The 284,546-nt window shown below is 46.1% G+C and overlaps 1 protein-coding gene, 3 long non-coding RNA genes and 1 other non-coding gene across 6 annotated transcripts, besides 24 other annotated features; 3 read left to right on the plus strand and 2 right to left on the minus strand.

Annotated features, from left to right (window-relative positions):
- Positions 20,116-20,300: a silencer, noted in NCBI's record as "fragment chr12:115056546-115056730 (GRCh37/hg19 assembly coordinates)". NCBI's record gives its function as "represses an EF-1alpha promoter that drives an FKBP-Casp9 reporter gene in an ReSE screen in HepG2 liver carcinoma cells {active_cell/tissue: HepG2}" and the evidence as "EXISTENCE:reporter gene assay evidence [ECO:0000049][PMID:32094911]".
- LOC124903026 (uncharacterized) lies at positions 22,772-24,299 on the plus strand. The gene is made up of 2 exons (XR_007063470.1): positions 22,772-23,386; positions 24,179-24,299. It is a non-coding gene; the product is annotated as an uncharacterized LOC124903026 (long non-coding RNA).
- Positions 43,081-43,582: an enhancer, noted in NCBI's record as "NANOG hESC enhancer chr12:115079511-115080012 (GRCh37/hg19 assembly coordinates)". NCBI's record gives its function as "activates a minimal SCP1, AML or CMV promoter by ChIP-STARR-seq in naive H9 embryonic stem cells {active_cell/tissue: H9 hESC(naive)}" and the evidence as "EXISTENCE:reporter gene assay evidence [ECO:0000049][PMID:30033119]".
- Positions 71,630-85,550, minus strand: TBX3 (T-box transcription factor 3). Of its 2 annotated transcripts, NM_016569.4 has the most exons (8): positions 84,187-85,550; positions 82,254-82,521; positions 81,288-81,347; positions 80,880-81,026; positions 78,955-79,031; positions 77,688-77,845; positions 75,540-76,210; positions 71,630-73,677 (listed from the first exon to the last, which is right to left on the minus strand). In NM_016569.4, exons 1-8 carry the CDS (start codon positions 84,573-84,575, stop codon positions 73,216-73,218), a joined length of 2,232 nt encoding a protein of 743 aa, NP_057653.3. In that variant the 5' UTR covers positions 84,576-85,550; the 3' UTR covers positions 71,630-73,215. The 2 variants fall into 2 exon arrangements, with proteins under 2 accessions (NP_057653.3, NP_005987.3); NM_005996.4 differs by lacking the exon at positions 81,288-81,347.
- Positions 72,886-73,446: an enhancer, noted in NCBI's record as "H3K27ac-H3K4me1 hESC enhancer chr12:115109316-115109876 (GRCh37/hg19 assembly coordinates)". NCBI's record gives its function as "activates a minimal SCP1, AML or CMV promoter by ChIP-STARR-seq in primed H9 embryonic stem cells {active_cell/tissue: H9 hESC(primed)}" and the evidence as "EXISTENCE:reporter gene assay evidence [ECO:0000049][PMID:30033119]".
- Positions 73,447-74,006: an enhancer, noted in NCBI's record as "H3K27ac-H3K4me1 hESC enhancer chr12:115109877-115110436 (GRCh37/hg19 assembly coordinates)". NCBI's record gives its function as "activates a minimal SCP1, AML or CMV promoter by ChIP-STARR-seq in primed H9 embryonic stem cells {active_cell/tissue: H9 hESC(primed)}" and the evidence as "EXISTENCE:reporter gene assay evidence [ECO:0000049][PMID:30033119]".
- Positions 77,107-77,608: an enhancer, noted in NCBI's record as "NANOG hESC enhancer chr12:115113537-115114038 (GRCh37/hg19 assembly coordinates)". NCBI's record gives its function as "activates a minimal SCP1, AML or CMV promoter by ChIP-STARR-seq in naive H9 embryonic stem cells {active_cell/tissue: H9 hESC(naive)}" and the evidence as "EXISTENCE:reporter gene assay evidence [ECO:0000049][PMID:30033119]".
- Positions 83,667-169,363, plus strand: TBX3-AS1 (TBX3 antisense RNA 1). The gene is made up of 2 exons (NR_187552.1): positions 83,667-84,009; positions 168,659-169,363. It is a non-coding gene; the product is annotated as a TBX3 antisense RNA 1 (long non-coding RNA).
- Positions 85,552-86,061: a promoter, noted in NCBI's record as "S-Tbx3 promoter fragment". NCBI's record gives the evidence for it as "EXISTENCE:reporter gene assay evidence [ECO:0000049][PMID:17283120]".
- Positions 85,603-85,624: a protein binding site, noted in NCBI's record as "CCAAT -81/-63 site". NCBI's record gives the evidence for it as "EXISTENCE:protein binding evidence [ECO:0000024][PMID:21784138]".
- Positions 85,894-85,916: a protein binding site, noted in NCBI's record as "AP1 -371/-367 site". NCBI's record gives the evidence for it as "EXISTENCE:protein binding evidence [ECO:0000024][PMID:17283120]".
- Positions 87,372-88,224: an enhancer, noted in NCBI's record as "H3K4me1 hESC enhancer chr12:115123802-115124654 (GRCh37/hg19 assembly coordinates)". NCBI's record gives its function as "activates a minimal SCP1, AML or CMV promoter by ChIP-STARR-seq in naive H9 embryonic stem cells {active_cell/tissue: H9 hESC(naive)}" and the evidence as "EXISTENCE:reporter gene assay evidence [ECO:0000049][PMID:30033119]".
- Positions 87,372-89,075: a biological region, named in NCBI's record as "VISTA enhancer hs483".
- Positions 87,964-88,870: an enhancer, noted in NCBI's record as "VISTA enhancer hs483". NCBI's record gives its function as "enhancer in: limb[5/9]" and the evidence as "EXISTENCE:transgenic organism evidence [ECO:0001131][PMID:17130149]".
- Positions 88,225-89,075: an enhancer, noted in NCBI's record as "H3K4me1 hESC enhancer chr12:115124655-115125505 (GRCh37/hg19 assembly coordinates)". NCBI's record gives its function as "activates a minimal SCP1, AML or CMV promoter by ChIP-STARR-seq in naive H9 embryonic stem cells {active_cell/tissue: H9 hESC(naive)}" and the evidence as "EXISTENCE:reporter gene assay evidence [ECO:0000049][PMID:30033119]".
- Positions 94,219-94,513: an enhancer, noted in NCBI's record as "tiled region #166; HepG2 Activating non-DNase unmatched - State 3:PromF". NCBI's record gives its function as "activates a minimal TATA promoter and a strong SV40 promoter by Sharpr-MPRA in HepG2 cells {active_cell/tissue: HepG2}" and the evidence as "EXISTENCE:reporter gene assay evidence [ECO:0000049][PMID:27701403]".
- Positions 98,310-99,163: an enhancer, noted in NCBI's record as "H3K4me1 hESC enhancer chr12:115134740-115135593 (GRCh37/hg19 assembly coordinates)". NCBI's record gives its function as "activates a minimal SCP1, AML or CMV promoter by ChIP-STARR-seq in primed H9 embryonic stem cells {active_cell/tissue: H9 hESC(primed)}" and the evidence as "EXISTENCE:reporter gene assay evidence [ECO:0000049][PMID:30033119]".
- Positions 99,164-100,018: an enhancer, noted in NCBI's record as "H3K4me1 hESC enhancer chr12:115135594-115136448 (GRCh37/hg19 assembly coordinates)". NCBI's record gives its function as "activates a minimal SCP1, AML or CMV promoter by ChIP-STARR-seq in primed H9 embryonic stem cells {active_cell/tissue: H9 hESC(primed)}" and the evidence as "EXISTENCE:reporter gene assay evidence [ECO:0000049][PMID:30033119]".
- Positions 100,019-100,871: an enhancer, noted in NCBI's record as "H3K4me1 hESC enhancer chr12:115136449-115137301 (GRCh37/hg19 assembly coordinates)". NCBI's record gives its function as "activates a minimal SCP1, AML or CMV promoter by ChIP-STARR-seq in naive H9 embryonic stem cells {active_cell/tissue: H9 hESC(naive)}" and the evidence as "EXISTENCE:reporter gene assay evidence [ECO:0000049][PMID:30033119]".
- Positions 101,710-102,519: an enhancer, noted in NCBI's record as "H3K4me1 hESC enhancer chr12:115138140-115138949 (GRCh37/hg19 assembly coordinates)". NCBI's record gives its function as "activates a minimal SCP1, AML or CMV promoter by ChIP-STARR-seq in primed H9 embryonic stem cells {active_cell/tissue: H9 hESC(primed)}" and the evidence as "EXISTENCE:reporter gene assay evidence [ECO:0000049][PMID:30033119]".
- Positions 135,130-136,130, minus strand: LOC105369999 (uncharacterized). The gene is made up of 2 exons (XR_945379.3): positions 136,042-136,130; positions 135,130-135,335 (listed from the first exon to the last, which is right to left on the minus strand). It is a non-coding gene; the product is annotated as an uncharacterized LOC105369999 (long non-coding RNA).
- Positions 136,831-137,674: an enhancer, noted in NCBI's record as "H3K4me1 hESC enhancer chr12:115173261-115174104 (GRCh37/hg19 assembly coordinates)". NCBI's record gives its function as "activates a minimal SCP1, AML or CMV promoter by ChIP-STARR-seq in naive H9 embryonic stem cells {active_cell/tissue: H9 hESC(naive)}" and the evidence as "EXISTENCE:reporter gene assay evidence [ECO:0000049][PMID:30033119]".
- LOC124900329 (small nucleolar RNA SNORA27) lies at positions 139,079-139,173 on the plus strand. The gene has a single exon (XR_007063632.1). It is a non-coding gene; the product is annotated as a small nucleolar RNA SNORA27 (small nucleolar RNA).
- Positions 140,239-140,533: an enhancer, noted in NCBI's record as "tiled region #2968; HepG2 Activating DNase matched - State 8:EnhW, and K562 Activating non-DNase unmatched - State 22:ReprW". NCBI's record gives its function as "activates a minimal TATA promoter and a strong SV40 promoter by Sharpr-MPRA in HepG2 cells, with weaker activity in K562 cells {active_cell/tissue: HepG2 | K562}" and the evidence as "EXISTENCE:reporter gene assay evidence [ECO:0000049][PMID:27701403]".
- Positions 186,813-187,312: an enhancer, noted in NCBI's record as "H3K4me1 hESC enhancer chr12:115223243-115223742 (GRCh37/hg19 assembly coordinates)". NCBI's record gives its function as "activates a minimal SCP1, AML or CMV promoter by ChIP-STARR-seq in naive H9 embryonic stem cells {active_cell/tissue: H9 hESC(naive)}" and the evidence as "EXISTENCE:reporter gene assay evidence [ECO:0000049][PMID:30033119]".
- Positions 200,700-201,200: an enhancer, noted in NCBI's record as "H3K4me1 hESC enhancer chr12:115237130-115237630 (GRCh37/hg19 assembly coordinates)". NCBI's record gives its function as "activates a minimal SCP1, AML or CMV promoter by ChIP-STARR-seq in naive H9 embryonic stem cells {active_cell/tissue: H9 hESC(naive)}" and the evidence as "EXISTENCE:reporter gene assay evidence [ECO:0000049][PMID:30033119]".
- Positions 201,201-201,701: an enhancer, noted in NCBI's record as "H3K4me1 hESC enhancer chr12:115237631-115238131 (GRCh37/hg19 assembly coordinates)". NCBI's record gives its function as "activates a minimal SCP1, AML or CMV promoter by ChIP-STARR-seq in naive and primed H9 embryonic stem cells {active_cell/tissue: H9 hESC(naive and primed)}" and the evidence as "EXISTENCE:reporter gene assay evidence [ECO:0000049][PMID:30033119]".
- Positions 216,845-217,345: an enhancer, noted in NCBI's record as "H3K4me1 hESC enhancer chr12:115253275-115253775 (GRCh37/hg19 assembly coordinates)". NCBI's record gives its function as "activates a minimal SCP1, AML or CMV promoter by ChIP-STARR-seq in primed H9 embryonic stem cells {active_cell/tissue: H9 hESC(primed)}" and the evidence as "EXISTENCE:reporter gene assay evidence [ECO:0000049][PMID:30033119]".
- Positions 218,858-219,380: an enhancer, noted in NCBI's record as "H3K4me1 hESC enhancer chr12:115255288-115255810 (GRCh37/hg19 assembly coordinates)". NCBI's record gives its function as "activates a minimal SCP1, AML or CMV promoter by ChIP-STARR-seq in primed H9 embryonic stem cells {active_cell/tissue: H9 hESC(primed)}" and the evidence as "EXISTENCE:reporter gene assay evidence [ECO:0000049][PMID:30033119]".

Genomic DNA, 284,546 nt, shown 5'->3' on the forward strand with positions numbered 1-284,546 from the left:
TATAAAATCCCAAGGAATAGTTCTGATTGGTTCTATTGGATCATGTATCCACTCCCTGGGCCAATCACTGTAGTAGGTGAATAGGTTAGTATGTTGAGTAGGCCTGGGTTCTGGGGACTAGTACTGTGCCTGGTCACCAGTAGAAGCACAGGGAATTGGGGAGGACTACAGGGAAAGGTTTTTAAACAGTTAAAAACAAGAGAGAAGTGAATGGTTGGATTGGGAGGCAGCAGATGGAACAGTCAACTCCATGGCCCAAGATGCTCTAGGACATCAGATGGAACAGTTAACTCCATGGCTGAAGCTGCTCTAGGACATTATGTGTGCATTAGAGACACAGTTAAGTGGGCCGAGTGCAATACCATGATATCAGGACAACCATGGATGTTCACTCCAGCAGTGAGCATCAGCAGTGTGGTGGAGGAGTTCAGGGGACATTGAAGCACAGAGGACATCTATGGACAGCAGTTCAGGGAAATTCTGAGGGCAGGATCTAGAACAGAAGGACTTCATAGCTGCATGGATCTATCTGACTATAGTCAGGAAGACCCTATATCCACATAGACTTTTGGAGTGTCTAGAAACAGACCTTGGTGAGTGTAGCAGGCACTATTGCTTCCTTCCATACCCCCAACCACTCACTTTTAGTCACCCAAGTCGGCTGATATGGTTTAGCTCTGTGTCCCCACCCAAATCTCATCTTAAATTGCAATCCCCACATTTTGAGTGAGGGACCTGTAATCTCCATGTGTTGAGGGAGGGAGATGATTGGATCATAGGGGTGGTTCCCCCATGCTGTTCTTGTGATAGTGAGTTCTCACAAGATCTGATGGTTGTATAAGTGTTTGGAAGTTCCTCCATTCTTCTCTCTCCTTCTCCCTTATGAAGAAGATGCTTGATTCCCCTTTGCCTTCCACCATGATCGTAAGTTTCCTGAGGCTTCCCAAGCCTTGTGGAACTGTGAGTCAATTAAACCTCTTTCCTTTATAAATTACCCAGTCTCAAATACTATCTTTATTGGCACTGCAGAGAGTGGGGGGTGCTGCTATAAAGATAACCTGAAAATGTGGAAGTTACTTTGGAACTGGCTAACAGGCAGAGGTAGAAACAGCTTGGAGGGCTCAGAAGACAGGAAGATGTGGGAAAGTTTGGAACTTCCTAGACACTTGTTGAATGGTTTTGACCAAAATGCTAATAAGGATGTGGACAATGAAGTCCAGGCTGAGCTGGTCTCAGATGGAGATGAGGAACTTGTTGGGAACTGGAGCAAAGGTCATTCTTGCTATTCTTTAGCAAAGAGACTGGCAGCATTTTGCCCCTGCCTTAGAGATCCATGTAACTTTTGAGACAGCCAAGTGTCTAGGCAGATAAAAAGGGGTCCCCAGAGAATCTCCGACACACCCATCTGCACAAAAGTATCTGATATAAACACTTGTTTTGAAGGAACCTGCCCAGGGCCTTGTCTGAACTTGCCCAGCTACACACTGGGGGAAGAGGGGAGAAGCCTGGTGTCTTCAGTTCCTGTGTGGTGGCCTAGGATTCAATCTGAGAGGTGGATGGTCTGTTAGCAGGACTCTGAGTTTTTTCCTTTCTGCCCAATAAAATCCTGCTCTACCCACCCTTCATTCAGTGTGTCTATGTGCCTAAATTTTCCTGGTTGTGTGATAAGAACTGTGTTTTTTTTTGTTTTTTTTTGTTGTTGTTGTTTTTTTGAGATGGCGTCTTGCCCTGTCTCCCAGGCTGGAGTGCAGTGGTGCAACCTCAGCTCACTGCAACCTCCACCTCCTGAGTTCAAGCAATTCTTCTGCCTCCACCTCCCTAGTAGCTTGAATTACAGACGTTCAGCTGAACTAAGGAGCAAAATTCTGCAACATTTTGAACTTGAAAGAGATTATCTGAAATTGGAACTTATGTTTAAAAGGGAAGCACAGCATAAAAGTTTGGAAAATTTGCCTCCTGACGATGTGATAGAAAAAAAAAATCCATTTTCTGGGGAGATATTCAAGCCAGCTGTAGAAATTTGCATAAGTAATGAAGAGCCAAATATTAATTGCCAAGACAATGGGGAAAATGTCTCCAGGGCATGTCAGAGATCTTGGCAGCAGCCCCTCCCATCACAGGCCTGGAGGCCTAAGAAGAAAAAATGGTTTTACGGGCCAAGTCCAGGGCCCCACAGCTGTGTGCAGCCTCAGGACTTGGTGCCCTGTGTCCCAGACACTTCAGCTTCCAGCTGTGGCTAAAAGGGGCCAAGGTGCAGCTCAGGCCACTGCTGCAGAGGGTGCAAGTCCCAAGCCTTGGCAGCTTCCATGTGGTGTTGGGCCTGCAGGTTCACAAAAGTCCAGAGTTTAGGTTTGGAAACCTCAGCCAAGATTGCTGAGGATGTATAGAAACCACTGGATATACAGGCAGAGGTGTGCTGCAGGGGTGGAGCCCACATGGAGAACCTCTGCAGGAGCAGTGCAAAGGGGAAATGTGGGACCAGAACCCCCACACAGAGTCCCCACTGGGGCACTGCCTAATGGAGCTGTGAGAAGAGGGCCAATGTCCTCAAGACCCCAGAATGGTAGATCCAGTGACAGCTTACACCATGCACCTGAAAAAGCCAGAGACACTCAATGCCAGCCCCTGAAGGAGCTGTCCAAGGCTGTGGGATCCCACTCCTTGCATCACTGTGCCCTGATTGTGAGATGTGGAGTCAAAGGGAATTATTCTGGAGCTTTAAAATTTAATGACTGCCCCACTGGATTTTGGACTTGCATGGGGCCTGTAGCCCCTTTGTTTTGGCAAATTTCTCACATTTGGAACAGGGGTATTTATCCAATGTTTATACCTCCACTGTATCTTGGAAGTAACTAACTTGCTTTTGATCTTACAGGCTCCTAGGCTGAAGGGACTTGCCTTGTCTCAGATGAGATTTTAGACTTGAACTTTTGGGTTAACGTTGGAGTGAGTTAAGACTTTGGGGGACTGTTGGGAGGGCATGATTGATTTTGAAATGTGAAAAGACATGAGATTTGGGAGGGGCCAGGAGCAGAATGATATTGATTGGCTCTGTGCTCCCACCCAAATCTCATCTCCAATTGTAATCCCCATGTGTTAAGGGAGGGAGCTGAAATCCCCATGTGTTGAAGGAGAGAGATGATTGGATCATGGGGTCAGTTTCCCCCATGCTGTTTTTGTGATGGTGAGTGAGTTCTCATGAAATTTGGTGGTTCTATACGTGTCTGGAAGTTCCTCCTTCACTCTTCTCTCTCCTGCCACCTTGTGAAGAAGGTGTCTGCTTGCCCTTCACCTTTTGTCATGATTGTACGTTTCCTGAGGCCTCCCCATACATGTGGAACTGAGAATCAATTAAACCTCTTTCCTTTATAAATTACCCAGGCTCAGATAGTGTCTTTATAGCAGTGCAAAAGTGGGACTAATACAGCTGCTTAGTGCAGCTTATGACGCTCTACATGAGGGCTATTTTATTAGGAATGCTGGAGAACTCAGCCTGTGCAAAAACCAAGCCTGAATGTGTGGGTAAGACAGGAAATCGAGTGGACTGATGCTTCTGGAAGCAGCCCTCAACCAATGATGGTAGGAAGTTAGTGGATAATGCCCCTCCTTTCTCTCTCCCCACTTGGAATGACTCTGAGGCTCATGCTGTCACTGCCTTCCAGCATCCCCCAGCAGGATGGAGCCACAGCTGTTCACAGGGGTAGTTGGTATGACTATGCACCATTTATTGACCTTCCTCCCTGTCTCACTTTCCCACCTTCCTGCTGGTGTTTCCTAATATCCCCCTCCCAAATAAACTTGGTACATTTGAATCTTTGTCTTAGGATCTGATTTTCAGGGAATCCAGACTTTAAGAGTAACACTGGTAGGGCTAGGAGGGGTTGTGAACATCTGAGCATTTCTGAGGAAGTTTTAGAAAATCAAGTAGGTGAAGTTAAGAAGATTAGGATAGAAAGGAAAGGAAGGAGGAAAGGAGGGAGAAAGGGAAGGACAGATGGAGGGAGAAAAGGAAAAAAAGAAAAAGGAGGGAAGAAAGGAAGGAAGGAACAGTGGGAAGGAAGGAAGGAGAAAAGGAAAGAGGGAAGAAAGGAAGGAAGGAAGAAAGGCAGACAGGCGGGCATGGTGGCTCACACCTGTAATACCAGCATTTTGGGAGGCCAAGGAGGGTGGATCACCTAAGGTCAGGAGTTTGAGACCAGCCTGGCCAACATGGTGAAATCCCATCTCTACTAAAAATACAAAAAATTAGCTGGGTGTGGTGGTGCATGCCTGTAATTCCAGCTACCCAGAAGGCTGAGGCAGGAGAATCACTTGAACCAGGAGATGGAAGTTGCAGTGAGCCCAGATCTCACCACTGCACTCCAGCCTGGGCAACAGAGTGAGAATCCATCAAAAAAAAAAAAAAAAGGAAAGAAATAAAAGCCTAGACAACTGAATAATGAGCCTGCTGTTTAGTGTGTAAAAAGCGTATAAAACACACATCACAGATACATGTTGATAAGTGAATGAATTATCAAATAAATGAATAAGTTAAAGCCCCCTCCATTTTAGCTTTGTAAGTAACATAACCCTGTTCTTCTCAGAACGTTTTAATACAATTTAATACCAACAATTCAAAAGAGGTGCTAAGTAAAGTTATACCGATTCCTTAACATAAAAGCACTTCTTGGAATTTCATTTTTATCCCCTGCAAAATAGGGATAAGCATCAGTAACAATGATAATACCACCACCTTCCTCAAGAGGACTTCAGGGGCTAAAATGCAATGATGCTTTGCATAAGAGAAAGAACTCTTCTAACAGGCATTTTTGTTGTTGGTGGTGGTTATTATAACAGAGCTATGTCACTTTGATGGTATAAATAACATAATTGCTGTTTTCCAATTGTACTATAATAATGAAACTGTGCCTGCCTGGTACCTACCATATAATAGAGACTCAGTTAATGATGAATGAATAAATAGGTGAAATCTACAGGTGATTCTTACTTCATTCATTTCTCATTAACTCCTTCTCAAGAAATCACCAAACAAGGCCAGGCATGGTGGCTCACATCTGTAATCCCAGCATTTTGGGAGGCCAAGATGGGAGGATTGCTTGAAGCCAGGTGTTTGAGAACAGCCTGGGTAACATAGTGAGACCCAGTCTCTACAAAATATATATATTTTAAATTAGCTGGGTGTAGCGGTGCATACCTGTAGTCCCAGCTATTTGAGAAGCTGAGGCATGAGGATTACCTGAGCCTGGGAGTTGAAGGCTGCAGTGAGCTATGGTTGTACCGCTGCACTCCAGCAAAAAGAAAAGAAAAAAGAAAAGAAAAGAAAAGGAAAGGAAAGGAAAGGAAAGGAGAAGAAGACGAGAAGAAGAACAAATAAATCACCAAATAGATTGTCTAATTGCCTATTCTATTAGAATTGTTGACACCCATCCACCTTTCTCTTAGATTTCTCCTTTCAAGTATGCAACGTGGCTTGACTCCAGAATTTATGAGACTAAATCCCTGCTTTCACACAAATCTATTATTATGTACTTCACCTGCATGCCCTTTTCTTTTCCTTTCTTTCTTTCCCTTTCTTTCTCTTTCTTTCTTTCTTTCTTTCTTTCTTTCTTTCTTTCTTTCTTTCTTTCTTTCTTTTTCTTTCTTTCTTTCTTTTCTTTCTCTCCTTCTTTCTTTCTCTTTCTTTCTTTCTTGTTTCTTTCTTTCTTTTTGCTTTGATGGGTTTCTGGGAGATGGTGATTGTCGAATAGTGGTTACTGAGGGTCATGGAGAAAAATATAAGTTTGCAGGCTTTTGGCGGAAGCTTCTGGGCACAGTAATAGGTGAGCCTCATTCTTGGGCAGTGAATGCAGGCAAGTGGATGGCGTAAATGTTTATTTTAAGGGGGCAGTCATTTATTTTTCAGGCAGAAAGTTTATACAGCTTGAGAGAATTATTTGAAAGGAAATGAGAGCCATGGCCTATAGTACTTATGGGACTGGTCTGCCTTCCTTCTCTCTGCCCAGCTATGAAAATGAGGTTTACCCCTTCCCTGCAGCCCCCACAGCCACCACACACCTCCAGGTCTCACCATGCAGACCTCTGCACAAGGACAGTTGTTTTTGGAAAGAGCTCCACGTTGCAGCCTCAGATGGTCCCCGCTGAAGGATAAACTTAAACAAGCTTTGTGGATGTAATGAAGCTGGCCCTTGAAGCCAGGGAATTTAGCCATGTGGCTGAGAATACAGGCCTTGGCTTCTAAGGCAGAAAATCGAGCCTGGACTTGTCATTCATCCATGATGTGATCCTGGCCTCCCTTTCCCCACTTTTAAATAGATTGGTAGACTAAATGCTCCCACAAAGTCCCTTCCAGCTCTAATGTGATATTTCGGGAAAGAGGTGCGGCATATTTTAACTCACAGCTCTGCCGGCAAAAGTTCCTTGGTGCATCCTGTGCTGCTCCCTGGGCCGTGTTGTCTCTCTAATCCTTTTCTCAGCTCTTATTCCTTTATTGATTCCTTCAAAATATTCACATTGTAACAGCTGGAACAAGAAAACAAAAGAAACAACATTTTCATTTTACCTTAATTTAATTGAAAAATTCACACGTTACAGGAAACGGGTGTATACAATTCTAAGTCTCTGACTTGTAAATTTGAATTACCTCATCTGCCTTTTTGGGAAAATATTGCCATTGGTCTAGTAATATTATATTTGAATAAAGCTTTTTGGTTTTTTTTTTTGCTTTTGTTGAGATAGAGTCTTGCTCTGTCACCCAGGCTGGAGTGCAATGACATGATCTGGGCTCACTGACACCTCTGTCTCCCAGGTTCAAGCAATTCTTTTGCCCCAGCCTCCCAAGTAGTTGGGACTATGGATGCACGCTACCACACGCAGATAATTTTTGTATTTTTAATAGAGACAGAGTTTCGCCATGTTGACCAGGCTGGTCCTGAACTCCTGATCTCAAGTGATCCACCTACCTCGGCCTCCCAAAGTACTGGGATTACAGGTGTGAGGCATGGCAATGCAATGGGCTCCTGGAATATAGCCCTCAAGAAGACAAAGAACTTTCTAGAGTGGAATTTTATTCTAGTGGAGAAGGCAGACAATACTTAAGTAAACAAGTAAATAATAAGTTAATTTTAGGTCATTGTTAATTTTTTTTTTTTTTTTGAGACAGAGTCTTGCTCTGTGGCCCAGGCTAGAGTGCAGTGGCATGATCTTGGTTCACTGCAACCTCTGTCTCCCGGGTTCAAGCGATTCTTCTGCCCCAGCCTCCAGAGTAGCTGGGATTACAGACGTGTGCCACAATGCCTGGATAATTTTTGTATTTTTAGTAAAGACGGGGTTTCACCATATTGGCCATGCTGGTCTCGAACTCCTGACCTCATGTGATCCACTTGCCTTGGTCTCCCAAAGTGCTGGGATTACAGGCGTGAGCCACAGTGTCTGGCCCACTGTTAATGTTAGTCCAAGAGGCAGTAGAGCATAGTCATGCTTGACTTTGAATTGTCACTGATGAGCTGTGTGGTCTTAGGAAAGTTACTTAACCTCTCTGTGCTTCAATTTCTTTATCTGTAAAATGGAGATAAGATTATCTGCCTCAGTGTTGTTGAGAGAATTAAAGGAGTTAACATGGAAAGCTCTTAACACAGTGCCTATATAAGCTTTAGCTGCCATCATTATCATCATCCTCACCACCACCACCATCATTATCATCATTATTAATCTGCCACTATTTTCACCAATTCTTCTTTAATTTCTCTCTCTTTTTCCTGGCCTTTAGAGTCAGGTAGCCCCAGACTTGAATCCCATCCATCACCTACTAGGTGTGTGTATTAGTCTGTTCTCAAGCTGCTAATAAAGACACACCTGAGACTGGGTAATTTATAAGGGAAAGAGGTTTAATGGACTAACAGTTCCACATGGCTGCGGAGGCCTCACAATCACGGTGGAAGATGAAGGAAGAGCAAAAGGGCATCTTACATGGCAGCGGGCAAAAAGAGAATAAGAGACAAGTGAAAGGGGAAACCCCTTATAAAACCTTCAGATCTCGTGAGATTTATTCACAACCACGAGAACAGTAAGGGGGAAACTGCCCACAGGATTCAATTACCTCCCACCAGATCCCTCCCACAACACGTGGGAATTGCAGGAACTACAATTCAAGAAGAGATTTGGGCAGGGACACACAGCCAAACCCTATCAGTGTGTGACTTTCAATAAGTCACATCACCTATCTGATTTTTAGTTTCCTCATATACAGAAAGAGGATGACAATAATAATGATAGTAACGCTTCCTTCTACAATAGGATATTGTGAAGATTAAATCATAACGTGGTTCTGGTGCCTAGTGGAACCTCATAAACATTCACTTTCTTCCTCTTACTTCACATATTTCTATTTGGGCTTTTTTTTTTTTTTTTTTAAGAGAGGGTCTCACTCTGTCGCCCAGACTGGAGTGCAGCGGCGCGATCTCCGCTAACTGTAACCTCTGCCTCAAGCGAACCTCAAGCGATCCTGCCTCAGTCTCCCAAGCAGCTGGGGTTACAGGCACACGCCACTACTGCCCGGGGCTAATTTTTTTTTTTTTTTGTATTTTTAGTAGAAATGGGGTTTCACCATGTTGGCCAGGCTGGTCTCAAACTCCTGACCTCAAATGGTTCACCTGCCTCGGCTTCCCAAAGTGCTGGGATAACAGGCATGAGCCACCACGCCCGGCCACGTATTTCTATGTACTTTTTTTTTAATAGAACTGGTTTCCTTCCTATGCATTTTACGTCATGAAAAACATTATCCTGAAATGGGGTTGGAGCTTTCCCAACTGCTAAAGGGGTCCATAGCAACCACTGTAAACGTCTTGGGTTTGATCAGCTCAGTACTTTCTGATGGTGTTCATAAGCTTCTTCACCTGTTTGATATTTCTCCAGCCATCAAAATCCTTCATTAAAATTGGCAGAAAGAAAATGTGTTGCTTTTTCTGAATGCTTAGTGTTAATAATATTTATGCAATAAAACCAAACAAACACAAAGAACAGGTAATTTAATAGCCATAAGATAGAAAAAAGAGATTGTGTTGAAATTTTCTGATATAATATTGTGTCACTTCTTTTCTATCAACACTTTTGGTGAAAACAAGAGTTATAAGGTTTTTTTTTTTTTTTTTAAAGCGTAAAATAGGGGTGGGGTGGCTCATACCTATTGTCCCAGGTACTCAGGAGACTGAGACAAGAGGATCGCTTGAGCCCAGGATTTTGAAGTTTCAATGAGCCACGATCATGCTACTGCACTCCAGGCTGGGTGACAAAGTGAGACTATATCTCGAAGAAATAAATAAATATAAAAATAGGAAAGAGAAATGTTCTCATTACATAGAGAATATAGTACAAGGATTAACTAATCTTAGAATGATAGATTGTCATTAGCACAACAGATGGTTTAAATGGTCTGACTCCATTAGAGAAAAAAAATGTTTTTTGTTGTTGTTGTTGATACAGTGTCCCTGTCTCTCACCCAGGCTAGAGTGCAGTGGTGTGATCTCAGTTCACTGCAACCTCCGCCTCCTGGGTTCAAGCAATTCTCCTCCCTCAGCCTCTGGAGTAGCTGAGATTACAGATGTCTGCCACCACACCCGGCTAATTTTTGTATTTTTAGTAGAGACAGGATTTCACCATGCTGGCCAGGCTGATCTTGAACTCCGGACCTTAAGTGATCCCCCATCTCAGCCTCCCAAAATGCTGGTATTACAGGGGTGAGCAACCGAGCCTGGCCAAACATGTATTCTTAACATGTTATTTTTCTGACAGCCTCTATCTCTGCCTGCTTCTCCCAGATGTGATATTTTTAAAAAATTATAATCTTTTTGGCCTTGTTCACACAAAATCTAAAACATACACCTCATTGACCCATTGCTTAATTTCCCCTCACCTTATTTTTTTAAATTGTTGTAAGACACATTTAATATAAAATTTATCATCTCAACCATTTTAGGTGTATATACAGTTTAGTAGCATTAAATACATTCACACTGCTGTGTCAACACCATCACTGTCCATCCTCAGAACTTCTTTCATCTTATAAAACTCAAACTTTCACCCATGAAACAATAAGCTTTCATCCACTCTCCAACCCATCTCCTAGCAACCAGCACTCTACCTTCTATCTCTACGAGTTTGATGACTCTAGGTCCCACCTATAAGTGGAATCACACAGTATTTGTCTCTTTATGTCTGGCTTATTTCACTCAGCGTAGTGTCCTCAAAGTTCATCCATGTGGTAGCACGTGTCAGAATTTCCTTGTTTTCTAAGGCCAAATACTATTTCATTACATGGATACATTGCATTTTGTTTATCCACTCATCTGTTAATGGACACTTGGCTTGCTTGCACCTATTGGCTACTGTGATACGTGCTGCTATAAACATGGGTGTGCAAATATATCTTTGAGTCCCTGCTTTCAATTTTTTTGGGTAGACACCCAGCAGTGGAATTGCTGGATCATACGGTCAGTCTATGGATGGTTAATACTGAGTGTCAACTTAATTGGATTAAACGGTGCAAAGTGTTGATCCTGGGTGTGTCTGTGAGGGTTTTGCCAAAGGAGATTAATGTTTGAGTCAGTGGACTGGGAGAGGTAGACCCAACCTCAGTCTAGGTGGGCACCATCTAATCAGCTGCCAGTGCGGCCAGAATAAAAGCAGCCAGAAGAACATGGAGAGATTAGACTAGCTCAGCCTCCGAGCCTACATCTTTCTCCCATGCTGGATGCTTCCTGCCCTTGAACATCGGACTCCAAGTTCTTCAGCTTTGGGATTCGGACTGGCTTCCTTGCTCCTCAGCTTGTGGAAGGTCTATTGTGACCCTGTGATCGTGTGAGTTAATACTCCTTAATAAACTCCCCTCTATATATACATCTATCCTATTAGTTCTGTCCCTCTAGAGAACCCTGACTAATACAGTCTATGTCTAGCTTTTTGAGGAACTGCCCTACTGTTTTAGCAGCTGCACCATTTTACATTCTCACCAGAGTGCACAAGGGTTCCAATTTCTCCACATTTTTGCCAACATTTATATTTTCTTTTGAGACAGATTCTCACTTTGTCACCCAGGCTGGAGTGAAGTGCTGCAATCATAGCTCACGCAGCAGCCTCAACCTCTCAGGCTCAGGCAATCCTCCTGCCTCAGCCTCCTGAGTGGCTGGGACTACAGGCACCTGCTACCATACCCAACTAATTTTTTGTGTTATTTGTAGAGATGGGATCTCCCTGGGTTGCCCAGACTGGTCTTGAACTCCTGGCCTCAAACAATCCTCCAGACTCGGCCTCCCAAAGTGCTGGGATCGCAGACATAAGCTGCAGCACCCAGCCAACACTTGTGTTTTCTGTTTTGTTTTGTTTTTAATAGTAGCCATCCTAATTGATGTAAAGTGGTATATCTTTGTGGTTTTGATTTACATTTGCCAGATGATTATTGATGTTGAGCAGGTGTTCATGTGCCATGACTTTCTTTTTTTCCAGTGGATAGTGGCCTCCTTTATTGGATTCAGTATGAGAACAAGGAGACCTGGGTTCAGCTCTATTACTTACCAGGTAGCACATCACTGGGCAGATAACTGCCCCTTCTTTAATCCTGACACCTTTTTTGTTTGTTTGTTTGTTTGAGATGGAGACTCACTGTTGCCCCAGGCTGGAGTACAGTTGTGCGATCTCAATTCATTGCAACCTTCTTCACCTCCAGGGTTCAAGCAATTCTGCTTCAGCCTCCCGAGTAGCTGGGATTACAGGTGCCTGCCACCACCGCCGACTAATTTTTTGTATTTTTAGTAGAGATGGGGTTTCACCATGCTAACCAGGCTGGTCTTGAACTCCTGACCTCCAGTGATCTGCCCACCTCGGCCTCCCAAACTGCTGGGATTATGGGCATGAGCCACTGTGTCCTGCCTAATCCTGACATATTTTTAAGGGGACAAATCTAGTTTTACTTTTCTGTCTATTTTATATTTGCTTTTATTATTTTAATTACACAGGAAATTCAACTTTGCTGCAGGAGAAATAGAAAATACAAATAAGCAGTTAGGGGAAAAAAAGGACTCTCATAATCCAACACCCAGAGATAAAACATTATTAACATTTATAAGAATATTAAATATGCTATCTTCTAACCAACCTTTTTACTGAAAATATTACAGCTGTCTTCCTAAGTCAATCATACAGGTAAACAAATTGTTTTTCTGTCAGTATAATATTCTTTACAAACATGCTATAAGGCTTCAACTCAGCCAGGCATGGTGGCTCGCACCTGTAATCCCAGAACTTTGGGCGGCTGAGGTGGGGGGGATCACCTGAGGTCAAGAGTTTGAGACCAGCCCGGCCAACGTGGGGAAACCCTGTCTACTAAAAATAAAAAATTAGCTGGGCATGGTGGCATGTGTCTGTAATCCCAGCTACCCAGGAGGCTGAAACAGGAGAATCACTGGAACCTGGGAGGCGGAGGTTGCAGTGAGCCAAGATCCTGCCACTGCACTCCAGCTTGGGCGACAGAGTGAGACTCCATCTCAAATAAATAAATAAATAAATAGTTTCAACTCATCCCCATCTCCTGGACATTTCTTTTTGTTTTGTTTTGAGACAGATCAGATTCTAGCTCTGTTGCCTAGGCTGGAGTGAAGTGGCACGATATTGACTCACTGCAACCTCTGCCTCCTGGGTTCAAGTGATTCTCCTGTTTCAGCCTCCCGAGTAGCTGGGACTACAGGTGTGTGCCACCTCGCCCAGCTAATTTTTGTATTTTTAGTAGAGACATGGTTTCACCATGTTGGCCAGGCTGGTCTCAAGCTTCTGAGCTCAAGTGATCCACCCGCCACGGCCTCCCAAAGTGCTGGGATTACAGACATGAGCCACTGTGCCCAGTCTATTTAGGTTATTTCCATTCTGCACATTTTAAGTCACTTATGAATAGGGTGACTCCTTTACGCAGTGGTTTCTTTATGCTGTGTCTGAGTGATTCCTGAAGCTTGAACTGAGTGGCAGGGACACAGTGTGGATATTTACATTGAGCAAATGAAGACTTTGGACTCTGGCCCCGCACAGAGCTCCTCACTGTCAGCCTGGAAGTTTGTTTTTTTTTTTTTTCCCACACTCTGAGCTCATTCCCATTGTGAAAATGAGAAGTCATCAAGAGGTCACAAGATGACATGAGATGATAATACCTGTAGGGGAATGTTGACTTCTAAAGAAAAGAGAAGGGATCATTATTTACCGATAACCTACCATTTCATGGCATTTCCCAGCACAGTGTATGTAGCACAACTCCAGTTCAATGCCCCCTGATATTTAATATAATAAAGAGTCTCATGGCCCCCAGAGGTTACATCACACAGGAAGAAGACAAACATGAGCATAAACAGGAAGATTTTATACTTCTCACTGAATCTCTCTCACCGTTTCCCTCTTGTCTGCCAGGTACCAGGTGCCAGAAAATCTCCCACCTCCCTTGTCCCAGTAAAAGGATAAAGCATTCAGTGGCCCCTGGTAGCTCTTTTTCAGGTTCTCACAGATCTCAAACACCCTATCCCTTCCCTTCCACCAGAGGACTTGACGCCCCACCCAAAGCACACTCCGACCCACTTCCCACACGGCAGCCAGAATGGGAAATCAGCCTCAACCCACATAGGAATCATGATGAGTGCGGCTGACACTCACCACGTGCTTCATGTACACCAGGCACTGGATGTGCATGTACACAGGCCCTGCACATAACATCCTGTTTGAAGGGCACAAAAATCCCAAGAGGATGGTATTGCTACTCCCGCTTTACAAAAAGAAAAAGGAACAGAGGCTCAGAGAGTCCCAACACACCATGGCTCATCAGCAGGGAGCGAGTTTTTAACCCCAAGTCTGTGAGATCCTGGTGCTCCCAACTAGTATATTTTAGTGCCTCTTTGAACCATGACATTGGCCATGAAGAAAGTGGTAGCATCTCATCACATGTTCTAGAGAGGCCACTGGAACATCTTCTAGACTTTCTAAAGAGAGAGTTAACCTCTTCTTCTAATCAATATATAAGAACCATGTGTCACATTAATAAAGCTAATCATGTAATTGCAGATATATGTATACATACATACACATATATACATATGTATACATGCACTCATATATATACCTATGCACAGTAGATGCATACATATATGCATACATTTGTATGTATGAATTTACATACACAATTGCATATAGACAAACACTATATACATGCATATATATAAAGTATAAGGTCAGAAACTAAATACAGTATATATGTATGTATATATATGTAAATGTGTATATATATATGAACTCATGTATATACATTCACATATATATGTACATATGAGTCAGATCAGAAATTACATTTATTTTTCTTGTTCATGTGTTTCTTCTTCAGTGATATATCCCCACCATTCTGTGAGAATGGTTGGAAATTCTGATCACTTCACACCCAAATTCTCTGGTTTGTTGCAAATTTTTTTTCTCAAAATAATACTACTCAAATTTTAAAAATATATTTATTTTTAAAAGAGTTGGGCATATCTGATATAGCTTAGGCTAAGCTAAGTGTTCATGGTTTCTATCCAGTGAAATATGAGTGAACAAGAGTTTGGGGAGATTTAAGGATGGATTCATATGCAGCCATTAGAATATTTCCGGAATACCTACCTACTAGAAGCGGAACTTATAACATATTATGATCATGCTTGTGGAAATTTATGCTGGCTAGCATTTGGGGGACATCGCCTGGATCAAGGCCAAGGTCACTCTTGTCTCTAGCACACATGCAGATATGCTTCTCATCACAGTAGATACCTTAATTCAGAATGATCCTACAGAAGCAGACATCCCTACCAGATTGCTATTGCTGTGAATGCAACTCCGAAGGGGACTGGACCACAGGCAGCTGGACTTTACATAAGTTACAACAGGAATTTCTGTCCAATGGATAAGCTTGGCCTTTATGACATACACATCAGAGGAAAGAGTTAGCCAACAGGTAGGAGCTACTGTGAGGCTGATTTCAAATATGTTGCCTTTTTCCTATCTTCAGCCTTTAAGATAGTGCAAATCTTTCTATTTTCTCCCTACCTCCAGCTTTAAGTCCCTTCCAGTGATTGCCAAAATCTGAAGCCCAAAAGTGGGGATAGGAAGAAAGCTTGACCCAAAAGTGTCCTTGGATGTTGTGAATACAATGCGTTCATAATTTTTCTTGTCACACTGTATCACACACTAGTTCTAGCTTTTATGTCTCATGATCCTCCACCAGAATGTATAAAATTTAAAAAAGACTGTCAGTACTAACAACTGGTAAGGCTGTAGAGCAATAGGACACAATGCTTTTGGGAATGTGAATTGGCAGTATCACTTTGGAAAACTGCTTGGCAGTATCTGATAATACTGAACACATGTATGTTCCCATGACCCAGAAATTTCACTCTTAAAGGCATACTCCCCCTAGAATGAGTGCTTATGTGCACCAAAAGACATGCATAAGAATATTTTAAGCAGATTTATTTGCTACAACTCGAAGCTGGGAAACAAAACAAAACAAATGTCCATTGAGAACAGAAAGGATAAATGCGGTATGCTCATGAAATGGAATACTATACAGTCATGAAAAAGAACAAACTGGAGCCACGTGCAATAAGTTAGATTAATTCACAGACATGACTGAAAGAAACCAGACATAAAAGAGAACATAATGTGTGGTCCTATTTGTATGAAGTTCAAAAATAGGCAAAATTATCTATGGCAATAGAAGTCAGAAGAGAAGTCAGAATAGAAGTCAGAATTATTTCCCTTCTTAGGGAGAGAATTTACTGGCAGGACGGGGCGTGATGGCTCACGCCTGTAATCCCAACACTTTAGGAGGTTGAGGTGGGAGGATTTCTTGAGCCCAGGAATTCCAGACCAGCCCTGGCAATATAGGAAGACCTCATCTCTTTTTAAAAAAAATTTTTTTTAAATTTTGGTGCATGCCTGTCATCCCAGTTACTTGGGAAGCTGAGGTGGAGGATTGCTTTAGTCTAAGAGGTCGGGGCTGCAGTGAGCTATGATCACACCACTGCACTCTAGCCTGGGTGACAGAGCACAAGACCCTGTCTCAAAAAATAAAAATAAAGAAATATGTATGTGTTTACTATGTGACAGGAACTGTTTGTAAATAAAGGACTTTCTAAGAGACAATCAGAAGGGGGACACTTTCCAGCCTGGCTCAGCATCTCCAAAATGCAAATGAAGATATTACTCTCCCTCGTGAATTTCAGAGATACCCTCCCTGCTCTCATTCTGGAGAGACCAGTGGGAAAAATTGACCCTTCCTTGGCCCCAGTGTCCTCTGCCCACCGCCTCCTCCCTGAGAGCAGACATCCCAGCACTTCCGCTGGAACCCGACAAGCTGTCTCCCTCTGCCACAGGACACTCAGCCAGAGAGTCACTGGTCACTCTGTGGAAGGTTAATTGCTGGTCCCACTACAATAATTACACCCACGGCTAGAACATGGAGCAAAGCAACAAATTTCAACATCACAGGGTGGAGAGGGCAGGGAGAATCACAAAGCTGTTGAAACTGAAGTTCTCAATGCGTGCGATTTATGGCTGAGCAGCTATCTCAGTCTGTAGCATCAAAGCCTTAGGTGAGAGCAGAGGTGACAGGGACACCCAATGCCTCGGTGGCCAGTTCCTGCTCAATTTGAGGTCACAGGTCACATGAGATCTATCTGTTGACTTGGAAACTCTTCAAATCTGGGCACAACTCCCTGTGCCCACAGATAACTCCATTCTTCTCACACGCTTTTGGGTATCTCGAGTGGTGATTGAGAATAGCTCCTGCTCCTCTCCTTCTCTGCCAGCTGCTAGAGGAAATGTCTCCGCTATGAATAGTAGGAATTGTGTTTAATATTTGCGAGATTTGCTTCAAAATCATGTGGATAGGCCGGGCGCGGTGGCTCATGCCTGTAATCCCAGCACTTTGGGAGGCCGAGGCGGGCGGATCACAAGGTCAGGAGATCGAGACCATCCTGGCTAACATGGGGAAACCCTGTATCTATTAAATATACAAAAAAATTAGACAGGCGTGGTGGCGGGTGCCTGTAGTTCCAGCTACTCAGGAGGCTGAGGCAGGAGAATGGCCTGAACCCGGAAGGCAGAGCTTTCAGTGAGCTGAGATCACACCACTGCACTGCAGCCTGGGCGACAGAGCTGGACTCCATCTCAAAAAAAAAAATAAAAAAAGGTCTGGATAGCAGTTACCTTTGGTAGAGTTATAGATAACCCTGAGATTAGCCATTAGTTACAAGTAACTTCAAAATCAGTAATTAATTTATGAGTAGTGGGTACATGGGGTCCATGAAGCCATTCACTCTCGTTTTGTATTTGTTTGAATTTTTTCATATTAATATCTTCTTATTACATTTTCATATTAATGCAAAAACAAAACATGTTTTTTGAAGGAGCATGGTGGCTCACATCTGTAATCCCAGCACTTTGGGAGGTCAAGGTGGGAGGACCACTTGGGCCCAGGAGTTCAAGACTAGCCTGGGCAACATAGCAAGTCCCTGTCCCTACACACACACACACACACACACACACACAATTAGCCACACAGGCATGGCCTGGTGGTGTGCATTTGTGGTTACAGCGACCCCATGAGCTGATGTGGGAGGATTACTTGAGCCCAGGACATCGAGGCTGCCATGAGTCGTGATCGTGCCACCACTGACCTCCAGTCTAGTGACAGGGAAAGCCAATCGCAAAAGAAGGGGAAAAAAAAGACAATCGACTAAGCTGAACGAAATAAAATCCAAAGTAAGAATTCAGGGAAGGCCTTCAAAGAAGACATTCCAGGCCGAGCACAGTGGCTCATGCCTGTAATCCCCGCACTTTGGGAGGCTGAGGGTGAGTGGATCACCTGAGGTCAGGAGTTCAAACCAGCCTAGCCAACATGGTGAAACTCCATCTCTACTAAAAATACAAAAATTAGCCGGGCATGGTGGTGGGTGGCTGTAATCCTAGCTACTTGGGAGGCTGAGGCTGGAGAATCACTTGAAACCGGAAGGCTGAAGTTGCAAAAAGCTGAGATCACTGCAAAAAATTAGCTTGGCTAACTTTTTACGTTTCTTTATTTGTAGAGACAAGATCTTACTATGTTGCCCAAGCTAGTCTTGAACTCCTGGGCTCAAATGATCCTCCATCCTTGGCCGCCCAAAGTGCTGGGATTACAGATGTAAGCCACCACACCCAGCCCTTATGTTTAATTTTAAACAAAAGTGCAGCTTTAGATGATCTCATCTTAACCACCAATAAGACCAGGCATTATGTAAGGGGGAGAACTGAGGCTCAGAAGAAATGAGTGGCATGCCTCAGATCCACCAGCTCATGGTAAAAGAGCAAGAACGGGAATCTAGGCCTGCCAATATAGTCTTGTATTCTCCCTCTGTGACTACATCCTGGAGGCCTCAACACCCATCCTTGCTGTTTGATAGGTCACTTCCAGCACTGACGTTGGAGAGAAACCAAGAAGCAGCACAGGGGTTGGGATTAGGAGGTGCATCCATGTCATCTGTGTATTCGTGGGAAGCAACTGTACAGGAAGAGCGTTCCCCTGGGCTGGGTTTTCCCAGTATCAGACCCTGGGACAACGATGTGAAGGCAAGTGGTTTATTTGGGAGGTGACCCCAGGTAGCACTGGTCCCCTACCAGTGCTTTTTTGTTGGTTTTTGCTGATTTTTATTTTTTTGCTGTTCTTGTTTTTTTTTTTTTTTTTTTGTCTTTTCTTTTTCTTTTTTTTAGACTGGGTCTCATTGTCACCCAGGCTGGAGTGCAGTGGCACAATCACAGCTCACTGCAGCCTTGACCTCCCAAGCTCAAGCAATCTTTCTGTCTCAGCCTCCCAAATTGCTGAGATTACAGGTGTGAGCTACCATGCCTGGCCTATGTCTTTTATTTCTTTTTTCTTTCTTTCTTTTTTTTTTTTGAGACAGAGTCTCGCTCCATCACCCAGGCTGGAGTGCAGTGGCGCAATCTCGGCTCACTGCAAGCTCCGCCTCCCAGGTTCACGCCATTCTCCTGCCTCAGCCTCCCGAGTAGCTGGGACTACAGGTACCCGCTGCCACACCCGACTAATTTTTTGTATTTTTAGTAGAGACGGGGTTTCATCGTAGACAGGATGATCTCAATCTCCTGACCTTGTGATCTGCCTGCCTTGGACTCCCAAAGTGCTGGGATTACAGGTATGAGCCACCACACCTGGCTTTTATTTCTAATAATCCATCCTTCCCTACCAAAAAGACACCTGCACTCACATGTTCATCACAGCACATTCACAATATAAAAGAAATGGAATCAACCTAGGACTGGATACAGAAAATGTGGTACATATACACCATGGAATACTATGCAGCCATAAAAAAGAGAATGAAATCATGTCCTTTGCAGCAACATGGATGCAGCTGGAGGCCATGATCCTAAGCAAATTAACACAGAAACAAAACCCCAAAATACCCCATGTTCTCTCTTACAAGTGGGAACTAATCATTGGGTACACATGGACATAAAGATGGGGACAACAGACACTCTAGAAGTGGGGAGGGAGGGGAGGAGGCAAAACTGAAAAACTACCTATCAAGTACTATGCTCACTGTTTGGGTGACGGGTCCAATTGAATCTCTAACTCAGCATCACACAACATACTCATGTAACAAATCTGTACATGTACCCCCTGAATCTAAAATTTACAACAAAATTGAAAAACAATCTATCCTTCAGAAATACTCACCCAGGCATACAACAATGTAATTGTTGCAGCATTGGTTATAACCAACAAAAAAAATGAAAACAACCTCAGTGTCCATGAACTGGGGATTAGTGAAATAAACAGAAGCACAGCTGTATTATGGAGCACTCAGCAGCAGTTTAGATGTACTGTTATGGTAAGAGGTCCCTGATATATTGTTATATGGAAGAAGAAAAAAAAGCAAGTTGCAACAAAATAGGTTTTGCCTTATTTAATGTTTTCTATATTTAAAAAAAAACGAAGGGCCAGGTGCAGTGGCTCATGCCTGTAATCCCAGCACTCGAGGAGGCCAAGGTGGGCAGAATGCTTGAGTCCAGGAGTGTGATACCAACCTGGGTAACACAGCAAAACCCCATTTCTGCTAAAACATTAGCCAGGCATGGTGGCGTGCACCTGTAATTTCAGCTGCTCGGGAGGCTGAGGTGGGAGAAACACCTGAGCCCAGGAGGTCGAGGCTGCAATGAGCCATGATTGTACCACTGCACTCCAGCCTGGGCAACCAGCCAGAGTGAGACCCTGTCTAAAACATAAATAAATAAATAAATTAAATAAAACAATGAGGAAGGCTACTCACTAAACTACAGATGGTGATTTCCTCTGGGGAGTGACATTGGAGGATAAGGGATTAGAGAAAATTTTTACTTTCTTTTTCTTTTTCTTTTTTTTGAGACAGGGTCTCACTCCGTCACCCAGACTGGAGTGCAGTGGTGCCACCTTGGCTCACTGCAGCCTCAGCCTCCTGGGCTCAAGGGATCCTCCCCACTCAGCCTCCTGAGTAGCTGGGACTATAGCCATGTGCCACCATGCCCAGCTAAAATGTTTCCTTTTTTCTGTATATACTTTTGCCTTTTCATTTTTACAATGAATCCATATTACTTTCGCCATAAAACCAAGGCAAAATTATATATGTAATAAAAGCTCAACTTCTTGGCAGGGCAAAGTGGTAGCTGAGCAGATACTGGGAAAAGACTGCCTCAGTAGCTAGCTGGATTCAGCCAAGAGGTGACCAGGAATCCTCACGTCTACCTGCTCAGGGTGTCATTTGTAGGCATCCATGATCTATTGATCATGGCTGTGTAAGGCACAAACCAACCTCAGCCTTCACCTCACTGGCACCAGATGCCCATCAAGTCTCAGCCTTTAATTGACTTTTCTAGCTTACCTCCTGTCTCTTGGGTCTATGGGTTTAGTAATTTCCACTGGGTCACACTGTAAACCCTTATACTGAGAACAAAACAACATCATTAAGAGGAAGTATGGTGTTGTGTTTGAAAGCATTCATGCTCTGGAGGCACTGCCTCGGTTTGAATCCTGGGAGTCCTAATAACTAGCTCTGTGACCCTTAAGCTTGTTGCTTAACTTCTCTGAGCCACAGCCTCCTTATCTGTAAAATAGTAACAATAATACGACCTATATAATAGGGTTCTTCTGAGGATTAAATAAAAAAAAATACAATGAAGTGTTCAGAAAGTAGTGCCTGGTACCTGGCAATGGCTCAATAAATATGAGTTACTATTTTTTTAAATTTTACTTTAAGTTCTGAGATACATGTGCAGAACATGCAGGCTTGTTACATAGGTATACATATGCCATGGTGGTTTGCTGCACCTATCAACCCATCATCTAGGTTTTAAGCCCTGCAGGCATTAGGTATTTGTCCTAATGCTCTCCCTCCCCTTGCCCCCGACCTCCGACAGGCCCAGGTGTGTGATGTTCCCCTGCCTGTATCTATGTGTTCAAATGTGAGTTACTATTTTATTTGTTTGTTTGTTTGTTTGTTTATTTATTGAGACAGTGTCTCACTCTGTTGTCTGGGCTGGAGTGCAGTGGCATGATCATAGCTCACTGCATCCTAGACCTCCTGGGCTCAAGCGATCCTCCTACCCCAGCCTTCCGAGTAGTTAGGACTATAGCTGTGCGCCACCACGCCGGGCTAATTTTTGTGTTTTTTGTAGAGACAAGGTCTCACTATGTTGCCCAGGCTGGTCTTGAACTCTTGGGTTCAAGTGATCCTCCCACCTCTGCCTCCCAAAGTGCTGGGATTACAAGTGTCAGCCACCATATCTGGCCATGAGTTGCTAGTTTAATCACTCTTTATTGAGCACCTACTACCTATCAGGACTTTTCATATGCTATTTGTTATTTTTCCAACTTCTCCACAAAGCAGGTATTGTTTATTCCTGTCTTATAGGTAAGAGAATATATATGTCTTAGAAAATATATGTGTAGGTCAGTACCTGTAATCTCAGCAGTTTGCCCACCGTGGGCAGATGGTCCGAGCAGAGGAGTTCGAGACCAGCCTGGACAACAGAGTGAGACCTTGTCGCTACAGATAATTTAAAAATTAGCCAGGCATGGCGGCGTGCCTGTGGTCCCAGCTATTCACAAGGCTGAAGTGGGAGGATCTCTTGAGTCTGGGAGGCCAAGGATGCAGTGAGCCATGATCGTGCCACTGCACTCCAGCCTGGGCAACAGAGCAAGACCCTGTCTCAACAAACAAACAAAAACAACAAAAAGCAAACAAAAAAGAAAATACATTTGTAATGCTCAGAGAGCGAGGGATCTTAAGAATTGCTCTTTCTTTGGCACCCATTAAAAGAGGAAATTTAAGCTGGGCACAGTGGCTCACACTGTGATCCTAGCACTTTGGGAGGCCCTGGTGAGCAGATTGCCTGAGCTCAGGAGTTTGAGACCAGCCTGGGCAACGTGGTAAAACCCCATCTCTACTAAAATACAAAATATTAACTGAGTGTGGTGGCATGTGCCTGTAGTCCCAGCTACTCGGGAGGCCGAGGAAGGAGAATCGCTTGAACCTGGGAGGTGGAGGTTGCAGTAAGCCGAGATCATGCCACTGCACTCTAGCCTGGGCAACAGAGTGAGATTCTGTCTCAAAAAAAAAAAAAGGCAATTTGTATTTTCCAAAAGTGATTAAAGCAATATTTCTGATGCCATAATCTCTTCCAGAAACTTGGCACCCTTCCATCGAGAGACAGAGCTACTTCTCCTCCTTTTGAACCTAAGCAGGCCTTTGTGACTGGCTCAGTGAATGGAATATTGCAGAAGGAAGGCTGTGTGACTTCTGAGTCTAGGTCATAAACAATGATAGAGCTTCCATCTGAGCCTTTTCTCGCTTGGGACATTCACCCTTGAAATCCAGCTACCATGTTGTAAGGCAGCCCAAGCTACATGGGGAGGCCACATGGTAGATGTTCTGGCCAATGGCCTCAATTGAGTTACCAACCAGCAGCCCACATCAACCAGCAGACACATGAATGAGTGAGCGCTCTGATGATCTCTGCCTACAACCTTTGAGCCATCCCAGCTGTTGCTGAGTGGAGCAGAGAGAAACAGTCTTCACCAAGCCCTGCCCAGGTTGTACATCTATGAGCAAAATGCTATTGTTGCTATTTGAAGCCACTAAGTTTTAAGGCAGCTTGCCACAAAGATAAGGATACCTGGAACACTATGTGTCAAGTCACTGGGCAGAGACATCATCTAATTTAATCTTTAAAACAGCTGCTTTGGAAGATATCCCTGCTTTATAGATGCAGAATTAGGACTTGAAGGACCAAGATCACATTGCAAGTAAGTGGAGAAACCAGAATTCCTACCCATGTCTCTCTGGCTGCAGAACCCACATGCTTTTGATAAGTAACACTCACCCCAGGTAAAGCTGGGAAGAATCAAAGTTATGTATCTGCTATCAGGACCATGACACCCAAAAGTCAGTCCCTAAAATGGATTACTCAGACAGAGACATTTCACTTTATCGAGAATTATTTTCTTAAATAAGAGTCCTTCATGGGCATCTCGCAAAGTGTCTCTCCACATTGGGACTCATTCATGTCCTGCCTGCTGCTGCTGTATTCCTTGGAGAGACCCAAGATTGTGGGAATGGGATGTGCTGAGTGTGGGAAGATGTTTGTTTGGAAGCCTAAGGTTTTATGGGAATTCCTTCATCTCTGGGGATAAATGGTAGCTTACGCTAAGCCCCTGATATACATGCTGATTAACTTAGATTGAAATTTGTGATGGGAAAATTCAAACAGAGGCATTTCCTCCAATCCACCCCCCTCTCCATTGAACTTTGACCACAACCGCAAACACCACCAAGAAACAGCTTTCCATAATAAAATAATATTAAATAATTCACTGGCAATTATAGATAACTTCCAGAATTTAACCAAATCCCATCAATCCCGTGTATCATGTACCATTAGAATACCCATTTTTATGGATGAGAAAACTGAGGCTCAGAGAGGGAAGTGATTTGACCCAGGTCAAAGAGCTAGGAAGTAGAAGAGGCAGAATTTGAACCAAGTTCTGTTTGATTCAGAAGCTGGTCCTCTTTATAACTGCAAAACTGATTTCTTACAGATAGGGAAGAAGAGAACAAATCAGTTGGAAGAAACAGAATGAGCAAAGTCAAGAAGACGTAAAAGCAAGGTGCATCTGACTTTACAATTCAATAGAATAAAAAACACAACAATGACGAAAATGGTGTAAAATCTGTTCATTATAAAGTGACTACCTTCACCCAGAAGAAGTCCCTCCAGTAAGGGTTCACAGGGGGGATAATGTTTGAGTCTTGAAGACCATGTCAAATGCCAATCATCTAGAAGGACGTTATTATTAATATTACTATGTTGGTGGCCATAACTATTAGCATTATTTGTGTATGTGCTGATATGGTTTGGCTCTGTGTCCCCACCCAAATCTCATCTCCAATTGTAATCCCCACAGTGAGGTGGGGATTACGGAGGGACGTGTAATCCTCAGGTGTGGAGGGAGGGAAGCGATTGGATCATGGGGGTGGTTTCCCCGATGCTGTTCTCGTGATAGTGAGTTCTCACGAGAGCTGATGGTTTTAAAGTCTGGCACTTCCTCCTTCTCACACTCACTCTCTCCTGCCACCTTGTGAAGAAGGTGCTTGCTTCCCCTTCGCCTTCCACCACGATTGTAAGATTCCTGAGGCCTCCCCAGCCAGGTGGAACTGTGAGTCTATTAAACCTCTTTCCTTCATAAATTACCCAGTCTTGGGTATTTCTTTATAGCAGTGCGAAAGTGGACTAATATATGTGCATTGGTGAGAGTCAATAGTTGTATGTGACAGAATCCCAACTCAAACTAGCTTTAAGAGAAAAATGAGATTCACTGATTTACGTATGTGGAAAGGAAAACGTGGTTACATAGATTCTAACAATATTGGCTGGTCTCAACTCAGCCCTCTTTAACTCTCTTCTGCCTTGCCTCTCAATGCATTGGTCTCATTCTAAAGCTATTTAGCTGGGTTTTCCTGGCTACAGCATAGCTCCAGGCAGCTTCAGGTGAGTGACATCAATCACCTCAGCACCCCAAAGCTAAAAAGAAAAGCCTTTTGCCTCCAGCATTGAGGGACATAATGCCTAGAAATGATCCTATTGGTTAGGTTGGGGTTTTATGGTTCTCCCTGAGCTAATCACTGAGGCCAGGACATGGGAATCTGTGATTGGCCAACTCTGGGTCACATGGCCCACCATCACCCATAACAGCCAACCAGTAAAATTGCTTCTCTCATAAAGCTGATGTGACCATTAAATGAGTTAATATTTGTGAATGCTCAGAAAAGTGCTTGGCAAATATTAAATATTAAACCTTCAACAAATGTTAGTCATCAGTTTACCTCTTTTCATTCCCTCAAGACATCCAAGCTCCTCTCCTTGACTGCTGAGACCAGAGCTCATGTACCCCTTTTATTAACAAAACAGCCACTTTCAGGCACCATCATATTTGATGCCTCATAAGAATACTGTGAATATGGCTGGGCACAGTGGCTTATGCCTGTAACCCCAGCACTTTAGGAGGTCAAGGTGGGTGGATCACTTGAGGCCAGGAGTTCGAGACCAGCCTGGCCATCCTGGTGAAACTGCGCGTGGTGGTATGTGCCTGTATTCCTAGCTACTTGGAAGGCTGAGGTGGGAGGGTTGCTTGAACCTGGGAGGCAGAGGTAGCAGTGAACCAAGATCATGCCACTGCACTCCAGCCTGGGCGAGAGAATGAGACTCTGTCTCAAAAAAAAAAAATGCTGTGAATAGTTGTATATTTTCGTTCTCATTTTAGAAAAGAGAAAATTGTGAGGCTCAGCATCTGCCTTAGTCCAAGAGCAGTGGCTGCATGTCAATAAGTAGCTTTAGAAAGAATGCCTTTGACAGACGGGAAACAGAGTCCCAGAGAGCAAAGGGACCTCTTCACATTGTGTCAGTAACAGAGCCTGGTTTCAACTCGACTCTCCCAAACTCTCTCCGCCTCTCTTCTAAGTGCACTGGCCTCATTCTCGTGCTATTTCTCAGTCCTGGCCTCATGTTATTCCCTTGATATGAAGCTTTAGTTCACTGGCTGCCTCTTCAATGCCAGCGCCTGGGCTGAGCCCTTTTCTTGCATTACTTATCGCATCCCTGTTTTCACATGGCCCTCTGAGAGGTCAAGTGACTTCCTCAAGGTCATACAGCAAGAAAGTGGCAGAGGCAGGATTAAGATTAGGACTATCAGACCCTGGAATCCATACTTGAGATCTCTGTACCAAACTGTCTTTGGCTCAGATTAAGTTTACTGAAGGATTTCCGGGATGTTGCTTTGTGCCAGATCAGGAAGACGTATGGGGCAGTAGAAAGGGTGTACACTTAAGGACCAGCGAGAATTGGAATGGAACTCTAGCTTTGCAACTAGTAAGCCGCTTGACCTTGGAGGGGTTAACTTCTCTGAGCCCTGGTTTCTTCTCTCTGACATGGGGATAACTCTTGCGTTGCAAGGCTTGGATTGATAGTGTATGTAACGCTCGGTGAAGAGTCTCAGTAAATATTTAGATAATGACCATTCCATTGCTAGTCTTATTGTTACCTAAAGAGTGTGAGTTTAACTACAACTGGCCGCTGCCAAGGGACTAACCATCTAAGCAATGAAAGAGCATTGTCACCAGGGGGCAGCAGAGCTCCAGCAGAATCTGCAGGGCCTCACTACGCCCACCTCAATTCTGGTCATGACCTTTGGGGGACCTCAAAAGTCTAATCAGCCTGGCTTTTGTGTGGTTTGATCATAGAAGGAAATTGCAGGCGCCTCTTACTTTAAGCAAAGCCAATCGTTTAAGAGCCCCAGACTTCTGGAATTAGATAAAGCTGGCTGCATGACTTTGAATAAGTCATTAACCTTTCTAAGCCTTTGTCTCCTCATCTTTAAAATATGTATAATGTCAGTAACCACACCGTGGTGACGTTATAAAAATTAAATGAGAACATGTAAAGTAAAGCACTGTGGGCAAACAGTAAGGATCAAAACACAATAAATAGTCATTTAAAATGAAGGCCAGGCACATTGGCTCAGGCCTGTAATCCCAGCACTGTGGTAGGCCAAGGCGGGAGGATCACTTGAGGTCAGGAGTTGGAGACCAGCCTGGCTAACATGATGAAACTTCATCTCAACTGAAAATACAAATATTAGCTGGGCATGGTGATGCATGCCTGTAATCCCAGCTACTCGGGAGGCTGAGGCAGGAGAATCACTTGAACCTGGGAGGTAGAGGTTGCAGGGAGCTGAGATCATGCCACTGCACTCCAGCCTGGGTGACAGAACAAGACTCTGTCCAAAAAAAAAACAAAAAAAAAAACCGATTAAGCACACAATGAAGTTTTTCACTAAAAATTTTTAAACTTTTTTTAAAAAGTACTTGATTATACCAAAAAACTTATTGGGACATGCAAGCAGAGATCTGTGTGGAAGGATGTTCACTGCAGTGTTGTTTATAATAGCAGAAAAATTGGAAAAATAGAAAGTTCAACAATAGGGCAAAACCAACCAAACAGAACTGGTTAAATAAGTTTAAGGGTTCTTGTATTAACAAATGCTGAGCAACCTTGACCTAATGTGAATAAACTTTGACATGAAGAGACAACAACAATATATTCTTGAATAAAAACCAAGTGTGCAAGCCAGCAAGTGTAGTACAACCCCATGTATGCAAAATTGCCTCATTCTACCATAAAGACACATGCATGTGCATGTTCACTGCAGCACTGTTCACAATAGCAAAGACACGGAATCAACCTAAATGCCCATCAATGACAGGCTGGATAAAAAAATATATGGTACCTATGCACCGTGGAATATTATGCAGTCATAAAAAAACGAGATCATGTCTTTTGTGGGAACATGGATAGAGCTGGAGGCCATCATCCTTAGCAAACTAGCACAGGAATATAAAACCAAATACTGCATGTTCTTATGCATAAGTGGAAGCTAAATGATAACATATGAACACAGAGAGGAACAGCAGACACTGGTGCCTACTTGAGGGGGGAGGGTCAGAGGAGGGAGAGGAGCAGAAAAGACAACTATTGGGTACTGAGCTTAATACCTGGGTGATGTAATAATATGTACAACAAACCCCTGTGACATGTGTTTATCTATGTAACAAACCTTTACATATAACCCCAGACCTAAAATAAAAATTAAAAGAAAAAAAACAAAATTGCGTCTGTGTGTATGTCTGTGTGTGTGCACCACATGTGCGTGTACATTCTCAGAGTTATGTGGGAGATCCATCCGATATAAACAGTGGTTACCTTTGGGCAGTGGGATTTGGAGGTAACTTTTAGCTTTATATTTTAAAAGAAAAATAAAAAGAGAGAAGTTGCAAGTATAGTACAATGAAGTCCTATACTCCCTTCAGTCAGATTCAGCATTGCCAACATTGTGCCACATTCGCTTTATCTATACCTACACCTATACCTATATCTCTCTATATACCTACACCTATACCTATCTCTCTATATACCTACACCTATACCTATCTCTCTATATACCTACAGCTATGCCCATGTCTACCTATCTGTATCTACCAATATGCCTATGCCAATACATATATCTACCTATATACCTATGCCTGTACCTATATCTACCTACATACCTACTCTTGTACCTATATTTACCTACATACATGTGCCAGTCCCTATATCTACCTACATACCTATGCCTGTACCTATATCTAACTACATACCTAGATCTATATCTATCTATATATGTATGCCTATAGCTCTATCTACCTACATACCTATGCCTATACCTATATCTACCTGTATACCTACACCTATACTTATATCTACCTATATACCTATAGCTATATCTATCTATATACCTACAACTATATCTATATCTATCTATATACCTACAACTATATCTATATCTACCTGTATACCTATGCCTATACCTATATCTACCTACATACCTATGCCTATATTTACCTGTATACCTACACCTATACTTATATATACCTATATACCTATAGCTATATCTATCTATATACCTACAACTGTATCTATATCTATGTGTATACCTATACCTATACGTATAACTACCTATGTACCTACACCTATACCTATATCTATCTATATACCTGTACCTATGTCTATATACCTATGCCCATACCCATATCTATTTATATACCTACGCATATACTTGTATCTACCTATCTACCTACACCTATATCTACATACATGTTATGATTGTTATTTTTGTGGAACCATTTTGAAAGCAAGTTGAAAACATCAAGAAGTTCTATCCCTTAGTTCTTCAGCGTGCATCTTCTAAGAGCAAGAACATTCTCCTCTTACATAATCACAGCACAGTTATTTTATTTCTATTATCTAACATGCATACAAATTTCACCAGTTATATATAAATGTGTGTGTGTGTGTGTACACATACAGCATCATCTTCACAACTTGAAAGCACCATACAAGTATTCCATTTGAGGAAAAGAACAAAATACAATTCAGATACTCGATGAGGTCTTTATTGTTGAAACAAATGTGAGCCAAAAGGCCACCATCAGGCTCTGCCCTGAACACTGCCCAGAAGAGCGGCTTCTCTCCCCTTCTTATGCTACCTGGGGTGGGGCAAATGGATCTCAGCTGGGAAGATTCTTCCTGGTTGACTCACTAGAGAAGCCCAAATGTCACTCCCACCCCCTCCAAACTCAGATAGGCATCAAAGAGAGGACCGCCTCATTCCTGCTTCCATCTCTGCAACCACTTGCCTCTGCAGGTCAAAGAAAAAGCCCTCGGGCAACTCGAGATTATGGACTAGAAATATTTCTCTTCCTCCTTTTTAAATTTATAATGTACCTTTGTGGGGAGATTGAGATAGGCTGTAGAAGAAAACTCCCAGTGTCTCCAATTCTTACCCAGGAGACCAAGAGTAAAGGTACTGTGACCACTATGGAGGTTGGTGTCTCATTATGTAGTAAAGTTCAATATATGCAGATTCTAGGACCCAGCACCTCCACTCCCAGATTTATTCCCTAGAGAAACTCAGGTGCATGTGTTCCAAAAGACGGAGATGGAGCCAAGACCGTTGCTCACACGTTATTTGCATGGTAGCTCCAAACTAGAAACAGCCCCAGCATCCATCAGCAGTAGAATGGAGAAAACAGTGGCATCTCCATACAATGAAATATACTCAGCAATGAAAATGGATGGCACAGCTACCCCGAACAACATGGAGAAATCTCACAGGTGGAATGTTGAGGGGAAGAAGCCAGACCCCCAAAACACATCAAGCACTGTTGCATTTATATAAAGTTCAAAAGCAAAAGAGGCCAAATTAAATTCTATTGCTTAAGGATCCTTATGTAGGGGGTAAAATTATAAAGAAAAGCAAGGAAATGATTGTCCCCAAATTCAGGGTAGTGGCTACTTGTGGGGAAGAGGAAGGCATACCTGGGGAGTTTGGGGGGCTGCTGTTTCGCATGCTGTGAATACTGATGTTCACTTTGTAAGTATTGGCTAAACCACATATATCCTATGCAGTTCTACATCACAGAGACAAAAAATATGTTATAAAATAAAAGGGCTAAAGTTCCCAAGAGTGATGGCTCTTGCAGCACCACGAGAAGGGTATTCAATGTAGGGGCTTTCACTCCAAGTGCCCAGCTATAAGAGACAGAACTTCCGGGTCTTTCAAGTTCATTCATGACAATATTCTTGAACTCCTGGGGAAAAAAAAGCACTGCAGAGAATCCCTAAATTTTCAAAAAGTTCAAATGAATTTCTCGTTTCTTGTCTTTGGGGTTGATTTGATGATGTTTAGTTTTCCTAATTATTCGGCTTGGGCTGACAAGGAATCTGTTGTTTTCATTAGTGTACCCAGAAGCTGCCAGAGGGTGAACACTGAGGGCCATTACTGAGAATGCACCAGGCCGGGCATGTTGGCTCACACCTGTAATCCTAACACTTTGGGAGGCTGAGGCAGGTGGATCACTTGAGGTCAGGGGTTCTAGACCAGCCTGGCCAACATGGTGAAACCTCGTCTCTACTAAAAATACAAAAACTTAGCCAGGCATGGCGGTGGGCGCCTTTAATCCCAGCTACTCGGGAAGTTGAAGCAGGAGAATCGCTTGAACCCAGGAAGCGGAGGTTGTAGTGAGCCAGGATTGTGCCATTGCACTCCAGACTGGGCAACAGAGCAAAAATTCTGTCTCAAAAAATGATAATAAAATAAATGCAGGGGGAATGCACCATGTGCAAGATCTCATGCTAAGTGTCGAGGCTGCATTGATGAGTAAGACAACTTTTGTCGGCCAGGCGCGATGGCTCACACCTGTAATCCCAGCACTTTGGGAGGCTGAGGTGGGCAGATCATGAGGTCAGGAGATTGAGAACATCCTGGCTAACACGATGAAACCCCGTCTCTACTAAAAATACAAAAAAAATTAGCCAGGCATGATGGCTGGCGCCTGTAGTCCCAGCTACACGGGAGGCTGAGGCAGGAGAATGGCTTGAACCTGGGACGTGGAGTTTGCAGTGAGCCGAGATCGTGCCACTGCACTCCAGCCTGGGCGACAGAGACTCTGTCTCAAAAAAAATAAAAAATAAAAAATAAAAGACAACTTTTGTCCTTGAAGTGCTTAAAATCTGAAAGGGAGACAAATCAGCAAGCAGGCATGATAACTCCTATGGGATGGAACAAGCTCAAGGGGCTGGAATATACTTCTTCAAAGAAGTGTTCCAGTGAGAACAGGGGGACAAGTAAGATCAATCCAGGGATAGAGAAAAAGTGAACCATCTTCCAGGTGATGAGGACGGACAAAGTTCCAGAGGTGGGGTTGCATGCCAGGAAGGGCATTGGATGAGGCTGGACCATGCAGCATGGGCTGTAATGAAAGAGTGAGATGTGAGATGAAGGCTGAGAAGGCAGGATCCAGAATGGGAAGTGCCCTAAAAGCTATGTTAGGAAGTTAATGCAAAGTCAATAGGGAGCCCTTGAAAGATATAGAGGAAGGGAATGCCAGATTGGTTGAGAAGGAGCAAGAGGGAGCAGTTAAAGGCTGTCGAGGGTGATTCAGATGAGAGCTGATAGTGGCCTGGTCTAAGGCCATGGGAGTAGACAGAGGACACAGAAAACAGCAAACAAAGCCAGCCTTGAACATAATTCTGATTTAGTAGCTAGAACAGATTGAGATGCTACATATTTATGGACTCTGGGGCTCTGCTGCTGGTCCACAGACCATACTTTGAGTAGGAGCAAGTTTCTAAATGACACCAGGCCAGGCTAGATCTAATTATCCTGAAGGTGTCCTGAATATAGGTAAATTAAGATCACATTCAGCCTCAATTTTCTCACCTGTAAAATGGGAGAACTAGCACAAATGTCTGTGGGGTTGCTGTGATGGTTAAACAAGGCCATTAGCACTTGAACAGTAGGTGCTCTGATATTTGTCTCCACAGCCGTCAGTGTCCAGCCCCTGGCTGCTTCTGGGGACACCAAGGGGAACAACAGATTCCTCATCTACCTTGGCTGAATAATTAGGAAAACAAAATGTCATTAAATCAACCTCAAAGACAAAGAATGGACAATTCGTTTGAGATTTTTGACAATTTGGGGCTTCTCTGCAGTGTTGTTTTCTTCTGGGAGTGCAGGTATGCTATCAGGGAGGCTCCACGTTGATCTGAGTCAGCTCCGAGCTCAGAGCCGCACAGGCTCCTCTAAATTGGCCACTGGGCTTCTCAAGGTCCTCCCCCGGGCACTCTGTGACCCAGTTGTCCTTGCTGTGCAGGACTTGTGCATGGGGCTAAGGGGGAAGGGGCGTCCTGATAACCCTCTCACCCAGAGTTTTTTAAAAATCACATTTATTAGCTTTGATCTTATTTTTGTGTTAGAAAGAAAAAGAACGCCTTTTTGATAAAATCAGTATGTGAATTACTGGCATTAATCAAACCCCTATTAAGCACTCTGTTTTGCATTTCTTATCTCTTTTAATCATTCCAAATCCTTCAGAGGAAGTCCCTGCTTTTCTCATCTCATTTTACAGATGAACAAATCGAAGCTTAGAAGATGACCTTGCGAGGCCGGGCGTGGTGGCTCACTCTTTTACTCCTAGCAATTTGGGAGGCCTAGGCAGGTAAATCACTTGGGCTCAGGAGTTCGCGACCAGCCAGGGAAACATGGCAAGATCCCATCTCTACAAAACATACAAAAATTAGTCGGGCATGGTGGCATGTGCCTGTGGTTCCAGCTACTTGGGGGTCTGAGGCAGGACTTTGCTGTATGTCTTTGTGTAGATTTTTTTTTAAAATTCATTTGGAGGCCAGGCGCGGTGGCTCACGCCTGTAATCCCAGCACTTTGGGAGGCTGAGGCGGGTGGATCATGAGATCAGGAGTTCAAGACCAGCCTGGCCAAGATGGTGAAACCCTGTCTCTACTAAAAATATGAAAATTAGCCAGGCGTGGTAGCAGGTGCCTGTAATCCCAGCTACTTGGGAGACTGAGGCAGAGAATTGCTTGAACCTGGGAGGCGGAGGTTGCAGTGAGCTGAGATCACACCACTGCACTCCAGCCTGGGCGACAGAGCAAGACTCTATCTCAAAAAAAAATTCATTTGGAAGCATACCGTGAATTCAGCTTACTGACTATTAAGTGCTTAGTATGACATAAAAGTAGCTCATTCTTACTGTTTTTTTTTTTTTTAACTTTCCAATTCAAAGAACACACAAATACATGAAATACATGCAGGTGAAAGAGAAAACTCACTTTTTTTGTTGTTGTTGTTGGAGTCATGGTCCTTTGCCCAGGCTGGAGTGTAGTGGCGGGATCTAGGCTCACTGCAGCCTCTGCCTCCCAGGTTCCAGTGATTCTCCTGCCTCAGCCTCCTGGGTAGCTGGGATTACAGGCACCCACCACCACACCTAGCTAATTTTTTTTTTTTTTTTGTATTTGTAGTAGAGACAGGGTTTCGCCATGTTGGCCAGGCTGGTCTCGAACTCCTGACCTCAGGTGATCCACCCTCCTTGGCCTCCCAAAGTGCTGAGATTACAGGCGTGAGCCACCGCTCTTGGTCAAGAAAACTCACTTCTAATCCCTTTGCCTAAATGTCTTCTCTGGCTACCCACCTATACCTTGCTCACTATTTGCCAAACAGGTATTTACACCTCTTCTGTGCCAGGCCCTGGGGTTTGCTTTGGGATCAAAGATGGATAAAAAAGATTACAAAGACAAAGTTTTTTTTTTTTTTTTGAGATGGAGTCTCGCTCCGTCACCCAGGCTGGTGTGCAGTGGCACGATGTCGGCTCACTGCAACCTCTGCCTCCCAGGTTCAAGTGATTCTTGTGCCTCAGCCTTTCTAGTACCTGGAATTACAGGTGCGCACCACCATACCTGGTTAATTTTTGTATATTTAGTAGAGATGGGTTTTCGCCATGTTGGCCAGGCTGGTCTCGAACTCCTGACCTCAAGTGATCTGCCCACCTCAGCCTCCCAGAGTGCTGGGATTACTGACATAAGCCACCAAGTGCTCATCTCTCAGAAACAAAGGCTTTACCTTCAGGGCCTTCTCCCAGTCTAGCCAAAGCAGGGAGGGTTTAGCCAGGGCCACAAAATGACCTGAAACCCAGAGAGATAGAAAGGATACAGTAAAACTAACGTTCTTTGCCATGTTATAGAGAGGAGGGAACCCACTAGTGGATCCAGGTTTCTGGAGAAGGTGAAAGGTGAATACAGTTTTTGCAGGAATGAAGGAGAAACACATAAACCAACTCCAGAATCAATAAATTGGCCAGGTGCAGTGGCTGCACCTGTAATCCCAGCACTTTGGGAGGCCGAGGTGGGAGGATCACCTGAGGTCAGGAGTTCAAGACTAGCCTGGCCAACGTGGTGAAACCCCGTCTCTATTAAAAATATAAAACTTGGCTGGGAGTGGTGGCTCGCCTGTAGTCCCAGCTACTCGGGATTCTGAGGCATGAGAATCTCTTGAACCTGGGAGGCAGAGTTTGCAATGAGCTGAGATCATGCCTCTGCACTGTAGCCTGGGTGACAGATTAGAGTCCATCCCAAAAAAAAAAAAAAAAAAAGAATCAATCAATTATTCCTACATTCTGGCAAAGTATATTTGGGTCCTACCCTGCATCTTAGGAATGAGAAATTAGCAAAGAACAGTGGTTCTCATGTTTTTAGGAGGAGGATTTTGCCCCCAGCAGACACCTGGCATTGTCTGGAGATATTTTTTGTTGTCACACATGAGGGTGATGCTACTGCTGGCATCTACCTACTGGTAGAGACCAAGGATGCTGCTAAACATTCTACACAGGACAGCCCCCTACCATGCAGGATTATCTGGTACAAAATGCCAGTAGTGGCCACACTGAGAAACCTTGGCCTAGATGGGTAAGTTAGGAGGTGAAGAGGCACTCCGGAAGTCACATTCCTGGGATGAGATTCAGATCAACTAAAGCATCTTGGAAAAATCTCTCCACCTCTCTAAGTCTCAGTTTTCTTCCCTGTATAATGGGGAGATATAATTATATTACCTACCTCATCAGTTTGTGAGAAGGATAAATTAAATGAAGAAGCACTTACACAGTACCTGGCACATAGTAGGCTCTGGATCAATGTAAGGGAGTGAAAAAAGAAAAAAAAAAGCCAGGCACAGTGGCTCACGCCTGTAATCCCAGCACTTTGGGAGGCTGAGGTGGGCGGATCACAAGGTCAGATGGAGACCATCCTGGCTAACACGGTGAAACCCTGTCTCTACTAAAAATACAAAAAATTAGCTGGGCGTGGTGGCGGGTGCCTGTAGTCCCAGCTACTCGGGAGGCTGAGGCAGGAGAATGGCGTGAACCTGGGAGGCAGAGGTTGCAGTGAGCCGAGATCTTGCCACGGCACTCCAGCCTGGGCAACAGAGCAAGACTCCATCTGAAAAAAAAAAAAAAAGTGGAAGTAAGGCTGGGTGCAGTGGCTGATGCCTGTAGTCCCAGCATTTTGAGAGGCCAAGGCAGGTGGATGGCTTGAGTCCAGGAGTTCAAGAGGAGCCTGGGCAACATGGCAAAACTCCATCCCTAAAAATATACAAAAATTAGCCAAATACATGAAAAATAATATATAAAACAAGCTAGGGACGGTGGCTCACTTCTGTAATCCCAATGCTTTGGGAGGTCATGGCGGGCAGATCACTTGAGGTCAGGAGTTCAAGACCAGCCTGGCCAACATGGTGAAACCCCGTCTCTACTAAAAATACAAAAATTATCCGGGCCTGGTGGTGCACACCTGTAATCCCAGCTACACGGGAGGCTGAAGCAGGAGAATGGCTTGAACCCAGGAGGCGGAGGTTACAGTGAGCCTAGATTGTGCCACCGCACTCCAGCCTGGGCAACGGAGTGAGACTCCATCTCAAAAAATATATATCTCAAAAAAAATGTGTGTATATATATATATAATATATATATATTATATATATATAATATATATATTATATAAATATAATATATATATTATATATATATAATATATATATTATTTTATATATATATAATATATTATATAATATATATATATATAATATATATATAATATATATATATTATATAATATATATATAAATATAATATATAATATATAATATATATATGTCAAACATAAAGTAATCTCTAAAGAGTCTTACTTAACAAAAACTCTTTTAGCCACAGCTGAAGAAATCAGTCCTGGAATAATTCAGTCTCTCTCTGATGCTTGCTTTTCTTTCTTTCTTTCTTTCTTTCTTTCTCTTTCTTTCTCTTTCTTTCTTTCTTTCTTTCTTTCTTTCTTTCTTTCTTTCTTTCTTTTTTCCTTCCTTCTTTCTTTTTTTCTTTCTTTCCTTCCTTCCTTCCTTCCCTCCTTCCTTCCTTCCTTTCTTCTTTCTTTCTTTCTTTCTTTCTTTTCTTTCTCTCTCTTTCTCTCTCTCTCTTTCTTTCTTTTTTTCCTCTCTCTCTCTCACACACACACACTCTCACACACACTCACACACACACAGAGAAATTTGTATGGCTGCTCCAAATTTATTTCCAAGAAAAATACGGAGTTATACCTCTGTGGATTTTCTTTCCTGGGCACTGAATTCATGGCGTATCTACTCAAGTTTTGGTCACGGTGAAATTAACTGCATTGCCCTTTAAGAAAAAAATCTAGGCGTTCCTGGTGGGTGCGCACATGGCAGTGTACAGGGACACAGAAGTGGGCATCCACATTTCCAAAATAAACTACTTCTAGGTGGTTCTGAACTTGTATCCATCTGATGCAAGCCAACAATCAGTGCACATGAATTACCAGGGACCTCATCCTTCCAGCCTCCCCAGTCTCTCCGGAATCTCTGGGGACGTGCCAATGCCCGTGAGGCCTAGTGAAAACACTGCAGTCCTTGAATTCACCGTCATCCAAGAACAGCTTGAGACCTGTTTACTTCAGAACCAGCAAAAGGTGAACAGGTCTTTCCTGAAAGTCCTGGTTTCTAGCAGAAGATTTTAAATATAGGACAGTTGAAGGGGAGGGGTCACACAGAGGACTGGGGACCAGGAGTTGGAACTCATCAGCTTGTAAAAAGTTCTAGGGTTTGTGACCTTGGTGCCCTTAGGCATATTCCTTAACCTTTCTGAACATCAGCATCTTCCTCTATTCAAAAGGGCCCATTGCCAGGCTCATGCCTGTAATCCCAGCACTTTGGGAGGCCAAGGTGGGAGGATTGCTTGAGCCCAGTAGTTCAAGACCAGCTTGGGCAACATAGTGAGACTCTGTCTCTCCAAAAAAAAAAAAAAAAAATTTAAAGGGCCCATTGCCAGGCACGGTGGCTCACACCTGTAATCCCAGCATTTAGGGAGGCAGATGCAGGAGGATAGCTTTAGCCCAGGAGTTAAAGTCCTGCTTCAGCAACATAGTAAGACCTCATTCTCCATAAAAAGAAACAAACAAAAAGACAAAAGGGCCCATTGCCTGTCAGCCCTGGCAGGCTGCTGTGAAAGTCAAGAGAGACAGAGGAAGCAAGACAGTTCTGGAAAATGCTCAGCGCTGTGTAAGAGGTGTTCACTGTTGCACCCTGAGTGTGCCCAGACTGTCTTGAAACTTTCACCCACTCTGCCTTCTGGGCAGGCAGTTCAGGCTCCTCAGAGGTGTCTCCTTATCCGCTGGAATGCAGGAAACACCCAAAATAGAGAGCTGAGGCGTGTCTTCACTAGCTCAGCTCAACCGGCTTTTGAGGTTTGCAAAGCAAGATGAGTGCTGGGTTCTATCTTGATTGTGCCTTTGAGAGGGTTGGTCAGAGGTAAGATTAGCTATCTGGTGTCCTCTGTTCGTATGCACACACTGAAAACCCAGAGGGCAACCAAGCCAGATAGCGAGTGGCAGCACCCACAAAAATGTGTGTCCAGAAAGAAATCAAGAGGGACCAGAAGAAAAGGCAGACTCAGGTCATTTTCCAAGGGGCTCACAGTCCTGAGGGCTGGAGCCATGAGAGTCCAAGGGGGTCTGGCATCCCAAACAGGATGCTGTTTCTCAGGGAAGGAATGGTGTTAAGGAATCAACGCTGGGGGTTAATCCAAGCCGGGCCTCCCGGGAGAGCCATCTTGTGGCCACTCGAGTATGTGACTGTTCGATTATCTTCCCTTTTTTCTTATTCGAAGAGAAAGCTTTTCCCAATCCTAAATGAAACTGGATGTAATCATTGTTGAGTGGGTCAGAAGTGTTTTAGAAATTGACAAAGGGAGACCAGGTGCGGTGGCTGACGCCGGTAATCCCAGCACTGTGGGAGGCTGAGGTGGGTGGATTACCTGAGGTCAGGAGTTCGAGACCAGCCTGACCAACACGGTGAAACCCCGTCTCTACTAAAAATACAAAAAAGTTAGTCGGATGTGGTGGTGGGCACCTGTAATCCCAGCTAATCGGGAGGCTGAGGCAGGAGAATCGCTTGAACCTGGGAGGTGGAGGTTGCAGTGAGCCGAGATCATGCCATTGCACTCCAGCCTGGGCGACAGAGCAAGAGTCTGTCTCAGAAAAAGCAAGCAAGCAAGAGAAAGAGAGGAAGGAAGGAAGGAGGGAAGGAAGGAAAGAAGGAAGGAAGGAAGGAAGGAAGGAAGGAAGGAAGGAAGGGAAGAAATTGGCAAAGGGGAGAGAGAGCTGCAGGCCTGCAAATCTTACCAGGCTGATCGAGGTAATGCTAGCTCTCTAACTAGTTGGACATGTCACTTATTCTCTAACAACAACAACAAATGAAGAGTCATAATACCTTCATTTTGTGCAGAAACTGTGTGCAACTTGGCCGGGTGCAGTGACTTATGCCTGTAATCCCAGCACTTTGGGAGGCCAAGGCAGGTAGATCAACTGAGGTCAGGAGTTCGAGACAAGCCTGGCCAACATGGTGAAACCCCATCTCTACCAAAAATACAAAAATGAGCCGGGCGTGTTGGCGTGCGCCTGTAGTCCCAGCTACTCTGGAGGCTGAGGCAGGAGAATCACTTGAACCTGAGTGGCAGAGGTCTCAGTGAGCCGAGACCATGCCACTGCACTCCTGCCTGGGCTACAGAGACTTCATCTCAAAAAACACACAAACAAACAACAACAAAAAACCTATGTGCAACACACTGAGCTTTAAATATATTTTATCACTTCATCCTCATCGAAACTTCTGACTATAATCTCATTTTAGAGGTGAGGAAAGTGGACTCCCAGCTGGAGATTGTGGGTGGCCATTATAGGTTACTAAGTAGAAGAGGGGGAGAAAAAGAAAAGGAAATTGGAATGGCGTTTTGAGTTTTGGTGTATTTTTTGTGTTTTGTTTGTTTGTTCTTTGTTTTGTGTGTGTGTGTGTTTTTTTTTTAGGCGGGATCTCACTCTGTCACCAGGCTGGAGTGCAGTGGCGCGATCTCAGATTACTGCAACCTCCAGCTCCCAGATTCAAGCAATTCCCCTGCCTCAGCCTCCTGAGTAGCTGGGACTATAGGTGCACGTCACCATGCCTGGCAAATTTTTTTTTTCTTTTGCATTTTAGTAGAGATGGGATTTCACCATGTTGGCCAAGATGGTCTTGATCTCCTGACCTCGTGATCTGCCCGCCTCGGCCTCCCAATGCTGGGATTACAGGCGTGAGCCACTGTGTACTGCCAGAATGGAGTTTCTAGGAGATGAATTTGGACTTGAAAGGAAGAGAAGACATCCAGGGTTGGCTACGTTTTATCTGGTAAATGTCCCTGCAACTCCTCTGGGAATAGAGTACCCATCTTAGAGATAAAGAAACTGAGATTCAAGCTGAAAGGTTAAGTGTATTGCCTGTGGTTATAAAATCAGGGTTAGCAAGAAAGTCTTGACTTTGGGGAGCAGGAATCAAACAATACAATTTAAATAGCTAATCTATCTAATCTCAGGAGGCCTGATAGGGGCTTTTGGAGTCAGGAACTGCATAAATAAATCCAGGTGTCCTCCTCTGATCTCCATACAAACAAATGGGATTAGCACATCAAAGGTTTGGTTCTTTGTACTGTAAGTAGCGCTACCCTGAGGTGGGCTGTGGGCCAGCTGGAAGATGCAGGAATTCAGAAACTGTTAATTCACCAATTTCTTGGGCTTCCTTCCTTAACTAGCTGTGTGACCTAGGACAAGCTAACTAACCTTGCTGTACCTTCGTTCTCTCATCTATAAAATGGGTGTCATTATAATGGCAACCTCATAAACTGGTTTGAGGATAAAATTGAAATAACATCAATATTTATGATGACACTTACTATGTGCCAAACAGCATTCCAACTTCATTTGTTACATTAACTGAAATCTCACAACCAGCATGTATTAAATGGGTTCTTATATAAGGGAGTGAACTATTATTTAATGATTAAAATGATAAATGTAAAATCTATCAAGCAACATGGGGAATGTATTATACTGAGTAATAATAATAATAAAATAATAAGTGAAGGTGGGTGCAGTGGCTCACGCCTCTATTCCCAGCCCTTTGGGAGGCCGAGGCAGGTGGATCACTTGAGGTTGGGAGTTCGAGACCAGCCTGGCCAACAGGGCAAAACCCCATCTCTACAAAAAATAGCTGCTGTGGTGGCACTCATCTGTAATCCCAGCTACTTGGGAGGCTGAGGCAGGAGAATCACTTGAACCCAGGAGGTGGAGGCTGCAGTGAGCCAAGATTGTGCCACTGCACTCCAGCCTGGGTGACAGAGCGAGACTCTGTCTCAATAATAATAATAATAAGTGAATTTCAAAATGCTATCTTCTTTAGGACAATGGCTCTTTTTAAATTCCTGAATACAAGGACAGGAAGAGAAAGTGGAAAAGGGAACCCCAAATTATTGGTGGAATTGTGCCTGGTCTACATGTTGTTAGTTTCTGTTATGAAATTGTCTTTGCAAGAAATGAAATATATTTATACATAAATGTATAAGAGCAGTTTATTGGGTCTGATTGATAGGAAGACCTGTTATTCTCCTCCCAGGAAAATGCACACACCCAATAGGTAGGTGGCCTCCCATTATTCAGAATTCCTAGACCTACTCCCCTCCTAAATCCCATCCATTGATCCCTGGGGCCCACAGGATAGGAGCTTTCATTTAAGAATGTATCTCTCTCTCTCTCTTTCTTTCCTTCTCTCTTTCTTTCTTTCCTTCTCTCTTTCTTTCTTTCTTTTCTTTCCTTTCCTTCCTTCTCTTTCTTTCTTTCTTTCTTTCTTTCTTTCTTTCTTTCTTTCTTTCTCTTTCTTTCTCTTTCTTTCTTTCTTTCTTTCTTTCTTTCTTTCTTTCTTTCTTTCTTTCTTTCTTTCTTTCCTTCCTTCCTTCCTTCCTTCCTTCCTTCCTTTTCTTCCCTTCCTTTCTTTCTTTCTTTCTTTCTATCTTTCTTTCTTTCTTTCTTTCTTTCCTTCCTTCCTTCCTTCCTTCCTTCCTTCCTTCCTTTTCTTCCCTTTCTTTCTCTCTTTTTTCTTTTTCTCTCTCCCTTCCTTCCTTCCTTCCTTCCTCTCTTTCTTTCTTTTTTTTTTTTGACAAAATCTCACTCTGTTGCCCAGGTTGCAGTGCAGTAGTGCGATCTCAACTCACTGCAACCTCCACCTCCCAGGTTCAAGAGATTCTCCTGCCTCAGCCTCCTGAGTAGCTGGGACTACGGACGCGTGCCACCACACCCGGCTAATTTTTGCATTTTTATTTGAGACGGGGTTTTGCCATGTTGGCCAGGCTAGTCTCAAACTTCTGAGCTCAGGTGATCTGCCTGCCTGGGCCTCCCAAAGTCCTGGGGTTACAGGCATGAGCCACTGTGCCTGGCCTTCTTTCTTTTTGTTTCTATTTTCTTTTCTCTCTTTTTTTCCCTTCCCTCCATCCCTCCCTTCCTCCTTTCTCTCTCTCTCTCTTTCCTCTCTCTCTCTTTCCTCTCTCTCTCTTTCGCATCTACTGTGTGTGAGACACACAGTGGGCCAAGTAGTGAGGACACAATTGTGAGATGTTATAATGTCACCTGCTGGCTCTCCCACGTTATCTACTCCTTGGTATACTCCCCCTTTTAATCTATTTATGGCCTTACTTTGTGAAAATAGTAATAGACAGAAAAATAACTAACATCCAGGGGAGATGTTGCTGATTACAAGGGATTTTCTCACACATAACCTGATGGTAAGCCTTTGGCCACTGTGTAAGTAGATATTACTGTTATCTTGGTTTAACAAAAGAGAACACGAACACTCAAAGAAGATGGAATAAATGACGGGTTTATCTGTAAGCGATGGAGACAAAATTCTGAACACAGGGGTTTTTGACTGCAGAGATCACAGGAGAACTTATCATCTGGTGGATAAGGCAAGAGTTTGAACTCAGATTCTGGCAGGTGCTGTGTGATCTTAAGGGAGCTACTTTAACTCTCTGAGCCTGTATTTTCCTCTAAAAATGAGTAGTAGGAATAACATCAGTTTGATAATAAAAACAGCAGAAACAACAGGAAGAAGAATATTAACTGCGAGCATGGCTGAGTGTGTTTTTGGCGCCAGCACTGTGCAATCTAGACGGGTTTCCTTTCATCTTCACAACAGCACTATGAGGTGGCACAATTGTCATTCCTCTGTATCAAATGTGGATGGCAAGGACTTTGGCACAATCTGAGGAACAGAGGAAGTGCTCAAGATGGGACAGCAAAATTAAAGGAGAAAAAAACTCACTTCTTTGATTTTTTTTTTTCATCAGTAGGGAAAGTTCGTGTTGAATCTTTGACAATTCCTCCTCCAGGCTCCTGGACCTAAAGCCCCATTGTCTTAAAAGGTTTTCAACTAGTGAATCATCCTTTGTCTTGAGCTAGGTGTCATTTTGCATATCTACAACAAGGGCCAGTCTAACTGCTGGGTGCAAGAGACACCTTTTTTCAGATGACCCAAGGAAGGGAGGATTGCCACATTAAAAGTAATGCTTACATATGGACAAAATGTAACTTGATGTCAGCTCAGTGGAATGGCTCATGCTTTTAATCCCAGCACTTTGGGAGGCTGAGGCAGGAGGATTACTTGAGCTCAGGAGTTCAAGACCAGCCTGAGCAATGTAGCAAGACCCCTGTCACTATAAAAAGTAAAAATAAAAAATAAAAGAATTAACTGAGCATGGTGGTTCATGCCTGTAGTCCCAGCTACTCAGGAGGCCGAAAGGGGAGGATCACTTGAGCCTTGGTAGCACCACTGCACTCTAGCCTCAGTGACAGAACAAGACCCTGTCTCAAAGAACAACAACAACAAAACATTATGTCGACAATTGAGCTATTTTAAATATATAAAATTGTATTTATTATGTAATGTGGGTGCATTTTAAGATGTAGGTAAGGGGTCTCCCCAAAATAAGAATGTTTGGGACCTATAAGATCCTTACAAAAAATGTCTTTGTCCAAAATTATAATAATTGTTGGCCGGGCGCAGTGGCTCATGCCTGCAATCCCAGCACTTTGGAAAGCCAAGGCAGCCAGATCACTTGAGGCCAGGAGTTCGAGACCAGCCTAGCCAACATGGCGAAACCCCATCTCTACTAAAAAAGCCAGGCGTGGTGGCACATGCCTGTGATTCCAGCTACTCAGGAGGCTGAGGCAGGAGAATCGCTTGAAACCTGGGAGGTGGAGGTTGTAGTGAGCCGAGATCATGCCACTGCACTCCAGCCTGGGTGACAGAGCAAGACTCTGCCAAAAAAAAAAAAAAGGAAAAAGAATAAAAAGAAAAAAGGCCTGGCGTGGCTCATGCCTGTAATCCCGGCACTTTGGGAGGCCGAGGTAGGCGGATCACGAGGTCAGGAGATCCACACCATCCTGGCCAACATGGTGAAACCCCGTCTCTACTAAAATACAAAAAATTAGCCGGCTGTCGTGGCACATGCCTGTAATCCCAGCTACTCAGGAGGCTGAGGCAGGGGAATTGCTTGAACCTGGGAGGCGGAGGTTGCAGTGAGCTGAGATCGCACCACTGCACTCCAGCCTGGCAACAGAGCAAGACACCATCTCAAAATAATAATAATCATCATAATAATTGTTGAAACTGCATAATAGGAAGGGAGGGGTTCATTACGTTTGGATGCATTTCAAATTTTTCAGAACATATATTTTCAAAGACCATTATCCCCCCAAATTCCATTTCTTCACCTTTTTCATCCTTCTAAAGCACCTTTTGCTTAGGTGGAGTTTGCAGAATTCCAACAAGTTCATTCCTCAGATCACTAGATCTTGAGGTAGTTTGAGATCTCTGAGACAACAAGAAGAATGAATAAACAAATGTTTGTTTTCTCCTCTTAAAATTCCCGAAGGCAAGAGGCAGTAAATGAATAAATTAGGACATCTTTGGTGGACCTGACCCCAGAAGCAGCTGCTGGCCCCAGCAGCCTCCTGCCCCCAGCAGCCTCCTGCCTTTGTTTTTCTAAGGCTCTGGGGCTATTGTCCCCAGTCAGTGGAAAAAACATCACACCCATTTTCAAAAAGAGATGGTTGAGCCGGGCGAGGTGGCTCACGCCTGTTATCCCAGCACCTTGGGAGGCCGAGGAGGGAGGATCACCTGAGGTCAGGAGTTTGAGACCAGCCTCAACATGGAGAAACTCCTTCTCTACTAAAAATACAAAATTAGCCGGGCATGGTGGTGCATGCCTGTAATTCCAGCTACTCGGGAGGCTGAGGCAGGAGAATTGCTTCAACCTGGGAGGCAGAGGTTGCGGTGAGCCAAGATTGCGCCATTGCACTCCAGCCTGGGCACCAAGAGCGAAACTCCGTCTCAAAAAAAAGAGAGAGAGAGACATTTCAATGTCTATGGAGAGTCTCCCTTCTCAGGCTGAGGTTCCCCGACCCAGTGGCATCTAGCTGTCCTCACGAAGACAAGAAATCATTAGCCCTAATTAAGTCCTCCCTAGCAGGCTGCCTGGGATCCAGTAGGCAAGTCTTCATTCCTTCCCTCTTTACTAGGAAAAAGGGAGGAAAGGAGACAGGTCTCTTCAGATATCATCCTTCAGGGTGGGTGCTAGTATGAATCTGTGAAGATCAGTTTGGTGAAATGTATCGTAAACCTCAAACGTGCCTCCTACTCTTTTCTCTCTTGGAATGTATCCTGGGGGAATCCATAACATGGGAGGAGACTAAGGTGAATGAACAATGGTTTAAAGAGCAAAAACATTGCCTATTAAATAGCAAATGAAATGTCTATTTGTATGGACAATAGAAATACCTATTTGTAGAACGGCGATAGAACCATAACGTGCCATATTTTGCCAAATTTTGCAAGTATTAAAATGGGGAAGGGGTAGGGCAGGTGGCCCATGCCTGTAATCCCAGCACTTTGGGAGACCAAGGCAGGAGGATCACTTGAGCCCAGAAGTTCAAGATAAACCTGGGCAACACAGAGAGACCCCATCTCTACAAAAAAAATTAAAAAATTAGTTGGGCTTCGTAGCACACACCTGTAGTCCCAGCTACTCGGGAGGCTGAGAGGGAAGATCACTTAAGCCAGGGAGGAGGAGGCTGCAGTGAGTTGTGATCACACCACTGCACTCTAGCGTGGGTGACAGAGTGGGACCCTGTCTCAAAAATAAAATGGCGAAGATATGGACAAGAAACAAAATGTTCTTAATATTGTAAAGAAACAATTCAATTACAAAACAATGTATTTATTTATTTATTTATTTTTATTTATTTTATTTATTTTTTGAGGCAGAGTCTCATTCTGTCACCCAGGCTGGAGTGCAGTGGCATGATCTTGGCTCACTGCAACCTTCACCACCTGGGTTCAATAAGTTCTCCTGCCTCAGCCTCCCAAGTATCTGGGATTATAGGCATGCACCGCCACACCCAGCTAATTTCTTTGTCTTTTTAGTAGAGACAGGATTTCACCATGTTGGCCAAGCTGGTCTCAAACTCCTGACCTCAAATGAGCCACCCACCTCAGCCTCACAAAGTGCTGGGATTACAGGTGAGAGCCACGTGCCCTGTCAAGACAATTATTTTTATTAAAAATAAAATATGCAGACATGTGCGGCTGCTCACGCCTGTAATCCCAGCACTCTGGGAGGCCATGGCGGGTGGATCACAAGGCCAGGAGTTCAGTACCAGCCTGGCCAATATAGTGAAACCCATTCTCTACTAAAAATACAAAAAAATTAGCCAGGCGTGGTGGCGGGTGCCTGTAGTCCCAGCTACTCAGGAGGCTGAGGCAGGAGAATAGCTTGAACCCAGGAGGCGGAGGTTGCAGTGAGCCGAGATCATGCCACGGCACTCCAGCCTGGGTGACAGAGGGAGACTCTGTCTCAAAAAAAAAAAAAAAAATTGCTATGTCCATACTAAGCGCCCTCTTGCATATTATTTTATTAATTAAAAATTCCTTTATGTCTGGGCCCGGTGGCTCATGCCTGTAATCCCAGCACTATGGGAGGCTGAGGCGGGAGGATCATGAGGTCAGGAGATCGAGACCATCCTGGCTAACACAGTGAAACCCCGTCTCTACTAAAAATACAAAAAAATTAGCCGGGCATGGTGGCGGGCGCCTGTAGTCCCAGCTACTGGGGAGGCTGAGGCAGGAGAATGGCATGAACCTGGGAGGTGGAACTTGCAGTGAGCCTAGATTGCGCCACTGAACCTCCAGCCTGGGCGACAGAACAAGACTCCGTCTCAAAAAAAAAAAAAAATTCCTTTATTTTTAAATTTTTAAAAAATAAATGAGTTCTAATGGCATTTTAAAGATAATAGCAGCAAAGCTATTGGGAAGGGGATCAGAGATCTCCAACTTGGGCTTTCCTACTGGTTGTCTATTTCTTTTTTTTTTTTTTTTTTGAGACGGAGTCTCGCTCTGTCGCCCAGGCTGGAGTGCAGTGGCGCGATCTCGGCTCACTGCAAGCTCTGCCTCCCGGGTTCACACCATTCTCCTGCCTCAGCCTCCCGAGTTAGCTGGGACTACAGGTGCCCCCCACCGCACCTGGCTAATTTTTTGTATTTTTAGTAGAGACGGGGTTTCACTGTGTTAGCCAGGATGGTCTTGATCTCCTGACCTCATGATCCACCCGCCTCGGCCTCCCAAAGTCCTGAGATTACAGGCGTGAGCCACCGCGCCCGGCCCTGGTTGTCTATTTCTTTTAGATGTCCCCTCCAGTGTCATCTCTTAGGTTCCCTTCTTAAGCCCTTCTGTCTAAACTGGGCCCTCCCTGGCACTGTCTCTCAGCCTGTTTATTTTATTTTCTGCATAGCACTTACCATAATCTGTATTTATCACGTGCATTTTTTAGTTGAATTTTTCTCTTCCTATCCCCGTGTCCTAGAATTCGAGTAGTGACCTTCACTGTCTTTGTTCGTGGCTGCAAGTACCAGGCAACTTTGTGAAATGTTTCGTATAATGAACAGTAGTTTATTAAATATTATAGAAGAAATAAATATGTGAATGACCAAGTTAGTGAATGAGTAAATGACTGAATGACTGAGTTCATGAATGAACGGATGAGTGAGTGAAATCTGGCTTTAGAGAGCGAGACTTTTCTTTGCCCATGGCTCAGGATACACAGTGACAGCTGGCACACGACAGACAAACGGGTCTCCTAAGAGTCTGGAAGCCAGGCCCAGTCCCTCTACTCTTACATCTGACCCTGCTCAAGGTTCCAGCCATGTGGACGGAAGTGGATCTCCGTTCCCAGGGAAGGGACCTTTCATATGTGAATATTCTCATGAGTGTTTGGCCCACATGATTTTCTTTTGCTTGCACAACACTTTGGGATTGGTATTATCATCCCTGTTTTAATTGATGAGGAAACTGAGACCCAGAAGGGTGAAATGTTTCGGCCCAGTTCACAGAATTAGCAAATGCACCCCAGACCTGGCCCGCCAGAGGGAGGGAGAAGCAGCACGTTCCCAACCTTTACCCCATCAGATTCTCACAATAGGACTTTCACTCTCCAGCCATATTTTAAAGTTTTGGGGAAGGGAAGAGAGGCAATGAGAAACCAAGAGAGAAAACCCTCAGAGGAGCAGCCACCAGGAGAGATCTCTGCAATCACAGTCTAGTAAATTCTCAGTACAGATTTGCTTGAATAAGAAAATGAATGGGCTGGGTGCGGTGGCTCACGCCTGCAATCCCAGCACTTTGGAAGGCCGAGGCAGGCTGATCGCTTGACGCCAGGAGTTCAGGACCGGCCTGGGTGACATGGCACAACTCCATTTCTATAAAAAATACAGAAATTAGCCAGGTGATGGGGTGTGTGCCTGTAGTCCCAGCTACTCAGAGGCTGAGAGGTAGGAGAATTGCCTGAGCCTAGAAGGGTGAGGCTGCAGTGAGCTGTGATTGCACCACTGCACTTCAACCTGGATGACAGAGCAAGATCTTGTCGCAGAAAAGTGAATGAATGGATGGGACATAGTGAAGTGATTAGAAGCACACACTCATGTGTGGGGCCTGGATTCAAACTCCGTCTTTCCCACTTCTCTGTTGTGTGAGAATAGGCAAATGACTTTAATTTGTCGAGTCTCGGTTTCTTCATCTGAAGAATGAGAATAAAAGGGTTGCTGTAATAATTAATTGCTATAATGTCCATTAGCACTTAGTATGATATCTGGCATAAGGCAATATCTATAATACAGTAGTTCCCAGTCAATGAAAGTCAATTATTTTAATTATTTTATTTAAATTGGAGGCTGGGCCAGGTGTGGTAGCTCACGCCTGTAATCCCAGCAATTTGAGAGGCCAAGATGGGAGATAGCTTGAGGCCAGGAGTTCGAGACCAGTCTAGGCAACATAGTGAGATCCCCATCTCTGCAAAACAACAACAAAAAAAAAATTAGAAAAAATTACCTGGGCGTGATGATGTGCACCTGTAGTCCCAGCTACTTGGGAGGCTGAGGCAGGAAGATTACTTGTGCCCAGGTTCAAGTGAGGCTTCAGTGAGCTACGATTGTGCCACTGCACTCCAGCCTGGGAAACAGAGCAAGACCCTGTCTCTGAAATAAATAAATAAATAAATAAATAAACAAATAAATAAATAAATTGGAGGCCATTTGTTGAAGATTAAATTATGTAGAGAACTTCGGAATCAGGGGAATCTAGGTTCCAATCTCATTTGTCGTGACTAGCTGTGTGGACATAGAGATGTCACATAACTTCTCCAAACCCACATTGTCATCTGCAAAATAGGGATTAAGCCCAACAAAAGGGGTGATATTGACAGGATGACATGGCCAAAGGACTCAGAACATAGTTGGCCCAAGGTAAAATGGAAGTTTCTGGTAGATCCTCACTATGGCTAAAGCATGGGAACATGGTATGATTTCTGAGGATATGATGATGATAGCAGTAAATTGATTGAAAACAGACAGAGCTGTGTGTTCTCAGGTGGCTCTCCTGCACCTCATTTTTGATAGGCACAAAGGAAATGTAATGGGTCAGAATGGGAGCCTGTGGCCCTCAAAGGCAGACTCTGTACTCCCCATCTCTGAGTCTCTGTTACTCAGCACACCTAATCATAAAACCTGAATTAACCAATTGTCGAACAATTGTGTTAAGATTGGAGAATTGCAGTTCCTGAGCAACAACATAGGATTCCAGTTTAGTGAATCTGGCGTGCAAATCCTGGAAGACATACAGTGAGAAAACTGAGTCTATGTATTCCTGATAATAAAAATAGCTAAGTGATGGAATGCTTGCTAGATACATGTCACGTATGAAAACAAGGAGTTCAGAGAGGTTAAGTAACTAACTCAAGGACACACAGCTAGAAAGCTGCAAAGCTGGGTTTTGAATGCACCAGAATTTATACACTCTCAGTCAGTGTTCTCAATCTTTTCATTACTGCACTTCCTGAGGATTCTTTCTACATGCTCCTAATGTCCCAATCCCATGAAATTGTAATATGACAGACACACTGCGTATGTCTCTGTGCTTGATATATATTTGTGCTTTACACATAAACAGTTAGATTTTTGGCTGGGTGCGGTGACTCGTGCCTGTAATCCCAGCACTTTGGGAGGCCCAGGCAGGCAGATCACATGAGGTCAGGAGTTCAAGACCAGCCTGGCCAACACGGCAAAACCCCGTCTCTACTAAAATTACAAAAATTAGCCAGGTGTGGTGGTGGGCGCCTGTAATCCCAGCTACTTGGGAGGCTGAGGCAGGAGAATCGCTTGAACCTTGGAGATGGAGGTTGCAGTGAGCTATGATCTTGCCACTGCACTGCAGCCTGGGTGACAGAGACTCTGTCTCAGAAAAAAGAAAAAGAAAGACAGAAAATTGAATTTGTCCTTAATACCAGCCTTCTATGAGTTCTGAGCCTGTCCCTTAGCTGCAATAGCTTGTGTCTTGGGATTATCAAGGCAGAGTGGAGGAGCACCTTAGAAAACAGAGATGATGTTTTTGATCCCTTTTTAAAAAGTAAACAGTGTGGATTCTTCTCGATTTTCTGTCAAAGCCTTCAGCCCTCACCCCTCAGGAGCCCGGAGCTGGAGTGTGCTAGCCCTCTCTTCCCACTTGCCCTTAATTAATCCCTGAAGACTCAGGGGTCCGTCTCAAGTGGTCTTCAAGAGCCTACTCTGGGGCCTGACAGGGGGCCCACTTGAGTCTCCCCGTCAGGGACAATGGCACTGCATTCTTACCCCGTTTCCGCCCGCCAGGGCTCCCTTCTGACCCTCGGAAAAGGGAAGGACAACAAGGCCCTTATTGGAGGGCCCTGACATTGCAATGCCTGCTTTTGTCGTCTCCCTGGAGTCAGCAGGATCTGCCCCCCAGCCCCCATTCTCGGGCACTTCCTTCCCACTCCCATGGACTGATGTCAGTTCCAGAAAGAGTGGATTGTTCTCCCCAGCCACCCGGCCGTGGAGCGCAGGGTCCAAGCCTGGGAGAAAGAGGGTGCGGAATCATCCAGCACCCTGGAGACAGAAAACTCATTAAACCTCCTGCCAAGGACGCCCCCCATCTGTGGGCGCCGATCCTGCCATTCAACAAGAAAGTGGGTCCTGGCATTTCTGACGGGGTGGGGGACATGGGTTGTCCCTTCTGAGCTCGTAAAATGAATCCTGCCACAGAAAGGAAATGGAGCTTGGGCGTGTTTTGAAGTCCAGAGGAAAGGCAGATGATGGTTATGGGGTCCCTGACTATAAATGTGTGCCTTCTACTTTTTTTTCTCAACGGTCTCATGGCTTTCAGCCAACTAAACACTAATTCAAGGATTTGGTGCCAAGCATGAGGACTCTTCTAGAAAAAGAGGCTAACTGAAGGGGGCATGATATGGTCTTGAATTTTATGGTGACATAGATGCCAAGAGCCTCGGGAGTTTCACTAGTCCAATGTGCCCATTTCACAGGGGTAAAAACAGAGGACCCAAGGAAAGAAAAGAACCCACCTGAAGCTCCTACAGCCCAACATGTAGAAGGTTCTGGGTGTGCATATATATATATATATGTTTTTAGGCAGAGTCTCACTCTGTTGCCCAGGCCGCAGTGTGGTGGCACGATCTCTGCTCACTGCAACCTCGACCTCCAGGCTCAAGAAATTCTACCACTTCAGCCTCCTGAGTAGCTGGGACTACAGGTGCCCACCACCATGCCCGGCTAATTTTTGTAGTTTTTAGTGGAGATGGGGTTTTGCCATGTTGGCCATGCTGGTCTCAAACTCCAGACTTCAAGTGCTCCACCCACCTTGGCCTCCCAAAGTGCTGGGATTACAGGCGTGAGCCACCGCGACCGACCAGATTCTGGCTTTTAAGGGACAATGTTTTCTTCCACAACAACTCTTTCCTGGCCAAAACTTCTCATTACATTTCACATTTTCTATGAAGAACAAATAGAGCATTCTGTTCTATGGTGATATACAGGGATGCAGAATAATGGTTCTATGATGTTTCTTTTCTTTTCTTTTCTTTTTTTTTTTGAGACAGGGTCTCACTCTGTCACTTAGGCTGGAGTGCAGTGGTGTGGTCACAGGTCACTGAAATCTCTGCCTTCTGGGCTCAAGCAATCCTCCCACCTCAGCCTCCCCAATAGTTGAGACTACAGGCGCACATCACTGTGCACAGCTAATTTTTTAAGAATTTTTTGTAGAGACAGGGTCTTGCTATGTTACCCAGGGTAGTCTCAACCTCCTGGACTCAAGTGATCCACCCACCTCTGCCTCCCGAAGTGCTTGGATTACAGGCATAAGCTACCACGTCTGGCCTGGTTCTGGAACTTTAATCCACCTATTAACCATGTGAGTTTGGACCATCAATCTAGCTCTTCAAATTTTCTCTCTTCCCACTGAGGAAAGAGGATCACCTACTTCATAGGGTCATTGGGAAGATTAAGAATGATATTGCAGCTGGGGGTGGTGGCTTATGCTTGTAATCTCAGTGCTTTGGGAGGCTGAGGCAGGAGGACTGCTTGAAGCCACGAGAGCAAGACCAGCCTGGGCAACATAGTGAGACCCCTATCTCTATAAAAAAAAATTAAAAATTAGCCAGGTGCAGTGGTGTGGTCTGTAGTCCCAGCTACTTGAGAAGCTGAGGCTGGAGGATCTCTTCAGCCCAGGAGTTTGGGGCTGCAGTGAGCTATGATTGCACCACTGCACTCCAGCCTGGGTAACAGAACAAGATCTTGTCTCTAAAACAAAAACAGGGAAAGAAAGAAATCTACTTTATCAATCTACAAGGAACCCTACAACTGCCAAGGCAGTTTCTTGAGTCTCCTGACCAAGGCGTCGTCTTTAGAAAACCCTAATGGGGGCCGGGCGCAGTGGCTCACACCTGTAATCTAAACACTTTGGGAGGCCGAGGTGGGCAGATTACAAGGTCAGGAGATTGAGACCATCCTGGCTAACACGGTGAAACCCTGTCTCTACTAAAAATACCAAAGAATTAGCCGGGCATGGTGGCGGGCACCTGCAGTCCCAGCTACTCAGGAGGCTGAGGCAGGAGAATGGCGTGAACCTGGGAGGCAGAGCTTGCAGTGAGCTGAGATCGCGCCACTGCACTCCAACCTGGGCGGACAGAGCAAGACTCCATCTCAAAAAAAAAAAAAAAAAGAAAAAGAAAAGAAAAGAAAAGAAAACCCTAACGGGGAGGTAGAATCTGTTTGGCAAGTTAAATGAATGAAGTTGAAGTTGTCCAATAACCACACCCTCAGAGCAGGGAGTTGGATAGATGATTTTTTTTAAAGTGCCACACAGCCTGGGCAACATGGTGAAACCCCGTCTCTACAAAAACTACAAAAATTAGCTGAGCATAGCAGAACATGCCTGTAGTCCCAGCTACTTGGAGTCTGAGGTGTGAGGACCACTTGAGCCTGGGAGGTCGAGGCTGCAGTAAGCTGAGATTGTGCCACTGTACTCCAGCCTGGGTGACAGAGTGAAACCCTCTCCAAAAAAAAAAAAAAGTTACAGCTTCTGGATGTAACAGCTGTGGTCATCATCTTCACCTTGACGATACCCCCTAAGTCCAAGCATAGGAGTTTTTGAGAAGTGTATTTCAATATAATAGGTCTTCTTTGAAATCTTATGCATTTTATTTTATTCATCTTAAAACATTAATCTGAGAAAGAGTCCATAGGTTTTACGAATCTCTAAACAGGCTGATGGCTCAAAAAAAAAAAAAAAAGGTGAAGGACTTCCAAAGTGTTCAATTAACATTCCTTCCCTTAAGCAGAAACTGAATAGGCAATGAGTTCCATGGGTGTAGGGTCTGATCCTCACTGCGCCCATCGGTAACAGTGCAAGGCATATGATAGATGCTCAATAAATACTTACTAAATAAATACTGGAACTTCATCCCGCCGTGTTCTAGCTATGGTGATGTCATATACTTGACTGCAGCCAAATTCCCCGTCTCCATCTTGTGCCATGGGAACGGTTGTTTTCTCAGGTTTATTCTTTCATGGATCTGCTTTCCTCTGGTAGATGAAGCCTGTTGCTTTCTTTTTCTTTTTCTTTGTGTGTGTGTGTGTGTGTGTGTGTGTGTGTGTGTGTTTGTGTGTGTGTGTGTGTGTGTGTGTGATGGAGTCTTGCTCTGTTGCCCAGGCCGGAGTGCAGTGGCGCGATCTCGGCTCACTGCAACCTCCGTCTCCCAGGTTCAAGTGATTCTCCTGCCTCGGCCACCCAAGTAGCTGGGATTACAGGCATGCGCCACCATGTCCGACTAATTTTTGTATTTTTAGTAGAGATGGGGTTTCACCATGTTGGCCAGGCTGGTCTGGAACTCCTGACCTCAAGCGATCTGCCTGCCTTGGCCTCCCAAAGTGCTGGAATTATAGGTGTTAGCCACCATGCCTGGCCCACTGCCTTGTTTTTCCTGGGAGTCTGCTGACTACCCTATGCTTTATCCCTTAAACATCCCTCTACTCGCCACCTGGTTAACCCCAATTTGTCATTCATGTGTCAGCACTAATGATGTTTTCTTTGAGAAAACCATCCAAGACCACCCTAAAATGTCCAGGTTATTCTTGAATTTCTTATGGATATATCTGACTCCAGTGGGATGGTGAATCAGTTCAAGTTATTTTTTTTTACCTGGAATCCCATTCTTCCCTTTGAGAAATATTCTCACATTATGTGCATTTACATTCATTTGTGTGTTTTCTTGCTTAAGGACTCTCTCCTTCTACAGACTGTAAACTCCACGAGGGCAGGGAATATCTATTTGGGGCATCTCTGTGTTCTTAGCACTTAGCATGATGCTTGACACAGAGGAGGGGTTTAGTAGATAATTGTTGGATGGGTGGATGGGTGGATGGGTGGATGGGTGGATGGGTGGATGGGTGGTTGGATGGATAGAAATCATCAATGATAGAGGAATTGCAGATGGGGCATGGGGGAGAAAGGATAATGGATTCAGGTTGAATATACTGTCTTTGAGTTATCATTGAAATGTCTAGGTAGAGACACTTAGTTCTTTCTCTTGTTCCTGGAACTCAAGAGAAAGATCTGTCCAGACAGAGACTGATTTTGAAGCCAATATATTATTAGGTAATGAAATAAGGAGACCAAGAAGAGAGAGGAACTGAAGATGTAAATCCAGAATTAAAGCATGAATTAAAGAATGGGCAAAAAGAAAGAACATGTTGGTAAAGTGCAGTGGCTCATGCCTGTAATCCCAGCACTTCAAGAGGCCAAGGCAGGAGGATCACTTGAGTTCAGGAGTTCAAGACCTGCCTGGCCAACATGGTGAAATCCCATCTCTACTAAAAATACAAAAATTAACTGGGGATGGTGGTGTGCACCTGTAGTCCCAGCTACTGGGAAGGCCGAGGCATGAGAATTACTTGAACCCAAGAGGCAGAAGTTGCAGTGAGCAGAGATCATGTCATTGCATTCCAGCCTGGGTGACAGAACAAGGTTCCAAGAAAGGGGGAATGGAAGGGGAGGGGAGGGGAGAAGAGGGGATACCTTTTACCTGTGCATTGGGTAGGAAGATGGCCAGAGATGTAGGGAGATAATTAGAATTAGAGGACCATGGAGTCATGAGAGCTGAGGAAAGAAAGCAGTTTCAAGACACATGGTCCACAGAGTTGATGGAGGCCAAGAGAATCATGCAAGATAAGGCCATGTGAACAGTTTCAACAGAGTGTGGCGTACAACAGCAGTGGATGGAGTGCAGCGAGGTTTATCTCTAGCCCTCCACAATCTCCTTCCTGGAATATACTTGATTTAATCTTGCAGCAGTGACTTTTTAACTTTTCAGGAGAGGGGCATAGTTATCCACGTACTTTGACAAGTTGAAGAAAACTATGAATCATCTACCCAGAAAAATGCACATCTATACAGTGTCAGAAAACTAACATTTCAGAGGACTGTGGACCCACTAAAGCTGGAGTCCAGATAGGAAACAACCAACCCAAATTTTAGAGTTAAATTTTTCTTTCTCGCTCTTTTTTTTTTCTTTTTTTTTTTTTTTTTTTTTTTTTACAGGGTCTGGCTTTGTCCCTCAGGCTGGAGTGCCATGGCACGAGCTCAGCTCACTGCAACCTCTGCCTCCCAGACTCAGGTGATCCTCCTGCCTCAGCCTCCTGAGTAGCTGGGACTACAGGTGCATGCCACTACCCTGGCTATTTTTTGTAGAGACGGAGTTTTGCCATGTTGGTCAGGCTGGTCTTGATCTCCTGAGCTCAAGTGATCTGGCTGCCTCAGCCTCCCAAAGCGCTGAGAGTACAGGTGTGAGCCACCGCACCCGGCCTTTCTCACTCTTTTCAAAGCCTTTTTTAACTCAAAAAGTGGAAAATATTTGTTTTCTTTTTTCACCCCTAGGAACAACTAATGAGATTGTGAATAGCTTGTAGGAACTGCCAACATCTCCAAATGGTGTGGATGTTCTTTGGAATCACTTGGGAAACTTTAAAAAAATACTGGACCGGAACTTACACCTGTAATCTCAGCATCCTGGGAGGCTGAGGTGGGCAGATAACTTGAGCCCAGGAGTTCAACACCAGCCTGGGCAACATGGTGAAACCTCGTCTCTACCAAAAAGTAAAAAGTAAAAAAATAAAAATTAGCTAGCCACGGTGGTGCATGCCTGTAGTCCCAGTTACCTGAAAGGCTGAGGCTGGAGGATTGTTTGAGCCCAGGAGTTCGAGGCTGCAGTGAGCCATGATCGCACCACTGTACTCCAGCTTGGGCAATACAGTGAGACCCTGTCCCAAAAAAAAAAGAAAAGAAAAGAAAAAGAAAAAGAAAAAAGAAGAGAAGAGCAAAGAAAGAAAAGAAAAGAGAAGAGAAGAGAAAAAAAGAAAAGAAAAGAAAACCCAGAGAGGGCCTATCCCCCAAACTTTGATTCAACCAGTCTGATGTGGAGCTCAGGCACTGGGAACCCTTAAGGCTCCCCAGGTTAATTTAATGTGCAATTGGGTTGGGAATGGCTGTTCCCAATGGAAGGTTGCCATGGACACGCAAGGATTGGTGAGAGCACACCTGTTTGATTTTTAGCATCACTACATATGTTTTGATTCACACTCAACATTTTTGTGCTCCTTTTGGCTTGCCGGGTTGCCCTTGTGTTTATGGAACATGGAGTTCTCTGGCCTTGAAATGGCTTTGAGTCCTGACATCAGAACTTAACCCTTCTACGCCTCCGCTTCCTTATCTGGGCCCATGAGTAAGCCTGCCAGCCCCCTGCTGCCCTGACTGGCGTGAGCAACAGCAATAAATAAATAAGAACAGAGACAAGAAGCTTATGTACTTTGGAGCTCCTGGTTCTATTTGATGTCATTGGACACCAGTTTGCTTTTCTTTAAAGCCTGTTTCTTTTGAACTGGGCTGCCGCAGTCTATAAAATTTTAACGCATGGATTTCCCATTGTTCGGGTGTCTGTGGGGCACCAGCCTTCCTGTTTCACTGTGGTGTGCCGACCAGGAAAGAAGCTGGCTGGCTGGGAGGTCTGGGGGTAGTTACCTTGTTTCTGGATATGCATGTGATTGTGTTCACTTTAGCAGATGGGATCTCAGACCCCACAAATAATCATAATAGCAGGCGTGCATCAAACTTACTGTCGGAGTCCCTGGGGGGCTCTGTGCGGGATCTGCCTTATCTCCCAACAACCCCATAAAGCAGGGATTATTATCAGCCCTGTTTTAAGAGGAGAGAAGTGAAGTCTCCAAGAAGCTTCAGCCCTTTCCAAGGTCACACAGTTCCTAAGCAAATGGGAGGCATGAGAGGGGAGGGGGACAGACATATCTGACTCTGAAATTCACTCTTTTTTTGTAAGAAATTATAGAAGACTTGTTTTTAGTTTCTTTTCCAAAACCCTGCTGTATTTGCTCAATTTTATTTTTGAGCATGAGCACACACGCACACCATAGCTGCTTTGATATTACATGTTGGGAGTGTTTTCACAGAGCAGAATTGCTAGGGCGTCGAGTGTGCCTCCTGGATGGGGTTTTTAGTGTGCCTCCTGGATGGGGTTTTTAGTGTGCCTCCTGGATGGGGTTTTTGTGGCAGCACAAAGGTGATTGACCTCAAACACAAATTGGCTTGGCCCTCCAGAGTTCACCCAGTCTGCCTCTCTCTCCCTGTGGTTTTTGTTCCTGCCCTTTCTCCTTAGCTACCAGGCCTTGTTCAACCGGGGACAAAACAAACAGGGGCTGTCTGTGGAGAATTGGCCTCTTCAACAACACAATGGGGAGCAGGAGGGGAAACAATTACTCGATAACTCAGATGTGGATGTTAAAACACTCACAACACAACCCCCATGTTTACCTAAATTATCTGGGTAATTGCCTCCATTTTCAGCTTGGATTTGGCTTCTGTAAGTCCTGGGGCTTCACGATGATTAATACGGAGATTGTCATTTAGGCAGAAGCTGAGAGGACCAGGGCAATGGGGCATCCTGATGGAAGGCGATGCAGAGGGGGAGGCCCTGTGTTCTGTGATGAAGTCATGCACTGGAAGGGGAACCTGGGGCAAATAACTTACAGTCTCTGAGCCTCAGTTTCCCCAGCTAACCCTACAGTGAAAGCTGGGTTTTGTGTGTTTATTTGTTTCTGAGACAAGGTCTTGCTCTGTCACCCAGGCTGGAGTGCAGTGGTGCCATCACAGCTCACTGCAGCCTCGACCTCCCCGGCTCAAGCGATCTTCTCGTCTCAGTCTCCGGAGTAACTGGGACTACAGGCATGTGCCACCACACTGGAATAAATTTTGTTTTTTTTACAGATGGGTTCTGGCTATGTTGCCCAGACTGGTCTTGATCTCCTGTGCTCTAGCAATCCACCCGCCTCAGCTTCCCAAAGTGCTGAGATTACAGCCAGGAGCCACCACACCCATTCTTTCTTAATTTATTATTTTATTTTTTAGAAAGACTAGTCAAATACAGTAGTGAGAAAAGGAGAAGGAATAGAATAAGGAGTTCAGTCTGGAACTGATCTGTGAACAATCAATTGAGATAACTCACTAACTTCTGACCAGCCAAAGCTGTTATCTGCACTAGGAAAGGATGGAAGAAGAAAGGAAAGAGAAAAGAAAATTATTGTAGTCTCCTTTGTGTGCACTGAATTGCTACAAGCATTAGAAAGGAGTAAACATGACCTTATGTCTCCCCAGTCAGCCTAAAGGAAAGCAAATCACAAAACCCTCCATTCAGAGGAGCCTCTGCTTTTGTCTTTCATCTTTAGGCATTCTGGTTTTAGTTCACTGGAAGTGGAATCTGAAACAAGGCTGATTTCACCTTGAGCCTGCAGGACCCACCACCATTCAGCTTCCTTTGATTCCCACAGTCTGTTATTTTTAACCTTTGACTGACTCATTTTAAGATGAGACACCCTGCAACCAGCGTGTTCTCTCTAAGACCCTGCCCTGAGGAGGGGACATTTTGTGAATGAACAGGTTATTTTATTGAGGGCCCACTAAATGCTGGATGTCTTCCTGGGCTATAGCTCATTTTCATTTCAAAGTAACTTTTAAATTCTTATTATTAGCCTCATTAGCACCTTGGCAGCCTAGCCTTCAAGAGACTGGGCCCCTGGTCTACGTGTTTTTGTTTTTCTTTTTGTCTTTTTGGTTCTCTCTCATTGCAACAGTAAACTGGCCCAGGACTTTTTTGTGTGGTTTGTAACACGGTTTTCTATTTTGATAAATGGTTGTAGTAGCCATCCCTTCCTTTAGACCAGGAGTCGGCAAGATTTTTCTGCAAAAGAAGATAATAAATATGTCCAATTTGGAGGGTCATACGGTCCCTGCTGAAACAGGACAATATGTAAATGAATGGGCATGGCTGGGTTCCAATAAATCTTTATTTATGATCACTGAAATTTGCATATCATGTAATTTTCATGTCATCAAGTATTGTTCTTTTTTTCTTTTACCATCTAAAAAAGTATGGCTGAGTGCAGTGGCTCGTGTCTGCCATCCCAACACTTTGGGAGGCAGAAGCAAGAGGATCGCTTGAGGCCAGGAGTTGGAGACCAGCCTGGGCAACAAAGCGAGACCCCATCTCCATGTAAGAGATAATCAAACAAATAAATCAACATTAAAAAGTAAAAGTCATTCTTATGTCAGTCCTCCTAAAAACAGGTGGCAGGCTGGGCTTGGGCTGCAGTCTGTATTTTGTTGATGCTGTTGAAAGGACAGCAGAGAAAGGCTGGAGTGACAAGTGGAAAAGTCCCAAATGACCCAAATATTTCAAGTAGAGGAAATGCAGCTAAACAGACTTTGAGGTCAGCTTTGATCAGTTGCTCCTGATCTTGTAAGAAGCCCTCACTAATTGCCCATTATTTGCATGGTCTCCTGATAGCAGTTCAGTGAATAACACCCATCAGGTCCTTGCTGGTGGGTTGTTTACACTCCCCTAGGGGGTACATATACTAAATATCTCATTATGGAATTTGTTATCTAATTATAATTATTAACTGCTCAGTAGAAGAGGTGTTAGAGGCCCTGAAAACCTGTAACAGGGAGACCTAAAGCAGTGTGGGAGGCTAGGAAAGACTTTCTGGACAAAGTGATGCACGTGCTGAAATGAACCCGAAGAGAAGGTGGGGAACAGGCTGGGTGGCCCACGCCTGTAATCCCAGCACTCTGGGAGGCTGAGGTGGGCAGATTACTTGAGCCCAGGAATTTGAGACCAGCCTGGGCAACACAGTGAGACCCGGTCTCTACAAAAAACAAAAAAATTAGTCGGGCGTGGTGGTGTGTGCCTGTGGTCTCAGCTGCTTGGGAGGTTGAGGTAAGAGGATCACTTGAGCCCAGGAGGTCAAGGCTGCAGTGAGCCATGATGGTATCACTGCACTCCAGTGCCTGAGTGACAGAGTAAGACCCTGTGTCAAAAGAAAATAAATGAAAAAAAAAAAAATGGTGGGGAAGGAATTCAGGCTAAAGCAGTGATTCTCAACCAGGGGTGATTTGCCTCTTCTCCTCCGACCCGGGACACTTGGCAATGCCTGGAGACATTTTCTATTGTCGCCAACTAGAGAAGAGGATGCTACTAGCAACTGCTGGGTAGAGGCCAGTGCTACTTCTAAACATCCTACAGTGCGCAGGACAGCCCCCCACAACAGAGAATCACCCAGTTTGAAATGTCACCAGTGCCAAGGCTAAAAAACCTTGGGCTGAGGGAACAGCATGTGCAAAGATGTTGAGTAGGAGAAAAGAAGTATGGTGACTTGGGCAGCATAGTTTGATTTTAAAGAAGGCCGGGCGCGATGGCTCACGCCTGTAATCCCAGTACTTTGGGAGACTGAGGCGGGTGGGTCACTTGAGACCTGGAGTTTGAGACCAGCCTGGCCAACATGGCGAAACCCTATCTCTACTAAAAATACAAAAAAATAGCCTGTTGTGGTGGCAGGCGCCTGTAAACCCAGCTGCTTGGGAGGCTGAGACCTGAGAATTGCTTGAACCCAGGAGGTGGAGGTTGTCGTGAACAGAGATCATGCTGCTGCACTCCAGCCTGGGCGACAGAGCAAGACTCTGTCTCAAAAAATAAAATAGGCTGGGCGTGATGGTTCACGCCTATAATCCCAGTACTTTGGGAGGCCAAGGCTGGAGGATTACCTGAGGCCAGGAGCTTGAGATCAGCCTGGCCAATATGGCGAAACCCATCTCTACTAAAAACACAAAAAGTAGCGGCCAGGCGCAGTGGCTCACACTTATAATCCCAGCACTTTGGGAGGCCGAAGCAGGCAGATCGTGAGACCAGGAGTTCGAGAGCAGCCTAACCAACATGGTGAAAACCCATCTACTAAAAATACAAAAATTAGCCGGGTGTGGTGCCACATGCCTGTAATCCCAGCTACACAGAAGGTTGAGGCAGGAGAATTGCTTGAACCTGGGAGGTAGAAGCTGCAGCGAGCCGAGATCGTGCCACTGCACTCCAGCCTAGGCGACAGAGCCAGACTCCATTTCAAAAAAAAAAAAAAAAAAAAGTAGCTTGGCGTGGTAGTGCATGCCTGTAATCCCAGCTACTCAGGAGGCTGAGACAGGAGAATCGCTTGAACCTGGGAGGCAGAGGTTGCAGTGAGATGAGATCATGCCACTGCACTCCAGCCTGGGTGAGAGAACGAGACTCCATCTCAAAAAATAAAATAAAATAAGAATAGAGGGCAAAGTGAGTCTGGAGAGAGAAGTGGGGGCCAGATCAGGCATGCCATAGGAGGCAGGGAAGGTTTGACTTGATGCCACAGAAGTCACTGAAACAGGAAGCTGATGAGGGCCATGGGGTCAGTCCTGTGTGGACCAATGGGTTTGAGGGGAGGCAGTCAGGAGTGGATTTGGGGAACCCCATAAGGCCAGGATTACCACTGGTGGGAAAGGCTGCCAGCAGCAGCTAGAATTGGCATAATCATCCTGGACCTCTCCCAGTAAGTGCGGGACCAGGAGAAGGCCTCATAAAAAAAGACAGCTAGTTGGAAGACCAACCTCATCTTACTCATCTTGGAGTATTTTTAACCCACACACTGAATCTCAACTCAATTAATATCAAGGCCAGGCACAGTGGCTTATGCCTGTAATCCCAGCACTTTAGGAGGCCTAGGCAGATGGATCACTTGAGGTCAGGAGTTCGAGACCAGCCTGGCCAACATGGTGAGACCCCCATCTCTACTGAAAATACAAAAATAAGCCAGGTGTGGTGGTGCATGCCTGTAATCCCAGTTACTCAGGAGGCTGAGACAGAATCACTTGTACCCAGGAGGTGGAGGTTGCAGTGAGACGAGATCATGCCACTGTACTCCAACCTGGATGACAGAGCAAGATTCAGTCTCAGAAAATAAATAAATAAATAAATAAATAAATGTCAGTTGAATTAAATAGATGGAGATTGGTGAAATTGGAAATTGGCATAGGAGATGAAGAAATTTTCTAGAACGCTCAAGAGGGAAAAAATGCTAAGTAAGGCTGGACATGGTGGCTCACGCTTGTAATCCCAGGACTTTAGGAGGCTGAGGCGGGTGGATTGCTTGAGCTGAGGAGTTTAAGACAAGCCTGGGCAATATGGCAAAACCCTGTCTCTACCAGAAATACAAAAAAAAAAAAAAATAGCCAAGCAAGGTGGCACAAGCCTATAGTCCCAGCTACTTGGGAGGCTGAGGTAGGAGAATTGCTTGAGCCCAGGGGGTAGAAGTTGCAGTGAGCTGAGATTGTATGCCTCTGCACTCCAGCCTGGGTGACAGAGCCAGACCCTGCCTAAAAAAAAAAAAAAAAAAAAAAAAAAAAAAAAAAAAAAAAAAAAAAAAAACCTCTGTCTTTGTTGGAATTTCCAAAACGGGAAGGAAGTAGGAACTATTGACAGAGCAGGTGCTTTGCAAGGATATTTGTCCCTTGCTCTTTACAGCACATCTGCCTGTAAGGATGTGGGTATCATTATTCCACTTTTATTTTATGAGGAATTAAGACCCAGAAAAGTTAAGCCACCTGGCCAAAGGACACTCAAAAAGTAGGTGGCAAAGCCAGGACTCCAGTCCCATTTTTCTGCCTCCAAATTCTAGTTATTTGCCTTGCCACCATTCTCTCTATCTCTTAGTTTCCAGGAAATGGCCATGGGGTTTGCTTCACTGGAATGCAATTCCATGAGAACAGAGACCATGTCCCAGTGATGATTAATTGCTGAATAAATGAATGATAACGTAAATGAGTATGTGACTCAGCCTTCCAGAAGTATTGGAAAAGCCCCATGCACTTTCCTATGGCACCAGCAGATGGCGGCAAAAGAGCAGCTTAGCAAAGGCAGAGGCAAACACTTGGCGTTTCTTTCATTTATGTATCCTCTCTTCCTTGATCTTTGCAAAACAGGTAGCTTGCATTTCCCCCATCCTCCACCTTCACTACTCCCCTCCCCCCATTCTGGGAGGAACCAAGAGGTAGTGCTCACAGACTGCAGTCCCCTCTTTCTGTTTTGACCTCTTTGCCCCACCTCAGAGACAAGGTTATTTCAAGAAATGGAAGAAGAAATAACACCAGAAGAACTTTAATGGCAATGAAAACCAGTGCAGAAATGACCTTTTTATTGACAAATAGAGAAAAGGTATCATGTCCCCAGCTGCTGATGAGGCAGACACAGACTGTCCCCCAACATTGGCCTCATCATCCATACTTTTGTGATTTGCCTTGAAGGGAAGTATGGGGTAGAATAGAGGTGGGCAGGGGGAATTTCTTGTTGCGAGGAACTGAAACGGAAGTGTTGGGGATGGGATGGTGGCAGTGGAGAGGAGAGGGTAGCCTTGGTTTACATCATTTTGTTTGAAATCAGTCTTGATTTCCTTGACGCCAGGAGGAAATCCATCCCTAAGTGGCCAAGCACCACCCAGAGGCATTTATTTAGTCAGGGCCTAAGAGTGACAAGGGACTTCCCTGTGATCCTATTTTAACAGAGGGGAGGAAAGAGGAATAACTATCTTTTCCCTTGAACATTCTGCAGTGTCTAGACTATTCCTTTATGTCTGTGAATTTTCATGTGTGGTTGGTATGTTTACCTGAAGAAAAAGTGAAAGAGACACAAGAAGGGCACAATGATAGAGAGAAAATACATCCACTGCAACCACTACAACCTCTGCCTTCCAAATTAGTGGGATCCCTGGGCACATTTAAACTTGACCCACACACATGTTTTGGGTAGATGCCTACTTTGTTCTAGGCTTTGCTGAGCAATGAAGAGAAAGGGAATTACCTGCATTGAAAGAGGTCCAAGCCTCCCCCTTGTTCATTTTTGCCCCAAGGAAAAGATTCAGGTGATTCTCAGGCCCCAAACTACCCCCTTCCAAACTATTCACTCTGATGTTCCAAAATTCAAACCCCTCTCCAAGCAATCACAAGAATAAGGGTAAAACATTAAAAAAAAAAAAAAAAAAAAAAGCCCCCATTCCACCAGGTATGAAAAGAACTAAGCCTTTCTGAAGACCCAAACATGGGTGAAACCTGTCCATAGCACATGTCATCCTGACGTATGTGGAGGTGGAAGGTGTAGGGGTGCAGGGGCCAGGGAACCCCCAACCTGGACCCCAATAATCTCTCCATGAAGGGGACTCCCTTGTAGCTCGTTTTACCCTTGATCTTGAGGTGGGAGGCACCTACTAAAAAGCAATGTTGTTTTATGAAAAGTGGTTTCCTTTTATTACCTGTGATAGCCCAGTGGGGGTGGCCCTAGCAACAGGAAATTAACACAGAATTCATTGGAGGGCGATAATGATTGTTCATAACCATTGGGTTGATAAGTTAATATCATTAATTACTCAACAAATTATACAATGCCCGAGGCCTTGGGGTCTGGAGACTATTTAAGATAAGCAAGGAAATAGCGTCCTTCCCTGAGAGACACAGAGAGAAATCTTCTAAAGTTAAATTCTACTTAGCCAAGACTAGAATCGTTAGGGACCACCTGAAATGTTCCCCAATCCTCTCATTTCGTATTGTTCCCAGAGAGTGATGGGGGGGGTCTTAATTTATTTGGGCTCACACACTTCTGAGAATCGGAGATAAATTGTAGGATCCCGTCGAGAAATGTGCACCTCTGCACAATAACAAACTTGCGTATGATTTCAGGAGATTCACGGGAAGTCCTGAGCCCTCTCTTCCTGTTAGAAGTCCTAGCCCTGGGACTAATCCCCAATTAGCTCAAGGGTGCCGGCTCTGGAGGAGTGGGTGCCCTGGGGGCGGGGTGGGCGGGGGGGAAGCCGGGTGTCGGTTGGGGTGGTGGGTGCGCCATTTGGCAGATACATATTCAGCGCTGGTGCTTCTAACAGGCTCCCACTGCGGCTGTATGCCTGGGTTGGGAGGGTTGGAGGTTGAGGGTGACTAAGGTAACGACCGGAGACAGCTGGCGCTTCTGCGCGAGTGAAGGGCGCCCGGTCCCGGCATAAAAAAAAAAAAAGTTTTGTCAACGATGCCCGCGTTCGGGACTGGGGTGGACAATGCGCAAAAGCGTTAGGAAAAAAGTTCGCGCCCGACTGTGGGTTCTGTGCCTGCGGTGTTCTTGACGCTTTGGGGACATTTGGGAGGCAAAGGGTGCACCTTCCTGGGCCCGCCGCGCGGGCGCGAAGAGGACCTAGGCGAGAGTTGGCTGTGCGGGCCTGGGGAAGCGAGTCTGTCCTCCGGGTGCAATTCCCCAACCCGAAACCAGAGCCCGGGTCATTAGCGGGAAACCGAAGTGGCGCGGGGATCGCATTTCAAAAGCTCAAAGAGACAGGCTGACTGGGAGCGCTGGAATTGGGGCGGGGGGGTGGGGGGGCGATGGTGGGGGTCGGGGATGGTGAGGGGAAGAGCCGGACCGCCCGGACAGTAGCCGTACAGATTCCAACTGGTTGGGTCCCACCCCCACAAAACCCTCCTCTCTTTTGCGCCCCCCGCCCCCCGATTCCAGAGGCTGCGCCTGAGTCTCATTCACTGCTTTGGGGAGACCCGGGACCCAAAGGCCGTCAGAATTCACCCCAGCCGCGGGACAGAAGCGCCTTACGTTTTGGGGGCAGGCGCTATTCCCTACTCAAGCCAGTTATTTCCACCCCTACCCAGTGTGCAGCCAGACCCAAGCTCTGGCTCTCTAGGGCCGTGGGGCCTGCAGTTGTCCAGGCTGCGGGAACCTGGGCCGCACTGCCGGGTAACCAGGCAGCGCTTTTCCTTCGCGGGGCTGCACCCTCAGCACCCCTTCGCCGGCTTCTCTGTAGAATCCTTCTTTCCACCAGCTGAACCCCTGGGCTTCTAGCTGGGGCCAAAACGTTGGAAGTGAGAGGGCGGAAAAAACTAAAATGTCATAGGTTCCTGGAAGCTGGGCAGGGTTGAACCCAGAAAGAGCGAAGATCTCTCTGCCTGCGGCGTCTCCACCTGCAGTCCCCGGACTGCGCTCGGCCTTGGCGCCTGGGTAGACAGAACATAGCAAATGCTAGGGACGCGGGGGAGGATCTGAGGCCAGCAGAGAAAGCCTCAGACACCCAAAGCCCCAGTCTTGGTTCCAGACCCCGCGGGAGAGGGAAACCCCGGCGTCAGCTTGGTGGTCGCCCTGCGGGCCCCGGCGTACGCCAGCGCTGTTGGAATTTCCTCTCCCCCGCGGTTTCCCTCGCGGTTCAGATCGGGACCAGAACGCGATCAGCTTCAGTGCCCCGCCGCAGGCATTTTTAAATAGAGTATTGCGTCCCCCATTCAGCCTCTCTCTTCCTCTACCGGGGAACAAAGGCCCCAAAACCGCGGTCTTAGCTGGGACGGGTGTCCCAGGACACACAAGAGGGTTGGCCGGGGAGGGGGATGCTGAAATAAAAGCTGTCCTTTTACATAGCACGACAGATGCACAAAGAAATTTGAACGTTCTCGTATTAAAAAAAAAAAAAAAAAAAAAAAAAAAAAAAAAAGCCTGCGGCACACTCCAAAATCCGGAACATCCCCTCAGATTTCTGTAAATCCGGGACATATGCGCCGCAGGTACGTACACCTTCAGCTGAATTAGGAAAGGGAATTACAGTGGATCCTGGAGCCCACTTCGGTTTGAATCCTGGCTCCATAATTTCCCCCAGAGGATCTTGGGTAAGTGATTTAATGGTCTATGCCTCAGTTTCCTCTCTTGTAAAACAGAGATAAAGATCATATATCGTTTATGGGGTTAACTGTGAAGGCTAACGGGGGTCACTTTTATGGGGTGCTTCACCGAGTGCCTGGCTTGTGCACGTGTCCCTTGTATGCCAAGTATTTATATTATTCTTGTTTCGTGTACTTTGAACTCCGACATCTGCAACATATACTTCTTGATTATACGCATCTTGATTATAAAACAACCAAATGCATCTACATCCGGAACTGTCTTGCGCATGAACTTCTAAACCCAAATTGGAAGAGACAGCTACAGATGGAGCACGCACAGCTACACGCAAACATACACATATCCTTCTAACACCTGCAGCTCCTGGCCCCAGAATGCAGACACCCAAGAGCTACCCTTAGATAGGAGTCTATACTGGGCTACCTACAGAAGAACCCAGGTCGCCGCTGGCGGCCTCGCAGCTGCACCCCGACAGCCACTTTCTTGGCTGGTTGCCGTGAGGTCACATTGGAAACCAGCGAGGCAGAAAGCGCGCTGTCGTGAAGCGTTGCAAGCCTCTCGTAGCGGCCTGAAGGCGGCTGTCTGTCTGCTGGCTTAGGGGAAAGGTCAGAATCTGGGTTTTCCTTCTTGGATGGAAATTTTTTTAAGGGCCTACACGTCAGGAACTGTCCCCACAAAGAAAGAGTGGGTCCCAGAACAGCGCAGATCTAGAGAGAGGCCCTAATCGCGCGAGCGCGCACACACACACGCCCTCTTGCACACACCCGGCTCCTTCAGGTTGCCGGGACCTCGGGAGGAGGGAGCCGCAAGGTCGTGACCCCTGCCTCTGCCCGAGCGCGCCCTTCGGCCCCTGCAATTAGCGCCGGGAGGTCAGCAGGAACCCGGACGCCTTCACCCGCGGCTCAAAGCACAGCAAAAGGCGACCCCATCCCCTCCCCTCCGCGGGTCTCAGACTCCAGGGCGCAGCCAGGACTGGAGCCGACCTTCCCGACAGGCAGGGGTTGGAGGCCTCTGACCGGCACCCGCATTTGTCACCTTAAATCTACAAGTCACGAAGGTGCTGGGCCCTGCAGGCTGCGGTAGCTGACCCTCGTAGGGACTGCTGCTCCCGCGAGTCATGGCCTTTGTCCTTGTAGACGCGGCCAGGTTAAAAAACAAAAACTTCCAAAGTTGTGGAGTAAAAAAGAGAGCATCCTGGTACTGGCAAGTTGTCCCCAGGGCAGAATTTGAGGTGTGTATGTTGGGGAAGGAGGTATCCTTTCTCTATCGACCCATCGCGAATTCAGGTTATCCCCCGCCAGGCGGGGTCCAGAACAAGGGTCTAGAGATTTCTACAAGCAGCAAGGAACTTGTCCAGAGAATTACGAGCCAGGGTTCCCGCACTGAATTTTCTAACATTCTTTGGAAACCCAGAGGAGGGCAGGGCTGTTTTTCTCATCTGAGGCACAAACGGGAGTGAAAGTGATATCCAGGAAAGAGGGGAAGGCAGCTTCTTCCGAGGCTGAGAATGGGGCTGGGGACGGAGGAGGAGGGGAGTGGGGCTGGGAGTGGTGGGGATGAGAAGGGGCGAAGGCGAAGCGCCCAAGTTCCGGAACCCGGGAGGCGCTGGGGTGCCGAGCCAGCTGCGGCGACCTGGACGCATTCGTAGACGAGACAGATAGGTGGCACTCGAAGCCCAGAAAAAAGGCGAAGGCGCCTGCCCTGAGTGGCCTCTGGGGCGGCCGCAGCCACCATAAAGCCTGCGGCGAGATTGCGACCGGCGCCAGGTGAGTAATAGGCAGCAAAATCCAGAGAGACTGCGAGCCGTTCATCCCCTCCACCCCCCGCCCATCAGCGCTACAGGAGTTACTCATTAACATCACAATATACAAATGAGATACACAGGAGATTAAAAAAAAAAAAAAAAAAAAAAGAGGAACGCCAGTAAGAGAGGCTGGACACAAGTCTGAGCAGGGTCCCCAAATCGGGGGCGGGGGGAGAGAAGGGAGGAGGTAAGCAAATTTGGACTGAGAAAGAAGAGAAAAGCAAAGCATTTCTTCCCTTTTGGAGGCTGAGTTCTTTTTTCCCCAATTCGGGAGAGCGCAACCAGCCAACTACCACCTTCTCAGAGGCGCGGACACCGCGCGTTGTCGCTGGATCCAGAGCTGCCCCCTTCAGGCTGTAGCCGCTGCGCAGAAGGAGCGCGCCCTGGAAATCTCCCAGTCCTCGGGGGAGCCCCAGCCTCAAAGGTCCCCAGGGCCCGTCTCAGCTCAGGCCCTGCCACCCCCGCAGCGCACCCCGCCCCTCCCCCCCCCCGCGACTCCGCACCAACATACTCTGGTTGTCTGTCTTCCCTCCCACCCCCGGAGACATCGCAGAGGAGGCTGTAGGGGTCCCCACGTGCCTGGCCAGAGATGGAAGGGGCTTTGCCCCGCTCTCCAAAAGGTCTCGACCTCGATCCCTTCCAAGTACAGGATGAGGGAAGGGAGGGGGCGTCCTCCTCTCCGGTCATTCAAGAGGCCTGAAGGTGACAGGGACTTGGGGCCGGGCTGGCGGGCTCCAGGGGGTGGCGGGTGGGGGGTGGGGAGGGAGGCAGCCGCCAGGCAGGCTCCAGCTGGGTCTTCACGTCATGGCCCCCAGGGCAAGAAAAGGGCTAAGGACTAACCCTCGAACCTTCCCGTGCCGCCCCCGCCCCCCAACAGACACACACCTCGGAGGCGAGGCTGGGGGTCGGGAGACCAAAAGACTGACAGTGCCTCATCATTTTTTATTGAATGTTTCAAAGATAAATTGAACTTCAAAAGGCAACTCCCCGAACAGCCTGGAGACGGGTTTGAAGGGGAGACTAGGGGAGGATGTCAGCCTCCTGGGTGACTTTTGCCGTGGAGGGGGTGAAATGTGCACCCTGGAATTACCTTTCCCCTTTCGGGGATAATTTCCCTCCTCCCTCGCGTGACACAGCTAAGTTTTCGCGGAGCTGGCCGCGCTTTGCACGCACAACTCGGGATGGATGGGGCCTCGTAGGGGCGCCTTGGGCCAGCCGGGTTCAATTTGAGGCACCAGGGACTGCAGGCTGTGTGGGGGGTTGCCGAGTGGAAAGGCGTTGCGTCTTGTCCACTTCTACAACCTGGAGGGTTGCTGCCTAGCCAAGCCCGCTCGGACTGCTGGGGCATTCTGCTGGCCTTTTCCCCGAGCCAAACACACTGGTGCAAGAAGGTATTTTCGACTTGGATTCGCCAGATTGATGTCAAAACTGAGGGCGAGCTTAAAACGAAAAACATTCGTACTTGCCGAGCTTACTTTTGGTCGGATTCGGGTGGGAAAACCTGACTTAGGGAGCACATCAGTCTTTTTCCATTAAAACTTAAAAGTATCTGAAATTACCCTTCTTTCTGTATTCTCATCAGGCCCCTTTCCGTCTCCCTGCTTTGCTCCCTAATTTAAAGGAAAAGTAATTTCAGATTGAAGTGGCTCCCTTCGCTCAAGTAAGGGACTTTTGTTTTTAGCTTTGTAACTTGAGTGACATCTCATTTTGGTTCGCTGGGGGCGGTCTTAATTATTTAAAGGCGAAGGGAAGGGGGTAAACTCAGAACAAGAAGATACTAAACCCTCCCCTGACTGTCCATCTTCAGGAAAGGTTCCCAAAGAAAAAACATTTAACACAAGGCCCAAAGACATTTCAATAAAAATTTATTGAAATTTCAGTGATGTTTTAAAGAGAGGGGGAAAAATACAGAAAACCAAAGAACTCATCAACAACTATAACACAAAATATACCTTCATGAATTTGTCTTTAAACCATCTCTCAGCACCTGACTTTTGAACTGTGAATATATCTCTATAGGCAGGCACCAATTCAAAACACCGATACTGACAACAGTAGTAAATTCCACTTCGTTTTGAGGAAATCAGAGACTAGCAAATACAAATAACAAAAGAAAAATTAAAAAGTCAAACCGCAGCCTCTGCCCTCCTCCCTCCCCACAGCAATCTCAGTTATATTTTAAGGAATTTGAAGTGGAGCTGGAAAGTGGCACTCCTTCCCCAATTTTGGTGAAAATAGGAAATAGCACTTTCCCCCACTTTTGGACATTAAAAAAGAAAACAAAAATGTTGCAGACAACTCTTTTGAAAGGGTATTGGTGTTGGTGCAGGAAGTGTGTTTTCTAGTGTTAACAGCAATTCTGTGACCTGGAAATAAACCCAACTAAAGGAAAACAAGAACACAAAACCTGACAGTTGCAATTCTATTTACACAGAGCTATGTACAATGTCAATAAATTAAAGTTTAATTTTCCAAGCATTCATATTCCACCTATTTACAAGAGTTATCAAATAATTACATAAATACTTTGTCTAATAGTCTCACTTCTTTATTATTTTTTTAAAACCTTGTTATTGCATATACAGGAAAGAGAAAGAACTGTCAAAGAACGACATGAATCCTGCTACAGAGCTTAGATATAATAAATTCATTTTATGTGTTTTGCCCACTCCTTCCCTTTAAATCCCCCCCTCCCTTGGGTCACTGATTTGAGGGCAAAGGATTGGGAAAAGGGTAGGGGGCTATATTGTTTTCTCTCTAAAAGCAAGCGTTCAAAATAAAAACCACAAATACATTACTGTGGACATGCAAGAAGAGACCTACAGCGGCTCTGAAAACATCACAAGAATATTAAAAAGACACAGATTTTCTTAATATAGACTAAACAAGGATGGTAGGGACTTCCCTCCCCAAACAAAGCTGCTCAGTAATTTATTGAGAACCGATAATGCAAGTCCCTATAAAGTTTTTAATCTGCACAAACAGAATCATGTTAATGTGTTCACTTGTCCCGATTTTTTTTTTGAAAGATTTTGTTTTTGTTTCCACTTGACACAGTGAAGGAAAAATATATATATAAATCCGCACTGAGGGAGATGTCTTTGAACACCTCCCCGCCTGGTGGGCAGAGACCCAGACCAGCCTTGCTGGAAGTTGCTCTGGACATAAATGTTGGAACTCCTACCCCCAGTAGCTCAATGCAACCGACGTTTCTGAGCCCCCAGAATCTGATCCAGATCCCGGACATATAAACCACGCCAAGAAGACAGGGGCTGTCTCTAGCACATTCTCTCGAGGGAGTCCGGGGCCCCTTCCCAGACGCAACTGCAAAAGGAAGGGCTAACGCCATGGCGGGCCCGTGGTTTATTTTATATCCGACAAAGTGCACGGCAGCCTGAACTGGACTGGAATGAAAAGACGTGTCTGGGACGGGTCTACGGGGACGCGCTGCGGGACCTGTCCGGCTTGGCTTCCAAGCCGCTAACCAACCGCTGGATGCTCTGCAGTTCGCTGGTGGCCGCCTCTTTCTCCGCGCAGAGTTTGGGCGACAAGGACATGGAGCTGGAGGAGAGCGTGGAGGAGCGGCTGTTGAGTTCAGAGCCCGAGTCCACTGCCACCGAGGCCGGGCTGGCGGCCAGGGCGGCGACTTTGCCGTCCAGGGGCCCCGCGGCCGCCGCCATGGAGGGCAGGGCGGTGGTGAGCAGACTGCTGCCGTCCGGGACCGGCACCGGGATGGAGTAGGGGCTGTAGCGCAGCCGCGGGCGCATGGTGTTCAGATTGAGGAAGGGGTGGCGGTGCACCGAGCTGGAGGCTGCCGCAGAGGAGGCGGCCGCCGCTGCGGCCATGTACGTGTAGGGGTAAGGGAACAGGCTTCCGAAAGGGGACATGGCCAGGCCCTGGGGTGAGAAAAGAGACACACAGCGAGTCAGCCGGGTGGGAGGAGCTTATCTCATCCCTCTCCTCTCTTCTCCCCCTCCAACATTGGGCAAGCCATGAATCCCTGGTATGTTCTGTTGTTGTTGTTGTTGTGTTTTTTTTTTTGGGGGGGGAGATAGGTGGGGGCAGGAGAGAAGTCAACACTCAGAAATCTCTAGGTACAAATCTTAGCTGTGTCACCCTAGGCCAAGAGACTTTGATTAACTTGTGCCTCAGCTTCCTTATAGGAAGAAAAAACAGGGAAATCATAAGTAATTCATATACTTATTGAGGACTTTGTAGATATTAAATGAGTGAAAGCCTGCAATATGCTGCACACAGTGTGTGCAGCCCCCAGGAAATCTCCTTGCACCTGTTAAATGGGGATACAGATTCAGTTTACCCCACAGAGGTAACCAAGGGGAAGCCGGAGGACATAAATTAGTAGGAATAATTTTTTAAATCTTTCTTCTTCCCCAACCCCCATCCTCCCACCCCAATCCTAGAAGTTTCTCCAAACAAAACAAAACAAAACAAAAAAAACAGACAGTGAAGATCTTAAGCAAAAGGAAACTGGGGCTGGGGGAGGGAAAAAGGGCATTTGTTATAAACAGAGACAAAGAAATCGTCCAGCATGATTCACTGGTGTTCCAGGTGAGAAGCCGAGGTAGGCCGCAGGAGTTCAGGAGTGCACTAAGCTGGGAATTGGCAGAAGCAGCATTTAAGATGCAGGCACCCTGGCCTGGGCCAGTTCTCTGCATCATGCCTTGAGGTGCCCTTAAGGTTTTGTCTGTTCAGGTAGTCCTTGGTGTACCAACCACCTGCCCACCTAGGACAGGGTCTCCCGGAGAAGCCAGCAGAGGAGATGGGAGGAATTGAGAAATGCCAGAAGCCAAGCCTTTCCTCAGCTCCCTCCTCCCTGGAGTGGGGAGGCCAATCTGGTTTCTTGGCGCAGGGAAGGGAGACCAGACGAATGTGCTCAGACAAAACAAAAGGCAACAGCATGCAAAACCTCATAGAACCTTTTCATCGAGTTCAGGGTGTTTCCAGCCGCCTGAGACCTCCCCCCAGCACAGCTGTCTGAGCCACACACAGGCCTCCAGGCCTGCCCCAGTCCCTGCTTATCCCTGTCCTCTGACATTTCCCACGTGTGCACAAACCATTAACCCTTCGAGGAATAGGCTGGCCTGCTTGGGGTTGGGGGTGGGGAGAAGAGCTTCGAACTGGGAGGAAAGGCTGGAGGAATCAAGACTGAACTCCTACTCAGGAAGTAGTCACTTCCCCTCCCCAGGCCTAGAGTCCCATTCCTGGGGAAGGGTTGGCTATGAGACACTTAAGAGACATGTCAGCTCTGAAGCTAAAATCAGAAACCCTCAAAGAGGCCCTGGAGTCAGATAGCCTGGGGTTGAGTCTCAGCTCCACCATGTACCCGCTGTGTGACCTTGGACAAGTCACTCAACATCTCTGGGCGTCTTCGCCTTCATCTGTAAAGTGGAGGTGATAATAGTACCCCTGAAGGGTTAGGTCAAATGAGTCAATACAGAGCAAGCACTTAGAAGAATGCCTGAAAGTAAGTGCTGTGTCCAGCTGTTATCTTTGTTACTACCTATCTACTCTGCTGGAAACAGCCTTTAACTTCGGAAAAATTTTAAAGATTTTTGGGGTGAATGGGGAGAATGAAGTCATAATAACTCCATGAGCTAAGCCTTGAACCCGGTAATGGCTCAGTAAAAATTATTACAGCTACTAGGCCAAAGGGATCGGGTGAGGGTCTGCTGGCAAAGGACAGGGAAACTGGACGAAAGGTGGAAAGACTGGTGGAGGCAGGAAGAAGGATCCATACCTGAGAGGCCAGGACGTGCTGCTGGAGGTGGAAGGGCAGGGTGGCCGCGGACGCCCCGGACAGTCCCTGCGCCGCAGCGGCAGAGGCCATGGCCGTGGAATCCAGGCCCGAGACACCGGTGGAGGCCCCAGAAACCGTGGCCAGGAGGGGACCCATGCCAGCGGCCGCCATGCTGGAGAAGGCGCCCCCCATGGCAAACTGGCTGGGGTGCAGGAAGAGCGGGTGCCCGTTGAAGAACTGTTGGCCCGCCAGGCCCGGGGCGAAGCCGAGGCCAGGCAGGGGGCCCTGGGCCAGGTGCGCGGCGGCCGCGTCCGTCTGCACCGTGAGCGGCGCGAAGGCCTCCTTGCCCGGGAGCGCGCGCGCCTCTTCCACCTTGGCCGGCGCTGTGCCCTCGCGAACCGGGCTCCTGCGCTCCTCCGCGCCCAGGCCGCGAGTGCTGGACGAGATGGTGGCGGGGCTATGGCGTGAGTCGGGCGACGCTTTGTCCAGCCGCCCGCTGTCCCGGGGCCGCTCAGCAGCGAAAAGGTGAGCCTTGACCGCGGGGCTGCCCTTGTCACGGCAGGGCTCCTCCGACGTGGTGGTGGAGATCTTGGCCGCGTCGCAGGCCTCGGGGCCATGCTCCTCTTTGCTCTCGGCCTCGGCGTCGCTCTCACCCTCGCTGGGACATAAATCTACCACAGGCGAAGGAAAAAACCAAGGCAGAAGGGCGTTATCTCCAGTATGAGCCAACGGAACTCCAGTTCCCAAGTTGGAATCCCAGCTCGTGGCTTAGTGGCTGTGTAATCCCGGGGAAAGCCCCTTAGCCTCTCTGCACCTCAGTGTTGTCATCTGCAAAATGGGGATAATCGTGCCCAACAACATTGCTGGAAAATTCAATAAGCGATTATGAATTTAAAGTATTTACCCAGAGTTTAAACTTTCCCTTAGATGGACAATCCCCTAATCAGTAGCTCTTCTTATTTTAATGAATTTTACTTCTTTTTTTGAGTTCCTACAGTGGCAGATTTCACATGCATCTCCCCATTCGATTGCAAATTAACTTTTTAAAAGTAAAAAGTAACATTAAAACTCACAGCTGGAACATATTCTAATTACTATCAAAAAATCAGTGAATGACAGAGAGCAGCACCTTCCACAAATTTGTGAATTACTCTGGAAGGATTTGTTTGGCAAGAACCCTGACATCTGAATTGATAATGGCAGAACGGACACCTGTCCTTCAACACCAGTACTCAGTTGAACCGTTTGTATTTGCCCCAGTCCCTGCAGAGAGAGATGAGTGTCGGACAGATGGCTCACAGCCCGGGGACGATCATAGATTCTTTTTTCGCTTTTACCACACCCTCTGTGGGTGTTCCACCAGAAGAAAAGAAAAAGGGATCCTATTTTATGTTTAAAGCTTAAATGGATTGAAGACATAAAGGACTTGCATTTTATTTCACTAAAAAACAGGTTTCTTCCCGTTGAGAGTGTGTGTGTGTGTGTGTGTGTGTGTGTGTGTGTGTGTGTGTCTTTCCAAATAAATACTGCTTGCTCTTTAAACACAGGTAACTGAGGGGGGATTTGAGCCATCTTGTCCACTCCTCACCCACCTCCCCCAGCTCTACCCCCACCGCAGATCCCCAGTGCTCCACCTCCTCTCCCAGGTCAATTGTTGCTTTATAGCTGGATGTTTTCTAGGCCACCTTCTCGGTTCCAGGTGGCAGAGTCCCTTGCTTCCCCCCCACCCAGTCCAACACATTGTAACCTAGAGTTCAAAGACAGTGAAAAGTCAGCAGTTGGAGCCTCTGTTGGTTGGAGAGAATGGGAGGAGAAAGAAACAGAGACAGAGAGAAAAGAGAGAAGCGCTTCAAGCAAGTTTTCAAAGCTGCTTGCCAAGAGGTAGTATGCAAACAGACACCCACCTCCCCTCCCCACCAGCCAAATAAGGATCTGGGAGAAAGGCCTCTGTGCTCTCCTTCTACTGCCTTAGCGGGGAAGGGGAGACACACCTGATAGCCCTTTTTGAACTCTGGCTTCTGTTTAAGGATGTTTAGAAGGCTTCTAGCTTTTAAAGGGCAAGTGCCCTGGTTGGTGCCCCATCCCCCTTCAACTCTTCCAGGCCACGAGGGACTGGAGTCCAGTGATCACAAAGGTGACATGGTTTACCTTTGAGGTTCGATGTCCCTACAGTGGAGGCGGCTGGAGAAGAAGCCTGGGCGAAGCAGTTGAAAGCTGCTTGTTCACTGGAGGACTCATCAGAGGTCCCATTCTCCTTTTTGTGTCTTTCATCAAACACCCTCATGGACTGCAGGGTGAGCTGTTTTCTGTGGCAGAAGCCCACACCCAGGTTACAGAATGTAACATACATTTCCCCTCTTTGTTTCCCTTACCCTTTCCAAAGCGGCACACACATACCTCACACCCTGCCTGCTGCCCAGGGACAACGCTAATTCACTGAAATCTGCTTGCCCCAGGGCAGCCACATAGACCCAAGCTTTGTCCTTGACCCTCTAACTGGGCTGAAGAGTGTGGCAGAGGGTTAGGGAGAAAGGAAGGAGGCTTCAGTTGCATTTATTCAAGATGGGGTTTCATTAGGAAAAGGCATTTGCTTGGGCTGTGAAATTTTATTTAAAAGCAGGAGAAGAGGCTGGATCTAGTCAGAGACAGCTGGACTGCCAGCCTTATATAGGGAGAACCGGGTGTCCAATCCTGCAAACACAACGCTGTCTGTCCCCAGCATACCCAAATTTTGGATGGTGGCTAAGATTGGGAGGAAGTGGTTATTTCATGCTGCACTTTACTGTAATCGTTTTACTAACAAATTAATTGGAATAAAAATATATTTAGCTGTTAGCAATTATTTTTTAATGCCCGCCCCAAGGGGATAGGTTAAAAATTTGGGGGTGATTTTCTGGATTTTAGAAATTCTTTGAAAGGGGGTGGGGGAGGGGAGACCCTCTTTCATATACTCTCCAGCTGTCTACGTAATGCAAAATGATACATGTCCCCACGAAGGAGGGAGAGAGCCATACATCTTTCCGAAGTCCCCAGCTCTGTCTGATGGTATTTGGAAGACAGGATTGCAAAAATTCCCAAGTATTTTCTCAATGGCATGGTTCTTTCTGGGACCTGCCTAGGATGAACTTAAATTAATTAGGAATTAATAGGCATCCCTGTATAATCTATTATCCCTGATGCTTCTCTTCCAGAGATAAGTATGGTGTAGCCTAGTTAATTTCCTTAAAGGTAAGGAGGTAGGAAAAGTACTTGTCCTGGGTATACTGATAGCGGCAAGCATGTAGCAGTGGGGAAAGTGAATGATTTCCACCCGCTCTTAGGATAAGTGCCTGCATCTCACTTCTAACACTTCAGAGTTGGATCCTAAAAAAAGGGATTTTTCTAAACTATCTAATAAATAATTGTTTCAACTCACCTTTTTTCTCTTCGGCCATTTCCAGTGTCCCGGAAACCTTTTGCAAAAGGGTTGTTGTCTATTTTTAACTGGGTTATCTATTGGAAGAGACACAAGCAAGACAGAGACATTGTTCTCATTTTCTAGAATGTTTTGAGGGTGTTTTTCCCAACTCAACAAGTCTAGAGATGTGACTGCCAACAGAAGTCATATAGATATGCCAGGGAAAGGAGATAATAAGGAAACTGTGGCAGGGCTTGTATCTCCTATATGAGGCCAAACCAGGGATTTGGGGATGAAATTATTCAAAGAAATTCTTTTCTTTGGGCAGCCAACAGTTTGGGTTTAGACATGGAAGTGTTGTCAAAGTCATCAAGAGGGAAAACCTGTAGATCTTAAAATTATGCTTTCATTTTGATTTTTATACAGTGCAATTAATCATAAATTATAGCATACTCCCTTCACACACACACACACACACACACACACACACACACACTCCTTTTCCATGAATCCAATAAATGATTTATGGGGTTTCACTACCCTTGTGCGGGAGTGAGTGCGGGAGTGAGTTTAATTTTTTTTTTCTTTGCCTGGGGGGTGGTTTGAGGAAATTACAATATTGACAGTTACAGTACTGAATGACCACTGGAAACATCTGTTTTCATTTATATGCTCTGCCATGGCCATTAGGTGGAGAAGGCCCATGGCCTTTTTGTCTGATCAAAAATGCTACATTTTATTATTACATTAACAACTTCATTTCACAGGATTCTGGGTCTAGAGGGCACATGCATTTTGCACTTTGAGAAAAATGCTATAGTGTGTAATCTTTCAAATCCCTTCCCCTTGGTGGGAAGAAGAAGTTATATACACAGAGTTACTCAGAGGTGGAAAGGGGGACCCTTGGTTGGATTCATGTTCTTGGAATAAATTGCTCTATTGAAGACTTCAGGTTTCACAGGGAGAGAAGATCATGTTTTGGTATTCACACTAAAGAAATTTAGCTGGAACATCCCCATCATGAAGTCCACAGAGGACCCAAGGACAGTGACAATGACAGTGAGTTCAAAATGAAGTGTGTTGTCAGGTAAAATGGACTCTCTTTGAAGTCCAGGATTGCAGAGCAGGGGTCTTCAGTCCCTCCTCCCACCCCATAACTGCTAACAGCCAATCTGGGAACTGGTGAATCAGCAGTAAGGGTCACTTTTTCTGTGCCCATGACCTTCAGGCCACCATAGCTCTAGATATCAGGTGCTTTCCCTTTTGGGGATCCTTCTAACCTCCAGATTCAGGCCTGGGGGAGGGGGGGAATTCAAATGAAGTGGTGACTTTGGCCACCCCAACTCAAAAGCCTCAGACAACTCGATTAATATGACCCTGTGATCAGGGTAGGTTTTTCCAACCACACGCATGCATGCACACACATGCACACACACACACACATCATAACACAGCAGCATAAAAGGTAATAAAAACCAGACCAGCTACTCAGGATTTCTGGCTAGGGGAGAAAAGCTGGTCTCTACTAGGATTCTCCTCCCAGGATCCCAAATGGCTTTTGCCTTAAATTTTTAGCTGGTTCCTTTTGAATGTGACTTCTTGATCCTTCTTCCCCAAGGGGAAGAAGATGAACCTTAAAACAGACAGGACAAAGCCCAAGAGGGGGGGAGGAGTGGGTGGCATCAATGACAGCAGTTCTAGGAGTTTCTCTGTGGCAAAATTAGTATGGCGTTTTTTTGCTCAGCATTGTTCCTACCTAGTCAAGGTGTTTTTCTGTCTCCTCGAGGTGTCATTGTCCTTTCCCCCCAAATGCTCCACAAATCACAAAAGACAACTCAAGACTCTCGTCTCCACTCTCTTGTAACTTTCTCATCCTGACTTAAAGCAGCTTTTAAGGGGAAGGCAAAATATCACCATTAAAAAGGAAAGCCCCTTGAGTTTACCTTATCATTCTGGTATGCAGTCACAGCGATGAATTCAGTTTCGGGGAACAAGTATGTCCGAAATGTACTATAAGGGAGTTTCAAGATGTCATTGGCTCTTACAATGTGGAACCGGGGCTGGTATTTGTGCATGGAGTTCAATATAGTCTGCAGGGGCAGGGAAGAGGAGACATACATAAAACAAGGATTTAGCAGAACAAACGGGATCTTAGGACCCCTGCCAGGCTGAAATCTTCCCCACCGCAGGGTACCACGCTTGTACCGAGCCCACCTCCTTGGAGTACCCCCTGGGTACGTTTCGCTCCACAGATGTTATCTTCTGGAGAATCCAAATTGCTCCTCAGTTGCCAAAGGGCCCCCCCCACCCTCACCATCTAAGGATCATTCATACCTTGAACCCTAGCCTACCTGAGTACCAAAACTATAATTCCCCTGCCACGTAGCGTGATCACTTGGGAAGGCCAAAGTCTTAAAAGATAGAGAAAAACATGCATTTTAATTTACAAAATGATTCAGTACTTTAAGCGCCCACTAATTGACGAGCCCAATCCACTTAAAGCCCTGAAAGGCTGAACTCTAGAGAGGAATATTTATGCCTTAATCAAATCAAGGGCTTCAAATGCAATTCCTGCCCGCTGAAGATATTTCCGCGCCATTCGCGTCTTCCTGGGCCTAATCTTTCTGCTTACTCCTTGCTTATCACGCTGTTTATTTTATTGAAATGTTGGGGAGGGGTAGGAAAAGGCGCAAAAGGTCCTTTGCCTGATATCTACAAGCAATGAAAGTTTTCTAAGTTTCTAAGCACTGTCACTGAATCCATATATACACTCCCAACACACAAACCATTTTTTTCTGAAGATCTAAGCCTCATTTAGGGTAAGCCGGACTCCCACCTAAGCCCAATTCTTTTTTTAGTAAAAGAACGAGTTTTTAAAAATGTATTCACACCATTTAACCAACAGAGTCAAGGCTCCGAAACGTAAACTCTCCTGAGAAAATAATATCACTGGTTTCAAAACAGAAGTATGATATTTTAAAACAAAACAAATCCTTTAGGAATACATAGCCTTGAAATTGATTTTAGCTCTTAAAAAATGGTTTTTAACTTCACTCTCAGGTCAGGAATCTACCAAAGAGCTGGAATTGCTATAGAACACAAGCCGGTAAGTTTTCTTGCCCCATTTCTTTTAGAACGCCAGGCCTTCCATTATTTGGAGAGAAACACCCCGAATCCTTTTTCCAGACGAGGACAAGTTTGCTATGCTTAGGGAGAAGCAAAGGAGAAGTCTGGGCTGAAACTCATGAAATGGGAAGCACTGCCTTTGACTGAGTGAAGGAGGAGAAAATTTTACTGAAGAGAGCAATGAAACTTACAAATCCATGTTTGTCTGAAATGTTGTTGGTGAGTTTCAGTTTGTGGAAAGTGACGACTTTGGACATCCACTGTTCCCCAGTAGCGGGGCTGTCCGGGTGAATGTACATCCTCTTTGGCATTTCGGGGTCGGCCTTACCAGCCACCATCCACCGAGAATTGTGAAATTTATAACGACAGTCATCAGCAGCTATAATGTCCATCAATAAAATGTATTTGGCTTTTTTATCCAGCCCAGAACATCTCACTTTAAATGGAGGAAACATTCGCCTATAAAACGAAAGAATAGAAAAGAAAAAGAAAGATAAACCACCCGTAATCTTGGGTTTGATTTCCTATGTATCACATAATATTGAAACCAAGTCTAAGACTTTATATTGTGACTGATAAGCTTACATGTTTCAGAGTGAGGCAACTGGTTGCAAAATCGTTTTCTTCCACAACTAACGTATTAAATATTCTCAGTTTCGCCATATTTAGACGTCCCAAGGTTCAAAACAAATGCATTGTGGCACTGCAATTCTCTACATTGTCTAACAATTTCTTCAATATTTTTTTTGTCCTTGCTTGACTTTACAGATTGCCCTCCTGAGAGCAAATTCTTGCCCATGTCTTTTTCTGTGGGTATCTAGATCTAAACAGGTTGGGGTAAGATTTTTGTAAAGCGCGGTCAGTTAAGACTAGAATTTTCCACCACCCATTGATGAGAAAATGTTAAACTTATCAAGGAAATGAACGTCAAGTTGCACCCCTCCCTGCTGCAGAATAGCAATCCCGCTGTGGGCGAAGTGAAACTGGACTTCAGTGAGTTCCCAGAACGAATTTTGCAGACTTCGGTGCACTCCTGGGCCTGATAACCGATCTGCCCGTGGAGCTGCTAACACATTCCCCCACTTCTTAGGCCAGTCCAAAACCGCAAGACTGTGCCACCACATTGCTGTTAATTTCACAGAAGGGTTGGCATTCTGTAGTCTTGACTTAAAAGGAAGCAAGGAAGCACTTTGCTGGAAAACTGACTAAATGTCTTGTGAGTTTGAGGAGGATTTTATGCCAAACTTTGGCCTCATTTAGCTTGGAAGGAGACAGAACGCTTAAGATATCATGAAGGGGATTTTATTTTTGTATCAACTTTATGCCTTTACAGGCTTCAATGCTATTACAAAAAAAAAATCAGTGATTTTAAATGACTATTACAGGATCTTCTCTTCCAGGCAGGTTTTGGTCAGGCAAGGACCTTTAAACATTATGTAAAATATGGTTGATAATATTCACACATTAAAAAAAAGGTGTGTGTCTCCTCACTGGCTCCTTAAGTCTGCAAACATAATCTTAAATTATGCAAAATTGCCTGCTGAACTCGCCCTTGGGTTACAGACACGTGAAGTAGTGTGGGCAAACAAACCAAAATGCCCTTCGATTTCTCTCTGACCAGGGCAGCAGCAGGCCCCTTTAGACCCAGAGGCTAGACTGGAGGGCAGAAAGGGCCGGGGAATGGTGTCAGGCCTCCCAATACCCACACAAAAGGAAAGGGCTTTAAGTTTTTCTCTCTGAGAACAAAATAAAACAGACAACACAACATCAACAAAGAAATAAGGATGTTCCAGGAGGGTTTGAAGAGTGAGTTTCTTGCAGTAGAGTGCCTTTTTTTTTTTTCTTTCCTGCTCCCTGCAGGGATGTCTGTGCTCCACTGAAAAATTCTGTCTGTTCGGGAGGGAACCCAGGATGCAGACCAAATGCAAGACCCATGCAGATGCCCAGGTAAGCTGAAATTTCCTGCCACCGGGGCAGGGCCTGGAAGTCTGTGCATACATTTCTAGGGGAACTAACTTTTCGTCCAAGCCGTAATAACCGACCAACCGACTGTTCTGGGAGCAGAGAAATAAAGGGAGGAAAAAACTCTCCAACAGCTTAGGGGAGGAGGCCCCCACTGCTTACCTTCCCGACTTGGTAATGACCATCTCGGTGCCCCGCTTGTGAAACTGATCCCAAAGTTCTTTAGCCTCCAGGTGCACCTTGGGGTCGTCCTCCACCTCTTCTTCGGGCTCCATGGTCTTCAAAGGCCTCAGATGCGCCTGGGGCCCCAGGGAGGAGAACGGGATGCCGGTCTCGGCCGCCCCCACCAATTGATCCATGATCGGCTTGGCCAGGGCGCCCGGCAGCGAGAGCGCCGCCGCGCCGTTGGGAGGCAGCGTCAGCGCGGGGAAGAACGGCGGCTGGTGACCCAGCACCGCGCTCATGGCGAAGTCCGGCGCCCGGTGAGGTAGGAACGGATGGTAGGCCATGCTTGTCCCAGGAATGACCGGATCTCTCATGGAGAGGCTCATCCACTCCAGGCGGGGCGCTGGGCTCCAGCCGGGGACAAGTCCGCAGCTGCTGTGTTTTGTTGTTTTTTTGTTGTTGTTTAACAGCAGCACATAATTCAAAAGGGGGGAAAAAGCAAAACAAAAAAGAAAGAAAAAAGAAAAGGAGGCAGAAATCACAACTAATGCACTTCAAAGGGAGGAGGGGAAGTGTCTTTTGGAGAATGGGAGGCCGCTTTTAAAGAGGGCAAGGCGAAAAATCAGCAAACATAGTCGCGCGGGTGACCGTCCTTGTGCCTTGCGTTTTTAAAAAGCCGCTCCTGAACGTCGGTTTCAGAAGCGAGAGGAGCGAGCAGGGTCTCGACTCGCGCCCGAGCCCTGCCGCTGAGCTCGAAATAGACACTCCAGCCCTGCGTCCCAGGAATCTCTCTCCAGCCCCTAGGTCTTTTGTTGCAAATGTGAAAGGTTCTCCTAGAAGACTTTTTACCTTTCTTTTTCTTCTTCCCCCGCCCCCTATCTGTCTTCCTCTCCCTCTTTCTCGCTGGTGGCGTCTGCAGCTGTGCTAGACCCGGCTTTAACAGGGAGCGAGAGAGCGGAAAAAGTCTCTCTCCTTTAAAAAAAAAAAAATCTGATTTAAACCCCCTTCTACCAGCGCTATCAAAACTTGAATTGCAAACTGGCTTCCGTTCGCCGCCCTCCTCCTCCTTCCTCTGCTCCGAGCCTCCGGAGGGTGTCTCGGTTTCAATCCAAATCTTGCTGGGCTCTTCTCCCGTGCCTCTCTCTCTTCCTTGTCCTAAAACGTGAGCGAATTCGCTTCCTAAATCTGTGTCCAGGCGCGCAGGGCAGGGAGGATTTAGAGGGGGAAAAAATGGAACAGAGGGAAAGAGAGGGAGGGGAGAGAGAGAGAGAGAGAGAGAGACGGAGTCGGAGAGGGAGGGAGCGAGAGAAAGCGAGAGCTCCTCGCCACCCTCCGCCGCCTCTAGAATTCACCGGGCGTCTGCTCGGCGGCTCTAGAAGGTCGGGCTGCGCTGTGGGCTGCGGGGAGCCGGAGGCCTCTTGATTGGCTCTTTGACGCTTTCGGACCAATTGTGTTGCTGCATAGGCGTGGTTTTCACAGGTCGAGTGCTGGGGGATAGAGCTGAGTTATAAAAAGAAGGTGTCGGAAACTGTAACGTCGCAGCGCCGCATCGGTACTACTGCCTGTCCTGTGAATATGTCAACATGATCAGAGGGCGGGCGGGAGCCACTGGGGAGCGCGCGCGCACAGAGTCGCCTCTAGGTGGCTTATCGAGAGATCGCTGCAGCCCCTGAGCTCGCTCGCTCGCTCTGGTTCAGCCCACGTCTGAAATGCCTCAGTCATCCAGCCGGGGATCGAGGGAGGAGGCAGGGCCAAGGAGGAAGGGGGAGGGAGAGAGGGAGGGAGCCAGCGAGCAGGCGAGCCGGGCGGGGAAGGCGGAGAGCGCGCCCGGGCGCCGGGCAGGGGCGCTCGCCTCTCTTGCACTCCGCTCGCCTCTCCGACCGCCGCGGCCGGTTCTCTCTCCAGCTCTCCTTCTTCTCCCCGCCCCGGGCGAGCCGGGCGGGTGGCCGAGCCTCCCCGCGAGCTGCCATCCGGCCACTCGGTTCTACAAAAGCCGGCGGCAGCCGAGAAGCGAGCGCCGAGACTCCAGGCTTGCGTGCTCTCCAGCCCCACGTGGAGCCAAGCTCCGCCCGGCCGCCGCTGAAGGGCTCCCGAGCTCGGGTGTCTCGGTGCTGGTCTCCCCTGCGTCTGGGCTGGGGGAGCACAAGGATGCGGCCATATCTCAGCACACGCATGTGTGGGCTTCCTCTCCACTGCGCCCCACCCGCAGCCATGTGCGGGTACCCAAACACCCCCGGTGTATCTGTACTCGAACACGCGCCAACACACTGGGACTGAAACACACACCGAAAAACACGTACACACAAACACGTACACAGCCTGCGCGGCTGGCCCTGCCTGAGCTCCTGGGGAAGATGGATTTGGGATTTTTATGAAATGCATTTACCAGCCCTTTTGGATCTCGTCTTTCATTTGCATGCGGGCCCCCATATTCCACCTGGATGTGGGTGTGGGTGTAGAGAAGAGAATGGAGGATCTGGACAAAGCGAGCACAGCGAGAGACTGGGTTCTGAGCCTGTCCCCTCCAAGCCGCTGCCCTCACCTCGAGGCCCGGCTGGGTGCACAGCACAGGGTAAGGGGTGGGCGATTGGGTTGGGGGAGGCGCGCCAGCCTGGTATCTTCTCTAGGCATCGCACTTATCTCTCGGTGCCTCAGTTCTTTCTCCACCCCGGGGACTTAATCTGGCCAGAAGTCGGGGAGGGAGGGTGAATTTGTAAAACAAACCGTGAAACGCCCCCACCTCAGAGGCGAGTTGACTGTTTTTAGTACGGGTAGGGTGGGGGCCTCCTCTTAGGCGGACGGGAGGGAAACGACCGGATCTTACCAATCGCCGAATTACCAACTCTGTTACCGCAGCGCCCGGTCGGGGTCAGAGGATTCGCCTAAGCCCACAGTTCTTGATTCTGGGGGCCAATGTCTTGGACCATCCTTGCTTAGATGGAGGGAAATCTTGAAAACAATGTTCTTTTATCTTTCCTGAGATGAAAGCTTCTTCGATGGAAAGGGAACGGAGAAAGGGCTGATCTGGGGGCTTAGGGGTTTAAGAGACTCAGGGCTTTGGATGTGTGTGTCTCTGTAGGCCAGCACAGGCCTCTCTCGCATTTTGCCTTGTGCACCCGCGCAACCCCCAGCAACCCCGAAACCCCAACGTGGCACCAAGGGAAGGGTGAAAATGAAGTGCTCTTGTGGGCCAACCACGCTGAGATAGGGGAGGATCTTTTGAGGCGACAGGCTTCTCCAGCCTCGCATTTTTGACGCACATGGTTAAGAGAGCTTGGCGCCAGCGTTGAGAATTCCCTGAAGTCACCAGAGAGAATAGTGTGGTTCTGCGAACTCCGTCTGGCTCGCCATCTCGCCCCTTTCTTTCCCTTTCAGTCTGTCTTTCTCTGGCGTCCTCTCTGTCTCTGCCAGTGGTTAAAATAGAGAAAGGAGAGAGAGGGAAAATTACGAGGTGGTGGTGCCCCAGAGTGTTGGCTCATAACACCCCCTCCCGCATCCCCTCCTCCCCACCTGAAGGGTGCGAAAGGCCAGGCCATTTCCCGCCTTACACAGAACACGGAAGTCACTGCAGGGTTTCATGAGTCTCTGGGGACCCCCGCCCCAAAAAAAAGAAAAAGAAAAGAAAAGAAAGAAATAGAAAAAAAAAGTGCACCCCCTCCCCCAGACTGCTCGCCTCCGGGGCCTGGGGCCCCTTCGCTGCTCTTTCAAGAGCGGCCCCAAATCCCAGCGATCTGGTTTTGCCTGCCTGCCCTCGCAGGCCAATCTCTGCCCCACTACTTGGGGTGGAAGCAAAGTAGTTCTACAACCACACTGTGACCGACCTCCTCCTCACCCACTCGGTGCCCCCAAGCGTCCCACGCACAGCAGAGAGACATTCCTCTGCATTCTGGCCAGCTGTCAGCTTTGGAAATGGGAGGGGAGCTTGCGGATTTTACTTAAAAATGTCTAGATTTGTTTTTGGCTCCGCGGGTGGACTGAGAGGGAGTTCTGCCCCTCACACTGTCCTCCTCCCTCAATTGCCTATTTTTTGCCCATAGCTCTAACTTAACCCTGTGATCACCCCAGATCGCTACTTCTGACCCCCATCTCCTCTCCCACACCAACCTCCAGCGCGCGAAGCAGAGAACGAGAGGAAAGTTTGCGGGGTTCGAATCGAAAATGTCGACATCTTGCTAATGGTCTGCAAACTTCCGCCAATTATGACTGACCTCCCAGACTCGGCCCCAGGAGGCTCGTATTAGGCAGGGAGGCCGCCGTAATTCTGGGATCAAAAGCGGGAAGGTGCGAACTCCTCTTTGTCTCTGCGTGCCCGGCGCGCCCCCCTCCCGGTGGGTGATAAACCCACTCTGGCGCCGGCCATGCGCTGGGTGATTAATTTGCGAACAAACAAAAGCGGCCTGGTGGCCACTGCATTCGGGTTAAACATTGGCCAGCGTGTTCCGAAGGCTTGTGCTGGGCCTGGCCTCCAGGAGAACCCACGAGGCCAGCGCTCCCCGGACCCCGGCATTAGGCGCCAGCTGCCGGCTATCTGCGGTCTTTTTCTCTCTGCAGACCCCTCGATCCTCTTTCCTTCGGTCTCACACTCAACAAAAGACAGACTAGAGACGTTGAAAGAGCCTGCCCTTCAACAGAGTCCCAGAAAAGGGTGACTTAAGGGGAGGAGAAGGGAGAAAGAGGGCAGATTCCGGGTCAGAAAAGACCCAGATAATTTCTGGCGTCTCTGAAATATTCCTCCACCTTTTCGCAAAAAGAGTTTTCACTTAATTGTAGCTCTAGAATTAAAAAAGTAAATTAACTGAAAAACCTCTCTATCTGCAATGCCCGCAGCATTTAAAGTAGTGCGGGTGCAAGTAGGCGAGTGTTAAAGCTGGGTGGGGGGAGGACCCTGAAAATAATGTTCCTTTGTGGGGGTGGGGTCGGGGTGGGGGTCGGGGGAAACAAAACCAAATCAACTGTCCTTAGCCCAGGCCACGGTGCCAGCAAAGAAGCTGGCCTTGCCCGAGACGGAAGCTTAGCCCACGCCACTTTTCCCTGCCGCACTGCCTGCCTCAAACTATAAAGGGGACAAACCGACCCTTTTGTGATCAAATGGTGTTTATCTGGAGTTTACAAAAAGGGCGGGGAGGAGGGTAAAAGGATGGTGGGTAGGCGGGGTCGTTTGCTTTGGCCAGTTTGCTGTAAATATTCCCTTCAGCATGTGTGAGGTCTGGCAAGGGAGTATTATATGCTTATTCCCTCTTAAACTTTCACCCCCGTTTGCCGCAGAGCTCTTTTCAGTCCGAGGTGTCACTAAATTGGGAATTCTGTTGACAGAAGGGCATCCAAGATTCACCGGGGGTATGAGACCTAATTAAGAAGTTTCATACAGGGGTGGGTTCATATATGAACTTTTCCTGGGGGAGGGGCGTTCTGGTCATCCTGGCAGTTTGGCAATGGCTCCTCGTTTCTGCCCAGTGCCCCAGCCCATTTGATCTCAGGATCCCAGCCTCTTTTGATATTGACGAGCTTTGAAACTGACCAGGTGCCTGCCCCCCAAGGGCTCCCATTCTCTTTCGGGCTCAATTCTCCCACCTGAGGAAGTGATTTTCTTATCACGGATCCCAGGGAAGTAGCTCTCTAGTTTACTGTTTGTGGTCCTCCTGCAAATTGCCCTAGCACCCCCTACCCCTCTGGGGTACATACATTAGCACTGCTATGCTACCCTGAACCCTGACTCTCCCCCTGGCAGTGCTGAACCCAGTGGAGGCTTGCTCTTCCTCCAGGAGTCTCCACTCACCATGCACCCCCATCCCTTCCTCCTCCCCAAAGCTTGCTTTGAGAGCTTAGTTCCTCTCTGGTCCAGAAGCTGCCTGTCAGTCCCTTGGAGACAGGCTGGACTCCCCCACCTTTCCTCCCTCCAGGGCAGACACTAGCTTCTTGGTTGGACCAGACAGACAGGGCAGGACATTCACCTTTTGTTTCTTTTTCCATTCCTTTCTTTCTCCTCCCCACCACCCCCCCCCCCCCTTTTCTTTTGGTCTCCTTGTCTTTCTGCTCATCCCCATTTAGGATTATTTGAATGCGTGTCTGGAATCTTTCTTATTCTTTTTCCTTCTACTTTCTCTTCTCCTCCTTTCATCAATCTTGTTCTTGGTTTCTATTTCTCTTTCTTGTCTTGTATCTATTTCCCAGGCTTTAACTTCTCATGTTTTGTTTTGTTTTTTTTTTTTTTCTACCTTCTTTATCCTATTTTTTCTGGCTGTTTTGGTCCTGTCTGAATTCTCTCCTGTCTTTCTGACCTGGTGCCTCCGTACTCTGCCCCCTTTCCCTCCCTCATCTTTCCCAGCAACCATGACAGCCTGGAGATCCCTCTTCCTGGGGCTGAAGCAAACACCTTCCCCTCTCTTCCTTGACTAGAAAGATAAAGTATCTTGAGAGATAGAAAAACATTGTGTGCATTTGCCTAGAGTGGCAGTTTTACCTTCTCCTCTTGGCATTTCCAAAGCCACCCCTTTCTCCAGAGTTGAACCCCATCTTTGCTCCCTAAGCTCTAAGGCCACCTCCCCATCTTTTCCAGAGCAGGAACCTAGGGTGAGGAGCTGCAAGTTAACCTAGGAACCTAGGGTGGGGAGCTCTATAGCCCCCAGCTCCCAGCTTCCTACTTGCCCCAGCAGCACGGAGCTTTCCTGTAACACACATTTCCCCTATCCTCTGACATTCCTCTAAATTATTGATCTGGGCAATTTGGTGCAAGCGTCTGTAGCATGTTTCAGAGAGAGAAGACTGAAAGTTGTCTAGCTTGGAGAAGCAATATTTTTAGTACAGAGGCTCAGTTTGTTGCCAGTTGGTTTATGCCGTTTCTAGAGCATCATTCGCTATGCACTTAATCCATGCTCATCATACCTCCTTAATGTAAATATGTTTTTGGCAGAGGCAAAATGAAAACATTTTGCCCTCCATATTATTCTTATTAGCACCTACCTTTCCTCAAAGCTGATCACCCTGCAAAATGGCAAATTTGTACACAGCCAGTGATTTAGATAAGTTAGAAGGGAAATGAGAGAGGTAAGATTGAAGGATGTGTGTGTGTCTGGGGAGAGTGCTTTTTCTACATCTGTGAAGGTTTTTTCCTCTCTCAGGAAAGGGAACCAATTGTGGTTTCCTAATTTCAAGTCAATCTATATCTTCAACCTTCTCTTTGTGTGTGTGTGTGTGTGTGTGTGTTTTACCTAATTACTTTAAAAAAAAAGATAATGCAATGGGCATTATTAGGCCAGCAGAAATGAATTCACAAGGAAGGGGCCAGGAATTTTTTCTCTCATTTTATCTGACCCAGAACCACCAAGACACAGGCCAGAGCTGACTTTTGCCCCAGGCACTTTTGACCACCCAGCACCTTTCTTTCTTCAACATCCTCTTTCTAGATTTTCAGTCGAGACAGGTAAGGGTATAAGTGGCCTCTCAGAGGTTTGTATCAAAATTTTACTTGTAGGGTAGAGGGACTAAGTGACAGAATACTTTAAGAGGGTGGAGGAGAAATTTAACAGTCCTCTCATGCAGACGGAGGGTGACATTCAAATGGGAGAATTTACTTCTGTGGTTTGCTACTGTTTCATTCTTTCCCTTATCATTGGTAGTGTTGTTAGGTGGCAGGGTTGTGGGGCAGAGTGGGGTTTCGCCCTGGGGGAGCATATGTGGCAGAGGGCACAGGAAGATCTGTAAGCAAGAGGGCATAGCAAATTAAATGACCACACTGTCAGGAAGGTTGACAGGCCAAAGAAAGATCAGCTCCTCCAAATCTGCTGAACTAACTCTCCCCTCGTAGCCCCAGACACGTTTTCTCAATTTGAGCACAATATCCATTACTATTTCCCGTACTGGGTTTCAATTAAAGAGAGTGAGAGTAGAAAGTTCACTGGTGTTTGGGGGTTCATTTATTTCCAAGCAGGATGCAAATGAAAGGGAGCCGTGGGCACAGAGTTGTCATGTGTGTTTTTCCTCCCTCTTCTTTCCATTTCCTTCTTGCAACCTTCCCTCCACTTCTTGCCAGCCACCCAGCACACCCGTGTTCCCAAAGCAAATGTTTTCATGTCTTGAAAATCCAGTTAGGGTGAGGAGAGAAGGAAGGTGATAACATCATACCTACTGATGCCCCCTAGAGATGAAGCTGTCCTGGGGGCACTTAAGGCTTGAGGGAAGGATTTACCTTCTCGAGATGGGCACAGGAATTGGGGTAGTGTGAGCACTTGAAGGGTTCCAGGTTTTACTGTTGCACTGAAAACAGATGCAATCCCTCCTGCTGTAACATGCCCCTATGGAAAAAATCTAGCCTTCTGTGCAGTTATCCTGTTTTGGTCCTAGAACACAGGGTGGTGATCTTGCTTCTCTGGGGGGTGCCAGGCAAATAGAAGACGTGAAAATCTGCTGCCAAGGTCAGGATGTAGGTCCTGGATTCAGGATCTTGACCCCAGGCCTGCCCTGTCACCGAGCAGTGGTCTCACAACCAGGCAAACTCTCTGGCCAAACTCACTTCACACAAACTTGAGCTGAGCACCAGCCCTCCAACCCCCTCCACCTTCTATGATCACTGACTTTGTACCATGGCCACACAGACCACTGGGCAGAAGAGTAGCTGCAGGGTGTCGGTCTTAATTTCATGACACTCTGCGTAGCCTCCTCCTCCTTCCACGTCAGCAAAAGAAACTAGAGGCCTCAACAATGTGACTGTATTTTGAGTTGGGATGTGTCCCTCCCAAATCAATCATCCCGGCTCCAAATAATACAAACAAATTCTACATATTTTAAAATGTCCCAAGTCTTGTATGATATCCAGGGACCGATTAGTGCCGACTGGAGAGACTATTCCCTCTCCCATTCCGAATAAAGGGTTAGGTGAAGGTTGTGGCCCGAGAGATCCCAGAAGCCCTTAAAAGTCTTTAGCTTGGGGTTTGAATAATGAGGGCTAGATAAGTTTGTTTTCTCTTCCTTTCAAAAATTTTTTTATTTTAGAGGAAGGGGAATGAGGAAGGCGCACGCGCGCGCTCACACACACACACACACACACACACACACGCAGAAAGAGAGAAAATGTTTGGAATTGTGAAAGTGCCTTTCCTAGTAGTTGCTTTTACTGGCGCCCGGGCCTCAATTCATTTCATCTCTGAACCAGATACTAAAAATCCTCCAGGCGAGTGGAGAGGACCGGCCTTCCTGGATCGGGAACCTGCCCTCTGTCTTCCCTCGCAGCGCCCTTTCCTCCTTTCGCTTGGGAAAGGAAGATTTCGAGCCCCAGGAAGGAGTTGGGAGTGAGCGACAGCCCAGAGCGTCCCATAAGGTCCTTTTGGCCATGTTTCTGCCCCGGGGGGCTTCACCTAGATCCCCCACCCCACCCCTTACCCCTGTTGCAAATACGTAAGCTGGACGCGCCTCGGTGCGGATCCAGGCCTCGCTGAGCACGGAACCGGAGAAGCAGCTCACGGCCTCGGATTCTACTCTCACCCAAGGGTGGAAGGGGGTGACAGGGCTCGGATCTTGCCCCAAACGCTGCACAGGCCCGCAGGAGAGCAAAGAGGTCTCGGACAGGCTGTCCTTCCCCAGCTCTCGGTCGCGACAAGGTCCCGACAGGCCCGGGAACCGGCGAACCGCCTGCAGGTAACCCTGCGCTGGGTACCTGCCTTCCCTCTCCAGCTACCGGGGCGGGGCGCGGCGCGGCGCGGCGCGGCGCGGCGGGCTGCCCGGGTGGGGGATGAAGAAAGCACGGCGGACCCAGGGCAGCGAAGCGCAGGTCTTTTTCCTTTTGAGAACTAAGATCAAGATTGCAGGGATTCAGTTAGAAGCCGCTCACCTACCTCCACCTCCCACCCTACCCTGTCCGATTTGTCTTTTGCTGCCGCATTGATTGCTACCTTCCCCCCTCCCTTCGCTTGCAAAGGACACATCGGGAGTGGACGGTAAAGACCTTGCGGGGAGCCGTGGGGGGCGGGGAGGAGTAACCAAAAATGAAAGAGAAATGTAGGACTCTCTGTCTCCCAAAGTGGTGGAAAAGCAATTGCAAGGAGATGGCTCTCGGGAGAATAACAGGCTCAGAGAGAACGCAGCCGAGCGGGGGAATCTTCGTGCGCGAAGCCGGGAGGGTTGCGGGGAGGGAGAGTTCTCCTCTCCCACCGCTGGGGTGTGTTTTTACATGTTTTCTTAGCAGCAAGTTTTATAAACAGGTCAACCCTACGCTGCCAGCCCAGGGAGTTGGAGCCTGTCTCCGGCTTCTAGTGCCGACACCCCTCTTTCCCATTCACCCCTTGCAAGCCAAACGCGCAGAGTTGGGAGGGAGGGGAAACTTCCTTCCACTTCTGATGTGGGGGGGACATTTGCTTTTGAAAGGCTTTCCTTGTCTTCAGACGGTAAAATACGAGTTCTCCACATGTCTGAGTCTGGTACCTCAAGCATGGATGGATGGGGAAGTGGGGGGCGCTGCTCTAATGACCTCTGCGCTGGATGGGGGTGGAGTGGGGGATTCTCTCTTTTCAGCCTGGCCCTGCTGGGGTGCCGAGGGGCATTATTAAACCCAGACGCTCAGGCCAGGAGTTGGGGCCATGCGGAAAAGATTTACAGTTAAGCCAATTGGGGCCGAATACAGCCATCCAAAGTTTGCAGGTGTAAATAGTGCCTCGAATTATTGTTTTCTTCCTTTCCAAGCAACTTCATTGCCCGACCCCCACCCCCCACCCTTTCCCCACTTCCTGGGACTCTAATTCTTTTGAGAACAGGGAGAGGAGGAAGGACGGTATGGCACAGTTGGGATTTTTCTATCAGAGAAGTTAAAATACGATGTTGCATTCACTTTTATGTGTGCGTATTAATGCAGTGAATACAACCAGGACAGGCTCCTTCATCGCATGTCTCCATCTAGAATTTGAGAATTGTTGGAGTCAGTGAAAGACCTTTTGACTTCGACGTATGATTTTTTTTTAAGGGAGTGGAGCAGACTTCTGTAAAACAGGGATATTGCAGTTGAATTATGAAGTTTCTGAGTTGGGGAGATTGGGTGAGGCAGGAGTAAAATGCAAAAGAAATCCCCTCTGGTAGGGATACAAGAAGATTGCTATAGATGGAATCTGAAGGGGAGGTGAGGCTGGCTTGCTAGGAAGAACAGAGTCACAGACCTTTCTAGTGCTTCAGTTTAGATCTTCCTAACGTTTAGAGAGCTTACTGAGTCGTGTATAGGTCCAACCTTAAGCCCATCTCCCACTGCGTTATTTAAATGTCAAAGAATATGCATGTGTATTTCTAAACTGTTCTTTGTGGGTACCAGTGTGTATATGGACATTACAAGTAGCCCAGAATATAACATTAAATCTCAGATTTTAGAAATGCATCACAATCACACCCCATGGGCAGACTCCTGTTTCATCAATATAGACGGAACTAAATTTGTTTTGCAGCTACACAGTTACTCCTTTTCTCTTGCAGCAATAAAATCTGTCTGTTACAAATTACCAGGGAATTGGAGAATATACTCCCCACCCCCCACACACACACCACAACTGTTGTTCGGTGTTTTTAGTCTCCCACTAACCCACTCAATAATAGATATAATATGTGTGTACACAGGCACTTTTCCAAAAAATTAGCGATAACATTCTGGGCACATGAAGAGGGCGTTTTTCTCTCTTTCCATTTAGGATTTGTTGCAGACTAAGTTGCTACTCAGGAGACCCATTACCAGGGGGATTGGCACCCATGGGGCCTCAGGGAAGAAGCTGAACAGCCTGTATTGCATGCAAAGACAGGAAGTTAAGGCGCCTGATTCCAGTCAGAATAAGGGCATAGGTGTAGAATTAGTAAGACAGGACTTAACATGTCCACGGAGCTGCAAGCGTCACCCAGCCCAGGATGAACCCCTCAGCTGCCACAGGAAAGTTTCCAGGCAGTGGTAGTAAAAACACTTTTTCTCTCTCTCTTTAAAAAACTTCCCAGTCCAGTGCACATGTTGCGCATAAATAAAAGTGGCTAATTGAACACTAGGTGAATCTGAATCAGTCTGAAGCAGAGAAGGAAGTACAGGACCCAGGCTGGAGATGGAGGTGCCCCAATTTGCAGGGGTAGAGAAGGAGTGGATTGCTTCCCACTTGGAAACCTCTGCTCTTCGCTTCTGGAGAGGCTCATCGGGAACCCCTGCAGAAGGTGCCCTTGCAGTCTCCACTGGATGGCCCTTAGGGAAGACTTGGCTGGTGGACAGTGTCCTCTGTGTGCCCCAGAGGGCCTGGCCAACTGGTTGGGTTGGGATGAGGCCTCGGTTTTGAGCCTCTGCGGTGGCAATTCCAGATATACCAGGAGGCCGAAACTGCTCCTGGAGGCTGGGGCAGGAGAGGGCCACCTGGAATCTGCCAAATGTGGGAGCTGGCGCAAGAGAAGTTAGGTGCAAGCCAGGAAGTGGGGGAAGAGGGTTCTCAGTGCAAACTAGCATCTCATTTCTAAAGCTCTGCCTGCACTGCATTAACTTCTGTTTACCGGGAAAGGTGTTGAGTGAGTGTGAGTGTGTGTGTATGTGTGTGTGTGTTTTGCGGGAGAGTGGTCTGGAAAGGACCACAGCCAGACAAGTGTGGAGATCTGCAAAGGGTACATGGTTTTAGGAACCTCAGGGCCCCACATCCCTTTTTGCAAAGGCCAATCTGGTGCCTGCCCAGCCCTGGTCCACTCGTTAGAAATTGGAGTGGCTGACCTTACCCCGGAACCAATCTGAATTGTATCTGGAATTGGAAACACAGGACTGTGTTCTAATCTAATCTAATCTCATGGGCATAGGACCTCTTAGAGGACTGCTCAGTCCATTGTATTACTGGCTTCAGTAGTCATTTGAAAGATTCTCTGTCAAGGCGATTAAGACCTCAGCTGAGAGTGGAGCTGTGGGCTACAATATTAGGAAGAATAAATTCATCCAACACTTATTGAGCTCCTATTGTGTACCAAGCAATGCCCTCACCTTTATGATCTTGTCAAAAGTTAAAGAGCTAGGCAGCAAAGAAAAAAGACTACTAACTATAGCCAAATAAAGTTAATAGGCTACACGGTCTGTGCAGGAGTGTCTAAAATTAGGTTTCCTATTTTGTAAGAGATAGGGTTCCTCATCTCTCCAGCTCCGATCACAGTGCTCATAGCTAATGGCTGCTCAATAAATAATAATTCAATACAGGAATGAAAGTCAAGAAAGAAAGGGAGAGAAGGAGACTAAAAGGGGCATTTTCTCTGCATTTGTAAAACAAATAACCACTTCCAAAGTGCATTTTTAAAGAACCAGTATTCAATTTGTTAGCTGCTCTCCCAAACGGATTCTGATATATAAAATAAGATAGTGAAAAGCAGACTTATTCTAAGATGGTAGTGGGAAGAGAGGTTTGGTATAATGGATAGAAAATTCCACTCCATCATTGAACAGATATTTATTGAGAGTCTTCTAGGTGCCAGATAGTCTTCAAAGTATTGGAGACAAGGGAGTGAATAAAAGATGGGTCCCTTCCAGCTTAATGCTTATGGTCCTGAGTTTTGTTCACTCCGGTAAAAATATATTATTATTCCCATTTTGAAGATGAGGAAAATCGAGGCCCACGAAGAGTGGGACAGGAGAGGGCTTAATTTCAAGATCTCTGGACAGAAAGGTCAAACTCAATCAGCCTTAGCTCTTCCACGCGCTGTGGAGAGGTAGGGCTGGGTGATTTTTTTGCTCCTGGGAGCCTTGGAAACCCAGACAGCGTTACTGACCTGGTTGGCGGAGGTCACCGCGGGCGCCAGGCGTGCGCGGGAGCTGGAGCTTAACACCCAGCCGCTGTCCCGCAAAAGACTTTCCCGGATCTGCTCACCCCAGCTCCCAGCTCAAAGGCCCTAACTTCTAAACTCTCCGGTCCGTTTCTTGCACTCAGAGCACACACCTTGCCTACAAGTGGGTAGTACTGCCGCTCTGCACAAACAGAAAACTTTGGGATAGACAACTAGGGAGTCTTGCGCCTTCACATTGTTAAAAATTGACAGTAAAGAGGTTTCCATAACCCCTCCCCCGCCGCCAGGGTTTTATGCTTCTGTACAGACTTCTCCCCACCGCTAGTACCCCAATGCTCACCGTAGTCTCTGGCACATGCAGTGTGTTCATCAAATGTTTGTTGATTGACCAAATAAACTATTTTTTCTTTAATTTTTGTTTTAAAAACAGAACCAAACTAAAAAATGAATTAGTGATCGAATAAGAGGCAGTGGGGTGAGAAGCTCCTTTTGCCGACGCCCTGGGAGGGGGTGGAACCGGCTTAGGTCACCCATTCGTTTTCCAGCAGCCGCTGGGTTACTTCCCACCAGCTTTGCAAAGACGCCTGCGATTTCCTTTGGTCTACAGTTCTGTCCTAGACTTCGTTCGGCTGATCGATGAAGGAGACAAGCTGGCCCACGGGGAGGTCAATACAATCGATGCGGACCTCGACGAAACGGAAGAATCTCGCAGGTTCCTGCGTGCTGGGTTCCACTCAAAATGTTTCAGGATTTAGGGTTTCTGCCTCCTCGCTGTCATTATGGAACTGGACGGAGGATGGCGGTGGGTGGGTAGGAAGAAGCCTCAAGGCCCATTCAGATGAGCCTAGGGGTACACCGGGCCCGGAGAGCGCCCCCACCCCCACTTCCACCCAACTGGTGTAGCCCATACCACCGAGTGGTGAAATCATCAGAGCTCCCTAGTAGATTTCGTTCTTGAACTTCTCGGCCTTGGAATCAGACGCCCGGGTCATTGCGCAGCGGGGCCACACCCCTTAGCTCCGGGTTCCTCACCTGAGAAATGAGTTTCTTATAAAATGCGATTTATTGGCGAGAACATTTGTGAAATACTCAGGAAGATGACAATGTTCTAAGAGTTCTCCCACACATCGGCTCATCAACTACAATAATCTAATGAGGCAGGAGCCTTCTCAGTGATCTCCACTTTCCAGACGAGGAAACAGAGACACGCAGAGAAAGACAGAGGCTTGCCCGAAGTCGCACAGCCAGTGTTTTGGGGAGCTGGAATTTACCCTGGGGCTTGTCTAACTCGAGTCCGACTTTTAACAGCAAAACAGTAGGAGTCCGATACACGCACACAGTGGGTACACAGTAGCGATCTGTTTTCTTTATATCTTCGCCCTTTAGGAAGAGAAATTCCATCTAACCCTTTCCCCGCGCAGATTTGAAAACTGCCTGTATTCTTTGGTCCCTTCCTTCTGGAAGCAAATGCAATTGGTGGGTGGGGAGTGCGAGTCTGACAAAAACCTTCTTAAACTCTGGAAATCCAGATCTTTACCGCCCCCTCTTTTTTCAGTACGAAGGAACGAGGGGAAAGTGCGCGCGCGCGCGCGCGTGTGTGTGAGTGTGTGTGCGTGTGTGTGTGTGTATGCGCACGCATGTGTGTCTAGAATCAATACGGCCCAGACAGCCCTTCACAAAGGGGCTCCAGGCGGGCGCCTCCGCGGCACAGCCTCCGCCCCACCGCCCGCGGCGAATTAATTGGGCCCTGAAAGAAGGGGCGACATAGCTTCCAGTTAATTAGTCAAGAAATGAATCAAGTCCCAGCGGCCTGGCAGAGGCTCTTGGGGCGCGGGTTTTGTGCAAGCCACAATGGTCCGTGGGGCTCTCCCCTTGGGCGGAGTGGGGCGCGGTGGGGAACACAGCTTGGACGCCTAGGCGTCCTGAGCCCGGCACCCTGCGCGCAGAGCAGACCCAGGCGCTCTCGCGAGCTCTAGCGTCCGTCATGTTTCCTCTCTTCTTTTCTTTCTTTTTTCTCTTCTCTTCTCTCCTCTCCTCTTCTCTCCTCTCTCCCCCTTCCTTTCCCTCCTCTCTCTCCATCTCCCTTTCTCTCTCTCTTCCCCTTTCCCCTTCTCCCTCCCTTTCTATCTCCCCCTTCCTTTCTCCCTATCTCCCTCTCTCTCCCTTTCTCTTTCTCTCCTTTTCTCTCTCTCCCTCTCCCCCTTCCCCTCTCCATCTCTCCCTCTCCTGACCTCTCTCCCTCTCTCCCTCTCTCTCTCCTCACTTCTCTCTTTTTTTCCCCAGTTTTCACCATCACCGTCCCCCTTCCCCCTCCCTGGTTCTCTGCTGAACTTTGTCCAGGTTTCCTACCTGCAGGCGCTCCTCCCCTCACCCCAGCAGCGGCCCTCTCCAAACTCTCCTCCCTGAGGTTGCTCTTTCTAAAGCCTCAACCTCAGCCTGGCAGCACCTGGGGCTGGGTGGTTTCGGGATGTCGGGAATCCTTGACTTAGGGGGAAAGGATGGAAATGAGCCCTGGCTTTGGAGCCCAGAGGCCTGAGGTGTGTTGCTGGATAGGTTCTTCACCCTTGGGTCACCTTGGATTCACCCTCTCCAAGGCGGTTAGAACCCTCTGAGATCATTCAGGGCTTTGAAAGGGCTTGGTAATGGCGACCTGTGTCCTCACTCCACGGAGATTTAGAATTAAGGCAGACCTGCAACACAGGAGCAATTATTGAGTACCTGCGGTGTTCTCATCTAACATTTCTTCTCAAGCTCTCCCGCGTCAACTAAGGCACTGAAGATCCGGGTGATCGGGTGTTTTCGTCAGAAGCAGCTCTGTTGGGGGAAGGGAGGGCAGGCACAAATCCTAAACCCAATTTTTTTCAAGGCCTTTTTTTTTGAGACCGAGTCTCACTCTGTTGCCCAGGCTGGAGTGCAGTGGCATGATCTCTGCTCACTGCAACCTCTGCCTCCCAAATGCTAGCAATTCTCCTGCCTCAGCCTCCCGAATAGCTGGGATTACAGCCACGTACCACCATGCCTGGCTGCTAATTTTTTGTATTTTTAGTAGAGACAGGGTTTCACCATGTTAGCCAGGCTGGTCTCGAACTCCTGACCTCAGGTGATCCGCCCGCCTCGGCCTCCCAAAGTGCTGGGATTACAGGCATAAGCCACAGCGCCCGACCATATTTCAAGGCCTTTTTGCTCCACGTGCTGGTTGCCCTACCAGAACTAAACGGACAGAACTCGTTGCTCAGAGAAGTAGAGACACTTTCCTGGAGTCACACAGCAAAGGAGAGGCAAGGCCGAGGGTTCCCCCCTCTAGGTGGACATTGGGTTCCTGTTGCCCGCCGCTTGGCACCGAGAGGGCCTCAGGGAATCACATGTCCGCCTGGCCTGGCCTGGTACCAAATGTTTATAGACAGGACGAGGGTCGCTGGAATCGCCTCGCTCCTTTCAGCTTGGCGCTAAGGCGCGAATCTCGATCCTCCTAGTATTTCTCTGGCGTCTGTCTCTATCTCAGTCTCTGCTTTTGTCTCTTTCTCCCTCCCTCCGCCCCAGTCTTTCCGTCTCTTTTTCCTCGAATGCACGTGGAATTCGGAATTGAAAATTGAGGTCAGAATCTCCCTTTTTCTTCCAGTTATCCGCGCCGCTGCCCCACGCCTAGCGGCTTGGATCTGCATAGACATCTATCTACCCGCAACAAGATCCGAGCTGCAGAAGCAAACCTAATCTGTCTCCGCACCATCCCCTGCTCTGTAGACCCACTGCCCCATCCCACGCCACATCCTTGAGGTTCAAGTAGCGACTCCAGCGGATGATTCGGAGAATGCCCTGCTTTCCAAAGGCCCCAACCCGTGTTTTTATTTTCTTTTTCCTTTGCCCGCTTGACCAACTTTGGTTTCTTTCAGGGCCCGGAGGTGCCTGCGCCGCGCTTGGCTTTGCTTTCCGCCGCCCCAGGAGACCCGGGACTGTGGTTTCCGCTCGCCACATCCCAGCCTGGTGCGCACACAAGAGCCTGGCGAGCTTCCCTCGCGCGCTTACAGTCAACTACTTTGGGCCTCGGTTTCCCTGCTCCTTGTAGATCAGAGAAGGGACGGGCGAAATGCCTGCGAGGGAGGGTTGGCGAATGGGTTGGTTGGTGGCAAGACTGCAGTTCTTGTACATGGACGGGGGTTGGGGGGTCAACACTGGAAGAACTCCTGCCTGACGCCAAGAGCCACCCGCTTTCCAGCTCGTCCCACTCCGCGGATGTTTACCCACCTTCATGCGCAGAGGAGGAGATGAAACACTGGGGATATCTTGTTTTCCACACTAGGAATGGAGCACACCAACTTCCATGGTCCCAGTCTCCCCTAAGTGGGACCTACAGCTTGGTGGGACTCTGCCATGCAGGTGTGCCAGGCTGCGTGTGTAGGCGAGGACAAGCCAGGTTCCAGCCAGCAGGTGCACACTCAGGTGTGTGCAGAGGTGGTCCCTTGTGGGCCTGCTTGGTCCACTGTGATAGCTGCTGACATTTGTAGACCGGGTCAGTGGCTTTCAACGAAGTGTTAGCCGACCTCCTGCTGAGCATTTGGAATTTAGGAGATGGCATATTGGAGGCTTGGAACTGTATCCCTCCATTTACCTCTGTAAGCCTCCCTTGCCGCCTCTGAAAAAAATGAGACTCTCAGGCTCTCCCACAGAGGAGCATTGCAAGGAGTAAGTGAAATCATGCATATGCATCGCTCAGCCCAGCCCCTGGCACACAGTGAGTGCTCATGAATCATTAGCTGTTTGGACTTGCTAAACTCTGTGCTTCCGTGTGTATATGTATGTGTGTGTGTAAATATATAAATCTATATATACAATAGTAAATATACACATATATTGATATATACATAATGATATATAAAATATATACTGAAGCACAGAGTTTATATATATAATACACACACACACACACACACACACACACACACAGACTACACTCTTAGAAGACTACCTGACATATATTATGCCTTCTCTCTATTATTATTCTTACTCTCTCTTGCCCAGTGCTGTTCCCATCTCAGCCTGAAACCCCACTACTTGTCTTCTCCCCAAGTTGATACTAAAGTGAGATCCTCCATTAAGCTTCCCACTGAAGAGTTAGCTCCTGTGAGCCCCTTTCCTGAATCCTGGGATCTCAAAACTGTGACGGATCCCAGAGACAAAGTGCTCCCTTCCTCTCCTTGCACTGGAGTTAGAGTCCCCAGCTAGGCTCAGAGACCCTGGTGTCCTAATTTTGAATCTAATCCCCTGCCTTTTCCACCATCTCCACTCTGTCCAGGTCTTCTCCATCTCCTGAGGTCAGGAGAAAAAGTTCTCAGACCTATTGAGAAATAAGAACTTGTAGAGAATAAAGGAACATTAGTGGGTGCTTGGAGCATCCATGGGTGGAGCCCCTGCAGCAATGATCTCTGAAAATGAGGAGGGGGCTGCATGTAAACAGGACCAGAGAGAATTTCTGACTCCTGGGGAGGCCCAGAGTCCTCCTGTCTCTCAACAGAAGCTATGTGGGGCTGAGGTCCCGACTCCCAGGGCCAGGCTACAATTGCAAAACTCCAAGCCAGCAGCAGAAGCCCACTGTCCCCCTTCCCAGTTCTCTGGGGGCATTGCAGATCCACCGAGGCAAGAGCTGGGGCTGTTCCCAACCCCCCAGCTTGAGCGTCTGGCGGGAGGGTGAGGAGATGAGCGGAAGGAGATGAGAAAGGTGGAAAAGAATGAGGACAGTGGAGTTGGGGAGGGAGGGTGACAGAAAGTGAGAGAGGGTATTTGGGGATGAGGGAAGAAGGACAAACAAGGGAGGAAGACAGACAGGCATGGAAGATAAAAAGAGACCCTTATATACCCACAGAGTGGGAGAGGCATGGAGAGGAGAAGAGGAGAAGAGATAAAGGTTAGAGACGAAGAGACAATGACAGAGAGAGATGGATCAGGCAGACTGGGGATGGGGTGAAAGGACAAAGATTAAGAAACACAGAGAGCAAGAAGCAAGTGCAGGGGCGAGGTGGGGGGGGGGAGGAGAAAGAGGGGGGAGAGAGAGAGAAGAGGTGAGACAAAGAAAGGGAGAAGCACCTGGAGGCAGAGAAAGTGGGGAAAGTGGGGACTAAGGAAAGCGGATGGGAAAGGAGTGGCCAAAAGGAAACATAAGAAAGATGGTGGGGAAATGGAGAGCCAGAGAGCCGGGCCACCCTCCCGATGTATTACTTGACATACGTATGAGATTATCTAGCACGGTATAAATGCCTCCATTAAATCACGATTGAGCTTCTCAAACCGACCAATTCCCGAATAGCCTCCAGCCCTTGGGGAATATGGTTTTCAAAACCGTATAAAGCATCAAATACTAACAACTTAGGAGAGAGGTTCTCATTCATTAGGGGTTTCCAGGGGCCCCCAGCAGGGCCTTTGTGGTAGAGGGTGGGGGAGAGTGTGTGGCTGGGATCTTGGGGAAAAAAGGCATTGTGTTTCTCTCTGTCATTGGCTTCACAGAAAAGCCTCTTCCCCACTCCAACAGCACGCTACACAAACTCACTAAGAAGTTCTTGTTGGTAGGGACTACTTGGCCAAGAAGAGAAAATGGAATTTCCCCAGAGTCCTCCTTATTCCCAGAGTGCATTTGGCCCAATAAAGAGGGGCTGCACAATTTCCTAGACATTCCTGCTTGCAACGGAGAGGGAGGGGACGATGAAGGGCAGCCTCCCTCCCAGCCTCTTGGGAAAACAGAACTTTGTTGAACCACAGGAGGCTGGTGGATGATGAGAAGGAAGGTTTGAGAGTAGTCTGGTGAAGGTGAAGTCCGCGTTTGCACCCCCTCCCCTGCCCCCTGCAGGCTCCCAACTCATCACTCCAACTAGTTCAAATAAACCGCAGCTCAACTTCCCTCACTCTACCTCCTCCCTTATTTGCCTCCCAGTCTGCCAGGAAAGGCATTTTAAAAGGTAGCTAATCAAGGATTTTTTTCCTTTTCTTTCTTTTCTTTTTTTTTTTTTTTTTTTGTTGGGAAGCCTTGTTTGCTTTGCTTTAACAAACAGCTGATAGAATTTGCTTTAAAGGAGCACTAAAAAAAAAAAAAAAAAAAAGAAAAGAAAAATGTGCCTACAGGGCACATGCCTGCATATCCGTGTGTGCCTGTGTGTGTGTGTGTGTGTGTGTGTGTGTGTGTGTGTTTAGACCTCCCGAGCTGGCTTGCAGTAATAAATGGAACCTGCTTCAGGTGCAGAAAGCTGGGAGGGGTCGAGGGGAGGAATGCACAGGCTGATTTACACCTGTCCCTACAGCTGCTATCGACAACACTTACAGCCTCCAGAAATGACCCTTGGTGCCGACTTGTCTGGAAGCCATCAGGGTTAGTTTTGAAGCAGGAATCTTCAAGTGGACCAGAGGGTGAGCTTTGCCCAGCCCCGCCTTCCCTGCCGTGGTCTTCAAGTGCTGCCCAGTGGAGCAGGCTGCCTGCTTCTCTCCCTCTCTGCCCACCTGCTCCTCCCTCTCTGTTTCTTCTCAGACAAATATCATCATTGACTTTCAGCTGTCTTTGGTGCTGCTGCCCAAGGAGGGCTGGGCAGGGTGCAGGGTTTCCAGCCAGCTCATCACCACCCCTTCCCCCCAGGAGCTGGGTCTGGCCCCAGGAATCTGTGTGGGATTCCTCGCTCTACCCTCCAGCCAGTTTCTGCCCTCTGCCACTGGCCTCAACCCACCCCACTGGCCAGACAGTTGAGTTACTGATAACTTCCAGATGCCTCTGGAATCTTGCTTCCAGTCCTCCCAGCACTCTGCCTGGTCTGCAAAAGTGGGGGCAGTGGGCAGCAGGCACCCTGCCCTGAAACTTGTTGCCACCTCTCAGAGGCTGATGAAAGCCGCACTCAGCTGGGCCCTTCAGGACGGGGGACCCTGGAGCCAGGGCACTCAGAAGGGATGTTTGACACCCACGCCAGGAACTTGGAGTCCCTGACTTTCTAGCCCAGGCCCTACAGAGGTTTAGGAGGACTGGGAGGGGGCAGATTGCAGGCCACCAGCTACCAGAGAAGCCACAAGGAAAGGCCTGGCACTTTCCCTGGGAATTAACAGGCACTGGGAAAGTATCTGGGTCCCCATTGCCTTACTGGTAGAACGGGGCAAGGGTGGGGGCAGGAACTGTAATATATACTACATTGACATTTTATTTTATTATTACTATTTTCAGACAGAGTCTCGCTCTGTTGCCCAGGCTGGAGTGCAGTGGCGCGATCTCTGCTCACTGCAACCTCCACCTCCCGGCTTCAAGCAATTCTCTCTGCCTCAGCCTCCCAAGTAGCTGGGATTACAAGCATGCACCACCACGCCCAGCTAATTTTTGTATTATTACTAGAGACGGGGTTTCGCTATATTGGCCAGGTTGGTCTAAAACTCCTAACCTCGGACAATCTGCCTGCCTCAGCCTCTCAAAGTGCTGAGATTACAGGCGTCAGCCACCGTGCCTGGCCTTATTACTATTTTTTGAGATGGGGGTCTCACTATGTTGCCCAGGGTGGTCTCAAGCTCCTGAGCTCAAGCGATCCTCCTGCCCCAGCCTCCCAAAGTGCTGGGATTACAGGCGTCAGCCACCGTGCCTGGCCTTATTACTATTTTTTGAGATGGGGGTCTCTCTATGTTGCCCAGGGTGGTCTCAGGCTCCTGAGCTCAAGCGATCCTCCTGCCCCAGCCTCCCAAAGTGCTGGGATTACATGCGTCAGCCACCGTACCTGGCCTTATTACTATTTTTTGAGATGAGGGTCTCTCTATGTTGCCCAGGGTGGTCTCAGGCTCCTGAGCTCAGGCGATCCTCCTGCCCCAGCCTCCCAAAGTGCTGGGATTACAGGCGTGAGCCGTGGCACAATGCCCTAATAGTGTACTTTTGAAGTTGGGATGAGCAGAACAACATTTCAGGATCCCAGTCACACCTGTAATGTTATATACAAACACCTGAGATTTCTTTTTTTTTTTTTTTTTTTGAGATGGAGTCTTGCTCTATTGCCCAGACTGGAGTGTAGTGGTGCAATCTCGACTTACTACAACCTCTGCCCCCTGGGTTCAGGCAATTCTCTTGCCTCAACCTCCTGAGTAGCTGGGACTACAGGCATGCGTCACCACACCCAGCTAATTTTTGTATATTTAGTAGAGACGGAGTTCCGCCATGTTGGCCAGGCTGGTCTTGAACTCCCAACCTCAGGTGATCCGCCTGCCTCAGCCTCCCAAAGTACTGAGATTACAGGCGTGAGCCACTGCACCTGGCCTAACACCTGAGATTTCTATTGGTGACCCAGTCACAGCCACTGCTAATCCCCCTGTGGTTTGTTGTCTATATTCATAATAGAAGGAAATACTAATTTCACTGCGAGTTTAGTGATAATGAAAGTGTGATTTTTTTTTTCCATCCAAGTTCACAGATCCATGAATTCTGTCCATGGTCTCCCACACCCCCATAAAAGTCTATTGGAAGATAACAGGGTATGAACCCCTGACTTATTAAGTAACTAATTGGTCTCTTGGTCCCTATAGGGACAGAGGAGGATTCTCATGAGAAATCGGCACAGTTTTGAAAGCTGGGGCAATGTGCTTGTACTGCGAGCCAAGGCAAAGAGACAGGTTTTGTGGAATAGAAAATCCATTCTGTGAACAGCTTTTCAAGGAATATTTCCCAGAGGGCCAGGAAAGAGCAAGGTCTGGCTTAGGCTGATTTTGGCTCAGAGACAGGGCTTGGGGAGGGAAGTTTCTCCTAAAAGTGTCTATCAATACCTCTATTCTAATACACGCACACTCTACCTCTGGGGTGAAGTTCTGGGCAGCTCTGGTCCCTCTGAAACTTCAGTTTTCCACCCAGAAAAAGAATCCCTCCCTCCCCTTTTCCCCCAACATCACGCTGTAAACACCTTTGCAGCTTTTTTGCCCCAAAGGATCTGTAGACAAGTCCTACCTTAGCACCAAGTAATCCCTTCACAAAGATAAGTCAGGAACTGAAGCATTTTTTGCCTTTAAACAGAGCACTTAGTGAAACACCTCTGCTCATGGAAGGGAAATTGCAAATGGCCCCAGGACAGCAGCACTCACTTTTCTTGGTGAAATACAGCTTCAAGAACTCTGAGCCGCTGGGACAGGCATTTGGAGGCTGATTTAAGTGACAGACAGAAATAAGAAAGCTGGAAACCCAGAACACCCATGAGTAAATCAAACGTGGCTTAGAGTTGAACAGGATGATCTCAGTGGATTCTGGGGTCCCAGCAAAATGAGAACAAAAGCATTTGTGAATCAGCTACACTACGCAAGATCCATGCCATGCTCTTTGCTTGCTTCATCTAAAGGTACCAATACTAGGTCTGATACTCATTCATTCATTCATTAACTCATTCATCCATTCTGCAAATGTTTACCAAGGGCCTACTATGTGTCTGGGGCTCAGGATGTAGCAGTGAATTAAGCACATTAAAAACTATTAGGCTGGCTGAGCGTGGTGACTCAGCCTGTAATCCCAGCACTTTGGGAGGCTAAGGCGGGTGGATCACTTGGAGCTCAGGAGTTCGAAACCAGCCTGGGCAAGATAGCAAAACCCTGTCTCTACCAAAAAGACAAAAAATTAGCCGGGCATGGTGGCACACGCCTATGGTCCCAGCTACTCTGCAGGCTGTGGTGGAAGGATTGCTTGAGCCTGGGAGGTGGAGGTTGTAGTGAGCTGAGATCGTGCCACTGCACTCCAACGTGGGTGACAGTGTGAGACCCTGACTCAAAAAAACAAAACAAAACAAAACAAAAAGAAACCAAACCAAACAAAAAATTATTGTCCCCAAAGACATTATAGTTGGGGAGAGAATGATCATAAACAAAAACAGATAAAATACATGTTTGATTGTGAAAAGTAACATTGAAAAAATAAAGCAGTTCGGGCAGTTCAGGCATAGGGATGGCAGGGCTTAATTTTAAAGGGTTGTCAGAGACAGTCTTACTGAGAAGGTGACCTTTTGGCCAAGAGCTGAGGGAGGTGAGGAACATTGGGGGTTGTAGGGGGAGCATGAGAGGGGAAAGATACAAGAGACTCACCTTTACTTGAACATTTCCTCTATATTGGACTCTGAATTAGGCTCTTTCTAGCCTTTTTTTTTTTTTTTTGGAGACCGAGTCTCGCTCTGTTGCCCAGGCTGGAGTGCAGTGGCACGATCTCGGCTCACCACAACCTCTGCCTCCCAGGTTAAAGTGATTCTCATGCCTCAGCCTCCTGAGTAGCTGGGATTACAGGTGTGCGCCACCACACCCAACTAATGTTTTGTATTTTTGTAGAGATGGGTTTTCGCCATGTTGCCCAGGCTGGTCTTGAACTTCTGGGCTCAAGTGATCCACCTGCCTGGGCCTCCCAAAGTGCTGGGATTACAGGTATGAGCCATCGTGCCTGGCCTACTCATTATTTTCTTTCCCATTCTACCATTGGGGAAATTGAGGCTTAGAAAGGTTAGGTAACTTGCTTGAAGTCACTCAAATAGCAGGAGGCAGAACTAGAATTAGAACTTGGGACTCAACTTCTCTTTCTTCCACACCAGGCTGCCTCTGACATGTTCCTGGGAAAAGTAAAAAAAGGAAAGATAATGGAGAGCAAAAAAAAAAAAAAAAAAAAAAGAAAAAAAAGAAAAAAAAAAAAGAAAGGTAATGGAGAAGAAGAAGAGCTAAGAGGAAAATAATCCTTTTAGCTAGGCCTTACACCTAGAGAAACTGAGGATCAGACAGGAAAAGTAATTGTCTAAGGTCACAAAGAAAAAAAAAATCATAATGGCTAAGGGTCTTAGCTCAGAGGTTGCCCCACTCTGCCTTTTCTTGTCTTGGTACCACATGGCAAGTGACTTTGGCCTTCCAGATCTCAGTTTGCTTATCTATAAAATAGGGCTAACCACAGGAGTTTAAGACCAGCCTGGGCAACATAGTGGGACCTCATCTTTGAAAACAAAAACAAAATTAGTTGGGTGTGGTGACGTGCACCTGTAGTCTCAGCTACTCGGGAAACTGAGGCAGGAGGATCACTTGAGCCCAGGTGGTTGAGGCTGTAGTGAGCTATGATGCTGCTACTGTAGTCCAGCCTGGGAAACAGAATAAGATCCTGTCTCCAAAAAAAGAAAAAAAAAAAGGTAAAATAAAATGGGGCTAATCGAATCTATCTTCCGTTCTTCCTTTCTTCCTTCCTTTCTTCCTTTCTTCCTTCCTTTCTTCCTTTCTTTCTTCATTCCTTCCTTCCTTTCTCTCTCTCTCTCTCTCTTTCTTTCTTTTGTCTCGTTCTGTTGCCAGGCTGGAGTGCAGTGCCATGATCTTGGCTCACTGCAACCTCCACCTCCCAGGTTCAAGTGATTCTACTGCGTCAGCCTCCCGAGTAGCTGTGACTGCAGGTGTACACCACCACACCCAGCTAATTTTTTTGTATTTTTAGTAGAGACAGGGTTTCACAGTGTTAGCCAGGAAGGGCTTGATCTCTTGACCTTGTAATCTACCCACCTTGGCCTCCCAGAGTGCTGGGATTACTACAGGCGTGAGCCACTGTGCCCGGGCTAATTTTTGTATTTTTAGTAGGGATGGGGTTTCACCTTGGCCAGCCTGGTCTCGAACTTCTGACCTCAGGTGATCCACCTGCCTCAGCCTCCCAAAGTGCTGGGATTACAGGCGTAAGCCACCAGTGCCCAGCCTGAGTACGATTTTTTTTTTGTTTGTTTGTAAACAACACGACCACAATAGTGTTATTGAACACGCCTCAAAAGACAATGATTACATCATCTTATGAACTCTCCATGTAATCCTCCACCATCCCTGATTGTACCCATTATTTTCTTTCTTTTTAAAAAATCAGCCAGGTGTGGTGGCTCACGCCTGTAATCTCAGAACTTTGGGAGACCAAGGCGAGCAGATCGCTTGAGCCCAGGAGCTCAAGACCACCCTGGGCAACATGGCGAAACCCCATCTCTGCTAAAAATATGCAAAAAGTAGCCAGGGGTGGTGGCATACGCCTGTAATCCCAACTACTCGGGAGGCAGTTCAGTGGCTCAGCCAAGAGAATTTAAACAAAACACATCATTGCTTGAAGCAGGAAAGTGGAGGTTGCAGTGAGCCAAGGTCATGCCACTGCACTCCAGCCTGGGCGGCAGATTGAGACTCACCCCAGCCCCAGATTTCTTAAAAGGACATCACATAATTCATAACTAAGGTTTGAGTAGATGCTATTCACTATCTGTATATATCTGCATTTCTAAGTTATATATGTCTTCTGTGAAGTTGACATATGAATTAAACTTCACTGAGACGGAAATTCCAAAGGATAATATTTAAAAATAAATGTGCATAGGAGTTGTTCTTGCACCCCGTGGTCTATTCATGAGCAATCTGGGGGTGGAGGGAACAACCTCATCAGGCATTTTCTAAATCTCGAGACCAGTCAGAACTCTGCTTACAAACCAAAGGAAAACGGAGCCCACGAAACTCCGTGGAAAGTGTTCATCTCTCTGATCTTCCGACTATTCACTGATTCTGGAAGAGGTAAAGGAAGGCTCTCCTGCCAAAGCCTTCATCAATTTAGGGGGATCCTGGGCAATGATATATACAAACCGGAAACTGCTTCAGGGAAGGGGGTAATATTTTTTTCATTTTTCTTTTTTAAGTGCTAGCTCCCTCAGAGCTCACGGGAGGCAGGTCAGTGGCTCACCCAAGAGACTTTAAACAAACCACATTGCCCGCAGGCTGGCTTGGTGAAGGAGGGGATTTACTTTTCTCCCCTCCGCCTGAGGGGTGTTAACAGCAGAATTAAGTCTGGGGAATCTGGCAGGGGCTTTCTTGCTACGGGGGAGGTGTGTCTGTGCCTCTTTGCAAAGCATTAATCACTGGTTTATAGAGGGGAGAGAAAAGAAACACGCACACACCATGCAGGAAGCTGGTGCGGCTGCTCAGTCTTGGGTTCCCTGAGAGGCAAATCTCCCCCTTCCCCAATTCCACTGGGATCAACTCAGCTTGCCTTTGTCCAGGCCTCCAGGGGAATGTGGGGGGGAAAACCCTTAGGAGATGGGGAGCAACCAGAGGAAATGCACCACTTTCTTTTATTTTTTGAGATGTGTATTTTTTGTCCAAGTGCAGTGGCTCACACCTGTAATCCCAGCACTCTGGGAGGCCAAGGAGGGAGGATCACTTGAGCCCAGGAGTTCAAGACTAAGCTGGGCAACATAGCAAGACCCTGTCTTTACAAAAAAATTTAAAAAATAAATAAGAAAGAAATATATTTTTATGCCAGAGAACGTATTCTTTTTAAAAAAGGATTTTTTAAATTCTGAATTTATTTACTTGGGATATCTTTTAATATTAATAGTTCACATTTAATTCTGTACTTGAAGAATCACCTTTATTCCAAAAAAAAAAAAAAAGCCAGTGTGGTGGCTTACACTTGCATTCCCAGCACTTTGGGAGGCTGAGTTGAGAGGCTTGCTTGAGACTAGGAGTTCGAGACCAGCCTGGGCAACATGGCATGGCCTTGTCTCTACAAAAAAATTAAAAAATTAACCAGGCATGGTGGCATGCAACTATAGTCCCAGCTACTTGGGAGGCTGAGGTAGGAGGATTGCTTGAGCCCAGGAGGTCCAGGCTGCAGTGAGCCATGAACGCTCCACTGTATTCCAGCCTAGGTGACAGAGTGAGACCCTGTAAAAAACAAAAACAGCCTAAGACAAAATGAGCGGTCCACCAGGAAAGGGGCGTACATAGCAGCTATGGATAAATCACAACTATCTGCTAGATAAATGGCAACAATGTCCAGGTGTTACCCAGACACAAGCCATTTTTTCCCCTCCACCTTTATCAATAATAAATGTCATACCCCATCAACTGGATCTCAAGACTTTTGCCTACACTGCAGGCAGATCTTACTAAATGGACTGAAAGTGCCAGGCTGAGCAAGTGATACTGAAAAACATTTACATCCTGAAACCCTCAGCAATTTGGACACATGCTTAACAGTGTCGGCCTCCGAAGGTTCCAACTGAATCCTTCTTCTTCTCTGGCAAGGAGTGCCACTTTATTGCAGCCATGATGTTGGATATGTCTTAAAATGAGCCTTCTAGGGTCCCTCCATGGTCAGTTCATCTGCTACCCTGCTGGCTCAAATCCATTTGCAATGGCTATAAAAGACTGTCAGCTGATGCTAGCAGTAAATCTCCTTTCATTCAAAAAGGCTGACAAGAGAGAAGCAGCTTGAGTTTTCACTCCAATCTTGCAAACTTGCAGTCCTGCTGTGCCGCCTTGTTTTTCAATACACAATCCCCACCCTCCCTCTGCAATGTTTCTATCCCGTGATGGTCAGGTGCAAAACTGGAGTCCGAGGTGTGGTTTCATGGTGGTAGAAGAAAGGTCAGATTGTGTTCCTTGCTTCTTAGGCTGGTGGCTGTTCATCTCACACAGCCTCTGTCCTTCTGTGTCTTTGTGAAAAATGGTGCACTTTTGCTGGCAAACAGGTTTTTCTGGCTGGTTACTCTTAAGGTGGATGTTTCCCTTGACTGAGGGAAGCCAGAGACTGTCAGGAATGTTTGCAAGTGAAGGAGGGTCGGTGGTGTTCTCAGAGCCTGAGACTGAGAAGTGAGGGAGTTAGTTGTAGACTCATATCTGAACCTATCTCTCAGGTTAGTCATGGCTCCCACTGGTCAAAAGGTTCTAGAAAAACAGCAGCAACCGGGCTTATTGATTGAAATTTCATGATCAAGTCAGACAAGCAAACTGGCAGAAAAGTGAGCTATGGGTTTTGAGTGAAAATATCTGGCTTCAGACTCTTCTATCCCAGATATGGTGAGCAAAGCCGGCCAGACAACCTCTCCAATCTACGATATCTATCAAATGGGGCTGGAGTGTCGTGCTCTATCTCCTGGGGCCTTTGGATAAAATCCTTGGCAAATTTTACATTGCAGAATGTTTGGAGATGGTTGTTACTATTATGGTAGTTATGACAATAAGGGAAACACCTTTTGGGAGTTAAATTAATTGACATTTATAAAACAAATGGGAAATTTCCTGCACGCTGTGCTGGGAAGGTGTGCATTGTGGGGAATTTGCAAGATGAAGCAATAGAATTGATACAGTTCCAGGTGATATACAGATTAGCTGCTCTTCAGATGTGTGAAAAGAGAAATCCTAGGGTGCCACATTCTTTGAGGAAGATCTGGGCGTGTTCCTGTAGAAGCATAAACATACACTCTCACACATTCAAACACATGTAGAACTGGAAGGTATAGGGCATGTGGAATTTTTGTTATTTTTGCCCTTTCTAATCTGTTCCCTATAGCAGCAGCCAGAGGATCATTTTATTTTATTTTCATCTTTTTACAGAGGATCATTTTATTTTATTTATTTTTAGCAGAGTCTTGCTCTGTCTCCCAGGCTGGAGTGCAGTGGCGTAATCTCAGCTCACTGCAACCTCTGCCTCCTGGGTTCCAGCCATTCTCCTGCCTCAGCCTCCCAAGTAGCTGGGACTACAGCCTCCCAAGTAGCTGGGACTACAGGTGCCCGGCTAATTTTTTTTCTTTTTTTTGTATTTTTAGTAGAGATGGGGTTTCTCCATGTTGGCCAGGCTGGTCTCGAACTCCTAGCCTCAAGTGATCCACCTGCCTCAGCCTCCCAAAGTGCTGGGATTACAGGCCTGAGTCACCATGACTGGCCCACAGGATCATTTTAGAATGCAAGTCAAATCAAATCATTCTTTATCGCCACATTATATATCTTCAATAGCTTCCCATTGCTCTTAAGGGAAGGACCAACATTTAATAGGTCTAGAAAGCCCCGCAGGATCTAGCTCCTGCTCTCTCTTCTCCAGCTCCATTAGTCTCATGTTCTCAGTCATTTTTTCTGCTCTTACCTTGTGATAAATTGAATTACTGACACCAAAACTTCATCCCAGGCTGGTGTGGTGGCTCATGCCTATAATTCCAGCACTTTGTTTGGGAGGCTGAGGCGGGAAGATCGAGACCAGGAATTCGAGACCAGTCTGGGTAACATAGCGAGACCTCATCTCTCCAAAAAAAAAAATGAAAAAAAAAAATCAAAACAACACTTCACATCCTTGTATTCATGCCGTGTGCCTGAGATTAGGCAATTTCCCTCTGATCTTTGACTTTAAGCTTGGTCATGTGATCTGCTTTGGCCAATCAAGGGTGAGCAGAAATGACTGGGCCAGTTCTGACCCCAGGCTTTTGGAGGCATTGCTTGTTTGTACTTGTCCTCTCATGCTTCTGTTACTGCTGTGAGGAGAGCTGGTGTTCCTTTGGCCTGGGGCCCACCCAGAATGGACACACTTGGGGGCAGACTGGAGCCCACCTTGCATCTGGAGCTAAGCTGTCAGACCTGCAGCTTGAAGCAGGGCAGCCTGGCTGAGGCCCACCCAGATCAGCCAACTTGCAAACACAGAAGAAACCAGTGCTTCTTGTGGTATGTCACTGAGGTTTTGCGGGTGTTTGTTTCGTGGCAGTAGCTGACTGATACAAGACCCCCTGGTTTTCTTTTCTTTTCTTATCTTTTCTTTAGAGACGGGATCTCAATCTGTTGCCCAGGCTGGAGTGTAGTGGCATGAGCACAGCTCACTGCAGCCTCAACCTTCTGGGCCGAAGTGATCCTCCCACCTCAGCCTGCTGAGTAGCTGGGACAACATGTGCACACCATCTTGTCTGGCTATTTTTTTTCTTTCTTTCTTTTTTTATTTTTATTTTTTAAAGAGATGGGGTCTTGCTATGTTGCCCAGGCTGGTCCCAAATTCCTGGCCTCAAGAGATCCTCCCACCTTGGCCTCTTAAATGTGCTGGGATGACAGGCATGAGCCACCATGCCGGGCCCTGATTTTCTTTTCATCACCCATCCTTGCCATGATTTCTCTGCCACACGACCCAGGATGCTGCCTTCTTTTTTTTTTTTTTTTGAGACAGAGTCTCACTCTGTCACCCAGGCTGGAGCGCAGTGGCATGATCTCGGCTCGCTGTAACTTTTGCTGCCCGGGTTCAAGCAATTCTCCTGCCTCAGCCTCCCGAGTAGCTGGGATTACAGGCACCTGCCACCATGCCCAGCTAATTTTTTTGTATTCTTAGTAGAGACAGGGTTTCACCATCTTGGCCAGGCTGATCTTGAACTCCTGACCTCGTGATCCACCTGCCTTGGCCTCCCAAAGTGCTGGGATTACAGGCGTGAGCCACCACGCCTGGCCAATGCTGCCTTCTTATTACTGAGAGATTTCTGTTCATCCTTCAGGTCTCAGCTCAAAGTTCATTGCTCTTGAGAAGCCTTTCCTAACTAACCCCTCAGGTGAGGGGTAAACCATTTATTACACACCCTCTCTAGCCCCATACCTCTCCTTCATGGCACTTATCAGAATTGTGCCTTTATGTGATCCTTCAGTTGCTGTCTATCTTCTTCCCTAATGCTTTATGAGGTTAGGAAGCTTCACTCTGGGTCACATTTGCATTCCTAGAACAAAACACAGTACCTTCCCAGGCACGCAGTAGGGGCTCAGTACATTTTGCTGAAATGAATCAATGAATGAAGGAGCTGAGCATCATTTCTCCAGGTTAAAATATTGTAAACTGAAAATGAGGCCAGGTGTAGTGGCTCATGCCTGTGATCCTAGCACTTTGGGAGGCCGAGATCGGTGGATCACTTGAGGTCAGGAGTTTCAGACCAGCCTCCCCAACATGGAAAAACCCCGTATCTACTGAAAATACAAATTTTAGCTAGGCGTGGCGATGCATGCCTGTAATGCCAGCTACTTGGGAGGCTGAGGCATGAGAATTGCTTGGGCCTGGGAGGTGGAGGTTGCAGTGAGCCGAGATTGTGCCACTGCACTCCAGCCTGGGTGACAGAGTGAGATTCTGTCTCAAAAAAAAAAAAAAAAAACCAAGGAAATGAACAGTTTATGTGGCCCAAAAGATCAGTATAGAAAAAGAGAATAAGGCCATGTACCACGGCTCATGCCTGTCATCCTAACACTTTGGGAGGCCAAGTAGGACCACTTGAGCCCAAGAGTTCAAGACCAGCCCAGGCAAAATGGTTAAACCCTTCCCTACAAAAAATACAAAAGCTACCTGGGAATGGTTGTGCTTGCCTGTAGTCCCAGCTACTTGGGAGGCTGAAGTGGGAAGTTTGCTTGAGCCCAGGAGGTTGAGGCTTCAGTGAGCTGTCATTGTGCCACTGCACTCCAGCCTGGGTGTCAGAGCGAGACCCTGTGTCCACAAAAAAAAAAAAAAAAAAAAAAGAGAGAGAATAAAGATATGAAACAAAGAAAATTCTATACACAGCAGCAAATCAACAAAGATAGGATAGAGAAGAAAATAAAGTTGGGTTGGTTGCATCTATCATTCATTCATTCATCCATTTGTTCACTCATCAAGAACATGCCAGGGGCTGGATGTGGTGGCTCACACCTGTAATCCCAGCACTTAGGGAGGCCAAGGCAAGAGGAGTTCGAGACCAGCCTGGCCAACATGGCGAAACTCTGTCTCTACCAAAAAACAAAATTAGCCGGACATTGTGGCGCTTGCCTGTAATCCCAGCTACTCAAGGGACGAGAATCACTTGAACCCAGGAGACAGAGGTCGCAGTAAGCAAAGATCGCACCACTGTACTCCAGCCTGGGCGACAGAGTGAGATTCTGCTAAAAATAAATAAATAAATAAAATAAAATGATCTGTCTCCAAAAAAAAATTAATTAAAAAAAAAAGAACATGTCAGGCCTTTAGAGTCTGCTGCATGATGCCCGGAAAGACTTCTAACATGGACGATCCTTGGGTTGAGCCTTGGAGGTTCAGAATTCAGGATGTGACAAGGACAGCTGCTGGCTACAACTGTGGCTATTGCTGCTCAGTGCTGTGGAGACTTCGAGGGAGGCATCAAGGAATGCTTCCTGGAGGAGGAGACTTTTGGGATGCACCACATACATGAGCCAAGTTCACCAGGTGGTGTTGGAGGAGAAGAGATGTTCAAGACAGAGGTAGCAGCACACAGAGATGAATAGGGGCAGAGAGTGTTCTGAGAATGGCAGATCATTTGGTGGAGTGAACCAGGGTGAGCTGAAGATATAAGAGTGCCTGGCTGGTGATTGGGTTGGCAAGTAATAAGGGTTGATATTTATTTATTTATTTATTCGAGATGAAGTTTCACTCTTGTTGCCCAGGCTGGAGTGTAGTGACGTGGCTCACTGCAACCTCCGCCTCCCAGGAGGAGCTGGGATTACAGCCTCAGCCTCCTGCCTTGGCCTCCTGAGTAGCTGGGATTATAGGCACCCGCCAGCATGCCTGGCTAACTTTTTGTATTTTTAGTAGAGATGGGCTTCGCCATGTTGGGCAGGCTGGTCTCGAACTCTTGATCTCAGGTGATCTGCCCGCCTCAGCCTCCCCAAGTGCTGGAATTACAGGCGTGAGCCACCGTGCCCTGCCAAGGGTTAATATTTATTGATCACTTACCCTGTGCCAGCACTATGTGAAACACTTAACACCCATGGAGTCTCATCCTAGCCTTACCCACCTCCATCACTAAGGAAGTTGGTACTGTTGTCACCCCTTTTAACAGATCAGGAAACTAAAACACAGAGAAGTCAAGTAACTTACCCAAGGTCATGGATAGATGGAGTGACTGGGTCAGGATTTGAACTCAGTCAACCTGGATCCATATCATGTGTCTCAGCCATCAGACAACACTGCCAGGGGCTTGTGGTGTGCTGGGCCCAACAGTCAGGACATTGCTCTTCATTGCTCTTTTTTTTTTTTTATTTATTTTTTTAAAGATAGGTTCTCACTCTGTTATCCAGGCTGGAGTGCAGTGGCACAATCACGGCTCACTACAGCCTCCCTCCTGGGCTCAAGTGATCCTCCCACCTTAGCCTCCCAGGTAGCTGGGACCACAGGTGCTCACCATCACACCCAGCTAACTTTTTGTATTTTTAGTAGGGATGGGAGTCTCACTATGTTACCCAGGCATAGTGAGACCTCCTCAAACTCCTGGGCTCAAGTGATCCGCCCGCCTCAGCCTCCCAAAGTGCTGTGATTACAGGCGTGTGCCACCGTGCCCAGCCAGCACACAGTTCTTGAGCTATGGCAAATCCTGGAAGGTTTTTGAACAGGGGACTGGTGTGGCCAGCTGTGGAATTTGTGGGAGCCAGGTTTGGGACAGTAGTTCAAGGCATGCATTGGCTAAATAAAAACAAAGAGGAGGCTCTAGGGGTAATGAGTGGACCGAGTTGGAGGTCAATTTAACAAGCAGCCAACAGCTTTATTGAGAAGTTCTCAGAAGCGGGAAGAGGAGATTGGTAGATTATGGGAGAAAATGAGGGAAGCAGCAAGATGCTCGGGAACAGATAAGGAAGATCTAAGTAAAATATTTCATTGAGGTGGGGGAGCCCAGTGATTTTTTTTCTGCCCAGACCTCAGTGCAGGAGCTAATGGAAAAAACCTAACCTGCGGTTATGACATTTGGGGTGGGGAGAAGTCAGATGAAAACGATAGAGGTATCAGAAGGAAAGGCTAATGGAATGACAAGGGAGGCATTAAAAGGCAATAAATCTGGCAGCCTGGATGGTATTTACCCAGGAATTCTGCAGAGGACGGTTAACTCTTAGAAACCTGCTCACCTGGGTCTGCAGCTGAGGCTGGTGGGCAGCCTACTCAGGCTCCTAACAAGGGGTTTGAGCCCATTCTCAGAAGAATCAGGCCCTAGAAGCGATATGTTTCTAGGCTGGGAGCCCGGGGAGTCTTTGGAGACAGATGGGAGCCCCAAATGGCGGAAGGATGGGCTGGTAAAAAGGGTTCCATCACTTCAATCACTGGGGAACATTCTCTAGAAGAGTTAATCAGCCCATGGGGAAGGGAGAACCACAAGATATAATTTATTTACCTACTGTGACAAGATCCTTCCCAGAAGGCTGTGGATGGTAATTCCCTGTAATTATATCTCAAGCGAGGTTCTTTAGGCTTGTAGACAGGTTAACTCATTAGTGTTCACAGCACACCTGGGAGAAAGGTCGGGGGTGATGGTCAACTTCAACAGCCTGATAGGGGAAACTGAGGCACTTTTCTGTCTACGCCAGCCAACTGGGGGCAATTGATCAGAAGAACAGAGAACTATAATTTTCCTAGCATTAAGTGTTTAAAGGGAGGCGAGAAAGAGATTAGGCACCAGCACCTGCGTTCAATTTCCCTTCTACCTGTGCTTTCTGTGTAATCTGAGAAAAGTCACTCAACAGCTCTGGGCTTCAGTTTGATCTACAAATAAAAAGAGCTGGGTGCAATGGACTGTATAGTTCCTGATTCATGAGCCTGTATGTTTGGGAATTTAACCTCCCTTTCAGTTAAGGAGAAATGCCAAGTTTGTTGTGTGATGATGAGGGTGGGTTTCGGTTAGACTGTAGGATGAACTCGGTCACGTTGTGATACATTCCTCATGACCTTCAGTGGTGGATAAGTCAAGGATTAGACTCTTCAGAGATCTAAAGGTATAAATGAGGAATAGCAAAGTTAGGATACCAGCTTTATGCCATATAGCAAACTACTTGTTGGGGGTCAGGGAGATGAAATGGGGGATTCCAAGGATGGCTGCAAAAATTCCTTCCATGCTCCTTTGTATTAGGCCTTTGCCCCTCCTCCTACCAAGAGGTGGAGTCTGGGCCCTGTGTGGGGGCTAACACCTGTAATCCCATCACTTTGGAAAGCCGAGGCAGGTGGATCACTTGAGGCCAGGAATTCAATACCAGCCTGGCCAGCATAGCAAAACTCCATCTCTACTAAAAATACAAAAATTAGCCAGGTGTGGTGGCACGTGCCTGTAATCCCAGCCACTCAGGAGGCTGAGGCAGGAGAATTGCTTGAACCTGGGAGGCGGAGGTTGTAGTGAGCCGAGATCATGCCACTGCAATCCAACCTGGGAGACAGAGCAAGACTCTGTCTCCAAAAAAAACAAAAAAACAAAAAAAAAAAACCAGGATATGGGGATAATGATGCTTTGTGACATCTCCTGATCTCCTCCTGGTACCATGGAAGGAAGCTTCAACTAGATCCTTGAGTGATGAGAGCTCATATCAAGACCCAGTTTCCAGCATTTAACCTACAAAGCTCTGACATATAGGGAGGCTATCTTAGGGGTCCTCACTCCAAAAACTGTCCAGCACAAGCCCACCCATCAGAAATGATACATCGTGGTTGCTTGAAGCCATTACAGTTGAGTGGTTTGTTTCAGAGCAAGTAATAACTGATGGATAATTAAGGTTTCAAGAAACCCTGATTTTTCTCACTTTTTGTTCTAAAGGTTGTCTTCTGCTCCTGATCTGGTTGGCTGGAGACACTTAGAAGCTATGGCCTTTCACCTGTAAGAGTTTCAATTTGCTTCAAGGAATGAAGTAACAGCTGTGAAAGTTCTTTGTGAACCATGAAGCAATCCTGATGTGTTGATTTTTTTTTTCTCACTTCTTTCGTTATTGGGTTAAGGACAGGAATTGAGGTAAAGGAAGGGGGAAGTTAGAGAAGGGAAGGGGAAGAAAGATGAGGAGAACAATAATTTACTGAGCACCTACTATGGGGCTAGGTGCTGAGTGATTCGCTTTCCATTCACTGTGGCCTCCACTCAACAATCCTATAAAAATGTGCATTCTATGAGCAAACTGAGGCTCAGGAAATGTAGGTGGCATGTCCAAAATTTCACAACCTTGTCAGAATCAGGATTTGAACTGAGGTCTGTCTGGATATAGTCACCAGACTTAGTTCATTCTTCCCAGTGGTCTGAACTCGTATGAAGAGAGCTGGACAGAGCTGATATCTGAGGCCATTTAAGATTTTAAAAAATAATAAATAATTTCGGCTGGGCACAGTGGCTTACGCTTGTAATCTCAGCACTTTGGGAGGTCGAGATGGGAAGATCACTTGAGATCAGGAGTTTGAGACCAGCCTGACCAACACGGAGAAACTCCATCTCTACTAAAAATGCAAAAATTAGCCAAGCATGGTGGTACACCTGTAGTCCCAGCTACTTGGGAGACTGAGGCAGGAGAATCACTTGAACCTGGGAGGTGGAGGTTGCAGTGAGCCGAGATCATGCCACTGCACTCCAGCCTGGGCAACAGAGGGAGACTCTGTTTCAAAAATAATAATAATAATAATAATATTTTAAAAATTCAACTTTTATTTTAGATTCAGAAGGTCATCTAAGATCTTTAGACTTCTACTTTACCTTTGTCTGAAACTGGGTTTTGGAGAGACAATTAGAAACTAGGATCTTTTTTTTCCAATTTCGCACTAACTTTATCGTGATCAGAGTCCTGGGAAAAACAGAATTCATTCAATTCTGTTCAATCAGGAAGTATTTAATACAGGACTATTTATAGAAAGGTGGACATGGCTGAAGAAACCAACAAGGGATGCTTAAGCACTCTGGGGCCAGCAATAGAGGAAGCAGGGGCCGGAACTGGGGTGTATGGAGCCCAGCAAGGGCTGGAACTGTGGGGGACGGGGCTGTCCCGCATGAGCTGTGGTCATGGAGCCTCACAGCCACTTCCAGGGAGAGGACAGGGAAGAGACACCCCAACTGGAACTTACTCCTATCTCCTGCCCATGCCTCCCATAAACAGGGCCCAATCAGAAACAGAGGCCATGGGGCTAGGGATGCATCTGCAGGGGTGCGGGGTGGCGCCCCAGCCCTGGTGGAGCATGGATCCGTGTGTTGGGGTGGGGTGGGGGATAAGCATCTCAGACAGAGCTGGCCTGTCCCCTCGTCCTTTTTGACCCTCTGATTGGGAACACACTCAGTGACCTTGGGAGTGTTTTACTCAAAGAAAGAGGACTCTTGGATGTATTTCAGTAGGTGCATGGGGGTTTTCCTGGAACCGTGGCGTGGTCCCCAAGCCCTGCACAAACACCCTCTCCACCTGTCAGCACTCCATAGGCTCAAGTGAGTCCCTGTCACACTTGGAGAAGAATTTGGAGCGTGTGTCTCCCAGCCACCCTCCAGCCCTTTTTTAGCGGGAGCCTTATTTTAAAGGATGTGTTTATTAGCTTAATCAGTTGCTTTTATTATCAGCTGTGTGACCTTGAGGATGTAACGTAACCTCTCTAGGTCTCGGTTTTCTTGTCTGTAAAATGGAAGGTTATGATGAGAATTAAGCATGGCCAAGTATTTGATGTCAGGCACTAAGTCAAAAAAAAAAAAAAAAAGGAATGTCCATGTATATGGCACTCAGACAGTGCCAGACACCAATTAAGTGCACAGTATTTGATAGTTATTTTCTTCCTCTTTTATCTCATCCTCTTCTTCCTTCGTCTCCTTCAGTCATGGAGTATGGACCCTGTGTATCAGAGAAAGCACAAGAAAAAATAATAGAATTCATAATTTCTCCCTTCCTTCGTTCCTTTCTTTTTTTTTTTTTTTTGAGACAGGGTCTCACTCTGTCGCCCAGGCTGGAGTGCAATGGTGTGGTCTTGGCTCACTGCAACCTCTGCCTCCTGGGTTCAAGTGATTCTTCTGCCTCAGCCTCCCAAGTAGCTGGGACTACAGGCGCGCACCACCACACCCAGCTAATTTTTGTATTTTTAGTAGAGACGAGGTTTTGCCATGTTGGCCAGGCTGGTCTCGAACTCCTGACCTCAAATGATCTGCCTGCCTCGGCCTCCCAAAGTGCTGGGATTACACGCGTGAGCCACTGCACCCGGCCTAATTGGTTAGATACTTTCTATGTGCCATGTGCTATGATAGGCCCTTGGTGTATTTGGTTGCTAATGGTTGCATTAGCACTGGGAATTTCCTTCCTTCCTTCCTTCCTTCCCTCCCTCTCTCTCTCTCTCTCTCTCTTTCTTTCTCTCTCTCTCACTCTCTCTTTCTCCTTTCACAGGGTCTCACTCTGATGCTCAGGCTGGAGTACAGTGGTGCAATCTCTGTCACTGCAAACTCCGCCTCCTGAGTTCAAGTGATTCTCCTGCCTCAGCCTCCCAAGCAGCTGGGACTACAGGTATGCACCACCACACCTGGCTAATTTTTTGTATTTTTAGTAGAGACGGGATTTTGCCATGTTGGCCAGGCTGGTCTCGAATTCCTGACCTCAAGTGATCCTTCTGCCTTAGTGTCCCAAAGTGCTGCATTTACAGGCATGAGCCACCACAGGGGGCCCAGGCTTAGAGATTTTAACTTGGCCAAGCCTATCCTCCTAGGAAATGGAAGGGCTAAGATACAAGGAGTACAAAGACAAGAGAGATTGGTTGGGACTCTGCTCTTTATTTTTATTTTTATACTATGGGGTCTTGCTCTTGTCACCCAAGCTACAGCAGTGGTACAATCACAGCTCGTTGCAGCCTTGAACTCTTGGGCTCAAACAAGCCTCCCACCTCAGCTTCCCGAGTAGCTTGGAATATAGGTGTGCACCACCATGCCTGGCTAATTTTTTATTTTTTGTAGAGATGGGGGTCTTGCTATGTTGCCCAGGCTGGTCTTGAACTCCTGGCCTCAAGCAATTCTCCCTCCTTGGCCTCTCAAAGCACTGGGATTATAGGTGTGAGCCACTGCACCTGACCCATTCTGCTCTTTAGATATCACTGCTTTGAGTGGTGGAGAAACCGGAGGGCAAGAACAACCACAAAGAACTGGAGCAGTCTGGAGTTGGTACTTGAGTTGAGTCCGCCTGAGAGTGTAGTGGAGAAGATGTGGTTCTTTGAATTTCTCTTTGGACCTGTAGTCTTCTTTTATTTTATTTATTTATTTATTTATTTTGGAGATGAAGTCTCACTTTGTCACCCAGGCTGGAGTGCAGTGGCACGATCTTGGCTCACTGCAACCTCTGCCTCCCTGGTTCAAGCAATTCTCCTTCCTCAGCTCCCCGAGTAGCTGGGACTACAGGAGCACGCCGCCATGCCCGGCTAGTTTTTTGTATTTTAGTAGAGACGGGGTTTCGCCATGTTGCCCAGGCTGGTCTTAAATTCCTGAGCTCAGGCAATCCACCCGCCTTGGCCTCCCAAAGGGCTGGTATTACAGGCGTGAGCCACCGCGCCCGGCTGTGTCGTCTTCTTTTAGAATTGTTTGTTTTTATTTTGTTGCACAGGCTGGTCTCTAACTCCTAGCCTCAAGCCATCCTCCCGCCTTGGCCTTCCAAAGTGCTGAGATTACAGGTGTGAGCAGCCATCACAACTAGCCTACAATAATTTACCTTAAAAACAAAACAGGCTGGGCGTGGTGGCTCATGCCTATAATCTGAGCACTTTAGGGGGGCCGAAGTGGGAGGATCGCTTAAGGCTAGGAGTTCAAGACCAGCCTAGGCAACGTAGTGAGACCTTCTCTCTACAAAACATCAAAAACATAGCCAGGCGTGGTGGCGCATGTCTATAGTCCAAGCTGCTTGGGAGGCTGAGGCAGGAGGATCACTTGAGCCTGGGAGGTCAAGGCTACAGTGAGCCATAATCACACCACTGCACTCCAGCCTGGGTGACAGAGCCAGACCTTGTCTCAAAAATAAATAAAAATTTAAAAGAAAACAACAACGCACATACACACAAACACAAAAACAACAACAGAACATTGTATTTATTAGCTAGGGCTGCCATAAGAATATACCACAGACTGGGTGGCTTAAACAACAGAAATGTATTCTCTCACAGTTCTGGAGGCTAGAAGTCTAAGAACAAGGTGCCTGCAGAGTTGTTTTCTGGCGTGGCCTCTCTCCTCAACTGCCCTCTTGCTGCCTCTCTGCATGGTCATTCTTCTGTCCAAGTGTGCCCCTGTGCCCCGGGTGTCTCTCCATGCATCCTAATCTTCTCTTCTCTTCTTCTTCTTCTTTTTTTTTTTTTTTTGGAAACAGTCTCACTCTGTCACCCAGGCTGCAGTGCAGTGGCACAGTCTCGGCCTACTGCAACCTCCACCTCTCCAGTTCAAGCGATTTTCCTGCCTCAACCTCCCAAGTAGCTAGGAATACAGGCACATGCCACCCTGCCCAGTTAATTTATTTTTTATTTTTTAGTAGAGATGAGGTTTCACCATGTTGGCCAGGCTGGTCTCAAACTCCTGGTCTCAAGTGATCCTCCTGCCTCGGCCTCCCAAAATGCTGGGATTACAGGCGCAAGCCACCGCGCCCAGCCCTTATCTTCTCTTCTTCTAAGGACACTGGTTATGTTGGAATATGGTCTATCCTAAAGGCCTGATTTACTTAATTATCTTTTTCAATGTTCTGTCTCCAAATACAGCCACATTTTGAAGGACCAGGAATTTGGGCTTTAAATTATGAATTTTGGGGGGACGTAATTCAGCCCATAGCAAATGCCTTTGGAATTATTATTATTATTATTGTTATTTTTTTCAGATGGAGTCTCTTGCTCTGTCACCCTGGCTGGAGTACAGTGGAGTGATCTCAGCTCACTGAAACCTCCGTCTCCCAGGTTCAAGCAATTCTCCTGCCTCAGCCTCCTGAGTAGCTGGGATTACAGGGGTGTGCCACCACACCTGGCTAATTTTTGTATTTTCAGTAGAGATGGGTTTTCACCATGTTGGCCAGGATGGTCTCGATCTCTTGACCTCGTGATCCACCGACCTTGGCCTTCCAAAGTGCTGGGATTACAGGTGTGAGCCACCGTGCCTGGCAAGCTTATTTGCAAAGCATCATCTAAAACCCTAGAAAGGAGGTGACATTATTATTCCCATTTTAAATTTTATTGTATGTATGTATTTATTTACTTACTTATTTACTTACTTTATTTTTACTTTCCAGACAGGGTCTCTCTTTGTTGCCTAGGCTGGAGTGCAGTGGAACGAACTTGGCTTATTGAAGCATTGACCACCTGGACCCAAGTGATTCTCCTACCTTAGCCTCTTGAATAGCTGTGACAACAGGTGTGCACTACCACACCCAGATAAATTTTGTAATTTTTATAGAGAGGGCATTTGACCATGTTGCCCAGGCTGGTCTCAAACTCCTGAGCTCAAGTGATACTCCTGCCTCGGCCTCCCAAAGTGCTGGGATTACAGGTATGAATCTCCGCACCTGGCCTATTTTATTTTATTTTTTATAGGGACCATTGCAATGGGGTCTTGCCAAGGGGGAGACAGAGGGTGGACTCAACTCCTCATTATCTCCATTTTACAGATGAAGAAAATGAGGCACTGAGAGATTACATAACTTCCCTTGAGTCATATTTGCTTGTAAGTGGTAAGGCTGGATGTTGAACCCAGGACAAAGGGGTATGTATGCATGTATGTATGTATTTATTTTTAATTTATTTTTTAAAGACAAGATCTCTGCTGTCACTCAGGCTCAAGTACAGTGGCAAGATCATAGCTTACTGCAGCCTTAACCTCCTGGGCTCAAGGAATCCTCCCGCCTCAGCCTCCTGAGTAGCTGGGAATATAGGTATATTCTGCTGTACCTGGCTAGATGTTAAAAGCTAGTGGCTTTTAAGCTTTGTGCTATACCACCTTTTTCAAGACCACTGAGTTCAGATAGTGACCTCAGAGTGAGGACACAATGGCACTCCAGCTCAGACAGGTCTCTGGGGATAGTGACAGAATTCTCTCTTCCCAGTGTCCACTCAAGGGACAGAATTCTGTACCTTAGGCCAGAATTTCCTCCAGTTCTTTCCATCCCTTGGGCAACCTACATATCTGTGGCCTATTCTAGGGGACTGGAAGTGACAGCTGAGACCTGCTTAGTGACGTGACATCATGGGAATTTGAGAGCACAGGCTTTGAGGCTGGCATGGTGATAGTAATTACTGGCCTCAGCATGACGGGGAGGGTGACTGAGATAAGCGCCTGGAAAGAGGCTGGCAGGGTGCCGGGCACTTAGAAGGCACCCGGTGTGGTGGAGATGGTTGGCCTTGTGGATTGTCCTGTAGTCTGTTAATTCCTAGGACTGGAATACTAATTTTATGGTTGGGGGATACTTGATAGAACTTGTTTCTGCAGGATGAGAAGGAAAATGCTCTGCAAATTTGCAGAGCACTGACTATAAAAATTGAGACCAGAGAACTTACTATAAGCTGGGTACCCTGGGAGGCACTGACATATATCATCTCACAATCTTTGCAAACAACTCTAGGGAACGGGACACCCCTGTTACAGATGAGGAGGCTGAGGATCAGAGATGAGCTTGCTCAAGGTCGCTTAGCTAGTAAGTGGTAGAATTGGGCTTCTGATCATTTCTTTTGCTTAAAGATTTCTTTGATGTGGGACTAGTTCCTTCCTCTCTGCTATATCATTTCTTTTTCTTTTTCTTTCTTTTTTGTAATTTTTTTTTTTTTTTGAGATGTGGTCTTGCTCTGTTGCCCAGGCTGGAATGCAGTGGCACAATCACGGCTCACTGCAGCCTCGACCAGCCAGGCTCAAGTGGTCCCCCCACCCCAGCTTCCCAAGTACCTGGGACTACAGGTGCACACCACCATGTTCAGCTAATTTTTAAATTTTTTGTAGAGAAACGGTCTTGTCATGTTTCCCAGGCTGGTCTTGAACTCTGGGGCGCAAGCAATCCTCTCTCCTGGGTCTCTCAAAGTGCTGGGATTACAGGCATGAAGCACTGTGCCCAGCCTCCTCCATGTCTTTCTTTCTTTTTTTTTTTTTTTTTTTTTTTTTTTTTTGAGACAGAGTCTTGCTCTGCCACCCAGGCTGGAATGCAGTGGCGCGATCTCAGCTCACTGCAGCCTCCGCCTTCCGGGTACAAGTGATTCTCCTGTCTCAGCCCCCCGAGCAGCTGGGAATATAGGTGCCCACCATCATGCCCGGCTAATTTTTGTATTTTTAGTAGAGACAGGGTTTTGCCATATTGGCCAGGCTGGTCTCGAACTCCTGACCTTAGGCGATCTGCCTGTCTCGTCCTCCCAAAGTGCTGGGATTACAGGCATGAGCCACTGCACCTGGCCCCTCCATGTTTTTCAAGTCTGCTCACATGATCCTTCTCATTAAGGCCTCTGCTGTCCATCCCATCCAAGATTGCAAACCTCTCCTTCCCCCTCCAAACTACCTTGCTCTTGTTCATTCTATTTTGATAGTGCATCTTGCCTTTTATTTTAGTTGATTTTTATTTTTTGTGGCGGGGCAGAGTCTCACTCTGCTGCCCAGGTGGAGTGCAGTGGCATGATCTCAGCTCACTTCAACCTCTGCCTCCTGGGTTCAAGAGATTCTTGTGCCTCAGCCTCCTGAGTAGCTGGGATTACAAGCTTGCACCACCATGCCTGGCTAATTTTTGTATTTTTAGGGGAGGCGGGGTTTCACCATGTTGGCCAGGCTGGTCTCAAACTCTTGGCCTCAAGTGATCCACCTGCCTCGGCCTCCCAAAGTGCTGGGATTACAGGCGTGGGCCACTGCGCCCGGCTACATCTTGCCTTTTAACAAGCCATGGAATTCCCTTACTTATGATGCTTGTGCTTGATTATATTTCTCTTTATAGTAAAATGTAAGCTCCATTAGTGTTTAAAAAGTATTTATCTTTATTTAAACATTTTAATCGATACATAATATTTGTATATATTTGTACAAATGTGTACAAATATTTATGGGGCACATGTGATATTTTGATACATCCATACAACATGTAATGATCAAGTCAGGGTATTTAGGCATGGGCATTTTTGTGGATTTTCAAAATAGTCATGGGACTGGGCATGGTGGCTCATATCTGTGATCCCAGCACTTCTGGAGACTGAGGTGGGAGAATTGCTTGAGCCCAGGAGTTTGAGACTAGCCTGGGCAACATAGAGAGACCTCACCTCTACTTAAAATTTAAAAATTAGCTGAGCATGGTGGTGCACACCTGTAGTCCCAGCTACTCGGGAGGCTGAGGTGGGAGGATCACTGGAGCCCAGGAGGTCGAGGCTGAGGTGAGTTGTAATCATACCACTGCCCCTCCAGACTGGATGACACAGCAAGACCCTGTCTCAATTAAAAACAAAAACAAAAAACAAAACTCCAACCCAAAACCAAATGAAAGACAAAACAGTCGTGGGTTAAATGAACACATCAACTTCCCACTCCAAGTTGAGAGCTCCTTTTATTACACCTAAAAGTTTTTCTGGACCAGGCATGGTGGCTCACATCTGAAATCCCAGTACTTTGGGAGGCTGGGGTGGACGGATCACTTGAGGTGATGAGTTCGAGACCAGCCTGGCCAACATGGTGAAACCCCACCTGTACTAAAAATACAAAATTAGCCTGGCATGGTGGTGCATGCCTGTAATCCCAGCTACTTGGGAGGCTGAGGCAGGAGAATCACTTGAATCTGGGAGGTGGAGGTTGCAGTGAGCTGAGATTGTGCCACTGCACTCTGGCCTGGGAGACAGAGTGAGACTCCGTCTCAAATAAAATTTTAAAAATGTTTTTCTGAACACGACTTCCTGTGTCTTTTGAATAGGGATGGATTACATTATCTCAGCCAACATCTCAGGCCTTCTCAGAAGGTCAAGCACAGTAATGGATGTAATAGCATCATGTCTAACAAAGTGTTAGGCCAGTGAACGTGAGGGTGCTGGCTGTTCTTCCTTTCCCTGATCCCAGGGCTGGGCACCTCCCTGCTTTGCCTCCTGTTTGTCTAATCAGTGTGTTCCCCTGGCTGGTTTTCATCTCCTTTTCCATAGCTTTCCCCTTCCCACGCCAGGGATGCCACGTGGCTGCTCCATCATTTATAGTGACGGCCAAATAATTGAATTGTTATTGGTTTGGAGCGGGGTGAGGGAGGGGGAGAGATTTTTGCTAAATTGTTTCACTTTAGATAATGTTCATCTCCTGCTCTGTTGTGATTTATTTCTGCTGTTGGCAGTCTTGCTTTCTGGAAATTAATTCTCTGATTGGAATGGAAAGGAAAGTTGGTGGTGGCAGGGTGTGTGGTGTGGGGATTCCTTTTGGACGTAAGATCTGGATGAAGAGCTGGTCTGAGTTTCTCTGGGAGTGGCTGGAGGGAGGAGAGAATTTGGGTGTTGAGAATCTCGGGGTGCCTAGTATGTGCTCCTCACTTTATTTGAGTGGCACATTGTATTATAATCTCTTGAATCCGGTGGGCCTTAGGCTCCGGTCATCTGCTGTTTATATGGGCACACTCACTTCCCAGATCTCCTCTGGAAGACCCTCATATCCACATTTTGCAGATGGGAAAATTGAGGCTCAGACTGATGCATGTCATTGTACCAGGTATCTACTGCTCTGTAACAAACCACCCCAAACTTAGTGGCCTAGGAACAACTGTTTTATTATGTTCACAGATTCTGTGGGTCAGGCATTTAGGAATGAAACAGTGGGAATAGCTTGTTTCTACTCTGTGATGTCTGGGCCTCAGGTGGGAAGACTTGAATGACTGGGCGTGTTTTGAATAGCTCAGAGCCTGAGCCATCTGAAGCCTCTTTTACTCATATGTCTGGAACTGAGGCTGGATGACTCAAAGGCAGGCCTCAGCTGGGACAGTTGATTGGAGGACCTCCACATGGCCTCTTCTTGCATCTTGGGATTCTTCAAGTCATGGTGACCAAATTCTAAGACGTTCTTGAGATTGAACACAAGAGAACATGTGTTCTGGGAGAACCAAGTGGAAGCTGAATGGTCTTTTTCGACCTGGCCTTAGAGTCAGGCAGCATCACTTGCTAGAGCAGAATGCAGGCCTAAAATCTGACCAGAGAATTCAGTGGAGACAGAGAGCAAGAGCACGTCTGGAGAAAAGTGCCCCACTCCCCAACCCTGCCAGAGGATGCTTATTGAAGAGGCCACACCATGGGTTCCGAAACAAGGTCACTCAGTAAAAAAGGTCTATTGGTTATATGTGTGTGTGTGTGTGTGTGTGTGTGTGTGTGTGTATACACAGTTATATGCATGTGTGTATTTTATATATATATATATTTTTTTTTCTTTTTCCTTTTTTTTCTGCAGGGAAAATCCCAACTCTGGCCTTAAATAATAAAGACTTTTTGTTGTAATCCCAGCACTTTGGGAGGCTGAGGCAGGTAGATCAGTTGAGGTCAGGAGTTTGAGACCGGCCTGGCCAACATAGTGAAACTCCGTCTCTACTAAAAATACAAAAATTAGGCCAGGAGCAGTGGCTCACACCTGTAATCCCAGCACTTTGGGAGGCCGAGGCAGGTGGATCACTTGAGGCGAGGAGTTCAAGACCAGCCTGGCCAGCATAGCAAAACTCCGTCTCTACTAAAAATACAAAAATTAGCCGGGTGTGGTGGCGCGTGCCTATAGTCCCAGCTACTCAGGAGGCTGAGGCAGGAGAATTGATTGAACCCGGGAGATGGAGGTTGCAGTGAGCTGAGATTGTGCCACTGCACTCCACCCTGGGCAACAGAGTGAGACCCTGTCTCAAAGAAGAAAAGCAAATTTAGCCGGCTGTGGTGGCATGAGCCTGTCATCCCTGCTACTTGGGAAGCTGAGGTGGGAGAATCACTTGAAGCTGGGAGGCAGAGGTTGCAGTGAGCCAAGATTGTGCTATTGCACTCCATCTTCAGCCAAAAAAAAAAAAAAGATTGTTTTTTTCATAACTAGAACTCCAGAAGTAAGGAAAGCTAGTTAATTTGATGGTTCAAAAAGTCATCAAGAGCTGGGCACAGTGGCTCACATCTGTAATCCCAGCACTTTGGGAGGCTGAGGCAGGTGGATCACCTGAGGTCAGGAGTTTGAGACCAGCTTGGGCAACATGGTGAAACCCTGTCTCCACTAAAAATACAAAAATTAGCTGGGCGTGGTGGCACACGCCTGTGGTCCCAGCTACTCAGCAGGCTGAGGCAGGAGAGTCGCTTGAACCCGGGAGGTGGAGGTTGCATTGAGCCGAGATCATGCCATTGCATTCCAGCCTGGGTGGCAGAGTGAGACTCTGTCTCAAAATAATAATAATAATAATAATAATAATAATAATAATAATAATAATTTTAAAAAAAGAAGAGGAAAAAGAGAGAAGTCACCCATCCAAAGTGGCTTGGCTAGTAAGTGGCAGAATCAGATTCGAACCAAGGCAGTCTGTCTGCAGTGCCCTCTCATGAAAGCACTGTGCTACACTTCTCTCTTTTGAGATGGGGTATAGGAAAAAGAGAGAGAGAGAGAAACCAAACACACACCCCTTTAAGCAGAGAGAAAGGGAATCCGATGTGGCTGAGCATAGGGTTGGCCCCGACAGTCATCTCTTACAGATAGATATATTGACTAAGCTCAGAAAGCCTACATGGTAAGTCCAAGGTCCCAGGAAGTTAAGTGGCAGAACCAGGATTTATATCCAGATTCAGATCACTGGGCTTTTCCCAACTTTTTTTTTTTTTTTTTGAGATGGAGTCTCGCTCTGTCACCTAGGCTGGAGTGCAGTGGCGTGATCTCGGTTCACTGCAACCTCCGCCTCCCAGGTTCAAGCAATTCTCTGCCTCAACCTCCTGAGTAGCTGGGATTACAGGCGCCCACCACCACACCCAGCTACTTTTTTGTATTTTTAGTAGAGATGGGGTCTCACTGTGTTAGCCAGGATGGTCTTGAACTCCTGACCTCGTGATCCACCCACCTCGGACTCCCAAAGTGCTGGGATTACAGGCGTGAGCCACCGTGCCCGGCTTCCCAACATTTTTATCCTGTTCACCTTACCTCCCATCATTATCTCAACTTTTAAAATTTGTTTAATTTTAAACTGAAATGAACAGGGGAAAGTATCTGCCAGGGGAGAGAGGTACAGAATGAATGGGATTGGTACTGAGTTGCTGCTGGTAACCCATGGAGGAAGAAGGCAGGATGCAGGATCTGATGTTTAATGGATTCTTCGAGTCTGATGACAGCAGCTTCATTCCAGGCTTAAGTGCATCTAGCCACGGGCTCCTAGTTGGTTGGACCAGAGAGGGGCAGAGCCAGAGGCCTCATGGATGGGGCCTGACTGGGTTCTAGGGAGAGGTGCAGGTTAAGGCAGGATCAACCTCTTCTGCAGCATACAGAACTGGCCTCTGGGAGAGGAGGATGGGGAGATGATGACTTCTTCCCTCTCCTGTTTCCCCACCCATTGCCCAAAGCACAGCAACAGGCCAATGGGCAGTGTCCTCACATGGGCAGTCCTAGGTTGGTGGGGGTCGGTGGGGGATCCCTCCCTCATCCTGGTTGGCTGAGAGGGCCACACACAGACACAGACAGACAGAGGTCTCTCTGAAATGGATGGTTAATTGTCTCCAGGCCAGGGAGACCTGCAGAATTAGGGCTTTCCGGGACTGGACCAGGAGACCTGGGAGGCAGAGACCCTGCCCCTACCCCCAGCCCTCTCATTTCCTTGCCAGCAGTCCAGAAATCCAGGTCGTTTTCAAAGCCTGAGGCTGCTGTCTACCCAAGCATGGGGTCACTTCCGGGGTCACTGGCTGGACAAGCAGGTCAATTTTAGCAGGAAACCAACATTTAAGTGGTGCTGGCTAAGTCAGGGTTCTGAAAGCTGGCTCTGACCTTTGCAAAAGCCTGGTCTTTTCACCTCATTTTACACCTGGAAAGCCTGAGTGCTCCAGAAACTAACATTTATGAAACAAACACACACACAGACACATACAATCTTAATAAATGCTTAAATATATACATATATGTATATATTTATATATATTTATACATGTAAATATATATAAATATATATATTTATACATGTAAATATATAAATATATATTTACATATATAAATATATATATTTACATGTATAAATATATATTTATATTTGTAAATATATTTTATATATAATGTATTATATATTATACATATTTTAAATATATAATATATAATATATATTATACATATTTTAAATATATAATATATATTATATATATTATACATATTTTAAATATATAATATATATTATATATTATACATATTTTAAATATATAATATATAATATATATTATATATTTTAATTTATATATAATATAATATATAAATACATAATATATATTTATATTATGTATTTATATATTTATATATTATTTATATATTTATATATAATATATTTATATATTATTTATATATTTATATATAATATATTTATATATTATTTATATATTTATATATAATATATTTATATATTATTTATATATTTATATATAATATATTTTTATTTATATATGTATATGTATATATATACACACACATACATACACACACACACACAGGACACACAATGCTTTATGTATATACATACACACAAACACACAGACATACATGCCAGGCATGGTGGGAGGTACTTCCAAATTGCTATCACTTGCAATCTTCACAACCCTGACAGAGGAGGCTTTTTGATTTTATTGTTACAAATTCTCATTGCATAGATGGGCATACTGAGTCTCAGAGAGGTTAAGAGGCTTGTTTAGGATCACTTAGCCAGGAACTGTCAAGTGGGACTTGAAGTCTCCTGTTGTCTCCATGCTCAGCCTTCTTTTCACTTTAACCTTGAACCTCTGAACTCCAGAGCCCAGTGGAGGATCCCTGGAGGAGCAAATAGAAGAAACCCAAAAGGGACTTGAAAGCGGGTCCCCTCCCTCACCTGGATTCCCAGTCCGAAGAGGAGGAAGCATCCGCCCTCCTTCCCTCCTTCTGACCCACCCAGCCACCCACCCAAGGTGCCATTAAAGTTAATTGTTTTTACTGCCAGTTTAACATAGTCTTGTAAATCTTTTTACGATGTGGCCGGGGAACACCGAGCTGCATGCAGGACTCAATGGAGTTGGAGCACAGGAGCGTGGCCCCAGAGCTATCTGGAGGGTGTAAAATGGGAGCGCCACGTCTCTCCAGGGGCACCCTCTTCCCTCCTCCTGGAGCACCAGGCCCAAGACCCTCATCTGAGTGGCAGTTCTCCCAGGCGAGGCTAGGATTGTGCCTGGAATGCTAAGATCCTCCAGGTCACCCCCACTGTTTCGAGAGGCCATCCCTCTTGACTCTAAGTTGTGGAATCCTCCAGAATCCGAGGCCTCCAAGCCCTGGAGAGAGGTTCTGGATCCTTCAGAAAGGTTGAGGGGTGATTCCCATATAGAAAGCTTGGCGCTGGGTCTCTCCATTTGCCCACCAAGGACCGGCAGGCAAAAGCACTGCAAGGTGGACGTTTAGGGGTATGAGGGGCGCACATTCCATGGCGCAGGGACTCTGGAGGTGCAGGTCTTCTACGAAGGTGATTCCGCCATTTCCCAGCCATTACCAGCGGAGAGAGCTGAGTCTTCCTGAACAGCGCCTTTAAGCTGGTTTGTCCCAGGTTGGTGGAGCGGGACTCAGCGGTTTCTGTCCCTTGGGTAGACCTTGGCTTCCATCTGTCTGGGTACAGGCACGATTTCCCTCTCCCGGTTCCTGGCATCCCCATTGTGAGCCATCCATGTCAAAATAAGGGTCTTAACTCCCACCGTTGTCACTAGCATTAAACAGACACTCCTAATGTGCCCAGAAAAATGCCAGGCGCACGCTAAACATCTGTAAACCACGGTGACAGCTCTAAGCGTTCATGATTAAGCCCAAATATTTATTAGGCACTGGTGTGCAAGCCTTGTGTAAGTGCTGAGGACACACAGAGAAGAACGACGTACTTTCCTCTAAAGAGGGTTTTTTGTTATTGACAAAGGAACCTAGAGGGCATCAACGCAACACACAGAGCAGTCCTTCCCAAAACATACCCCGGGAACCGGTTAGAAATGCGCATTCTCAGGCCCAGCTGAGACCAATTGAATGAGGTGTCCGGGAGCGGGGCCCAGAATTCCTGTTTTAACAAAGCCCCCACGTGATTGTGAGCTCCTTAAGGTTCGAGAACCCTGATGCAGTGAACGCAGGCGCAGGCTCTGGAGTGAGAAATTGTGGGTTTTCATCTCCTTGCATCTATGTTGTGGGGCTTTGACCAAGAAATGGTAACAAACTCAGAAGGGGAGAAGGGGAAAGAGAGTGGATGGAGTAGGGGCGGTGAGAAGGAAGACAAGGGAATAACCAGCCCTCTTCCCAACAGGGCTTCCTCGATCAGAGGCCGAATTTCCGAGCAGGATAGACCAGGGGGCTCGAACTAATAATTCTGAGGGGTCAGAAAGGCCTCTCAAAACGCGCCGCGATTTGAAACCTGCAAACGCGGGGTTCAGGTCGGCTCCGTTTCTTCCAAGCAGCCTGCCTTTGGGGCACCCAACCCTTCCCAAGCCTCGGTTTTCCCGATCTTGTGGGATCCTTGCGGCGCGAATGGGGTTGGAAGCACCTTGGAAGCTACAGAGTACCGGGTCGGGACAATTTCCGGCACTGCCCCAGTTCAGTGGTTTATAGAAAATTTCTTTCTCTCTCTCAGGTCCACTAAGACCGAGAGAGAGAGAGAAGTCGACTCTGGCACACCCGGGCGAGGGGCTGCCGGGATTCGGGAGCTGGCGCGGTTGATTTTTTCCGAGAATCCTCCACTTGGGGTGACGTCGGGCAGCGCGCGCGGGCCGTGAGGTTAATGCCCAGGCTTTTCTCTAAAGCGTCCGGGAATGATCCGGCGAATAAAACGGGTGTCTGCAAAGTTAATGAATTGTACAAGGAGGCTGAGGGTGGGGACTTCGACCCGGGGAGCCAGAGGCGGTTCTGGTGGACGCTTCCCCGTGCGCCTAGGGGTGCGCTGGGCTTTCCCAGCCGAGGTCTGCAGAGCGCACCGCGTGAGCTTCATCGATCTCATCCTTCTTCCAAGTGGGAGGAGGTGGAGATGCTGGGAGAGTTGTGGGGAGTTGGGAGTGGGTTGGAGGGGGACTGTCTAGATTCTACTCTGGAGGATCCAATCACGTGGTGCTGTTCCCCTGCCTAGAACTTCAAGGTTTTCCAACGGTTTGAATAAAACCCAAACGATGCCCGATGTCCAACGAACGAATGATCTAGCCTCGGCCTACTTCTCAGGACTTAGCTTTGTCCCTGCCCGCGACTTCCCGCTGGGAACGTCGTCCCCGCCACCACCGGCTCTGCTTAGGTTCGAACTCTGGGCCACTCTTCCTACTCCCTCTGGTTTCCAGCAGGAGAAGCGCTTCGGAGGAGGGGGCTAGGGGCGCTCAACCTCCCGGGTTAGAGGAAATGCAAGTTGGGCCAATTTCGCCCTTCCAGACTCCGAGGCGGATAGGCCCAGGGGGCAGCGGCCTTGCCCGGCGGCCACTGCCCTCCTCCTCCCCCGCGCCCCCTGGCTAGGCTTTGAAGAGCTCATTTTAAGAACTTTTCCATTTTCCTTTTGGAGGCGTGTTTGTTCTTCTCAGTCACCTCGCTTTTTTTTTTTTTATGAGCTTCAGCGCTGATCTGCACGTTCTTCCCTCCGTGTAATTTCAATTTGAACTCTCCCCAGAGCGGCCTTTTCCCTCTTGTTGCCTGCCAAGTCGTTTGAAGGCTAAGCAAACATTCTTCCTCCCTCCCGTCCGCGCGAGTCTCGGTCTACACCCGCGAGGGGAGGCGGAGGCGGTTACTCCGAGAGTTCCGGTGGGTTGGAGCCTTTCAGCAGCCGCCTTCAGACTGTTTGGGAGGCCGAAAAGCGGGAGGGGAGGTGAAACACCGGAATAAATGCCCCTACGACCGCTCTTCTCAAGGGTTATGGTGGGCGTGTGTGTGCGTGTGTGTGTGTGTGTGTGTGTGTGTGTGTATACATTCCGTAACCCACATTAGAAGTCTTGGGAAGGGGGCCGGGCGCGGTGGCTCACGCCTGTAATCCTGGCACTTGGGGAGGCAGAGGCGGGAGGATCACTTGAGGTCAGGAGTTCGGGACCAGCCTGGACAACATAGTAAAACCCCCTCTGTACTAAAAATACAAAAATTAGCCGGGTGTGGTGGCATGTGCCTGTAGTCTCAGCTACTCGGGAGGCTGAGGCAGGAGAATCGCTTGAACCCAGGAGGCAGAGGTTGCAGTGAGCCGAAATTGTGCCCCTGCACTTCAACCTGGGCAAGGGAGCCAGACTCCCATCTCAAAAAAAAAAAAAAAGAGAAGTCTTGGGAAGGAGGACAGTGGAGACACACAGGGAATGATCCAACTGAAGTAAGCTTCAGCACTCAGTAAGTGTCCAGCTCTGTTCTTTCCACAGACTGCCTCCTTCAATTTTCAGCCAGTTTTGTGGCTAGGTGTTAACCCCATTTTACAGGTGGGAGACATTGAGGCTGACTGATGAGGTTAGTTTCTCAGCCACCCTTCTAAGATCTAAGTCCACTTTTGAGCAAGTGCTCTGAATAACAATAATTATCTTACAGCTTAATGTACGATTATTAAATACCACTCCCCTTTCATTTTACCATTGAGGCTTATGTCTTTATTGGTTGTTCAAGTAGGGCAAAGGAAATGGCCTTTTAAAACTCAGAGGCCAGGTACTGTGGCCCTTGCCTGTAATCCCAGAACTTTGGGAGGTAGATGTAGTGGATCACTTGAGGCCAGGAGTTAGAGACCAGCCTGGGCAACATAGTGAGATCCCGTCTCTATTTTTTTTTTCTTTGAGACGGAGTCTTGCTCTGTCATTCAGGCTGGAGTGCAGTAGCGCCATCTCAGCTCATTATAACCTCCGCCTACCAGGTTCAAGCGATTCTCCTGCCTCAGCCTCCCCAGTAGCTGGGATCACAGGCATCTACCACCACGCTGGCTAATTTTTTGTACTTTTAGTAGAGATGGGGTTTCACCATGTTGGTCAGGTTGGTCTGAACTCCTGACATCCAGTGATCCATCCACCTTGACCTCCCAAAGTGACATTACAGGCGTGAGCCAGTGTACCCGGCCTTCTATAAAAAATTTAAAAAATTAGCCAAGCATGGTGGTTTGTACCTGTAGTCCCAGCTACTCAGGAGGCTGGGACAGGAGGATTACTTGAACTCAGGAGGTCAAAGCTTCAGTGAGCTGTGATTGTGCCACTGTACTCCAGAGTGGGCAACAGAGAGATACCCTGTCTTAAAACAAAACAAAACCAAACCAGAGAAACTGGGTGCCTGTCATTGTATCCTGTCAGAGAAAACATATTGACAAGAAACATGAAAACAAAAAAAAAAAAGATTAAGTACCTATAACAACTGCCCTTTTTAATATATATTTATAATGTTTATTGTTATAAAAAAGTAGAGATGAGGTGTCGCTATATTGTCCAGGCTAGTGTTGAACTCCTGGCCTCAAGTGATCCTCCCACCTTGGCCTCCCAAGGTGCTGGGATTACAGGCATGAGTCACTGTGCCCAGCCACAACTGCCCTTTATTAAGCATGTAATTATGTGCCAGGCACTGTTCTAAACTGTCTACTTACATATTTCTCACAATGTCTTTATGCATTAGGTACTTTCCACGTGACAGATAGGAAAACTGAGGCACAGAGAAGCTGAGTAACCTGCCCAAGGTCACACAGCTAGAAAGAGCTGGTTGCAGGACTTAAACTCAGGCAGAGGCACCCCTAACCACCAATATGCATCCCTCTGCCCTTCCCAGCTCTCTCCTGAGTCACATGAAAGAAACCCCAGGCTTACTGGTCCTAGGCTGCAGTTTTCCTCCCCAAGGTCGCTCTGGGGACAAACAGGAAGATGGGAGGAGGCATGGGGCAGTTACATAAGGCGGTCACTTCAAAGGTGGCCTCTCCGGGGTGGATAGCCTTGGCTTTGGGCAGTTAGCTGGAGCACCAGCCGGCAAGCTGAGGGCTGTCCACCATCTATCTCCTACCCAATCTCCTCTTAGTCCAACGGCAAAACGGGCAGTGGAGGAGATGAAGGCTGGACTAGGGGGGCGAGGAGGCAGGTCTTGTAATCAAAGCTGGGCAGTGGCAGAAATCAGGTGATGCAAATAAAAATAAAAATAATAACACCAGGCTCAGTGGCTCATGCCTGTAATCCCAGCACTTCGGGAGGCCGAGGTGGGCAGATTGCTTGAGGCCAGGAGTTGGAGACCAGCCTGGCCAACATGGCAAAACCCCGTCTCTATTAAAAATACAAAAATTAGCTGGGCATGGTGGCACATGCCTGAAATTCCAGGTACTCGAGAAGTTGAGGCACAAGAATTGTTTGAACCCAGGAGGCGGAGGTTGCAATGAGCCAAGATTGTGCCACTGCACTCCAGCCTGGGTAGCAGAATGAGACTCTGTTTTAAAAACAGCAGCATTTATTGAGCATTTACTATAAGCTAAGCCCTTATGTTAACAGCTCTGTAGGTAAGGACTTTCAATCGTTTCCTTTAAGGGGCTCAGAGAGGTTAAGTCATTAGTTCAGTCGCACGGCTGGGCTGCCTGCCCTAGTAGGAAGGAGGCCTACAGCAGGCACTAACTTCATGTGAATTTGGCACATTCTGGCGGAAGTGGGTTCTCACTTTCTGTGATGCAAGTTGCAAAACAGAATGAGAGGATCTCAGAATGGTAGGTCCAGCTACCCTCTAGATGGGAAAACTGAGGCCTGGTGAGGGGTGGAGTATGACCTAAGGTCTTACATTAAGTCAAGAGGGAATCCAGTGTAATCTCAGCACTTTGGGAGGCCAAGGCAGGCAGATTTCTTGAGGTCAGGAGTTTGAGACCAGCCTGGCTGGTGATACACGTGTGTGTATCACATGGTGAAACCTCATCTATACTAAAATTAGCTGAGTGTGGTGGTGCACGCCTGTAGTCCCAGCTACTCAGGAGGCTGAGGCAGGAGAATCACTTGAACCTGGGAGGCAGAGGTTGCAGTGAGCCGAGATCACACCATTGCACTCCAGCCTGGGCAACAGAGAGAGACTCTGTCTCAAAAAAAAAAAAAGGCCAGCAAGGTGGCTCACGCCTGTAATCCCAACACTTTGGGAGGCCTAGGTGGGTGGGTCAAGAGGTCAGGAGTTTGAGACCAGCCTGGCCAACATGGTGAAGCCTTGCTTCTACTAAATATACAAAAAAAAAAAAAAAATTAGCTGGGTGTGGTGGCACATGCCTGTAATCCCAGCTACTCAGGAGGCTGAGGCAGGAGAATTGCTTGAACCTGGGAGGCGGAGGTTGCAGTGAGCCAAGATTGCGGCATTGCACTCCAGCCTGGGCAATAGGATGAGACTCTGTCTCAAAAAAAAAAAAAAAAAAAAATGGAATCCAAGTGATCTGAGAATAACTGCCCATGCCCCCACCCCAGGCCAGGGTACTTCCCTCAGCTCTGAGTGAAGAAGAAAGGGTATGGCCTGAGACAGAACTGTGTTTCCCTTCTGTCCTCAACTTATTATGACTTTATGCAAGTCATTCAATCTCCTTGGGCCTCAGTTTCTGCAAAATCACGGTGGTACACGGAGCATGCAAATCATGCAAAATCATGGTGGTACAGATTATTTAATTGCTCGGGCACTTGGTGGTGATAATGCTCGGGGACGCTCATGAGGCCACAGCCAGGAAGCAGAGCCAACCACAACCGGTCCCTCAATCCTGAAGTTCTATGAAATCGAGGCTCCCAGGCTTCTGGAGGGTGATGGCAGTTGGAGGTTCACTGTATCTTTGAAGAAGCACCCTTTCTTTGTCAGGCACCCAAAGGGCCTCTTGATCCCGGCCCAGGGATAGGCTACATGTGCTTCCACAAGAGAAGTAGATTGTCTCCCCATCACTGGGATTTGTGTGGGGCCTCCTTTTTCTTGGGGGTGTGGAACTCAAGGTGGGTGTCGGCTCAGGGTCTCCAAGCCCAAAAGCTTTGCATGTTAATGCCTGCATATATACCCAACCACAGCAGCTTAGGTGCATATAAACTGATGTTAGGCCCACATAGACATAGTCCACGGCAGACCCTCACCCAGCCCACCTTCCTCCACCTCATTATTATTATTGTTATTATTTAAGCGCTGTACTTTGTCTAGTCCCTAATGTGAGCCAGGTGTATTATAATTAATAGTATAACATCTGAGATTCAGAGAGGTGAAAACACTTGCCTAAGATTCACAGCTAGTAAGTGGCCCAAGACAGGGAAAGACTTACACAGATGATCGGAGCTAGGCAGAGGGGAAAGGAAAGGGACATGCAGAGGCAATGTGACAGAGAGAAGAAAACTCCTGGGTGGGTGGGGTGGTTCATGCCTGTAATCCCAGCATTTTGGGAGGCTGAGGTGGGTGGATCACTGGAGGTCAGGAGTACGAGACCAGCCTGGCCAACATGGTGAAACCCCATCTCTACTAAAAATACACACACACACACACACACACACACACACACACACAAAATTAGCCAGGTGAGGTGGCGCACGCCTGTAATCCCAGCTACTCGGGAGGCTGAGGCAGGAGAATCTCTTGCACCCAGAGGCAGAGTTGTAATGAGCTGAGATTGCCCCACTGCACTTCACCCTGGGTGACAGAGCAAGACTCCGTCTCAAAACAAACAAACAAACAACAAAAAAAAAACCCCGAAAACTCCCATCTCCCTTTCCTCCCAGCCCTAAATTGGGCATTAAGCTGGACTGTCCTTGACATGACCACAGACACCCGAAGCCAGAGTCCCAGGAAGTCCATTGTTTCTGCAATTATTGGTATTATTTAAGCTGTGAACAATATCTGCAGAAATGTGCTGATGGATGCTTTGGGGTTGATTTATCCTGAGATTCCCATTCCTTGAGACTCTGTGGGGGAGCTGACCTTTTCACTACAGAAATTTTAGGCTTTCTGCATCTGCTCCAGGAAATGGGAGGAGTAAAGGATGCCACCAGGCACTGGGAGGCATGGGGTGCACTGCGGTGTCCCTCCAGTTAGAGTCAGGTGGAGCCTTGGGCATTATGTTACAGACTCAGAGAGGGACACTGACTTGGCCAAGGCCACCCAGAGTCAGGGAAGGCATTTGGCCTCCAACCTCAACGCGAACTTGCCCTTGCCAGGTGCTGCGGGCTGCCTGGGGGTGCTTTGAGCTGCAGTGGGGAGGAATTGTGGGGCAGAGGGAATGGTGATGGGGTGTCTCCTTAATGGCCCCAGGGGTCATGTGGCTGGTGGCCAAGCTCTGACTCTTGCCTCCCACCTCTCCATGCCTGAGTGCTGTCCTGGTTAGGGCGGGCAGGCATTTTGTTCACATTAGGGGCTGGAGAGGTGGCCACTTGGGAAGGAGCAAAGGAAAGCAGGGTCTGGAGGGTGATGCAGGGGTGGAGGAGTGCTTGCGGCGGTAGGCTGTGAACAAAGGGGCCTGCATTGGATCAGGCAGGGCCACTGAGTGACGATTCACAGGCCAGCAGGGAGGGGCACGCTGCCGGACCCACACAGATGGGGCAGGGAGGAGAGCAAGGAGACTCAGAGTCAAACTCATGCAGAAAAGAGAGCGGGATCCAGATAAACACAGAAAAGAGAGATGGAGGCAGGTCTGGAGGCAGAAAGATAGAGACAGGGTACTCAGGCATGCGCGTGCATGCACGCGTGCACACACACACACACACACACACACAGAGGTACAGACAGCAGAGATAGAGTGAAATGGGAGAACTAGTCAATGTGATTTGTGGCCAGCAGTGGACAGAAAACCAAATCAATGTAAATTAATTTCATTTGGTTTTGTTTTAGAGACAGGGCCTTGCTCTGTCACCCAGGCTGTAGTGCAGTGGTGTGATCATGGTTCACTGCAGTCTCCAACTCCTGAGCTCAAACAAGACTCCTGCCTCAGCCTCTTGAGTAGTGAGGGCCACTACTTTCTTCATTTTTATAAATAAAATAATTTATTTTTATTTTATTTTTTGTAGAGATAGAGTCTTGCTATGTTGTCCAGTCTGACCTTGAACTCCTTGAACTCCCATTGAGTCTTCCCAATGTGCTGAGTTTACAGATTTGAGATGGCTTGAGCCACTGGACCCAGCCTAAGCGGTTTTCAATAACCCTACTTCCACCCCAGAACACCCTATCTCCAATTTAAAATTTTCATCTTGCCAGGTCTGGAGTGGCCATCTGAGCGTGGGCTCTCCAAGGCTGTCTGTGGCTAGGCAGGGCCTCAAGCAGACACTCATTGGGCACACAGAGTCCATGTCCAGCGGTAGGGACATGAGTGTATGCACACACGTGTATCACAGGGTCATAGGACCTCCCCAAGATACAAGCATCCTCATCGAATATGTGTGCACACACTCATGAAGGTCCAACACACACACACACATACACACTTTAATTGCTGCAGCATGCTCCTGTGAGCACACATTTTTGCTGAGCACCTAACATATTCCAAGTTCTAGGCTGAGCATTAAAGGCAGAGAAAAACACAGAAAAGGGAAGGCTGTCTCTCAGTCTCCCAGAGGGAGGCTGCTGGGGTGCTGGGCACAAGGACTGTCCCTCTGGATCCAGGGCATAAGGACTGCCCCTTTGTCATTGGGAATGCCCAAAGACAGGGTCTGTGGTAGGGCAGAAGTGTGTCCTCCCACCACAGTCAGGAACAAGAACATCCACCCAAGGGCAGCTGAGCTTGGGATAAGTTCAGGGCCTCCCAGAGTGTAGATTCTGTCCTTTCTTCACCTGAATTTCCTCCATTGACATGAGAAATCAGGAAGCTGGGGAGGGGATTCCTGGCCCTCCATCAACCCTCAGAACTGGCTGGGTGTGGTGGCTCATGCCTGTAATCCCAGCTACCTGGGAGGCAGAGGTGGGTGGATTGCTTGAGCCCAGGAGTTAGAGACCAGCCTGGGCAACGTAGTGAGATCCCATCTCTGCAAAAAATAAAAAAATCTCAGCATAACTCCCCTCCAATATCTGTTTCTTTGGGGAGTCAGGCATGGGAGCCTACCTGTCTCCTACTTCCAAATAGAGGACTGGCCCCCCACCCCAAAGGGGATCCTGTGGGAAAAGGGGAAAGGTGTGTGATTTCCTTTTGTTCTTGCCCCGGCATCCTGAGAGGATGTGAATTTCCTTCATGCTGGGGTGAGTGTAATGGTGACACCCAGTTGCTGCTCCCAATGCGAGCTGGTCTTTCTTGAATTTCATTTCAAACATCCTAATGTTTGTAACAATGGCCAACATTTATTGAATGCACACCACGCACAGGGCACTATTCTTAGCACTTCGCAAATACGGCCTCATAAAAGGCTCAGAACAGCTCTGTAACTTAGGAGTAATTATCGTGAAGCCCATTTTACAGATGAAGAAACTGAGACCCAGGGAGGGGAGGGCATTTGCCCAAGCTCATATGGCAAAAATTCACAGGCAGACAGGCTCACTTCAGAAGTCAAGCTTTTAACTGACATTCGCCCTTGTAGCCAGGGTTTCTCATCTAGCTCTGTAGGCCCCAGAAATGGACAAGATGTGGTGGGGTGTGTGTGTGTTTATTTGTGTGTGTGCATATTCATGGGTGTTGTAGGTGGTATAGATTCCAGGGGTCGGCCAGAGGCTACACTGGGATTGAAACAGCAGAGGCCCAAGCCAGGGAGAACTTTCAAGGAGAGCCGCCGTTTCCTCTGACTGCAAAGGAGGCCTCATCCAAGCCCACCAGCTCATTTACGCTTCACTTTTGGTTCTGCAGCAGAGTTGCAGAGCGTCCCGGCTCTGCGCCCAGCCTGCCTGCCGTGTAACAAGATAGTTTATATTATACCGCCAAGCAGAAATAAAACTACCGAGTCAAACATTGCAAACAGATGCCGTGGCCAGAGCTCAGGGTCCGTGGCCAGATGCTCTTGTGAGCACCCGGGGAGGGGAGAAGCTGAGTCTGGTCTCTGCAGACTCTGCAGGTTTGGGGGTGCGGGTGCTGCTGGAATTGGAGCGTTGGGGGTCGCCGAGGGGCTTTCAGAAATGGAGACAGGAAGAAATAAAAGTAGAGAAGGGGCGTAACTTTCCTTTCTCTCTTTCACTTACTCCTTCCCCACACATAGTTCAACTTTGTGATTTGCCAATTTCTCCATTTTCATGGCACTTGCTTCCATGTAGAGATAAAGCCTAGGAAGGGATGGTTTTAGCCTCTCTGAAGTCCCCACTGGTTCTCCTAAAATACCCTAAGTAAACCATGCAAAGTCTCCTAAACCCTCTTTTAATAAGATTCTGCCTCGGAGCTCACAAGAAAGTTCTGGAACTTCTATCCTTATTCCTCATGTGGTCTCCTAACCCTTCTCTCCCACCCACCCCTGGTTCCTCTACTGAAGCTCCTAGACTGCAGCCGGCATGCCCTTCTTTAAGCACATAACTGAAAGCGTCATGCTCTTACTCTCAAACCTTCAGTGGTTCTCTATTGTCCCCAGTAGAGTTCCTCAGTTCTCTGAAGAGTGCATGCATCAGAGCCCTCTGGCCCAGATTCCAGGGCCACACTCCTGACCTATAGAATCCAACTTCTCCTGGTCTAGGAATCTGCAGTGCAAATAATCTTAAAATCTTTCTGGAAAAAGACAAGGTGTATTTATTATTATTTTTTAATGAGGACATTTGTAAAGTCAATAGGATGGGGCCAGGCATGGTAGCTCGTGTCTATAATCCCAGCATTTTGGGAGGCCGAGGCAGGTGGATCACTTGAGGTTAGGAGTTTGAGACCAACCTGGACAACATGGTGAAAACCCGTCTCTACTAAAAATACAACAATTAGCTGGGCGTGGTGGCAGGTGCTGGTAATCCCAGCTACTAGGGAGGCTGAGGCATGAGAATCACTTGAACCTGGGAGGTGGAGGTTGCAGTGAACTGAGACCACGTCACTGCACTCCAGCCTAGATGACAGAGTGAGACTTTGTCTCAAAAAAAAAAAAAAAAAAAAAAAAAAAAAGAAAAGAAAATAGAAAAAAGTCAACAGGATGATGTCAAGCTGAAATTTTCTATAGCACTCTTCATTCAGTTATTCAACAGATACTTATAGCACACACCATGTGCCAGGCACCATGCTAGGGGCTGGGTGCTGAGGATACAGCACTGACAATGTAAATAAGGCTCTGAAAGTCTTGGCATGTACTTCCAGTGACTTGAGAGGAGGTAGAGCTTGATAATAGCTGGATGGTACAGGATGATGTTATGGGGAAGCATCTGGGGCTAGCCTTGATGGAAAAGTCCATTATCCCCAAGGATGCGGGGTTGATGCTCCAGGTGGAGGCAGGGCTAGCAAAGGCTTTGAGGCGGGGGAATTGCAAAACAGGATTTTAGACATTTAGACTTAAGCGGCATCACAGACTTGGGAAGTAGGTGAGAAAAATGAGGAAATGGGAATCTTTGCTATCTTAGGCTGCTTATCTTTCCCAGAATCTTATCTTCCTTTCCCAGGAAGTCCCCCGGAGGTGCCTGCAGCACTCCTAGAAATGTTGGTTGAATGAATGAAAGAAGGTTGGTAGGAGAGGAGGGGGAGATAAAAGATACAAAAAAGAGGAAGGAACAAAAAAGAATGAATCAGAAGATTTAAAAAAGAGGAGGAGGCCCCATTGTGTAATTCATGAACTTGAGAAGCTATTTGGAGTAGGGATAAAAACATTTGTGTGTGTGTGTGTGTGTGTGTATGTATGTATAACAGGCACAGACTTTCAAAGCAATCAAAATAACTCTGATTAACACTCACCCACCCTCTCTCTCTCAAACTCATTTCCTCCCAGCCAAGGCCCAGGGCAGACACGACTGACTGTAACCCTAAGAGGGAGGAAAAGCTTGAGCAATTATTTTTATACCAAAAAAAAAAAAAAAAAAAAAAACCCTCAAAGATGCAGGCGTGCTCAGGGCCCCAGCCGAGCACTTTGAGCTTTGAGGTTTGAGCCTGTCGTATGCCCTTACTACCAGCACCCCATCTCTAAGCCTTCCTTCTCTCCCAGCCCCCACATGGTCTGGCCTCTATCTCCTGCCCGCCTGTGACTGACGGGCCAGGCCAGGCACCCCCAGAGACCACCCCCCTCCCCAGCTGGGGGCCTGTCCCCTCTGAAACTGATCCTGTACCTTTGGATCTAATTTGTTTCTCTGTCTGCCGGGTTTGGGGGGGTCTTGCCTGGAGACATGGTGGTCACAGGTGACATTAATCACGTCTGCATCTTCCGAGGGCTGAGGATAGGATATCAGAGAGGTGACCAAGCATTGGCCACATGATTCAAATCATCCCAGCATTGATTAATTGGGTTCATCCTGAGTTTCTGAATCATAACAACTGTTTTTCTCCTTCACCTCACGTCAACAGGCCCTTAAAGGGGAAGGATCCGTTTACCCATCGCATGTGGTGCATTAAGTTGATCAGCTCCTATTAAATGTTAAACGCTGGATGCGTTTTAGACAAACTCGATTTGCTCAAGATACTTTTCAAAGGTTCTGTGATGATAATTAGACATCTCTCTCCCTGCCTCGCCCCTTCCTCCGGCTTTCCTGGGACATGTTTTGGCTCCGGCCTCTGACAGATGGGATGAGGGAACGTGTGGGCTGATAGAGAGGGTCCTTTGGAGGGGGAACTGGATGCGGGGAGAGCCCCCTTAGGCTGTTTAAAAGAGATACAGTTTCTGAAAAGTTTAATAAGGCAGAAAACAATCCCGGATGCCAAATTTGCCTTCCAAAAGCTAACTATTCGGAATGCCTCCTGCCCCTACATGGAGGAGAAAATAGCGTTTCTCTAGCCAAAAAAGCTGTTTTCTAGAGAGGAGAAATTCTGTTTCTGCACGGGGATGGGTGCTGGAAGCTTAGTGACAAAAATGCAGAAACAAAACCCAGTTCTAATGCAAATCGGTGAGAGGAGAAAGAAAATCAGTGAGACGAGGATCAGCATGAAACAATAATCAAAGCTCAGGCTCATTTCTTTTCTCACTTTTGTTTTTGTTTTGTTTTTGAGACAGTCTCACTCTGTCGCCCAGTCTGGAGTGCAATGGTGTGATCACGGTCACTGCAACCTCTGCCTCCCGGGTTCAAGCGATTCTCCTGCCTCAGCCTCCCAAGTAGCTGGGATTACAGGTGAGTACCACCATGCCCAGCTAATTTTTGTATTTTTAGTAGAGATGGGGTTTCACCATGTTGGCCAGGCTCTTCTCGAACTACTGACCTCAGATGATCCACCCGCCTCGACCTCCCAAAGTCCTAGGATTATAGGCATGAGCAACCATGTGTGGCTTTTTTTTTTTTTTTTTTTTGAGACAGGGTCATGCACTGTTACCCAGGCTGGAGGACAGTGGTGCAATCACAGCTCACTGTAGCCTCAACTTCCTGAGCTCAAGTGATCCTCCCATCTCAGCCTCCTGAGTAGCTGGGACTACAGGTGGGCACCACCATGCCCAGCTAATTTTTTATTTTTTGTAGAGACGGGGTTTCGTTGTGTTGTCCAGGCTGTTTTCCAACTCCTGGGATCAAGTGATCCCCCAGGCCAGGCCTCCCAAAGTGCTGAGATTACAGGTGTGCACAGCTGTGCCTGGCCCAGGCTCATTTCTTACTCTGTTTCTCTCTTGCCTGTTAAAGAGAGCAGTTCAGCAGGGCTGCTATCACACTGGGTGAGTGACCTTGGAAAAGTCACTGTGTTTAACCTGAATCTCAGCCTTCGGTCTACAATAAGAAAATTAATACTATTCACTTCCACTGAGAAGTTAAAACTAAAATAAGGAATTTAAATCCCAGCACTTTGAGAGGCCGAGGTGAGAGGATCACTTAGACCCAGGAGGAGTTAGAGACCAGCCTGGGCAACACAGGGAGACCCCATCTCTACAAATAATATTTAAAAAGGAGGAATTTTAGTCAAATGGCTCAGCAAATGCTGGGTTCTTGGCAGACACTTGCCTAATAAATGTCTGTATGTTGGGGTGAGGGGTGGTGCTGTGCCAAAGACACCCTGGCCCTTCATATGTGTGGATTGGTTTGGTTCACAATGTTTCAAAATGTAGATGAGCTCCGAGGTTTAGCCAAAGGGACATTTTTGGCTGGAAAACATGAAAATGTAGAGCCAGCCTCCTAGTGTGGGCCTGGAAGCCCCCAGCAATGTTGGACTAAATAGTAAATTGGAAATTGATGAGCATGTCTGGAAGCCTTTCAGGGAGAATGGAGGCCGTTGACCCCCCACATAGCAAAAACCTCCCAGGAATCCTTGTCAGCAGTGTTTTGTCTCCTAATAACATGTTCAGTTATTTGAAATGACCCTGATCCTCTGTGAACACAGGCTTGTTTTCGGTGATGGACAGAAGGTGAGGAAGGTATTAGACAGGTTTGTCCAAACCCTGTGTGCCCTGGATGGGCTTTGGACTGCGGTGAATCTCATCACCATGAACCATGTTTCCCTGGTGGCTGCTGCTAATTGTTCTGTGGAATGACTGGGCTTTCCCGGTGCTCTGGCAGACAGAGGATGGACAGGCAGGCCACATATGGGGAAATAGGCAGAGATGGGGTAGAGGCCATGTAAGGAGAGGGAGAGACAGAGACAGACAGAGGAGAAATAGACAAAGAATGAAAGAGTCAGGCAGAGAGAGAGAGAGAAAGAGAGAGACGGAGAGGGAAGAGATAGAGGTTAAAAGTTTAAAAGTCTGAGAGCATGAAAGAAGCAGCAGAAGAAAAAAGAAAAGGGAGCGAGACAGAGAGAATTACCCACAAATTCTCTTTTCTACAGAAGAACAGAGCCAAGGAGAGGGTCAGAAATACAGACAACACCTGCAAAACAGAAACATGAAAACTCAGCTACATAAGGAGAAATAGAGACCGTGGCTCATGCCGGGAATCCCGGCACTTTGGGAGGCTGAGGTAGGCGGATCACTTGAGTCCAGGAGCTCGAGACCAGCCTGGGCAGCATAGTGAGATCCCATCTCTACAAAAACTTAGCTGGGCATGGTGGCATATGCCTGTAGTTCTAGCTACTTGGAAGTTGAGGTGGAAGGATCACTTGAGCATCCGGGAGGTCCAGGCTGTAGTGAGCCGTGATCGCACCACTGCACTCCAGCCTGGGTGACAGAGCGAGACCCTGTTTCAAAAAGAAAAAGAAAAAAATATAGGGAACAAGTGAATGAGCAGCGAGGGGACTTGCAAGGTAATATCTGGCACATGGAGGTGCTCTATCCCTAGGAAGCTGGCTGTCTTTTCTCTCCCAGAACATCGAGTCCCTCTCAGTGTCACCAGACCTCAAAGTCCCCCGGCTAGCCTGGTGCTCTTAGGGACACTACTGGGATATCACAAGTTAGACATCAGGGCTGCAAGGTGGGATTCCCTCAGGGGAGGCATGAACTGTGGAGAGGATCAAAGGGAGCTGGGGCCTTGGATTCACTGGCAGGACTGCCAGTAGGGCCCACAGGCCTCAATTCCTGGCGGAACCCCCAGGAAACATTCTGATGTGCAGATAGACATGCTCCAACTTCATGCAGGCGGCCTCCTCGCTCCCTCCCTCCCTCCTCGTCTTCCATGTTCCTTGAAATCACAGTTGAGGGTTGGTGAATGTTTAATTGAACTCAAGAGATAGCAGGGTCCTGCTTGAGTTTGTTTCCTTGTGTATACCATGACCATTGGAGTAAGCTGGAGTCTGCCTTACCAAGTTGTCCAAAGACCCGATGGCATGGTGTTAGTGCACTTTGGCGGAAGAACGTGCTCGTTTGGAGCGAGACATTCTTGGGAGGAGATCAGTTCCCTGAACCTTAGTCTCCTCCTGTGTGAAATGGGGGTGATATTATACAAATACGTCTCTGGCTGCATTGCTGGGAGCCGTAAATGTGATTGCTAATGCTGAAAGTGGAACCCGCGCCTGGCACATAGTAAGCGCTCGGCACTTGGCGGCTCTGGAGTGCTTAGAAGACAGAAGCCAGATCGCTATCCTGGACAGGGGGTGATATATGGTATCGAGCTCTGACTGAGAATTGAATTCAACCTCAGCCGGAGAATTAGAACATTGTGATTAGAAACAAGAAGAGGGAAGGGACAAAACAACCTGTCTTCAAGTGCATGATGACAGAGCACAGACTTTCCTGGCAGCCCGAGGGGCTGGGGAAGGACAGGGCAGATCATATTAATAACAATAAATTATATCTGCACTATGATTTATGGGTCCTGATGTGCTTCTCATTATGCTATCTTACAGTACCGTAGGAAGGGCTTATTATCCTTACTGCTGTGTGTTGCAGTGGTTTTAGTGTAATTGTTGCTGTTAGTGACCGTAGTGTTATCCATGCTATTATTGATGTTATTTCTCCTTGTTTCCAAATTGGGGAAACTGAGGCTCGGAGAGAGCTAGCGACTTAACCAAGGAAAAGGTTGGTGCTAGGATTCAAATCTAGGTTTTTTTTAGTCCTGGAGTTTTATTCTGGCTGCATTCTACGCTCTTACAATCCCCTTTCCACCCTGCCATTTTGCAACCTCTTTGGTCTGGGGAGTCTTGGTCCCTGTTTCCCACAATGGACAGTTTTCTCTCCTTGTTAGCCAGGGGTGATGGGGCTCAAGGGTCCTTTCTGTCTAACCACGAGGGCTTCCCTCTGCCTATAACCAACCAGCACTCCATCCCCAGGCCTATTCCTCCCTCATGGGAGCTCCAAGTTCAGTAAGAATCCCTGCAGGCAGCTACCCATTGCAAGGCAGGCAGGGGTGACACAGATTTGAACTTGAACTTTCAAGTCTTCCCCTTGGCTGGCCTCACTTTTGTCTTTGAACTCAGCAGCAGCCTGGCTGGTGGTTTACCCCACTTGTTCTCCTTCACTGCCTTCTCCTTTCCTTCTCTTCTCCCAAAGCCTGCTCAGGACTGAGTTGGTTAGGGACCAGGTTCATTTAGCATTTGCAGGATGAGCTATTTCAAGAATGTGCAGATTCAGTCTTGGAAATGGCAGAGGAGAAGCCTGGCTTGGCTTCTGAGCAGGAGAACAAATGAACCCCTGACCCCCCGCCCTTTCCCCATCCTGCGATTTCCTTTGTCTCAATCCAAAATCCCCCTTTACATGATCCTGGAGGCTTCCTAATAAAATAGAACTGTAACTTTATCTAAGACGAGTGCAGCACATGTAGAATGGATAAGGTGTAATTAATAACAGAAAATAATGCTTCCCCCTCCTGACCTTTCACCCTCATATAAGTGTCTTAAGTTTTATGACAGCTAAGCACAAAATTAGTGTGTGCATGCATGCGTGCATGTGTGTGTGTGTGCGTGTACTTCAGTGTGTGCGTTTGAGCTGAACCTATGTGGGGCCAATACGTCTGTCTAGTGAGCATTCACCTCACCCTGGCTGGAACTGGTTTACGTTTCTGGGTAGACTGGCCTCTCGCTGAACCCGGGAATTGCCTGAAACTGATCTGATTTCTTGAAGTGAGGATTCTGTCTGCATCACAAAATACCCCATGTCTACTTGTATGCAAATGTTTGGACAATGCAGAAAGCATGTATATATAAAAATACAAGGATGGCACGTGAGCATGAGCATGCACACACACGCACACACACACTCACATACTCACACTCACACACACACTATCCTTTGGGTTGTCTGTGATATTTTAGAACCCCAGGGGATGCTGGGGCAGGGCTATTGATACTTATTTGTGTACCTAACAGTGGGCAGGAAAGCAAGATGAGCAGTTCATTGGTTTTGATGCCGGAAATTCTTTGGACATACAAAGATCTCACGATGGAAAATACTCTCTTCAGCAATTGCAGTGCTCCTAATCCCCAGCATGGCATCTTCCTTGCTATTTATCTAGGGGCCAGCGAAAGACACGCGCTCGACTTAGCAAGATAGGGGCTAGACAAACCACGGTGAGGAAAACGGCACCTACAAGTCTTCCCAGACAGCTGTCTGCAGTTGAAATTGAAGTGAGTTCGAACCGATACTGTTTATCTTAATGATTCCACGGCTATGTTCGTTTTAAGTAATATTATCTTTCTTTAAAAGGTCACTGGGCTGGCCCAAGCTATTGGTTTCTCATGATTCATTACGTTTGATGTTCAACTTTTCTCGAAGTCCGCAACACCAACCTCTGGGTTAATGGAAGCCACACCAGCCATGAAGCCAGTAGCTTTGAATCCTCCCTGGATGGGGAGGCCTGGGCCAGGTGGAGTGAGCTGCTTGCTTTTGATCAGCAGTGCTGATGTGAACCAGAGGTCACGCATGTTTGGGGCCTGTGTGTTAGCTCTACCAGACAGCAGCAACTGGGCCTCGACACTCCCTCCCACCCCAAGCCCCTCGAGTTTCGTTTTCCATGGTTGTCCCTCTGTGGGCCGACTTTTTCAAGACCCCTAGGGCACCAGAAGGACTTTTGCTGGGGGGAGATCCAGAGCCCTAAATCACTGGAGAAGTCCCCTTTGTCCACTCCAGGGGTCTTCCTCTTTCCATCCTTGGCTGTTCCAGACACAGATACACCAGTTCCCGCTCCCTCAGGGAATTTCTGCTCACCAGTGACAGGTGGATTTGCAGGGAGATCTCTTCCTCGCAGTAGAGTCTTTGGGTTGTTGAGTTCTTTTATGGGCATGCTTGAACTCTGGAGAGCCCCCAGACTGACAGCCACCTCTGTCTGCTAAATCGATTGTAAATTTTCCTGGCATTATGTCATCCTGTCATCCTTTTACAGATGCTTTTGCCTGCCATATTTTTATGACTCTTCTTCCAAGAGGGGCTGCATGGAGGGTGGTGGGTCAGCGTTATTTATCTGGAAGGAGAAGAGCAGGAGAATTTCTTATCACTGGTATCAGAAAGTGGGATTTCCCACTTATCACCCCCTCTTTGGCTTTGAAGTTTAAAGGCAACACCAACTGGCTGGATCAAGTAGTTTAGGGAGTTCCTTAGGCTGCCATCTTTATAAAATTGACAATGACCAGAAAATGGGGGACTCCCACCCTCCCCTAATTTCATATCCTCCTAGATACTTAAAATCACAGTAGACCAGCCCTGGAGTTTGTTTCCAGGACAAGAAGATCTTGACTGGATTAACGTATTTCCCAATGGAGGCTCTGAGGCTTTGGCAAACATAATAAGAGGAGCAGCTCTTAAACAACAACACTTGAAAAATTAAACAAGTAATATATATTCATTATAGGAGAAGTAGAAAAGGCAGATAAGGAAAAAGAAGAAAATGAAAATCACCTGTAATCCCATTACATAGGGCTAACCATTCATAGTTTACCATATATCTTTCTAGTCTTCTTCTGTGTATGGTATATGCATTTTAAATGAAAATAAGATTGTATCGCATATACTTTTTTGCATTTATTTACTTATTTATTTATTAAGGAGACAAGAGCTGACTATGTTGCCCAGGCTGGTCTCGAAATCCTGGGCTCAAGCGATCCACCCACTTTGGCCTTCCAAAGTGCTGGGATTACAGGTGTGAGCCGCGAAGTCCAGCTTGCTTTTTTGTTCTTTTAGATGGGATCTCACTCTGTCACCCAGGCTGGAGTGCAGTGGTGTGATCATACCTCACTGTAACCTTGAGCTCCTGGGCGCAAGTGATCTTCCCACCTTGGCCTCCTGACTACAGGTGTGCACCACTATGGGACTACAGGTGTGCATATCCATGCCTGGCTAATTAATTTTTTTTTTTTTTTGGTAGAGATGGGGTCTTGCTCACTGTTGCCCAGGCTGGTCTTGAACTCTTGAGCCCAAGAGATCCTCCCACCTCAACCTCCCAAAGTGCTGGGATTACAAGTATGAGCCACTGTACCAGGCACATATCACATATACTGTCAATGGTTCTATTTATCAGGTAAATCATATACATATACATATATAATATTATAATATATTCTACACATAGTATATTTATCTATCTATTTATATGTATATTTTGAGATGGAGTCTCTCACTCTTGTCTAGGCTAGAGTGCAGTGGTGTGATCTCAGCTCACTGCAACCTCTGCCTCCCAAGTTCAAGTGATTCTCCTGCATCAGCCTCCTGAGTAGCTGGGACTTAACAGGTGCATGCCACCATGCTCCATTTATTTTTGTATTTTTGGTTGAGACAAGGTTTCGCCATGTTGGCCAGACTGGTCTCGAACTCCTGACCTCAAGTGATCCACCCACCTTGGACTCCCAAAGTGCTGGGATTACAGGCATGGGCCACCACGCCCAGCCTCTAATATATTTAAATAATACAGAAATAACAAGAACAATAAAAACCCAAATTGTACCCACTATTGACCTCCTAGTGAACACCTTTTTTTTTTTTTTTTTTTTTTGAGACGGAGTCTCGCTCTGCTGCCCAGGCTGGAGTGCAGTGGCGCAATCTTGGCTCACTGCAAGCTCCACCTCCCGGGTTCACGCCATTCTCCTGGATCAGCCTCCCGAGTAGCTGGGACTACAGGCACCTGTCATCACGCCCGGCCAATTTTTTGTATTTTTAGTAGAGATGAGGTTTCACCATGTTAGTCAGGGTGGTCTCGATCTCCTGACCTCGTGCTCTGCCAGCCTCGGCCTCCCAAAGTGTAGGGATTACAGGCATGAGCCACCGCACCCAGCCCCAGTGAACACCTTTCTAGATCTCTCTTTTCAGATTGTTTGCTAACCTGCTTTTACAAAGCTTAGCAATATAGAATGTGCTTCTCCATGCCAATAAATCTGTCTCTACACCAGGAGCTCAGTTGTGTTCCACTGTCAGGAGGCATCATGGGCCAGGCTCAGTGGCTCATGCCTATAGGCCCAGCAATTAATTTGGGAGGCCAAAGTGGGTAAATTGCTTGAGCCCAGGAATTCAAGACCAGCCTGGACAACATGGTCAAGCTTCGTCTCTATAAAGAATTTAAAAGTTAGCTGGGTGTGGTGGTGTGCTCCTGTAGTTCCAGCTACTTGGGAGGCCGAGGCAGGAAGATCCCTTGAGCCCAGGAGGTCAAGGCTGCAGTGAGCCACGATCGTGCCACTGCACTGCAGCCTAGGCACAAAGTGAGACCCTGCCTCAAAAAAAATAAAATTAAATTGAATTGAAATTTTATGACACACCAGGCTTTAGCTAATACCCGCCCCCTGCAGTTGTATAGGTAGCTTATTTCCAGTTGTTCACAAACACCTCTCAGCTTAGTTGCCAACACTTTTATCAGATGACATTTGCTTCCTACCCACAGCCTATCCAACAAAGGTGCTCCACCCCACCCACAACTCTGTTTAGCAAGATGGAAATTCAAATACGCTCAGAAGGTTTTTGTTTTTGTTATTGTTTTTTTTGAGACAGAGTCTCGCTCTGTCACCCAGGCTGGAGTGCAGTGGCACAATCTCTGCTCACTGCAACCTCCACCTCCCGAGTTCAAGCAATTCTCATGCCTCAGCCTCCCAAGTAGCTGGGATTATAGGCACGGGCCACCACGCCCGGCTAATTTTTATATTTTTAGTAGAGACAGGGTTTCACTATGTTGGCCAGGCTGGTCTCAAACTCCTGACCCCAAGTGATCCTCCTGCTTCAGACTCCCAAAATGCTGGGATTACAGGCGTGGGCCACCACACCCGGCTTTTGGTAGCAGAAAATCCAGTTGACAGTCATTTAAATGACGAGGGGCCTATCTTTCTCACATGATGAGTAGTCCAGAGGTGGGCTGCTGCCCTGTGAGGTCACCAGCATCCCAGTTTTCTCTATTACACTTCCACCGTCTTCAGTATTTTCTCTTGTTATTCTCATGCTTGCCTCTTGTTCAATGATGTCTGACTAAGCTCCAGGCATCACATCTCTGCCATTAAGACAAAGGAGTGGCACCAGAAAGAAGGCTTTCCTCTTCAGCATTTCTCCTTTATAAGAAATCAAAACTTGGCCACGTGTGGTGGCTCATGTCTGTAATCCCAGAGCTTTGGGAGGCTGAGGAGGGCAGATCACTTGAGGTCAGAAGTTCAAGACCAGTCTGGCCAACATGGCAAAACCCCGTCTGTATTTAAAAAACAAAAAATACAAAAAATTAGCTGGGTATGATGGCGAGTGCCTGTAATCCCAGCTACTCAGGAGGTTGAGATGGGAGGGTCACTTGAACACGGGAGGTGGAGGTTGCAGTGAGCCGAGATCATACCACTGCACTCCAGCCTGGGCGATGGAGCAAGACTTTATTTTATTAGCTCAAACTCTGCAACATGGTCAACTGTAACTGCCAAGAGGCCAGGAAGGTGAATCTTTCATTTTTTAGACTCATGGTAGGCGGCAGGAAGGGAGAGGGATGCTGGGACTGGGTGTTGCATCAGCTAAGCAGTGGTTTAGGCATAGCATCCAAAACATTCTCATTACAGCTAGGCCTGTTCTGGGCATTGCCTTCACCTATGACTCTAACTTCCCAGATCTCACCGGTCTCTTATGTCTCCAATCCCTGCTCCTAACTTTTTTTTTTTTTTTTTTTTTTTTGAGTCAGAATCTCACTGTGTCACCCAGGCTGGAGTGCAATGGTGTGATCTCAGCTCACTGCAACCTCCGCCTCCTAGGTTCAAGCGATTCTCATGCCTCAGCCACCTGAGTAGCTGTGATTACAGGTGTGTGACACCACACCTGGATAATTTTTGTACTTTTAGTAGGGACAGGGTTTCACCATGTTGGCCAGGCTGGTCTCAAACTCCTGACCTCAGGAGATCCACCTGCCTCAGCATCCCAAAGTTCTGGAATTACAGGCATGAGCCATTGCCCCCGGCCCCTAACTTTTCTTATTGTGTGGTCTGGCCTCTTGGTTTAGGAGATACATTTGGACTCCTTCATGCTAGACTTGGCTTCTTGTTCAACTCTTGCCTCTGTCTGGCAGATGCTTCCTACTTTGTAAAGTGCTAGAAAATTGGAAGGACTTGTTTATTTGCAAATGGAGTCAGTGCTGAGCTCCACAGTGCAGGGACTAGGAATTCCTTCTGTGAATTCCCAGTCTCCAGCAGAGAGGCCTTCACAATTTATGTCCATTTAACCCAAATAAAGGGAGGGCAGTGGGGCATCTTTGTAAACCCTTGTTATTGCACAGGTCATAATAGATGCAGGGCTGGCAAATGACGGACTGAGTCAGATTCTTCCAGGGGGCATTTCTTCGGTGGCCAGTGGTTAAATCTTGATTCCAGAAATGTTTACCAAGAAGAAACATTCTGTAGCATTAGAACTTGCACCCTTGAGAACGCTGCTTTGTAACTAGAATCATGGGATGCTTTTGAGTTGAACCATGCTCCAGTTTTTTTGTTTTGTTTTGTTTGTTTGTTCGTTTGTTTTAAGGCAGAGTTTCGCTCTTGTTGCACAGGCTGGAGTGCAATGGTGCGATCTCAACTCACTGCAACCTCCACCGCCCAGATTCAAACAATTCTTCTGCCTCAGCCTCCCAAGTAGCTGGGATTACAGACATGTGCCACCACACCCGGCTAATTTTGTGGATTTTTTTTTTAGTATAGATAGGGTTTCACCACGTTGGTGAGGCTGGTCTTGAACTCCTAATCTCAAGTGATCCTCCCGCCTCAGCCTCCCAAAGTGCTGGAATTATAGGCGTGAGCCACCGTGCCTGGCCCATGCTCCAGTTTTGTCTTAGGGGAGTTTTCTCTGCCTTATAGCCGCAAAGTCCGTGCTCTAGGGTGAGGTCTAAAGCTATGTGGAGAGAGTCTGTGGTCGGGTGTGCTGTGAACCTGAAGCTTAGAGCCAGATCTAGATTCATGATGATTGTTTCATGATTTACCAAAATGAGTCCATGGTCTAGACAGGATGGAAACAGAGAAACCTATTCTCCCAGTGTTTGTCAAATAAAACTGGAAAAAAAGTAACATTGATCATACAGAAAAAAATATAAAAAGGTGATGAAGAAAAAGAATGAAGTTTTTGGCTAGGCGTGGTGGCTCACAGCTGTAATCCTAGCACTTCGAGAGGCCAAGGCAGGAGGATCGCTTCAGCCCAGGAGCCTGAGACCAGCCTGGGCAACACAGGGAGAGACCATCTCTACAAAAAAGAAAAAATAAAAAAATTTAACTGGTGGTCCCTAAGCTACTTGGGAGGCGTAGGTGGGAGGAACGCTTGAACCCAGGAGGTTGGGGCTGCAGTGAGTCATGTTTGCACCACTGCACTCCAGCCTGGGCAACAAAGTGAGATCCTATATCTTACAAAAACAAACAAACAAACAAATAAACAAGCAAAGTGGCTGCCAGGAGCTGGGGGTGGGGAAAATGGAGAGGTGTTGTTCAGTGGATATAAAGTTTCAGTCATGCAAGATGAGTAAGATCCAGAGCTCTTCTGTACAACATTGTGCTATAGTTAATACAGTATTGTGAACTTCAAAATATGATAGGAGGGTAGATCTCATGTTAAATGTTCTTATCACAGGAAAAGCAAACAAAAAACAATAACAAAAACAAAAGCACACAGGACACTTAGGAAGGTGTTGGATATGTCTATTACTTTGAATGTGATGGTGGTAGCACGGGTGTCCACACACATTTGAACTCATCAAACTTACACACGTTAAATATATCCAGTTTTGGATATATACAGGCGCAGTAGCTCACGCCTGTAATCCTAGCACTTTAGGAGGCCGAGACAGGAGGATCATTTAAGCACAGGAATTCAAGACTAGCCTGGGCAAAATAGTGAGAACTTATCTCTATTTTAAAAAATAATAATAATAAAATAAATAAATATATCCCATTCTTTGTATATCTATTTCTCAATAAAGCTGTTAAAAAATACTCCTAGCTGGGCGTGGTGACTCACGCCTGTAATTCTAGCACTTTGGGAGGGCGAGGCGGGTGGATCACTTGAGGTCAGGAGTTTGAGGGCAGCCTGGCCAAGATGGTAAGATCCTGTCTCTACAAAAAAATACAAAAATTAGCTGGGCATTGTGGCGCTCGCCTGTAGTCCCAGCTACTTGGAAGGCTGAGGCAGGAGAATCACTTGAACCCGCAAGGTGGAGGTTGCAGCGAGCCGAGATCGCAGCACTGTACTCCAGAGTGGGTAATAGAGTGAGACTCTGTCTCAACAAAAAAGAAAAAAAAAAAAACAAAACCTATTTTATAGGGTTATTTTTATGATTCATTGGGTGAGTATTTATAAAGTGTACAGAAGACTACCTGAAAATAAATGCTTGAATGAGCTGTTGTAGTCTTTCTCTTGCTACGTGAAAGCCAGAAACAGGTATATTATCTCTGTAACCTCAGTGCCTGATATGCTCTGTCATTTGGAGGATGTTTGCTGAATGACTGTATGACCTTCAGTTGCTGGAGATGATGGTAGAAGGCTGACCTACCTCCCACATGCAGACAGTAGACACCTAAGCCTACAGCTAAGTCTGCCAGAAGTCCCACTTCCCAGCCTGTTTCCAGACTCATATGTCCTCGGGGGAGAGGGGTAAAAACAAAGAAAGCTCCAGATCCGGTTTGGCTAATGTGTGGAAAATTCCACAGATGCACTGTCTGGTCCCAATCGCCCTTCTCACTGCCACCAACTGCAGCATGGCAGACACACCAGAGAAAAGAGAAGGTGAAAACATTTCTGAATGCAGAAGCAAATTCAGCTGGTGCGTGGGGAGCACAATGTTCCAAACACAATTAAAACCCAATCAGCGTCCGGAAAAGTGCATTCATGTCCGTCAATCAAATGACAGAGCACATGTGGCGTAGGCATCTCTCTGGGGGCTGCTTCTTCAAGAGTCGTCATTGATGGCAGAGATGGCCCCCACCCAGGCAGAATCCAGCATAAGCCTTAGTCTCAGAGGCTGGGATTCCAGGTAGAGGAAGAAGCCTAGGACCTATCTCCAATTTTTTTTTTTTTTTTTTTTTTTTTTTTTTTTTTTGAGATGGAGTTTCGTTCTTGTTGCCCAGGCTGGAGTGCAACGGCGCGATCTCAGCTCACCGCAACCTCCACCTCCTGGATTTAAGCGATTCTTCTGCCTTATCCTCCTGAGTAGCTGGGATTACAGGTGCCCGCCACCATGCTCGGCTATTTTTTGTGTGTTTTTAGTAGAGACGGGGTTTTCTCCATGTTGGTCAGGCTGGTCTCGAACTCCTGACCTCAGGTGATCTCCCCGCTTCAGACTCCCAAAGTGCTGGGATTACGGCTGTGAGCCACCACGTCTGGCCTTGTTTTTTTTGTTTTTGTTTTGTTTTGTTTTTTTTTTGAGATGGAGTTTCACTCTTGTTGCCCAGGCTGGAGTGCAATGGCATGATCTTGGCTCAATGCACTCTCTGCCTCCTGAGTTCAAGCAATTTTTCTATCTCAGCCTCCTGAATAGCTGGGACTACAGGCGTGTGCCACTCTGCCCAATTTTTTTTGTATTTTTAGTAGAGATGGGGTTTCACCATTTTGGCCAGTCTGGTCTCAAACTCCTGATCTCAAGTGATCCGCCAGCCTCTGCCTCCCAAAGTGTTAGAATTACAGGCGTGAGCCACCGTGCCCGACTTTGTTTTCTTTTTAACTCTTGATGTATGTCGATGCTGAAGAGGAGAGATCAGCTGACTCTTCTTAGGAGCCCATTTCTTTTTTTTTGAGATGGAGTTTGGCTCTGTCACCCAGGCTGGAGTGCAGTGGCACCATCTTGGCTCACTGCAACCTCCACCTCCTGGGTTCAAGCGATTCTCCTGCCTCAGCCTCCTGAGTAGCTGGGATTACAGGCATCCGCCCCCATGCCTGGCTAATTTTTGTATTTTAGTAGAGACAGGGTTTCACCACGTTAGCCAGGCTGTTCTCGAACTCCTGGGCTCAGGTGATCCACCTGCCTCGGCCTCCCAAAGTGCTCCCAAAGGCGTGAGCCACTGTAGCTGGTCCCCATTTATTTTCAAGAAGGAATGAGAGTGGCTCATTGATTGAATCAACACATATTTCATGTGGGGCTGGGATTACGGATGGTGGCTCACATTTGTAATCCCAGCACTTTGGGAGGCTGAGGAGGATGAATTCCTTGGCCCCAGGAGTTCAAGACCAGCCTGGGCAACATAGTGAGACCCCAATTCTACAAAAACTTTAAAAAATTAGCCAGGCGTGGCGTCACAGGCCTGTGGTCCTAGCCACTAGGGAGGCTGAGGTGGGAGGATTGCTTGAGCCTGGGAGGTCAAGACTGCAGTGAGCCATGATCGTGCCACTCCACTCCAGCCTGGGTAACAGAGCAAGACTCTGTCAAAAAAAAAAAAAAAAAAATTCATTTGGAGGATGCTTCTATAAGCCCACTGCAGTGCTAGGTCAGTAGTTCTCAACTAGGGGTGATGTCCCCAGGTGACATTGTGCAATATCTAGAGACAATTTTGGTTGACACAACTTGGGGTGCATCTAGTTTGTAGAGGTCAAAGATACTGTTAAATATATTGCAATGCACAGGCCGGCTCCTATAACAAAGAATTACCCAGTTGGAAATATCAAGAGTGCTGAGGTGGAGAAACCCTGAGTTTAGGCCCAAGTGTTATACGACAAGGCCCAAGCGTTATACGACAAGACAGAACAAGACAGACGTGGTCATTGCGCTGGCTGGGTTTCCTTGAACTTGGCCGGCTTAACTATTTCTTTAAATAGCTGGATGTGGAGAGAGGCCCCTTTAAGGACAGTGTTGGTGTTTCTTTTCTCCTCTAGCGTGTGTCTCTGGGGCCTGCTGTGTGGCCGGGTGTTGGCTGGTGAGTATGTATGTGCGTGCGTGTGTGTGTGCGTGCGTGTGTGTGTGTGCGCGTGCGTGTGTGCGTGCGTGTGTATGTGTGTGTTCAGAGCTGTGGGGGGTGTCTGTTTGGACTTGTGCGGTTGTCTGTTTATGTCTGTGTACATCGGTGTGGCTCTGTAAGAACTTTTCTGTCATTTCCTTCCCCTGCTTGCCAGAGAGGCAGATGTGGCTTGCAACGTCCTTCTAAGGTCAAATTCATCACCAGACGAGATTAAGAAACCATTAGGGAAAGACCCTCCTTTGCTCCCTTCCATCTTCCCATCCAATCCCAATACCCTTCCACCCTCCCTGCCCCCACCTCGGGGATAAAACTAGAGGTCAGTAAACTTGCCTCTGAGCTGAAGCTTTGAACTTGAAGTTCAGGCTAACTCCACTGTGCCTGCCTAGGCATCCAGGAAGTATTAAAAATGGTGTTTCAGAGGAATCAAAGCACAGCCAGGACAATGATGGATCCAAACTGGAATTTTTTATCTCTGCATTATTAAAATTTGGGGCTGGGTAATTTGTGTGTGGCGGGGGGCGGCGGGGAGGGAGGCTGTCCTGGGCCTTGTAAGATGTTGTGCAGCATTTTTGGTCTGCATCCACTAGATGCACCCCCAGTTGTGACAACCAAAAATGTCTCCAGACGTTGTCTAACATCCCCTGACGCACACAATGAATCCCAGTTGAAAAGTCATCGATCTACAAATACATAGAGCAATGTGGTGAATCTCACGTGCTTAATTTTTTTTTTTCAGTATTGATGAGATACTTTTGGTAATAACGAGATACTACTGAATCAGCCCATTTTTTACTTTTTTTTTTTTTTTTTTTTTTTTGAGGCAGTCTAGCTCTGTCACCCAGGCTGGAGTACAGTGGGGCAATCTCGACTCACAGCAACCTCTGCCTCCCGGGTTCAAGCAATTCTTCTACCTCAGCCTCCCAAGTAGCTGGGATTACAGGTGCCTGCCACCATACCCGGCTAATTTTTTTATATTTTTAGTCGAGATGGGGTTTCACCATGTTGGCTGGGCTGGTCTTGAACTCCTGACCTCAGGTGATCCACCCACCTCAGCCTCCCAAAGTGCTGGGATTACAGGTGTGAGCCACCATGCCGGGCCTCACACACTTAATTTTGAAGGAAAGAAGCCAGCTACTCAAGTGTGATGTTGTGTGGTTCTGTTGATGAAAAGCACAAAAATATGCAGAGCTAATCGATTCTGTTAGATGTCAGGAGAGTGGTTGCTTTATCCTAGTGCATATTGACTGGAAGGAGACACTGTGGGGACTTCTGGGGATGTCTGTTTCTTTTTAATCTGAATGCTAGGTATGCATATGTTATGTGTGTAGTTTTCTGTGTATGTTGCACCTGAATTAGAAGCAGATGTGTGCTGAAGCTAGCGCAGTGGCTCACACCTGTAATTCTAGCACTTTTGGAGGCCAAGGCGGGCGGATCTCTTGAGGTTAGGAGTTTGAGACCAGCCTGACCAACATGGCAAATCCCCCTCTCTACTAAAAATACAAAAAAACTAGCCAGGTGTGGTGGTGCATGTCTGTGTTCCCAACTACTTGGGAGGCTGAGGCAGGAGAATTGTTTGAACTCGGTAGGCAGGCGTTGCAGTGAGTCGAGATCTCACCACTGCACTCCAGCCTGGGTGACAGAGCGAGACTCTGTCTCTACAAAAAAAAAAAAAAAAAAAAAAAAAAAAAAAGGAATATATGTGCTGAGAGGAGCACATATATTAAAGAAATACATTTGGAAAATCAGCACAGACTGTCTTAAAAAAAAAAAATCCTAACAGTACAGGTTTATCTTCCCAAACTCTGTAGTGGACAGTTTATGAGAAGTTTTATTCAAATGATTCTTACAGAATCCCCCCAGCTGTTTCTAAAGCTGCAGGGACAATAAGACCATGAAGCAATGATCTGATTGAAGAGAACACGTTGTCAGCCGCCATACAAACACACACTCACTCACACACACACACACCCTCAAACAGAGATGTCACGGGGCCTGTGTAGAATCGAATTTCCTGCCTTTGTGTTCCCCAAGCAGCCCTTCAGAGGAGAGAAAACTGCAAACTGACACATGAAATGGACCAATATGCCAGGTTGAGACTTCTACAAACAAATGGCCCTTTTCATCTTCTGGAGGGGAAAAAATAATCTACGTGGGCGACAATCAGAGCTTGCCTCTTTTCAGCCATTTAAAAGGAAAATGGGGCTGGGTGTGGTGGCTCATGCCTGTAATCCTAGCACTTTGGGAGGCTGAGGTGGGAGAACTCCAGCTCAGAAATTCGAGACCAGCTTGGGCAACATAGTGAGATGAGACCCTGTCTCTCTATTAAAAAAAAATAAAAATAAAAATAAAGGGAAAGTGAGTCAGCCCAGTAGCTCACATGTGTAATCCCAGCACTGAGAGGCCGAGGCAGAAAGATGGCTTGAGCCTAGTAGTTTGAGACCAGCCTGGGCAACATAGTGAGACCTCCGTCTCTACTTAAAAAAAAAAAATTAGCCAAGTATGGTGGAGTGCATCTGTAGTCCTAGCTACTCAGGAAGCTGAGGTGGGAGAATCACTTGAGCCCAGGAGTTCAAGGCTGCAGTGAGCTATGATCGTGCCACTGCACTCCAGCCTGGGCAACAAGCAAGATCCTGCCTTTAAAAATTAATTAATTAATTAATTAATGGAAAGCGTGGCTTCGCGGCTCTGTCCTGAATCCTATTCACGCATGCTGGTCCCATCTCAGTCCAGAGGACCCCAGAATATTACACTTGTAGCATCTTGGGTCATAATGGACACCAATGCAGCCACATGGATACCAAAAGCACAGACTATAGGCATTCCATATTTTCTTTAGTGTCCTCTTTCAGGGAAACCTGAGGAAGGTTCTGGAAGCAGGAGGATCCCAAAATGTGCCTGAGAGACCCCTGTCTTCATCCCAGAGGCCTCCTTAGACATCAGCATTTGGGGAAAAAACTGTGGACATTTGCTGCAGCCTCCCCAGCTGGTCAGCATTATTAAAGTGGGGCACATCTGTTCTTGGCTGTTAGCACGGAGAAGAGGAGGGGGTCGAGTGAGAGGAGAAATCCCCAAACGCTTGGACTGATCCCACCTAGTACTAAGAGCAAATTGCCTCTAAGTTGGCATCACGGAGAAGTGCTTCATGAAGGGGCAGAGATTCCTCATCAAAATACCCCTTCTTACCCACTTCCCTCCTGCCGCCCTTCCCCCTCCTCTCTCTGTCTAAAACTCCCCAGGTTCTAGCCAGTCTTGAGATTTATGACCTGTTTTATTTTGTGAACCCCCTAAGATCGTATTTGGGTGATGAGGAGCTGAGAGGTCTGCAGATAGCCTGTTGGTTGGAAAAGGGAGTATAAAGTATAATGAATGCAGTATATTTCCCAGTTGCTCTTTCATGCACATACATAAAGTTATAAATGCCCCCGAGCGTGTGGCAAGCACATAGCGGCCTTTGAAACACACACAGCAATATGCTCAGAGACAGCACCCCCCCCCCCCAGACCCATGCACAGCGAGGCATCACACGCTTGCAAACACATGCAAAAGACCCACAGGCGTACAGGAGCATATTCATGCACAAGCAGACCCATACCAACATACAAAACTAGAAACAGATGCAAACCAACATCCAACATCAGACCCAGATGGGGCTATGCACCCCAATATGCACCCCCCTACTGCTGCGGCCCCTCCAAAAAGTTGAAATGCACAGTGCTGGAAGGATCCTTTTAGCTCCCTCTTCAATTTCCCTTGCAATATGAATGTCTTCCAAATTGCAGCCCTGGGACCTACAAACTGCACTCCATTCTGCTTTCTTTTCTTTTTCTTTTTCTTTTTTTTTTTTGAGACAGACTCTCGCTCTGTTGCCCAGGCTGGAGTGCAGTGGCATGATCTCAGCTCACCGCAAGCTCCGCCTCCTGGGTTCAGCCATTCTCCTGCCTCAGCCTCCCTAGTAGCAGGGACTACAGGCGCCCGCCACCATCCCCAGCTAATTTTTTGTATTTTTAGTAGAGGCGGGGTTTCACCCTGTTAGCCAAGATGGTCTCGATCTCCTGACCTCGTGATCCGCCCGCCTCCCAAAGTGCTGGGATTACAGGCGTGAGCCACTGCGCCCGGCATTTTTTTTTTTTTTTTTTTTTGAGACAGAGTCTCCCTCTGTCACCAGGCTGGAGTGCAGTGGTGTGATCTTGGCTCGCTGCAACCTCCGACTCCCTGGTTCAATTGATTCTCCTGCCTCAGCCTCCCGAGTAGCTGGGGTTACAGGCACGCACCACCACGCCCAGCTAATTTGTGTATTTTTAGTAGAGACGAGGTTTCACCATGTTGGCCAGGATGGTCTAGATTTCCTGACATCATGATCCCCCCGTCTCAGCCTCCCAAAGTTCTGGGATTACAGGCGTGAGCCACCGCGCCTGGCCTCTACTTTCTTAATAAGACCTCCAGGCGCATGACAAAGCAGAAACCTTCAGAAACAAAATCTACCGAGTTCGAAGAACGGGCCTGGCCCAAGGCACTTTGGACGCTGTCCGTTCTGTCTTCACAGCGGCTTGCAGTAAACTTCTTGGAGGAGAATTGGCATTGCAAGGGTGTTACTGGAGACCTCGGCAAGAAAGTGAATGCAAAGACAGATGACCCAGGAACCCGTGATGGATAAGGCTCTTGACAGCCAGGACGTGGAATTACAGGGGGTCTCTTTGAGAGACAAAATAAAAAAAATAGCCCAGTAATCTTCCTTCCACCCTTTTCTCCCAGATCTAATTACAGATGTCTTGACATTCCTTCTGCATAGAATTTCCTTAAAAGATTTGCCAAGAAGAAACATTTGGAAACTGTGTTTTAGGTATAATCCGTCTGGGAGTCACTCTTGCTCGCTTTGTCGTTAGATGACAAAACGCTTAATTACAGCGAGCACAATGTATACCACATTTGGAAAACTGGATTCTTGACCTAAATAATGTACCCCATACTGACAATGGCCTTTTGGCAAAACTTGTGTCTCTGATCTCACATTAATTACTACACAAATATACTTATTGTGGGCACCGAGTTTATGGGATGGAGTCCTCTTGACACATGTTCACCATAAAAACACATTTTTTTCCCTTCCCCTGACCCTAAGGAAAAGAAAAAAAAAAAGATTAACATTTTTCAAGATGCTGTTTTAGTGACATGAAAACTGTCTGTTGAGTGTTCACTCGGCTTTTGTTCTTTTTCTTTTCTCCTTTTATTAAAAAGCCTTTCAAACCAAGCATTCCTGGTTTGTGATTCTTTACTTTTGCTTTTATGCTGAGGGAGAGACAGATTAGATTAGATTAAAGACCAAGGGACACCTCGTGAAATACATTCCATCTAGAGGCAATTTGGTTGAGAGGGCCAATTGTGTGTGTGTGTGCCTGTGTGCGTGCAGGCGTGCGTGTTTCTCCTTGTGGCATACTGGTGGTCTTTTTACAGATACAGAGTTCTGGTTTTTGGAAATGCGTTTATTCCTTTAGCCTTTTTCCCTTCAGAAGCCTGCAGCCTTTGATTGTGGCCTGACTTTTAGGGGTCTGCGGCATTTTGGGGGGTAGTAAATCTTATTAACTCTTCCCTTTAGTGTCTCGCCATTCTCAAAAACTTTTACAAAAAGCAGCAACACCGCCCTCACCAAAGACAGATGAAAGGAGCGGTTTCAAAGCCCCTCTCCCCCCTGCCCCAGCAGGCCCCCAGATTGGTCTGATGATGTCACAGGGGTAACCACGGCAACAGGCCGTGACATCATGACAAAAGGAGGACTGACCTTGGCCTGGAATTCAAAGCAAAAGCAGCTCATAAACTTCTAAAGCAAGCAGGAGATAAATATCCTTAGTCATAAAAGAACAAACGAAGTTTGGGGTGGGGGGACGGGGGAAAAAAAAGCAGAACTTTTTTTTTTTTTTGAAATACAGTAAAATGTGTTGCCAAGTTTTTCAGGAAGTGCTAGTGGCCATTTTGATGATGTGAACTAGATTTTAAAACAGAAAGAGGAAAAATGAATGTGGTGGACAAGGGCTGCTGACAATATTAGATAGAATCAGGTGAAACTTTTCCCTAAACTATAATTTGTAAAATGGGGGAGAGGGGATGAGCCAGACCAAAGCAAAACAACAGACAAATTCATTTCTGAGTGAGAGAAGGAATTACATGGCAGGAGAAAGGGAGTAATCCAGGAACTGTATTTATCAAAAAGAGAATGTGCTCAAGGCAACATAGTACTCCGGATGGGATCCTGGGCCAGAAAAATGGATGAAATCTGAAGAAGATCTAGAGTTTAGTTCAGAGTAATGAACCAATGTTGGTTTCTTAGTTTAAAGGATTTTTTTTTTTTGAGACAGGGTCTCACTCTGTTGCCCAGGCTGGAGTGCAGTGGCATGATTTCGGCTCATTGTAGCCTCCGCCTCCTGGGTTCAAGCGATTCTCTTGCCTCAGCCTCCTGAGTAGCTGGGATCACAGGCATGGGCCACCACACCCAGCTAATTTTTGTATTTTTAGTAGAGACAGGGTTTTACCATATTGGCCAGGCTGGTCTTGAACTCCTGACCTCAGGTACCCTCCCGCCTTGGCCTCCCAAAGTGCTGGGATTATAGGAGTGAGACACCATACCTAGCCAATTTTAATTTTAAAATTGTATTTATTGATTTATTCATTTATTTTTAGATTCAGGGTCTCTCCACCTCCCGGGCTCAAGTGACCTTCCCATCCCAGCCTCTTGAGTAGCTGGAACTACAGGGTCACCCACCACTTTTGACTAATTTTTTATTTTTTGTAGGATGGGGTCTTGCTATGTTGCCAAGGCTGGTCTCAACCTCCTAACCTCAGATGATCCTCTCACCTCAGCCTCTCAAAGTTTGGGGATTACAGGCATGAGCCTCCATGCCTGGCTTGCCTCCAGGAAACTTAAGGAAGTCCCCTGCGTCATTCTAGAAGGTGTTCTTGTCCTTAGAGTCTTCTATGAGTCTACTGGCCCAGTTTCACAAGAAAGCTTCTTTCTCTAGATGTCCTGAGGGTAGGCTGACCACACAGCGTAAGAAGCTTGTCTCCAGATGCCAGGAGGGGCGGTGAAATTACACCAAACTGGGAGTGGAGAGGGCCTGTCTCTGCTTTCACATGAACTTGCACGTGATATTGGGAAAGACAGAGCTTCATTTTTTCTGGTCCACAAAACAGGGTCATTGGGCAATAGATAACAATGGTAAACAGATTTCATGTCAGGTGCAAGCTGAGGCCCTGTCTATAATTTAAAAACAACAACAATTTGCCTGGCTAATTTAAAAAATTTTTAATTTTGTAGTGACGGGGTCTCACTCTGTTGCCCAGGCTGGTCTCAAACTCCTGGGCTCAAGTGATCATCCTGCCTCAGCCTCCCAAGTAGCTAGTTGGGATTATAAGCATGTACCACCCTGCCTGGCTCCTTACTTGTAAGTTTGAGTCAACTGATGGAGACTGGCTGGGGCCCTGTGTTAAGCCTGGGATCAATGAGAAGAAATGTGGTGGTCCATTAGTAATGTCTGCCATGGATGTGGGTTTGGAAAGTGGAAGCATGTGTTTGCCATTCCAAGCCCTTGTACACTTGGGCCTAGCCCCTCTGGGGCCTGCTAGTCTAGACAGATTCTTGTGTTTCCAGCAACACCCGTGTGGAACAGTAGACAGAACACAGTCCCTGGAGTCAGTGAGCAATGGCTTTCAGTCCTAGCTTTCTCCATGTACTTGTGATAAATGGCTCAGGGCATTTGGTAAATACGAGACACAATGTGTGAAGCTCTGTGCATACCCACTGCCATCTGGGGGAGAGAGACAACTTAACAGGCAACAAAACCACACTGTGCTGAGTGCTATGATAACAGAGTGTTCTTGGAGTACTGAGTAGGTGGACCCGACTTACACCTGAGGGGCAGGCAAGGAAGACTTCCTGGTGGAAGTGGTATCTAAGCTGATTTTTTTCTTTTTTTTTTTTTTTGAGACAGTCTCACTCTGTCACTCAGGCTGGAGTGCAGTGGTGCAATCTCGGATTACTGCAACCTCCACTATCTGAGTTCAAGGGATTCTCTTGCCTCAGCCTCCCAAGTAGCTGGGATTACAGACACCCGCCACCACGTCTGGCTAATTTTTGTATTTTTAGTAGACATGGGGTTTTACCATGTTGGCCAGGCTAGTCTCGAACTCCTGGCCTCAAGTGATCCTCCCATCTCGGCCTCCCAAAGTGCTGGGATTACAAGCATGAGCCACCGCACCTGGCTATCTAAGCTAAATTTTGAAGGATGAATTAAGTATTAACCTGGAGAAGGGAGCAGGGTGAGATGAGGATGGAGTCTGGCTGGGCTTAGATCATGTAGGGCCTGAAGAGCCTTCTTGTGAATTCCAGCTTAATTTTGAGGGTCATGGGGAGCCACTGAAGAACTTTATGAAAGAGAGTTTTATTAGCAAAAAGTCGTTCTGGCTTAAGAGATAGATTTGGGTAGGGGAAAAACTAAGGAAGCCCTTTTTAGAATCCAAGCAAGAAATGATGACACTTATACTATGCCATGGAGCACAGAAAGGCAGATCACTGAGAGATGTTCAGGGGATTGAATGGATGTGGGGGCACCCATTACTTAGGTCTCTGAGCCTCAGTTTCCTCATTTGTTTGAAGTTATTGTGAGGTTTAAATGAGATGATGTGTGTAAAGTCTCAGCATGGTTCCTGGTACACTGTAGGTGCTCAATAAATGCTAACCACATCCATTACGTCTTAAAAGTTCAGTAATTTCATTTTCCTTTTTTTCTTTTTTTTTTTTTTTAATAGAGATGGAGTCTCACTATGTTGCCCAGTCTGGACTTGAAGTCTTGGCCTCAAGCAAACCCCCTTGCGTCAGCCTCTGAAAGTGCTGGGATTACAGGCATGAGCTACCGTGCTTGCCTTCTCCTCCTTCTCCTTCTCCTTCTTCTCCTCCTCCTCCTCCTTCTCCTTCTTCTTCATTGTTAATTTTAGGTGCAGCAATTCCATCCAGGGGATAAAAGATTTATTTATTTTATTTTATCATTTTTTAAAATTTATTTTTTCGAGATGGAGTCTCGCTCTGTCTCCCAGGCTGGAGTGCAGTGGTACGATCTCGGCTCACTGCAACTTCCGCCTCCTGGGTTCAAGTGATTCTTCTGCCTCAGCCTCCCGAGTAGCTGGGATTATAGACATGTGCCACCATGCCCAGCTAATTTTTGTATTTTTAGTAGAGACGGGGTTTCACCATGTTGGCCAGGCTGGTCTCGAACTCCTGACCTCTGGTGATCCACCCTCCTTGGCCTCCCAAAGTGCTGGGATTATAGGCGTGAGCCACTGCACCCAGCCATAAAAGATTTATTTAACAAATGGTAAAACTGAGGTCCAGAGAGGGGCAGTGAAATGACCAGCACCAAGCAGCAAATTAGTGGCAGAACCAAGATTTGAACTCTGCACCTTTGTGATTTTGAGGTCAGTGTTCTTTCCTCCCTTCCTATTCTCCAGCCAGCTGGACCCCTGGGGGCTTCCTTTTGGTCAGAGGAAAATAAGGTCTCTGTACTGTGTTCAGTTGTATCTCTCAAAAAAATACGTTCAGACCGGGCGCAGTGGCTCATGCCTGTAATCCCAGCACTTTGGGAGGCCGAGGTGGGCGGATCACTTGAAGTCAGGAGTTTGAGACTAGCCTGGCCAACGTGATAAAATCCTGTCTCTACTAAAAATACAAAAATTAGCTGGGCGAGGTGAGGGGTGCCTGTAGTCCCAGCTACTTGGGAGGCTGAGGCAGGAGAACCTCTTGAACCTGGGAGATGGAGGTTGCAGTGAGCTGAGATAGCACCACCTCAGTCTAGGCTGGGAGACAGAGTGAGATTTTGTCTCAAAAAGAAAAAAAAAATGTTCAAGGCCAGGCATGGTGGCTCACACCTGTAATCCCAGTGCTTTGGGAGGCCCAGCCCAGGTGGGAGGAGTGCATGATGCCAGGAGTTCAAGATCAGCCTGGGCAACATAGTGAGACCCTGCCTCTACAAATTTTTTTTTTTTTCATTAGCCAAGCAGGGTGGCATGCACCTGTTGTCCCAGCTATTCTGGATGCTGAGGCAGGAGGATCACTTGAGCTGAGGAGGTAGAGGCTGCAGTGAGCTTTGATAGCGCCACTGCACTCCAGCCTGGGCAACAGAGTAAGACCCTGTCCCTTAGAAAAGACAATAAAGTTCAAGTCCTAATCTGTATACGTGTGAATGTGTATTTGGAAATACGGTCTTTGCAGACGTAATCAAGGCAGACCATTGGGAGATGTTCAGGGGATTGAATGGATTTGGGGGCACCCGTTACTTAGGTCTCTGAACCTCAGTTTTCTCATTTATTTGAAGACATTGTGAGGTTTAAATGAGATGATGTGTGAACAAATCTCAGCATGGTTCGTGGTACACTGTAGGTGCTCAATAGGAGGTCATATTGGATTAGGGTGGCTCCTAATCTAATGAATGGCATTCTTTCTTTCTGTTTTTTTTTTTTTTTTTTTTTTTTTGAGCTGGAGTCTCATTCTGTTACCCAGACTGGAGTGCAGTGGCACGATCTCGGCCCGCTGCAACCTCTGCCTCCCAGGTTCAAGTGATTCTCCTGCCTCTGCCTCCCGAATAGCTGGAATTACAGGTGCGTGCCACCACACCAGGCTAATTTTTTTTTTTTTTTTTTTTTGAGACGGAATCTCGCTCTGTCACCCAGGCTGGAGTGCAGTGGTATGATCTCGGCTCACTGCAACCTCCGCCTCCCGGGTTCAAGCAATTCTCCTGCCTCAGCCTCCTGAGTAGCTGGGATTACAGGTGCCTGTCACCCTGCCCAGCTAATTTTTGTATTTTTAGTAGAGACGGGGTTTCACCATGTTGGTCAGGCTGGTCTCAAACCCCTGACCTCGTGATCTGCCCACCTCGGCCTCCCAAAGTGCTGGGATTACAGGCATGAGCCACCACACCCGGCCCACACCTGGCTAATTTTTGTGTTTGTATTAGAGACCAGGTTTCGCCATGTTGGCCAGGCTGGTATCCAACTCTTGACCTCAAGTGATCTGCCCACCTCAGCCTCCCAAAGTGCTGGAATTACAGGCGTGAGCCACAGCGTGCGGCACCAGCATTCTTATAAGAAAAGAGAAATGGACGCAGAGGTACACAGAGAGAACACCATGTGAAGACAGAGGCAGAGATTGGAGTCGTTCTCATCTACAAAGCTGAAGAATTCCAAGGATTGCCACTAATCACCAGAACCCAAGAGGGGAGCAAGGAACAGATTCTCCCTCAGAGCCTCAAAAAAGAAACCAACCCAGTGAACACCTTGATTTCTGACTTCTGAACTCCAGAATCACAAGAGAACACATTTCTCTTGTTTTAAGTCACCCGATTTGCGAATTTGCTATACTTCCTTTTGGCAACCATGGGAAACAAACACAGTCGCTAAGAAGGTGTCTCGCTCTCAGATTTTATCAGCTATCCTCACTGCTCTGGACCTAGGCTCTAGGAGACAGTTTGGAAAGGAGAGACGGCGGCTGGGTGAGAGGACAGAGGGCTTGGGAGCCTGGGGGTGGCATCACAGGATTTCTCCGCGTCACCTTGGTCGGTGACATGGTTTCCTGAGCATGTGCGTCAGCCCTTGGAGATGTCCAGCGTAAGTCAAAGCCTTTGTTCCCTACGATAACCTTGAGAGATGACTCAGTAGAGAAGAAGGCAGGCTGTGGGGTGGGGGAAATGGTCAGTGCAGCTACAAATGAGAGCCTGTTCCTGGCTCAAGGGGAGGACAAGGCAGAAAAACAACAACAGTAATTACCATTCCCTGTTGTTTCCCTGGACCGACCTCCCCTCGTCCTCCACCCGGATGATCCTGAGGCCTAACTCTCCTCTCTGTCCTCACCCTGCACCCATTCTTCCCCACCATCTGTTTTATTATTTTTTTAATTCCACTTTATGGAGAAATATAACTTACATAAAATAAAACACACCAATTTTGAGTGTAGAGTTCAATAAATTTTGATAAAATGCTTATCAAATCCTACCCGATGATAAAATGTTTATCAAAACATAGTGTTGTGTAACCACCAACACAATCAAGATGTAGAACATTCTTCTTCACTCCCTAAAATTCCCCCTCCACGCTCCCCAGCTACCTGCCCACACCCACCCATTCCCTCAGGCTTCTGGCGACCATTGATCTGCCTTTCGTCACCGTAGATGAGTGCAATCATTTCTATCCTTTCATAGAAATGAAATTGCCCAGTATAAACTTCTCTTTATCTGGCATTTTTTGTGTTGTTCAGCATCATGTTTTTGAGCTCAGCTTTCATGTTGTTGCAGAGATCAATGGTTGCTTTTTATTGATGCATAGCCCTCCATTATAGGAGAGTACTACAGTATAGTCATTGACCTGTGGATGGACACTTATTTCCACTTCTTTCCTCTTATGAATAATGCTGGTAGGAGCATACAAGTTTAAGTCCTGACCAGTCTTGGTGGCCATGTCTATACTCCCAGCACTTTGGGAGGCCGAGGCAGAAGAATCGCTTGAGGCCAGCCTGAACAACATAGCGAGATCCCATCTCTACCATAAAATGAAAACACTTCATTTTTGTTGTGCGCTGGTAGTCCCAGCTACTCGGGAGGCTGAGGTGGGAGGATCACCTGAGCCTAGAATTTCAAGGCTACTGTGAGCTGTGATTACGCCACTGCACATTAGGTAATGCAGTGTGGAGTGAAGTGGTGCAATCACAGCTCACTGCAGAGTGAGACCCTCTCTCTCTTTTTTTTTTTTTTTGAGACGGAGTCTCGTACTCTCCCCCAGACTGGAGTGCAGTGGCGCGATCTCGGCTCACTGCAAGCTCCACCTCCTGGGTTCACGCTGTTCTCCTGCCTCAGCCTCCCAAGTAGCTGGGACTACAGGCGCCCACCACCATGCCCGGCTAATTTTTTGTACTTTTAGTAGAGATGGGGTTTCACCATGTTAGCCAGGATGGTCTCGAACTCCTGACCTCGTGATCCGCCTGCCTCGGCTTCCCAAAGTGCTGGGATTACAGGCGTGAGCCATTGCACCTGGCCGAGACCCTGTCTCTAATTAAAAAAAAAAAAAAAAAAAATTGTAAGCCTTTTTGTGGACATATGATTTTTTTTTTTCCTGGGTAGATATTTAACACTGAAATTACCGAGATGTATGGTAAGTGTTTGACTTTTTACCCCAATATAAGCAATTTAAGAGCTAAAACAATAAACTTCTAGAAGAAAATACACTAGAAAATCTTTGTGACCTTGGACTGGAGAAGATTTCTTAGTTGGTATAAGAAAAGCATAAACCACAAAATAAAAATAAATGACTTTATCAAGATGTAAGACTTCTGTATTTTGAGAGACCCTGTTAAGAAAATGAAAAGGCAAGTCATAGTCCAGGAGACATAATTTGTAAATCATATTTGACAGAGGATATGTATCAGAATATTAAAAGAACATCTGTAAGTGACTAATCGGAAGATAAATGACACAATTAAAAAATGGGGGCTGGCTGGGTGCCGTGGCTCACGCCTGTAATCCCAGCACTTTGGGAAGCCCAGGTGAGTGGATCACTTGAGCCCAGGAGTTCGAGACCAGCCTGGCCATCATGGCAAAACCCCATCTCTACTAAAAATACAAAAATTGGCTGAGTGTGATGGCCCATGCCTGTCATCCTAGCTACTTGTGAGGCTCAGGTAGAGGAATCACTTGAACCCATGGCTCTGCACTCCAGCCTGGGCAACAGAACAAGACTGTCTTAAAAAAAAAAAATGGGGGTGGGCGGCCGGGTCTGGTGGCTCATGTCTGTAATCCAGCTCTTTTGGAGGCCAAGGCTGGGATTACAGGCGTGAGCCACCACATCTGATGGTTCACTTGGGAGGACTGCTTGAGCCCAGGACTTTGAGACCAGCCTGGGCAATATGGTAAAACCCTGTCTTTACAAAACTGAAAAATTAGATGAGTGTGGTGGCGTACACCTGAGGTCCCAGCTACGCAGGAAGCTGAAGTGGGGCAATCACTCGAGTCTAGGTGGTCAAGGATGCAGTGAGCTGAGATCACACCACTGCATTCCAGCCTGGGTGCAGAGCGAGATCCTGTCTCAAAAAATAAAATAAAATAAAATAAAAATAAATAAATAAGGCCGGGCACGGTGACTCATGCCTGTAATCCCAGCACTTTGGGAGGCTGAGGTGGGTAAATCACGAGGTCGAGATCGAGACCATCCAGGTCAACGTGGTGAAACCCTGTCTCTACTAAAAATAGAAAAATTAGCTACTCCAGAGGCTGAGGCAGGAGAATCACTTGAACCCGGGAGGCAGAGGTTGCAGTGAGCCGAAATTGTGCCACTGCACTCCAGCCTGACGACAGAGCAAGACTCCATCTTAAGAATGAATAAATAAATAAATAGGCAAAGGGATTTTCAAGACACTTCACAGAAGGAGCTATGTGAATAGTCAAAAAGCACCTTAAAAAATAACTACATCATGAATCATCAGGAAAATAAAAATTAAAACCACAATGTGGTACCACTCATAATGTGATACCACAGCGATGGCTGAAATTAAAGACTGGTCATTCCAAGTGTTGAGGAAAATGGGGAGCAACTGGAATGTTCCAACTCTGCTGGTGGGAATGCAAAATTAGATCGCCAGTGTTGGAGAACGTTTGTCAGTTTCTTCCAACAGTTTGCTTTTGTAATTAAAAAAATGAAAACAGCTTTTAAAATCCTCCAGTGGCCTCACATGGCATTCAAATAAAATCCAAACGTTTTCTTTTTTTCTTTTTAAATTTTTCTAAAATTTTAATTATAAATCCAAACTTTGATCTGTGTCCTACAAAGCCTCTAGTTCACGCCCCTGCAGCCACACAGCACCTGGTTCTGATCTTTAAGTGGAGAAGGCACCTTTGCTCTTCCCTCTGCCTGGTGGTCTCTCCTGAGCCCTTCCTAGGATGGACTCCATGACCAAGTCTCTCCTCAGATGTCCTCTCCGTACAAAGAAGGTGTTCCTGTCCCTCACCATTTCCTTTACTGTGTCTTATTTACCTCTGAAAATCTCCTATGAATTTGCCTGCCATCTGCCTCCACTCTCCCAGCTCTTCCAATGAGGAAGGAGGCTCCAGGAGGGCGGGAACACCATTTCTCTGTTTAGCACTGTGCCCCATAACGCAGCTCCCAGCACATAGTAGGACCTTCATAAGTGTTGAATCCATAAGTGTCTTCCATAGGGACAAAGAAAATGCAGATAGTGATGGCAGAACTGGGACTCAAACCTAGCTCTCTCTGGCTTTAAAGACATGGTTCTGGCTGGGCACAATGGCTCATGCCTGTAATCTCAGCACTTTGGGAGGCTGAGGGGGAGGACTGCTCTAGCCCAGTAGTTTGAGACCAGCCCGGGCAATATAGCCAGATACCATCTCTTAAAAAAAAAAAATGCTGGATGTGGTGGTAGGTGCCTGTAGTCCCAGCCACCTGGGAGGCTGAAGCGGGAGGATCACTTAAGCCTGGGAGGTCGAGGCAACAGTGAGCCATGAGGGTGCCGCTGTGCTCCAGCCTGGGCAACAGAGCAAGACCCTGTCTCAAAACAACAAAACCCCCCAAACAAAACAAAACAAAAGACTTTTCTAAAACATCTTGTTGTACGTCATACATATATGCATATTTATTTATTTATTTATTTATTTATTTATTTTTGAGACAGGGTCTCACTCTGTCACCCAGGCTAGAGTGCAGTGGCACAATCTCAGCTCACTGGAACATACACCTCCCAGATGCAAGCGATTCTTTTGCCTCAGCTTCCCGAGTAGCTGGGATTACAGGTGCGCACCACTATGCCTGGCGAAGTTTTCTATTTTTAGTAGAGACAGGGTTTCACCATGTTGCCCAGGCTGGTCTTGAACTCATGACCTCAAGTGATCCATCTGCCTTGGACCTCCCAAAGTGTTAGGATTACAGGTGTGAGCTACTGCGCCTGGCCAATTTTTATTTTTATTTATTTATTTATTTTTTGAGACAGAGTCTGGCTGTGTCGCCCAGGATGGAGTGCAGTGGCGCGATCTCGGCTCACTGCAAGCCCCGCCTCCCGGGTTCACGCCATTCTCCTGCCTCAGCCTCCCGAGTAGCTGGAACTACAGGCTCCCGCCACTACGCCCAGCTAATTTTTTGTATTTTTAGTAGAGACGGGGTTTCATCGTGTTAGCCAGGATGGTCTTGATCCTGACCTCGTGATCTGCCTGCCTCGGCCTCCCAAAGTGCTGGAATTACAGGCCAGTTTTTATTTTTTAATTAAAAAGTAAGTTCAAAGGAGGTCAGGTTTTGCCAGTAAATTCATTATGGAAATAACTGCCACTTTCCAGAGTTCTGGGCTGTTGGAATTGTGAATATGGGCCTGAAGACCTGTGCTGAATTATTCCTTCACAAATGAAGACGCCCTCTGGGTAAAGAATTTGGGGTCCTTGTTTAAAGGACAACGTTGATAATGATGATTTGGATGATTTAGAAAAAAGACATAGTTCTTGAAGATCACCATCAAGGTGGGGCTAAATGCCTGCAAGGCATGTCCTTGATTCCAACCTTAGGGAACTAGACTCTCCTGCTAGTCAAATGAGGGAGAATTCCAGAGGGAACATGCCAAGTTAGGCTCCCAGAATGAGAGTAGCCTGAAGGAGAAGCCCAGACTGCATTACTGTGAGGACAAAAGGAGCTCAGCTGTGACTTTCAACACTTTGCTCTCCCTTTTTGAAGTCAGGGAGTGAAACAGTGAATTGTTGAGGCTCTCACCCATTTTCCGTATGAGGAGAGAAAGATCGTAGGAAGGATACAGGTCAGGGACAGGGCTGAGGACAAGGGGCTGTTTTCATGTTGGTGTGCAGTTGGCAGAGTTTGAGCTGGACCTCGGAGCTCATCTGGTCCAGTTCCCTGTTCCACAAATGGGGAAACTGAGGCCCTGAGGTGGAGGTGGAAGAACCACAGAAGCCTGGGCTAGTCCTCAGAGTTTGGAAGGGCAGGATTTTACTGGACTTTGGTGCAGTTTTTCTCCCTTCCTTCCTTCCTTCCTTCCCTCCCTCCCTTCCTTCTTTCCTTTCTTTCTTTCTTTCTTTCTCTTTCTTTCTTCCTTTCTTTCTTTCTCTTTTTCTCTTTCTTTTTCTTTCTCTTTCTCCTTTCTTTCCTTTTCTTTCTTTTTTCTCTTTTTCTCTTTTTCTTCTCTCTTTTCCCTCCCTCCCTTCTCTCTTTCTTTGTTTCTGTCTTGCTTGCTTGCTTGCTTCACTCTTCCTCTCTTTCCTTTTTTTTTTTTTTTTTAAAGGGATGGGGTCTTTTTCTGTCTCCCATGCTGGAGTATAGTGACACGATCATAGCTCACTTCAGCCTCAAACTCCTGGGCTCAAGCAATCCTCCCACCTTAGCCTCCTGAGTAGCTGGGGCCACAGGTACACACTACTGTGCTTGGTTTGATACAATCTTTTTGAGCAGAGACCTTTGTAAAAATGTAGAACCAGAAAACCAGGCAGTGAGCAGGTGGTTGAGAGCCTGGGGTCAGCCAGACCAAATTTTAGATTTGGCTCTGCCATTTACTTATTTGAAACCTTGAGTGAAGACTTCTTAACTTTCTGAGCCTCAGTTTTCTCATCTGTAGAATGGGGATGATAATAGTCATTTTGTAGGATTCCTAACTTCTTTAAATGAGAAAATACATGTTACTTAGCTCTATGCCTAGTGCTTGGCAGGTGCTTAATAAATTGTGCCAATTATGATGATTATTGTCATTACACCTTCTAGAACTAAAGTGGGGGTAGCAGAGTGATGGAAAGAGGGCTGGAGTTAAGGCAGATGTTAGTTAACTAGCCTGGAGTCTCCAGAAATCCAAATCCAGCATTTGAAGCAGGAAACCCCACCTTGAGGCCTCCATCAGACCTGAGAATTTCCAGAGTGCTTCCCTGGGACCCAGGTAATCTAATTTCGGGGAAGGAAGCGGGAGAGCTAACTGGTCATCAAGACACCATTGAAGAGTGACCCAGGAATTCTGTTCTTCCCTGTCAAGATGGAGACTTTAGGCTGGTTACTGAATCCCTCAGTTGATCTCTGTAAAAATGGGAAGGCCATTCCCTCTCTCACAGGATTGTGGAGACAATGAAACAAAGAGAGGTATATAAAACAACCAAGCATGGCGCCCACACTCAAGAGACCTTGGTGCAAAGGAAGCACGTGGGCTGCACCAGTCACTGCCTTCACTCCACGTAAGTGGGTGGAGTTTCTGAAGTTGCCCACTTGGCTCCAGAAGAGAAAGACTCCTAGACATTTTAAGCAGTCTGGACATGCCTGAACTTGCAGATGCCATTTTGAATCCAAGGGGCCCTTGACTGAAAGGAGAGCATCCAGGGAAAATGCATTTGTGCAACTTGTCACTCTGTCTAGATCAGTGCAGATTTTTTTCCAGCCCAGGGAGGGGAACGGGAATCTTTGGCTTGTGAGCCTTACACACCGTTTATCTCATCTGCTTGTCACAATAGTCTGGAAGATAGGCCAGGGAGATGCTAATGTTCCCAAGACCCTGGGGAGAGATCAGCTGCTTGACTTCAAGGAGACTCCATCCAATCTGAGGGATGGAGGATGAGGGATTACAACAACCTTGCAAGGAATTAGGCCCCCAGGCCAGAGGGACAGGTCTTGGGCATTTATTCAAATAAGCGAGCAAGCATATAAGCAAATACAGTGATGGATTTTATTTATTTGTTTATTTTTGGCTTCCTGCGGGTCTCCCAAGATGCTAAATGAAACAAGAAAAGTCAAATTCAGGGCGGGCGCGGTGGCTCACGCCTGTAATCCCAGCACTTTGGGAGGCTGAGGCGGGCACATAACCTGAGGTCAGGAGTTTGAGACCAGCCTGACTAACATGGGGAAACCCCGTCTCTACTAAAAATACAAAAAAATTAGCCGGGTGTGGTGGTGGGCGCCTGTAATCCCAGCTACTAGGGAGGCTGAGGCAGGAGAATCGCTTGAGCCGGGGAGGCAGAGGTTGCGGTGAGCCGAGATCATGCCATTGCACTCCAGCCTGGGCAACAAGAGAAAAACTCTGTCTCAAATTAAAAAAAAAAAAAAAAAAAAGAGAGAGAAAAGTCAAACTCATCAAAGACAATTGGGAACAAAGAAGGAAGCTAACACTTAATGTGCTCCCACTATGCACCACAAATCCTGTAAAGTGGGACTTACAAATTCCCATTTGACAGATGAGGAAATGGAGGTTTAGAGCTGTTAAATGTCTTGCCCAAAGGCCACCCAGCTGTTAAGATAAGAAAGCAGGCCAACGTGGGCAGATCACGAGGTCAGGAGATCGAGAACATCCTGGTTAACACGGTGAAACCCCATCTCTACTAAAAATACAAAAAATTAGCCAGGTGTGGTGGCAGGCGCCTGTAGTCCCAGCTACTCAGGAGGCTGAGGCAGGAGAATGGCGTGAACCCAGGAGGCGGAGCTTGCAGTGAGCCGAGATTGCGCCACTGCACTCCAGCCTGGGTGACAGAGGGAGACTCCATCTCAAAAAAAAAAAAAAAAAGAAAAGAAAGCAGGGATTGGCTTCTATTCCACAATGAATAGATTCCTCCTTCCACTCCTAGTTTAACTAAATAATATTTATCACCTATAATGTGTGTATACTATAGGTTCCCTTGACCTCTCTGACCCCTGTTTACATCTCCTGCTACTCTTGCCCTTGTTCTGTGGGTCTAGGTTACCCCACCTTCTTTCCCTTTGAATAGTCTCTCCTCTCTCCACTCCCATTTTTTTTGGTTTGGTTTTTTTTTTTTTTTTTTTTTTTGGAGACGGAGTCTCCCTGTTGCCCAGGCTGGAGTACAGTGGTGTTATCTTGGCTCACTGCAACCTCCGCTTCCTAGGTTCAAATGATTTCTCCTGCCTCAGCCTCCCAAGTAGCTGGGACTACAGGCACATGCCACCATGCCCAGCTAATGTTTGTATTTTCAGTAGAGATGGGGTTTTACCATGTTGGCCAGGCTGGTCTCGAACTCCTGACCTCAGGTGACCCATCCGCCTCAGCCTCCCAAAGTGCTGGAATTACAGACGTGAGCCACTATGCCCGGGCGTGTGATTCTTTTATTAATGTCTCTGCACTGCACCAGACTTTAACCTCCGTGAAAGTAGAGAGCTCGGCCGGGCATGGTGGCTCATGCCTGTAATCTGAGCACTTTGGGAGGCCGAGGTGGGTGGATTGCTAGAGCCCAGGAGTTCGAGGCCAGCCTGGGCTACATAGTGAGACCCCTGTCTTTATTTTTTTTTGCAAAATAATAATAACAATTTATTTTTTTTGCAAAATAATAATAACAATAAAAGAAAGTAGAGAGCTCATCTGTCTTGTCCATGACTGCATCCAAATATTGGTGGAAAAGTAGGGAAGTTCCCGAGAAGACCCCAACCGAGGGAAAGAATTCATGAACACACAAGCAAGGAGGGAGACAGAGGAGCCCCGAGAGGTGGGCGGTCTCCAAGATGCCCTAGAAAGAACCCTTGTCACGCCTCCTGTCCTAGCTGCTCAGATTTCAGGCAAAGGTGAAGGGCCAGACGTTCTCCAGGGCTCTCACTACGAAGCCAGTATGTATTTTGTATGCCATGTGTTCATGTTTTTCCCTTTGAAGACTGCCTGGGAAAGGCTAACAGTCATGGAAGTAACAAACATATTGTCTTCTCTTCTCTTGCCAAAAGCAATCTTTAATCACCCTACCAAGTAATGGGCTCAGAATAGCATAATGGAAACAAAGTACTTAAAATACTTGCTTGGGTGGATAAACACAGCAGAGTTAAAAAAAAAAAAAAAAAAGTCTTACACGTCCAGCCCCATCCTTTTTATTGTATACACAGCTAGGAGATGTGGAAGGAAGAGAAGAAATCCCTCCAGAACAAATAATTGTAAATATACAGAACATACATATTTTAAAGGGCAGCATGGTGGTTCATCCATCCTAAGGATATCTTTGTATTTGTGGTCCCTCCCAACCCCCCCTCTTTTTTTTAACCAAGTGACAAAAAGTAGGTCTGATATAACCAACCGGTGGAAGGGAGCTCTCAGAGTCTTTGAACAGGGTCTTTTTCAAATCTCTTTATATGTGAGAACATTAGGCGAGAGGAATGTTAGGAAAATTAGGGTAGGTGGTATTGGGCAGAGTTCCTTGTGAAACTGAGGGTTTAATTTGTGCTCAGAAGAGAGGACTCTTGCTGATGCCTACTTTTGCTCAAGTCAAAGCCAGAAGGAAGTGGCAAAGCTCTGGGTTATAGAAGTCAGGCTGCTGGTTGGGTGTGGTGGCTCATGCCTGTAATCCCAGCACTTTGGGAGGCTGAGGTGGGAGGAACACTTGAGCCCAGGAGTTTCAGACCAACCTGTGCAACATAGTGAGACCCTGTCTCTTTTATCTGAAAAATGTATTAAAAATATAAAAAATAAAAATAAAAGAATTCAGGCTGCAGCCTCCTAGTGGGATGTCCAGTGTGGTATTACAGAAAACAGATATTTAAGCCACAATGATAGACTCTGGAAATCATCACGTCCTCCAAGGACCCTTTCTAGATTTCCTCAGTTGGAATTTATCTCTCTCTACCATGAGAGGAACAAGACAAGAACCAGGCCATGCCTACAACTTAAAAACTGTAATCTTGGACAAGTTGCTTATTTTCTCTGAACTTTAGCTTTCCTATCTGTAATGTGTAGACAAAGAGAGAAATACATAGCCTGTGATCGGTTTCTAATGCAGAGCACTTAGCCCAGTTTGCTGTGAAAATTGTCAGAACCCAAAATGGAGTCACTCATATTAAGAAAACCCTGACAAATAGAGCCAGGGAAGGACATGCAGAGGGTTCTCCAGCTTGGATGACTGATAACAAAAACATCACAAAAGACTGCAAATACCACAGCCTTGCACAAAGGCCACTGCAACCTTAACACAAAAAAATTACTTTTGCAAGGACATCTGCCCAGCAACTGCCTGTCCAACTTCAGACCGGCATCACCCTTGTTATTGATCTTTGTAGCGAAGGATAATTATTTCAAAACAATTATGTAATCTTCCACATTTTTGTCCTTTAAAAACCTTTGTCTTCCTTTACCTCTCTGAATGCACACATAGTTTACTATGGCATGCACGTTCCCATTGCAATGCTCTACTCCCAAATAAACATCTTTTCTTTTAGAGAGCTTGTCCCTGTTTGTTATTTAGATTGACATTGCCTGAAAGTCAGAATTACCCAAGTGTGTCTCAGGGTGTCCTTGAAGTAGACAAGGTGCCCTTGAAGGCCAGACTATGCTTGGTATGTTTGAAGAAGAGCAAGGAGGCCACAGGGGATGGAGGTAGAGTGGTTGAAAGGATTCAACTGCCATTGAAAAGGACACATTCAAATAATGGCATGAGATGAGGAGGCCATAGACTTGGGGATGGGGGAAGGCCCAGATCCTGCAGGACTGTTGAACTAAACTGTTAAGAGCTTTGGTTTTGTTTTTATAGAGATGGGGTCTCATATGTTGTCCAGGCTGGTCTTGAACTCCTGGGCTTGGCCGGGAGTGGCGGCTCATGCCTGTAATCCCAGCACTTTGGGAGGCCTAGGTGGGAGGATTGCTTGAGGCCAGGAGTTTGAGACCAGCCTGGGCAACATGGCAGAAACCCTGTCTCTACTAAAAAAAAAAAAAATACAAAAATTAGCTAGGCATGGTGGCACTCGCCTGTAATGCCATCTGCTCAGGAGGCTGAGGTGCAAGGATGGCTTGAGCCAGGGAGGTGGAGGTTGAAGTGAGCCGAGATCGCACCACTGCACTCCAGCCTGGGCAACAGAGCCAGACCTTGACTCAAGAAACAAACAAGAACAAAATTCTCCTGGGCTCAACCAATCTTCCCGCCTTGGCCTCCCAAAGTGCTGGGTTTACAAATGTGAGCACCCAACCCAAGAGCTTTGGTTTTGCATCTGAATAAAAGGAGAAGTTGTTTTGAACAAGAAACAACATGTATCCCTTACCACCCTCTCCCGACCCACCCCGAAGATTTCATTGTGAAAACAAGCTGGGGAAGTGGACATGGAACTATCATATTCCCCCTGGCCTATTGGGTCCTGTTCACTGTGTTAGATCCTTTTATATACATGGTCTACTGTGTTCCTCACAATACTAGCATTTGCTTCTTTTACTTCTTTTTTATTAATAGATCGGGTCTTGCTCTGTTGCTCTATTGCCCAGGCTGGAGTGCAGTGGCATGATCATGGCTCACTGCAACCTCCGACTCCCTGGCTCAAGCCATCCTTCCACCTCAGCCTCTCGAGTAGCTGGGACTAGAGGTGCGTATCACCATGCCCAGCTAATTTTTAAAAGTTTTTGAGAAATGAGGTCTTGCTATGTTGCCCAGGCTGGTCTCGAACTCCTGGCCTCAAGCAATCCTCCTGCCTCACCCTCCCCGAAATAGAAGAGCTGATTAAGAAGTTGATAGCCCATTAATGTTGGTCAGCCCATTTAACCCTTGTAGTCTGGGGGACGGGGGACACAAAGTATCATAGGAAGTTTGATGACTGAGAGTCTGATGCCCCCAAGTCTACAGGCATCTGGGTCTTTATATCAGCAGTTAGGGCATGTTGGTGACAAGCTGACACATTTATCTTCCCTGCCCTACAGCAAGGTGGAAAGATTCTGGAATGGCCAAAAACAAAACTGGGTTGGACTCTCTCAGCTCTGACACTTGTTTGGGGATAAACCACTTAATCTTTCTAAATTGTAGAAGTTTTCTAAATCTTTTAGTTGTAAAAATAGTAATGGGTTTGTTGGAGGATTCAATGAGATAATGGAAGTAAATCGCTTAGCATGGTGCCAGGCACTTACCAAGTTCTCAGTTGAGATTAGCTTTTACTGTTGGTAGTGTCAGCATCATACCCATTCATCCCTGTATTTATGAAACAAGTATTTATTGAGTGCACTGTCTTCCAGGGGCCATTCTAGGTGCTGGCATTCCACAGGGAACAAGGTGAAATCCCTGCATTGCAGTGAGAGGAGACAGACAATAAACAAATGACTATTGGCCGGGCGTGGTGGCTTACGCCTGTAATCCCAGCACTTTGGGAGGCTGAGGCTGGTGGATTACCTGAGGTCAGGAGTTCGAGATCAGCCTGACCAAGAAGGTGAAACCCCATCTCTACTAAAAATACAAAAATTAGCTGGGCATGGTGGCAGGCGCCTGTAGTTCCAGCTACTTGGGAGACTGAGATGGGAGAATTGCTTGAACCCGGGGGACGGAGGTTGCCGTGAACCAAGATTGAGCCACTGCACTCTAGCCTGGGTGATGGAGTGAGATTCCGTCTCAAAAAAACAAAACAAAACAAACAAACAAACAAAATGAATATTGTGTCAGCCGGTGATCAAACATGACACTTGGCTGGGCGCGGTGGCTCACACCTGTAATCCCAGCAATTTGGGAGGCTGAGGTGGGCAGACTACCTGAGGTCAGGAGTTCAAGACCAGCCTGGCCAACATGGTGAAACCCCATCTCTACTAAAAATATAAAAATTAGCTAGGCATGGTCATGAGCCCCTGTAATCCTAGCTACTTGGGAGGCGGAGGCAGGAGAATCGCTTGAACCCAGGAGGGGAGGTTGCAGTGAGCCAAGACTGCGCCATTACCCTCCAGCATGGGTGACAGAGTGAGACTCCATCTCAAAAAAAAAATTAATTAAAAAATAAAAAATAAAACATGACAGTTAAAGCAAGCAAAGGAATAAAGTGATGGGAGAAAGGAAATGCTACTGTACATAGTGAGGAGGTGATATTGGAGCACAGACCTGAAGAAGTTAAGGAATCAGGCTCTGGCGGAACAGTATTCCGGGTAGAAGACACAGCAAGTGCAAGGGCCCTGAGGCTGGAATGTGCTTGGTGTGTTTGAAGAAAAGCAAGGAGTTGCCACAGCTGGAAGTAAAGTGGTTGAGAGGTTCAGGTGTAGTGATCCATGCCTGTAATCCCAGCACTTTGGGAAGCCAAGGTGGGCAAATTGCTTGAGCCCAGAAGTTTGAGACCAGCCTGGGCAAGATAGGCCCCATCTCTACAAAAAATTAAAAAAAAAAATTAGCCAGATATGATCCCAGCTACTTGGAAGGCTGAAGTGGGAGGATCATTTGAGCCTGGAAGATTGAGGCTGCAGTGACCTGTGATGGTGCCACTGCACTACAGCCTGGGCAACAGAGCAAGACCCTGTCTCCAAAAAAAAAAAAAAGATGGTTGAGAGGGTTCAATCGCCATTGGAAATGACACATTCAAATGATGGCATGAAATCAGGCCAGAGAGTTGGGGATGGAGGAAGGCCCAGATCCTGAAGAATTTGAGGACTGTTAAGAGCTTTGGTTTTGCATCTGAATAATGTCACTTCTTGCTATTTTAAACAATAAGTTATCCCTTTAACACCCCCCAGATTTTATTTTAAAAAGTTACAAGTATATAGAAAAGTTGAAAAATTATATGACATCTGTATGGATTCTATACTTAACATTGCATTATATTTGCTTTATCACACATCTACTCAATTATTCATCAATTTATTTATTTATTTATTATTTTTGAGACAGAGTGTCACTCCTGTTGCCCAGGCTGGAGTGCAATGGTGCAATCTTGGCTCACTGCAACCTCCACCTCCCAGTTTCAAGCGATTCTTCTGCCTCAGCCTCCCAAGTAGCTGGAATTACAGGCCTGCACCACTACACCCAGCTAATTATTTATTTTTTTAAAGTAGAGATGGGGTTTCACCATGTTGGTCAGGCTGGTCTCGAACTCCTGATCTCAGGTGATCCACCCGCCTCAGCCTCCCAAAGTGCTGGGAACAGGCGTGAGCCACTGCGCCCGGCCCATCAATTTATCTTTCGTTTTGTGCATTACAAAGTAAGTCACAGGTTTAGCAGCATGCATGGTCTCTAAAGCAAAAGCACAAGCAAAACCAAAAATACTAAGTTACGGATATCAGTTACTTTATCCCCAAATACTTCAGTCTGCATATCATTAACTAGAATTCAATATCTGTTCATATTTTGTAAGAGAAAATTTACACACATTGAAATGCACAAATCTTAAGGATATCACTCTCTAAATACTTGCAAATGCACATGCTTCTGCATCCCAAATCCTTATCAAGATAGATAATATTGTCATCACTTCTCCCTCCCTCCTCCAATCTGCCACTATTGATTTTTTCTGCCATATTGGTATGTTGGTTTTGTCTCTTCCAATGCTTTAGATGAGTGGATTTATACAGTACATAGGCTTGTGTAGAGTTTTCTCTCATTCAGCATAATTTGAGATTCACCTGTGCTATAACTTGTATCAATAGTTTCTTTTTTATTGTGGAGTAGCATTTCTTTATATGAATATACCAGTTTGTTTAACTTTTTTCCTGTTGATGCACACCAGGGTGGTTTCTAGTTTTTGTCTGCCTTAAACTTTTTTTTTGATTGACAAGTAATAATTTTATGTGTTTATGAGGCACCACGTGATGCTTCCATACATGTATATATCTGGAATGATCAAAATCACCACCTTACCTTTGAAAAAAATTTCTCTAGCAGCAGGTTAGAGAATAGACTCTTGGCTGAAAAGATAGAAACAGACCAGGTGTGAAGCTCAGGCTTGCAATCCCAGTGCTTTGTGAGGCCGAGGCGGGTGGGTCACTTGAGGCCAGGAGCTCCAGACCAGTCTGGGCAACATAGTGAGACCTAAAAACATTATCCGGGTGTGATGGCTCACACCTGTAGTCACAGCTACTTGGGAGGCTGAGGTGGGAGGATCACTTCAGTCCAGAAGATTGAGGCTGCATTGAGCTATGATTGTGCCACTGCCACTGCATTCCAGCCTGGGTGACAGAGCAAGATGCTGTCTCTAAAAATCAATCAATCAATCAATCTTTGCTCTTTTCTGTAAAATCTGAATGATTGTAATTCATTCCCTGTATATAAGAAAATGCATTGAAAATGCTGAACACGGTGTCTGGCTTGTCTGAGGCATTCAAAACCATCAGCTGTTATTATTAGAACTTTTCATCAAAACCCACCCTAGTCTCTGTCCTCTGGATCACAAGCTCCCTAGAGCTTTTAATCTCTCAATTGGAATTTCCCACTGGAGGCAGCTCCTTGAGGAATTTCTGTTATTATTCTCCCTACAGGATACCTTAGCTGATACAGTTCATTTACAAGGTGGCTCACTGCAAATGCGTAGCTGAGGAGATTGGACCAAAGTTACTGAACGTGTTGAATCTAAGAGGAAAGCATGACAATCAGGTCGTTCCTTATGAAGGAATGGGTTATCTCCAGGGGAAGGGAGTTGTCTAAACCTTGAAGATGTTGTTAACTGAGATAATGTATATAAAGAGGTTAAGCTACGGTCAAAACAAGGCTACCACCACATTATCGCTTGCCTGAAAAAGATAAGACTCAAGCCATCCTTCTAACCTCAGCCTCTCAAGTAGCTGGGACCATAGGTGGGTGCCACCACGCCCAGCTTTTTTTTTTTTTTTTCTTTTTTCAGAGATGGAGTCTTCCTAAATTACCCAGGCTGGTTGCAAACTCCTGGGTGAACCTCCTGCCTCAACCTGTCAAAGTGCTGGGATTATAGGCATCAGATACTCTGCCTGGCCTCCTTCTGAAACCAAGAATCTATTCTCTAACCCGCAGCCAGAAGGATTCTTTTCAAATGCAAAAAATCTTGTCAACCAGGCTGGATTGCAGTGGTGTGATCATAGTTCATTGCAATCTCAAATTCCTGGGACAGCAAAGATTTAAATTCATTGCCTCTGGCTTCAGAGGCTGTAATCTTAACTACTATGGCTACACCAATTCCCTTTCCATTGCAAAAGATGAATGGAATAGTTGTAATGCAGCAAGCTGATTTTCTTTTCCTCCCAACAAAGTTGACCCCAAATCACTAATTCATTTTCTAAAATCCCCAAAAGGACATCATCTGGGCCAAGCGTCGTGGCTCATGCCCGTAGTCTCAGCACTTTGGGAGGCCGAGATGGATGGATCACCTGAGGTCAGGAGTTGGAGAGCGGGCTGGCCAACATGATGAGACCCCGTCTCTACTAAAAATATTATACAAGGCTGGGCATGGTGGCTCATGCCTGTAATCCCAGCACTTTGGGAGGCCAAGGTGGGCGGATCACCTGAGGTCGGGAGTTCGAGACCAGCCTGACCAACATGGTGAAACCCTGTCTCTACTAAAAATACAAAATTAGACGGGCATGGTGGCACACGCCTGTAATCCCAGCTACTCGGGAGGCTGAGGCAGGAGAATCGCTTGAACTTGGGAGGCGGAGGTTGTGAGCTGAGATTGTGCCATTGCACTCCAGCCTTGGCAACAAGAGTGAAACTCCGTCTCAAAAAAAAAAAATTATACAAAAATTAGGCCAGGCATGGTGGTACATGCCTGTAGTCCCAGCTACTCGGGAGGCTGAGGTGGGAAAATTGCTTGAATCCAGGAGGTGGAGAGCTTGCAGTGAGCCAAGATCACGCCACTGCACTCCAGTCTGGGCAAGAGAGTGAGACCCTGTCTCAAAAAATAATAAAATAAAATAAAATAAAATAAAATAAAATAAAATAAAATAAAAAGGACATCATTCAAAATGGCAACATGAGGTCAAAGTAGGGCTCATGGATAGGGTGACCAGCTCGGTTTGCATGAGACTTTCCTTGTTTTAATTTTACTTTTTTTGTTTTGAGACAGGGTCTCCCTCTGTCATCCAGGCTGGGGTGCAGTGGCACAATCATGACTCATTGCAGCCTCTTCCCAGGCTCAGGTAATCCTTCCGTCTCAGCCTCCAGAGTAGAGGATTACAGACAAACACTACCACACCCAGCTAAGTATTTTGTATTTTTAGTAGAGATGGAGTTTCATCATGTTGCCCAGGCTGGTCTGGAACTCCTGAGCTCAAGTGATAGGCCCACCTACGCCTCTCAAAGTGCTGGGATTACAGACAGGAGACATTGTGCCTGGCCGACTTTCCCTGTTTTAGCACACTCAATATCCAAGGCAAACTGGGATGGTTCAATCACCCTACTCATGAAAGAAGGTCGGTGTCCATGTAGAATACTCCCATTTGTGATCTGGATAGAGTGATGTGAATTGATCCCAGGGTCATGAATTTACCCACGAAGCAGTCTCCTTTGGTTCCTGCTCTTCTCAGTCTTAGGACAATCTGTTTGGATACAATCCACTGAAGGAACAAACTTAGCAACTTGTACCATCAATCAACTGGCATTTGAGGACATGTTGACAAATAAATATGCCATCCCCAAGAGGGCAGGAGATTATTCAGTAGTTCTTCCATATTAACTATAAGCTTTGGGACCCTGAAAGCATTTTTTCTCTCTTATAGACAGAATAACATCTCCTGGAAACCAGCTTGCTCCCCTGACTCCACTGCCATGGGTCTCATATAAGGTCATGCACCTTTTTGTTTGGACCAGGGCACTGGCTTTCTAGTGTTGAAGGTTCTGGAGCCTTCAACATCTCATTGTCTTAATTCTTCTCACCTACTAAATAGAGCATCAAAGAGAACCACTGAAAGCATCTAGCCTCAGGCTGCGTGCGGTGGCTCACGCCTATAATACCAGCACTTTGGGAGGCCGAGGCAGGCGGATCTCAAGTGATCCGCCTGCCTCGGCCTCCCAAAGTGCTGGGATTACAGGTGTGAGCCACCACGCCTGGCCTGTCTAACCAGTCTTGGCCTCCAGCACGGGCCATTTGAAAAGGGAGTAGACATGGGCTCTGCTGGAGAAATCAGCATCCAGGTTGGAAACTGATCAATAGATTTTATGCTTTATCCTGGAGCCTATGTGGGGTCACTGGCAGCTTTACAGTGCAGCTTTATGGCACATGCAGGCTGAGGTCTGATCCAGCCTTTGCGGAAGGAGGAATAATAAAGGGGGAAACCAGCCATGGTGGCTCATGCCTGTAATCCCGGCACTTGGGGAGGCTGAGGTGGGTGGATCACTTGAGGTCAGGAGTCTTTACGGAAAATACGAAAGAAAAAAACAAAAACAAACAAACAAAAACTAATAAGGTATGGTGGCATGTGCCTGTAATCTCAGCTACTCGGGAGGCTGAGGCAGGAGAATGGCTTGAACCCAGGAGGTGGAGGTTGCAGTGAGTCGAGATTGCATCACTGCACTCCAACCCAGGCGACAGAGCAAGACTTTGTCTAAAAAAAAAAAAGAAAAAAGGCGGGGGGGGGTTGGGGGGGAAACCAGAAACAAATTCCATAAAGACAGCTACAAAAGAATGCCGTGAAGAGAAAAAAATAAAGAAAAAAAATTGAAACACAGCTGACAGCACCCTTAGCCCACACTGTCACTGAACAGAAATTCAATTTATTTGCTTTTTGCTTGGAGATGTAGCACAGTTTTTGACAGAAGTGCTATGCATTCTGTCAAAGAGACGTCTCGATGTGATTGGGAAAATTGCAATTTTAATATTCTCTTTCCTCCTGCAAGCCCTTTGCATGTTTTCCACTACACTAGCCTCTGATTGCTCACAGTTAAATATAGATGAACTCCCCAGATCTTCGTCCCCTCCTCTGTTTTATGAGTGCCATTATTAGGTTGACTCTGTGTGTGTGCTTCTTTAATCTAAGCAAGAAAAAAGACAATGCAACAAATAAACGAGGAAGAGGGCAGAGAAAGATAAGAGAAGCCCCTTTGGTAAATAGGAGTTAGGATATTTATAGGCATTGAGAACTAAGATTTTTTTTTTTGAGGTGGAGTCTTGCTGTATTGCCCAGGCTGGACTGCCGTGGTGAGATCTCTGCTAACTGCAACCTCGGCCTCCCGGGCTCAAGCAATTCTCCTGCCTCAGCCTCCTGAGTAGCTGGAATTAGTCATGGGCCACTACGCCTGGCTAATTTTTGTATTTTTAGTAGAGATGGGGTTTCATCATTTTGGCCAGGCTGGTCTCTAACTCTTGACCTCAGGTGATCTCCCTGCCTTGGCCTCCCAAAGTGCTGGCATTACAGGGCAGGAGCCACCTCACCTGGCTGAGAACTAAGATTTTTCAAAGTAATAATATTTACTGTCCTTACTACCTTCTATGTGATAGATGCTTTATTCTGTTGGCACTCTTTCTGATGTTTGTGAATCTCTGAGCTGACCCTAGTTTCCTACACACTTTACAGATGAGGAAATTGTTGTTTGGTGAGAATCTCATTTGCCTAAGGTCTGGAAATGTGGTGAGGGCAGGTTCAAACCCAGGGATACAGGGCCCGGATCTGTGCATTAAACTGTGGTGCTATGCCTCCGTGACCCAGCCCGACATACATAGTGGGTACCTACAATTTTTCCTGCTCAGCGTTCGCCTTTTGTGTGACTTACCCTAATTTCTCCTTTGAAAAATGCTCTTCCTCTGCTATGTGTATAAAATTGGCAAGAGGCTGACCCCCATTTCCAAGGCCCATGGGCACATGACCATCTGGCCAATCAGAGTATTCTGACTCCTGGCCGAAGTGATTGGTTCATGGATGACCACGTGATCTAAGCCAGGCCAACGCAATTCATTCCTGGAACTCTTAACGGGACTCTAAGTAATTAGAGCACTTTTTTGGCTGAGGTTGCTAAATTGGTAGGATATTAGCCTGGAGTTTCTGGGATTGTCTTTGAGAACAATGAAAGGAGAGCTTGCATGGGGTGAAGTCAACTATGTGAGACACGGAGCTGAGAGATAGGGAGACTCCCTGTCTCTCACTGAGTATCAGTGATTCCTCAAGGAATCACTGTCCTTGTTACTCTACAGTTATTGATCCAAATGGCTGAGTTCTCCACTTGAGGATAACCATGTTATCCTCATGTTATCTGGTGCTAGCAGAGTGCCTGGCACAGAGTAAGGGCTCAGAAGTGAGGCCGGGCATGGTGGCTCACACCTGTAATCTCAACACTTTGGGAGGCCGAGGCAGGCGGATCACTTGAGGTCAGGGGTTCGAGACCAGCCTAGCCAACATGGTGAAACTCCCCTCTCTACAAAAAATACAAAAATTAGCCGAGTGTAGTGCTGTGCGTCTGCAATCTTAGCTAATCAGGAGGCCGAGGCAGAAGAATCACTTGAACCCGGGAGGCAGAGGTTGCAGTGAGCCAAGATAACGCCACTGATTTCCAGCCTGGGTGACAGAGCAAGACTCCGTCTCCCCCGCAAAAAAGAAAAGAAAACAGAAATGCTTGTCAATGGGTGAGTGCAGAGACATCCTGGGGTCTGGTCCCAGTTCTGCCCTTAATGTATTGGACAATTCATTTCTCCTCTCTGGGTCTCAGTACTCCCATTAGTACAAAGAGGGTTGATCACTTTAATGATCTCCAAAACTGATTAAGAATCAGGTGGGAGATTGCTACAGACATTTTCAAGCATATGCAAAAGCGAAGAGAATAGTGAGATGAACCACCGTATGCCAACATCCATGTTCAATAGTCATCACCCAGAGCCAATTTGGTTATATTCATACCTCCACCAACTTGAATTTTCTCCCTCTGCTAGGTTCTTCTGAAGCAAAATCCAGGCATAGCATCATTTAATCCACAAGTAATTCAGTATGCGGATTTAAATATAAAGTTTTTTTAAAACAAAATTACATTACCATTATTTTATTTATTTATTTATTTATTATATTTTTGAGACAGAGCCTTGCTGTGTCGCCCAGGCTGGACGGAGTGCAGTGGCACGATCTCGACTCACTGCAAGCTCCACCTCCCTGGTTCAAGCGATTCTTGTGTCTCAGCCACCCGAGTAGCCGGGATTACAGATGTGCGCCACCACGCCCAGCTAATTTTTTTGTATTTTTAGTATCGACGGCGTTTCACCATGTTGGCCAAGCTGTTCTCAAACTCCTGACCTCAAGTGATCCGCCTGCCTTGGCCTCCCAAAGTGCTGGGATTACAGGTGTGAGCTACCATGCCTGGCCCATTATTATACTTGAAATTAATAATGAGATCATCAAATATCAAATATCTAGTAGTTGTCCAAATTTTCCTATATATATATATATATATATATATACAGTTATTTTGTTTAAATCAGGATCCACATGAGTTTCACACATTGCCTTTGGTTGGATCTCTTAAATTGCCTCTACTCTTTATATTTCTATGTTTTCTTTAATTAATTAATATAGAGATGGGGATTCGCCATGTTCCCCAGGCTGGTCTTGAACTCCTGGGCTCAAGCAATTCACCGGCCTCGGCCTCCCAAAGTGCTAACATTACAGGCACGAGCCACCAGGCCTGGCCACATTTCTATATTTTCTATATACTCTCTCTTTATTCTTCTGTTTCTCCTTCCTCTTTATTTATTTATTCTTCCAATTAACTTGTTTTGGAAATGGGCTCACTTATCCTAGAAAATTCTGGGTTGGGAGAGAGTAAAATTTGCATATTCTTGGGCCCCCATCTCAGACATACTGAATCAGAATTTTCAATGCCGAGGTCAAGAAAATTTTTTCTTTTTTTCTTTTTTTTTTTTTTAACCAAGGAACTCTCCAGCTAAGCTCTATGTCTTGTCAGGGTCCCTTCCAAAGTGGCATTTTTTGGTTTCCTCTAACAAAGCCATATCTCCCCCAACACAATGTTTACGGACAGGCCTTTGGTGTATGTCCAACAACATCTCACCGTATCAGTCTTTGTTGAATATTGCTTTTGTAGTCATAAATATATGTAATATGTACTAAGTGCTTATAATCTTCCAGCTAGCATGTGTGTCTTGCACATGTATTGTTTCCAGTTGAGTCTCCCAAGAGCCCTGTGATGTTGGTCCTAATTGGCTGCAGCACATGCCATTGCCAATGTAGCTGACCATTTTTTGACCTATAAAACTTGTCATTTCATAGTGTTTGACTTAATATCCCCCTTTTTTTCAGATGTGGAAAATGAGGCCAGGTGTGGCGGTGGCTCATGCCTGTAATCCCAGCATTTTGGGAAGCTGAGGTGGGAGGATCTTTTGAGCCCAGGAGTTCAAGATCCCATTTCTATTAAAAAATATATGTGTGATATATATATATATATATATATATGTTATATATATAACATATATATATATATATGGAAAATGAAGCTCAGAGTCATCAAGCAATGTAGAGGATGAAAGAAAGAAAGAACTCAGCCCGGTTTGGTGGCTCACACCTGTAATCTCAGCTCTTTGGGAGGCCGAGGTGCGTGGATCACCTGAGGTCAGGAGTTCGAGACCAGCCTGGCCAACATGGTGAAACCCCGTCTCTACTAAAAATATGAAAAAATTAGCTGGGTTTGGTGGCACAGGCCTGTAATCCCAGCTACTCGGGAGGCTGAGTCAGGAGAGTCACCTGAACCCAGGAGGCGGAGGTTGCAGTGAGCCAAGATCTGTGCACACATGCCCACTGCCTCTCAATGACAGCTTCCAATGCATTTAGGAGGTAGGTACACACAGCATGCAGCACACAGCAGGGGCTCAATAAATGCTCCTTTTCTTCTTCATCTTTTTTTTTTTTTTTTTTGAGATAGAGTCTCAATCTGTCTTCCAGGCTTGAGTGCAGTGGCACAATCTCAGCTGATTGCAACCTCTTCCTCCCTGGTTCAAGCAATTCTCCCTTTTCAGGCTCCTGAGTAGTTGGGACTAGAGTAATGCGCCACCACACCCAGCTAATTTTTGTGTTTTTAGTAGAGATGAGGTTTCACCATGTTGGCTGGGCTGGTCTCGAACTCCTGAACTCAGTGATCTGCCTGCCTCGGCCTCCCAAAGTGGTAGGATTATAGGTGTGAGCCACTGTGCCCAGCCAAATTCTCTTTTTCTTTTCTTTTTTGATACAGAGTCTCAGTCTGTCGCCCAGGCTGGAGTGCATTGGTGCCATCTTGGCTCCCTGCAACCTCCGCCTCCGGGGTTCAAGTGATTCTGTGCCTTAGCCTCCCGAGTAGCTGGGATTACAGGTGCCCGCCACCACGCCCAGCTAATTTTTGTATTTTTAGTAAAGACAGGGTTTCACCATGTTGTCCGGGCTGGTCTCGAACTCCTGGCTTCAAGTGATCCACCTGCCTCGGCCTCCCAAAGTATTGGGATTACAGGAGTGAGCCACCATGCCTGGTCGAAATGCTTCTTTTCTTGTCTTTGCCTCTCGGCAATGGCATGGCTCCCTGAGCCACCTTCTCTCCCTCCTGCCCATCCACCATCCCTGCCAGCATGACAGATGAAGTTCTGAGGCCTACAGATGCCTAAAGCAGAAAGTAGCGATATGTGGATGCTCCTCTCCCTCTCTCTTCCTGCAACCTAACTGGACACACAGTGAAGAGACCATGTGTGAGTTCATGGGTAGAGAGAGAAGATAATTCAAACTTTGGGTGTGGGGAAGGTTCTAGAATCTCTCATGATATACTGGAAGGGTAGATTTCCAAACTTTCCTCCCATTTTCTTTCTCTCTTTTTTTCTTTTTCTCTTTTTTTTTCTTTTTTGAGATAGAGTCTCTGTCACCCAGGCAAGAGTGCAGTGGTGTGATCTCAGCTCACTGCAACCTCTGCCTCTCAGGTTCAAGGGATTCTCCCACCTCAGCCTCCTGAGTAGCTGAGACTACAGGCGCACGCCACCATGCCCAGCTAATTTTTGTATTTTCAGTAGAGATGGGGTTTCACTATGTTGGCCAGGCTGGCCTCGAACTCCTGACCTCAAGTGATCTGCCCGTCTCAGCCTCCCAAAGTGCTGGGATTATAGGCATGAGCCACTGCACCTGGTCTTTCCCCCACATTTTCTTTGCAAAAGTGCTGAGGTAGCTAGGCTATGAAAATCAGCCAGCTGTGAGCTGCCCAGCTGACAAAGGGGCCACAGCTGGAGAGGAACAGTGGCTGTTGATTCCAGCTGCAAATGAAAGGGTCAACACCTTGTAGGAAAAAAAAAAAATCCAGACATCAGCTGGTGGAAATGGTCCCAGAGTTCATAATAACAGAAAGGAAGGCAAGGAGATTTTATTGTTTTAATTGGCAGCTGTCTCTGGATTCTTTTTTTAAAAGAGAGTTTGGAGACTGTAACCCGGGCAGGTGTGTGTGTGTGTGCACATGTGTGTGCACGTGTGTGTAAGGGAAGCTGGAAGAAAACTGTGTCTGTGAATATGAGAATGGGAAGACTGGGAGGAGAGACTGCTGTGTGTGTATTAGCCAGGGAGGTAGAGAGGACAGTAGCCATCTCCTGCATATGGGACCCGTGAGAAAGAAAGAGACTAAGAGACTTTGAAAGTGGGAAATGTCTCAGGGAAGAGAAGACAAATCTATTTTTATTCCTTTTTTTTTTTTTTTTTTTTTTTTTGAGACAGAGTCTCACTTTGTCATCCAGGCTGGAGTGCGTGGGGCGAACTCAGATCACTGCAACCTCTGACTCCCGCATTCAAATGATTCTCCTGACTCAGCCTCCTGAGTAGCTGGGATTACAGGTGCATGCCACCACGCTTGGCTAATTTTTGTATTTTTAGTAGAGACGGGGTTTCACCATGTTGGCCAAGCTGGTCTCGAACTCCTGACCTCAGATGATCCGCCCGCCTCGGCCTCCCAAAGTGCTGGGATTATAGGCATGAGCCACCACATCTGGTCTGAGAAGACAAATCTTAATTATGTGTGTATGCATGTGTCTATATGAAAATGGAAAGCCCAGTGCGGTGGCTCATGCTTGTAATCCCAGAACTTTGGGAAGCTGAGGCTAGAAGATTGCTTGAGGCTACGAGTTCAAGACCAGCCTGGGTGAATAGTGTGAACTTTTCTCAAAAAAAAAAAAAAATCAATAAATAAATTTTAAAAAATTGAAAATTGTAGATGAAAGAGTGGGAAAAAACTAAAGTGGAACTGGGAGAGGAAACCACGCATGGTGCAGGAGAGAGCTGGAGACGGACTCAGAGCCAGCTTGGAATGAGCAGTGGCACCAGGAGCTCCCTCCAGCCTGTTCAGAAATAGTTTCCGGGAACTGTGGTGCTTTCCCCGCCCCTGCTCTAGGGCCAGCGGGGAGATGAAGCTGCCCGCATCGCTTGTCTTGGCTGCCTCTCAGCTGACACTGCTGACAGGCTGCTTTGATCTCAGGTTATCAGGGCTAACCCTGTGCCCTGGGCCTGCTCTGCCAGCCCCGCCCACGCTCCCCTCTGCTGAAAGGGCATTCAGTAAGGCCACCAACTGTTGGGAGGGAGGCCCAGTCCGCGTGCCTGGTTGGCCTTGGAGCCTGGGTACTTGATGTAATGAAGGCACCATCTTTTATTCTCAAAACAGTGAAGAACAGGGGCCCAGCTGGGGAAAACAAGCTTTTGAAGTGTAGTCACACGAAATAGTGCCACCAAACATCTATGGAATGTCATATGTTTATGTCCTCATGCTGTCTGGACCTTCACCCCCAAAGGATGAGTAGTGAAAGAAAGAAAACAGGATGGGCAGCCAGGAAGATTTTTTTCTTTCCTTTTTCCCAACTTTTACACTTCTAAAAAAATCTTTTCTTTTTTCCTTTTTGTGGAGAACAGGATCTCGCTATATTGCCCAGGCAGGTCTCAAACTCCTGGGCTCAAGCTATCCTCCCGCCTCTGCCTCCCTAACAGCTGGGATGACAGGCATGAGCCACCATGCCTGGCCTTCTCCGCAACTTTTATTTTGGATTCAGGAGGTACATGTGCAGGTTTGTTACCTGTGTAGATGGCATGATGCTGAGGCTTGAGGTATGAATGATCCCATCACCCAGGTACTGATCATAGTACTCAACAGTTTATTTTTCGTTGTTGTTGTTTTTGAGACAGAGTTTCGCTCTTGTTGCCCAGACTGAAATGCAATGGTACGATCTCGGCTCACCACAACATCCACCTCCTGGGTTCAAGCAATTCTCCTGCCTCAGCCTCCTGAGTAGATGGGATTACAGGCATGTGCCACCATGCCAAGCTAGTTTTGTATTTTTAGTAGAGACGGGGTTTCTCCATGTTGGTCAGGCTGGTCTCGAACTCCTGACCTCAGTTGACTCACCCGCTTCAGCCTCCCAAAGTGCTGGGATTACAGGCGTGAGTCACCGCGCCTGGCCCCAACAGTTAGTTTTTCAAGCCCTGCCCCCGTCTTTTCCTCCGCCCACTGGTAGTCCCCAGTATCTGTTCCTATCTTTATGCTCATAAGTACCCAATGTTTAGCTCCCACCTATAAGTGAGAACAGGGGGTAGTTCCTATTCTGTTCCTGTATTAATTCACTTAGGATAATGGCCTCCAGCTGCATCCATGTTGCTGCAAAGAACATGATTTTATTCATTTCTATGGCTGTGCAGTATTCCATGGTGTATATGTGCCACATTTTCCTTATCCAATTCATCGTTGTTGGGGACTTAGGGTTGATTCCATGCCTTTGCCATTGTGAATAGTGCTGCAATGAACATATAAGTGCAGGTGTCTTTTTGGTAGAATGATTAGTTTTCTTTTGGATATATACTCAGTAGCAGGATTGCTGAGTTGAACGGTAGTTCTGTTTTAAGTTCTTATAAGCCTCGACCTCTCTGGGCCAAGTGATCCTCCCACCTCAGCCGCCAGAGTAGCTGGGACCACAGATGTGCACTTGTGGGGAATTTTTTTCTTTTGTGGAGATGGGGTCTCACTACGTTGCCCAGGATAATCTTGAACTCCTGAGCTCAAGTGATTCTCCCACCTCGGCCTCCCAAAATGCTGGGATTGCTGGTGTGAGCCAATGCATCTGGCCCTGTTTTAAGTTCTTTGAGAAATCTCCAGACAGCTTTCCACAGTGGCTGAACTAAATTTACATTCCCACCAACAGTGCATAAGCGTTCCATTTTCTGGGCAGCCTCACCAGCATTTGTTGTTTTTTGACTTTTTAGTAATAGCCATTCTGACTAGTGTGAGATGGTATCTCATTGTCCTTTTGATTTGCATCTCTCTGATGATTAGTGATGCAGAACATTTTTTTCATGTTTGTTGACTGCTTGTATGTCTTTTTTTTTTTTTTTTCTTTTTGAGATGGAGTTTCGCTCTTGTTGCCCAGGCTGGAGTGCAATGGTGCAATCTTGGCTCCCCTCAACTTCTGCCTCCTGAGTTCAAGCGATTCTCCTGCCTCAGCCTCCCAAGTAGCTGGGATTACAGGCAAGCGCCATCATGCCCGGCTAATTTTGTATTTTTAGTAAAGACAGGGTTTCTCCATGTTGGTCAGGCTGGTCTCGAACTCCTGACCTCAGGTGATCCACCTGCCTCCACCTCCCAAAATGCTAGGATTACAGGTGTGAGCCACTGTGCCTGGCCACTTCTATGTCTTAAAACTTGCTTTCTTCTCTTAAGACCTCTGTTGAGTCATTGGATGTCCTTGGGCAAATCTTACTTCTGTTTGGAACTCAGTTTTCATCTCCCATCTTGTAAAATAAAAGTGCTTTTATAACTCTGGAAACCTCTCTTCAAGCAAAATCATGTGCAGAAATCCAATATGTAAAACAGATTGAAGAAGAGTGGGGCTGGTTGAAGGGGATATGAAGACCTGATACCCTAACAATCTGTTCAGTCCATGTGTTGATTTCCTTTCTTTTGAGACAAGGTCTTGCTCTTTCACCCAGACTGGAGTGCAGTGGTATGATCATGGCTCCCTGCAGCCTTGACCTCTCAGGCTTAAGCAATCCTTCCACCTCAGCCTCCCAGGTAGCTGGGACCACAGGTGTGTGCCATCACATCCAGCTAATTCTTTTTTAAATTATTATTTTATTTTAAGATGAAGTTTTGCTCTGTTGCCCAGGCTGGAGAGCAGTGGTGCAATTTCGGCTCACTGCAACCTCTGCCTCCCGGGTTCAAGTGATTCTCAGGGAGGATCGGAGGTCTCAGCCTCCTGAGTAGCTGGGATTATAGGCATGTGCCACACACCTGGCTATTTTTGTATTTTTAGTAGAGATGGGGTTTCACCATGTTGGCCAAGCTGGTCTTGAACACCTGACCTCAGGTGATTCACCCACCTCAGCCTCCCAAAGTGCTGGGATTACAGGCCTGAGCCACTGCGCCTGGCCTAATTTTTTAAATATATATTTTTATAGAGGTTGGGGTCTCACTGTGTTGCCCAGGCTGGTCTCAAACTCCTGGCCTCAAGTGATCCTCTGTCCTCAGCCTCCCAAAGTGCTTGGATTACAGGCATAAGCCACCACATCTGGCTCCAATTTTTCCTTTTCATAAGGGCACGAGTCATACTGGATTGGAGCCTACCTTTAAGACCTCATTTTAACTCAATTTCCTCTATAAAGACAATATTTCCAAATCAGGTCATATTTGGAGGCCTGGGGGTTAGGACTTCAACCTATTTTTTTTTTCAAAGGATGAAATTCAATGCATAACACCCACTATGCCTTTTTTAAATTCCTGACTCAGAGAGTTTGTGAACATAATAAAATGGGCTGTTTTATATCACAAGCATTGGGGCAATTTGTTACACAGCAATAGTAACTGCAACAAGGGGTTAAACTGAAATAATATAGATGCATCAGCTCTATTTGGGTTCAAGCCCAGTTCCTCAACATCTTAATCCATCCTATTTACTTCTCCCAGCCTAGTTTCCTTATCAGAAAAATAGAGTATGATTAAGGGGGTATCTGTAAAGTCCCTGGTGTCATAGCAAGTGTTTGGCAAAGGTCTTTTATCTCTATCCTTTCTTCTGAAATTACCCCTTGCTAGAAGGCTCCTAATATGTTGGGGAATAAGTCTGAGTTCCTGAGTTTTGGGGGAAGCCCTTGGGTCCTGGGAACCGGATCTTTATTTCATACCTACTTGAATGAGGGAACACGTTCTTTCAGTAAGTTACTTCTTGGAGCAACTTCCCCGCTCAGACTTTCAAGACAATTTAGTCGGAGCTAACTCTGGTTTCTTGTTACCAAAGAGAAATGGGGCTCCTGCAAAGTCCTTGCAGAAAGGCTCTGACATCAAACAGCAACTACCCTACTGCATCCGAGGAGCTGAGTATAAATAAATCAAAACCATACCGGCTCCCTTTCCCTATGAGCACACACATGTAATTTCATTACAGCCGGAATGAAGTGCTGCAGGCTAAATGTGTTTGGGGCTAGGCTGAACCCAGCATGCTCTTGGAAGACCTGGGTCTGTTGGGCCAACTGAAGAGGAGGGCCTTCTTTTCCTTTTCCCCTCCTGCTGTATCTAATGTTTGTGTCACCCCCAAATTCATATGTTGAAACCTAACCTCCAGTGTGATGTTATTAAGAGTTGGGGCCGTAGGAAGGTGATGAGGTCATGAGGATGGAGCACTCATGAATGGGATTAGTGCCCTTAGAAAAGAGGCCTGCCAGGCACAGTGGCTCACGCCTATAATCCCAGCACTTTGGGAGGCCAAGGTGGGTGGATCACCTGAGGTCAAGGGTTCGAAACCAGCCTGGCCAACATAGTGAAACCCTGTCTCTACTAAAAATACAAAAATTAGCTGGGCGTGGTGACGGGCACCTGTAATCCCAGCTACTCGGGAGGCTGAGGCAGGAGAACAGCGTGAACCTGGGAGGTGGAGGTTGCAGTGAGCTGAGATCACACTACTGCACGCCAGCCTAGGTGACAGAGTGAGACTGTGTCTCAAAAAAAAAAAAAAAAAAAAAAAAACTGAAGCGAAATTCACAGAACATACAATTAACCATTTTAAAGTGCACAGTTCAGTGGCATAGAGTGCATTCACAATGTTGTGCAAACACCACCTCTTTCCAGTTTCAAGACTTTTGTATTGCCCTAGAAGAACACCTCATTCCCATGAAGTAATCACTCCCATTCCCTCTTCCCTCCAGCCCTAGGCAAGCACTAATCTACTGTCTGTCTCTATGGATTTGCCTATTCTAGACATTTCGTATGAATGGAATCATCCAATATGTGGCCTTTTCTATTTGGCTTCTTTGACAGCATCATGTCTTCATGTTCATCTATGTTGTAGGATGTGCCAGTACCTCACTCCTTTTTATGGCTGAAAATTAATCCATTTTAGGAATACACCACAATTTGTTAATCCATTTATCCATTGATAGACATTTGGGTTTTTTTTTTTTTGATGGAGTCTCACTCTGTCTCCTGGGTTCAAGTGATCGATTCTTCTGCCTCAGCCTCCTGAGTAGCTGAGACTACAGGCACACACCACCACGCCCAGCCAATTTTTGTATTTTTTGTAGAGATGGGGTTTCACCATATTGGCCAGGCTGGTCTCGAACTCATGACCTCGTGATCCGTCCACCTCAGCCTCCCAAAGTGCTAGGATTACAGGCATGAGCCACCTCACCTGGCCTGACATTTGGGGTATTTTCAACCTTTGCCTATCATGTAGCATGCTGCTGTGAATATTCACGTACAATGTGTGGACATGTGGACATATTTTTTTCATTTCTTTTGGGTATTTACCTCGGAGTGGACTTGCTGGGTCATATGATAGATTGACGTTGGACTTTTTGAGGAACTGCCAAAATACATTCCACAGTTTTTGAGCACTTGCTGTGTGCCAGGCATTGTGCTGAGCACTTTACATATATCAAGTCGAGTCACTGTGTCCTTGAGGACAGAGGTCGGTTACTATTCGCTGTGGTTTGAATGTTGTTGTCTTCTCCAAATCCATGTGTTGGAAACTTAATCCCCTATGCAACAGTTTTGAGAGGTGGGGTCTAATGGGAGGTATTTTAGGTCTTGAGGGCTCTGCTTTCATGAATGAATTAATGCTGCTATAAAAAGGGCTTGCCAGTGGGTTTATTCTCTTCTGCTCTTCCACCGTGTGAGCAGTAGTGTTCCTCCCACTGGAAGTTTGGGACACAGGAGTGCTCTTCAAATACTCCATTTGCCCCCGACATCCCTTACAGTTGATTGAGGCCACATAACAAGTTCTAGCGTAGGATGAGACATTCAAGATGACTTCTTTGAAGTGGGGCTGGGCTGTCATCAGACATCAAAACCTGCTGGCACCACGATCTTGGACTTCTCAGCCACCAGAACTATGAGAAATAAATTTCTGTTCTTTATAAATTGCCCTGTCTATGATATTCTGTTATAGCAGCACAAAACAGACTAAGACACTTTTATTCTCCTCATATCCTAGTTAAGGAAGCTGAGCTACAGAGAAGTTTAGCAACTTGTCCAAAGCCACACAGCTAGTAAGAGATGAAGCCAGGAAAATGATACCCAAGGTTTTTTTCTTTTCTTTCTTTCTTTCCTTCTTTTCTTTTCTTTTTTTGAGTCAGTGTCTCACTCTGTTGCTTAGGCTGGAGTACAGTGGTGCGATCATAGCCCACTGCAGCCTTGACCTCCCAGGCTCAAGAGATCCTCTCACCTCAGCTTCCTAAATAGCTGGAAGTTCAGGCATGTGCCACTATGTCCAGCTAATTTTGTAGAGGTAGGGTCTCACTGTGTTGCCCAGGCTGGTCTCCAACTCCTGGACTCAAGTGATTCTCCTGCCTAGGCCTTCCAAAGTGCTGAGATTATAGGCATGAGCCACCACACCCATCATAGGATGGTTTTAAGCAGAGAAGCAAAACAGTCAGATTTTATTTCTTGTTTTTCATTCTCTTTTCTCCCACAACATTTTCAAACACCAACTCTAGGATGAGGGGATGGTGGGATAAGGTTGATAGAAAGTTGGGAGCAGAAAAAAAGAAATCATGGCTACGTGCAGTGGTTCACGCCTGTAATCCCAGCACTTTGGGAGGCTGAGGTGAGCAGATTGCTTGAGCTCAGGAGTTCAAGACCAGCCTGGGCAATATGGCAAAACCCCATCTTTACCAAAAATACAAAAAATCAGCTAGGCATGGTGACATGCACCTGTGGTCCCAGCTACTTGGGAGGCTGAGGGACGAGAATTGCTTGAACCTGGGAGGCAAAAGTTGCAGTGAGCCGAGATCGTGCCACTGCACTCCAGCCTGGGTGACAGAGCAAGACTCAGTCTCAAAAAAAAAAAAAAAAAAAAAAAAAAAAAAAAAAAATCATGTGACCACAGTTGGAAGGGTTTCATTTCTCCTCTTGTACTTAGAAATGGACACATAGACAGGATGTGGCCCTGACCCACGTATGGATAAATGTGGCAAGAACCTGCTTTCTTGCTAAATCACTCGGCTGTTTGACAAGGCTGGGAAAGAACTTGGGGCCAGGACAGAAAAGCCTGGTCCAGGCAGGCTTACTCAGGATGGGGGTGACATTACCAACACCCCATTTTCCTCTGCCTGTGTATAATTTCCCCATTAGGAGCCCCTGGGGTGTTGGGACACTCTTCAGCTGTGTGAATTCTAGCGTGTGAAGTTCAGGATTTCTTCTATTTTCCCTGGGGCTGGTGGTTGCAAAAAAGCAGGGCTGAGCAAGTAGTAGGTTCATCTAGCCCATGTTTGAGAAGATGAAGCCATCAGACAGGGCCTCTGCCCTTGGGGTCCCAGTGACAAAAGAAATCTGGACAATCCACCATGACATCAATCATTGTTTATTCAAGGCCAGGAATGGTGGCTCACGCTTGTAGTTCCAGCACTTTGGGAGGCCGAGGCAGGCGGATCACTTGAGTTCAGGAGTTTGAGACCAGCCTGGCCAACACAGTGAAACCCCGTCTCTACTAAAAATACAAAAATTAGCTGAGCATGATGGTGCGTGCCTGTAATCCCAGCCACTCGGCAGGCTGAGGCAGGAGAATCGCTTGAACCTGGGAGGCAGAGGTTGCAGTGAGCTGAGATCATGCCACTGCACTCCAGCCTGGGCAACAGAGTGAGACTTGGTCTCAAATAAATAAACAAACAAATAAATAAACAAATAAATCATCGTTTATTCAAAAGCCTTTATTGAACACCTACTGTGTGCCTGCATTGTTCAAGGGAGTCAGCAGTGCCTAAGAGATATTCTCTTCTTTTGTGGGAGAATGACAGGTAACAGGCAAATAACTTCAGGATATATCAGATGGTGGCAAATGCTCTGGGGAAAAATATCAGGGAAGGACAGCAGAACGTGATGGAAGATGCTGGTTTAGATCTGACACAGAAATCCTCTGGTGGGCAGAATGATGGTCCCAAACAGATGTTCATGTCCTAATCCCTGGAACCTGTGAGGATGTTGCCTGACACGGCAAAAGGGACTTTTCAGAGGTGATTGCATGAAGGCTCTAGAGTTGAAAGGATTATTCTGGATTATCCAGATGGCCCCTAGATCATCACAGGGGTCCTGATTAGAGGGAAGTGGGTGGTTCCGAGTCAGAGTCAGAGACGATGTGATGATGGAAGGAGTGGACGTGGGGCCATGAGCCAAGGAATGTGGCCGCCTGGAGAAGCTAGAAAAGGCAAGGAAATACATTGTCTCCTAGAGCCTGTGGAGGAAACACAGCCTGGCCAGCCCATTTTAAACTGTCCACCTCCAGAACTGGAAGATCATAAATGTGTGTGGTTTTAGGCCACTAAATTTGTATCATTTGTTACAGCAGCCATTGAAAAGGAATACAGACCCAGATGAGGTAAAGACTGGAGACTTGCTGGGGAAGGGCATTTCAGGTGGTAGGAACAGCAAATGCAAAGGCCCTGAGGTGCAAAGCAAGATGGTGCAGGAAGTGCTACAATAGAGGTCACATAGAGGGTACTCTGGGGACACACAGGAGGGCCTGCATGAGAGTGGGTAATTGTGGAAGAGCTCCTGGAGGAACGAATGCTTGCTCTGAGCCTTCAAAAGCACTGGCTATTCAACCCAATTGACCAGGATTCAAGCCCTGGCTCTGCCACTTATAAGTGATGTGGCCTTGGGCAAGCTACCTTTCTTCTCCAAGTCTCTGCTTTCTGATTTTTTTTTTTTTTTTTTTGAGATGGAGTCTCGCTCTGTTGCCCAGGCTGGAGTGCAGTGGTGCAATCTCGGCTCACTGCAACCTCTGCCTCCCGGGTTCAAGCGATTCTCCTGCCTCAGACTCCCGAGCAGCTGGGATTACAGGCATACACCACCATGCCTGGGTAATTTTTGTATTTTTAGTGGAGACAGTGTTTTGCCACATTGGTCAGGCTGGTCTCAAACTCCTGGCCTCAGGTGATCCACCCACCTCGGCCTCCCGAAGTGCTGGGATTTCAAGCGTGAGCCCCCTCGCCTGGCCTGATCTTTCATAAAGGGCTACGTGGTGGCATTATGGTAAACTAATTTTGGTTAAATTATTAGCCCAGTCTGTGGCATGTTTTAGGTGCTTACTGCATATTAGGTATGATAAAGAGGAGGACTGTGAGTTTAACATTGGAATTGAACAACTAGAGAAGAGTAGGGAATGCATTTTGGGTTTAGCACAGAACAGGTAGGAAAAGGCAAGAAGTATGACCAGGCACAGCCCAGTCTGAGGCATCCCATATTCTACGATTAAATAAATTAGGATTCCTTGTAGTCCTCCCTTCTCTGCCTATTTTTTCCCCCGTCAGGCTGGAATGCAGTGGTGTGATCATAGCTTAACTGCAACCTCGAACTCCTGGGCTTAAGGAATCCTCCCACCTTTGCCTCCTAAAGCTCTGGGATTACAGGTGTGAGCCACCCCACCTGACCCCTTCTCTTGCCTCTTTATCCAGTGGTGCTTACAGAGTCTGAGGCTGCCTTCACGCACCTTCCCTAGGGTAGAGGCTTGCAGCCCGTGGTGCTATGAGTAACCCTCTGTTGACTGCCCATTCTGCTCAGGGAACGGGCAAGAGTGTCAGAATGATTTACTGAGATCCAGCTCCTCTGATGAGGGGAGGGTCTCAGAGGCAGGAAGGAGGGTCAGTTGCACAGGCTCTGCAATCATACGGTGGCCTCCTGCCTCCTGCCAAGCTCTGCCAAGCTCTGCCAGGCCCCAGGCAAGTTGTAACGGTGGCTTCATTCACCTGGAGAGCAGTTTGGGTCTGGGCAAAAGCCTGTCAACTGTATGCAAACATATTTGCCTGAATTTATCTTTCAGCCCTTTCACAGTGTTTGGGTTTCTCTAGGCAAATGCTGTGCTTTGATACTCCTTTTCTTTGCGGTGTGTGTCAATAAGCGTTTTGAAATGTACCCATGTGGTGGTCAGGTCCAGTTTGCTGTAGTCTTGGAACTGTCTGACAAGGATGAGGAACAAAAGTGAATCTGCAAATGGGCATCTGAGAGGCTGGCAGCATTTGGAGGGGTAGGTTACAGGGGGTCACAGGCTGGCTACTCAAAGTGTGGTCCTCAGCTTAGCAGCATTGACCACCCAGGAGCTTGTTAGAAATGTGGAGTCTTGGATCCCACCAAAGACCTCCTGAATATCACTGCTCTTGCTCCAGGGACCCCACTCTAAGAACCACTGGATTGGACGAGAGGTGAGAAATGGGTTGCATCTTGAAAGCCAACTCTAATCAGTGTGTTAGCTACTGGGACCGCTGTGTTAAGTAGGGTTCTGAGGTTGTGTGATGCTTAGAGAAAAGAAGTACTGCACTCTTTTAGTCTTGTGTGCCACTGGTATAAGACGGAGACTTAGACAAGGCGTTGCTATCCCTGGATTTTCTGAGTGCTGTCTTAGGATTCCTTTATGAAACTGGAGAGAAGGAGCGAGGAATTAGGTGGAGCTCCATTTCCTAAGGACGGGGGGGGGGGGGAGTTAAGAAATTAGCCTTGCCAAGGACTTCATGACTAAAACACCAAAAGCAATGGTAACGAAAGCCAAAATTGACAAATGGGATCTAATTAAACTAAAGAGCTTCTGCATAGCAAAAGAAACTACCATCAGAGTGAACAGGCAACCTACAGAATGGGAGAAAATTTTTACAATCTACCCATCTGACAAAGGGCTAATATCCAGAATCTACAAAGAACTTAAACAAATTTACAAAAAAAAAAAATCAAACAACCCCATCAAAAAGTGGGTGAAGGATATGAACAGACACTTCTCAAAAGAAGATATTTGTGCAGCCAACAGACACATGAAAAAATGCTCATCATCACTGGCCATCAGAGAAATGCAAATCAAAACCACAATGAGATACCATCTCACACCAGTTAGAATGGCGATCATTAGGCCAGGCGCAGTGGCTCACACCTGTAATCCCAGCACTTTGGGAGGCAGAGGCGGGCGGATCACCTGAGGTCAGGAGTTCGAGACCAGCCTGACTAACATGATGAAACCCTGTCTCCACTAAAAATACAAAAAAAAAATTACCTGGTTATAATGGTGGGCGCCTGTAATCCAAGCTACTTGGGAGGCTGAGGCAGGACAATCGCTTGAACCCCAGAGGCAGAGGTTGAGGTTGCAGTGAGCTGAGATCACGCCATTGCACTCCAACCTGGGCAACAGAGCGACACACTGTCTCAAAAAAAAAAAAAAAAAAGAATGGCGATCATTAAAAAGTCAGGAAACAACAGGAGCTGGAGAGGATGTGGAGGAAATAGGAACACTTTTACACTGTTAGTGGGACTGTAAACTAGTTCAACCATTGTGGAAGACAGTATGGCGATTCCTCAAGGATCTAGAACTAGAAATATCATTTGACCCAGCCATCCCATTACTGGGTATATACCCAAAGGATTATGAATCATGCTGCTATAAAGACACATGCACACCTATGTTTATTGCGGCACTATTCACAATAGCAAAGACTTGGAACCAACCCAAGTGTCCATCAATGATAGACTGGATTAAGAAAATGTGGCACATATACACCATGGAATATTATGCAGCCATAAAAAATGATGAGTTCATGTCCTTTGTAGGGACATGGATGAAGCTGAAAACCATCATTCTGAGCAAACTATCACAAGGACAGAAAACCAAACACCACACGTTCTCACTCATAGGTGGGAATTGAACAATGAAAACACTTGGACACAGGGTGGAAAACATCACACACCGGGGCCTGTTGTGGGGTGGGGGAAGAGGGGAGGGATAGCATTAGGAGATATACCTGATGTAAATGACGAGTTAATGGGTGCAGCACACCAACATGGCACATGTATACATATGTAACAAACCTGCATGTTGTGCACAAGTACACTAGAACTTAAAGTATATATATAAAAAAAAAGAAATTAGCCTTGTCGGTCGGGCGCAGTGGCTCAAGCCTGTAATCCCAGCACTTTGAGAGGCCGAGGTAGGCAGATCACGAGGCCAGGAGATTGAGACCATCCTGGCTAACATGGTGAAACCCTGTCTCTACTAAAAATAAAAAAAAATTAGCTGGGTGTGGTCGCGGGCACCTGTAGTCCCAGCTACTCAGGAGGCTGAGGTAGGGGAATGGCGTGAACCTGGGAGGCGGAGCTTGCAGTGAGCTGAGATCACGCCACTGCACTCCAGCCTGGGAGACAGATCGAGACTCTGTCTCAAAAAAAAGAAAGAAAAAAAGAAATTAGTCTTGCCTGGGTGTAGCAGGAGGCTGAAAAAATTTAAAAAAATTAGCCAGATTGGTGGTATGCATCTGTAGTCCCAGCTACTTGGGAGGCTGAGATGGGAGGATCTCTTGAGTCTAGGCGTTTGAGGTTATAGTGAGCTGTGATCATGTCACTGCACTCTAGCCTGCTCAACAGAGTGAGAGCCTGTCTCAAAAAAGAAAAGGAAGGAAGGGACCGGGTGCAGTGGCTCACGCCTGTAATCCCAACATTTTGGGAGGCAGAGGTGGGAAGATCACGAGGTCAAGGGCTCAAGATCAGCCTGGCCAACATGGTGAAACCTCGTCTCTACTAAGAATACAAAAATTAGCTGAGCATAGTGGTGGGCACCTGTAATCCCAGCTACTTGGGAGGCTGAGGCAGGAGAATTGTTTGAACTCGGGAGGTGGGGGTTGAAGTGAGTTGAGATCACACCACTGCATTCCAGCCTGGGCTACAGAGCAAGACTCTGTGTCAGAAAAAGAAAAAAAAAGAAAAGAAAAGAAAAGGGAGGGAAGGAAGGAGGGAAAGAGGGAAAGAAAGAGAAAGAAAGAGAAAGAAAGAAAGAAAGAAAAAAGGAAGAGAACAAAAGAAAGAGAAAATTGGTTTCAATGCGTGTGCTGACTTGTGGCTATAACCTCAGATACTTGGGAGGCTGAGGTGGGAGGATGGCCTGAAGGCAAAAGTTGGAGGCTGCAGTGAGCTGGGACCACACCACTGCACTCCAATCTGGGCGACAGGGTAAAAGCGTATCTCAAAAAAAAAGAAGAAAAAAAAAAAAAAAAAGCAAGTTAGTCTCTGTGTGCCAGGACAGGACAGCTCAACCATTAAAAGTGTGGTGTTCCTGAGTATCTGAGACAGGCTACACAGAAGATCAACATTGGAAATCTCCAAGAGATCAACTTGAGTGCAACTCCCTCATTTCACAAAAAGAGGCTCAAAGAAGGATGGAATCTGCTCAAACACACACAGCTCGTTTGTTTGGATTCGCCTGGGCTCATGCTCTCAGAGCTCGTAAGAAAATTACTCAGGCCTTCAAACGCACCCGTCGAGGAAGGGAAGAAACTAGATCAGGCAGAAACTAGAAAGGATGTTTTTCGGACCCCCAAAGGCAGGCTGAGCCTATGACTCAGGAGGCATTTCGGGAACAGAGAGCTGGAAAAAAGAAGGGAGGGTCCCTGAAGGCCGGGGTGATGGAAGATAAGAAATTCGGATTTCAATCTCCCTACTTCCTCTGCTTCCTCAGACCCAGGCTGTATATAAACTGTATGCAAATGTGTTTACTTTACATTTTATTTCAATCGGAGTCACTCAGCTGTCGGGAGCTATGTCAACATGTCAGTCTGGTTGAGCAAACAAGCATTTTGAGTGGAAATATTTCAGATAAACAGACACAATGTTATGACATATCAAAACTCCCCAAACATGGAAAGAGGGTGGGGATGGTGGAGGAGAAGGGGGTGAAAAGCCGCAGAAAGGAGATCTATTTACCCTGGCACATGCGCTGTGTGGTCAGCTGAAAACAAAACAGGTTTTTTATTACTCGTGTGGTGTAGGGGGGAAGTTTCCCTTCTCTGTGGCGTTAATGCATCTTGTCAGCTGAAGAGAAGGCCTGCTTGGCGGGTTACCATGAACATTTCTCTTTGGTGTTCCTGCTGATTCTGCAGGAGGGAATCAGGCAAGAAAAGAAAAGAAAAACCCACCCGGATTAACTTAATTAGCGATGGGGAGGCCAGTTGCTTGGCGAAGTCCAACAACTTGTTTGAGGGTTGCCCTTGTTTTCGCTCCTTACTCGGGCTCTTTACAAACTGCCTTAAGGGGAGACACAAAGCAATGCCCTTGTTTGCGATCAGGGGTGGGGACGGGGGGTGTGCATGGCGGGGGGTGGGGTCGGGGCTGGGGGGGACCATGCGGACATTAGGCTACTCTCCTGCATGATGTATGTTTGTAAATTTCATCTTGGGAGTAGGTAATAAGGTTGCTTGGGTTCAATAACCAGAGGTATAAAAATGTATTTGGAGGAAAGTCTGTCTTCCTTCCTTCCTTCCTTTTTTTCTTTCCTTTCTTTCTCTCTTTCTTTCTTTCTTTTTCTTTCTTTCTTTCTTTTTTTCTTCCTTCCTTCCTTCCTTCCTTCCTTCCTTCCTTCCTTCCTTCCTTTTCTTTCTTTCTTCCTTTCCCTCCCTCCCTCCCTTCTTTCTTTTTTCTTTCTTTCCTTCCTTCCTTCCTTCTTTTTCTTTCTTTCTTTTTTTTTTCAGGTCATGCTCAGTTGCCCCCAGGCTGGAGTGCAGTGATGCAATTACAGCTCCCTGCAGCCTCGAACTCCCAGGCTCAAGCCATCCTCCCACCTCATCCTCCTGAGTAGCTGGGACTGTAGCTTACCACCACCCCCAGCTCATTTTAAAATTTTTGGAAGAGATGAGGTCTCGCTATGTTGCCCACAGGCTGGTCTCGAGCTCCTGGCCTCAAGTGATCCTCCTGCCTCGGCCTCCCAAAGCTTTAGGATTATAGGCATGAGCCACTGAGCCTGGTCTAAAGGAATGTTTTCTTCTCTTTCTTCATCTACTCATGTTTTCATCCCTCATCCCCAAACGTACATATACCCAGATTATATTTTGTTGGGTGACATTTCTTTTTAGTCCCCAAGCCATAGTCTGATGGGCTATGTCTAAAAGAAAATTCACCTTTTCTTTAAAATAATACACTGCTTATCCACACCTACAAGGTGCCGCCTTCTGTGGACATCCATTTTGATCATTCTCAAAGTTTGGAATTATTCACCTCCTGTTGGAGGCAGGAGCCTGAGGCCCAGAGGTGCAGGGGCACACCCATAGCCATACAGCTGGCCAGAGACAGAGCCAGAACTCAAACTCAGATCTGTCCAGCTCCAACGTCTACATTCTTCCAGCTCCACCAAATTCTTGGTTGAGCTTGCCGGGGAGAAACTGTGTAGCAAGGTAACTTTTGGAGGATTTGAGAGCCTCCAGCCAGCCCAGCTAGGCCAAACTTGTCCACTCCTGAAATGAAGTTGCCCAGAAAAAGAACTGCCTGCCTGTCCAAATGCTGGACTCAGCAGCTGCCTAGGGGATGCGCTCAAAAGATGTTGGCAAGTCCCCCACCGTCCAAAAATGTCTCCCCCTGCCACCTGTCACATGGCCTCAAATTCCACCCTCAGAAAGGTATGCCCCTGGGCTTCAATTTAAATACTTTTTTTGGGCACGGTTTCAGTGTAGACACTTTCCCTTGGAGAGGTTATACCTACGTCTTTCCCTCAAAGTCCCTTCTCAGCAGGGCGGCTAGCCCAGGGCTTGGGCTTGGAGGATGAGGTCACCATGTAGATATCTGGGGAGGTAAGGGGGGAACCAGGGGAAGGGAGCTAAAAAGGGGGCTGGGCAGACCAGGGATGGAGCCCAAGGGTCCTGACCAACAGTTGTATGGAGCATGGGGCTGCTGGGAGACAAAGCTTCATATGTTTCCCCGAGTGAGGGTCCCCGCAAGGCCCCACCTGTCTCCTTGCCAATCCCGGCTGGTGTGTTTTAGGTTGGAACCCTAAATAGCCATGCTAGGGGGCAGGGGAAGCCCAAGGCTTGTCATGGGCTCGTAGAATGTCACAGCTGCCACCCAGCAAGTCCTGTACTTCAGTCAGCCACGTTCCTTCTTAGCTCTGTTTTTCCATGATTACACCACCTGTAGGATTACTCTCTTCATATTTTCCTCTAAACCAACTCACTTAAAAAATTAAATAAACATCTATTTTAAGGCCTGCACACATGAGTCTTTCCCACCAATAAGGGATACAGACATAGTCAAGCTCTCTAGCTTTTGTGTGGCAAATGCAAGAATTATTTTTTAGAGGAAAGCAAGCATTCACGACATTTTCATTTTTTATGATTATTATTTTTTTGAGACAGAGTCTTGCTCTGTTGCCCAGGTTGGAGTGCTGTGGCGCTATCTCAGCTCACTGCATCCTCCACCTCCTGGGTTCAAGTGATCCTTGTGCCTCAGCCTTTCAAGTAGCTGGGATTACAGGTGTGCACCACCATGCCTGGCTAATTTTTGGATTTTTTTAGTAGACACTGGTTTTCCCCATGTTGCCCAGGCTGGTTTTGAACTTCTGGCCTAAGTGATCCACCCACCTTGGCCTCCCAAAGTGTTGGGATTATAGGTGTGAGCCACCACTCCCAGCCCATGAAAAATTTTTTTAAAAAGAAAACATTTAGATACACACACTTCAGTCTCTATTGCTGAAAGTTTGATTTGCTAATTGTATTTTTCTTCTCCTTCTCCTTCTTCTTCTTCTTTTCTTGGGACAGACTCTCACTCTTGTCATCCAGGCTGGAGTGCAGTAGCATGATCTCGGCTCACTGCAACCTCCACCTCCTGGGTTCAAGTGATTCTCTTGCTTCAGCCTTCCAAGTAGCTGGGATTACAGGTGCTCACCACCAAGCCCGGCTAATTTTTTTTGTATTTTTAGTTGAGATGGGATTTCACCATGTTGGCCAGTCTGGTCTTGAACTCCTGACCTCAGGTGATCTGCCTGCCTTGGCCTCCCAAAGTGCTGGGATTATAGGCGTGAGCCACTGTGCCCCGCCAATTGTATTTACTTTCTAGTACATGGTAAAATGAACTATTAGAGTAAAAATTAGTGGCCATCCAGATGCTCTCATAAATCATATGAAAGGTATTATGTCTTGCTCAAGTCACCAATTTTATGTAGAAGGAAACAGGTTCAAGAGAGAAAACTTGGGCAGGGGACACAGCTGGCTGGGAGCAGGATGAGGCCCAAGAGGCATCATGGAGACAGAAAGACCCGTGGATGGGGAGTCAGGAGACCCTGACAATAGCTCCAAATCTAAAAGCAGAAGCCACTTCTGTTTCCTATCTGGGTCTTGATTTCCCCAACTATGAAACAGGAAAATGATGTTACTATGGGGGCTCTAAAACTAGGAGGAATTAGAGATGGATTTGAAATCCTGGAAATTTTTTTTCTTTTATTGAGTCGAGATTCACTTAACATAAAATTAACCATTTTACTTTTTCTTTTCCCTTTTTTTTTTTTTTTGAGATAGATTCTCACTCTTTTGCCCAGGTGGGCATGTAGTGGTGTGATCTTGGCTGACTGCAGCCTCCGCTTCCCAGGTTCAAGCGATTCTCCTGCGTCAGCCTCCAGAGTAACTGGGATTACAGGTGTGCACCACTACACTCGGCTAATTTTTGTATTTTTAGTAGAGACGGAGTTTTGTCATGTTGGTCAGGTTGGTCTTGAACTGCTGACCTCAAGTGATCCGCCCGCCTTGGCCTCCCAAAGCGTTGGGATTACAGGCATGAGCCACCACACCCGGCCAGATTCTTTGATTCTTGACTTCCAGCTCAGCAGCTCCACACTAAGAAGGCCTTGTCCTCCTTCCTTTGTTGTTTAGTTTGCTTTAAGCAGCCTCCTCTAAGCCGGGAAGTGAACTGGGCAAGGAGGATCCAACTATCAGGGCTTCTAAACTCCGTGGCGGTGGACAGAGGTGGGAGACCTGGGCTCATGGGAGGCTCTCTAGAGAAGGCGACATTAACTAGCTTTTGAAGGTTGTCTGAGTGGGCCAAGAGGTGGGAAAGGTGATTCTGAATGAGGAGATGGCGCTTCCCAGTCGTGTTGGCTTGGCAGGGACAGAGCTGGCTGGAGCTGCCTTTCCTCCCCCACGCTGCTCTGAGATCCTGGAAGCACAAGTGCTTGGAAATGCTGTGTCTCCCTGACCCACCCACTCATCAGTGGAGCAGATGCGGGCCATTACTCTGATTGCTGCTGAAAGCGGTGGCTGGGGCCCAGGGCACGTCTGAGGATCACTGAGGGCCCTGGGAAAGTGGGGGCCCTACAGAGGGTCAGCCCCCACACACCCCAGAGGCAGGTGTTCTGCAAGCTTCCCATAGAGGCCTGCCAAGATTGTCCTCCTGCTATGCGGCACGCACGCAGGCGTGCCATTTCAGCTCTGGGCCTCTCTCCTGGAGCAGCTGGCAGGGGCATCTGTGGGTGGTGAACAGGACGGGGGGCCGGAGACCCTGGCTGACCTGTAGCCCTTGGGCCTGGAACTTCTCCCGCTTGTGTGCCTGGGTTGCAGATTTTCCGGGCACCTTCTTGGTAGAAGGCAGGCGGGATCTGGTTTCACGGCGAATTCAAAAGGGGCAAAGCAACGCGGCGCCTCCTGAATTCCTGGCCCTGCGAACGTCATGTCGTTAACGTGTTATTTATGGCACCCTCCTGACTCTGCTGTCATGTTAGGCCTCTGGGTGGGGCATTGTGCCCTCGCCAATCAATCAGCCAACCAACCCAATAGGCCCACTAACCAGCGTTAACCAGCTAGCATTTGTTCACTTATATGCCGCCAATTATTGTTTTAGAAGCTGCAAAGAATGGGTTCTTCCATATCTTTTTGCATAACCTGCATGTATGTTGCTTTATTTGTGCAATTAATGTGGTATATTGGTTTGTTACTGTGGATCCTCTCTTTAAAAAAAATTGTGATTAAAAAAACACATGACATAAAATTTTTCATCTTAACCATTTCTAAATGTACAATTCAGTAGCGTTGTTTATTCACATTTTTTTTTTGCAACAAATCTCTAGAATTTTTTAATCTTTCAAGACGGAAACTCTGTGCCAATTATTATTACTATTTTCTTTTTTTTTAATTTTAGAGACAGAGTCTCACTATGTCGCCCAGGCTAGAGTGCAGTGGCATGATCACTGTTCACTACAGCATTCGCCTCCTGGGGGCCCAGGAGATCCTCCCACCTCAGCCTCCCCAATAGCTGGGACTAGAGGTGCACACCACCACACCTGGCTATTTTTTTTTTTTTTTTTTTTTTTTTTTTTTAGAGATGAGTTCTTGCCATGTTGCCCAGACTGGTCTTAAATCGATCCTCCTGCTTTGGCCTCCCAAAGTGCTGGGATTGCGGGAGTGAGCCACTGCACTCAGGAACTCTGTACGCATTAGATACCAACTCCCTGGTCTTTCCTCCCCCAAACTCCTGGTAACCACTGTTCTAGTCTCTGTTTCTATGAATTTACCTACTTTAGCTGCCATGTAGAGTAGAATCACACAGTGTTTGGTTTTTGGTTTGTTTTGTTTGTTTTTTATTTTGTTACCTTAGTTTAACAACCCTGCAGAAAAAGTATTTGTTGGCCAGGTGTGGTGGCTCACGCCTGTAATCCCAGCACTTTGGGAGGCTGAGGCAGGCAGATCACCTGAGGTCGGGAGTTTGAGACCAGCCTGGCCAACATGGTGAAAACTCGTCTCTACTAAAAATACAAAAATTAGCTGGGTGTGGTGGCGCACGTCTGTAACCCCAGCTACTCAAGAAGCTGAGTCACGAGAATCCCTTGAACCCAGGAGGCAGAGGTTGCAGTCAGTTGAGATCGTGGCACTGCACTCCAGCCTGGGAGACAGAGTGAGACTCAGTCTCAAAAAAAAAAAAAAAAAGAAAGAAAGAAAGCAACAGGAGATACCACTTCCCACCCATTAGGAGAGCTGCTGTTAAAAAAGTAAATGAGGCCGGGTGCAGTGGCTCACGTCTGTAATCCCAGCACTTTCGGAGGCCGAGGCGGTCAGATCACTTGAAGCCAGGAGTTTGAGTCCAGTCTGGCCAACATGGTGAAACCTTGTCTCTACTAAAAATACGAAAATTAGCCAGGCTTGGTGGTGCATACTTGTAATCCCAGCTACTCGGGAGGCTGAGGCACGAGTATCCCTTGAACCCAGTAAGTGGAGGTTGCAGTGAGCTGAGATGGCACCACTGCACTTTCACCTGGGTGACAGAGTGAGACTCTGTCTCAAAAAAAAAAAAAAAAAGAAAGAAAAAGTGTTTGTTTTTTTGTAACTGGCTTCTTTCTCTTAACATAATGTCCTCAAGGTCCATCCTTGTTGTGGCATGTGACAGGATTTTCTTATTCTTTAACGCCAAGTAATATTCCATTACATGGATCTATCATAATCTCTTTATCCATTATCCATCAATGGACACGTGGGTTGCTTCCACTGCTTGGCTGTTGGGAATGATGTTGCTAAGAAGGTGGGTGTACAAATAGTGCATTCTTTTTTCTAAAACAATTAAAAATTTAGCTATACAATTAAGACCTGACTTAAAAACTCTCCTTAAAAAATATTAAACCTACGTAAAGAAGACTAAAATCTCTGTAGCCACCTCCTTCAGTCTCTCCATCCCTAATGATAAATTGATTGACTGCTATCAGCTTATTAAAGTGGACTCTATCCATCCATACACACACATCCATGAACATATTTGTGTGTGTATAAGAATATATCTAGTATCTTTTTAGGAAAAAAACAAGTATGCAGTCAGTTCTGCTACAATAATTAAAATCAAAGCACTATGCAAAATCACACATTAAAAGTCATAGGGTGGCCGGGCCAGGTGGCTCACGCCTGTAATCTCAGCACTTTGGGAGGCAGAGGCGTGATTGGATCACAGGAATTCAAGACCAGCCTGGCCAACATGGTGAAACCCTGTCTCTACTAAAAATACAAAAAAATTAGCCAAGCATGGTGGCGCATGCCTGTAATCCCAGCTACTTGTGAGGCTGAGGCAGGAGAATTGCTTGAACCTGGGAGGTGGAGGTTGCAGTGAGCTGAGATCGTGCCACTGCACTGCAGCCTGGGCAACAGAGCGAGACTCCGTCTCAAAAAAAAAGTTATAGGGAAGGGAACAGCACTCAAAAACTTTGTCAGTGACACGTAAAAAAATAGGAACCTAATAAAAATAATAGCACAATTTTACACATGTTAAATGGTTAAAAATATACGTAAATGCTGCAATAAAAATGGTACATTGGAAAAGTCCTAAAGTTTGTTTGTGCAAGTAGGCGTCAGAAGGGTTTCAGCTTGTGAGTTCCTGGAAAGCGGTGGAGGGAAGTTGTCTGAAATCTTAAAGTTGTGACACCAGGTGTGGATGGGTGTGGCTCGTAGCACGCAGAGATTGCTGAGGCAGCTGGTGGGTGTTTGCAGTGTGTTTATTTTGTGTATTCCTATGTGGCTTGGTTCAGCTGGGTGTAGTTTTCTGCATTCATCCAGTGTTTCTTTTGAATAAAATCATGCATAGCAAACACAAAATTTGGTTATGCTCAAATTGTTCCTGAATATATCAATCACATTGGAGGAAATTTATATTTTCTTTTCTTTCTCTTTTTTTTTTTTTTTTTTTTTTTGAGATGGAGTCTCTCTCTGTCACCCAGGCTGGAGTGCAATGGTGTGATCTCGGCTCACTGCAACCTCTGCCTCCCAGGTTCAAGTGATTCTCCTGCCTAAGCCTCTCAAGTAGCTGGGATTACAGGTACCCGCTACCATACCCAGCTAATTTTGTATTTTTAGTGGAGACAGCATTTCACCATGTTAGCCAGGCTGGTCTCAAACTCCCAACCTCACGTGATCTGCCTACCTTGGCTTCCCAAAGTGCTGAGATTACAGGCATGAGCCACCGTGCCCAGCCAAAATTTATGTTTTCAAAACAAGCATTGTAGCAGAACTGACTACACACACACACACACAGAGAAAATAAATGGTACTTTTTTGGTGTATTAGTATTTTTACATAAATTGTAAAAATTCATACCGTGTACATACTTCTGTAACCTATTGTTACTCTTATTATTTGCTTAACAACATTCCTAAGAGACCTTTCCATGTTAGTAATAATAAATTCATCATGTTTCCTCTGCTGTATAGCATTCCATTGAGTGGAATGAATTCTATTGAATGAATGCACTGCATTTACTAGCTATTGCCGTATGCATGGCATGCAGGCATATATGTTATTTTCAGTGGTTCATTATCACAAACAATCCTGCATTTAAGCTTCTTTCTTTCTTTTTTTTTTCTTTTTTTTGAGACGAAGTCTTGCTCTGTCACCCAGGCTGGAGTGCAGTGGTGTGATCTTGGCTCACTGCAACCTCCGCCTCCCAGGTTCAAGTGATTCTCCTACCTCAGCCTCCCGAGTAGCTGGGACTACAGGCAAGTGCCACCAAGCCCAGCTAATTTTTTGCACTTTTAGTAGAGACGGGGTTTCACCGTGTTAGCCAGGATGGTCTCGATCTCCTGACCTCGTGATCCACCCGCCTGTGCCTCCCAAAATGCTGGGATTACAGACGTGAGCCACCGCACCGGGTCATGTCTCCCTGTGTACACCTGTAGAATTGTCTCTGGCTAGACCGATTCACTGGGTCACAAGGTAATGTATACTTTGTTTTTCCTTTAAGAATGATATCTTGCCTAGGCCAGGAATCATGTGGCTCATGCCCGTAATCCCAGCACTTTGTAGGGTTGAGGCAGAAAGATCACTTGCGGTCAGGAGTTTGAGAATGATATCTTTTTTTGGAGTCAGGAGAGGGCACTTGGATATGAACCGGGGACCTCTTGATAGAGAATGATATCTTAATTCATTAATTATATTGTGGCAAAATATACATAACAAAAGCTACCATTTTAATGCCATTAAAACATTTATTTGACTTTTTTTTTTAACATATATATTTTTAGAGACAAGGTCTTGCTCTGCTGTTGAGCCTGGAGTGCAGTGGTACAATCATAGCTCACTGCAGCCTTAAACTCCTGGACTCAAGAGATCTTCCTGCCTTAGTCTCCCCAGGAGGTGGGACTACAGGTGTGCACCACCATGCCTGGCTAGTTTTGTTATTTTTATTTTTTGTAGTGACAGGGTCTCGTTACTTTGCCCAGGCTGGTCTTGAACTCCTCACCTAAAGCTATCCTCCTGCCTCAGCCTCCCAAAGTGCTGGGATTACAGGTGTGAACCATGGCATCTGGCCTTGACTTTATTTTTTAGAGCAGTTTTAGATTCAGAGCAAAGCTCATTTTAACCTTTATTTTAATTTTATTTTATATCACTTTTTTTGAGACTGAGTCTCGCTCTGTTACCCAGGCTGGAATGCAATGGCACAATCTTGGCTTTCTGCAACCTCTGCCTCCCAGGTTCGAGTGATTCTCCTGCCTCAGCTTCGCAGGTAGCTGGGACTACAGGCACCCACCACCATGTCTGGCTACTTTTTGTATTCTTAGTAGATATGGGGTTTCAGCATGTTGGCCAGGCTGGTCTCGAACTCCTGAGCTCAGCCCGCCTCGGTGATCTGCCCGCCTCGCCTCCCAAAGTGCTGGGATTACAGGCATGAGCCTGGCCCCATTTTAACCGTTTTTGACTCCACTGTTCAGTGGCATTAAGTAGATCCACATTGACCATCACCACCATCCATCTCTAGGATTTTTTTTAATCATTCTAAACTGAAACTCCATATTCCTTAAACAGTAACTCCTCACAGTCTTGGGTTCAAATCTGGCCCCCCACCTCATGCTGTGTGACCTTGAACAGTTTCCTCATCTGTAAATTGAAGGGAAGAGTGCATACCTCCTGGGTATGGGCTGATAATGGCATGAAGTAACACTGGGCGTGAGCTGAACTTCTTGCTTGGCACACTGTAGGTTCTTAATAAAAAGTTGTCATTATCATGCGAAATTGACCATATGCCCCATGATGCTCTGTTTTCTGATTTGTCTGACACCTGGTTCCTGTGAATGGGGGTGTTACATGGAATGCACGTAGCGTGGCTTGCTGGGATCCCTAGCTGAGGAACGGTGGAGTGTCCAGAAACTTCCAAGAGGATGAGAACTTCACCCATGTTACTCTTACAGCTATTACTGTAGATGGAGTTTCTAGGTCCCTCCCTGCTCACCCCCTGCCCTACTCCAGGGCCCAGGCCAGGCCTTAGGGCTCTAGGGAGTGACCCATTTTCAGTCTCGGTTGGTGCCAGCCTGCCTACTCGGGCTGCCAGTTACAGTGTGCACGGTAGCAAATGGATTGAGGTCACGGAGCAGATGGCAGTAACTTTCAGTTGAGATCTGCCAGGCTGCCTTGGAACCAGTGACCCGGAGGTAAACACATGTGCATGACCTCCTCTCCCCCTTTGGTCCATAAGTCTGGAAACTCGCCCCTTTCCAACGCCTGTTCGGGCTTCACTACAGGGGGCTAGACTGTCCTTTTATACTTCTTGGGCTCCCATGAGCAGGAAAGAAACTTACATTCTCACAGGCAGCAGCTACATTTCAGCCTCCACCGCTCTTGGCTCCACCCTTTTTCAGTGAGCTCAAAGCACTTTTTTCTCTTCAGCTCATTAATGTGATGCTATCCTTGGGGGTTATCATTAATCCCGTTTTATAGATGGAGAAGTGGCGGTAGGGGGAAGCTGGGACAGGGACCCATAATGCCTGTGGGTCAGAAGGAATTTATGTGGCCATGTCTTAACACACAGGTGAGTGGATGGGAGCACAGGATGTATTAGCTGGATTAAATCAATTGAAAATGCTACTCTGAAAACATACCCCAAGAAACAGAAGTATTTTTTTCCACCTCGTAATATCATAGCCCTGTGGCTTTTTAACTTTGGTTCACAGAACTCTTGGAGAATCCAAAGGAAGCTAGGGATTCTCTGCACATAGATATATGTTTATGTATATGTCTTACTGTTGACTTTCTCTTCAGGGTCAAAAGCAGCACTAGGCATCATATAGGTGCTCAATAAATATTTGTTGACTGACTGACTGAATGAATGAATGAATGAATGAACGATTCATGAAAGCCCTGGCTAAGTACTTCTAGCCTGATGCAATTAAAAAGGGGAGGTTAAAAGAGAGAACAAAAAGCATTTTCTCATATTCTTAATCTTACGGAAGTTAATTGTTCCATTCTGCAAATGGGAAAACTGAAGTAGGGTTCTCAACATCTGGGAAATCCTACATAAAATCCCAAGTAGCATGACTCTTATTGTAGAATGCTCCTAATGGATTTGGAAGCCTTGGGACACATGATGAACAGGTTTGTAGTTGAGGACAATCACAGCTTGAAGAAAATTCCCAATGTTTCCTCAATTTCTGCCAAGACTCACCTTCTTCTCAGCCTTTGAACATTCTAAAATGCTGTCCCTCTGAAGACTGATGGAATCCTAGCATGCTGTGTTCTTGAGAAAGATCCACAGTGTTTCTATAGAATCTGGAAGAATCTGGAAGGTCCTTGGAGCAATGAAGACAAATTTATTAGAGAAAGCAGGAGGGAAGAAATGAAAATCTGAAGCCAAGATTTCTCAGTGGCGGTTTTTTTTTTTCTTTCTATACCTTAGCTGCTGCCCTAGAACCTTCCCTGGGGCCGGGTGTGGTGGCTCATACCTGTAATCTCAGCACTTTGGGAGGCTGAGGCAGGAGGATTGCTGGAGCCTGAGAGTTTGAGGCCAGCCTCAACAACATAGTGGGGCCAGTCTCTACAAAAAAATTAAAAACTAGCCAGGGGTGGTAGTGCCTGCCTGTAGTCGCAGCTACTCGGGAGGCTGAGGTGGGAGGATGGCTTGAGTCCAGGAGTTCAAGGATGCAGTGAGCTGTGATTGTGCTACTGCACTCCAGCCTGGGCAACAGAGTGAGACCCTGTCTCAAAAACAAAAACAAACAAACAAAAAACAAAAACAGGCCAGGCGCGGTGGCTCACGCCTGTAATCCCAGCACTTTGGGAGGCTGAGGTGGGTGGATCACTTGAGGTCAGGAGTTCGAGACCAGCCTGTCCAACATGCCGAAACCCCATCTCTATGAAAAATACAAAAATTAGCCAGGCATGGTGGGGGGCGCCTGTAATCTCAGCTACACAGGAGGCTGAGGCGGGAGAATCACTTGAACCCAGGAGGCAGAGGCTACAGTGCGCTGAGATCATGCCACTGCACTTCAGCCTGGGTGACAGAGCGAGACTCTGTCTCCGAACAAACACATGCACGCGCACGCGCGCACACACACACACACACACACACACACACAAAGAATCTTCCCTGGTCGGGGACAGTGTGTTAGGAAAGGCCTGGAACAAGCAGAGCATGGTAGGAGGGGCTCTGGATTTGACATCAGAAAGTCTGGGATTGAATTGTGGCTCTGTCACACTCCAGCTGTCACCTCATCCTTCTGGCCTTCAGTTTCCTGACCTGTAAATTGGGGCAACAGCATTGGTATCCAATAGGTTGTTGCTACAACAACCTATTAGATACCATTTGTGGGATGGTCTTGGCACACAGGAGGTACCTAGCTCCTCCTGGTGTGTAGGGATCTGAATGGTGGACAAAGGCTGGGGCTATTTGGGGTTGGGACCATGAGATTTTCTTCAGGGTGCATTGGAGGGTGATTTTACAAGCTGTCCTCCGGGTGAAGGCCTGGCAAGCTGGTAATGTGAGGGCTAATGACAGTTCTGATCAATCACAGCTTGCCTTTGCAGCGGCACTTTCATGTAGAGGATCCCCAGGCCTTCTGTAGCCACTGGCTAAAGCCAGGACCTGCCCCACCTCTGCCCTAATAGCACTACTCCTTTAATAGACGACCTTTCATCCCGGCATCAGGCAGAGCTTAATAATCATGATCTCTGGCCCCTGCTCCACCCCAGCCTGCAGTTTATTGGCCACATTATTAACCTTGATAATTTCTGCCCTAGAGGAGGAACTGTGGCACCAAAGGAGCTAAGGGACTTGCCCCGGACTCTGCCACAAGCTCTGGCTCCCAGATCAGCTTCTTCTGATGCCCAGCCTGCTACTCTATCCTGTAGATGCCCTCCTGGGAGGTTGAGAAGTGGCACGTTCAGGGAGATGGACTGTGCTTTTACACATACAGCATGACTGATGATTTTTTTTTTTGAGATTGAAATAGCTTATTTAATTTTTTACCCGTTGATTGGTTTTATTCCTTCCAATAGATTTTAAATTCTTTTTTAAAATTTATTTATTAAAGAGATAGGGTCTTGCTATGTGGCCCAGTCTAGTGTCAAACTCCTGGCCTCAAGCCATCCTCCTGCCTCAGCCTCCTGAGTAGCTGGGATTTTGATTTTAAATTCTATGCCATCAGGGACCTTGTTTTTCCTATTCACTTCGGTTTCCCTAGCCCCTGGAACAGTGACCAGCACAGAGCAGGTATTTAATAAACCCCTGAATTATTGTTTGTTTGTTTGTTTGTTTTGAGATGGAGTCTCGCTCTCTCACCCAGGTTGGAGTGCAGTAGCACAATCTTGGCTCACTGCAACCTCCACCTCCTGGGTTCAAGTGATTCTCCTGCCTCAGCCTCCCTAGTAGCTGGGACTACAAGCACGTGTCACCATGCTGCTGCTAATTTTGGTATTTTTAGTAGAGATGGGGTTTCAGCATGTTGGCCAGGCTGGTCTTGACTCCTGAGCTCAAGCGATCCACCCATCTCGGCCTCCCAAAGTGCTGGGATTACAGGCATGAGCCACCGTGCCCGGTCTATCCCTTGATTTTTGAATGAATAAATGTAAAGTAGACTCTACTATGGGCCAGTGGAGACACTTAAAGGAGGAGAGAGCATGGAAGATGGGCTTTGAAGGATGAGGAGTTCTCCAAGTGAAGATAGGAGTGTGCATTTTGGGCAGAGCGTAAAGCATAATCAAAGACATGGAGAGAAATACAAAAGTGGATAACGTTTGCAAGACAGTGAGACGGTCCCAGTGTTGGGCAGGAGGGAACATATGATAGGAGATACGGCTTGAAAGCTCTGCTGGGTTCATATTCTTCAGTAAGGAATTGGACTTTGCTCCGAAGGGAACGTGGAATGACACAGTCAGATTTGAACTTTAGCAAGGCCCCTTGGGCAGGGATGATGTTGATGGTTGGGGCCTGTGGTAGGTGCGCTGGGGAGAGATGTTGAGGCTCTGAGCTAAAGGCAGTGATGTTGGGAAGAGTGTTGGTGGGCAGAGGATAGAGGTGGACCTATTAAAAAACTAACTGGTTATTTGCAATCTTTATGAAACTTTGATCATTCCATCCAAGTGGAGATCCACACTCGTCTACTCTCAACAGCCACTTGCTGACAACCACTTCTCTTCCTTCTACATTGGATTTTTAAATCATTGATGGTAACTTTTCCAAATTTCATTGCCTTTCAAAAAAATATTTTTTGTGTGTGCACTTGTTAGGCATTTAATCCATAAACACCTCATAACAAATTAAAGAGACCTTTACCTTTCATTTCTTGGAGCTGAGTTTCGAGGTCATTTAACAACGCCCTCCTTACCACGCAGCATGTTGGAAGGAGACAGGATTCTTGAATTTCATTGTTGTCTCTGCTTGATGTGTGAGCTTAGGCAGGTTCATGTTCCCTCTCTGGGTCTCAGTTTCTTCTTCTGTAAAAGGGAGTTGGACTATCATTAATTTTCTAAAGTGTATTCTATGGAATGCTCATTCGGATAAATCCTCTATTTAAAAGCAGAGGAGGATTGTTGGTCAAATATATTGGGGAAATGTGCATCCTCTATCCCCATACTGCAGATTGACAAAGATGATTGTGTATTAAATGCTCTAAGAAGTCTTGTAGTCAAGAAGCTGTGTTAAATGTTTAATGTGAATCTCTAAGTGGGGGCAGTCAAGAATGCAGTATTGATTATGGAGCATTTTCCCCTTATAGAGTATCATAAGACACTAGTTTAGTGGGTGACCAATTTTGGGAACTCTGACTTACCAGGTTTATTTAGATCTCTAATGTTTATTTCTTGTGCTTTTGCTCTTTCTCACGTACCAGTAATAAAGCTTGCTGAGGAAGAGACCAGCTTTATAATCCTGTATTTTCTTTGAAGGGCTATTTGCTCACAAAACCATTTATTAAGCATACTTTTGGTGGGCTACATTCTGGACAAGTTATTTTTTCACTGTGTTGTGTATATGTGTGTGTATGTGTGTGTAGCTACTTAACATCTAAATATCTTTCTTATTTAGGGGAAATTAGAAAACGGGAGAGACAAGGCTTCTAATCTCTACATAAGCTGGGGGTGAGGTGAGGGTGGGTAGTGTGCATATTTTCTCTCTCCATTCCCTAGAAGCTAGGGTGTGTCAAGTGATTACTGCTCAGCTGATTAGATATTCCTGCCCAGGACAGAAATAACAACCTTGGAGTGACATTGAAACCACTTAGCATTTATCCCAGGGTCAGTGGGCAGTGGTGGTGATGGCGAGACCTGAGGCATTCTAACATGGCTATTACTATGTTGATACATTGTCTGGTGTTCTTGCCACCTTGCCTCCCTTCTTTCTCTCCCACTATCCTTGCAAATTCTATGAGCCATCCAATAGCCCAAACACTTATTTTCTACCTCAATTAGAGTTAGCTGGTTGCAACTAAGAATCTGGACTGCTCTGTAAAACCCATCCATTCATTCATCTGTCTATCCATCTATCCATCCATCCATCCATTGAAAACATCTGTCCATCCATCCATCCATCCATCCATCCATCCATTGAAAACATCTGTCCATCCATCCATCCATCCATCCATCCATCCATCCATTGAAAACATCTATTCATCCATCTATCCATCCATCCATCCATCCATCCATCCATTTGTCTATCCATTTGTCTATCCATTTGTCCATCCATCCATCCATCCATCCATCCATCCATCCATCCATTCATCCACCAATTGAAAACAGTTATCCATCTAAACATCCATCTATCTACCCAAATATCCATTCATCCATCATTTGCCCATCCATTTCTCTAACATAACAGGTACTCAGCTAGACACTGGGCATGAAAAGATGAATACATCAACAGGGACAGGAAATAACAAGAAACAAACACCATATTCAAAGCTGGGAATTTGCAGAGTTTCACAAAGGAACTATTAACAAAAGTGTGGGCTGTGTTTAGGAACAGGAATAGCACAATACTCTGGGACTGGAAACATTACCAGCCCTAGGCCTGAAGAGGTGAGAGCAGGGAGCAGTTTTTAGAATCTGGAGACAGGGTTTGGAGAGGTCTCCTGACCAGCTGTGGCCTTTGGTACAGACACAGTCAACCTGTGATGACCTGGCAGGGAGTGGACTCGGGGCATAGATCCCTTGTCAACACAGTCACCCCTTTCTCTGATCTCATGCCAGAGTAAGAGAAAACATTGAATTAGGCCATACAGGGCAGCCTCCTGAGCACAGAATAGGATGAAGAAGGGTGGAGAGTGGATCTAGAGAGCCAAACGGAAGACATCCAGCACAACCGCGTCAGTGAAATCATATCACTTTCCACTCAAATCTTTCTTTCTCTCTCTTTCTTTCTTTCTCTTTCTTTCTTTTTCTTTCTCTCTTTCTTCCTTTCTTTCTTTCTCTTTCTTCTCTTTCTCTTTCTTTTCTTTTTTTCTTTTCTTTTCCCTCCCTCCCTCCCTCCCTCCCTTCCTTCCTTCCTTCCTTCCTTTCTTCCTTCCTTCCCTCTGTCCCCTCTCTCTCTCTCTCTCTTCCTTTTTTTTTTTTTTTTTGTTCAGGGTCTTGGTCTGTCACCCAGGTGGAAGTGCAGTGGCACGATCATGGCTCACTTCAGCCTGACCTCCCAGACTCAAGTGATCCTCCCATCTCAGCCTCCTAAGTAGCTGGGACCACAGGCACACACCACCATGGTTGGCTAATTTTCTGATTTTTTCGTAGAGATGGTGTCTTGCTATGTTGCCTACGCTGGTCTCAAACTCCTGAGCTGAAGCAATCGTCCTGCTTCGGCTTCCCAAAGTGTGCTGGTATTACAGGCATAGGCCACCACACCTGGCCTCAAATACTTCTTGTACATTCTATGAGCTACCCAGTTTCCAGAACATTTATTTTCTGCCTCAGTTAGAGTCATTTGGTTACAACCAAAAATCCTGAATGCTCTGACAAATACGTGTATATATCCATCCATCCATCCATCCATCCATCCATCCAAACATTCATCCATCCATCCAAACATCTATCTATCCAAACATACATCTACCATCCAAATATTCATTTATCCATTAAAACATCCATCCATCCATCCATCCATCCATCCATCCATCCATCATCCAACCACCATCAATCCAAATATCCATCCACCTCCAGTTATACTACACTCAAATAAAAGCCAAACTATTAATATTAGTGCCCTTCAGTCTTTCCATGACTTGTTCCCCTCCATACACCATGACCCATCTCCCTTCATCTCTTCCTTATTCCCCTCTGAATTCCTTCCACTCCAGCTATACTGTCCTTCACGTAACCTTCTAGATAAGCTCCTGCCTCGTACCTTTATTCGTGACGTTTCCTCTTCCTGGAACACTCGTCCCTTATTTATCCTCATAGCTCCCCCTTTGCTTTCCCCAAGTTTTTACTCAAATGCTATCTTGCCTGTCTACCCTTCATCAAACACCAACTCCTCTCCACCACTCTCATGTTGTTGTTTATCTGCGTTTCCTGACTTATTTTTCTGTTTATCATGTTTTACCATCTCACATTCTCTGTGTGTGTGTATAAAACTTGTCTTTCTTGTTTATTGTGTGTCCTCTCCTAAACTATTCCCAGTGGAATATAAATTCTAGAATGAAATAATTTTTTGCTGTTTTGTATATTCCTGTATTCTCAGCACCCAAAAGAATCCCTGATGCACAGAAAGTGTTAATGAATCCTGGTTGAGTACATAAATGAAGAGACTCAAACAGCTCTGTGAAAGTTTCTGACTTGCTATTGGAGGAGAATTGAGCCAAAGCCTTTCTGTGAGAGTTTCTGTCAACTCATTTTATCCCTAGTACTGCGCAGGCTGAAACTCAAGTAAGAGTTAATAGGCTACTCGTGCCCTTAGGAAACATCCTGAACTTTCCATGCAAGCTGTGGACTTGGCTCTTATTGACTTCTTGTCCTGCTTAGGAAAACCTGAGGGTAAGGAAGGAAAAAGTGAACACTTCACACATTCATCTTCAAAGCACTTAATAAATGCTCAAGTAATTAATTCCCCTGGCTCGCTAAGAGGTGGATTTTATTGTTTTCGTTCTGGCAATAGGGAAATGAATGTGCCGAGGAGTTCCGTCATTTTCCCAGGACCATGGAGCGAGTTGTGAGTGGTGCCAGAATTGTATTGGCACCCGCTGAGGTTCTGGTGGGAGGCCTCCTACTTCCCTGTTGGTGGGCAGAGGAGTGGAGCGGGGTGGAAAATAGTGTAGACAGTCTTGGAGAATGGCTTTCTCTCATTTTCAGAGAAGTTTGGGAGCTGAGCACTTGGGATGCTGCAAAGAAATAGGAACCCACCCCCATCCATCTTTCTGCAAGTGTTTCAGGGCTAAGCCAAGGCTTCAGGATGAACTTGAAGGAAATGAGCTCCTTCCCAATGCAAGTCATGACAAATTAGGAAATCATTGAAGGAGCGGTTTTTGGTACCCTTGGCTAATCAGGGTCCATCCATGGTCCTCAGCCTAATGCTCCAGACATTTCCTTCATCTCTTCCCCAGCAAAACTCACCTATCTGATTTCCCATTCTATCAACTGTTCTACTCTGAGAGGAAGGCTACCAAGGGGGCTAATTATTTATTTATTTATTTTAGAGACATGGTCTCACTCTGGCACCCAGACTGGAGTGCAGCGGGCATGATCATAGCTCACAGCAGCCTTGAACTCTTGGGCTCTAGTGATCCTCCCGTGTAGCTAGGGCTACAGGCATGTGCTACCCAGCCTGGCTATCTTTTTCTCTTTTTTTTTTTGTTTTTTTTTTTGAGACAGAGTCTCATTCTCTTGCTCAGGCTGAAGTGCAGCGGCACAATCACGGCTCACTGCAGCCTCAACTTCCCATGCTCAAGTGATCCTTGTGCATCAGCCTCCCTTGTAGCTGGGACTACAGGTGTATGCCACCATGCCCGGCTAAATTTTTTTTTTTAATTTTTTGTAGAGATGACGTCTCACTATGTTTCCCAAGCTGATTTCAAGCCCCTAGCCTTAAGCAATCCTCCCACCTTGGCCTCTCAAAGTGTTGGGATGACAGGTGTGAGCCACCATGTCCTGCCACGTTTTTTGTTTGTGTTTTGCTTTTTTAAAGACAAGGTCTTGCTCTGTTGCCTAGTTTGTAATACAGTGTTGCAATAATAGCTCACTGCAGCTGCGAACTCTTTTTTTTTTTTTTTTTTTTTTTTTTGAGATGGAGTCTTACTTTGTTACGCAGGCTGGAGTGCAGTGGCGTGATCTCAGCTCAATGCCACCTTTGCCTCCCGAGTTCAAGCAATTCTCATGCCTCAGCCTCCCAAGTAGCTGGGACTACAGGCACGGGCCACCACGCCCGGCTAATTTTTTTGTATTTTTAGTAGAGACAGGGTTTCAGCATTATTGGCCAGGCTGATCTTGAACTCCTGACCTCAAGTGATCCGATCACGCCTCGGCCTCCCAAAGTGCTGGGATTATAGGTGTGAGCCACTGTACTCGGCCTTACTTTATATTAATAATATTGATGCATGCTCTAGAGAATTAACATTCTTACAGCTATTATCTCCATGCTGCTATTTTTCTCTATGCTTTGGACTGGAAGTTAGGACACCTGAGATTTAGGTTCTGCCACCAAATTGCCAGGTGTCATGTTGGGTCTTTGTTTCTCCATTTATTAAATAAATAATAACCGTAAAAAAACTTATATAGAAATGGAGGCACAGAGATGTTAAGCAAATAGTCAGAGATTAAGAGCCAGAAAGTGTCAGAGGTGGGAATTCAGGACCCTGGCTCCAACTCTGGGCTCATAACCATTACGTATAGGGATTGGTTTGAACCAAGCATGGAAAGAGGTTTCAATTCAAAAGTCAGTTCCAGTGTAGCTTGTATTAAAATAACTCTTCCACCAAAAACAGATAAAACTAGACAAAACCACATGCAACAATCACTTATAAGAACTGGAATGGAGCAACACAGGAAGAATTTCTGAGAATATGATGCTAGAGAGAAGGAAGGAATCTTCAAATTTATCCTAGCCTTTTTCTTTCTTTTTTTATTCTTTGAGATGGAGTCTCATTCTGTCACCCAGGCTGGAGTACAGTGGCACAATCTCTGCTCACTGCAACCTCCACCTCCTGGGTTAAGTGATTCTCCTGTCAGCCTCCCAAGTAGCTGGGATTGCAGGCACCCACCACCATAAGTGGCTCTTTCAGGATCCAAAAGGGCATTCTTTATGCTCTAAGCCCCTTTGAGTTACCAACCAAGATAGTTTCAGTTCATTCCTATCACCATTTACTCCACTCCCATTTCAACAGTTTAAATGGCCACTCTCACTTTGACCCTTCACCTTCCAGGTGGAACACCAACCAAAGAGATTGAGGAAGAAGGTCATTACAGATTCCCAATGGTCCTGGCAAGTTTGCTGATGTTCTCAGAGCAGGCTGAGAAAATTCTTATGATGCCTGGCTACTTAGGGAAAGAGCCATTGTATAGAGGAAAAAGATGTGCCTTTGAAATAGTATGGCCCTGGGTAAAATTCTGGCTCTGCTAATGGCCCAGTGACATTGGGAAAAGTCAGTTTACTGGGCTGTGTCAGTTTTTCCTATCTGTGAAACTGGTTTATGAAATGAACCATGAAATGCAGCATTATTATGAGAAATATCAAAGATGCACGTTGAATGCTGAGCACAGTAAAGCACCACAGGAAGTACCAAGTTAATGGTAGCTGCTATTATTATTATTTTTTTGTTAGTCAACTTCACATGTTCGGAGGATCTGCAAATCTCTGCCTCTGGAAGAATTTCCCCCAGGTGCTCTTACCAAAACATGAATTCAGTGGGAGCCTCATGGGGGCTTGCTGAAACCCACCCACTTTCCTGTGAATAGAAAATGCTCACATGTTGTTTTGGCTCCAAAAGCTGGTTCTGTCAAGAGTAGTAAAATTGTTGTGGTTAAGCCCCTAGAGTTGTTTGGGAGAACCAAGAGGTCGTGGGGAGAGCTGGCAGGAAGTGGCTGGGCAGACCTTAGAATGTAGTAATGGGAAAGCTATGCTGGCAATTTGCAGCATTCAGCCGAATCTGGATCTGGACCTCCCCTTCTGGGGTCTCCATGGGGGATCAGGAAGTCAAGAACAGTGGTTCTTCCTCAGTCCTTCTGGGGCTGGGGTCAGCATCTGGGCTTGCTGTGTTAGATAAGCCTGGGCATGGCAGAGATGGCGAGATACCCAACAAACATTTGTGACCTCTCAGCATTTCCGGAGTGAGGAGTTGTCACTTGGAGGTCATGGTGTAGGTAAGGACCATAGTTCTGGGCTTCCTCTGCAACCAGCTAGGGCCATGTGACTGGATCTTACACATAAAATATGAGCAGAGTGAGCCATTCCTGAGTTGGTGACTTCAAAAAGCAATAGGGCTTCTTTGTCTTCTTTTCCCCTGTAGAGCTGATGGCTGCAGAAGACTGTGAGTTCCTAAGGGATGGCAGACCCACGGTATGTAGCAATCCTGAGTCTCTGAATCATCATGTGGGGGAATACCCACCCTAGACCTTTAGATGAGCATAAACAATGCATTTCCATTGTGTGAAACCACTAAAATTTTTTAGTGAATTTGTTACAGCAGCTAATGTTGCCCTATTACTCCAAGTTCAGTATCCCTAAATTCAAAAAGCCTTAGCCCTCCTGCTCACTGTTACTCTGGGGCTCTGGGATGGCAGTTCTAGTACCTCTCACCTCCACCAGCTGAACCTGGACTCTTTAAAATCAAGTGGGCCAGCCGTGGTGGCTCACATCTGTTATCCCAGCACTTTGGAAGGCCGAGGCAGGCAGATCACGAGGTCAAGAGTTCGAGACCATCCTGGCTAACATGGTGAAACCCCGTCTGTACTAAAAATACAAAAAATGAGCTAGGCATGGTGGTGCGTGCCTGTAGTCCCAGCTACTCAGGAGGCTGAGGCAGGAGAATCACTTGAACCTGGGTGGCGGAGGTTGCAGTGAGCCGAGATTGCACCACCCTGGTGACAGAGCAAGACTCCATCTCAAAAAAACAAACAAAGAAACAAAAACACCAAGTGAGTGAAAAACACTAACCACACCAAGTGTTGATGAGGATGTGGAGGAACTGGAACTCTCATACACTGCTGGGGGCATGTAAAATGGTGCAATCAGTTTGAAAAACAGGTGGACAGTTTCTTAAAAGTCTCTAGAGTGAGTCTGCTAGCAAGACAGAGTCTTCATAAGGTAACATAGCTCCAGAAATGACATTCCACCACTGTTGCTATATTTTATTGGTTAGAAAAAAGTCATAGGTCCCACCCATATTCAAAGAGGGAATTACATAAAGCTGAGAACACCAGGAGGCAGGACTCATGGAGGGGAGTAACTTAGAGTCTGAATAAGAAACAATAATAAATATAGAATACATATGAATAATAATATTTCATGGGCATCATTAATATTTCTCATAATAATGCTGCATTTCATGGTTCATGGTTCATTTCATAAACCAATTTCATTTAAACATGCAAGCTGCGATTATATTAAAAATAATAATAAATATAGAATATAATTGTAATGATATTTTAGACTTTCTGGTTTCCCACAGTCTGTAACTTAGAGTCTAAAATATCATCCCAGTTATAGTCTTGGCTTAGTGCAACCTCCACCTCCTGAGTTCAAGCGATTCTCCTGCCTTAGCCTCCTGAGTAGCTGGGATTACAGGTGCCCACCACCATGCCCAGCTAATTTTTGTACTTTTAGCAGAGATGGGGTTTCACCATGTTGGCCAGGCTGGTCTCGAACTCCTGACCTCAGGTCATCCACCTGCCTCGGCCTCCCAAAGAGCTGGGATTACAGGCGTGAGCCACTGCACCCGGCCCCAAATATATATTCTTTGAGTGAATATATTTATTAAAAACAAAGTAACATGTTGAAATATGGTTTTAAGGTTTAAAATGTGATGATATCAATGAAAGTGCTTTATAAAGTGTAAAACATGCTGTAAATGTTAGGCCCTATTTTTATGATGACATCACCCACTTACCTTCTTAAAAATTATTGTATTTTTCTTTAAATTTTTATTTTTATTTTTGTTAGCATTGTCCACCAAATACTTCTCATTTTTCCTCCTCCTGGGCACCTGGTGGGATTGCATTCACAGTTCCTCAAAGTGACCAAGTGATTTGCATTGAGCATTGAAAGGTGAGTGGGTGTAAGATGTGTCACTTCTGGATGGAAGCTTTAGGAGCTGGTATGTATGGTGACACTCACTATTCTCTTTTGCTGTAGCTAGATACAGTGTTTCCATGGTGATTTCTTACTCCATCTCAGCCTGGGTCCCTAGACATGGACTAGGCCAAGGAGAGTTCCCAGCTGAATCAAAAAAAAAAAAAGCAGAGAAAGCAAGAAATAAACCTTTATTGCTTCAATTCACAGTTGGTTTGGGATTGTTTGTTACTACATCATAACCCAGCCCGTCCTGACTGACATAATAACCAACTCTTCTTGGGTAAATAGCCTCTTGCTGGTCTTCACTATAGAACACACCAGAATTGCTCATATGAAAAGCAGTGAGCTTCTAATTGATTAGAGAATTCACAACTGTTTTCTGTGATTGTGAGTTTGTATTGTTCCTGATATCTTAACAAGTGTGGTATGTTGCATAGCCTTTCAGTGTGTATTGGTTTATTACTCTAAGGAATGACTGCCTAGCCATTTATTTATTTATTTATTTATTTATTTATTTATTTATTTATTGAGAGGGAGTCTCGCTCTGTGGCCCAGGCTGGAGAGCAGTGGCGCAATCTCGGCTTGCTGCAACCTCCACCTCCCGGGTTGAAATGATTCACCTGCCTCGGCCTCCCGAGTGGCTAGCATTACAGGCATGCGCCACCACACCTGGCTAATTTTTATATTTTTAGTACAGATGGGGTTTCACCATGTTGGTCAGGCTGGTCTCGAACTCCTGACCTCAAGCGATCCACCTGCCTCGGCCTCCAAATGTGCTGGGATTACAGGCATGAGCCACTGCGCCAGGCCTTTAGAACATGATATTATTCATACAGAGTACTAGGCTGGGAGACCAGACCCTGCAAAGTTCAGACAACAGTCATCACCCTTTATCCTGTATCAGTGGGAGCTGTAGAAGACTCACAATGACTTTGTTTTACCTGCAACCTCATAGTGCAACTCTTTTTTCCTGCCACTCTCTTCTTATGCTAGTTCTTTTCTTAATGAAGCCATGCAAACAAACTAGCTCTTTTGCAAAATTCAGTCTCCAAGAAACCTGGCTTTTTGTCAAGTAAGAGCTTTAGAAGAGCCTCAAACCAGCAGACCTCACCAGCATATTCTAGTTTCAGATGTATGTGCTCTATGACACTACAAAAAACTAGACAGAATTTGTCCTAGTTGGGGTTTTGGAAACCAAGAATGGGAAAGAGAGTGTATACATGAACATCCCCCACCCAGCCTTTGACCTTGATTGAAATAAGGCAACCCCAAAGTCATTCAAAAGCTCATTGTTGGGGCTGGCTTTAGGGTAAGAATGGCCCTTTTTCACTGCGGCCTTTGTGATTAATACACCAGATTCATAAATACACATATGTATTATACGTACATCCATTTTTATATCAATAGAAAATGCTTTCCAGATGTGTGTTTGAGGTGATAGGCTTTGTGCTGCAAAAGTTTTATTTTCTGTGAGGTCTCAGCCCAGCCTAGCATATAGCCTATTGTTTTTATATCAAAAAGACGGGTCTTACCTGCTTAATAAGCTGGAGGAATTCGCAGCAACCTGGGGGGAACTGAAGGAATGCAGCTTTCGGATCCGATTAGAGAGATGTGGCCAGGTCCCCAGGGTTCTCAGGTTTAGTTGCTGAGGCCTACAATGTCATCCATTGTCTTCTGCCGCCATGTGCGAAATGATTCAGGTTTCTGTGCCCCTCTGCCCCGCCCGTGTGCAAGGCCCCAGAGCACACCCAGGGGGCTGCTGACCACTAGGCTTGCTGTTGGCTTTCTGGTTTCCCACGGTCTTTGCAAGTGTTTTTTGTGGTGGCCTTTGTGGGAGCATGAAAAAGGGAGCCACAGTTTTCTGAGTCTCTCAGAGAAGTCCAGACTCCCAAAGTTTGATGCGTCTTTTCTCTTTGACTTGTGAGTGGCAGACGGCTTCAGTGCATGAGCTTTAGAGTCAGAATTCTGTCTTGGTGTTTATCGACTGTGTAACCTTGGGCAAGCCACTTAACCTCTCTGAGCTCATCTGCTGTAGATCTGAACACTTCACAGCTCTTGGGTTATTGAAAGATTAAATTAGATAATGCATGGACAGCTCTTAGCACAGAGTCCAACACATAACAAACGCCTAATAAATTGTAGCTAATATTGTTATCATTATTATTACTATTATTAGGATGATTTATTTTATTTTTATTTATTTATTTATTTTTTTTGAGACAGGGTCTCTTTCTGTTGCTCAGGCTGGAGAGCAGTGGCGTGATCACACCTCACTGCAGCCTTGACTTCCTGGGCTCAAGCAATCCTCCCACCTCAGCCTCCTGAGTAGCTGGGACTACAGACATGCACCACCAAGCCCAGCTAATATTTAAAAATTTTTTGTATGGATGGGGTCTCACTATGCTGTCGAGGCTAGTCTCAAACTCCTAGGATCAAGCCATCCTCCTGCCTTGGCCCCCTTAAGTGCTGGGATTATTGGCGTGTGCTGCTGCACTGGCCCGTAATGATTTCACTTAAGCCTGAATCCACACTGATTTTCCCATGTGAGTCCACTGGCTTAGAAGTAGGTGTGAGTAAAATGCCTCTGGAAGTCCTTCCTGGACCTACCTGAAATTTTTCTTGAAACATCTCCTTTGGGCACATCTTCCAGAGTCCTGAAAACAAACACTTTGTCCCAGTAGTTGGAGCCGTAATCAGGGACTTTGAACTCTAGGTAAGTTCCCTCCTACCCCACTCTTCTTTTTGGAAGGGCTGGTTTAGGCCAACCTCAGATCAGAAGCATAAAGTGAAATTCTGGGCTCTGGAGCCAGTGCTGGCTACAGATCCCCCCTTTTTTTTTTTGAGATGGAGTCTCACTCTGTCGCCCATGCTGGAGTGCAATGGTGCGATCTTGGCTTACTGCAACCTCCGCCTCCTGGGTTCAAGCGATTCTCCTGCCTCAGCATCCCAAATAGATGGGACTACAGGCACACGCCACCACGTCCGGCTAATTTTTTTATTTTCAGTAGAGACAGGGTTTCGCCACATTGGCCAGGCTGGTCTTGAACTCCTGACCTCAGGTGATCCACCTGCCTCGGCCTCCCAAAGTGCTGGGATTACAGGCGTGAGTCACCATGCCCGGCCTACAGTTCTCTTTTGATGTGAGCTTTCATCTTTTTCCAGAGTGGACCCCAGATGGGTACACACTAGGCACTCCATTAGCATGTCCTGAGTGAGGGGGTGGATGAAAAGAGGCTTAGCTAATGGTCATCCCGGAGGAAGTAATAATACGATGGTGATAATGATACTAAAATCAGTCATTTTCTGGGTGCTTATGTACTCTATACCAGGCAGTAGGCTGGGTGTTACATACAGATTTTTTTCATTTGCTTCTCAAAAGATACCCTTTGGTATAGACACCCTGGTGTCCTTTTAAGAGATGAGGATGTCGGGGTTTACCCCAAGTCCCCATGATGGTAAAGGGCAGAGCCCAGATTTGGGGCTAAAGAGTCTGATTCAAGAGCTCTTGCATCTGTCCACCAGGTTGTGGGGCCTACCTGACTCAGTTGTCAAAATGCTCAAGCTTTGAGTTGGCCTCGTGTTGATGTCCCCAAGGAGCTGCCCTGCTCTGTTTTAGATCAAGATGACTTAGGTGAGCTCATAAAACTGGAGGGGCAAAATTTTAGATTCTCTGTTTAAAGAAAGGTAGGGACCTACTTGTCCATGGACAGATTGACTAGATCGTGCTTTAACAGAAGTTCCCAAACATTTTTTTCATTTTTGAGACAGGGTCTTGCTCTGTTGCCCAGGCTGGAGTGCAGTGGCATGATCACAGCTCACTGCACCCTCAAACTCTCAGGCTCAAGTGATCCTCTTGCCTCAACCTCCTGAGTAGGTGAGACCACAGGCATGCACCATTATGCCTGGCTAATTTTTTTATTTTTGTAGAGACAAGGTCTCCTTATGTTGCCCAGGCTGGTCATAAACTCCTGGTCTCAAGCGATCCTCCTGCCTCAGCCTCCAAAAGTGCTGGGATTACAGACATGAGCCATTGTGCCCGGCCTCATGAAACCTTTAAAAAGAATGAGCTAGACTGGTACAAGTTCCTCCAATAATTTCATCTTTAGTTAATAATTATATACATTAAATATCTATGTTTCTATACAAGGAGAAAAGGTCTATAAGATATATAACCAATGTTTAAGTGTTGGTTAAATCTTATACTTTTTCAGTTTTAAAATTATATTTATTATTTTAATCTGAAGTTTATATTTTTTCAATTAAAAAATAAATCAAAAACACAGAAGGATATACAGGGAAGACTCCTCCCTTTTCCTGTCCATAGCCTCCCAGTTTTTCTTCACAATGGCAGCCACGGCTTTCCATTTATTATGTGTCTTTTTAGAAAGTGTCAATGCTCAGACTCCAATTAGGAGAGAGAGTTTTCTTTTTAGTGCGTACTTGTTTAGTATCCATTGCTTGAATTTTTCACAAGCATGGTTTTAAAAAAATCAAAGATAACAAAACATAATCATTAAAGGGCACAACTATTTGACCCCGTCTTACCCCCAGCTTCAGAAGCAGATGCTATGAGACTGTCTCTTCTTTAACTGAGACAAGAAACTGTGTTCTCTGGTTCTCCAATAGCTACAACAGTGGAGCTTTCAACTGGGGTGGAGGAGAAAATCCCGAGGTCTTTGATCTCTGGTCCCATCACCTTGATTGGTCTCCATGGTAACCACCATATCCAAGTAGGTGGAGAATGAGTCCTATTGTTCCTTCCTCCCCACCTTCATTCCACCTTAATTACCCAGGCCTTGGTTTGCATTCATGAGCCAGGAAGACATGCATGTAGATAAAGTGACTCACCTGCCTCCTCTGTTCCTTTCTTTACCTGCCTTCTCTAGCTACAAGACGCCTCCATTGCTCTCATGGTCCTGGGTTCAAGTCTCAGTTATCTGTGTGATTTAAGCCTTATGACCCTGTACAGGGAGCACTTTGCACCTGAAGGCCTGGCTTTCTCATTTGTGGCCAGGCTTGGTGGCTCATGCCTGTAATCCTAACACTTTGGGAGGCCGAGGTGGGAGGATCACTTGAGTCCAGTAGTTCAGGACCAACCTGGGCAACATAGTGAGACCCCGTCTCTACAAAAAAATAAAAAAAAGTTAGCCAGCCATGATGGCATGCACCTGTGGTCCCAGCTACTCCAGAAACTGAAGTGGGAGGATTGATTGATCCTAGGAGGTCGAGGTTGCAGTGAGCCATTATTGCACCACTGCCTGGGCAACAGAGCGACTCTGTCTAAAAAAAAAAAAAAAAAATGGCCAGGCATAGTGGCTTATGCCTGTAATCCCAGCACTTTGGGAGGCCAAGGCAGGTGAATCATTTGCGGTCAGGAGTTCGAGACCAGCTTGGCCAACATGGTGAAATCCTGTCTCTACTAAAAATACAAAGTTAGCTGTGTATAGTGGTGCATACCTATAATCCCAGCTACTTGGGAGGCTGCTGAGACAGGAGAATCGCTTGAACCTGGGAGACAGAGGTTGCAGTGAGTTGAAATTGCATCACTGCACTCCAGCCTGGGCGACAGAGCTAATTTTTGTGTTTTATTGGAGACAGGGTTTTTCCATGTTGACCAGGCTGGTCTCCAACTCCTGACCTCAAGTGATCTACCCGCTTCGGCCTCCCAAAGTGTTGGAATTACAGGTGTGAGCCACTGTGCCTGGCCAACATCACTTTCTCTAGGGTTTTTACTTGATTCACCAAGACGTTCACTTTAGTTGCTCCCAAATCTTAGTATTTGTCACATTGTATGACAGCTGTCCATTTCCTTACCTGTAACCACCTACTTTAGTTTGTGAGCACCTAGAAAGCTGGGTCTGTGTTCTTTTTGGTGTTTAATTTCCTGGCAGAATATTTCTTCTAGAACATTCTTGGTAGATGTTTGGATATATTCATTGCACAAATATTTATTGAGCAGCTACTATGTGTTGGGCACTATAGTTATGAACCAAAGAAAAGATCCTTAACCCCAGGGAGTTTATGTTCTAATGTGGGTGGATGCATGGATGTGGTCTCTGGAATGCCTGACCATCAGCAATACGGATCTTCTTGTAGTTCTCCAGATACATGGGATTTTCATCTCTGCATTTGCACGTACCGTTCCCACTGCTTATGGTGTCCTTTCTCCAGTGTTTGCTCAATCTCCACACCCTAGCTGGGGGGAATAAATCCCTGCTATAAACCACTGTGTCTGTGACCCTCTGGCACTTTGAAAACCCAGTTCAAGCAGGGTTTCGAGTGTGTGGGTGCCCCTGGAATGTGGACCACAAGGGAATCAGGAGAACATCTCACACTTGACCTTTGCAGCTCCAGGACCCAGGTCAGGGCTTGGCACTGAGGAAGCCCTTAGCAGACATGTGCTAAAGAATGAGGGTGTGCCATCACATCCTCGCTCCTTCTGCTTCTGGCTGAGGACTGATTTAGTCTATAAGGGGCCTCTTCCACAATTCTGATCTCATCCACTACTTAATAATGAGACTAATTTAACTCTCAGAGACCGGTGGCAGAGGCCTGGCCAGGGCTCTGGGATTATCCAGAAACACGCTTCTCTAGGATGGCCAAGTGACCTGGTGGGCCTTGTAGTGCCCATTGTTCCCAGATAACATGCACATTGTTTATTAACAACATTGATTGACTTTTCTGTTAAGAGAAGTGTTCCTTTCTCACATAGACAGTGTTTAAGTTTTGTTGAGAAACAAACATTCATGCTATAGCTGCACAACTGTAATTATTTGGGGGAAGGGGGATTTATCCAAGGCTTGAGGGGATGTAGGGATGGGGCAGGCAGCCTTTTCCCCTGGGCAGGCTTGTTAGGACCCTGTAGGGGGCCACAGTCTCACACAACTGCATTTGATGTAGGCCTAGCTGGCTGTCTGGCTTCTCTGTTTCTGAAGATGAACTACATTTCTAGAAGAAGACATTCTGTCTATAAATTAGGACTCCTCACTCTTATTCCAGTGCTCTTTTCTTTTGTTTTTTTAGAGACAGGGTCTTACTTTGTCACCAAGTAGGCTGGAGTGCAGTGGGGCAATCATTAGTGACTGTAGCCTCAAACTTCAGAGTAGCTGGGATTACAGGTGTGTGCAACCATGCCTGGCTAGTTTTTTTAAAAACAATTTGTTCAGATATGGGGTATTGCTGTCCTGCCCAGGCTCATCTTGAACTCTTGGCTTTAAGTAATCCTTCCACCCTGGCCTCCCAAAGTGGCAGTGTTTTTTGTTTGTTTGTTTGTTTGTTTGTTTGCCTTATAGAGTCTCTCAACCCAAAGAAATGGTTCTAGAAATTGCTTACTTACTGAGTCAAAGATTGTTTTACCAGTACATTGGTGGAAAGAAAAATATTTTGAAAGCTATAGGTAAGCTTACTGGACTCCTCTTGTGCCTTCTATAAAATTCAGGTTTAGCTCAGGGGTAGCAAACACTAATATCTTGTAGGGTTGGGCAGGTAGCACAAATGAATGAAATTGATCAGAGATGTATTAGGCAGGCTCCTGGCCAGAAACTGATGGTACCCTCCAACTGGGCCATTTGAAGGGAAGTTACTCAAGAGATTATTTACAAATGCCTAGGCAAGATGTAGGGAAACTAATGAGGTAGAATGAAACCAACAAGAAATAGTGCAGAATTGCCAGGCATGATGGCTCATGCCTTTAATCCCAGCACTTTGGGAGGCTGAGGCTGGTACATTGCTTGAGCTCAGGAGTTCGAGACCAGCCTGGACAACATGGTGAAACCCCATCTCTACTAAAATCACAAAAAATTAGCTGGGCATGGTGGCATGTGTCTGTGGTGCTGGCTACTCGGGGTGCTGAGGCAGGAGGATTGCCTGAGCCCAGGAGGCAGAGGTTGCAGTGAGCTGAGATCATGCCACTGCACTCCAGTCTGTGTGACAGAGTGAGACTCCATCTCAAAAAAAAAAAAAAAAAAAAGAAGAAGAAGAAGAAAGAAAGAAAGAAATAGTGCAGAAGCCTAGGCTACTCGTACCTGGGAGCCGTTATCTCCCCTAGGCTGAAAGAGACCTTACTGAAGAGGGCGATTCTATGGAGAGATCCTCTATGGGAGCTCTGATCTTGTGTAGAAGGACTCAGCCAACCTGCAGAGACTTAGTGACCTCACTGGGAGGGAGCTGGGGAGTGTATACCCCAACCTCACTCACTTACACTCATGTTTCCTCCCCATGTCTCCAAATCGAAGCCAAAGAAGGGACCCATGATGATCCATAAGGATTAATCTCCACAGACAGAAAGCAGAGTGGGGAGGGGTGGAGAGCAGATCTGTGGGACAAATAGAAGGTGCTGACATGGAATGTAGGACAGGTTTCATTTCCACAAAGAATATGTCCCATTTTCATTGAAAAACATGGCGTTCCTCATCTATCTTAACTTCTGTACCTTAGTTTTTTATTCTCTAAAATAGAGTGATTGTAGTGATAATAATGATGATAAGACAGCACCCATTACCAGCCCTCAGAGCTTCACTGTGAGGATTAAATGAATGCGTTCACATAATGAACTTAGGTAAGGGCCTAATACTCCAGGTAAGGGCCTAATACTCCAGGTAAGGCCAGCTTTTATTTTTGTTATTATTAGGTTGGTGCAAAAAACAATTGCATTTTTTTGCCATTTAAAAAGTAATGTCAAAACCTGGAATTACTTTTTGCACCAACCAATAAATCATTATGATCCTTCGTTTTGCCACTTTTGTTTGTTTATTTATTCATTTATTATTTTTTGATATGGAGTCTCGCTCTGTTGCCCAGGATGGAGTGCAATGGTGTGATCTTGGCTCACTGCAACCTCCACCTCCTGGGTTCAAGTAATTCTCCTGCCTCAGCCTCTCTAGTAGCTGGGATTACAGGTGCCCACCACCATGCTGGGCTAATTTTTGTATTTTTAGTAGAGACGGGCTTTCACCATGTAGGCCAGGCTGGTCTTGAAGCCCTGGCCTCAAGTGATCTGCCCACCTCGGTCTCCCAAAGTGTTGGGATTACAGGCATGAGCCACCGCTCCTGGCTTGTTTCTCCACTTTTGAAAGAGACGTGGGTATACTTTTTTTTTTTTTAAGACAGTCTTAGTCTGTCATCCAGGCTGGAGTGCAGTGGCACAATCATAGCTCACTGCAGCCTTGATTTCCCAGGCTCAAGTGATCCTCTCACCTCAGCCTTCTGACTAGACGGGACCACAGGTGTGTGCCACTGCATCTGGCTAATTTTTTAAATTTATTTATTTTTATAGATAAAATAAAAACGCGTGGCCCAGGCTGATCTTGAACTCCTGGCCTCAAGCAATCCCCCCACCTTAGCCTCGCAAAATACGAAGATAGAAGCATGAGACAGTGCACTCACTGGCCTTTAACTAAAAGAAATATACATATTTTATCTACTTTTTTGTGGAAATGAAGTCTGGCTATGTTGTCCAGGCTGGTCTCAAACTCCTGGCCTCAAGCAATCTTCCTGCCTTGGCCTCCTAAGTTGCTGGGATTATAGGCCAAGAGACATGGGTATAAAACCTATTACTGTCTGAAGCTCAATGATAAACAGCAACTGACACAGTGCAAGGGGCAATAGGGAGTGGTGGGGACTGTGGCAAAATGCAGGATCCCATCTCAAGGGACCACCCACCACTCAGCTCTAGCTGATTATGACCTTGTAGAAATGTAGGTTTAATGTTGCTACAACTTTCAAGTTTTCAAGAAAAGCTAGAAAATTGGAATTTTTTCAGTGTGAAAGCTTCTGATTTTTAAATGTTGGCAAATAAATCAAATTAAAAAAAAAATATCACGTGCGCCAACACTCTGTGAGCCAAACAAAAGAAGTCCGGGGGCTGAATTGTAGATCACATGCAGCCAGTTGTAATCTTGGGTGTAGCTGATGCCTGTGGACCAGAGGAAGCTGCTGGCTTCTCAAGAGAGAAAGAGCACGACCTTGACCTCCGGCAGAAGCCTCTTTAGTAAGAATGAAGATAAGATAATGCATCCTTGACTTAAAACGCAAGTGCTGGGAGAACTCAGAGGAAGGGGAGATATTTAGTGCGCGGGACAGGCAGGAGTGCCTGAGAGTGGGCTTTGTCATTAAGAAGAGACATGAAGTGAATTTTATAGGAAGCAAGGGACAGGTCTGATATCACAGCTACACGTCAAAGGTAGCCAGAGTCCTAGGCTTGTCTAGATGGGGCCATGAAGTGCTTTTTGCTTTGTCTAAAGTTTTTAAAGATTCTTTTTGGGGGAAGTAAAGATAAAACTCGATTGTGTGATATCGTATACATTTGAGGAATTAACATCAGAATGCATTCATGGTTTCTCTCGGAGAAGCCAGGTTGCAGGCAATGCTCCACATGTTCAGGGCCGTCCAACTTAATACACCTCTGGAGTGGGCTCAAGCTCTCCTCCTGCTTACTTTCCTTTAAAAAGAATCAAAATGCCAATTTGAATTCCCCATCTTCAGAGGCAGACCGGGGCACACAATCATGTATAGAAATCCCTCCCCACACACACATCTGTTATACACATTGCCACGGTGTACTCTGGTTGTTCAACAATGAGCAGAATTATTTCCTCTCATTACTTGCGATGTCGCTTCAAAACCGCACTCGGAAAAATAAAACCGCTGAAGGGGTCTCAGCCAATCCAACTGCCTTGCCAGCCCAACTTTCCAAACAGGAGTTGGGGGGGTGGCGGGGGAGGGGGGAGGTGTTGGGGTGCACTGGGGCGGAGGTTGGCTGTGTGTGAGGGAACAGAGCCATAGCTGGGATGAATTCCTGTTGCTTTCTGTGTGTCCCATTGCGTGTCTGTGTGAGTGTGGGTCCATGCATATGTCTGTACATCTGTCTGTCTGTGTGTCTGTCTGCATGTCTGCATTTTTCTGTCTCTATCTGCCCCGATATCTCTCTGTACTTGTCTGTCTGTGTCTGTCTTTTTGTCTGTCCCTGTCTCTGTGTGTCTCTGTGTGTGCTGTGTATCTGTTTTAAATAGCACTCACTTACCAAATATTTACACTCTGTAAGTCCTCGTACGACATGCTTTTTGCACACACAGGCATTCCTATTGAATCTTTACAGTAACCACACAGCAGAAAGTACAATCTTAATTTTACAGATGATTAAACAGAGGCCTGCTAGTCTATTCATCCATTCATTCAAATATATATTCAGCATCTCTTGAGCGCCAGGCATGGTTCTAGGCACCAGGAAACAGCACTGGAGACACAGAAATCCCCTCCTGGCACGGGGCTCACATAAGTGGGGAGAGATACATTATAGATCAGTATACAAATGGATATTATTTCAGAGCTAGCAGGTGGTAAAGCTGGCACGTGTTCATAGAACCTGCTAAGGGTGAGGGTTGTCAGCTTGAGCCCTGAGCTAGAATTCAAGACATCTGGGGAGGTAGCACAGCTAGCTTAACTCCTTTGCAAAAGACACACCTGTGCCAGGTGAAAAGAGGGCCCAGTATTGAGTGTTCAGTTTGAAAGTCACCTTAGTCATTTGCTTGTAGGAATGCTATATTCTTCAGAGTTTGGGGATCTTGCAAAATGACACCCCTCCAAATGGCTGGGGAGAATGAAATAGGTGAGTACCCACTTTGTACTTATTTCTGCAGAGGCAGTGGCTGTGTGGATTGGAGATGCAGACCTCTCTTTTTCTGTCCTGAATTATGTCCAGGTGCCCATGTGAGAAGGCAGGGGTCTGGGCATTGCACATACTTGAGTTGGAGCATTGGCTCAACTGCATATGGCCTGTGTGTCCTTGGGTGAAGTGATCCAAGAATTGGACTCAAAAGAATACTAACACTCTGCGTGAAGCAGGGAGGCCTGGAAGAGAAGATTTGTTTTCAGTTGAGTCATGCTGAACTGAGCATTCAGTTCTCTTGGGACCTGTTCACACCACAGAATTCCCTTAGCATGGAGAAAAACAGTTGTGTGATTCAACATTAAGAAGCTAGTATTTATTGAGCCTTTTTTTTTTAAAGTGCTAGGGACTAGATACTAATTCCTCTATATATGCTGTATCCCTCTGAGGTCGCTATTATTATTACTATTTTTTTTCTTCAAAAATAGAGATAGGGTCTTGCTGTGTTGTCCAGGTTGCTCTTGAACTCCTGGCCTCAAGCAATTCTTTTGCTTCGGCCTCCCAAAATACTGGGATTACAGTGAGCCACCGTGCCTGGACTGAGGTAGGTATTATTAAGCCTGTCTTTGAATGGAACAGTTGAGGTTCAGAATGGCTAAGATGCTTGTCCAAGGCCACACAATCAATGTGGGACATAAACACAGGTTCCTCTGGTTTCATGGACAATACTTGTCACCACAACAGTTTCACCTGACCAAGCATATGGGGACTAAGGGGGTGGAGGTGGCTGGATATTGGTAGGAGAAGGGAAGTAAGGTAGGCTAAAAGTTAGGACTACAACCTTGGGAGAGGTCCTATCTGAACCCCTGAGTGTTCAGAGAAACAGAATGATACCCCTGTGCCATTGAGAGGACACCAAGGGAGAGAAAGAGCTTCAGAGGTTACCTGGGCATTTCCTTAGAATATGTGAGGTTGGGTGCAGTGGCTCACACCTGTAACTCCAGCACTTTGGGAAGCTGAGTGAGTGGATTTTTTGAGCTCAGGAGGTTGAGACCAGCCTGGGCCACATGGCAAAACCCTGTGTTAAAACAAACAAAAAAAAACTTTCAAAACTTTTTTCTGCCTCCCAGAATGCACCACAAAACAGTGCCATCTTGTTTTGCTTTTGTAGATTTGGGGATTATGGAGCTGGGTGTAGAATATGGAAACTTGAGCTCAATGAGTTCTGGTATCCTCCGTTTTCTCCAGAGAACAAACCAAGCAGTGTTGACTTATGTGGATGGATGTGTATTTCTAAGGAAGCAACAGGATTTAGGCACCAATTTATTGCTTAGGTTTAAAGGTGAGGAAAGGATAACCTCCCCATCCGGCCACTCAAGGTACTTGAGGTAGTGAGCCTCCCAGCCCTGGACGTATGTAAGCAGAGGATACATTATTCCGTGGAAGGATAAAGGGTCGGACTAAATAATATCTGAAGTTATTTTCAATGCCCAATTCCAAGTTTCTGTGACATTAAGGAGTTGGTTATACTCAGAGCCAATCAACTGTTTTATGCAGCATGCATTACTTCCTCTGAGGCTTAAACACTTAAGAATCTGCCGGGCATGGTGGCTCACACCTGTCATCCTAGCACTTTGGGAAGCCGAGGCTGGCAGATTACCTGAGCTCAGGAGTTTGAGACCAGCCTGGGCAACATGGTGAAACCCTGATTCTACTAAAAATACAAAAAATTAGCTGGGCTTGGTGGCACATGCCTGTAATCCCAGCTACTTGGAAGGTTGAGGCACAAGAATCCCTTGAACCTGGGAAGTGGAGGTTGCAGTGAGCTGAGATCGCACCATTGCACTCCAGCCTGGGTGACAGAGTGAGACTTCGTCTCCAAAAACCAAACCAAAAACACTCAAGAATCACCTGGCAAGTTATTTTTTTCCCTGAGTCTCAATCATTCCCTCCTCTTTTTTGGTCTAGATTTAGGCACAAAGGTTAGGATATTCAATCATGATTTACAGACATAGTATAATAGGGTGGTTCTAAGCCTGGGTTAAAATCATGCTCTACCACTCACTAGCTGGTGACTTTGAGCAAGTGACTAAACCCCTCTGAACTTCCGCCCTTCCTTCTGTAAGACGGGAATAATGAAACCTACCTCATGGTGTCAATGTCACGGTTGAAGGAGATGCACCGTGTAAAGCAATGATTATGGTGCTCAACACAGCGTAAGAGCTTTATAAATGTTAGCTTTTATTATTATTTAACAAGATATTAACTGAAGGCCAATGAAGTATGAAACCAGAGGAATCATGAGTAATATGTAGAAATGGAAAAAATTCTTCTGTTCTGGAAAAACCTGATCCTCCTACCTGCAAGGACATCCATATGAATGGAGGAAATGCAGGGAAACAGGTACATTCCTCCTCTCAATTTTCAAAAAGTCTTACCACGAGGTCACATTTGGATGAAACCCAAGGCTTGGGTGATGTTTGGGCCTTAACTTGATCAGAATCAGCCTTTCCCAACCAGTCTGCACATGCTATTGATATATCGTATAGCATTATTTATGACTTGTTGAATACCACAGTCTGCTCAGCCCTTTACAAGAGATGAAGAAAATAAGTTCTGGGCCCTTGTAGGTTTGGGATTTAAGTTACTCAGATTGAAAATGCGCTGGCTGAGAAAGGGCTTGGATGCCTGCGGCACGTTGACCCTAAACCCATTTATTCCTCCCATAAAGAAGACAATTAAATGAGTGGTTGGGTTTGCATCTTTGCAGAGTTGAACCTTGATATACAAAAAATAATAACAGCATACACTATTACAAATTAATTAAAAAAGAACTCTTTCTGAACTCTAAACCATGGAGCAGTAAGTCATCTTAAACTATGAAACTGAAGACATTTAGATTTCTTGACCTCCTCTACAAGTCTTTAACTCTTTTTGTTTGTTTGTTTTTTGAGATGGAGTCTCACTGTGTCACATGGACTGGAGTGCAGTGGTGTGATCTGGGCTCACTGCAACCTCTGCCTCCTGGGTTCAAGTGATCCTCCCACCTCAGCCTCCCGAGTAGCTGGGACTACAGGTGCCTGCCACCATGCCGGGCGAATTTTTGTATTTTTAGTGGAAATGAGATTTCACCATGTTGGCCAGGCTGGTCTAGAACTACTGACCTCAAGTGATCCACCTGCCTTTGCCTCCCAAAGTGCTGGGGTTACAGGCATGAGCCACCACACTGGGCCACAAGTCTTAAACTTTACTGTCCAAGTTATTTACCGTATAGGGGTGAGTGAGGGAGGAAGATGGCTTTTTAAAGGCGGAGAAGGAAACAGATGCCATTTTGTCTTGAGGGTTGGTGCCTTCAGGATCTCTGGATTCTCCTCTGTTCTGCCCATCCGTGCCAAGATGCTATTTAACCCTGACTGTCTTACTACGGCCTTTGCTTCGTGAAATCTTGAAGGTACCTTCATAAGGGAACATTGACTCATCGTCATTCTTTCAAGAAAGAGGATAGATCCTGTAGATCCAATTAAATAAATGCCCGTATGTTTGTTAGCAATGTGTGAACTTAGCCTCAAGCTGCTCAATTCTGCCCACAGTTGTAGGAAAATCTGACGGGTGTGAAACACTACAGGGCTTATCTCAAACGGAAGCTTCCTGTCTTGTGGCTAGTCTGATTCCTCACCCAAGAGAGAAAACTAAAAGTTATCCTGTCATTCACTAATTTTCCTTATATTCATCATGTCATGGCACTCCATAGCCTAGACAGCCTTCCATCCATCTATGGCTGCCCCTTCCTCTGCACACCCTGGTCTGGGACACCATTCCCTTTAATTTGTTAATTAATTTTTGTAGAAATGGGGTCTCACTATGTTGTCCAGTCTGGTCTCAAACTCCTGGCCTCCAGTGATCCTCCTGCCTTGGCCTCCCAAAGTGCTGGGATTAAAGGCCCTTTTACTTAAAAGGCAAGAACACCTTCCTAACTAGTCTCCTGCCTTTGCTGCTTTGTTTTACGTGAGAACCTGTTTTTAATCACTCATCCATAGTTAATGTCTTATTGTAGTTGAACATAAATGTAGCAAAATGCAAATGTAGGAAGGATACAGCTCCATCACATTTGCACAAAATGAACCCAGCATGTGCCCAGCACCCAGAAACACAATATTCCCACAATATTCCTCAGCAGCCCTTTCACCCACCTTCTCAGTCATTACCTTCCCTCACCCAAGGATAACCACTATCTTGACTTCTTACACATGGTTAGAGCTTTACTTGGTTTTGAAGCTTATAGAAAATGGAATCATCCAATATGTAGAGCCAGTTCTGCTATAATGCTTGTTTTGAAAATGCAAGTTTGTTCTCAGGTGATTGATATATTAGGGAACAATTTGAGCATAAGGCAAATTTTGCATGTGCTTATGTGTAATTTTGTTGTGAGAAACACTAAGTAAATATAGAAAACTGCACCCAGCTGAACTGAGCCACAGAGGAATACACAAAATGCACATTGCTCTAACATCTACCAGCTGCTCCCTCCTCAGTTCACTGCAACTGTCATGAGCCATCCTCATCCCCATCTGGTGTTACAACTTCCGGATTTCAGACAACCTCCTGCCACTTCCCAAAAACTCACAAGCTGCAACCCTTCCAGTGCACATTCCCACAAGCAAACTTCAGGACTTTTCTAAAGTCCCATATTTATTGTAGTATTTACGCACTTAAAAAAAAACATTTTACACGTGTAAAACTGTGCTATCACTTTTATTACGCTTTTTTTGAGACAAGATCTGTTTCTATCACCCCGGTTGGAGTGCAGTGGCACGATCTTGGCTCACGGCAAACTCCACCTCCCAGGCTCAAGCCATCCTCCCACGTCAGCCTCCCAAGTAGCCGGGACTACAGGCACATGCCACCATGCCCGGCTAATTTTTTAATTATTTTTTATTTTTTGTAGAGATGGGGCTTTACCATGCTGTCCAGGCTGGTCTCGAACTCCTGACCTCAAGTGTCTACCCACCTTGGTCTCCCAAAGTGCCGGGATTACAGCTGTGAGCCACCACGCCCGGCCATGTTCCTGTTTTTTAAAAAATGTGTCACTGACAAAGTTTTTGAGTATGTCTCCCAATCCCATTTCCCCCATAAACTCTGTGGCTTTTATTGAGTGAACTTACACAGCACAGTAATTTTTAGGTACACATACAAGGCCATAGCAGAACTTACTGTACTCTCATGTCTGGTTTCTTTCTTTCAGCATATCTCGTGTTTGTGAAATTAATCTATGTCACTGCACGTAATTGTGGACTGATTAGATTACTCTCAGTGTTGCATTTGACACCCTGTACAGTATAAGAATAACACAATTTATTTATCTGTTCTGCTATGGCTGGGCATTCAAATTGTTTCCAGTTTTGGGCTTTTTCAAACAGGGCAACTATGGACATTTGTGTTTGGTGAACATAACACTCCCATTTCTCTTAAGTGTATACCTGAGAGTAGAAGTATTTGCTGTCAGGAAAGGGGTATGTTCAGGTTTAGCAGAAAGTGCTAAACAATTTTCCAAAATGGTTGGACCAATGTATCCTCCCACCAGAAGCTTATGATATGTCCTAGGTTGTCCATTTATTTGCCAATTATGATATAACAAAGAAATAAATATTTGATTTTCACCCCCAGTTCCTGCACACAGCTCCTAAACCCGTGGAGCCTCCAGAGTGAGAAGAACGTTTTTGTATGCAAATGTGCTGGCTGGCAGATAGAAACACCTGGATAGCTACAGGATGGAGGCTGGTGACTGAGGGAAAGGCACAATTCAAGGGTTGGAACTTTCAGCTCCACTCCCTGACCCCTAAGGAGGGGAGAGGGGCTGGAGATTGGGCTAATCACCAATGGCCAATGATTTAATCAACAATACCTCCATAAAAACCTTCTAAATAATGGAGTTCAGAGAGCTTTCCTGTTGGTGAACACATGGAGGTGCTGGGAGGGTGATTCACCCAGAGATGGCAGGTGTATTAGTCTGTTCTCATGCTGCTAATAAAGATGTACCAGAGAGCAGGTAATTTATAAAAGAAAGAGGTTTAATGGACTCACAGTTCCACATGGCTGGGGAGGCCTCAAAATCACGGCAGAAGGCAAAGGAGAAGCAAAGGCATGTCTTACATGGCAGCAGACAAGAGGGCTTGTGCAGGGGAACTCCCATTTATACAACCATCAGATCTCATGAGACTTAGTCACTATTGTGAAAACAGCATGGAAAAGACCCGCCCCCATCATTCAATTACCTCCCATCAGGTCCCTCCTATGATACATGGGAATTATGGGAGATACAATTCAAGATGAAATTTGGGTGGGGACACAGCTAAACCATAGCAGCATGGAAGCTCCATGCCCCCTCTCCCCTCCCACACTTTATCCTATCCATCTCTTCCATTTGCATCCTGAGTTGCTCCTGAAGCCATCCTAGCAAAATATTGAACCTGAGGTGGGAGGTTTTGGGAACCTCTGATGTGTAGCCATGTTGGACAGCAAGATGGATTAGCTGGGAACCAAAGAGTTGTGACTGGTATCTAATGTGAGGGTGGTCTTGGAGGACTGAGCTCTCAAATGCGTGGAGTCTGACACTAATTTGGGGTAGTTAGTTGACAGAACTGAACTGAATTGCAGGACATCTAGTTGGTATCTGGAGAGGTGGAGATTTAGTTGGTGTGAGGAAAATCCACACACATTTGGTGTCAGAAGAGCTGCGAATTAGAACAGTTCACCAACGCCTGATGTTATCAGATTTTATTTTTCATTTTCACCATTATGATGAATGTCTCACCTTTACTTTTGGCTCCTCTAATCCCTTCACTCAAAGAGCCACAATGAACGGAAAAAAATGCAGGTCCAATCATGTCACTTCCTTATTAAAAACAGACACTTTATATGCCCTTAAGATACAGTACAGCCCATTAAGAAAGCCCTGGCTTCAGCCTCTTCTCCAATTCATCTTTTGTAACTTCGCTTCTTGCTTGTTTTACTACAAAATACTTAGATTTCTTTAAAATCCTTGAAGATGCAGCTAGATCTTTGAAATGCTGTTCCTTTTGCCTGGAACCCTCTGCCCTGCTCCTTCCTTCATAATGAACTTCTGATCGTCTTTCAGATCTTGTCCTAAAAGATGCCTCTTCAGTAGGATTTTAACTGACCTCTCACACTGGCTTGAATTGAGAGTTGATAAACTATTTCCTGTCAACCCAATTTGGCCAATTGACTGTTTTTGTCAATAAAGTTTTATCGAAACACAACTATGCCCACTCATTTACGTGTTCCCTAATGGCAGAGTTGAGTAGTTGAGACAGACAATATATGGCTGAGAAAACTTAGAAAAAATACTCTCTGGCCCTTTGAAGAAAGAGTTTGCCAGTCCCTGGGGTTAGATCACCCAGTTTATATGCTCCATCAGCAACTTGTCCTTTAAAGACCTTCATGATAGATTCTATTTAACGTCTCTCTTCCTTCCTGGAACTTGGGTTCCATGAAAGTAGGGACTTGCCTTTTTCTCTGCTATAACCTTATCTGGCAAGCGTGGTAAACATACAATAATTTTTTATGAATAAATCAATTAATAAACCATTATTCATTCCTAAGGCAGATATGACTAGCTGCCTTATCAGTATCTTTTCTCCTCTATTTCCTTAGAAATAGGGCTCAAGTTTTTTGTGAGTGCCAATTTAAAAAAAAACATGTTTTTAAGCTTTCCTTGCAGCTAAATTTGTTATATGACTAAGTTTTGGCTATTGATAAGTGTGTGATGTCTGAAAAGACTGGTTAAGAGAGTTGATTCAGGACTTTTATCCTCTCCTCTCCCTGATTTCTGCACCTGGAATCTGGAACGTATATGTAATGACTGGAGTTCCAGCAGCCATCTTATCCTAGGCAGTGACCCAAGGGTAGAGGGAAAAGATGGAAGGAGCCTGACTCTGCCTCCCTGAAAAGTTGATAGAATTGTCCTGTTTTTGATTATCCACTTCAGGGATTCTTTTATGACAGAAAAAGTGAAATCCTGAATGTAAACATTAAAAGCCACTGTAGTTGGGCTTAAATTTCTAACCAATATAATTGGTTAGAAAGGTATCCCTCTCTCCCTTCTCCCTACCCTCCCCAACCCCACTTGGACTTCTCCCTTTGGTAAGACCAACCCAAACATGTGCTACCTGTTGTAATAATTTGCCAGGCTACCATCTTGGTCTGATACTGCAGTTGAGCTCTGATGTTGCGATTCACCTCTGTCCAACAAACTGCTGGCCATTTGCCTTCATTTTCTTAATCTCATTTAAAACTTCAGTGTTTAACACCTGGCCTCTCCCTGTCTTCTGGAACACTCATAGCTTAAAGAAAGAAGTGTTGTCGGCATTTCCAGAAAGGAAAACAAAACTCTAAACTCTTCTTCCTTTAATCTTTTCTCCATTTATTTGAGAGAAACTTACTGACCTGTATTACGTGCTAGGCATTGTGATAAGCATAACCTTCAAGGGGCTTACTTCTAATATCCCAAATGATCAACCGTTTCTTTTTTTAAAAAATCCAACTATCTATCTATTTATTTATCTATCATCAATTATCTACCTATTTAGTAATCTATCTGTCAAGACATTGCTTTAGTAAGAGGGACATTTCAAAACAATTATATTTGCAACAAAAAAGTGTAAATGAGAAGATGATTTAATTCAGGTATTGACAAACTGGGCCCTGGAAGCCAAATTCAGTCCACTACCTTTTTGTAGGGCTCAATAACTAAGAATGGTTTTTATCTTTAAACAACCAAACAAACAAACAAACAAATGAAACGTTTAATGTTCAAGGGTACATTTGCAGGTTTGTTATACAGGTAAATTCGTTTCACTGAGGTTTGTTGTACAGGTTACTTCATCACCCAGATACTAAGCATAATACCTGATAGTTATTTTTCTGATCCTCTCCCTCCTCCTGCCCTCCATCCTCAGGCAGTCCCCAGTGTCTGTTGTTCCCCTCTTTGTGTCCATATATTCTTCTTATTTGGCTCCCACTTAGTTTGGTTTTCTGTTCCTGTGTCAGTTTGCTAAGGATAATGGCCTCTAGCTCCACCCATGTTCCTGCAAAGAACACGATCTCATTCTTTTTAATGGCTGCATAGTATTCACGTGTATGTGTACCACATTTTCTTTATCCTATCATTGATGGGCATTTAGATTGATTCCATGTTTTTGCTATTGTGACTAGTGTTGCCGTGAACATAACATGTGCATGTGTCCTTATGGGGTTTTTACCTTTTTAAATACTTGGAAAAAATAATCGAAGGGAAAATAATATTTTGTGACATATGAAAATTATATGAAATTTGAATTTTAGTGCCCATAAATAAAGTTTTATTGGAACACAGTCATGGCCACTCATTTACATGTCATCTATTATTGCTTTTGCTCTACTACAGCAGAGTTGAGTAGCTATGATAGAGACCATAAGGTTTACAAAGCCTAAACTTTTTATTATCTGGCCCTTTACAGGAATAATTTGCTGACCCCGAATTTAATGGAATCTCTCCTCACTCCCACCCTAGATTGGGTGGCCAAAAAATCACAAGGTTTGGCAAAGACACTGAGACACCGGCTGGTAAGGAACTCTCATGGTGAATAGGTATTTTCCCCATTATTTGATTTCCCACTTTCAACTTAAAACCCACTAAGAAATAATTCAATGAGATCATCACTTCTAGAACCTTTATCTGGAAAAATTCAAGTAATCTCCAAGATGAGATATAATTCTCTCATTGGAGAAGAGAAACGGCCCCAGGAAAAGACTATAGCTCAAGGACATACCTGTTTTCCCTCCTACTTTCCAATGATTCAGGTAGCTCAAGTAAACCTTTGGCTTCACCAAGGTTGATGAGTTCAACAACAAAGGGAATATCTTATTGCTCAACTCCAGGTGTGGGGAACTGGAGGAAACCCAGGCTGTCTTCTACGGTGGCCCTGGTGGACGAGTGTTGCAAGCACAGCCGGTATTTGCAAAGTCAAAGTCCCTGATTATAGCCTCGTTCCAAAGGAACTTGGTGTTTTTCTCTGTAATTGAAGTTAATTTGATTTATATTTACCCTCTAAGGTCAAGGAAACCTGGATCTAACATCAATCCATCTGTTCTTCCCCTAAGTGTTTTCTAATCCCTCTTCAGTGACATAAATTGTCCCCAGTTTCTCCATCCTCCTCTCATCCTTATTTTGTTCCTGCCACTGAGATAACACTGAGCAAATCTTCATGAGCATATGACACTTTCGATCATCAGGTCTGCCTTAAGTGAAGTCAGCCAAATTCTTCTACTTTTATGACTTTTAATATTGTCACTGTCATCATTTTGATAATCATGCTCTAGTAAACACTAGCATATATTTTTAAAAAGAATTTCTTTGCCTAAAATCTGCTAATATAAATGAATGGCCTGTCTTAATGAATTAATTGGTTTGGGATGTCAAGTACATGTATCAATAAAGAGAGAACAGGGAAGGGGACGATTTAAGAGGATAGTGGAGTAAGAAACATTTTATTATTTATTAAAATGGAGTTCTGGGCCCAGGGTTAAAACATAAATATTATACAACATGTGAATTAATTCTCTCTATAAAAGATTTAAACAATAAAGAAACATATTGAATAACATGTACAGAGATCCCCCCCCCTTGCCTCTACTTCCTCTTCTTTCATGTCATTAGTTGGGTATCTTTGAGCTCTTGTCTCTGTGATAAATTTTTCCAAGGATTGCTGTCTTATTTTTGTCATGAAAAACAATACTGCTACGTACCTATTATAAATATGCAAGTAGTTTTGCAGGATGGATTCCTAGAGGAAGATACACTGAGTCAAAAGATAATACGTTTTACATTTTGATGGAGAACTGCCGATTTGCTTTCCAGAAAGGTGTTTCTAATGGGAACATCTAATAATTGGGTACCATGCTCAATACCTGGGTGATGAGACCAGCCATACTCCAAACCTCAGCATCAAGCAATATACCCATGGAACAAACTTGCAGATGTACCCCCTGATTCTGAAATATGAGTTGAAATTATAAAACAAACAAACAAACAAAAAGAAATATCCAATAGTTTTTTTTTTTCATGGGCATAAAAGTACCTGTTTGGCTGGATCTTCACCAATACTGAATTTTTTTTTTGTTTTCATTTTTGTTGTTGTTGTTTGAGAAACAGTCTTACTCTGTCGCCCAGCCTGGAGGGGTGCGCTCTCAGCCCACCGCAACATCAGCCTCCTGGGTTCCAGTGATTCTCATGCCTCAGCCTCTAGAGTAGCTGAGATTACAGGCATGCACCACCATGCCCGGCTAATTTTTGTATATATTTTTGGTAGATACAGGGTTTCACCATAATGCCCAGGCTGGTCTCCAACTCCTGGCCTCGGCCTCCCAAAGTGCTGGGATTACAGGTGTAAACCACTGCGTCCAGACCTGAATGTTATTAATTTTTTTAAAAAAATTTGCCCCTTGGGCAAAGAAGGATAGCTCATTATTATAATATTATTTTTAAAAGTCAAGTTTACTGAAACATATACAACAAAATTTACTCTTTTAAGGATACAGTTTGATGAATTTGACATGTATCCATCACTGCAATCAAGAAATAGAACAATCCCGTTACCCAAACATGTTCTTTTGTGCTTCTCTGTAATAAATTCCCTCCTCTCACCTCCAGCCCCTGGGCCCCACTGATATGTTTCCTGTTCTTGTAGATTTAGCTTTCCCAGGATGTAATAGAAATGGAAATTATATATAGTCTTTGGTGTCTGGCTTCTTTCACTTAATACAATGAATGCTTTGAGATTCTCCATGTTTTTCTATGTGCCAATGGTTTGTTTCTTTTCATTACTGTGTAGTATTCCATTGTATGCATATACCACAATTTGTTTATTCACTCATAAGTTGATAGACATTTGGGTTGTTTCAATAGTTTGGATTATTGTAAATAATTATGCTATAAATATTCATTTTTAGGTCTTTGTATGAACATATGTTTTCATCTCTTCTGGAGATGGAAGAGAAGGAATGAGATTTCTGTCTTATATTTGTTAGTACACAGTTAACTTTATAAAAACTGGCAACTGTTTTCTAAAGTGGCTACACCATTTTGCACCCCAACTGTATTGGTTTGCTAGGGCTGCCATAACAAAATACCCAGATTGGGTGACTTAAACAACAGAAATTAATTTTCTCACCATTCTGGAGGCTGGAAGCCTGAGATCAAGGTATTGGCAGGTTGGTTTCTCCTGAGACCTCTGTCTGTGGTTTGTGGCTGGCTGCCTCTTCCAGTGTCTTCCCATCACCTTATCTCTGTGCATGTCTGCATCCAGATATCCTATTTTTTGAGGACACTAGGTATATCGGATTAGGGTCCATCCATTCTAATGACCTCATTTCAACATGATCACCTCTTTAAAGACCCTATCTCCAAATACATTCATCTTCTCAGGTATTGGGGTTTCGGACTGCAATATACTAATGTAGCGTGGACACAATTCAGCCCTTAAGACTCATCAGTAAGGTATGAGGGCTTCAATCATTCCACATCCTCGTCCACACTTGGGATTGTCAGTCTTTAATTTTAGCCATTCTAGTAGTGTGTAGAATTCATTGTTGCTTTAATGTGCCCACGTTTTTCTTTTTGAGCAAAGAAGAGCCTCGGTGTTTGTGAGTTAGCTCAGTCCTGTTGCTGAGAAGACCAGGGCCATTGTTGTATCCACTTAGGGACCAATCCATGTGGCAGCCATTCCAAAAAGGTGTGTTATTGTTTAGACTCCAAGAAAGTGTGGACGGTTCAGTGCAAACCTTTCACCACTCCTTGCAAAATGGCTTTCGTCTGACTGATGGTTTGAGGTCTTCACTTTTTCTTGGAATGAATGAGAATTGTAAGAGCACTTGAAGTCAGATACAGCCAACACTTGCAGCAGGCTGATGGTTTCAGCTTTCTCAAGATAACACTAAAATGGGTAGTCTGGCTAATGGGGACTCTGGAAAAATAGAATTAGATAAAATGGGGGAAAGATTTATGATATGAATGAGAGATGCCTTATGTTGGGGGGGCAGGGTAACTCATCAACTTATTGGATCTATTATGATCAAGTTTGCTTAACCCAACACAAGTCTCATTCAAGATAAAACTAGACATTATTCTGGGACACAATCAAGCAGAATGAACTGACAAATGACATGCCTCTTAAGAATTACCCTTCCAAGTAGTCGGGTATACAGATATAAATATGGATACAGACATAGATATTTATGGATATCTTTTGCAATGCAATTGATTCTTTTCTGTTTTCAGTAGATGCTTCCATTTCAGATCCTCATAGCACAAAAATTTAGATCCATTCCTTTTTCTTCCCATTTCCCTTTTCCCTCTCCCAGCCGCCCCCAAACTCAGGCACACAAAAGTGACCCTGATAGATGTAGAGTGATATTACGATTGATTGGCCTGCCACTGATGGTGCGTATGTGTTTTGTCGTTAGTGGGGAGGGTGAAAGGGGGGCCGGGTAATAGAATGATTTGGCCTACAAGACAGCTCCTCCTTGATGAACAGTCAGACACAAATGTCAATAACAATTGGATTGTCTGTAAGCTACAGTCACTTAGGGCTCCCGGAGCCTGTCCACAGAGCCTGGATTGAAAACCTCAGCCTTGTGAACTCCAAATCAGGTTTGGCATTGGGAATGAAATGCCATCAGCAGTAATAGTATTATGAGGCTGTTGGTCGAAGAAGTGCAAAGGGCTCTGAATAATGCTTGGGCTCCCATGTGTCACAGGGTAGAGAAAGGCTGCATGGAAGAGAGGAGATGAGAGGGAAAACAAGGTAGGGGCTGGTGAGCTCTGAGGGGCACCTATAGTGCTACAGGCATGGAGTTGGAGCTTGCTTGCTCTTATGTTTGGAGATTGGTGAGGCCTCAGTTGGATCAGATGGCTGGGACACCTACACATGGCATCTCCATGTAGCTACTTGTCTTCCTTACAAGACGATGGCTAGGTTCCAATGGTGAGCATCCTGAGAGAAGTGAGAAGAAAGCCAGGTGGAAGAAATATTGCCTTTTATGACTTCTCCTGGAGGTCACAAAGAGTCACTTTTACTCTTTCTGCTCATCGAAGAAGTCAGAAAATTCTGCTCAGTTTCAAGGAGACTGGAAATAGACTCCATTGCTTGATGGACTGGCAACATTATGGAACTGGCAATATTGCTGTGACTGCTTTTGGAAAGATCCAGTGTGCCACAGTTAATATACATGCAACTCTTTGTAGCTGGCACACAGGAAGTAGATATGATTGCTTTGTTGTTCAAGTTCTTCCTGCAACCAGACATTGCAGGGCGTCGGCAGGTAGAGACGGTCTAATTCTCTGTTACTCTGCACCGTGGAAGACCCCCAGGGATTGTTCAGCAAGTGCTTGTTGAATGATGAATGGGTGATTTTAAATATTTTAACTTAGAAGCTCTTAAAACTGGCTGCTGATCAAAAGTTCTGAGAAGGTTGGTTTAAAATATTCCAAAATTTAACCTCCAACCTACTGAATTCCCCAGGCCTCAGCCTGGGGATGAGCATTTCTAATGTCCTCCTCCAGTGGCTCAGATGCAGGCAGTATGGGGACCAGCATTTACAAACCATTGGTTTGACTCAAGGGAATCCAAGATATTTAAGATGAAAGAACTGGCCCGTTTTACAGACGGGCAAACTGAGACGCGGTGGGACAAGGAGGCTTGTCCAAAGGCACATAGTGAATTAGAGTACATTCCGATAAGCCACAATACAAGAACTCCAGGCACTCTAGCTAGCAGGTGAGTAATAGTGTTGTGGGGCTAGTGATATTTTGTAGTTAGTGATTTGGTGGAGGTGGAGAGAAAGCTCTTCGAGGTCCTTTAAGTTCAGCAATTCTCAAATTTATTTACTTCCCTCACTTTTTCTTTTGCCACATTTGAGTAGGATCTGTAGTTAATACACCTCCTATTTTTTTTAAGTGGACCTACTTTTTCCCATAAGTAGATTTTTCCTCTTCCTCAGTCTTAAGAGCTGCAAAAGGAGAGTGTGATCACTGAGTCCCATGCTGATTCTAACACATACAGCAATGTACACGTGTAGCCAGTTGAATTAAGAAAAGGTTGGTCTGTGGAGCAGCTAAAATTATCTCCTGTACAGTGCATGGTTATGCATATCAAGCAACATCATTTGCAGGCCCAATGAAAAATGAAAATGTGGGGCTTTTTGCTCAAAAATTATTAAGAATCTTAAGACAGCAACAGCAGAGCATTTAGCAACGTGGTGCGCTCTTCTGTATGCAGGGACCCATGCAACTGTGCAGGTCCCACGCCCATGAAGCCAGCACTGGCTGACTTTGGGAAGCACTGTTTTAAATAAAACCACTCAGCCTGCTCAGCCCAGGTTCCTGGGCGAGAGAAAGTGGGGGCCCTGCCATCTATGCACACTCAAGGGGTGGCCAGGAATCGAAAGGCTGGACGCTGGCCAGGCACGGTGCCTCGCGCTTGTAATCCCAGCACTTTGGGAGGACGAGGTGGGCGGATCACCTGAGGTCAGAAGTTTGAGACCAGCCTGGGCAACATGGTGAAACTCCATCTCTACTAAAAATACAAAAATTAGCTGGTGGTGGTGGGCGCCTGTAATCTCAATTTACTCAGGAGGTTGAGGCAGGAGAATCGCTTGAATCTGGGAGGTGGAGGTTACAGTGAGCTGAGATCGTGCCACTGCACCCCAGCCTGGGTGATAGTGTGAGACTCCGTCTAGAAAAAAGAAAAAAAGAAAAAGAAAAAAAGCAAGGCTGGATGTGAGCTGTGGGCTCTTCATGCAGCTGAAAGCAAATATGGTCTTGCTAAACTTCTGGTACAGGAATTCTGAACCCAGGAGAGCCAAGAGTTATGCCTAAGAGGCAGTTTTCATGGAGGCACCAGGGGGAATAGAAAAGAGGGATACTCTCCAAAGTGGAAGTGAGGGCACTGCCCTTGTCTGTGTGCCTGTTTGGTGATGAGTTCTCTGTAGTTAATACTTATGTGCTGGGATAAATATTTTAATATTTTCCTTCCATTGTCATGGAGGAGGGAAGGAGCAAGAGAATTGGAAGAAGAGAAGGGGCTGGGAGAGGCGAGAGAGAAAGGATGGATCCAAAAAAAGAAAAATGTTATGTAGATTTATAGAACCCTCAAAATAGTTTCAACATCCTTTCTGGCCTGGCTGTCTTGTTACCTTCAGGTGGCTGCCAATATCTGTGAAAAACTCCGGGCTCCTGGCTTTTCAGGGTCAAAATACAGAGCATATGTATTGCTTAGAGCAGAGCCAGGGGACTATGTTCCTTGGGTTTTGCGTTCTAGGACATCAGCAGCAATTTTAGAAGCGTTGCTATTTCAACTGGGTTGGTATTTCACACGCATTTTTAAATGGAGACAGGCAAGCCCAAATACCCTTTGCAGAGGCTGCTCTCCCGCAGAAAAGCTGTGAGGTCGGGAACAATTGTTTCTGCTGCTTGGAATGAAACCAGTTAAAGCCGTTTTCAATTCACCATGGAGAGATTCTGCAGGAAAGCTATGTTTTGTTGTAAGACACATTAGCTCTTACAAAAATCTTTGTCTTGACTTTTTTTTTTTTTTTGCTTTGTCTTGTTTTGTCTTGCTCTCCAAGCATGTGAGCTGAAACAAATGAATAAGTAAAACGTCTATTTAATGAGGATTCAAGCTATGTAGCCCCAGAGGAAGGAAGTAGGACTTTTAAAATAAAGAACGTCATCTATTCTCTGCCACAGACTGGAACGTCGTGGTGTCTCAGCACCAGCCCAAGCACTTTGGAGAGCTTATTGAATCCCATCCTGAACAGCAGGTGGTAGGTATGTTATTTTCCATTCATAGAGGCTGAAACTGAGGTTCCGAAGGCTGAAGTGACTTGGCCAATTTGCACAACTTGTAGGTGCTGCAACTGAGATTCAAATCCATGCTGCCCCAACTCTCAAGCCCTGTCATCAAGCAGGGACACTCTCCTTTCCTTAGCTGTGACATGTTACTCTCATTCAGTAACTTATTCCTTCAACAAAATATTATTGAGCACCTACTAGGTGCCAGGTGCAGTCTTGGGCATTATTGATGTAACAGTTCTGCGTTTCGTTGCTCCATTTTACAACCCTGGCTTTTCTTTCTCCTCTTCATTCATAACCTTTATTTTTTAATTTTTTGAGTCAGGGTCTTGCTCTGTCACCAGGCTGGAGTGCAGTGGTGCCATCATGGCTCACGGCAGCCTTGACTTCCTGGGCTCAAGCAACCCTCCCACCTCATCTTTCGTAGAGACGCGGTCTCACTATGTTGCCTAGGATGGTCTCAAACTTCCAGCCTCAAGTGATCCTTCTGCCTTGGCCTCCCAAAGTGCTGGGATTACAGGTGCCTCCTCTCCATTCAAAAAACACTCTGCAAAGCTCAGTTAGCAATGAATCCCTCTTTGCCTTCCTCTGTGGGAGCAGTTACCCACTGGACTTTGCTTGTGTGTTAACTTGCCTATCCTCTCCATCAAAAGGTGAACTCCAGGAGGATAAGAGGCTGCATCAGGAACAAGTAGTGTTTTGTTTCCCCAGTGCTGGCTTTTGGCTTTGTCTTGTCTTTCTCTCCAAGCATTGAGCTGAAACAAGTAAATAAGTAAAACTTCAACTTCATGAAGATTCACGCTATATAGCCCCATAGGAAGGAACTGGGACTTTAAAAATAAAGGACATCATCTATCCTCTGCCATAGACGGGACTGTTTCTTCTAGAAACATCTTTATCCACTTCCTTTTGGAAACTGCTTCTCTTCTAACAGTGGCGCTTCGACAGGAACGTCCAATCACAGCATTCCACCTCTGACCACAGTGATTGGTCCAGGCCTGAACATGTGACTCAGTCTTGACCAATCAAATTGCTTCCTTAGGATTTTTCCTAGGGCCTTGGTGGAGAAGAGTGTTGTCCTTGCTGTTGTTTGTGTAGGTGTAGCTTCCATTCTGGCTTCCTGGTGGCATGCAGCCTGAGGGAATTAAAGGAACCCAAAAGGAGAAGTGGGGATGACAGAAATAAGAGACAGGGACTGGCTGGGTCTGAGACTTGGTTATAGGCATCCCTAAGGCCAGTTTCACCTCTGCCCCTTCTGTGGCTTGACAGAAGAGTTGCTATTCCTCCCCATCTCTGTATTTGATTAGTTTTAGTTAGAATTGTCTTTGTGTCGCTTACACACAGAGAATCCTGACTAGCACATTCTAGGTAACCATGATGACAAACGCATGAGAAAAGCTGGAGTAGAGTGCTAAAGCCATTTACATCAGCAAGTGTGAGGTATCACGGCATAGATGTGGGAGGGGAGAGGGTGGTGGTGGCCCCGCTGCTGGTAGCACTGTTAGGGGGTTGGATATCACCACGGTTAAGAGTCTGTGCTTTCTGTTGGTGGGACTGTAAACTAGTTCAACCATTGTGGAAGACAGTGTGGCGATTCTTCAAGGATCTAGAACTAAAAATATCATTTGACCCAGCCATCCCATTACTGGGTATATACCCAAAGGATTATAAATCATGCTGCTATAAAGACACATGCACATGTATGTTTATTGCGGCACTATTCACAATAGCAAAGACTTGGAACCAACCCAAATGTCCATCAGTGATAGACTGGATTAAGAAAATGTGGCACATATACACCACGGAATACTATGCAGCCATAAAAAGGATGAGTTCATGTCCTTTGTAGGGACACGGATGAAGCTGGAAACCATCATTCTGAGCAAACTATCGCAAGGACAGAAAACCAAACACCGCATGTTCTCACTCATAGGTGGGAATTGAACAATGAGAACACTTGGACACAGGCTGGGGAAACATCACACACCGGGGCCTGTCATGGGGTGGGGGGAGGGGGGAGGGATAGCATTAGGAGATATACCTAATGTAAATGACGAGTTAATGGGTGCAGCACACCAACATAGCACATGTATACATATGTAACAAACCTAAACCTGCACGCTGTGTACATGTACCCTAGAACTTAAAGTATAATAATAATAATAATAATAATAAGAGTCTGTGCTTTGAGAGACTAACAGTCTTAGGTTCCTATCCCAGTTTTTGTCCAAGACTAATTGTATAATAATAGGCAAGTCACTTAACCTAAGCCCCTTATTTTCTTTTTGTTTGTTTGTGTTTTGAGATGGAGTCTCGCTCTGTTGCCTAGGTTGGAGTGCAGTGGCATGATCTCAGCTCACTGCAACCTTTGCCTCCTGGGTTCAAACAATCCTCCTGCCTCAGCCTCCCAAGTAGTGGGGATTATAGGCGTCCGCCACCATGCCTGGCTAATTTTTGTATTTTTAGTAGAGATGGGGTTTCGCCATGTTGGCCAGGCTGGTCTCGAACTCCTGACCTCAGGTGATCTGCCCGCCTCGCCCTCCCAAAGCTCTGGGATTACAGGCGTGAGCCACCACGCCCAGCCTCTGAGCCCCTTATTGGTATTACTGAGAGAAACAGGAAGGGCACTGCAGGATGGCGTGTTAATGGACCAAAATTCCTGGAGCTACAAAGTGTTTAGAAAGGCCCCCGCATTGTTCTTTGTCACCTGTCACCTGTCACTTCATGTGTTTCCAGCAACATTAATTGAAAGTATTTCCCATTTGTGAGGCATCTGGGACACAGCATTTAGTCGAATAGTGGTCGTCCCTGCTCCTTTTGAGCTCACACTCTAGTGGGCAGATATATAAATAAGTCACTACAAAATGGTCCTAAGAGGGGAGATGTTCGGGGTGCTGTGGATGCATTTGTGGGTGCGGGAATCTCATCCAGAACTGAGAGTCAAGGAAGGCTTCCTAGGGAAAGAGATCTAGAAGTTGAGACATGAATAGTGAGTAGAAATAGGGCAGACAGAAGGGAAGAGGTGCTCCTGGTAGGAAACCCAGCATAGGCAAAGACTCAGAAGTGAGAGTGAGGAGGGCTCCTTTTAGGAAACTGACAATCAATTGAGCCTGGCTAGAATAGAAGGCAGGAATAATCAGAGCTGGGTCTGGACAGGCCAGTGGAGCAGATTACGCTACGTCTGGGATTTCGTGTCGAGACATCAGGACTTCATCTTTAGGGGCATGGGTACCTTTGAAGAATTTACACAAGACGCGCTTCAGGGCTTGTGTAGTAGTTGAAGCAGAGAAGGAGTCAGACTCGAATTCTGGATCAAACACAGAAAACGCTTGTAAATCTCAACTTCCCATTTTACAGATGGAAAAACTGAGTTCCTAAGAAGAAAACTGGCTTGCCTAGTGCTGCAGAGCTGGTGAACGAGGAGGCTGGAATCAGAGCCTGGGTCTTCAGATCTCAAACCAGCATTTTGCTTTTTTCTGTCCCTGGAGTTCTCCCACTCTCAGCCCCTACCTGGGCCAAATCCAGCCCCTGGCAGTTCCTCTGAACTCGGGAAGAGCTCTGATTCCTCACGTACACACAGCCACGCTGTCTCAGGAAGCTCGCAATAAATTTTTTTTTTCAGGCAACGCCTTGCTCCCATCCCTGCAAAACAATGTATTTATTATTACTAAGTCTTTTCCATCTTTGAGGAGAAAATGCGTACCACATGACTCCCCAAAGCCGAGTGGTCCAGGTTTACAAATACAGTACGTTAATAGCTTTGTAAACATTTATTCAGGATGACAGCTGAGGGAAACATGTGGCATTAATTAGAGGGCTCAGCAACACGGCCTATTAAGAGGAAGGTTAAATCTGAATTAGTTGGCTTTGCTGAGACAAGAGGCACTGGGGAGCAAAACTCTGCTCTAATACGTTCTGACTCTGTTGACGTGGGGTGTGCTGGGGTGCACGGGGGTCTCCGCTCTTAGAGAGGAAGGCTGTGTCTTGGCAAGATGGCTGCTGAGTCACTGGGCTGCAAAATTGTCAGGGCTGGCTTCCCCAGAGGTCTCTTCCCTGAGTCCTTCAAGCCACAGGACACCCTGAGCTTGCAGCCCATCCTGGGCAGCAGTAGAACAGGTCTAGCAGAATCAGCTCCTGAGGCCTGACGGGTTGTTGGGGGAACAGCTCTCTGGGCTGGGAGTTGCTGCTCCCTCTGGTTTGCAGTTCCCCCTCTCTGAGCTTCCCTAGCTTCCTGGGTTTCCATGCTGAGCAGTTTGCATTGTCTCTGCCTCTGGGTACCCATGAGTGTCCCCAGTTGATGTGGGAGCCAGCCACAGAGGAAAATAGATTCCCTGTTTCCAACATTCAATAAGGTTTAGCTTACAGTAGATGCCTTTAGGACTATTTATTCTCGGCCTCATATTCATGAGGGGTCTCAAATGGAGACGTTTGAGTTTATCTCCAAATAGTCACACATCCGCACACAGAAATGTCCCAAAAGCAGGGAAAAGAGGTGACATTTGTCACAATACTCCAAACGTATGTTCCATACTGGGAGTATATCCCATATAGAGAGTTATACATAAACATCCTTTTTTTTTTTCATAAATCTTTTAATTATCTTTTTTTTTTTTTGAGATGGAGTCTTACTCTGTTGCCCAGGCTGGAGTGCAGTGGTACAATCTCGGCTCACAGCAACCTCTGCTTCCTGGATTCAAGCAATTCTCCTGCCTCAGCCTCCCAAGTAGCTGGGATTAGAGGCACCTGCCACCATGTCCAGCTAATTATTGTATTTTTAGTGGAGACAGGGTTTCGCCATGTTGGCCAGGCTGGTCTCAAAGTCCTGGCCTCACGTACACACAGCCACACTGTCTCAGGAAGTTCCCAGTAAATTTTGGCCTGCCTGGGCCTCCCAAAGTGCTGGGATTACAGGTGTGAGCCCCCACACTTGCTGCATCCTGGTTTTTATGTCCCATTTTGACCTTTCTTCATCGTAAATATTCCCAGGAGCCTCTAAATACAGAAAGGACTCTCTTAACTTCTGAGAACCTGGCTGGTGGTCTGGGAATATATGTTGAATGGATGCATGAAAGAATGAGTGACCCTGGGAAGCCATGTACCTTCTTTGGGGCTCAGTTTTATCGTCTGTATAATGGGCTGATGGGCAGGGAAGGAGGGCTGGCCAAGTGGGGGCTGAGGATGCAGTGGTCTGCAGCACAGTGCAGAGCTCTGGCTTCCACTCTTCCAGCTCTGCCTGTAGGATGCTCTGATCCCTCTGTCCTGGTGCCACTCTCTTTGTTCCTCTCCTCTGGACCTTCTGATTGAGCCACCCTCCTGTCTTCCCATTGCTCAGATCAAACCCTCACTTGGCATCTGATGTGGATGGGATGATCCAGAAACAGATCCAAGCTTCCTTCCTTTTGGCACTATCTTTAAACACCCACTTTCCCCCCTTCTCTTCTCCACTCACTATGCAGGCAACAGAAGCTCAAAGACACTTTCTCATTTAGTGGTTTTCAAACATTGTTGTTTTCCTTCAAACAAACAAAATTGTAATGTAATATCTAAAATAGACAACATAGGGCATGAAGTGTGTGTGTGGGGTGTGAAGTAGGGGTAGGAGGCCTTTCCCCTCCCTCTCTGGAATCCTCTAGGATGTTGCAGAAGCTTTTGCAAAGCCTTGATCTAACTCCTCATTGAATGGATGGAGACCCTGCCACCCAGCAGGGACAGTGCCTTGCCTAGTTGGGAAGGGCTGGGGCTAGAAGCTGGTTCTTCCCACTCTACCTTGTTCAAGAGTCCAGAAGTTTGAAAGAGCCTCAGTGGTAACTCTGGCAGCAAAGAATTACTACTCATTGGACTGGAAGTAGGAGTAGAGGGGTTATGAGAGAATGGCCAGGAGTTAGACCCCCTGGGTTCTAATCCTGGCCTTCCTACTTAGGAACTGTGTGACTCTGAGCAAGCTGCCTTGCCTCTCTGTGCCTCAGTTTCCTTATTGCCAAAAAGGGAACAATAATAGCTACTTTACTGGGTTGTGGTGAGGGTCAAATGAGATGGGACACATATATTTAGCACTAGAGCCTGATACACAGAAAGGACATTGTTTTCAAGGTGTTCAACTTATTATCTCATGTTGAACTCATCTCATTTTTTACTAATATTTTACATTTTATATAATTAAATTACATGACATTTATGAATACAACTGGCATCAATAGGTTTGGGAACAAAGACAAGCAACTGCTGGTGATCATATAGCTCAGCTGGTGGGGGCTGGTTTGAATGAGATTCCACCGAGGAGTCTCCCAGCTCAAGTATTTCTGGGGGTGTTAGTAACTATCAACATACAGTTGATCCTTGAACAATGCAGGGGGTTGGGGTCCTCCCTCAACCCACCCCTCTTGCACAGTTAAAAATTTGCATATAACTTTTGCCACCTCCCCCAAAACTTAACTGCTAACAGCCTACTATTGACTGGAAGCCTTTCTAATGGCATAGTCAATGAACTCGTCTTTTTAAAATATTATATATATATACATGATATACTGTATTATATATTATATGCTATATTATATATGTATCATATACTATATTCTTACAATAATATAAAATTATATTATTTATTCTTACCGTAAAGAAAGATAGAGAAAGGAAAATGTTATTAAGAAAACTATAAGGAAGAGAAAATATATTTATGATTCATTAAATGGAAGTGGATCATCGTATAGGTCTTCATCCTCATGGTCTTTGAGTCGGCTGAGGAGGAGGAGGAGGAGGAAGGATTGATCTTGCTGTCTCAGGGGTGGCAGAGGCAGAAGAAAATACGAGCAGCCTCATGCAGTTCAACTCCATGTTGTTCAACGGTCAACTGTAATCCATGGAGGGAAATCTGGTGAGTAGGTCAAGAGGAGGTTGGTTAAGAGAATGTCAATAACATTGTGACCCCTGTTTCACAGATGAGGAAACCAAGACACAGAGAGGGGTGGTAACTTGCTCAAGCTCACATAATCAGTTGGCTATGGACCTGAGCGGCCCTGCACCCCATGTACTCCTCTTGAGAATTCACAAGGCACATCAACACATCAAGGGCCCTGCGGTGTCCTACAGGAAAGGATCCTGTTTGATTTTGCCAATTTGAGCTTTGTCTAACTTATTTAATTATGACTTCTTATAACATCCTCTTTCCCCTTCAAAAGTATATAAAACCAGCCAGGTGTGGTGACTCATGCCTACAATCCCAGCACTTTAGGAGGCTGAGGCAAGAGGATCACTTGAGGCCAGGAGTTTGAGACCAGCCCTGACAACATGGCGAAAACCTGTGTCTACTAAAAGTACAAAAATAAATAAGCCTGGTGTGGTAGCGTGCGACTGTAGTCCCAGCTACTCAGGAGGCTGAGGTGTGAGAATCGCTTGAACCCAGGAGGCGGAGGTTGCAGTGAGCTGAGATCCGGCCACTGCACTCCAGCCTGAGCGACAGGGTGAGACTGTATCTAAAAAAAAAAAAACACAACATATATGTGTGTATACATATATATGTATATGTGTGTATATATATATATATATATATATATATATATATATATATATATATACACACACACACACAACCTCCTATTACACAGATGCTACAAGTCCGTGGGGACCACCTGGTAAAACCATGGACTTTCATGCTTCTCACCCTGTGATATGCACATGACTCTCCTGGAGATCTTGTTAAAATGCAAATTCTGGGCTAGGCACAGTGGCTGATGCCTGTAATCATAGCACTTTGAAAGACTGAAGCGGGAGGATTGCTTGGCCCAGGAGTTCAAGACCAGCCTGGGCAACAAAGTGAGAGCCCGTCTCTAATATTATTATTATTTTTTAAAGCAAATTCTGCCTTAAGTAGATATGGTATTATTATTATTTTTTTAAAGCAAAATCTGCCTTAAGTAGATACGGGGTGGAGCTGGTGATCCTGCATTTGTCAAAAGCTCCCAGGGGAGGCGAATGTGGTGCTGCTCCATCCTGTGAGTAGCAACAGTCTCCATTTGCACGGTCCAATAGAAATATGTGAGCCATAGATGCAGTTTTAAGCTTTCTAGTAGCCATGTTTTTAAAAAAGGTAGAAAGAAACACTTGATATTCATTTTAACATATTTTGTTTCACCCAATAAAAAATATTATTTCAACATGTGACTAATATAAAGTATAAAACCAGGATAAAAATATAAAATATATAGATAAAAATGTAAAAATGATACCATATATTCTCTTTTAATGTACTAAGGCTTGAAAATCCAGTATGTAGTTTATACTTACAGTATATTTTAATCCGAACCAGCCACATTTCAAGTGTTCAGCAGCCCCGCGTGGCCGGCGGCTTCGCTACCGGATCACACAGCTCTAGAACGCAGGCTGTGGTCTAAGACTGCCTAGCTTACATGTCTGGCTCTGCCACCTGTTTGTTGTGAAATGTGGTCAGCTACTTAACTTTACAGTTTCTTCATCTGTAAAAGGAGACTAACATGAAGGTCACGGCACCTGGCCGGATCATCCTTCCTATAGCTGTCAGGTTCTTCAAATCCAAGACACAACATACAGCACAGCTCTTAAGAAAGATGGTGCCGGGCATGGTGGCTCATGGCTGTAATCCCAGCACTCGGGGAGGCCGAGGCAGGTGGGTCACCTGATGTCAGGGGTTCGAGACCAGCCTGACCAACATGGGGAAACCCCGTCTCTACTAAAAGTACAAAATTAGCTGGGTGTGGTGGTGCACACCTGTAATCTCAGCTACTTGGGAGGCTGAGGCAGGAGAATTGTTTGAACCCGGGAGGTGGATGTTGCAGTGAGCCGAGATCACGCCGTTGCACTCCAGCCTGGGCAACAAGAGTGAAGCTCCTTCTCAGGAAAGGAGAGGACAGGGTAGGGGAGGAGAGGGGAGGAGAGGAGAGGAGAGGAGAGGAGAGGAGAGGAGAGGAGAGGAGAGGAGAGGAGAGGAGAGGAGAGGAGAGGAGAGGAGAGGAGAGGAGAGGAGAGGAGAGGAGAGGAGAGGAGAGGAGAGGAGAGGAGAGGAGAGGAGAGGAGAGGAGAGGAGAGGAGAGGAGAGGAGAGGAGAGGAGAGGAGAGGAGAGGAGAGGAGAGGAGAGGAGAGGAGAGGAGAGGAGAGGAGCCAGGCGCGGTGGCTTACGCCTGTGATCCCAGCACTTTGGGAGGCCGAAGCGGGCAGATCACGGACTCAGGAGATCGAGACCGTCCTGGCTAACACGGTGAAACCCCGTCTCTACTAAAAATACAAAAAATTCACCGTGCATGGTGGCGGGCGCCTGTAGTCCCAGCTACTTGGGAGGTTGAGGCAGGAGAATGGCGTGAACCCGGGAGGCGGAGCTTGCAGTGAGCCGAGATCGCGCCACTGCACTCCAGCCTGGGTGACAGAGGAAGACTCCGTCTCAAAAAAAAGAAGAAAGAAAGATGAATACATCCAAGCTTCTGACATTTTTTTTTTGAAAAATTTTACTGCACATCCAGGCCCTCCTTTGGTCTAGGTAAAGAGAGATTCATCTGGATTCTTCTCTCTGGGTTCTTCACTGTGTGAGCCATGGGTGACATTTTGCTTGTTTCCTGAAGTGCATTTTTTTTTTTTTTTTTGAGATATGGGGTCTCACTCTGTCACCCAGGCTGGAGTGCGGTGGTGTGATCATAAATCACTGCTGCCTTGAACTCCTGGGCTCAAAGGATCTTCCTGCCTCAGCCTCCCAAGTGGCTAGGGCTACAAGCATATGCCACCATGCCTGGCTAATTTCTTTTTTCTTTTTTGTAGAGACAGGGGTGTCACCATGTTGCCTAGACTGGTCTAGGCAAATTCCCGGGCTCAAGCGATGATCCCACCTTGGTCTCCCAAAGTGCTGGGATTACAGGCAGGAGCCACCACTCCTGGCCGGGTGCATAATTTTTTAATGGTTGACTGGCTGTGTGGAGGGGGAAGCAAGGGCTGGGGCCTGGGAAGGGAGGAGTTGGATAAACAGGCAGCCTGGCCTCTTCCGGGCCCAGAGTTTGCTGCAGGTGCATTGAGTAACAAAGGCCTAAGTTCTGTTCTGGGACGGCTGTGCCTGGTCTTTCAGGTATAGATAATAAACATTAGGTAAATGCATGGGCAGATTGAGCCAACGGAAACACAGCCCACAGAACCTCAGAAAAATAACTGAGACGAATGGGCCTCAGGGTTTGAAGGGCTCCTTTTATGAACCTGCCTGAGGATGCAGCCTTTTGTGTGACGTTTCCTTTTCTCTTTTCTTTTTTTTCTCCTTCCTTTCATTTTCTCTTCTACTTTTTCTAATGCAGGAAGGAGGAGGTTGCTTTTATTTAGTCCGAGTGCTTAGGCATTTCCATCAGCCCCAGCTGTGTGTATTTCACGTCCCTGAGACTGTGTCCTTCCTACCCCAGTTTCTCCCAAGCATCTCATGGGCCCGCGGGTGAAGACTTAAGACTTAAAAGACCCATCCTAACCCCAAAGAAACTGGGATGCTTCTCCAAGCTTTGCTTCCCTTTTATGCCAAATCTCTGAGGTCTCCCAGTCTCCAGATTCAACAGGAATCTCAGAGCAGTGCTGGGCTGGGAAGCCTGGGGTGCTGCTTGTGTCTCCTCCTGGAGCTGGAATGGGCACATCCCACCCAGCACACACTCCTGTCTGCTGGGCCTGAGGCAGAGATGGAGCCGGGACCTTCAACACCCATTTCAAAAGGGGAAGGAAGAGCCTTGCCTCAGGACAGCCCATTGGGTTGGTGAAATGGCAGGAGAGAGTTTTCCTTCCATTTTGTCTGCCCACGTTTGGCTTTTCTAAGCATGTCCCTGGCAAGTGTAGTTTTTTGTTCATTTGTTTGTGTTTTTGAGATGGAGTCTTGCTCTGTTGCCCAGGCTGGAGTGCAGTGGCACGATCTCGGCTCACTGCAACCTTTGCCTCCTGGGTTCAAGTGGTTCTCCTGCTTCAGCCTCCCGAGTAGCTGGGATTACAGGTGTGTGCCACCATGCCCAGCTAATTTTTGTATTTTTAATAGAGATGGGGTTTCATGATGTTGGCGAGGCTGGTCTTGAACTCCTGACCTCAGGTGATCCGCCCACCTCGGCCTCCCAAAATGCTGGGATTACAGGCGTGAGCCACCGCGCCCGACCAGCAAGTGTAGTTTTTCATGTATCAGCTCTCTGCATTCCCAACTCCCTGGTGCTGAAAAGAAAGGAGCATGATTAGGGAGATGTTTGAAACACAGGCTTATAGGAGAGAAGACACATTCACAGAACACTGAGCAGACACCAGAAATCCTGACTCCAGTTCCAATGCTGCTGCTGACCACAGTGTGACGAGAGGGCAAAGCTTACACTCCACTCCAGGCCTCAGTTTCCTCATCTTCAAACTGGGAACAGTAGTATTTCTCCTACGTGGAAAGATGTGAGAGTACGTCAACAACTGAGCTGCACCGTTATTAGTATCATGAAACCCCATGGATTTGTAGATGGGGCCTGTCTCATCTTCGCTTGTTCTTCCTTCTATAATTTGAAAACTTCGAGCTTTTTCTTGAAGGAGAAAGACAAAAGGAATAACCGTGGAAAGGGGCCTTGGTTAAAAGATGGCAGGGACGCGTGAAGTGCTGTAAACAGTCATAGCTCAAGCCAGGTTCATGGCCGGGTTCATAGCTGGGTTCATGGCCACATTCTGAAGTTGGCCTGGCAACCCTGTGCTTTAAAAAAAGAAATCGTTATCAGAGCTGCCAAACCAATATTAAAACCAGTGGCTTATGAAAGGGGTTGGCAGTCAGCACCAGGAATCTTTTTGCACCTCTTAATTTTGCAGAAAGAAAGGGGAGCATCTCATCTGGGGCAGTTCTTTCAGTAACACCAACACTAGAAGTGGAAAAGATTGTTTCCCCGTCAGCTGGTCTCATTTCTCGAAGTCTAAGATGGTTCACTTTAGAAATGTCCCAAGAAGCAGGGAGGGACGGCAGAGGAAGTTTCTCAACTTCTAGGCAGAAAAAGATGCTCATGTGATGCGATGAAGTAAGGTGATGTTTTATGAACAGAAATGCAGCGATGCTCAGGAAACCGATCCTGGATGTCTCTGCTTTTATGTTTTGCTCTCCTTGTCTTTTATTTTATTTATTTATTTATTTATTTATTTATTTTTGAGCTAGAGTCTTGCTCTGTCACCCAGGCTGGAGTGCAATGGTGCAACCTCAGCTCACTGCAACCTCTGCCTCCTGGGTTCAAGCTATTCTCATGGCTCAGCCTCCTGAGTAGCTGGGATTACAGCCATGTGCCACCACACCCAGCTAATGTTTTCTATGTTTAGTAGTGATGGGGTTTCACCGTGTTGGCCAGGCTTGTCTTGAACTCCTGGCCTCAAGTGATCCACCCAACTCGGCCTCCCAAAGTGTTGGAATTACAGGCATGAGCCACCGTGCCCAGCCCTCTCTGTCTTTTAAGAAAACATTTTACTTATGTCAGTGAGGGCAACCCAGCACCCTTGAACTTTATTGATGTGAGGCCACATTGATAAATCTTTCTGGAGAGGCAAGTTCCCTAAAAATGTGCAAACCATTTTCCCCAGAAATTCCATTTTAGGACGTTAATTCTGAGGATGTAATTGGAGAAGAGCATGGAGATGTGAAGGCAAAGATGATCACTGTGGTGTTGCTGATGGCAGGAAAAACTGGAAATGACCTTGACGTCAACAATAGGTGATTGGTTAAGAAACGAAGCTATGTTCAGGCACTAGAAAGCTAAGTGGCAGTTAAGAATAATTTCTTTCTTTCTTCCTTCCTTTCTTTATCCCTTTCTTCTTTTCTTCCTCCATCCCTCTCTCATTCTTTCTTCCTTCTTTCTTCCCTGTGTCCTTCCTTTCTCTTTCTCTCCCCCTCTTTCCCTCCCGCCCTCCCTTCCTTCCTTCCTTCCTCCCTCCCTCCTTCTCTCCTTCCATCCCTCCTTCTCTTCCCTCCACCCTCCTTCTCTTCCCTCCTTCTTTCCTTCCTTATTTCCTTTCTGTTTCCTCTCTCCTTTCCTTCTTCCTTCCTTTCTTCCTTCATTCCTTTCTTCTACAAATTTGTTGAGTGTCTGTGTCCCAGACACTGTATATTTAAGTTCACTGACTGAAAAAGATGTTTATGATATTTTCAGTAATATATAATAAAATAAAATAAATGTAAAAGCCAGTTTCATGGATGTATTATATTATTCTACTCTTGTAAATGCATATTTATATATTTATATAATTGGATATGAAATAAAAATGTTTGAAAGGACATGCACCCAAATATCATTGAGCAGTCTTCTCCAGGTGTTGGGATTACAGGTGACTATGCACTCTTCAATTTTTTACTTGATCTGCATTGTCTAAGTTGTCCATGGTAAGGTTCTTGTGTAATTGAAAGTCATGAGGCCCTACATCCTTTGGCCCTGAGCTGCTCGTTCCTATCTTTGTCTCTTATCTTTGTCTCCTATCCACCTGGCCTACTCCACCCTAACCACACAGCTTCTCTGTTCTTTGAACATGTCGGACTTGTTTCTACCTCATAGCTTCCGCATGTGCTGTTCCCTCTGCCGGGAACACTCTTACCCCAGGTCTTTGCTGGCCCTTTCTGATCATTCATGTTTCAACTCAACATCCCCTTAGAGAAGACCTCTACTCCCATTTAATGGAAATTAGCATGGCTCCCTGCACATTTTAATCACACTTCCTCATTTTATTTTCTTCACACTGCTTATGACTCTGAAATTCTCTTGATTTTTCCCTAACTTGTACATTTGTATCTTCTCTACTTGCATGTCAGCTCTATGTGCACAGGGACCCATGTTCTTGGCTTCTGGAACAGAACCTGGCACATAACAAGAAATCAATAAATATTTGCTGAATGAACAAATTCTGGGAAATAAATATTAAAAAAGAGGATTTTTTTTAAGCCCTCCTTTTCTTGCTTGCCAGAGAGATGCAGGGAGTTGGTGGTCTTCAGCTGGAAGGCTCTCTTCACTCTGCCAGTGTACCGTTTCTGACCTAGCACATGACCCTAGTAGGCCCATATCACTCACTGAGCACGCAGTACCCAGGGTCACGCTGGAGTCAGCACCTACCCAGTTGGAGGGATGCTTCTAAATCTTCATAGATTCTACCCCAAAGCACAGGGAGCAGCTTAGGAGTCACAGACACCAGAGATCTAATTTTTGTTCAGTTGCTGATTTGTTGTGTGACGTTTGTCAAGTTATTTAACCTCCCTGGGCTGCAGTTTTCCTAGGCATGTAGTATAGGGGAGAGTCTATCTATTTCCAAATTCACAAGGATGGTGGAGCATCAGTAAGCTAATACCATCCCTCGTGTGCGCTTTCTGCATCTGTCTTGTTGCCTCTTGGGCATCATTATCCCCATTTAATTTCATTTTATTATTTTATTTTATTTATTTTTTGAGACGGAGACTGGCTCTGTCGCCCAGGCTGGAGTGCAATGGCATGATCTCGGCTCACTGCAACCTCCGCCTCCCGGGTTCAAGCGATTCTCCTGCCTCAGCCTCCTGAGTAGCTGGGATTACAGGCATGCACCACCATGCCCCGCTAATTTTTGTATTTTTAGTAGAGATGGGGTTTCACTATGTTTTCCAGGTCTTGAACTCCTGACCTCGTGATCTGCCTGCCTCGGCCTCCCAAAGAGTTGGGATTATAGGGGTGAACCACTGGGCCTGGCCCATTATCCCTGTTTTAAAATTCTTAGACCAGGTCTGGATAGTGAGAAATAAACGTAAATGGTATTATTTGGACTTTTTTTTTTTTTTCCAAAGAGACAAGGTCTCACTCTGTCACCCAGGCTGGAGTGCCATGTTGCGATCATAGTTCAAACTCCTGGGCTCAAGTGATTCTCCCACCTCAGCCTCCCAAGCAGATGGGACTACAGGTGTGCACCACCATGCCTGGCTAATTTTATACATTTTTTTTGTAGAGATAAGGTCTTACTGTGTTGCCCACGCTGATCTCACACTGGACTCAAGCGAACCTCCCACTTCAGCCTCCCAAAGTGTTGGAATTACAGGCTTGAGCCACTGTGCCCGGCCTATTTAAACAATTTTTATATGCCAAAAGCTGTTAATTTCACAGCGTCTTGAAGAATAATACTTGTTCCCATCTTACAGATGAAGAAAGGTAGTGACTTGCTCCGGGGCTCACAGTGAGTAGGAGGCAAAGAAAGATTTGAGTCTATATTATTATCAGCATCAAGGCAGGTCACCTCCAAGTTACAAAGACACACTATTCTTCATGGATGCTGATTTCCTTGTCATTCAAGCCAGGTTGCCCAGATACTGAGAATGACAAAGATCTGAATGGCCAGCTCCTTCTAGATCTGTCAGGATTATTTTCCCAGGGAATAACAAAGGTAAAGATTTAAGGAAAAAAGGTTGTGAAAATCCAGGTCTCATGCAGCTGCATCTCATTAAAATGCTTCAAAGAAGCAAGCAGATATTCACCATTGGGGCCCATCCAGCTTCATCCCAGGAAAGGAATTACAGTCCCTGGGAGGCCAACGCTAGGGAAACTACAGCTATTGGTGCTGAGCTGAATGCCAAGGTTCTTGGTTCTGGCAGGTAGAGGGGAGGAAAGTGAGCTCGAGCCTTTATTTATTTATTTTTATCGAGGTGAAATTCACACAACATAAAATTAACTACTTATTTATTTATTTATTTATTTATTTATTTCTGACAGAGAGTCTCGCTCTGTCGCCCAGGCTGGAGTACAGTGGCGCGATCTCAGCTCACCACAACCTCTGCCTCCCGGGTTGAAGCGATTCTCCTGCCTCAGCCTCTTGAGTAGCTGGGACTACATGTGCCGGCCACCATGCCCAGCTAATTTTTGTGTTTTTGGTAGAGACGGGGTTTCACCACGTTAGCCAGGCTGATCTCGAATTCCTGACCTCAGGTGACTGGCCAGCCTCCCAAAGTGCTGGAATTACAGGCATGAGCAACCGCACCGGTCAAAATTAACCATTTTAAAGCGAACGATTTAGTGGCGCTTAATACAATCACGTGTTGTGCAGCCATCGCTTATATCTCGTTCAATGATATTTTCATCACTACAAAGGGAAACCCTGTCTCAGTAAGCAGTTTCTCCCCATTCCTTCCTCCCTTTCACCCCAGAGGCAACCATTAGTCTGCTCTGCCTCTGGGTTCACCTAATCTGGATATTTCGGATAGATGGAGTTGTACAATATGTAATATTTTGAGTCTGGCTTCTTTCACTTAGTATAATGTTTTTGAGGCTCATAGTATGTATCACTAATTTATGGCTAATATTCCATTCTATGGATATGCCGTATTTGTTTGTCTATTTATCTGTTGTACACTTGGGTTATTTTGTTATTTTATTTTATTTTATTTTATTATTTTATTTTTTGAGATAGAGTCTCACTCTGTCACCCAGGCTTGGAGTGCAGTGGTGACATCACGGCTCACTTTACCCTCTACCTTCCGGGCTCGTGCAAGCCTCCCACCTCAGTCTCCCAAGTAGTTGGGACCACAGACGTGTGCCACTGTACCCAGCTAATTTTTTAGTTTTTGTAGAGACAGGGTCTCATTCTGTCGCTCAGGCTGGTCTCGAACTCCTGGGCTCAAGCGATCCTCCCACCTCAGTCTCCCAAAGTGTTGGGAATACAGGTGTGAGCCACCACACCTGGCCATGTTTCCTTTCTTTTAGCTATTGTGGATTTTGCTACTTCGATTATTAGTGTACAAATTTTTTTTGAGTACCTGTTTTCAGTTCTTTTGGGTATACACTGAGGAGCTGAATTGCTGGGTTGTATGATAACTCTATGTTTAACTTTTTGAGGAACTTCCAGATTGTTTGCCACAGGGACAGCATTCCATTTTACATTACAGGCACTTTACATTCCCACTGGCAACGTGTAAATGTTCCAATTTCTCCACATCCTCACCAACACTTGTTTTTTTTTTGTTTGTTTTTAGCCAACACTAGTTATTTTTCACTTTCTTGATTATAACCACCTTAGTGGGTGTGTAGCAGAGTCTTATTTTCCTAATGACTAAATAATGTTGAGCATCTTTTCATGTACTTATTGGCTATTTGTATATCTTATTTGGAAAAATGTCCTACTCGAGTTCCTTGCTCATTTGTTAATTGGGTTGTTTGTCTTTTTGTTGTTGGGGCTCCAGGCTTTCTTAACCCCACCAGCTGTTTGGCTGTGAGGCTCGTTGGTGAAGAAGTGAGATGCAAAAAGACCTGTCCCCATAATTCCTTAACAATGAAGTGATTCTATCTAATCTCTCTCTCTCTCTCTCTCTCTCTCTCTCTCTCTCTCTCTCTTTCTCATTGAAACAGAGTCTTGCTTTATCACCCAGGCTTCAGTGCAGTGGTGTGATCATGACTCACTGCAGCCTCAAGCTCCTGGGCTCATGCAATCCTCCCAACTCAGCCTCCTGAGTAGCTAGGACTACAGGCATTCCTCACCATGCTTGGCTAATCTATCTAACTTTTAATGAAGAAGTTTCATCAGACTCACAAAGAAGTTTGGAAGCCTTCCTTCTATCGGAATACTAGAAAGACTTTTATGATTCTTGCTAAAAAGTACTAATTCTAGGACACAAACAGTTCCTCTCATTAAGAGAACATTCTACACCCTTAAGTCCTTTTAATCATTTATAACACTCTCTCTTTA

This window comes from Homo sapiens, chromosome 12, assembly GCF_000001405.40.
Source record: "Homo sapiens chromosome 12, GRCh38.p14 Primary Assembly".
Lineage (NCBI taxonomy): Eukaryota > Metazoa > Chordata > Mammalia > Primates > Hominidae > Homo > Homo sapiens.

Bases quoted from the DNA above. Each gene is read 5' to 3' on its own strand.
- TBX3 (NM_016569.4), bottom strand. From the start codon at position 84,575: ATGAGCCTCTCCATGAGAGATCCGGTCATTCCTGGGACAAGCATGGCC. The intron at 81,348-82,253 runs GTAAGTTTCATT...CTATCTTTTAAG, and splicing joins TTTCAGACAAACATGGATTT to ACTTTGGCCTTCCCAAGTGA. The intron at 79,032-80,879 runs GTAAACTCAAGG...CTCTTCCAATAG, and splicing joins CTGCATACCAGAATGATAAG to ATAACCCAGTTAAAAATAGA.